Source organism: Hemitrygon akajei, chromosome 19, assembly GCF_048418815.1.
Source record: "Hemitrygon akajei chromosome 19, sHemAka1.3, whole genome shotgun sequence".
NCBI classification, from domain to species: domain Eukaryota; kingdom Metazoa; phylum Chordata; class Chondrichthyes; order Myliobatiformes; family Dasyatidae; genus Hemitrygon; species Hemitrygon akajei.
In genome coordinates this window covers 61,061,967-61,290,815 of record NC_133142.1, presented here as the reverse complement: position 1 = coordinate 61,290,815, position 228,849 = coordinate 61,061,967, and the positions used below count along the sequence as shown (strand labels likewise).

At 47.5% G+C, this 228,849-nt stretch overlaps 2 protein-coding genes across 2 annotated transcripts; both read right to left on the bottom strand.

Moving 5' to 3' along the window:
- Positions 1 to 16,239: 16,239 nt before the first annotated feature.
- LOC140742127 (uncharacterized) lies at positions 16,240 to 24,266 on the bottom strand. The gene is made up of 5 exons (XM_073072938.1): positions 24,166 to 24,266; positions 23,084 to 23,355; positions 21,090 to 21,201; positions 19,704 to 19,765; positions 16,240 to 16,625 (listed from the first exon to the last, which is right to left on the bottom strand). The coding sequence occupies exons 1-5, from the start codon at positions 24,263 to 24,265 to the stop codon at positions 16,431 to 16,433; spliced, it is 741 nt and encodes a 246-aa protein (XP_072929039.1). The 5' UTR covers position 24,266; the 3' UTR covers positions 16,240 to 16,430.
- Positions 24,267 to 48,705: 24,439 nt separating this feature from the next.
- On the bottom strand, positions 48,706 to 228,333 carry LOC140741977 (rhodopsin). Its single transcript, XM_073072613.1, has 5 exons — positions 227,857 to 228,333; positions 71,300 to 71,468; positions 69,374 to 69,539; positions 68,762 to 69,001; positions 48,706 to 49,243 (listed from the first exon to the last, which is right to left on the bottom strand). The coding sequence occupies exons 1-5, from the start codon at positions 228,215 to 228,217 to the stop codon at positions 49,115 to 49,117; spliced, it is 1,065 nt and encodes a 354-aa protein (XP_072928714.1). The 5' UTR covers positions 228,218 to 228,333; the 3' UTR covers positions 48,706 to 49,114.
- Between the last annotated feature and the right edge of the window lie 516 nt (positions 228,334 to 228,849).

The window sequence follows — 228,849 nt, the reverse complement described above, 5'->3', positions numbered from 1 at the left end:
TCACTATTTATTCATCTCCAGTGATGCTGCCTGACTTGCAGTGGTTATTGTCCTGAATTGTGGACGGTGGGCTTTGAGAATGCAAAGCCCAACAGGCAGAGTTGATTCGTGAGTGGTCTGACATAACCCCAAAAGCTGCCAGCTGCAGTCCAACAATGTTGCTGATTCTTGATGTCCTCTGCAAATCACCTGTTTACAACAAAGCAAGTAACCTGCTTATAAGGAAGTACAGTGCTCCTGAGGCAGTGAAAGTATAGATTATCACTATGGCAGAATGGCCAGAACAGCAAGCAGAGATGTCTCACTGTCCCAGAGAGAGTTCTGCTCAGAACCTAATGAGATGTGCTCATTGCGATTGGTTGAAGCAGTAGGCTATTGACAGAGCCGCTTTACAGTCAATACAAAACTGTCACACTATCACCTTCTGCCAGAGTTGGTACTAGACAATGAAGCAACAAACTGAAGGAGAATCTGTGATCCTCCTCATTGACAGGAGCGCTGATGCATCTTAGATTAGTGTTGTCCGCCATGCTATTACTGACTAAAACTGTTACTGGATCTTTATTTACACAGTGAATCTCCAGGACAAAGCAAGAGAGTTTCACTCTCCTAGCATGATGTTTCATACTTTAACAACAGGATAATAATAAATGATTATCTACCGTTTCAATTGCTATATTGCATGCATCTCAAATAGCCTCTGAAAGCCAAGTCCAACTGCTGGCCTTCACGTGTGGCTCAACTACTAAGCCTGGTGGAACTTTTTCTACTGACAGAAGAAGGGGCAAAGGCAGGTTACTAGCACCTTAAAACCAGTTGCTTCTGATAGATGGAGCTCTCCAGTCATGGTCAGCAGTTCATCTAGGAGAAAGATACTCTGACCTCAATCCTTTGTTTCCTTGTGGCTATATCCACTCATGGGGAAAGCTTCAGGAGTATGCCCCGAGGAGAAATGGGGAGCTGAAGTCCATAAGGCAATCCTACATTGAGTTCAATGCTAACTGGCAGCTCCTGTGATGCCGCTAGTGCCGAACTGTATCAGTCTCTACCTTCCCTTTTTATTCATCAGCTGTGTAGAGAGGGGGAGCCTGTTCTCCATATTGTACTGCCCTGGCTTGTGTATCACATGGAGAGCTGGGATGCAATATCCATGGTCAACCGTGACCATTGGAGGATACTATATTGACTTTCATTTACATGCAGATATTCACTAGAAAATAAAATGTGCTAGAATTTATGAAAGATCAATACATAAAGACTGACAAACAACAAATGTGCAAAAGAAGATAAATTGTGCTAATAAAAAATAAATAATTCTGAACATGAGTTGTAAAGGTTGAGGAATCAGGTCAATTTAGGTAAGTAAAATTATCCCTGTTGGTTGTAGGGTAACAGTTCCTGAACCTAATGATTTGGGACATAAGGCTCCTGTATCTCCTGCCCAATGGTAGTAGTGAGAAGGGAGCATGTCCTGGATGGTGGGGCTCCTTGATGATGGATGCTGCTTTCCTGTGATAGTGCTCCTCATAAATGTGGTCAATGATGCCTATCGATACACACCATCTATTTACAATTGTAACCCACAGGTTCTGTTGGCTGCATATGTCTAGTGAAGACAATCTCTGGACCCACCAAATGTATGAGATTGAGATGCAAAACCTCCTGTTTGTGTGGATGCTGCATGATGTTACAAATCAATATCACAAAAAAACACCATATGCAATTAAATAATTTAGCTTTATAATACTTAATGTGACTAAAGGCTTAGTAAAGTAAAATAAAAAGGAATGGGCCCATTTTAAAGAAGCAGTCTAACGTGCACAAGTTGGAGCTCACGGTTTCCCTACCGCTGGTCCTCCATCGATTTCCCTGGGCTTCATCGACTCCCGGCCCCACTCCAAGTCCACTCCTTTCTAGTGTCTATAACCTCTCCTTTCTGATATCTTGTCTCTTCATCTTCTGCTGAACTAAAAGACCCAGATCACCTCAGTCTCAGGCACACAACAAGCAAAAACACTCCCTTCACTGGACGGCGCACATTCCAAATCCCCGTTATCTCCAGCCATAACTTAAACACTGCTGCTACAGAAAAACCATTACATTAGCAGTGCTTCTACAGAAAGGCTATTATATTAGCAGTGAAACCTTTCCCAGGCTGTTACACACTGAACCCACACTAACCCGATTTTATTGTCCCTATATTCCCTTCAACTTGACCCAGATTTTACAACTCATCCTCATGTTAGGGGCATTTTAGTGGCCAATGAAACTACCAGGCAGCACAGGGGAAAAAACTGAAGTTCCTGGAGGAACCCCAGGGAGATGATACAAACCCCAACCAAACAGTGTTCAAGATTGATCCCGATCACTGGAGCTGTGAAGTAGCAATCATCATAACTGTGCTGCTTCCTTGGACTGCTGCAGTCCTTCTGAAAAGGATAGACAAAAAGGTTCCGGTATTTAGACCAGGCACTGTCAAAAAACTGGGGATATAACTCCAGAAGAATCTTAAAATTTAGATCCACTAAGGGTCCAGTAACAGACAAGAGGACAGAAGACTAATTTGCTTCCAATGTATCTCCAATGGCTTCCAATAGTAAGTTGGAAACAGAAATGGTTTGCTGTGAGGAGTGTGAATAATCGTGTTTTCGCAGGTATTTCCCCAATATTAACTACAGTTATCTGGGTTTGAAACACCTAGAGTGGATGAAAATTTTAAAGTGCATCCAGGAGAGCTTTTGTAGTGGCGCACAAAGCGCTACGCAAGGAACACATGGAAGCAGAGAGAGCTGAACTCAGAATGGCTTTACTGATTCAAACTCAACTATCTGGGCCAAAGGCTCTGAACTGGTTTATGATCTATCATACTTGCACAACCAGGGAAATGCATGGCCCAAATGAAGCAAGCCATTCAGCTCATCCAGCCTATTCCACCATTCTGTTTGATTGGGTAGATCTGATATCCCTCATCTATTTACCTATGGCACATGATTTCCTTTCTGATTAGAGATCTGTCTCAACCTTGGATGTTTGCAAAAACTCTGTCAACACAACTCTAACTGGCAAGGAATTCAATAGTCACTGCTAACAAAAGAAATTTTTCCTCATCTCACTTCCTTTATCCTGAGACCATGTCTTTATTGAGGAAACAGCCTTGCAGCATTCACACTTTTTCATGATAATATTGCCTCTTTATTCCAAACTCCAGAGTCAGACTCTAATCTGTTTACTTTGACCTCATAGGATAACCTCTCCATTTTGAAGCATCAGAGTGAATGCTTTCTGAACCACTTCCATTAAGAGGCAGATGTTATAGATGAGTCCTTAACTGAATATATCTCGTCTGTCTCCAATAAGAAGGTCACTGTAGTTGGAGAATTCAGGGAGGTTGATGGTAGAATTCTAGAACAAGTTACCACCTATAAGGAAATTGTATTAGATGCCTTAGTTCTGGTGAATTGTCGAACACAAATTTAGGCCTTTTGCATCCACAATGATCCCCTTTGTCTTCATTAACTGTATCCTTCTATGCCTTTCCTATTTCAATGTCTGTTAAACCTTACAGTTGTATCTGAGTTCACTACTCTTTCTGGCAGCACAGCACCTACCAGACGGTCTAAAAATCTTTTCCCTCCAATCCTCTTTAAAATTCTTTTGGAGACTTCCGGTGGCTGTAATGGAGTAGGTTGCACTAGCTACGTGCTCCGAGATTATTCGCTTACTTTGCTGTTTAAACCTATCTCGGTGAGAGCACCATGAGTAGAAAGCAGTCAAAAAAAGAGACTACTTTAGAGACGTTGACTGAAATGACTCAACAAATGTCAGAGAAACTTGAAAAATTGGATAAGCTGGATGACTTGGAATCCAAGTTTGATTTGTTACAGAATTCCTTCGACCTGGTTAAATCTGAACTGAAAACGCTCAATCGGAAACTTGGAAGTATACAGCAGACTGTGAATGACCACAAAATTCGTATTAAGCTACACGAAGAATCTCTGCTGGTGTTACAGAAGGATATCGAAGGTTTCAAGAGAATTTCTAAGGAACAACTTAAAAAATACGACGCATTACTGAAGAAACTTGCAGATTTGGAGACCAGAAACCAAAGGTGCAATATCAGAATTCTTGGATTTCCTGAAAAACTGGAGGGTAATCAACCTATCGATTTTTTGTGCTCAAATGCTGAAAGATTTATTCCCTGATATATTATCGGAACTACCAAAATTTGAGCGCGTTCACCGAATTACCCCGCCTAATTGGGATCCTGCCAAACCTCGCTCTATTATCATTCGCTTTTATGACTATCAGATTAAAGAACAGATCCTTCGTGAATCAAGGAAGAAACGTATATTACAATTTCGTGATCAACAGTTTTGGATCGTTCAAGATTATCCACCGGAAGTTCTAAGAGCTAGACAGGCTTTTAAAGAGGTCATGTCTGATCTTTTTAAGTTTGGCTGTCGCCTTTCTCTCAGAGATCTGTGTAAACTCAAGGTTTTTACTTCTGATAATAAGATTTCTTGGTTTACGAAGCCTGAAGAAGCTAAGAAACTTTTACAAAGTCTCCATCCTTAAATTCAACTTTGAGTTGTTTTATGTTAAATGTTTTAATTTCAGGTGTTCAGTCAAGTAATTGGTGTTTTGTTGATAACAAGGTTTCTTGGTTTTACGAAGTCTTAATCATTTGTTTGACTAAGTAACTGGCGCCTTGTTATCTTCCAAACTATGCAAAATATGCAGGCAGACTGCATCCATTTTCTCTTGCTGCTTTTCGCAGCTCTTTTTTAAACAATACGTTATATTCTCTCAGGGTTATGTAGGAAGCTATCTAAACCGCTTCCCTTTTTAATTATTTTCTATTTGTTTCTTTACTCTTTTTTTGCACCCGCGAGTATATGTTGTTTTACTTATTGATTTTCCATATTTGATTTTCCTTATCTGTCTTTCTTTTTTACCGAGACTAATACTTATATTTTCCCATGGTTTTTTAAAAATCGTAATTAGCAAACTTATTTACTTTGATTTTTTTTGTATATATGTATTTACAATTGTTTATTCAGCGCAGCTATACATATATATTTTCTGGAGCCACCGGAGTTTTGGGTTGGGAACGTTAGAATTAGTCTTCAGCCTCCCTTGGCTGATTTCTCTCTTTGGGGGGAGGGAGGGGGGAAATGGGTTCTTCTATAAAGCTGATTGGATGTTTTTACTGTTTTACTTATTCACTATCTACATGTCTGTGATTACCTTTTATACATTACTAAAGGATACTTGATGGATTCTTTTATTAATATACCCAGTTTTAATGTGAAAGGTCTAAATAACCCTGTTAAATGAAATAAGATTTTCTCTTATATCCGGAAACTTAAATCTCATATAATCTTTCTCCAAGAAACCTATATTCGTAAAGATGATATTTCACGTTCTTTCAAAGGATGGAAGGGTATACATTTTCACTCACCCTCTCAATCTAGATCGAGAGGCGTCTCTATCCTGTTTGATCAGAATTTACCCTTTATTCAACATAATGTAATTTTTGATACAAATGGGTGCTTTGTTATTGTTTCGGGTAGTCTTGGGAATAAACTAATCGTATTTGCAAATTTATACGCTACAAATACAGATGACTCCTTGTTCTTTGAACGTCTTTTCTCTTTTCTGCCTGATTTGAATCGGTATTCCTTAGTGATGGGTGGAAATTTTAATTTTTGGCTTGACCCTATATTAGACCGCTCTTCAAGTAAAACCCCTGTCACTAATAAATCAGTCTTACTTTTAAAATCTTTTTTATCTCAATGTGGTATTCTTGACGTGTGGCGTTTTTTACATCCCCAAGAAAAGAAATATTCATATTTCTCTCAGGTTCATCATATGTACTCTCGGATTGATTATTTTCTTATAGATAGAAACTTGCTTCCACTGGTACGATCCTGTGATTATAAGGAGGTTGCTTTGTCTGATCATGTACCTGTGCTTCTGGCTTTAAGATTACCTGTTTACTCTGTACCAAATAGAAGCTGGCATTTTAACTTATCATTGTTATCTGATAAAAATTTTCTAAAGTTTTTGGAAAACCATATTACTTTTTTCTTTAAAGAAAATTTTAAAGGAGATACTGCTGGTAATATAGTCTGGGATACATTTAAAGCATATATTCGTGGAGAAATTATCTCTTACTCTACCTATATAAAGAAAAAAGCTGACAAAGAAAGGTCTGACCTAGCAGCGATATTAAAAGATCTTGATCGAAAGTATGCCCTATCTCTAGATCCAAGTACATATAATAAGCATATTGAAATCCAATCCAAGTATAATCTTCTGCTGACTTACCCAATTGAACAACAGCTGTTGAGAGATAAAACTCAATTTTACATTCACGGGGATAGAACTGGTAGTTTATTAGCCAATCGCTTAAAATCTTTTACAGTTAATCGTCAAATCACAGAAATTTTTAAGGATAATGGAACTAAGACATCCGACCATTCTGAAATTAACAACGTATTTTAAGACTTTTACCTTAAGTTGTATCAGTCTGACTCTTCTTCAGATGATACCTATATGAATGCTTTTTTCAGTAATATCAACATTCCTACATTGTCTGCTGATAGTCTAACACAGTTAGATCAGCCTATTTCCAATGAAGAAGTGGCTGAGGCTATACGTGCTTTACATTCTGGAAAGACCCCAGGACCTGATGGCTTTCCTGGGGAGTTTTATAAAACTTTCACTACGTTACTTACACCTTATTTATCCTCTGTTTTATCAGAGTCCTTTAAATCAGGTAAACTCCCTCAATCTTTTTATGAAGCTTTTATTTCTCTTATTCTTAAAAAAAAATAAAAATCCAGCTGAATGTTCTTCATACAGACCGATTTCTTTATTAAATGTTGATGCAAAAATTTTAGCCAAAGTCTTAGTTTGAAGACTTGAAAATATTCTACCATCTATTATATCACATGACCAGACAGGATTTATTAAAAATCGTTATTCACATTTTAATATACATCAGTTATTGAATGTGATATATTCATCATCAAAAAAAATATCAGAGTGTATATTATCCTTAGATGCAGAAAAAGCCTTTGATAGGATTGAGTGGAATTATCTTTTTAAGACCTTAGAAAAGTTTAATTTTGGGCCTAATTTTATTCGTTGGGTTAAATTAATCTACTTGCCTCCTACCGCTCAGGTTATTACTAACTCCCAAATTTCTAGGCCCTTTAAATTACAGCGGGGAACTAGACAAGGATGTCCTCTTAGTCCTTTACTTTTTGCTTTAGCTATAGAACCTGTAGCAATAGCACTTCGAGAAGCTAAGGACATTTCTGGTATACTAAGGGAAGGTATGTCTCATAAAATTTCATTATACGCTGATGATATTTTACTTTTTATCTCTAACACTGAAACTTCTTTACCTTTGGTTCTTTCTTTAATCTCCCAGTTTAGTTCTTTTTCAGGATATAAGCTGAACCTACATAAAAATGAGCAATTTCCTTTAAATGACCTAATGTCATCAAATGCCAAATTTCCGTTCAAAGTTGTTACAAGTCAATTTACATATTTAGGTGTAACAATGACTAAAAACTTCAAGAATTTATTCAAAGAAAACTTAAACCCCTTATTGAATTATGTGAAAAAGATGCTTTCTAAATGGTCCCCTCTTTCTTTATCCCTAATTGGCCGAATTAATTCGATTAAAATGAAGATTCTTCCTAAATTTTTATATCTTTTTCAGGCCTTACCTATTTTTATTCCTAAGTATTTTTATTGTACTTTGATTCTTTAGATTCAATTTTAACCTCTTATATTTGGAATAATAAACAAGCTCGTTTAAGTAAAGTTTACTTACAAAGAAATAAAGAGATGGGTGGACTAGCCCTACCCAATTTTAGATTTTACTATTGGGCTGCCAATATAAGGAATATTACTTTCTGGTCCTATTATATTTATCGTAAAGATTGCCCATCATGGGTCTCCTTAGAAGTTAATTCTGTAAAAAATTCCTTTATTGTCTCTCTTCTTGGATCATACTCTTCTTTTTCAGCAAATAAAACAACAGATAACATAATTGTTAAGCAAACTTTAAGGATCTGGTCTCAATTTAGAAAATTTTTTGGTTTAGCGAATTTTTCATTATTATCTCCCATTCTCCTTAATTATTTTTTTATCCCTTCCATGACTGATAAAGACTTTAAAGATTGGGATGAATTAGGTATTAAGTGTTTTTGGGTCCTGTTTATCTCAGGATCTCTTGCTTCATTTGACCAATTGTCAAATAAATTTGCACTCCCAAAATCACATTTTTACAGATACCTTCAAATTAGAGATTTTCTACATTTCCAATTAGCTACTTTTCCTATAGGTCCTGATAAAAATTTACTGGACTATCTTTTAAATTTAAAACCTTTTGTTAATGGTTCTATTACCGGTATCTATAACTTGTTGATTGATTCTAGACAAGACTTTTTTAAAAAAATAAAAATAGCTTGGGAGGATGACCTAAATTGTCAGATTTCTGATGATAGATGGAATAAAATTCTTAAACGGGTTAATAAATCATCTTTCTGTGCTCGTCATTCTCTTCTACAATTTAAAGTGGTGCATAGAGCTTACATTTCTAAACAGAAGCTCTCCAGTTTTTACCCGAATGTTTCGCCACTTTGTAATAAATGCAACTCTGCTGATGCCTGTTTAATTCATATGTTTTGGTTTTGCCCTACAATTGAAAAGTTTTGGCGGGAAGTATTTCATACCTTCTCTCAATTTTTTAGGGTCCAATTTGACCCAAATCCCCTTACTGCCTTGATTGGTATTATTGCAAATGAAGATATAACTTTAAATACTCCTAACCTACAGGTTTTAGTTTTTACCTTTCTTTTAGCAAGAAGAGCAATCTTGCTTAAATGGAAGGAGTCTACCCCTCCTACACATCTTCAATGGCTACGTGATATTATATTTAGAAAAGATCCGCTGCTCAGTCCTAAATTTGAAACAATCTTTTTATGATATTTGGGGACCTTTCCTAAATTACTTTTCCAATTTATAAAGTTTAACAGTGCACAAACTTTTATGTATATTTTTATCTTCTCTTCTTAAGTGAATATGTTTTTTTTTCTAATTATCCATTGTCATCCATCAGCTTTTTTCTTTGGTAGTTGGTAGGGGGTTGACTTTTTTTATATATAAAAAATTTATTTTATGATGTATGACCTATCTTTAAATTTTTGATCACAGAGTGGTATGTGTTATGCTATAACATTTTGATCAATTTTATTACAATATATGAATGTACACAAGTTATGTTGAGATGTATCTACGTGTTGCACTCTGTAAATCTTTTTTTCTGAATAAAAATATTGTAAAAAGAAAGAAAATTCTTTTCCCCACCTTAAACCTTTTTGATACCTTTACCATCTGACTATCTACCTTCTCTGTGCCTCTTTTTTATTTTATACATTTATATCAGGGTGCTGTTTGGTCTCCTTCACTCCAGGGAAAAAAACAAACCTAACATGTTTGATCTCACCCCATTACTAAACACCCCATTCCAGGTAGCATCCCGGAAAATCTAAATTTCTGTGAGAGGCAAAGGAAAATAATGCTTGAACCCTGATAAAGATAGTTGTACTTTTATTCAAGTAGATCTATATCGATTACAGGCTGTTAAGTCAACAGGTGGGGAAGTTACTAGATGAAATTGAGGGACAGGATTAACCTTAACACAATGTCTGACAAAGAACAGGAACTTCCTTAAGCTGGGTGCGGAGCTGCAGTCCCCATTGATGTTGTGGCTCGGATTTAGTTTTTTAGTTTTATTTTAAGTTTGTAGGGAAGGTTTGTGGGACAGAGAGGGGAAACATAGAAACATAGAAAATAGGTGCTGGAGTAGGCCATTCGGCCCTTTGAGCCTGCACTGCCATTCAATATGATCATGGCTGATCATCCAACTCAGAACCCTGTACCTGCTTTCTCTCCATACCCCCTGATCCCTTTAGCCACAAGGGCCATATCTAACTTAAAACTTAGGGAGTTAGGGGCTGTGTTAGAGTTAATGGATAGGGATGTAATGGAATCAGAGAAAGTGGGCATAGTTGGATGTCAGGCTGGTGAAGACATCGAGAGTCCCATCATCAGTGAGACCAAAGTTCAAGCCTATTTTTCAGGGTCCTGCCATCAGCAAGTCAGGCTCTGGAGGCCTGGAATTCAGGCTCTCATCAAGGGTTTTTGTTCGTCATCATCTACGAGTCCTGGATCAACACCGAAGATCGAAGCCGAAGGTCAATTAGACATCCAGATCAAAGTCCGAAGGTAGATCAGAGGTCCAGATTGAAGTACCAAGTTTGATTGGAAGTCCAGAACTTTAGGCCTGATGGCCAGAGCCCCAAGCCTACAAATTGTTCTGAGTCCACTGGGGAAATCAAGGTCCAATGTCTGCAAATCCACGGCTTGCTGGAGGCCAAAGACGGCATGTCCTGTGGTTAGAGGTTTGTGTTTATGCACAGGTGGGTGGATGGATGGGAGTGAGGTTGTTTTGTTGTTGTTGGTTTTTCACTTGGTATGTTCTGTTTTGTTGTGTTCTGTGTTGGCACTGAATGTGTGGTGACACTTGCAGCTGTCCCCAACACATCCTTGGGTGTGTTGGCTGTTAACATAACTGACACATTTCACTGTGCGTTTCAATGTACATGTGGTAAATAAATCTGATTCTGAAATCTGACTAATTTGAACAAATTGAGGAAGTGAGTTGATGTTATATATGTAACCCCCTGGGTCGCCTCAGGCTCGCTCAGCTTGTTCTCGTCTAGGGGGAGCAGCCTTCGGCCCCGCCAAACTGGGTGATCAGCTGGTGTGGATGCTGTGTGATGTCCCCGCCTCGCCAAAGAACCAACAGGACACCATATGCGATTAAATAATTACAGTTTATAAAGATTACTATAACTAAGTATAACTCAAGGGATATTAGAAACTTGGTTCGAAAAAAGAGGGATGTCTACAATAGATATAGGCAGCATGGAGTAAAGGAATTGCTCGAGGAATATAAAGAATGTAAAAGGAAACTTAAGAAAGAGATTAGAAAAGCTAAAAGAAGTTACGAGTTTGGTTTGGCAAATAAGGTGGAAGTAAATCCGAAAGGCTTCTACAGTTATATTAAAAGCAAGAGGATAGTGAGGGATAAAATTGGTCCCTTAGAGAATCAGGGTGGTCAGCTATGTGTGGAGCCGAGGGAGATGGGAGAGATTTTGAACGATTTCTTCTCTTCGGTATTCACTAAGGAGAAGGATATTGAATGGTGTAAGGTGTGGGAAACAAGTAAGGAAGTTATGGAACCTATGACAATTAAAGAGGTGGAAGTACTGGCGCTTTTAAGAAATTTAAAAGTGGATAAATCTTCGGGTCCTGACCGGATATTCCCCAGGACCTTGAGGGAAGTTTGTGTAGAGATACCAGGAGCTCTGACGGAGATCTTTCAGATGTCATTAGAAACGGGGATTGTGCCGGAGGATTGGCGTATTGCTCATGTGGTTCCATTGTTTAAAAAGGGTTCTAGAAGTAAGCCTGGCAATTATAGACCTGTCAGTTTGACATCAGTGGTGGGTAAATTAATGGAAAGTATTCTTAGAGATAGTATTTATAATTATCTGGATAGACAGGATCTGATTAGGAGTAGCCAGCATGGATTTGTGCGTGGAAGGTCATGTTTGACAAACCTTATTGAATTTTTTGAAGTAGTTACGAGGAATGTTGACGAGGGTAAGGCAGTGGATGTAGTCTATATGGACTTCAGCAAGGCCTTTGACAAAGTTCCACATGGAAGGTTAATTAAGAAGGTTCAGTCGTTAGGTATTAATGCTGGAGTAATAAAATGGATTCAACAGTGGCTAGATGGGAGATGCCAGAGAGTAGTGGTGGATAATTGTTTATCGGGATGGAGGCCGGTGACTAGCGGGGTGCCTCAGGGATCTGTTTTGGGCCCAATGTTGTTTGTAATATACATAAATGATCCGGATGATGGGGTGGTAAATTGGATTAGTAAGTATGCTGATGATACTAAGGTAGGAGGTGTTGTGGATAATGAGGTGGGTTTTCAAAGCTTGCAGGGAGATTTATGCCGGTTAGAAGAATGGGCTGAACGTTGGCAGATGGAGTTTAATGCTGAGAAGTGTGAGGTTCTACATTTTGGCAGGAATAATCCAAATAGAACATACAGGGTAAATGGTAGGGCATTGAGGAATGCAGTGGAACAGAGAGATCTAGGAATAACAGTGCAAAGTTCCCTGAAGGTGGAGTCTCATGTAGATAGGGTGGTGAAGAAGGCTTTTGGAACGCTGACCTTTATAAATCAGAGCACTGAGTACAGAAGTTGGGATGTAATGTTAAAATTGTACAAGGCATTGGTAAGGCCAAATTTGGAATATTGTGTACAGTTCTGGTCACCGAATTATAGGAAAGATATCAATAAATTAGAGAGAGTGCAGAGACGATTTACTAGGATGTTACCTGGGTTTCAGCACTTAAGTTACAGAGAAAGGTTGAACAAGTTAGGTCTTTATTCTTTGGAGCATAGAAGGTTGAGGGAGGACTTGATAGAGGTATTTAAAATGTTGAGAGGGATAGATAGAGTTGACGTGAATAGGCTGTTTCCATTGAGAGTAGGGGAGATTCAAACGAGAGGACATGATTTGAGAGTTAGGGGGCAAAAGTTTAAGGGAAACACGAGGGGGTATTTCTTTACTCAGAGAGTGATAGCTGTGTGGAATGAGCTTCCTGTAGAAGTAGTAGAGGCCAGTTCAGTTAAGGTAAAATTGGATAGGTATATGGACAGGAAAGGAGTGGAGGGTTATGGGCTGAGTGCGGGTAGGTGGGACTAGATGAGATTAAGAGTTCGGCACGGACTAGGAGGGCCGGAATGGCCTGTTTCCGTGTTGTGATTGTCATATGGTTATATGGTTATAAGTAATTAATAACGATACTGTATACATGAAGGAAATGAAAATAAAGAAAAGGCGCCAAACTTATCAAAGTCCAAACCACTTCATGCACAACCATTGGAGCTCAATTACTGAAGTCTTCTGGCCACCATTCGATCCCCTCCGAACTCCTCGACTTGCAGCTCAGGACCACCCGAAGTGGTCAACCCAGCACATCTATCGTTGTCTCCTCTCCTCAGGGTACCTCCCGGCCTTGGACCCCCGCTTGGGGTCCATTCCTCGCCCAGTTTACAGCATCACGTCCTCTCTCTCTCACCCCCTCGCGCCGAACTCCCCAAAAGCCCGCCAACAATAGCTTATGGACTCAGAAGAAAGAACAACATTAATCCCAATTGGTTTACAAAGGAATACAATTCTCGTTATCAGTAAATTTTAACCCAAACAAGCTTCCAGCACTCTGTCGCAACAAAGAAGCATTCCTACTTTTAACAAAACAAAGAAGCCATTTTGTTTACATACGCAGTAACAAAGTGTGGTGAACTAGATATACCTGTCTGACTGCTCCTGTGGCTCCTCCCACAGACCCTGCTGACTGCTCCTGTGGCTCCTCCCACAGACCCCTGTATAAAGGCGACTGTGGTCTGCTGCTCTCCCTCATTTTCCCAGGATGTAGTGTTGTTCTTCAGTCAATAAAAGCCGATATCTCACTTCCTAAGTCTCAGCGTGAGTTATTGATGGTGCATCACAAAGAAAAAGAAGAAACCCTCTTTACATATAGATGACCCTTCAGTAAAGCTTTTTACAAAGTCCCACGTGGGAGGCTTGGACCCCATGGCAATTAAGGACATGAGGAAAAACTGGAACCAAAAATGGCTTAGTAGAAGGAGACAGAGGGTGATAGAGGAGGGTAGCTTTCTGTTATTAAAAGTCTGTAACCAGTGGCTGACAATAAGGATCTGTGCTGAGAGTATAATTGCTATATACAGTAAATTAATGATTCGGATCTGAATGCAGGAGATATATTCTGTAAATTCAAAAATTGGTAGCATTAGCATTGTTACAAAATAGGACAATCTTCAACTACAGAATAATATGGATCAATCAGTAAAATGACAGAACAATGGCTATTGGAATTAAATCCTGATAAGTGTGAGGTGAAGCACTTTAATATTAATTAAGATAGGACACACACCATGAATTGAAGAGCCACAGGAAAAGGAAGAGTGGAACCATTGTACAAAAGCCAAAGAATATTTCAGGGCAACAGAACCACCAGATAAGGTGCTGAAGACAACATATTGGATAACTGCTGTCATTAATCTGCAGTTACCTTTTTTGAGTGATATTGAGGCTCCATTTAAAAAGTACAAGAAATATAAGAGAACCCTTGGAAGAGAACAGAGGAGGGCTAAAAGGAGGCACAACGTTACTCTGGCAAACTAGGTAAAGGAGAATCCCAAGAGCTTCTACAGATATATTAAGAGCAAAAGGATAGCAAGGGACAAAATTGGTCCATTTGAAGATCATGGAGCTGAAAGACAGAGGAGGTAAGTGGAATTTTTATACATCTTGGAGACAGTCTATAGAAGTGAGACAAAACAGCAATGAAGTCATGGACAGTATATAGATTACAGGGGAGTTGCTTGCTGTCTTGAGACTAATTAGTATGGATAAATCCCAAAGTGTTCCCTCATATTCCGTGGGAGGCTAATGCAAAAATTGTAGGGGTGCAGGCAGAGATATTTCGAATCTCCTTAGCCACAGGTGAGGGGCTGGAGGACTGGAAGATAGCTATTATTCTGCTGCTATTGAAAGGCTACAAGAATAAACCAGGCTGGTGAACCAGATACAAGTAGTGGGCAAGTGTTTGGAAGGTATTCTAAACGACTGGATGTACAAGTACTTGGATAAACAGGGACAGATTAGGGATAGGCACCATGGTTAAACATGACCTACCATGCACAAAGCCAATCTAATAGCATTTTGAGGAAAGTTGATGAAGGCAAGGTAGTGGAAGTTGTCTATGTGGTCTTTGACATGGTCCCATGTGGGAGGCTGATCAAAGTTTCAGACACTTGGCATTCAGGATGAAGTAGCAAATTAGATTTGTCATTGGCTTCATGGGAGACAGCAGAGTGGTAGTAGAAGATTGCCTGTCTGATTGGAGGTCTTCAATTAGTAGTGTGCCATAGAGATCTGTGCCTAGACCATTATCATCTATATCAATGATCTGGATGATAATGTGGTAAATTGGTCAGCAAATCTGTAGATGACATTGGGGGGGGGGGGGTGGGGGGTGTAGTGGACAATGAGGAAGGCTAACAAAACTTGCAGTGGGACCTGGACCAGCTAGAAAAATGGCAGATGTGATTTAATGTAGACAAGTATGAGGTACTGCATGTTGTCTGGACAAACCAGGGTAGGACTTGAACAGGAGGGCAGAGTAGTGCAGCAGAATAAATTGATCTGGGAATACAGAACCATCATTTCTTGAAAGTGGCATTACAGGTCAATCTGGTTGTAAAGAGTTTTGGCATTTTGGCTTTCATAAATCAAAGTATTAGGTACAAGAGTTGGGATGTTTTGTTGAAATTGTTTAAGATACTGTCAAGTCTTAATTTAGGATATTGTGTGTGTCTTTGGTCACCCACCTACAGGAAAGATATCAATAAAATTGAAAGAATACAGAGAAAACATACAAAGCTGTTCCTGGGACTTGGAGACCTAAGTTATAGGAAAAGGTTGAACAGGTTCAGATACAATTTTGTGGAGCACAGGAGAACAAGTGGAGATTTTATAGAGATGTGCAAAATGGTGATCTAAATAGACTAGAATTAGAGGTCTAGGTTAAAGGTGAAATGTAAAAATTTATGCTTGAGAACATGAGGTGGAGTGATAGATGTTGGTTTCATTTTAAGATTTAAGAGGGATTTGGATGTGTACATGGATGGGAGGGTTATAGAGGTCTATGGTCTCTGTGCAGGTTGACAGAGCTAGACAATAGTTTAGCATAGACTAGATGGGCCAAAGGACCTGTTTGTGTACTGAAGCACTCTGACTCTATGGAATAAAAAAAATGGAGTTGTTAACAATAGTGTAGAAGAGTGCTGCCTGGAAAGGAAAGTTTAGTTACAAGGAGGGATTGCTTAGGCAGAGTTTATTCTCACTCTGGAGCCAGAGAGGTGACCTGAGACTTTGTTTACAAAAGTTTGGTTATAGATTAGACAGTAGGGGAATGGGATTATCATTAGGAGAACCTGCCAAGGTACAGAACATTTTCCAATGACTGGTGTTCAGAATGTCTTGTTAGAACTTTATTGATTAAATACAAAATACATGCAATTTTAAATCTGCTATTGATATTCCCGAGAGAGCCTGCCTCAAGAGGTGCTCTTGCCATCAAAATTTCTTGGAGGTTCACCTGGAGCTGGGCTGAGATTTGCTTGGTTCTTCCTTTCCTGTCTTGGCTCATTAAGCCTTCTTCATTACGGGGTTAGAAGACTACTTTTTTGAAGTTTTATTTGGCAAGGCTTCTGAAAGTCCACTTTTCTTTTTCACAGCTTTATCTGTTGTTCTAGTTCCAGAAGGCTGACTAGGCTTTTTATTCACTTCATTCTTCCCTTCAGGTTTTGATGTTTTATCAACTGACTTCTTGGGCACTTTCTTCACTTCTGTTGATTGGCTTTTCCCTGATGCCTTCAAATCAGGAGAACAATGTTTAATGAAACATTCTAATCAATAAGAATTGCACTTAAGTCACACAACAAACAGGAAAATAGGAGCAGGATTTGGCACTTTAGCAAACACAAAATACACTGCAGATGCTGTGGTCAAATCAACATGTACAAACAAGCTGGAGGAACTCAGCAGGTCAGGCAGCATCTGTGGAAGTGAACAGTCAATGTTTCGGACTAAGACCCTTCGTCAGGACGTTGGGTCCTGATGAAGGGTCTTGGTTCGAAGCGTTGACTGTTCACCTCCACAGATGCTGCCCGACCTGCTGAGTTCCTCCAGCTTGTTTGTACATGTTGATTAGGCACTTTAGTTCTGCCCTACCATTAGGAACAAGTTTAACTGCCCAGGTTTCTTTCATGGCATGTACCGCTTGCCTTCAACTTCATGAAGTTGCCAAAAAAAAAGTAAATCTAACCCTCATGAAAAATCTACGATCAGAATGAAGATGCCTTAGAAAATGTCTTAGATTGGGACAATTTGTTTTATGGGAAGGATGTAATAGAGAAATGGAGGTCATTTTGAGGGTACAGAATCTTCATGTTCCTGTTAGGTTGAAAGGAAAGGTTAAAAGTTTGAGAGCCATGGTTTTCAAAGGATATTGGAAACTTGGTTTGGAAAAAGAGAGATCCACAATAAATATAGGCAGCATGGAGTAAATGAGGTGCTTGAGGAATATAAAGACTGTAAAAAGAATCTTAAGAAATTAGAAAGCTAAAAGATGATACGAGGTTGCTTTGGCAAGTAAGGTGAAAATAAATCCAAAGGGTTTCTACAGTTATATTAACAGCAAAAGGATAGTGAGGGATAAAATTGGTCGCTTAGAGAATCAGAGTGGACAGCTATGTGTGGAGCCAAAAGATATGGGGGAGATTTTGAACAATTTCTTTTCTTTGGTATTCACTAAGGAGAAGGATATTGAATTGTGTAAGGTAGGGGAGTTATGGAAACTATGACAATTAAAGAGGAAGTATTGGTACTTTTAAAGAATATAAAAATGAATTAGTCTCTGGGTCCTGACAGGATATTCCCTAGGACCTTGAGGAAAGTTGGTGTAGAAATAGCAAGGGTTCTGACAGAAATATTTCAAATGTTATTAGAAACAGGGATGGTGCCGGAGGATTGATATATTGCTCATGTGGTTCCATTGTTTTAAAAAAAGGGTTCTAAGAGTAAACCTAGCAATTATCAACCTGCAAGTTTGATGTCAATGGTGGGTAAATTAATGGAAAGTATTCTTAGAGATGTTATATTTAGTTAACTGGAGAGACAGGGTCTGATGAGGAACAGTCAACATGGATTTGTGTGTGGAAGGTCATATTTGACAAATCTTATTGAATTTTTTTTTGAAGAGGTTACTAGGAAAGCTGACAAGTGTAAAGCAGTGGATGTTGTCTATAAGGACTTCAGTAAGGCCTTCGACAAGGTTCCACACAGAAGGTTAGTTAAGAAGGTTCAATCATTAGGTATTGAATGGATTAATGGTTTAATGAATTGTATTAATGGATTCAACAGTGGCTGGATGGGAGATGCCAGAAAGTAATGGTGGATAACTGTTTGTCAGGTTGGAGGCCGGTGACTAGTGGTGTGCCTCAGGGATCTGTACTGGGTCCAATGTTGTTTGTCACATACATTAATGATCTGGATGATGGGGTAGTAAATTGGATTAGTAAGTATGCAGATGATACTAAGATAGGTGGTGTTGTGGATAATGAAGTAGGTTTTCAAAGCTTGCAGAGAGATTTAGGCCAGTTGGAAGAGTGGACTGAAAGATGGCAGTTGGAGTTTAATGCTGATAAGTGCAAGGTGCTACATTTTGGTAGGAATAATCAAAATAGGACATACGTGGTAAATGGTAGGGCATTGAAGAATGCAGTAGAACAGAGTGATCTAGGAATAATGGTGCATAGTTTCCTGAAGGTGGAATCTCATGTGGATAGGTTGGTGAAGAAAGCTTTTGGTATGCTGGCCTTTATAAATCAGAGCACTGAGTATAGGAGTTGGGATGTAATGTTAAAATTGTACAAGGCATTGGTAAGGCCAAATTTGGAGTATTGTGTACAGTTCTGGTCACCGAATTATAGGAAAAATGTCAACAAAATAGAGAGAGTACAGAGGAGATTTACTAGAATGTTACCTGGGTTTTCAGCACCTAAGTTACAGAGAAAGGTTGAACAAGTTAGGTCTTTATTCTTTGGAGCATAAAAGGTTGAGGGGGGACTTGATAGAGGTATTTAAAATTATGAGGGGGATAGACAGAGTTGACATGGATAGGCTGTTTCCATTGAGAGTAGGGGAGATTCAAACAAGAGGATGAGTTGAGAGTTAAGGGGCAAAAGTTTAGGAGTAACATGAGGGGGAACTTCTTTACTCAGAGTGGTAGCTGTGTGGAACAAGCTTCCAGTAGAAGTGGTAGAGGCAGGTATTGTCATTTAAAGTAAAATTGGATAGGTATATGGACAGGAAAGGAATGGAGGGTTATGGGCCAAGTGCAGGTAGGTGGGACTAGGTGAGAGTAAGTGTTCAGCATGGACTAGAAGGGCTGAGATAGCCTGTTTCCGTGCTGTAATTGTTATGTTATATGGTTATATAGAAAATTATCCTCTAAAACACCTCTAGTAATCTAGCCCCCACAACATTTGAGATTTATTGTCCAACAGGTTGCTACACACTTTAGAATTACCTCCTTAGGTTGTGACTACTTCTCCATTAGAAACCCCCACCAATTTGGCATACCCGATCATGAACAGTCACCTATTCCCCATCAGTAAATGGTTTTTGGGCTTTGAAATGTTTTCTTGCTGGTAGAAGGCACCAGTATTTGCATTGGTACTATTTGCTTTCACGCTGCAATAGTGCTTGGGGAAGATTGTATTAGGGGCATCAATTGGGATGTGGCATCACTAATGAAGCTCAAGCACCCAATCTCATTTACAGCCCAGAAGCTGATGGACCAGAATCAGGTGAGCAGAAGTTGACAAGGCCAGATCTCCTTTTGGGAGATAGCTTAGATACCAAGGACAATTAAACATCACCACTTACCTTTGCAGATACTGCTCCTTTTCCTTTGGAAAATTCTGCAGACTTCTTTGGCTTCTTGTTCTCTGCCCAAAAAAAAAAATTTTAAAAATTGAAGCTGGTTAGGAGCTCTTTATGAAGTAACATTGGGAGTTGAAGTACAAAAGAGCTGAGTGTTGAAGTTATGTCTGTTAACATTTAGCATTGATTGTGCAGCCACACAACCATCTGTGGTGATGGTAAATAGGAGGCTCAAAGTCAGATAATTCAACTTCTACCAGTGGATTAGACCTGAACTTTGGAATTGGCCTTTGGATTTAAAGTACAATTCACCATCCAGATAAATCTGCATACCTCAGGACAGTATGGCTCTCAGAACTCCATTATAGAATATCCGCATCATTCTGTGTCCACAAAAATGTTGTTAGCAGCAACTCAGTAACCAAGACTACACTTGGCTGCTGGTTAATACAGGGATCTGTTAGGTTATCCTAAGGAGGCCATGGGAAAATTTAATCTCAGATCCCCTTTAGGCCTCTTCCCTGCACTTATACCCATGGCCTCTAACTTTAGAAGTCGCAGCATGGGAAAACTCCAGGTATTCATGCTCTAGTTTTATATACCTGCATCATACTACACCTGAACCATTTCCTCTAGTGGAAACAGACCCAGCCTATCCACTTGCTCCCTACAACCATGACTTCCAAAGTATCCTCTGAATCTTTTCTTTAAACTTCAACTTAATCATGCCCCTCCTATAACATAGCAACCAGAAAGGCACACAATCTAATCACAGAATGTGGCATTCCAATTCCTATAATCAATGTCCTAGCCATATGGCAGGCTTGCCTTCACCACACCACCTACTCATGTCACTATTTACAAGCACCTTTATCCTGGTGGTGCAGTGACCTCAGCGCCAGACTCTGAAGTGAAGGTTCCTGAGTTCGAACCTAATTGGGCCGCTCCCAGGCACGCTTTCCATCCATGCTGGGTTGAGTGTCGCGCTCACAACCCGGCCTCAAAAAAAAACAAAAAGCAACTGCGCTATGAGAAGGACATGGAGGACCACTCACAGAATTTTTCCTCCAAGACAACCAGTTGGCAAAAAAAAAGTGGTTGCCAAGGCTCTGGCAGAGTATGGCACAAAAAAAAAACCTTGTACTCCATGTGCTCTGGACATGCTATCCTGGTATAGCTTTTTAAAATAACAATAGGTTAAATTACTATTTTGAAGTTACCAGCCCATCCACTTCCAGGTGGGAAGAGGACACATCCAAGCATAAGATCCCAGACAGACCCAGCTCAAACAAGTAACATGAAGGACTAGGCCAAAAATAGTGCAAATTTAGCTCATGTATTTGAACAAATTTAGTTGAGCAGAAGGAACCAAGCAGAAAATATCATTACCTGATTGTTTATCAGCTCCAGTTGCCTGAACTTTGGGCTTAACATCAGCTTTTGCAGAGCCTACATTGGGGTTGCTGTTCTCGCCAGCTTTCACAGTGGTTTTGGCTGCAAGCTGAGGAAGACAAGTCAGAGGACTTCAGGTAAAGCATGCAAAATTGTTTCAACTTCAAAATTATACAATTTACTTGGAGACTTCTGAAATTAAATGCATCAGAAAGCATTTATGATGCTAGAAGTTGGTGGGCAGTGCTAAACAAGGAAACAGCTGAAACATTGTCAGGGACAAAGTTTTGTTGACAGCATTTACCCTCTGCTGGGCATTTTAAAAAGGCATTAATCCAGAATCACTCAGCACATACTACATTATTCTCCAGTCTCCCATTCAATAAGTTGTAATTTGCCCCAAATTCCCAAGCTCTCCATTGCCCTCAATGGGGCATTCTTTTAGAAAACCTGCATCCTATTAAGTACTCCTAAACTAACCCCAAGGTATGAAATTCAGCAATTCACGACCCTCAGAATAAGTTCCCACACTCCAGCTTTAAATGGATTCCCCCTTATGCAACTAATGCCTCTTGTTTGAATGACAGGCAGGAAGGTTTTTCATGAGCAGGAAGGCGATGAGAGATCCAGCCCCAGCTGACTCAATTCTTAAAGGGCTTAATAGCAAAGAACAGGGTAACAGCTCCCCAGCCAGGAAGGCAGGAACAAGCATTCAGTTTAGAGATAGTCAGCCAGTCATTCAGAACTGAAATCAGGTCACACTTCTACTGACAGGCTGGTGAACCTTTGAAATTCTCAACTACATCACTGGCGGCTCAGTAACGATGTTTAAAATACACCGGTTGATGTTGGACATCAAATGAATCCAGAAATATGGAATTAATATAGGAAAGTAATGCTGCAGTTAGATCAGCCATCATTGTACAGAATGGCAGAACATGAGGGGTCGAGTGGCCTTGCGTCTTTCTTACTCAGCTAGAGACCACCTCCGAGAAGAAACAGTACAGAGACAGATGTATGATAGAAACATGGAGGGCTATATAGCAGGAAGGGTTAGATTGATCTAGAGTAGGTTAAAAGTCAGTACGCCATGGACTGAAAGACCAGTACTTCATCCAAGGTGAAGTCAGTTGTAGACCAAAGTCTGGATGCTCAATAGGGAAATATTTCAGCCCTAAGTAGTATTTTGCATGGAAGGGCATCAAGCTTCTACCACCAGAGTGCATATGGCAGGCAGTAGGGTCAAAGACCCACATTCAGTGGATCACTGATAGTATCCACATCCCATCACAGCAGGAGTTCCCAGCCTGGGGTGCACAATGGTATTGGTCCATGGTATAAAAAGGTAGCAAACCCTTGCATCACAGGATAATGATGATCAGTGGGGCAGTGATTCTAACCACTGCACCTACTCTGCTCATTCTCTCCTGCTTAGCCCCACCCATAACAGTCAGTGCAGTTGCGACTGTAACAAGGAATAATTTGTATTTCAGTTTCAACAAGGAACATTGTTATATACATATAGTTAAATGAAAATAAACTTCACTTGACTTGAAACTGATCATGTGTATAGACACTTCAAAGTAGGAAATCCATTGAATGATTGAATGTTGAAGTAGTTAAGACAAGTTAGTTCCAGAGAAGCACAGATGCTATAGAGTTGGGTGGGAGGCTTGGTGTTGTTCAAAGCTAAATTTAACTACTATAACAATTGAATATCTGTTATATTCAGCATACAAGCAGCTGAAAAAAATCAACAAAGTTTTGTCAGGACACAACTTTGGTAAATAGCAAATTACATTGGGGATAAGATTAGATTGAAGCAAATTGGCTGCTGATTGAATAACAAGGATCCAGACTAGTCATAGCTTCAGGCCAAGTTAAAGGGAATTCACCATTTGACTGACTGAAATTTTCCCCGCAGTCATTTTGTAAAGTTTCCATTCACCCATCTGGGGAATGGGTGCAGCTAGTTAAAGGTCTGTACTTACTTTGAATCGTCCTGTAGCACCAGTTGCTTTTGAGTTTGCAGGCCTGATGAGAATACCTTTTTCAAGGCCAACACTCAGAGCTTTCTTTAGACTGTACTTGAGGGTGATAGGATTCATTGTGGGGTAGGCTGAGAGAATGTAGCTCTTTATAGCAGGTACTGAAGTACCTCTGCGATCGTTGCTTCTCTCCAGTGCTTTAACCACCATTTGTATCGTGGGAGGGCGTCTATGCTGCAAGTGGTACAACATACCACTAGTCCTCTTACTCACCCCTGGAACAGAAAACATAACAAGGACTGGGGCTTTGGCACAATGTTAAAGTTGATATTGCCTGCTAGTTTTATGAGTAATAAGAGTAAAATCCAGCAACTATGGAACAGAAACACTTATTCAAAGATGAGTAGTTGGGAAAGCTGTTAGGAGTCTAGGAATTGGTGAGAAGCATGAACACTGAAGATCAGCCTCATGTCTAAGCTTAGATGAGAGAGATTCCAAGAAGTCAATACATTTCAAATACTAATACAGCTTCACTGCAATGAGGTTTGGGCAAAGTAGTCACTTAACTCCAATCAAGAAGAGCATAGAGCATTTAATTTTTGCTCTTGAAAGGAACATCAACCAGAGTGTTTTTTTAACTGGAGGCAAGTGATATTTATAGTATTTAAGCTCAACTGGTTTCAGAGTAAAATGATATCAACAAGAACTCATTAAGGTAGAACAGAATACAATCAAGTTGGATGGGGTGAACTTATTTAGGAACTTATCAATAAATAGTTCCTTAAACATGTAGAGTTGACATAGCTGTCCTGGATGCCAAGGAGCAATTTATAATCATCCAGCAGACAACACTTACAAATACTTGCATCAAAACAGTAAATATAAGAGGTTCAGAATAAAATAATTCAAAAACAAAATTCATGGAGACTAACTCATACCAATAATGACATAAACCAGTGTCACTCCAGTTTATAACTAGGAGCACCAACTGAAGAGGTGCAGTTAAATGTAAATCTTTGGATTAAGTGAGTTCTCCACCAAAACAGCTGCTGTGCAGAGAACACACACCACCATTCCGCCCCTACCTGTAAAGGACATCCTTTGGCTCTGTGAAGGGACCACCCTAACTCCCACTGCTCGGGAGCCACTTTTTCCAGGGCCTGCTGATGCTTTCTTTGGTGACATAGTAATTAATGTATTGCAAATGGTGATGGTGTTGGAGGCTGCCTATATACTTAGAGAGTCAGTCAGTCAGGCTTCTGATTGGCTGCATGTGAACACCATTGAGTCTGTCAATAAGACTGAGTGAATGGCTGTGTGTTGAGCTCCTCCTACGTGAGAAAGCTCTTATAAATAAACCATAGGATGGTGGCTGGATTAAATCAATGGCAGCAGCAGAATCCAAACTTCAAATCAAATTTCATGGGTTATTTAAAAAGATGGAGCACACTAAATAACCATATAACCATATAACAATTACAGCATGAAAACAGGCCATCTCAGCCCTTCTAGTCCATGCTGAACGCTTACTCTCACCTAGTCCCACCTTCTTGCACTCAGCCCATAACCCTCCATTCCTTTCCTGTCCATATACCTATCCAATTTTAATTTAAGTGACAATATCGAACTTGCCTCTACCACTTCTACTGGAAGCTCGTTCCACACAGCTACCACTCTCTGAGTAAAGAAATTCCCCTCATGTTACCCTTAAACTTTTGCCCCCAACTATCAACTCATGTCCTCTTGTTTGAATCTCCCCTACTCTCAATGGAAAAAGCCTATCCACGTCAACTCTATCTATCCCCCTCATAATTTTAAGTACCTCTATCAAATCCCCCCTCAACCTTCTACGCTCCAAAGAATAAAGACCTAACTTGTTCAATCTTTCAATAGACAATCGACAATAGGTGCAGAAGTAGACCATTCGGCCCTTCGAGCCTGCACTGCCATTTTGAGATCATGGCTGATCAATTCCTATCAATACCCAGTTCCTGCCTTGTCCCCATATCCCTTGATTCCCCTATCCATAAGATACCTATCTAGCTCCTTCTTGAAAGCATCCAGAGAATTGGCCTCCACTACCTTCCGAGGCAGTGCATTCCAGACCCCCACAACTCTCTGGGAGAAGAAGTTTTTCCTTAACTCTGTCCTAAATGACCTACCCCTTATTCTCAAACCATGCCCTCTGGTACTGGACTCTCCCAGCAACTGGAACATATTTCCTGCCTCTATCTTGTCCAATCCCTTAATAATCTTATATGTTTCAATCAGATCCCCTCTCAATCTCCTTAATTCCAGCGTGTACAAGCCCAGTCTCTCTAACCTCTCTGCGTAAGACAGTCCAGACATCCCAGGAATTAACCTTGTGAATCTATGCTGCACTTCCTCTACAGCCAGGATGTCCTTCCTTAACCCTGGAGACCAAAACTGTACACAATACTCCAGGTGTGGTCTCACCAGGGCTCTGTACAAATGCAAGAGGATTTCCTTGCTCTTGTACTCAATTCCCTTTGTAATAAAGGCCAACATTCCATTAGCCTTCTTCACTGCCTGCTGCACTTGCTCATTCACCTTCAGTGACTGATGAACAAGGACTCCGAGATCTCTTTGTATTACTCCCTTACCCAACTCTATACTGTTCAGATAATAATCTGCCTTCCTGTTCTTACTCCCAAAGTGGATAACCTCACACTTATTCACATTAAACGCCATCTGCCAAGTATCTGCCCACTCACCCAGCCTATCCAAGTCACCCTGAATTCTCCTAACATCCTCATCACATGTCACACTGCCACCAGGCTTAGTATCATCAGCAAATTTGCTGATGTTATTTTCTATGCCTTCATCCAAATCGTTAACGTAAATGGTAAACAGCTGTGGTCCCAATACCGAGCCCTGTGGCACCCCACTAGTCACCACCTGCCATTCCGAGAAACACCCATTCACCGCTACCCTTTGCTTTCTATCTGCCAACCAGTTTTCTATCCATGTCAATGCCTTCCCCCCGATGCCCTGAGCTTTGATTTTACCCACCAATCTTCTATGTGGGACCTTATCAAATGCCTTCTGAAAATCGAGGTACACTACATCCACTGGATCTCCCCCGTCTAACTTCCTGGTTACATCCTCGAAAAACTCCAACAGATTAGTCAAGCATGATTTACCCTTGGTAAATCCATGCTGGCTCGGCCCAATCCTATCACTGCTATCTAGATATGCCACTATTTCATCCTTAATAATGGCCTCTAGCATCTTCCCCACCACCGATGTCAGGCTGACAGGTCGATAGTTCTCTGTTTTCTCCCTCCCTCCTTTCTTAAAAAGTGGGATAACATTAGCCATTCTCCAATCCTATGGAACTGATCCTGAATCTAAGGAACATTGGAAAATGATTACCAATGCATCCACAATTTCCAGGGCCACCTCCTTTAGTACCCTAGGGTGCAGACCATCTGGACCTGGGGATTTGTCAGCCTTCAGTCCCATCAGTCTTCTCATCACCGTTTCCTTCCGAATGTCAATCTGTTTCATTTCCTCTGTTACCCTATGTCCTTGGCCCATCCATACATCTGGGAGATTGCTTGTGTCTTCCTTAGTGAAGACAGATCTAAAGTACTCATTAAATTCTTCTGCCATTTCTCTGTTTCCCATAACAATTTCACCCAATTCATTCTTCAAGGGCCCAACGTAGTTTTTAACTATCTTCTTTCTCTTCACATACCTAAAAAAGCTTTTGCTATCTTCCTTTATATTCCTGGCTAACTTGCGTTCGTACCTCATTTTTTCTCCCCGTATTCACCTGTAACTTAGGTGCTGAAACCCAGGTAACATTCTAGTAAATCTTCTCTGTACTCTCACTATTTTGTTGACATATTTTCTATAATTTGGTGGACAAAACTATACACAATACTCCAAATTCAGCCTTACCAATGCCTTGTACAATTTTAACATTACATCCCAACTCCTATACTCAATGCTCTAATTTATAAAGGCCAGCGCACCAAAAGCTTTCTTCACCACCCTATCAACATGAGATTCTACCTTCAGGGAACTATGCACCATTATTCCTAGATCACTCTGTTCTACTGCATTCTTCAATGCCCTACCATTTACCATGCATATCCTATTTTATCAGCATTAAACTCTTTCAGCCCACTCTTCTAACTGGCCTAAATCTCTCTGCAAGTTTTGAAAACCTACTTCATTATCCACAACGCCACCTATCTTAGTATCAACTGCATAGTTACTAATCCAATTTACTTCCCCATCATCCAGATCATTAATGTATATGACAAACAGCATTGGACCCAGTACAGATCCCTGAGGCACACCACTAGTCACCGGCCTCCAACCTGACAAACAGTTATCCACCACTACTCTCTGGCATCTCCCATCCAACCACTGTTGAATCCATTTTACTACTTCAATATTAACACCTAAAGATTGAACCTTCCGTGCGGAACATTGTCAAAGACCTTACTGAAGTCCATATAGACAACATTCACTGCTTTACCCTTGTCAACTTTTCTAGTAACCTCTTCAAAAAATTCAATAAGATTTGTCACACATGACTTTCCACGCACAAATCCATGTTGACTGTTCCTAATCAGACCCTGTCTATCCAGATAATTATATATGCCATCTCTAAGAATACTTTCCATTAATTTACCCACCATTGACGTCAAACTTACAGGCCTATAATTGCTAGGTTTACTCTTAGAACACTTTTTAAACAAGGGAACCACATGAGCAATATGCCAATCCTCCGGCACCATTCCCGTTTCTAATGACATTTGAAATATTTCTGTCAGAGCCCCTGCTATTTCTACACTAACTTCCCTCAAGGTCCTTGGGAATATCCTGTCAGGACTCACTTTTATATTCCTTAAAAGCGCCAGTACTTCCTCCTCTTTAATCATCATAGTAACTTCCCTACTTGTTTCCCTTGCCTTACACAATTCAATATCCTTCTCCTTAGTGAATACCGAAGAAAAGAAATTGTTCAAAATCTCCCCCATCTCTTTTGGCTCCACACATAGCTGTCCACTCTGATTCTCTAAGGGACCAATTTTATCCCTCACTATCCTTTTCCTTTTAATATAACTGTAGAAACCCTTTGGATTTATTTTCACCTTACTTGCCAAAGCAACCTCGTATCTTCTTTTAGCTTTTCTAATTTCTTTCTTAAGATTCTTTTTACATTCTTTATATTCCTCGAGCACCTCATTTACTCCATGCTGCCTATACTTATTGTAGATCTCTCTCTTTTTCCAAACCACATTTCCAATATCCCTTGGAAACCATGGTTCTCTCAAACTTTCCTTTCCATTCAACCTAACAGGAACATAAAGATTCTGTACCCTCAAAATTTCACCTTTAAATGTGAGAAGGATGAAAAAGTCCAGCTCCTCAAACCAAGGAAGAATTTCTAAAACACCCAATCATAAAATCATTTCAGTGGAGTTCAGTGGAGTTCTCTTGGATTATGGATAGCCTGAAGCTTTCAGGAGTTCTGCATACCAGACCCTTCGTGACATAAGGAGTCAGATTCTGAGCTGCCTTGGATTCCTTGAATGAAATCGAAAGGATGGAATGACTGCAGTGTTAATGGATTGGAAGGAAATGATCTGGACAGAACCTCCTGAACATAGAACATAGAATAGTACAGCACATTACAGGCCCTTTTGCCCACAATGTTGTGCCTTCCCTCAAACCCTGCCTCCCATATAACCCCCCACCTTAAATTCCTCCATATACCTGTCTAGTAGTCTCTTAAACTTCACTAGTGTATCTGCCTCCACCACTGACTCAGCAGTGCATTCCATGCACCAACCACTCTCTGAGTGAAAAACCTTCCTCTAATATCCCCCTTGAACTTCCGTCCCCTTACTTTAAAGCCATGTCCTCTTGTATTAAGCAGTGGTGCCCTGGGGAAGAGGCGCTGGCTGTCCACTCTGTCTATTTGTCTAATATCTTGTACACCTCTATCATGTCTCCTCTCATCCTCCTTCTCTCCAGAGAGTAAAACCCTAGCTCCCTTAATCTCTGATTATAATCCATACTCTCTAAACCAGGCAGTATCCTGGTAAATCTCCTCTGTACCCTTTCCAGTGCTTCCACATCCTTCCTATAGTGAAGCGACCAGAACTGGACACAGTACTCCAAGAGTTTTATAGAGCTGCATCATTACATTGCGACTCTTAAACTCTATCCCTCGATTTATGAAAGCTAACACCCCATTTACTTTGTATTCTGCCTTGGAGTTTGTCGTTCCAAAGTGTACCACCTCACACTTCTCCGGGTTGAACTCCATCTGCCACTTCTCAGCCCATTTCTGCATCCTATTAATGTCTTGCTGCAATCTTCAACAATCCTCTACACTATCCACAACACCACCAACCTTTGTGTTGTCTGCAAACTTGCCAACCCACCCTTCTACCCCCACATCCAGGTCATTAATCCAGGTCTGAGAAGACAGGAATATCAGATATAACAACAGCAAAACTCTGGGCCAATTGAGAAATTAAATTCTGGTCTAAAACCTGATGTAAAATCTAAAACTGGATCTGTATGTATCAGGTTATTGAAATCAGAGGAAATGACAAGGTTTTGGACAAGTGGGGAGGAGTGTATGATTAACAATCTTGTGGTTCATACACCCCCCCCCCCCCATTGTGGTAATGATAATACTCTTAGGCAATAGAGATGGGAATAATATTCCAAGTTGTGTCTATTTCACTGCAAGTAGGAAAAGTGGATGAGCTTAGATCATAGATCATAGATCAGCACATGGAATTATGACATTGTAGCCATTATGTGACTTGGTTGCTAGAGGGGCAGGTCTGGCAGCTCAGTACTGTAGGGTCCTGTTGTTTTAGATTTGATAGAGCAGGAGGGATTAAAGGGGAAGAGGTGGCTTGACTAGTCAGGGAAAATGTCACAGCAGTATTCAGACTAGAGAGCTTACCTACTGAGGTAATATGGGTGGAACTGAGGAATAAATGGGATTCTATTATAGACCACCCTATTTAGATTTAGAGGATTTAGAGGAGCAAATTTAAAGAGAGATCACAGACATTTGTAAGAAATATAAATTTAAGGTCATGATAGTAAGTGATTTTAACTTTCCAAATACTGACTGGGACTCCCATACTGTAAAAGTGCTGGATGGAATAGAGTTTTTCAAATCTTTTCAGGAAAATTTCCTTAAGCGATATTTAGATGTCCTAACTAGAGAGTGCAATACTGGGTCTTCTGTTAGGGGGTGAGAGAGGGCAGCTGGCAGGTGTAAGGGAATATAGATGACATAGAAAACATACAGCACAATACAGGCCCTTCGGCCCACAAAGCTGTACCGAACATGTCCCTACCTTAGAACTCCCTAGGCTTTACCCCTAGCCCTCTATTTTTCTAAGCTCCATGTAGCCATCCAGGAGTCTCTTAAAAGACCCTATTGTTCCCACCTTTACCACTGCCGTTGGCAGACCACTCCATGCACTCAACACTCTCTGCATAAAAGACTTACCCCGGACATGTCCTCTGTACCTACTTCCAAGCACCTTAAAACTATGCCCTCCTGTGTTAGCCATTTCAGCCCTGTGGAAAAGCCTCTTACTATTGTTATGACCCCAGCCCCCTCCTTTGTGAGATTCGCAAGAGCCCTAGTCAAGGGGGGGTCAAATGACCCAAGAGAGAGAGGGAGACGTGCTGAAGACCACGTTCCGCAGGGAAGCAGAATAAAGCGACTCTTTGACTATTGTCTCATGAAAACCACGTATAAAGCCCTCGGGCAAAGTGGGCTGGTCACTCAACAAGACAAAAGCCTCGGACATAGCCATTGTCTTGGGAGACACCTTTGTGGGATAAGGAATTGGCCTACGTGCAAAATCTCAGGGCAATGTGAGATGGGTGATGGGGGAAGGATTGCCTCGCCCCCCTACCCTGATAGACATCTACAACCCTGCCAGTCCAGATAAAAGGTGGGCTGCCGAGGCGGGGCGCCAGACGCACCAGAAGATATGCGAGAATTCCTGCGACTGCGTTTAGAGAGCGACAGCCGGTGGTGGGGTTCGTGTGCGTCCTTCCCTTGCCTGGGATTGGCGACCTCACCACGGAAGAACGGCCTAGCTACAGGGGAAGCCACAGATGAGAGTCCATTCCCCAACGAGACTTCCGACTACCTCCTACAGGTTGGAAAACCTGTCGGGTAAATGTTTCATTCTCTCTCTCTCTTTCTAACAAAAGTGCACCAACGCGACACACGACAACGGCAGCGGGTGGAACTGCAGTGACCGCAAAAAGACTTTTAAATATCCAGTAAACAATATATATCTACATTACCCCTAGACAACTGTAGAGCTTATTTCTGATTGATTATTACTATACCTGTGCTTTAGATTGAGTTGTGACGACGTATATGATCTGAATGTTTTGTATTAACCATACGTTTGTGCCCCTTTATAAATAAAAACGTTTGAAAATAGTAGCATCAGGCTTCGGTGGATCCATCTATCTTTGCTGGAAAACTACCCGGTTACTGGGGAACGTAACACTATACACATGATCAATGCCTCTCATTAGCTTGTACACCTCTGTCAAGTCACCTCTAATCCTCCGTTGCTCCAAGGAGAAAAGGCTGAGTTCACTCAACCTATTCTCATAAGGCATGCTCCCCAATCCAGGCATCATCCTTGTAAATCTCCTTTGCACCCTTTCTATTGTTTCCACGTCCTTCCCTTAGTGAGGCAACCAGAACTGAGCACAGTTTTCCAAGTGGGTCTGACCAGGATCCTATATAGCTGCAACATTACCTCTCGGCTCTTAAACTCAATGCCATGATTGATGAAGGCCAATACACTGTATACCTTTTTAGATCTTCAGATCATAATTCCATTAGTTTCAAGATAACTATGGAGAAAGATAGGTCTGGTCCTTGGTTTCAGATTCTAAATTGGAGAAAGACAAATTTTGATGGTATCAGAAAGGATCTAGCAAGTGTATGTTGGGAAGGTTGTTTCCAGATAAGGATGTATTTGGTAAGTGGGAGGCATTCAAAAGTGAAATTTTGAAAATACAGAATTTGTATTTCCTGTCAGAATAAAAGCAAGGATACCAGGTTAGAATCAGAATCAAAGTCAGAATCATGTTTTATATCACCAGCATATGTTGCAAAATTTGTTGTCTTTGTGACAGCAGTACAATGAAGTATATAATAATAGAAAAAAAGAAATACAGTAAGTATAGTTAAATTAAATAAGTAGTACAAAAATAGAAATAAAAAGAGTAGTGAAGTAATGTTCATGGGTTCAATGTCCATTCAGAAATCAGATAGTAGAGGGGAAGAAGCTGTTCCTGAGTTGTTGTGCATGTGCCTTCAGTCTTCTGTACCTCCTCCCTGATGGTAGTACTGAGAACAAGGCATGATCTGAGTGATTGGGGGGGTGGGTCAATGATAATGGATTCTGCCTTTTTGAGACATCGCTCCTTGAAGATGTCCTGGATACTAAAGAGGTTAGTGCCCATGATGGAACTGACTAGGTTTACAACTCTCTGAAGCTTATTTCAATCCTGTGCAGTAGTAACCCCCCTCCACTGCCCCCCCATACCAGACAGTGATACCGCCAGTTAGAAAGCTCTCCATGGTACATTTGTAGAAATTTGCAAGTGTCTTTGGTGACATTCCAAATCTCCACAAACTCCTAATGAAATATAGCTGCTGTCATGTTTTCTTTGTAACTGCATCAATATGTTAGGTCCAGGTTAGATCTTCAGAGGTAGTAACACCCAGGGACTTGAAATTGCTCACTCTTTTCACTTCTGATCCCTCTCTGAGGAATGGTGTGTGTTCCCTCGATTTACTCTTTCTGAAGTCCAGAATCAGTTATTTGGTCTTATTGACATTGAGTGCAAGGTTGTTGCTCCGACACCACTCATCTAGCTGATATAACTTGCTCTTGTATGCCCTCTCAGTACCATCTGAAATCCTGCCAACAGCAGCTGTGTCATCAGAAAAATTACAGATGTCATTTGATCTGTGCCTAGCCACATAGTCAATGGTGTAGAGAGAGTAGAGCAATGGGCTAAGCACACATCCCTCAGATGTTGATTGTCAGTGAGGTGGAGATGGTATTTCCAATCTGCACAGATTGTGGTCTTCCGGTTAGGAAGTTGAGGATCCAATTGCAGAGGGAAGTACAGAAACCAAGGTTCTGAAGCTTTCCAATCAAAACTGTAGGAAGCAACACACACAAAATGCTGGTGGAACACATCAGGCCAGGCAGCATCTGTAGGGAGAAGCACTGTCGACGTTTCGGGCTGAGACCCTTTGTCAGGACTAACTGAAAGGAAAGATAGTAAGAGATTTGAAAGTAGGAGGGGGAGGGGAAAATGCGAAATGATAGGAGAAGACCCGAGGGGGTGGGGTGAAGCTGAGAACCAGAAAGGTGATTGGCAAAAGAGATACAGAGCTAGAGAAGGGAAAGGATCATGGGACGAGAGGCCTAGGGAGAAAGAAAGGGGGAGGGGAGCACCAGAGGGAGATGGAGAACAGGCAGAGTGATGGACAGAGAGAGAAAAAGTAAAAAAGGGAGGAGTGAAAGAAACAAAAAAAACTAAATATGTCAGGGATGGGGTAATGGGGTAAGAAGGGGAGGAAGGGCATTAATAGAAATTAGAGAAGTCAATGTTCATGCCATCAGGTTGGAGGCTACCCAGCCGGTATATAAGGTGTTGTTCCTCCAACCTGAGTGTGGCTTCATCTTGACAGTAGAGGAGGCCATGGATAGACATATCAGAATGGGAATGGGACGTGGAATTAAAATGTGTGGCCACTGGGAGATCCTGCTTTCTCTGGCAGACCGAGTGTAGGTGTTCAGCGAAACGGTCTCCCAGTCTGCGTTGGGTCTCTCCATATATAAAAGGCCACACCAGGAGCACCGGACACAGTATACCACACTAGCCAACCCACAGGTGAAGTGTCGCCTCACCTGGAAGGACTGTCTGGGGCCCTGAATGGTGGTGAGGGAGGAAGTGTAAGGGCAGGTGTAGCACTTGTTCCACTTGCAAGGATAAGTGCCAGGAGGGAGATCGGTGGGAAGGGATGGGGGGGATGAATGGACAAGGGAGTCGTGTAGGGAGCGATCCCTGCGGAAAGCAGAAAGAAGGGGGCAGGGAAAGATGTGCTTGGTGCTTGGTAGTGGGATCCCGTTGGAGGTGGCAGAAATGATGTTTTTTAATGCTGAGCTTTCCATGATACATTTATAGAAATTTGTGAAAGACGTAGCAAATCTCCTTAACCTCCTAATGAAAAATAGCCATTACCATGCTTTTTTTGTAGCTGCATTGAAATGTTGGGTCCAGATGATTCCCAGCTGAGATGGCACCTGCATGCAATGCTCCTTCGATTGACATTTTCTGGATAGACCATGAAACCATATATTTCACTTATTTTATGTCTTTTACATTTGTTTTACATCTTGAATGTGATTCTGAAACTGCTGGAGCTTGTAATTTGCAGTTTGGAGATCATCTGTGTGTTTCAGCGCTCTGCAGTCTCCGGGGGGATTCTGGGAGGCAGAGGCAGCGTACCGTAACCTCGTGGCAAGAAGGCTGTGAGCCAATGTTCAATTCCATTTTGTCGATTAAAGCTTCCATTGCTTGCCTATTAAAATGAAGAGTGAGACTGAAATGCCTACTGCCTGCCTTTTATTGCTGGTGAGATCGCTCTGCTATGGAGAAGGAGAGGGAGTGTTGTTCAGGTTTTCTGCATTTTGGATGTGGACTTGGTCTGTGGACGTTTTTTGGGGTCATGGCTTTTTCTCTATCCAGTATTTTTCACCCAATCTTTCTCATTCTTTTTCTGTGCTGGGGAGGGGGATTTGGGGGTCAATGTGCCTGTTCCATTTTTGTTCATTTTTTTGCCCATGGAGCAGGTATTTGGGGGTTGATGTCATGCTGCCTTTCTTTTCCTTCTTAGTATCATGGCAATCTTGGAGAAGAAGAATTTCAAAGTTGTATACTTTTGTAAGCAGGTTTCTTCTTTTGTGTTTTTTTTGTGTAAGGGGGTTCTTTTGTTACTGTGTATGTTAATCAAAATGGCTTCTTTGTTTTGTTAAAAGTAGGAATGCTTCTTTGTTATGATAGATGCTTTCTCTTGCAGTTTGTTTGGGTTAAAATTACTGATATCGTGAATTGTATTCATTTGTTAACCAATTGGGATTAATGTTATTCTTTCTCCTGGGTCTGTAAGCTGATTGTTGGTGGGCATTTTGGGGAGTCGGCGCAAGGGGGTGAGAGAGAGAGGACGTGATGCTGTAAGCTGGGCGATGGAACGGACCCTGAGCGGGGGTCTAGGGCCAGGAGGTTCAGCGAGGAGAGGAGACGAAGACAGACAGGTGGGTGCTTGGTTGATCACTTCGAGTGGTCCTGAGCTATGAGTCGAGGAGGTCTGAGGGGATTGAGTAGTGGCCAGATGACTTCATTCATTGAGTTCCAATGGTTATGCACGAAGTGGTTTGAACTTTGATAAGTTTGGTGCCTTTTCTTTATTGTCTTTTCCTTCATACATACTGTATCGTTATTAATCACTTAGTTATTTGGCGAGGTGGGGACATCACACAGCATCCACACAAGCTGATTATCCAGTTTGGCAGGGCCAAAGGCTGCTCCCCCTAGACGGAAGCGAGCTGAGTGAGCCTGAGGCTAGCCAGGGGGCTACACTTTGATAATAAATGAAATGCGCTATAGTCAATAAACAGCAGCCTGACATAAGTATTAGTATTGTCCAAGTGGTCCAAGGCCACGTGAAGAGACAATGAGATTTCATCTGCCATAGACCTATTGTGCTGAGAGGCAAACTGCAGAGAGTCCAGGTTCTTACTGAGGCAGGAGTTCATTCTAGCCATAACCAACCTCTTAAAGCACTTCATCACCATAGACATGAATGCTACTGGACTTCACTGCTCACCCTACTCTTCTTGGGCACTAGTGTAATTGTTGCTCTTATGAAGCAGATGGGGACTTCCATCTGTAGCAGTGAGAGATTGAAAATGTCTTTGAACAGCCCTGTTAGTTGGTTGGCACAGGTTTTCAGAGCCCTCTTAAAAGACAGTCCGACGTCGGCATCTGAGACAGAGATTACAGGGTCACTGTGTACTGCTGGAATCCTCATAGCTGTAGTTTTATTCTCCCTTTCAAAGTGAGCATAAAGGGCATTGAACTCAACTGGAAGTGAAGCATCACTGCCATTCATGATATTAGGTTTTGCTCTGTAGGACGTAATGGCCTGCAAACCTTATCACAGTTGATGCACAACCAATTCTGCCTCCAAACCTGTTCAGAATTGTTCCTTTGGTTTTGAGATAGCTCTCCACCTTGCACCTGGTTTTCTTGTACATACCTGGGCCATCAGACTTGAATGCCACAGCTCTAGCTCTTAGCAGATGATGAACCTTCTGGGTTCATCCTTGGCTTTTGATTTGGGTACGTACGGTATGTTCTCGCAGGCACACAGTCAACCACAGAGATTTTAATGGACAGCTGTGGTGTACTCCCTGGACATGGACATCAAATCCATGTGCACTAACTCACTTTTTAAAAATATATATTATTTCTGCTTTTGCACTATTTTAATGTATTCATTATACTATATATTTACTGTAATTGATTTACATTTTAATTTATTTTTTTCTTTCTATATTATCATGTATTGCATTGAACTGCTGCTGCTAAGTTGACAAATTTCATGACACATGCCAGTGATAATAACCCTGATTCTGATTCTGATTCATTCAGACTCGAAGCTGAATCCTTGAATACACCGATACAAAGCAGTCCAGTAAAGGTTCATGTATCCCTCTTGTCCATACATTCATGGTCCTCTTTACTGGTGCTGCAGTCTTCAGTCTGCCTATACTCAGGGAGTAAAGTACAGGCAAATGATCAGTGTTTCCAAAGATAGCACAGCAAGCGCTCATGATGGTGATGTTTCAGTGGTCCAGTCTGTTGGTTCTTCTGGTACTACAAATGATCTGTTAATAATCATTCAGAGACTTTTTCAAGCTGGCTTGGTTAAAATCCTGCAGAATTATGACATTTTCAAACTCTCACTGCAACAGAAGCAAGTCCCACCTGCTTCAACAGAGCAACAATTATATCAGTGCCCAAGAAGAACAGGTCTAGGCAGATGCAATCTCATTGCCTCTTCACAATACTGGACAATATTAATAGTCAGCAAGGTATTTGATAAGGTACCCCATGTAAGGGTACCTGGACAATACTAATAGAAACATCGAAACATAGAAAAACCTACAGCACAATACAGGCCCTTCGACCCACAATGCTGTACCAAACATGTCCCTACCTTAGAAATGACTAGGATTACCATAGCCCTCTATTTTTCTAAGCTCCATGTATCAATCCAAAAGTCTCTTAGAAGACCCTATCGTATCTACCTCCACCACCGTTGCCGGTAGCCCATTCCACACACTCACCGCTCTCTGAAAAAAAAACTTAACCTTGACATCTCCTCTGTACCTACTTCCAAGCACCTTAAACCTGTGCCCTTTTGTGGCATCCATTTCAGCCCTGGGAAGAAGCCTCTGACTATCCACACGATCAATGCCTCTCATCATCTCTATCAGGTCACCTCTCATCCTCTGTCACTCCAAGGAGAAAAGGCCAAGTTCATTCAACCTGTCTTCATTGGGCATGCTCTCCAATCCAGGCAACGTCCTTGTAAATCTCCTCGACACCCTTTCTATGGCTTCCACATCCTTCCTGTAGTGAGGCGACCAGAACTGAGCACAGTACTCCAAGTGGGGTCTGACCAGGGTCCTATATAGCTGCAACATTACCTCACGACTCCTAAACTCAATTCCACGATTGATGAAGGCCAATACGCCACACTCCTTCTTAACCACAGAGTCACACTGTGCAGCTGCTTTGAGCGTCCGATGGACTCGGTCCTCAAGATCCCTCTGATCCTCCACACTGCCAAGAGTCTTACCATTAATACTACATTCTGCCATCATATCTGACCTACCAAAATGAACCACTTCAGACTTACCTGGGCTGAACTCCATCTGCCCAGTTTTCATCCTATCAATGTCCCGCTGTAACCTCTGACAGCCATCCTCACTATCCACAACACCTCCAATCTTTGTGTCATCAGCAAATTTACTAACTCATCCCTCCACTTCCTCATCCAGGTCATTTATAAAAATCACGCAGAGTAAGGGTCCCAGAACAGATCCCTGAGGCACCCCACTGGTGACCAACCTCCAAACAGAATATGATCCGTCTACAACCACTCTTTGCCCTCTGTGGGCAATCCAGTTCTGGATCTACAAAGCAATGTCCCCTTGGATCCCATGCCACCTTACTTTCTCAATAAGCCTTGCGTGGGGTACCTTATCAAATACCTTGCTGAAATCCATATATATTCTACATCTACTGCTCTTCCTTCATCAATGTGTTTAGTCATATCCTCAAAAAATTCAATCAGGCTCGTAAGGCATGTCCTGCCCTTGACGAAGCCATGCGGACTATTCCTAATCATATTATACCTCTCCAAATGTTCATAAATCCTGTCTCTCAAGATCTTCTTCATCAACTTACCAACCACTGAAGTAAGACTCACTGGTCTATAATTTCCTGGGCTATCCATACTCCCTTTCATGATAAAGGAACAACATCTGCAGCCCTCCAATCCTCTGGAACCTCTCCCGTCCCAATTGATGATGCAAAGATCATCGCCAGTGGCTCAGCAATCTCCTCCCTCGCCTCCCACAGTAGCCTGCGGTACATCTCATCTGGTCCCAGCGATTGATCCAACTTGATGCTTTCCAAAAGCTCCAGTACATCTTCTTTCTTAATATTTACATGTTCAAGCTTTTCAGTCCACTGTAAGTTATCACTACAATCACCAAGGTCCTTTTCCATAGTGAATACTGAAGTTAAATATTCATTAAGTACCTCTGCTATTTTCTCCGGTTCCATACACACTTTCCCACTGTCATGCTTGATAGGTCCTATTCTTTCACGTCTTATCCTCTTGCTCTTCACATATGTAGAATGCCTTGGGATTTTCCTTAATCCTGCCCACCAAGGCCTTCACATGGACCCTTCTGGCTCTCCTAATTTCCTTCTTAAGCTCCTTCCTGTTAGCCTTATAATCTTTTAGATATCTAACATTACCTAGCTGTCTGAACCTTTTGTAAGCTTTTTTTCTTGACTAGATTTCCTGCAGCCTTTGTACACCATGGTTCCTGTATACCACGGTTCCAATGAGACTTCCCTGTCTCATTGGAACGTACCTATACAGAACTCCACACAAACATCCCCTGAACATTTCCCACATTTCTTCCATACCTTTCCCTGAGAAAATCTGTTCCCAATTTAAGTTTTCAAGTTCCTGCATGATAGCCTCATAATTCCCCTTATTCCAATTAAACACTTTTCTAACTTGTCTGTTCCTATCTCTCTCTAATGCTATTGTAAAGGAGATAGAATTATGATCACTATCTCCAAAATGCTCTCCCACTGAGAGATCTGACACCTGACCAGGTTCATTTCCCAATACCAAATCAAGTACAGCCTCTCCTCTTGTAGGCTTATCTACATATTGTGTCAAGGAACCTTTCTGAACCCACCTAACAAACTCCACCCCATCTAAACTCCTTGCTCTAGGGAGATGCCAATCGATAATTGGGAAGTTAAAATCTCCCACCACGACAACTCTGTTCTTATTACACCTTTCCAAGATCTGTTTCCCTGTCCGCTCCTTGACATCCCTGTTATATTGGGCAGCCTATAAAAAACACCCAGTAGAGTTACTGACCCCTTCCTAACCTCCACCCACAGAGACTCCGTAGACAATCCCTCCATGATGTCCACCTTTTCTGCAGCCATGATACTACCTCTGTTCAACAGTGCCACACCTCCACCTCTTTTGCCTCCCTCCCTGTCCTTTCTGAAACATCTAAAACCTGGCACTTGAAGTAACCATTCCTGTCCCTGAGCCCTCCAATTCTCTGTAATGGCCACCACATCATATCTCCAATTACTGATCCACGCTGTAAGCTCACCTGCTTTGTTCACAACACTCCTTGCTTTAAAATAGACACATCTCAAACCTTCGGTCTGAGCGCATCCCTTCTCTATCACCTGCCAATCCTCCCACTTGCACTGTCTCCAAGCTTTCTCTATTTGTGAGTCAACCGCCTCTTCCCCAGTCTCTTCAGTTCAGTTCCCACCCCCCAACAATTCTAGTTTAAACTCTCCCCAGTAGCCTTAGCAAACCTCCCTGCTAGGATATTGGTCCCCCTGGGATTCGAGTGCAACCTGTCTTTTTTGTGCAGGTCACACCTGTCCCAGAAGATGTCCCAATGATCCAGAAATCTGAATCCCTGCCCCCTGCTCCAATGCCTCAGCCACGCATTTATCCTCCACCTCATTCTATTCCTATACTCAGTGTCGTGTGGCACAGGCAGCAATTCTGAGACTATTACCTTTGCGGTCCTGCTTCTCAACTTCCTTCAGGACCTTTTCCCTTTTCCTACCTATGTCATTGTTACCAATAGGTACCACGACCTCTGGCTGTTCTCCCTCCCACTGCAGGATATCGTGGACGCAATCTGAAACATCCCAGACCCTGGCACCTGGAAGGCAGACTACCATCCGAGTTTCTTTCCTATGTCCACAGAATCGTCTCTCTGTCCCCCTAACTATAGAGTCCCCTATCACTACTGCCTTTCTCTTCCTTTCCCTACCCTTCTGAGCTGGACTCTGTGCCAGAGGCACGGCCACTGCCACTTCCCCCAGGTAGGCTGTTCCCCCCCCCCCCCCCAACAGTACTCGAACAGGAGTACTTATTGTCAAGAGGTACAGTCACAGGGGTACTCTCTAGTACCTGACTCTTCCACTTCTTTCTCCTGACTGTGACCCACTTGTCTGTCTCCCGTGGCCCCGGTGTGACCACCTGCCTATAACTCCTTTCTATCACCTCCCCGCTCTCCCTGACCAGATGAAGGTCATCGAGCTGCATCTCCAGTTCCCTAATGCGATCCCTCAGGAGCTGCAACTTGACACACCAGGTGTAGATATGGCTGTCCAGGAGGCTGGGAAACTCCAGGAGCTCCCACATCTGACACTGAGCACAGAACCCTGGCCTCACATACATACTTCCTTTCTGCAATGAACACAGGTAAACCTACCTCACCTCATGCCATTACTGCCTAAGCCCATTGAGCCAAAGCCCTGTCACTCTCCTACCCTCTCACTCCGCTGCCCGTTGGATATATCAGGCTGTTTCATGCTTGTTGATTGATTGCATCGCTCATTTTGTCCAGAGCCTGGTTTACACTGGTGTGTGGTGGGATGTACACTGCTACCAGGATGATTGCTGAAATCTCCTGTGGTAGATAAAATGGACGACACTTGATTGCAAGGTATTCCAGGTCTGGTAAACAGAAGTGGGCAGCACCATATGATTTGTTCACCACAAGGAACTGATCATGAAGCATGCTCTACCTCCTTTGCCTTTGAAAGACTCAGCAGTCCTATCTTGGTGGGGTATTGTGAACTCGTCAGTCTGTATGGCTGTGTTTGGGGTGGAGGGGGTTAACCAAGATTACATGAAACAAGATTGGGGGCGTAATAGATTGTGAGGAAGGCTATCAGAGCTTGCAGAGGGATCTAGACCAGCTGGAAAAATCACAGGTGAAATGAATCCAAAAAACTGTGAGCTATTGCACTTTGGAAGGATAAACCAGGGTACAATTTATACAGTGAGCTGTCGGGTAGTGAAGAGAGCGGTAAGACAGGGGGCTCTAGAATTACAGATCCATAATTCCTTGAAAGTGGCATCACAGGTAGACAGGGTCATAATATATGCTTTTGGCATAATATTGGCCTTTATAAATCAAAGTATTGAATACAGGAATTGGGATATTTTGTTGAAATTGTATAAGATGTTGTTGATGCCTAATTTGGAGTATTGTTTTGTTGGTAGTCTTGGTCACCTACTTACAGGTAAGATATCAATAAAATTAAAAAGCTGCATAAAAAATTTACAAGAATCTTGATGGGTCTTGAGATACCGAGTTATAGAGAAAGATTGAATATGTCAGGACTTCATTCCCTGGAATGTAGGAGATTGAGGGGAGATTTGATAGAGGTATACAAAATTATGAGTGGTATAGATAGGGTGAATGCAACCAGGCTTTTCCCATTGAGAAAGGATGAGTCTAGAACTAGAGGTCACAAGTTAAGGGTGAAAGGATTAAGGGCAAAATGAGGGGGAACTTCATCCTCAGATGGTGATGAGAGTGTGGAATGGGCTACCAGTAGATTTCGACATTTAAAAGAAATTTGGATAGATACATGGAAAGAAGGGGTGTGGCAGGGTATGGACCGATGCAGGTCGATGGGACTAGGCAGGTTAATAGTTTGGCATAGACTAGATGGGCCAAAGGGCCTGTTTCTGTGCTGCAGTGTTCTATGACTTTATGATTCTATAACAGTAAAGTACAGTGCCGAGAATGTCTGCACTGAATATAATGCCAAATAAAACTAATCCTCCATTCTCTGTAAGCTGAGGTGCCTATCTAACAGGCTCGTTACCATGACTCCTCCTATCAGCCTGTTTTAGGCACCCACCACTCAATGTAAAAAAAAAGTTCACCTCTGTAATCATTTTACCTCGTACCTTAAATGCATATCTTCTAGTTCTTGACATTTCTACCCTGTCTATGCTTCTTATAATCTTATAAACATCTATAGGTTGCCCCTCAACCTCCAACAATCCAGAGAAAACAACCCAATACTAGCCAACTATTCCTTAGAACTAATACACTGCAATCCAGGCACCATCTTGGTAAACCTCTTCTGCACCTTCTCCAAAGCCTCTACCTTCTTCCTGTAATGGGGTATACACTATACTCCAATTGTGACCAAACCAAAGTTTTCTACAGTTCCAATATGATTTCCTAACATTTATATGTAATGCCCCAACCAATGAAGTATTTCTTTCTGTATGGCTTCTTTACCACGTATTCACTCTTAGGGAGCTGTGAACTTGCATCACAAGACCTCTCTGTATATCAAAGCTCCCATGAGTACTGTTATTTACTCTACACCACTCTTACATTTGACCTTCCAAAATGCAACATCACAAAGTTATCCAGATTAAACTCCAGCTGCCATTTCTATTCCTATATTTTCAACTGATCTATATCCTGCTAAATCCTTTGACAACTTTCTTCACTGTCAATAGCTCCACTAATTTTCTGGGAGGAAAGGAAATATCAGGAGTTCTTATTTACACACTGAGTTCAACCCACTGAGTTCCTCCAGCAAACACGAGGAAACCTGCAGATGCTGGAAATTCAAGCAACACACACAAAATGCTGGTGGAATGCAACAGGCCAGGCAGCATCTATAGGAAGAAGCACTGTCGATGTTTCGGGCCGAGACCCTTCGTCAGGGTTTGTCAGCGTAATGACAAAGGGTCTGGCCCGAAACATCGACAGTGCTTCTTCCTATAGATGCTGCCTGGCCTGCTGCATTCCACCAGCATTTTGTGAGTTCCTCCAGCAGATTGTTTATGCCCCAGATCCCAGTATCTGCTCTCCCTTGCAGCTCCATCAATTTTTGTGTCTGCAAACTTTATATTAACCACCCCACCTGTATTTATGTATGTTTCATTTATATATATGGAATTCAATCCTGTTAAGTTAAAGGTGATGGATTTCTTTAAGGGTAGGACATACACAGTGAATGGCATGGCCCCAGCAATCCTTGACAAACAGGAGAACCCTAGTGTACAGGTCCAAGGATCACTGAGCCTAGCAACAGAGGTAGATATGATGAGAAAAGAATATGAGATTCATAAATTCTTCTGAGGCTTCCAGCCAGGTCCTGTTGTTGATTTTAACTATTGTTTCAATGACAAACACTACCATCTTCATCAGGAATGATGCTTCGGCATGTCTAGTCCAGTAATATATACTCAGTTCTTGTCATCCGTCTCTCCTGAACCAATCAGGCTTCCACTGTCCCACCTTGTTTAAAATCATATTCCAGTTCTTAGAGTGAGTTCTTTGTCTTTGTTGAAACCTTTATTCTCTAATCTTAATTTAATGGCTTCCTTCAACAGGCAGTCCCATAAGCCATCAGTGCAATACAGTAGTTTTGTGCCTTCGAAATAAATGCTGTGGTTATTGCGTATGCAATCTTCTGCTCCTGCTGATATCTCCAGGTAACCCGAATGGATACACTTCCAATGCTCCTTGATGCTAAGCACTTAACAACCATGTCTGCATTATTTCAAGAGGGCTAGAACATTGTGGTGAACTACATATACCTGTCTGGACACGCCCCCCCTTGCTGACTGCTCCTGTGGCTCCTCCCACTGACCGTGGCTCCCCCCACAGACCCCGGTATAAAGGCGATTGGGGCCTGAGCCCTGCCTCTCCGTCTCCAGGATGTAGCATGGTGGTCAATTGCTGCTTGTTCTTTCTTCCAGTCAATAAAAGCCGATACCTCGCCTCACGTCTCAGAGAGTTATTGATGGTGCATCAAACATAAAAGTAAGAATGTAACGCTGGGGCATTATAAGGCATTGGTCAGACCAAATTTGGAATATTCTGAGCAGTTTTGGGTCTCTTATCTAAGAAAAGATCATAAGACAATGAGATATAGGAGCAGAATTAGGCCATTTGGCCCATCAAGTCTGCTCTGCCATTTCATTATGGCTGACCCAATTTTCCTGTCAGCCCCAATCTCCAGCCTTCTCCCTGTACCACTTCATGTCCTGACCAATCAAGAATCTATCAATGTCTGCCTTAGATATACATAAAGACTTGGCCTGTGGTGAAGAGTTCCACATAATCACCACTCTCTGTCTAAAGAAATTCTTCCTCATCTCTGTTCTAAAAGGATGCCTCTCTATTCTGAGACTGTGTCCTCTGGTCTTACACTCTGCCACCATAGGAAACATCCTCTGCATACCCACTCTATCAAGGCCTTTCACCATTTGATAAGTTTCAATGAAGTCACCCCTCATTCTTCTGAATTCTAGTGAATACAGGCCCAGAGCCATCAAACGCTCTTCATGTGACAAGTCAGTCAATCCTGGAGTCATTTTCGAGGATGTGCTGGCATTGGAGAGGGTCTAGAGGAGGTTAATGAGAATGATCCCAGGAATGAAAGGGTTAAAGTATGAGGAGCATACTTTACAATGGCCTGTAATGAGAATGAGGAGGGGATCAGTTTCCTGATCGGTCAGGGTATCAAAGGATATAGTGAGAAGGCAGGTGTATGGGGTTGAGTGGGATCTGGGATCAGCACGATGGAATAGCAGATGGGCTGAATGGGCTAACTCTTCTCCTATGTCTTTGGTTTTATGGTCTAACAATTTCAAAGGAACACATTTCCTATCTCATTCTCTGACAGGCACATTGTCTGAAACATAAATGCTCTTTCCCTATAAAAGTCAAATCTTTGACCCCTCCTTCAACAGAAACAATCATCACTATCTCTTCCTCATGACTCAGTGATCAAAGCAGCCAGCATGATGGGATATGAAACTATGGGATTCATTCTGGAAGCGATAAGCATCAAACTGAGGTAGGTATCCATTGAGAGGGTTAAGGTCTCCCGTGATATCATCATTGTGTAAATTCCTGCATAGCAGTGACCAAGCGAGAGCAGCAGAGGGTGCAGCAGGTAGTGTCGCTTTGAACTCTTGAGATCTGGTTTCAGTCTTCAGCTCTCGTTTCCTCCCACATCGCAAAGACATGGGTCAATTGGTCGCTGTAACGTGTAGGTGAGTGGTGAGATAATCACACAAGTCATGGTCATCTGAGGAAGAGTAATTAACAAAGAACTAAGTGGGGGAGTGGGACTGATGAGACTGCTCTGACAGCCAGCATGGACTTGATGGGCTTCTATGTTCTAATCTAAGGAAACATGTGAATATAAAATCTAAATGAGAATATAATTTCTTCTTAGCCTCTGTATTTGGATAAAGCTCCAAGTTTCATCTGTCTTATCACAAAGGCTCACTGAGCTGCACTCAGTTAACATCATCTCTATCCCTGAGTGGACACTGTCCCACAAGTGGGACATAATTGTGTACAGGCAGAGGGTAAAACACTCTCAGAATTCTTGTATATCCAGCATATCAGTCTGTTTTTGCCTCAGTGTTCATTAAGGACCAGACCAAGGAGATGGTGGTGGACTTTAGGAGATCTAGGCCTCATATGGAGCCAGTGATCATTAATGGAGAATGTGTGGAGCAGGTTAAGACCTACAAGTATCTGGGAGTACAGTTAGACGAGAAGCTAGACTGGACTGCAAACACAGATGCCTTGTGCAGGAAGGCACAGAGTCAACTGTACTTCCTTAGAAGGTTGGCGTCATTCAATGTCTGTAGTGAGATGCTGAAGATGTTCTATAGGTCAGTTGTGGAGAGCGCCCTCTTCTTTGTGGTGGCGTGTTGGGGAGGAAGCATTAAGAAGAGGGATGCCTCACGTCTTAATAAGCTGGTAAGGAAGGCGGGCTCTGTCGTGGGCAAAGTACTGGAGAGTTTAACATCGGTAGCTGAGCGAAGGGCGCTGAGTAGGCTACGGTCAATTATGGAAAACTCTGAACATCCTCTACATAGCACCATCCAGAGACAGAGAAGCAGTTTCAGCGACAGGTTACTATCGATGCAATGCTCCTCAGACAGGATGAAGAGGTCAATACTCCCCAATGCCATTAGGCTTTACAATTCAACCGCCAGGACTTAAGAACTTTTTAAAAGTTATTATTAATGCTTTTTGAGATAGTGATTTAGATGCATATCATATTTTTTACTGAGTTAAGTATTGTATGTAATTAGTTTTGCTACAACAAGTGTATGGGACATTGGAAAAAAAGTTGAATTTCCCCATGGGGATGAATAAAGTATCTATCTATCTATCTATCTATCTATCTATCTATCTCCTCCTACCCTCACCCTAGTCATCCTGCTGTTCTTCACATGTGTATAAAACAGCTTGAGAATTTGTAACTCTCTAGAGCTTGTCTGACCCTTGTTTCCTAAACCTTAAGTGAGCTTCTTTCTTCATATTGACAAGATCTTCCACATCCCTTCTCAACTATGGTTATTTCACCCTACCATTCTTCCCCTGCCTCAATGGGACAAACCTATCCACAAATCTCCCTAAACAATTTCCACAGTTCCTTTGTGCATTTCCCTGAGTCCATCTGTTCCCAATTTATGCTTTTAAGTTCCTGCATCATAATTCCCCCAATTAAATACTTCCCTATACTGTCTGCTCCTATCTCTGTCCAAGGCTATGGTAAAAGTCAGGAAGTTGTGCTTATCCACCTGAACAGACCAGATGCAGTATGGTCTCTCCTCTAGTCAGCCTGTTTACATATTGTGTCAAGAATCCTTCTTGGACACACCTAATAAATTCTGGCCCATCTAACCATGTTACTCTAAGGAGGTGCCCATCAATATTAGGGAAGTTACAGTTCCCCATGACAATGACCCTCTTGTTTTTGCACATTTCCAAGGTCTGCCTCCCAATCTACTCCTCAGTGTCTCTACTGCAAGTGGTGGGGGAGAGTCCACAGAATAATCCCAGTAGAATCCCATAGAATGCTCCCTACCTGTTTCTGACATTCTAGCCATAATTCCCTGGAATGGGAAAACCTACAAAAAGTACGATATGGACCAGTCTATCACTGATGAAGCCCTCCCCACCATTGACCACACCCACATGGTGCACTGTTGCAGGAAAACAGCATCCATGATCAAGGACCCTATCACTCATATATCTCTGCAGTCACACAGAGCTGTCTGCGGTCACTCATATATGTCTGGGGTCACGCATTGCTGTCTGGGGTCACTCATATATGTCTGTGGTCACACATTGCTGTCTGCGGTCACGCATTGCTGTCTGAGGTCACATAGAACTGTTTGCGGTCCCACAAAGCAATCTGCAGTTTCATGGAGTGTAGACCAGTGGGCTTCTCAAAGCACAAAACAGGGTAGTTAGCAGGAAACTTGCCTCCCTTCTCTGCCATCCCTGATTTACAATATTTTTCCATCAGTTCTTTAAAATGAATTACGGAAAAACACAGCTGGAACCAAGGAAATCATGAGCAAGAGGCCAGACCAAAATAGAGCTTGGGGTAGTAGATAGATGAGAGAAGGTCAGCCCAGGGAGTGAGGAGATGGACTTGGTGGAGGGGAGGAGCAGGGTTGATAGACCCAGTGAGGAGTTGGAACTGAGGAGCTGACTGACTCGAGGGAGATGGATAAGTGGAAGATTGGACTTGGCCTATGCAAAGGTGATGGTTGATGATTTAACCCCAAGTAAGGAGCAAGGAAAGTGTTAGAGAATGGGAGGAGCTAATGGGCACACATTCCTCTGAGGAAAAGGGGCAATAACCCAGTGGTGGGTGATAGGGACAGGTTTCCAAAGGAAGCAGGATCTCCAGAAAGTGCAGTGTGGATATAAGCTGAGAGGAAGCTGAATCTCTAAAAGATGTAAGAGCTGGGATTTAAAAAGGCCGCCAAAGAAGGAGAGTAACCTTGGGAAGCAGAAATAAAACCAGGCAACAAACTGTTTGCAATACGCTCTTTATTAACTGGTACTTTCTAGAACAGAACTGAGCTAAGAGGATGGATTCAACTGCAGGTAAGAGGGAATTTTAAAAAGCATTGGAAAGCATTTATAAATACTGAGCAGAGCAAGAGATCACGGCTACCAATAGGTATGAAACAATATACAGTATCTTCACCACATGCCAGGGAGTGCTCACCATTAGACTCAGAGTTTTACCACAAAGCTCAGGATGGCTCTGTACAAATATGTGCCACACATTCGAAAAATTCCACTATCTGATATTGCTGTGAATTCTTTGGGTTTGGAAATCTTGGGCCTTCAAACCTCCACAACATTAGTTTGTCTGGCAGAGGCCGGACGGAGGTGTCATCCCAACTTCTGCCTCCATTGTGTTTGCTGAGCTGAGGAGTTATGCAGGGGCCACCTGGCTGGAGGAAACAGATGAAGCCTCTGTCTTGCTGGCACTGGCTGAAGTAGTTTCCTCCTCTTCGAATGGGTTCTTGCCACAGCAAACCGTGGTGATCATGCAGTTACGGAACTGGGAGAGAGAAGGAGAGAGAATTGTTTTTCTGGTACACAACAGCCAGACCTGAGAGTGATGGTCAGGACATTGCAAAACACGTCTAGAGAACCATTGCTGTAATCACACTTTAGAAACTGAAGCATGATCATAGTTCAAAGCAAATACTTGAAGCATGTGAGACAGCAGGAGCAGTTGCAGAGATTCCCACTAAAAGTTTCTTTACGAGGATTTCTTTCCCATGTATATCAGGGATGTGGGGTGGCAGCTGCTGTATAGAGCAGTGCCCTATAATAAATTCATTAGCTTGTGGGATCTCCCAGCCAACTGTTACTTCTGTATGCTTAGTAAGTGGAAGTCTTTCAAAAGTGAAGTTTTGAGAGTACAGAGATGTATGTTCCACCCAGTCAGAATAAAAAGCTTTAGTGACCTCACTTTTTGAAAGATGTTAAGACCTTGTTTAAGAAGAAGAAGGAAATGCATACCAGGTATAGGCTAGTAGGAACAAATAAAGTACTTGAGGAGTATAAGAAATGCAAGAGAACATATAAGAAGGAAATCAGGAGGGCTAAAAGGAGGCACGAGGTTGCTTTGGCTGACTAGGTGAAGGAGAATCCCAAGAGTTTCTACAGATATATTAAGAGGTTAAGGATAGCAAGAAACAAAATTGGTCTTCTTGAAAACCCGAATCATCATCTCTGCATGGAGCCGAAAAAGATGAGGGAGACCTAGGTAGTGTCCATAGCAATGAGACAAAATAGTGAGGTCTTCAACCAGTACAGATTACAGAGGAGCAGCTGTTTGCTGTTTTGAGGCAAACATGGTGGATAAATCCCCAGGGCCTGACAAGGTGTTCCTTCGGGCTTGGTGGGAAGCCAGTGCAGAAATTGACAGGGCTCCAGCAGAGATATCTACTAGGCCATGGGCAAGGTGCCGGAAGATTGGAACGTAGTTAATGTCATTCCCATTTTTAAGAAAGACACCAAGAATAAGATAGGAAATTATAGGCCAGTGAGGCCGACAACAAGAGTGGGTAAGTTATTGGAAGATATTCTAAAGGACCAAATATAAGTACTTGGGTTAACAGGAACTGATTGGCGATCATCAACATGGCTTTGTGCAGGTTGTGTCTTACCAATCTTATAGAGTTTTTCAAGGAAGATTCCAGGAAAGTTGAAGGAAAGGTAGTTTTCAAGGCCAATATGGGAGGTTTGTCAAGACGGTTTGACATGCAAAATGAGGTAGTAAATTGGATTAGACATTGGCTTTGTGGGAAAAGCCCGAGAGTGGTAGTAGAGGGTTGCCTCTCTGACTGGAGGCCTGTGACTAGTGGAGTGTCGCAAGGATTGGTGCTGGGTCCTTTGTTGTTTGTCATCTATATCAACGATCTGGATGATGATGTTAAACTGGATCAGCTAATTTGCAGATGATACCAAGATTGGGGCATAGTGGACAGCAAGGAAGGCTATCAGAGATGTGGATCAACTGGAAAAATGGGCTGAAAAATGGAAGATGAAATTTAGTGCAGACAGGTGTGAGACTATGCACTTTGGGAGTTCAAACAAAGGTAGGACTTACATGGTGAGCAGTCAGGCATTGAGTAGTGCAGTAGAACAGAGGGATCTGGAAGAACAGTTCTATAACTCATTGAAAGTGGTATCACAGGTAGATAGCATTGTAAAGAAAGCTTTTGGCACATTAACCTTCATAAATCAAAGTACTGAATACAGGAGTTGGACTGTTATGTTCAAGTTGCATAAGACATTGGTGAAGCCTAATTTGGAGTATTTTGTGCAGCTCTGGTCACCTATGTACAGGAAAGATATCAATAAGGGTGCTGAGAGCATTTACAAGGATGTTGCCAGAACTTGAGGACCTGGGGTAGAGGGAAGGTTGAATAGTTTAGGACTTTATTCCCTGGAGCATAGGAGAGCAAAGGGAGATTTGATAGAGGTATACAAAATTATGAGCAGTATAGATAGGTAAATGCAAGCAGGTTTTTTACCACTGAAGTTGTGTGAGACTAGAACTAGAGGTCATGGGTTAAAGGTCATACACGAAATACTTAAGGGGAACATGAAGAGAACCACTTCACTCAGAGGGTGTTGAGTGTGTATTGTGTTCTTTATATGTACCGTGGGTTTCTAATAACAAAACATATTCTGGAAGAATAGAACTAGAGCTTTTATTTAACAGCAAACAGCAACCACGTTTTACACTGCCATGCTTTCTAGATCATTCTTTCATTTCTGCGCATGCTCAGAACTCCATCCAGTCACGTTCTTACATGTGACATGTGATATCACCACAGTGTGGAAATGGTGGATGCAGGTTTGATTTCAACATTTAAGAGAAATTTGGATCAGTACATTGATGGGAGGGGTATGGAGAGCTATGATCCAGGTGCAGGTCGATAAGACTAGGCAGATCAATAGTTCAGCATATACTGGATGTGGTGAAGGGTCAGTCTCGGCACTGTAGTGTTCTATAAGTTTATGTCCATATGTACACAGAGTGTGCCCCGCTGCAATCTCTTTTTGCTTCTGTGTGAGCTTCTGGTTTCATTTTAGCCCCACACTATTCAGTTGTGTTTATTCAGTAAGGAGAGGGAGGGCAAGGAGGGATGAGGTTGTCATAGCAAACTTGTTCCTGAGGTTGGCAAAGATAGCTATCTGTGAGTGCTGGAAGTGGGCAGCAGAGGCTTCTGCCCTGGCAGACTGCCTGGCGAAGTTCTGGGAGTATGTGCATGGCTGGGTTACCATGGAGAGAGAACACTTGGTGTCCACGGGCACCATGGAGGTATTCCAGGACTGTTGAGGGATTAATGCCACCCTTGATGGGGATGGGAACATTTCTATTTAATTTGTGTTATTGATTTTGTTAACATTGTTTCTGTGTTTGTTGTAGTATTGTAGAATGAAATTTGTAATAATTATGTTTTTGTAAAAAGACAGGAGGTACGTAGTGCAGACTGGCACCCAGTGCAGTGGTTTAGGAGCAGATCCTGAAACATGACAGAGCTGGAGACAGATAGTGAGAAAGGAGGGCCAAGGACTAAGGCAAAGAGCAGCCACTTCCTTTTCATTGATTTACCAGATGGTAGCAGGGCCAACATTTATCACTCAACTATAACTGGCTCAAGAAAGTGGTGTAAGGCACCTCTTTGATGCCACAGTCCTTCTGGTGGAAGTGCTCCCAAAGTGGGAGAGAACACTTGAACTTTGATCAAGTCTTGATGAAAAATTTCCTTGTCAGAATGGTGAAAGCCTGCAGGTGGTGATGTTCACTAATGCCTGCTGTCTTTGTCTTTCTTGTTTGAGAGGTCGTGTCTTTTGGAATTGGGGGTTGCTGTCAGAGAAGCCTGAGTGGGTGACTGCAGCGCATTCTGTACACAGTGCACTCTGCTGTTAATGTGTGCTAATGGTGAAGGGAGAGCCGGTCAAGTGGGCTGTTTGGTCATTGTTTGACATTGCTGTATTAAAGATGTTATTTGCACACCTAAACCCATGCTTGAATGTCGCCCATGTCTTGCTGCATGCTTCACTTACTGTAGATATATGAATGGAATTGAACAATGTGCAGACATCAGTGAACATCCAACTTCTGACTTGCTGATGGAAGGAAGGTCAGTAAGGAAGCAGCTGAAGATTTTTGGGCCAAGGACACTGCCCTGAGGAACCCATGCTGTGACGATTGAGGGGTGGGATGATTGACCTCTGACAACAACCACCTTCTTTTTCATGAGATAAGGAAGGGTAGGCCATTCGGTCCCTTTCTCTAACAACCTTTAACTCAATGTCAGCAAGACCAAGATGCTGATTATTGAATTCAGGAGAAGGAAACCAGAGGTCCATGAATCAGAACTCATTGGAGGACCAGAGGTAGAGAGGGTCCACAACTTTAAGTTCCTCTGTGCTATTATTTCAGAGGACCACAGCACACTGTGCAATTATGAAGAAAGCACAGCAGCTTCTCTACTTCCTTAGGAGTTTGCAACATGACATCTAAAACTTTGACAAATCTCTATAGATGTATGGTGGAGAGTATATTGACTGGCTGCATCACAGCCTGGAACGGAAATACCAAAGCCTTGAATGGAAAGTCCTACAAAAGGTAATGGATACAGCCCACCCCATCACAGGTAAAGCCCTCTGTAAGACTATAAGATATAGCAGCAGAGTTAGGCTATTCAGATCATTGAATCTGCCCGCCATTTCATCATGGCCTATCCCAAATCCTGCTCATCCCAATCACCTGCCTTCTTGCCATATCCTTTGATGTCCTGATCAATCAGTAAACTATTAACTTCCACCTTAAATATACCCATGGACTTGGCCTCCATTGCAGTCTGTGGCAGAGCATTCCACAGAATCACTACTCTTTGGCTGAAAAAAATCCCCCTTACCTCTGTTCTAAAAGGTCACCCCTCAGTTTTGAGTCTATGCCCTCTAGTTATGGATACCCCCCCCCACAGGAAACATCCTCTCCACATCCTCCCTATCTAGTCCTTTCAATATTTGGTAGGTTTCAATGAGAACCCCAAGCATTCTTCTAAATTCCAGTGGGTACAGGCCCAAAGCTGCCAAGCACTCCTCATATGTTAATCGCTTCATTGCTGGAATCATCCTCGTGAACCTCCTCTGGACCCCCTCCAATAATTCTGAGACATGGGGCACAAAACTTGACAAGTGCGGCCTGACTAGTGTCTTATAAAGCCTCAGCATTATCTCCTTGTTTTACATTTTAATCCCCTTGAAATAAATACCAACATTGCATTTGCCTTCATTAATACAGACTCAACCTGTAAATTAACCTTCTGGGAGTCTTGCACGAAGACTCCTAAGTCCCTCTGCACCTCTGATGTTTGTACCTTCTCCCTATTTAGATAATAGTCTGCACTGTTGTTCCTTCCTCAGCACAACCTACCTCTCTACCTATCTTCATATTATCCACAAACTTTGCCACAAAGCCATCAAGTCTATTATCTAAATCATTGACAAACAATGTGAAAGTAGCGGTCCCAATACTGACACCTGGCAGCCAACCAGAAAACCCCTGTTTATTTCCACTCACTGCCTCTTGCCGGTCAGCCATTTCTCTATGCATGCCAGTGTCTTTCCTGTACTGCCATAGGACTTTATTTTGTTAAGCAGCCTCATGTGTGGCACCTTATCAAACGCCATCTGAAAATCCAAGTAAGTGACATCCTTTGTCCACCCTGCTTGTTACTTCCTCAAAGAACTCTAACAGATTAATAGATTCCAACACTTTCCCAACTATTGAGGTTAGGCTGACTGGTTTATAATTTCCTCTCTTTCATCTTCCTCCCTTCTTAAAGAGTGGAGTGAATTTTACAATTCTCCAGTTCTCTGGAACTATGCCAGAATCAAGTGATTCTTGAAAGATCATGACCATGATCATCTGTTATCTCTTCAGCAACCTCTCTCAGAACTCTGAGATGTAGTGCATCTGACCAAGTTGATTTGTCCATCTTAAGATTTTGAGTTTGCCGAACAGCACTATTTTAGTCCTTTGTAATAGCAATGGCACTCACTCTTGTTCCCTGACACTCAAAGGCCTCTGGCACACTGCTAGTGTCTTCCACAGTGAAGTCTGATGCCAAGTACTTATTACATTCATCTGCCATTTCTTTGTCCCCCATTATGACCTCACCAGCATCATTTTCTAGTGGTCTAATATCAGCTTTCACCTCCCTTTTACTCCTTATATAACTGAAAAAATTTTTGGTATCATGCTTTATATTATTGACTAGTTTGCCTTCATATTTCACCTTTTCCCTTCTTATAGCTTTTTAGTTGCTTTTTGTTGGATTTTAAAGGCTTCCCAATCATCAAACTTCCTACTCACTTTCACTACCTTGTATGCCTTTCCTTGGCTTTTATGCAGTCCTTAACTTCTTTTGTCAGCCACAGTTACATAGCCTGCCATTTGGGAACTTCTTCTTCTGTGGGACATATCTACCCTGTGCCTTATGAACTATTCCCAGAATCTTCAGGCTCCTCTACTCTGCTGTCATCCCTGCCAGTATCCTTCACCAATCCACCTGGGCAAGCTCCTCTCTCATGCCTCTGTCATTCCCTTTATTCCATTGCGATACTGATACATCTGACTTGTGTTTCTCACTCTCAAATTGTAGTATGAATTCAATCGTATTATGATCACTACCTCCTCAGTGTTCCTTTGCATTAAGCTCCCTAATAAGATCAGGGTTATTACACAACATCCAATCTAAGGTATCCTTTCTCCGAGTAGGCTCAAGCACAAGCTGCTCTAGAAAGCCATCTCACAGACATTCAACAAATTCCCTCTCTTGCGATTCAACACCAACCTGATTTTCCAAGCCCCTTGCATTTTGAAGTCCCCCATAACTATCGTATTATTACCCTTATTACATGTCTTTTCCAGCTCTCTTTACAATCTCAATCCCACATCTTGGCTACTATTTGGAGGCCTATATATGATTACCTTAATGTTTTTTTTATCCTTGAAGTTTCTTAACTCCACTCACAAAGATTCAACATTCTCTGACCCTATGTCACCTCTTTCTAAAGACGTAATTCCTTCTCTTACTAACAGAGCCACATCACCGTCTACTCTTTCCTGCCTATCCTTTCAATACAAAGTATATCCTTTGATGTTAAACTCCCAACTATGGCCCTCTTTCAGCCACGACTCAGTGCTACCCACAACGTCATACCAACCAATCTCTAATTGCACTATGAGTTTGTCCACTTCATTCCAAATGTTATGCGCATTTAAATACACCACCTTCCGTCCTGCATTCTTCACCCATTTGAATTTTGCCTCTGTGGTACAACTCTTTGCTCTGTCTGTATTTGTGCCCAATCATTGGCTTGTTCTTTCTTACATTCATCCATCATCTACTTGTAAACCTGCTGGCTCATCCTCAGCTCTATCATACTAGTCCCCATCCCGATGCCATATTGGTTTAAACCACTCCCAACAGCTCTAGTAAATATGCCTGCAAGGATATTGGACCCCTTGGACACTCCCCACTGTCAAGCACATCTACACCAACACTGTCACAGGAAAGCAGCATCAGGGACTCCCATCACCCAGGACATGCTCTCTTCTCACAGGAAGAAGATACAGAAGCCTCAGGACTCACACCACCAGGTTTAGGAACAGATATTATCCCTCAACAATCAGTCTCTTGAACCAAAGAGATAACTTCTCTCAATTTCACTTGCCCCATCATTGAAATGTTCCCACAAACAATGGACTCGCTTTCAAGAACTCTTCATCTCATTTTCTCCATATTTATTGCTTATTTACATATTATTATTATTCCTTTTTTTTCTTCTGTTTTTGCACAGTTTGCTGTCTTTTGTACACTGATTGAATGCCCAAGTTGATGTGGTCTTTCATTGATTCTGTTATGGTTATTATTCTATTATCGATTTATTGAATATGTCTGCAATCTCAGGGTAGTATATGGTGACATATCTGTACTTTGATAATAAATTTGCATTGAACTTTGCCTGCTCTCTCTAAGAAAGGCTGACCATCTAACACCTCTTTACTTCTCCAAATTATATCCCTCAATTCCATTCATAACTACACAATTATTGTATTGCTTCTCTGCCTTGAATATGTTTGGAAACTGACTATCTTGATGGTAAACATGCTGTTCTAGTGAATAAAATCAATGATCTCAGTGCTAGGGTGATGAATCAGAGGGACATTAGGGCTGTGTGCGTCCTTTGTTTCACGGAATCCTGGTTAACCCCTTCTGTACTGGATGCACTGATTCAGATTGACAGGTTTACTATACACCTTCAGGATAGATCTATAGAGTCTCTCAAAAGCAGAGGTGGTAGAGTATGCCTCATGATCAACTCCTCTTGGTGCACAAATACATCAGTGCTGTCCCAATTCTGCTCACCAGACCTGGAATATATAGCAGTTAAGTGCCATCTATTTTACCTATCACAGGAGATTTCTGGGATCATTTTGGTATCGGTATACATTCCACCTCAGGTCAATGTCAATCAGGCTTTAGATGATCTGAGCAATGGGATCAACATGCATGAAACAGTACACCCTAACGCCTTCACCATTGTTTTGGGGGATTTTAACCAGGCCAGTCTGGAAAAAAATCACTAAGCAATTACCATCAACAGATCACTTACGATACTAGAGGAAATAACACACTGGACCATTGTTACACCACCATCAAGAATGCCTACCATGCTATTCCACACCCTCACTTCAGGAAGTCTGATCACCTGGCTGTACATCTACTCCCTGAGTATAGGCAGAGACTGAAAACTGCAGCAGCAGTAGTGAGGACCAAGAAGGTTTGGACGAGGGAAGCACAGGAGCGCTTACAGGTTGCTTTGAATTGGTGGACTGGACTGTATTCAGAGATTTATCTTGGAACCTGGATGAGTATGCTGGAGTTGTTACAGACTTCATTAAAACCTGTGTGGATGAGTGTGTGCCTACAAAGACTTACTGTACATTCCCAAAACAAAAGCCATGGATGAACCAGGAGGTACATTGTCTGCCGAAGGCTCGATCTGTGGCATTCAAGTCTGGCGACCCAGCCCTGTACCCTAAAACCAGGTATGATTTGTAGAGGGCTATTTCAAGGGTGAAGAGACAATTTCGAATGAGGTTGGAGGAGACATCGGATGTATAACAACTCTGGCAGGGTTTGCAAGACATTACTTCCTACAAAGCGAAACCCAGTAGCATGAATGACAGTGATGCTTCACTACCAGATTTCACTCAATGCCTTCTATATCCACTTTGAAAGGGAGAATATAACTACAGCTGTGAAGATCTCTTCACCTGGTGACCCTGTGATCTCTGTCTCAGAGGCCGATGTTAGACTGTCTTTAAAGAGAGTGAACCCTTACAAGACAGAGGTCCTGATGGAGTACCTGGTAAGGCTCTGGAAACCTGTGTCAACCAACTGGTGGGAGTATTCAAGGACACTTTCAACCTCTCACTGCTACAGGGGGAAGTTCCCACTTGCTTCAAGAAGTCAACAATTATACCAGTGCTTAGGAAGAATAATGTGAGCTGCCTTAATATACAACGGCCATTGTCGGAGTGGACTGAGGCAGAGTGGGTTGGCTTTTGCACAATCAGGCTTCAGTGAGAACAGGCAAAAGCAAGGTTTTAATGGGGTAAAAGTGTGAAAGCGTAAAAGTGTGCAAGCGTGTGAAAGTTGGTCTGTGAGGCAGCGGGAGAATTTAAATAGTGAGCAGAGGCTGAGTACGAGCTTCACTCCAGGTGAGGTAAGGCCGGGTAAGCTCCTTTAATTAATCTAACTAGATTAGGAGTAGGTTATGGAAACAGCAGTTAGGGCAGTTGAGTGCTCCGTTTGCATGCTCCGTATGTGGGAAGTCAGGGCGAGCACAGCTGTCCCTGATGACTACACCTGCAAAAGGTGCATCCAGCTGCAGCTCCTGACAAACTGTGTTAGGGAACTGGAGCTGGAGCTGGATGAACTTCGGATCATTCAGGAGGCAGAGGCAGAAATAGACAGGAGTTTCAGGGAGATAGTCACCCCTAGGAGTCAGGAGACAGGTAGTTGGGTGACTGTCAGGAGAGGGAAGGGGAATAGACAGGAAGAGCAGAGCACCCCTGTAGCCATTCTCATCAATAATAAGTATACCGTTTTGGATACTGTTGGTGGGGATGACCTACCAGGGACAAGTTGCAGTGTTTGCGTCTGTGGCACCGAGACTGGACCCTCAGCTCAGAAGGGAAGGAGGGAAATGAGGAGAGCAGTAGTGATAGGGGATTCGATAGTTAGGGGGACAGATAGGAGGTTCTATGGAAGAGATCGAGAATCCCGTATGGTCTGTTGCCTCCCTGGTGCCAGGGTCCATGATATCTCGGATCGAGTTCTCAGTATTCTCAAGAGGGAGGGTGAGCAGCTGGATGTCGTGGTCTATGTAGGGACCAATGAGCGAGGAGGTCCTGAAAGGTGAGTTTAGGGAGCTAGGTGCCAAGTTAAAGGACAGGACCTCCAGGATAGCAATCTCAGAATTGCTTCCAGTGCCACATGCAGGTGGGTTTAGAAATAGTAAGATAGTGCAGATCAACACATGGCTGAAGACATGGTGCAGGATGGAGGGCTTCAGATTTATAGATAATTGGGCAGTTTTCCAGGGAAGATGGGACCTGTTCCAGCGGGACAGTTTACATCTGAACTGGAGGGGAACAAATATTCTTGCAGATAGGTTTGCTAGAGAGGCTCCAGTGGATTTAAACTAGATATGAGGTGGGAGGGGAACCAGAGTGTAGGAACAGAATTATGGGAGAAGGAAGAAAAAGAAGACAGTAAAGTTCTTTGTACTGTTAGAGATAAACAGAGAGGAAGAGGTGGAGAATTTCTTAAATGCATTTATTTTAATGCTAGGAGCATTGTAAGAAAGGTGGATGAGCTTAAAGCATGGATTGATACCTGGAAATATGATGTTATAGCCATTCGTGAAACATGGTTGCAGGAGGGGTGTGATTGGCAACTAAATATTCCTGGATTTCGTTGCTTCAGGTGTGATAGAATTGGAGGGACAAGAGGGGGAGGTGTTGTGTTGCTTGTCAGAGGAAATATTACAGCGGTGCTCTGGCAGGATAGATTAGAGGGCTCGTCTAGGGAAGCTATTTGGGTGGAATTGAGGAATGGGAAAGTTGTAGTAACACTTATGGGGGTGTATTATAGACCACCTAATGGGGAACGAGAATTAGAGGAGCAAATTTGTAGGGAGATAGCAGATATTTGTAGTAAGCACAAGGTTGTGATTGTGGGAGATTTTAATTTTCCACACATGGACTGGGAAGCCCATACTGTAAAAGGGATGGATGGTTTGGAGTTTGTAAAATTTGTGCAGGATAGTTTTTTGCAGCAATACATAGAGGTACCAACTAGAGAAGGGGCAGTGTTGGATCTTCTGTTAGGGAATGAAATAGTTCAGGTGACGTAGGTATGTGTTGGGGAGCACTTCGGGTCCAGTGATCACAATGCCATTAGTTTCAATATAATTATGGAGAAGGATAGGACTGGACCCAGGGTTGAGATTTTTGATTGGAGAAAGGCTAACTTTGAGGAGATGCAAAAGGATTTAGAAGGAGTGGATTGGGACAATTTGTTTTATGAGAAGGATGTAATAGAGAAATGGAGATCATTTAAAGGTGAAATTTTGAGGGTACAGAATCTTTATGTTCCTGTTAGGTTTAAAGGAAATGTTAAAAGTTTGAGAGAGCCATGGTTTTCAAGGGATATTGGAAACTTGGTTAGGAAAAAGAGAGATATCTGCAATAAATATAGGCAGCATGGAGTAAATGAGGTGCTCGAGGAATATAAAGAATGTAAGAAGAATTTTAAGAAAGAAATTAGAAAAGCCAAAAGAAGATATGAAGTTGCTTTGGCAAGTAAGGTGAAAATAAATCCAAAGGGTTTCTACAAGTTATATTAATAGCAAAAGTATAGTGAGGGATAAAATTGGTCCCTTAGAGAATCACAGTGGACAGCTATGTGTGGAGCCAAAAGAGATGGGGTAGACATTGAACAATTTCTTTTATTCGGTATTCACTAAGGAGAAGGATATTGAATTGTGTAAGGTAAGGGAAATAAGTTGGGAAGTTATGGAAACTATGATGCTTAAAGAGGAGGAAGTACTGGTGCTTTTAAGGAATATAAAAGTGGATAAATCTCCGGGTCCTGACAGGATATTCCCTAGGACCTTGAGGGATGTTAGTGTAGAAATAGCAGGGACTCTGACAGAGATATTTCAAATGTCATTAGAAACAGGGATGGTGCTGGAGGATTGGCATATTGCTCATTTGGTTCCATTGTTTAAAAAGGGTTCTAAGAGTAAACCTAGCAATTATAGGCCTGTCAGTTTGACGTCAGTGGTGGGTAAATTAATGGAAAGTATTCTTAGAGTTGGTATATATAATTATCTGAATAGACAGCATCTGATTAGGAACAGTCAACATGGATTTGTGTGTGGAAGGTCATGTTTGATAAATATATTGAATTTTTTGAAGAGGTTACGAGGAAAGTTGACAAGGGTAAAGCAGTGGATGTTGTCTATATGGACTTCAGTAAGGCCTTTGACAAGGTTCCACACAGAAGGCTAGTTAGGAAGGTTCAATTGTTAGGTATTAATATTGAAGTAGTAAAATGGATTCAACAGTGGCTGGATGGGAGATGCCAGAGAGTAGTGGTGGATAACTGTTTGTCAGGTTGGAGGCCGGTGACTAGTGGTATGCCTCAGGGATCTGTACTGGGTCCAATGTTGTTTGTCATATACATTAATGATCTGGATGTTGGGGTGATAAATTGGATTAGTAAATATGCAGATGATACTAAGGTAGGTGCCGTCGTGGATAATGAAGTAGGTTTTCAAAGATTCCGGAGAGATTTAGGCCAGTTAGAAGAGTGGGCTGAGCTATGGCAGATGGAGTTTAATACTGATAAGTGTGAGGTGCTAAATTTTGGTAGGAATAATCCAAATAGGACATACATGGTAAATGGTAGGGCATTGAAGGATGCAGTAGAACAGAGTAATCTAGGAATAATGGTGCATAGTTCCCTGAAAGTGGAATCTGATGTGGATAGGGTGGTGAAGAAAGCTTTTGGTATGTTGGCCTTTATAAATCAGAGCATTGAGTATAGGAGTTGGAATGTAATGTTAAAATTGTAAGGCCGAATTTGGAGTATTGTGTACAGTTCTGGTCACCAAATTATAGGAAAGATGTCAACAAAATAGTGAGAGTACAGAGCAGATTTACTAGAATGTTACCTGGGTTTCAGCACCTAAGTTACAGGGAAAGATTGAACAAGTTAGGTCTTTATTTTTTGGCGTGTAGAAGGTTGAGGGGGGACTTGATAGAGGTATTTAAAATTATGAGGGGGATAGATAGAGTTGACGTGGATAGGCTTTTTCCATTGAGAGTAGGAGAGATTCAAACAAGAGGACGTGAGTTGAGACTTAGGGGGCAAAAGTTTAAGGGTAACATGAGAGGGGATTTCTTTAATCAGAGAGTGGTAGCTGTGTGGAATGAGCTACCAGTAGAAGTGGTAGAGGCAGGTTTGGTATTGCCATTTAAAGCAAAATTGGATAGGCATATGGACAGGGAAGGAATGGAGGGTTATGGGCTGTATGCGGGTCAGTGGGATTAGGTAAGAGTAAGCATTCGGCATGGACTAGAAGGGCCAAGATGGCCTGTTTCCATGCTGTAATTGTTATATGGTTATATAGTTAATTACTATCGCCTGGTAGCACTCACATCGACAGTGATGAAATGCTTTGAGAGGTTGGTCATGACTAGACTGAACTCCTTCCTCAGCAAGAACCTGGACCCATTGCAATTTGCCTATTGCCACAATAGGTCAATGGCAGATGCAATCTCAATAGCTTTTCACATGGCTTTCGACCACCTTGACAACATGAACACCTACATCAGGATGTTGTTCATCGACTATAGCTCAGCACTTAATACCATCATTCCCACAATCCTGATTGAGAAGTTACAGAACCTGGGCCTTTGTACTTCCCTCTGTAATTGGATTTTCGACTTCCTAGATGCAAGTACAATCTGTGTGGATTAGTGATAACATCTCCTCCTCGATGATAATCAACACTGATGCACCTCAGGGATGTGTGCTTAACCCACAGCTCTACTCTCTCTATACCCATGACTGTGTGGCTAGGCATAGCTCAAATACCATCTACAAATTTGCTGATGATACAACCATTGTTAATAGAATCTCAGATGGAGATGAGAGGGTGTGCAGGAGTGAGATATGCCAACTAGTGGAGTGGTGTCGCAGCAACAACCTGGCACTCAACCTCAGTAAGACAAAAGAGCTGATTGGGGACTTCAGGAAGGGTAAGATGAAGAAATACATACCAATCCTCATAGAGGGATCAGAGAGAATGAGCAGTTTCAAGTACCTGGGTGTCAAGATCTCTGAGGACCTAACCTAGTCCTAACATATTGATGGAACTATAAAGAAGGCAAGACAGCAACTATACTTCATTAGGAGTTTGAAGAGATTTGGTATGTCAACAAATACACTCAAAAACTTTTATAGATGTACAGTGGAGAGCATTCTGACAGGTTGTATCACTGTCCGGTATGGGGGGGGGGGGGGGGGGGAGGGTGGCTACTGCACAGGACCGCAAGAAGTTGCAGAGGTTGTAAATTTAGTCAGCTCCATCTTGGGTACTAGCCTACAAAGTACCCAGGACATCTTCAAGGAGTGGTGTCTCAGAAAGGCAGCGTCCATTATTAAGGACCTCCAGCACCCAGGGCATGCCCCTTTCTCACTGTTACTATCAGGCAGGAGGTACAGAAGCTTGAAGGCACACACTCAGTGATTCAAAATCAGCTTCTTCCCCTCTGCCATCCGATTCCTAAATGGACATTGATTCCTTGGACACTACTTCACTTGTTTTTTGCACGATGTTTAATCTATTCAATATATGTATACTGTAATTTATTTATTATTATTATTTTACTTTTTTTTCCTTCTATATTGAACTGCTGCTGCTAAGTTAACAAATTTCACGACACATGCCAGGGATAATAAACTCGATTCTGATTCTGATTCAGAGCCCTACCTAATTACAGTGAGATGCATTTTCCACTTACTCAAGTCTTACTAAGACCAACATCTAATCTGACTCCCACTTGCTTGATGCCTCTGCATGGTAACTTTCTGTAATACTGTACCAATACTTCTTTCTCTACTTCTTCCAGTGGGGATGACCTCATCTTTTTCCATGTCTTTTGCCCATTCACTTAGACTCAGAGAACACAGAAAGAGGCCCTTCAGCCCAATTCATCTATGCTGCCCAAGATGTCCCATCTGCCTGTGTCTGGCCCAAATAATTCTTATCCATGTACCTGTCCAAATATTTTTAAGTAGTGCTAATGCACTGCTTCATGCATCTTGTTTCATACACCCACAACCCTCTGCATGAAGGATTGCCTCAGGTCCCTTTTTAATCTTTCCTTAAACCTATGTCCTCCAGTTGTTGATTCCACTTCTCTGGGTAAAAGACTCTCAGCATTGACTCTATTCATGTCCTTCATGATTTTATACACTTGATAAGGTCATACCTCAGTCTTCTCTGCTCCTAGCTTGCCCAACCTCTCTCTATAACAAAGGCCCTGAAATCCTGGCAACATTTTCATAAATCTTTGTTGTACTCTTTCCAGCTTAATGATGCCTTTCCTACAACAAAGTAACCAAAACTGTACAAAATACTCTGAGGCAGCCTCAACTGTGTCCTGTAAAACCGCAATGTGATGTCCCAACTCCTTCACTCAGTGTCCTGAATGATGAAGGTTGGCCTTCTTCAGTATACTGTCTACCTGCTTCCCCAGGTCCCTTCCATTCATTGTGAATCTCATACCCTGGTTTGACTTCCCAAAATATAATACTTCACACTTAACTCAACTGAATGCAACCATCTTCACTGTCTAATACCAACTATTTTAGTGTCAACTAGAAACTTATCAACTGTCTCTTGTACATTATCATTATTTACATGTAATAATATTATAACATTATATACTGTATATTATTATATATAATTAACAAAAAAAGAACGCCCAAGGCTCAACACTAGTCCTGTCCGAGGAACTTCTTGCCATGATCCTCTGCTTTCTACCATCAAGCCAATTTTATATACACTCAGCTAGCTCTCCCTGTGTCCCATGCAACCCAGTTTTCCAGACTAAACTTCCATAAGGGACCTTGTCAAAGGCCTGGCTAAATTCCATACATTTTCATGTCCTCCCATAGGGCCTGTTCTGTTCTATGTTTACTATGCTGCCATCATCTATCCTTTTGACTACCTCTTCAAAAACAGATTTGTAAAACACTTAACCTGTTTATATCTCCCAGAAGCCTCTTTGCACCATCTCACAACTATACTGTAGCTCAACTATTTATTAAACCTACAAACTGTCACACAAATCGTTGGCCTTCCAGACAAAACATGATCCCACTTGCTGTCTTTGGTCCAGTAATGCATGCCCAGTCCATATCAGTATGTAATCCCAACACCATGCTGTTGTTTAATAACTTTTTCTGTAGCATCTTCTAAAAGTCCAAAATACATAACATCCACTGTTTTTACTGTTATTTGTTTTACAGTTACACTCAAGAAACAATTCCAACTGGATTAGCTGGTTTACAGTTCTGTTTGCATTCCCTCCTTCTGAAACAGCTTCCAGTCAAATATTGTGTGATATCACACAGAGTCACCCTCAGTTTCTGTCTGAAATTCATCTCATTGGTCCATCTGAGCAGGTGTGGAGCTGAGCAGTTGTAGAGAAACCCAAAACTGGCATTTGGCTGAGATTGGGTTCAATGATAGTGGAGGATTGCGATGGTGGAATCATAAACTGTTACCAAAATTATACCTGAGTCAATGCCCATGGTGCCAAAAACATTGCAGTTTCTACCCAGATACAGGAATTGTACTCGAAGGTAGAGAGAAAAATAGAATCATATGGGGAGTATGAAAGACAAAAGACAGCTGGAGAAAGGGGCTGAAAATGGAATTTAATGCATACGAGTGTAAAGTTGTTGCACTTTGGCAAGACATACAAGGGAAGGACTTACATGGTGAGGGGTGGGGCATTGAGGAGCTCGGTAGAACAGAGGGATCTGAGAATACAGATCCATAAATCCTTGAAAGTGGCAGCACAGGTAGATAGAGGGTTTTTGGCACATTAGCCTTCATAAATCAGGGCACTGAGTACAGGAAATGGGATGTTATGTTGAAGTTGTATAAGATGTTGATGAGGCCTAATGTCAAGTATTTTGTGCAGTTCTGGTCACCTACCTACAGGAAAGATATCAAAATTGAAAGATTACAGAGAAAATTTACAAGGATGTTGCCAGGACTATAGGGAAAGGTTGAATAGGTTTGGACTTTATTCCGTGGAGCATAAGAGAAGAAGAGGAGATTTGCTAGAGATATTCAAAAGGTTATACATAAGAGTATATATAAACAGGCTTTTTTTCCAGAGATTGGGTGAGATTAGATCTAGGTTAAGGATGAAAGGTGGAATATTTAAGGGGACTATGAGTGAGGGCTTCTTCACTCAGAGGATGGTGAGAGTGTGGAACAAACATCCAGCACAAGTGGTAGATGCGGATTCATTTCAATATTTAAGAGAAGTATATGGGAGCAGTATTGATATCTTTAGCTATTTTATGTTCAAACATAAACCTGATCAAAATATGTTTTTGACTTCAGAAAAAGAGTGGACACATCTGCCAGATTGAGTCCGTGGCAGGTATTGATCAACCGATAGGAGGGTAAACCTTGGTGACCTCCTTCTCAGTGATCTACCTGTGAAAGTGTTTGCAACTAGTCCAGCAGTAATGGACACCTGTTGGAGACAAAGTTCCACTTTGCACCAAAGAGTGTGTGTGAACACAAAGTACTCTGCAGATGCTGGGGTCAAAGCAACATGTACAACAAGCTGGAGGAACTCAGCAGGTCGGACAGCATCTGTGGAAACGAGCAGTCAACGTTTCGGGCCGAGACCCTTCGTCAGGAGTGTGTGTGCGCATGATCGTAAACCAATAACTGTGTGAGAGAGAAAAGGGGAGAAAATGACAGAGAGAGAGGGATAGACCATAAGTGAGAGAGTCTCCCTTATTCAAGAAAGGGAGTATGGATAGCCCAGGAAATTATAGGCCAGTGAGTCTTACTTCAGTGGTTGTTAAGTTGATGGAGAAGATCCCGAGAGGCAGGTTTTATGAACATTTGGAGAGGCATAACATGATTAGGAATAGTCAGCATAGCTTTGTCAAGGGCAGGTCATGCCTTACGATCCTGATTGGATTTTTTGAGGATGTGACTAAACATGTTGATGAAGGTAGAGCAGTAGATGTAATGTATATGGATTTCGGCAAGGCATTTGATAAGGTACCCCATGCAAGGCTTATTGAGAAAGTAAGGAGGCATGGGATCCAAGGGAACATTGCTTTGCGGATCCAGAACTGGCTTGCCCACAGAAGGCAAAGAGTGGTTGTAGACGGGTCATATTCTCCATGGAGGCCGGTGACCACTGGTGTGCCTCAGGGATCTGTTCTGGGACTCCTATTCTTCATGAGTTTTATAAATGACCTGGATGAGGAAGTGGAGGGATGGGTTAGTAAATTTGCTGGTGACACAAAGGTTGGGGGTGTTGTGGATAGTGTGGAGGGTTGTCGGAGGTTACAATGGGAGATTGATAGGATGCAAAACTGGGCTGAGAAGTGGCAGATGGAGTTCAACTCAGATAAGTGTGAGGTGGTTCATTTTGTCCATCAAATATGATGGAAGAATATAGCATTAATGATGAGACCCTTGGCAGTGTCGAGGATCAGAGGGATCTTGGTGTCTGAGTCCATAGGACGCTCAAAGTAGCTGCACAGGCTGACTCTGTGGTTAAGAAGGCATACTGTGTACTGGCCTTCATCAATCGTGGAATTGAATTTGGGAGCCGAGAGGTAATGTTGCAGCTATATAGGACCCTGGTCAGACCCCACTTAGAGTACTGTACTCAGTTCTGGTCGCCTCACTACAGGAAGAAAGGGTGCTGAGGAGATTTACAAGGATGTTGCCTGGATTGGGGAGCATGCCTTATGAAAATAGATTGAGTGAACTTGGCCTTTTCTCCTTGGAGTGACGGAGGATGAGAGGTGACCTGATACTGGTATACAAGATAATGAGAGGCATTGATCGTGTGGATAGTCAGAGGCTTTTCACCAGGGCTGAACTGGCTAGCATGAGAGGGCATAGTTTTAAAGTGCTTGGAAGTAGGTACAGAGGAGATGTCAGGGTTAAATTTTTTATGCAGAGTGGTGAGTGCGTGGAATGGGCTGCCGGCGGCGTTGGTGGAGGCGGGAGTGATAGTGTCTTTTAAGAGTCTCTTGGATGGCTACATGGAGCTTAGTAAAATAGAGGGCTATGGGTAAAGCCTAGGTTGTTCTAAGGTAGGGACATGTTCGGCACAGTTTTGTGGGCCAAGGGGCCTGTATTGTGCTGAATGTTTTCTATGTTTCTATGTCTGACAGAGAGATTGTGCACAGTTTTGAGAGAGAGTGAGATAAACTGGAAAACAAACAAGAAAATAAACAGGAAGAGGAAGGGAGCAATTTAGCTTGACAATTAGATTACTCAGAGGCAGAGTTAAAGAGAGCACCAGAGATGGACAGGTTCAGAGGTAGCAGGATACAATCAGAGGAGGCAGAGAGAGAAGAAGATATAAAAGAGTCTAGAGAATAAACTAAAATGGAGTGAGAAGCAGGCAGGCAGGGAAAGGGAGAGAAGTAGTGTTGGGAGGTGTAGAGTGTGGAGGCAATCGCCAAAGACTGAGACAGAGACAGACATAGAGTAAGAAAGAGAATGTAATGGTGATAGAGGGAAGGGGAGAGAGACAGACAGACAGATCGAGAGACACTGGGAGAGAGAGAGAAATTTTCAGCAAGTGTTTGCAAGTTTAAACTCCTACCTGTTTATTCATCAGGATATAGATGAGTGGGTTGTAGAGAGATGAACTTTTGGCAAAAAATGCTGGTATGGTCATGAAAATTGGACCAAAATCACTGCCCTGATTGGTGAAAATGTAGGCAGCTACTCCAGCATACGGCAGCCAACACACGAGGAAGGCAATCACCATTATGATCACCATGCGGGTGACTTCCCTCTCAGCTCTCTGTGTAGACTCTGACTCCTGCTGCTGGGCTGCAGCCTGTATAGAAGAAAGAACATCAGAGAAGGACAGTCAGTACTTGTCTCAATGGTTACATCACCTGCTCTGGGGATTCACCAGAGCCCCAATTTTGGCACTGAACACCTTCAGAGCTCAGGCAGTTGGTCCTAGCCCAGTAATTATGGTCTGGTTCTACCTTCACAGAGGTCTTGAGCTCAAATCCAATAGGTCAAGTGCAGGAAGTGAGCTCAATAAAAGAACCTCACAAGTTATCAGAGTCATAAATGTCTTTTTGTGTAGAGCCTCCAGACTTACACCACGAGTGTGATGGTTATTGTCTGCAGTGTTGAAGACAGAACACTGCTGACAATGAAGGGAATTCACTCAGGCAGAGGGAGATCAGAAACCTACCTCTTTGACTGTGCAGACCAGACGACCATAACAGAAGAATACAACAGTCAGTGGGAGAGTGAAATGGACGGTGAACATATAGATGACAAAGGACTCATTATTCACTTCAGGCTTCAGAGTATAGTAATCAACCCCACACGAACACTGCATTCCCTCTGGGATATATCTGAAACAGAGAAGGCTCCAGGTCACAAGGATTTTAATTCAGATAACTGCAAGGAGTTGCATTTGGATTGTGAAATCCAGGTAGGGCTTTCACAATGAACAACAGGCAGTGTTGTAGAGCAGAGGGGCCTTGGAGTTCAGCTGTATGGTTCATTGAATGTAGAGACAGTGAAAAAGGCTTCTGGCATGTTGGCCTTCATCATTCAGGGCATTGGGTATAGAAGTTGGGAGGTCACAGTGCAGTTGTACAAGACACAGGAGAGGCTGCACAAGTGAGTACTACATTCAGTTATACAGAACTGCTATGAAATATGTTATTAAACCGGAAGAGAAGATATAGAAGGATGTTGTCAGGACTTGAGAGACTGAATTATAGGAAGAGGTTGGACAGGCTAGGGCCTTATTCATTGAAGTATAAGAGATGGGCAGGTGATCTTATAGACGTGTATAAAAATCATGAGGTACATTGACTAGGTCTTGCCAGGGTTGCAGAATCAAGAACATGTGAGAGGGGAATGATTGAAAGGGGACCTGAGGGGCAATCCTTTTACACAGAGCCTGTTATGTGTGTGGCCTGAGACACCAGATGAAGTGGCTGAGGCAGGTGTAATAACAACTTTTGAAATGTAGTTGGACAAGTAGATGGATTGAAAATGTTGAGAAGATTATGGAGCAAATGCTGCAGAATGGGAGTAGCTTGGACAGGCATCTTGGTTGTGATGGATCATTTGGGCCAGGTTTCATGCTGTCTGATTCTACAACTCTATGGCCCTACTGGAAAGAAATGCCAAGTATTTACATGGAGCTTTATGTAAGCTCAAAAATTCCTCAATAATATGTTCACTGGTGTCATGTGCTAGCTTTGATCATCAGTTTGCCCATGAAAAACTACTGCAAACATTAGTAAGGTCATAACCAGCAGGTCTGCACTCTTAAGGCTGGCTGAGGAATATATATTAGCTCAGACACAGGTGAAAGCTTCTCACAAGTCATGACATGGATATTGTCCTCAAAAGCAAAAGAGGCTTTCAGTTGAATTCTTCTAATACTGGGTGTTCAACTGACTCAGTACTGACATGCCCACAGACTGGGTCCATGAAGAGACTACCCTCAGGAAAGGAGGAGCTCATAGTGCTTCAATGGCCAGTTCCTTAGCTCAGGTGCAGACTGTGTGAAGTGTACACCTTTTCCCTGTGTCAATCTGGCTTACCCCCCCTGGTTCTCAGACCTCCACTCACATCCGAAGGACATGCTGGTTGGTTAATTGGTTGTTGTGATTACCTCTGGTGTAGGTAAACAGCAAGTGATTGGGTCTCAGCCCGAAACGTCGACAGTGCTTCTCCCTTTAGATGCTGCCTGGCCTGCTGCATTCCACCAGCATTTTGTGTGTGTTGCTTGGATTTCCAGCATCTGCAGATTTCCTCATGTTTGATTTAAAAGGGTGTTGGGTGGGCATGTGTTAGGAAGAATAAGATGCAGGAATTCAGCAAAATAAGAAGAGGGAATGGGACATTAGTGTTCCCTGTGAGTTGGTATGGAGCCAATGGACAAAATGGTCTCCAATGTCATAATAAGTATGTAAATCTGTTGAGGTCTACAGTAAGTCCCTACTAAGTTACTTTACAACTATTCATTCAAACCAAACAATTCTGGTGTGAGCATTTAAGAGCAATCAGATGCACATGAAATGTTGAGCTTTCTGGGAGGGCTATCCAGTGAAATGGGAACAAAATTGGAGGCAGAGTATGATACATGTACTACCTGGACCATCCAAGGAGCGGGGGACCAGCACACGAGAGGGCCATGATCCACGTGAAAGCGACACCAATGATGGCATGTTGGCTGCCAAACCGGAAGTTGCTCATTGGTTTACAAACAACCATGTAACGTTCAATGGCAAGCACCACAAGGCACCAAAGAGAGACTTCACCTGTTGGACAGAACCAGAGATTAAAGGTAGTCAATTCATGCATCTGGAACAAAACACAAATTAACTCTGCTGGCAAACCCACAGCCAAAAAGTTACAAAACCCTGTGTCGACACCACTTCCAAACCACACAGTTGTGTCCAACCAACTCCATAACCTTACACTCAAAATTCTACCTCCAAGCTCAAACACAATACCTCATCCAACAAGCAAAATGACAATATCACCTCCAACAAATTAATGTTCCTCCTTCAACACGAAGATCACATTCACAATCTACAAGCCATCATTAGCGGCAACAAAACAAAAAATACGCCAGCCACAGGAACAACAATGTCTCCATGAACAACCTCAAAGGCCACATCAGCTCCAACAGTCAGACATCAACAGGTACACTGACATCACAATGGCAACAGAGACCGACAAAACTCCACAACAAAAATCAACCGTACACACTGTAAATGTGAGAAAAAACTTGGTGAGTACAATTGGAGGTCCCCACCATCAGAAACTAGGATACTATAACTAGGAACCAGGCGGAAAAATCAAATACAGACTCAGGTCCTGTTTTCACAGAGGATAGAGGTAACCTTTGCAAACATTGAGCAGTATAGGATGTAGCGAGTGGTGGATCTAAACAACACTAATAATATTGAAAATACTAATACTTAACTTCTCAGTCAATGCAGGATTCAGCCAATGCAGGAGAAATAGATGCAGAATCGACTCGACAGAGGATTTGCACCATGCAGGATGTACTCCACTCAGCACTTACACCATGCAGAGTTTACATGGTGCAAAACCCTGTGGGATTTCTACCACACAGGATTTACATAGAATATAGAACATTCAGTACAGGCCCTTCAGCCCACAATGCTGTGCCAACCTTTTAACTTACTCGAAGATCAATCTAACCCGTCCCTCCTACATAGCCCTCCATTTTTCTGTCATCTAAGTGCATACCTAAGAGTCTCTTAAATGTGTGCCCCCTGATCTGTTCCTGAGTGTCTCTGTTGCTGTTGCGGACTCTATAGAATATCCACTAAAGTGGTTGTTCCCTTTCTTTTTCAGACTCCCACCAACACTGACTCAATAAACAATCCCTCCATGATGACCTCCCTTTCAATTACACCATGCAGAATTTACACACAGTGAGAGAGATAGTTTACACAGTGCAGAAGTTACACAATGCAGGGTTCACACCACACTGGGTTAGCATACATAGAGTTCACACCACACAGAGTTCACACCACACATGGTTCACACCACACAGATTGCAAACCACACAGGGTTTACACCACACAGGGTTAACACCAAATAGAGTTCACATCACACAGAGTTCACTCCACATATGGTTCACACCACACAGATTTCAAACCACACAGGGTTTACACCACGCAGGGTTCACACCACGCAGGGTTCACACCACACAGAGTTCAAACCACACAGAGTTCACACCACACAGAGTTCACACCGCGCAGGGTTTACACAGTCCACACAGAGTTCACACCACGCAGGGTTTACACACTCCACACAGAGTTCACACCACACAGGGTTCACACCACAAAGGATTTACACACTCCATATAGAGTTCAAACCAGACAGAGTTCACACCACACAGGGTTTACACACTCCACACAGAGTTCACACCATGCAGGGTTCACACACTCCACACAGAGTTCACACCACACAGAGTTCACACCACACAGAGTTCACACCACGCAGAGTTCAAACCACACAGAGTTCACACCACACAGAGTTCACACCACGCAGAGTTCAAACCACACAGAGTTCACACCACACAGAGTTCACACCACGCAGAGTTCAAACCACACAAGAGTTCACACCACACAGAGTTCACACCACACAGAGTTCTCACCACACAGAGTTCTCACCACACAGGGTTCACACCACACAGGGTTTACACACTCCATATAGAGTTCACACCACGCAGGGTTTACACACTCCACACAGAGTTCACACCACGCAGGGTTCACACACTCCACACAGAGTTCACACCACACAGAGTTCACACCGCGCAGGGTTTACACACTCCACACAGAGTTCACACCACGCAGGGTTTTCACACTCCACACAGAGTTCACACCACACAGAGTTCACACCACGCAGGGTTCACACACTCCACACAGAGTTCACACCACACAGAGTTCACACTGCGCAGGATTTACACACTCCACACAGAGTTCACACCACACAGAGTTCACACCACAGAGAGTTCACACCACAGAGAGTTCACACCACACAGGGTTTACTCACTCCACACAGAGTTCACACAACACAGGGTTCACACCACGCAGGGTTTACACACTCCACACAGAGTTCACAGCACTCAGGGTTACACCACACAGAGTTCAAACCACACAGAGTTCACACCACACAGAGTTCTCACCACACAGGGTTCACACCACACAGGGTTTACACACTCCATATAGAGTTCAAACCAGACAGAGTTCACACCACACAGGGTTTACACACTCCGCACAGAGTTCACAGCACACAGGGTTCACACACTCCACACAGAGTTCACACCACACAGAGTTCACACCGCGCAGGGTTTACACACTCCACACAGAGTTCACACCACGCAGGGTTTACACACTCCACACAGAGTTCACAACACACAGAGTTCACACCACGCAGGGTTCACATCACACAGAGTTCAAACCACACAGAGTTCACACCACACAGAGTTCTCACCAGACAGGGTTCACACCACACAGGGTTTACACGCTCCATATAGAGTTCAAACCACACAGAGTTCACACCACGCAGGGTTCACACATTCCACACAGAGTTCACACTGCGCAGGGTTTACACACTCCACACAGAGTTCACACCACACAGGGTTTACACACATCACACAGAGTTCACACCACACAGGGTTCACACCACGCAGGGTTTACACATTCCACACAGAGTTCACACCACACAGGGCTTACACCACACAGAGTTCACACCACGAAGGGTTTACACTACGCAGAGTTTACACACTGCACACAGAGTTCACACCACGCGGGTTTCACACCACACAGAGTTCACACCACACAGGGTTCACACCACACAGGGTTTACACACTCCATATAGAGTTCAAACCAGACAGAGTTCACACCACACAGGGTTTACACACTCCACACAGAGTTCACACCACACAGGGTTCACATACTGCACACAGAGTTCACACCACACAGAGTTCACACCGCGCAGTGTTTACACACTCCACACAGAGTTCACACCACGCAGGGTTTACACACTCCACACAGAGTTCACACCACACAGGGTTTACACCACACAGAGTTCACACCACACAGAGTTCACACCACACAGAGTTCAAACCACGCAGAGTTCACACCATGCAGGGTTTACACCACACAGAGTTCAAACCACACAGAGTTCACACCACACAGAGTTCACACCACACAGAGTTCTCAGCACACAGGGTTCACACCACACAGGGTTTACACACTCCATACAGAGTTCAAACCAGACAAAGTTCACACCACACAGGCTTTATACACTCCACACAGAGTTCACACCACGCAGGGTTCACACACTCCACACAGAGTTCACACCACACAGAGTTCACACCGCGCAGGGTTTACACACTCCACACAGAGTTCACACCACGCAGGGTTTACACACTCCACACAGAGTTCACACCACACAGGGTTTACACCACACAGAGTTCACACCACGCAGAGTTCAAACCACACAGAGTTCACACCACACAGAGTTCACACCACGCAGAGTTCAAACCACACAGAGTTCACACCACACAGAGTTCACACCACGCAGAGTTCAAACCACACAGAGTTCACACCACACAGAGTTCACACCACACAGAGTTCTCACCACACAGAGTTCTCACCACACAGGGTTCACACCACACAGGGTTTACACACTCCATATAGAGTTCACACCACGCAGGGTTTACACACTCCACACAGAGTTCACACCACGCAGGGTTCACACACTCCACACAGAGTTCACACCACACAGAGTTCACACCGCGCAGGGTTTACACACTCCACACAGAGTTCACACCACGCAGGGTTTTCACACTCCACACAGAGTTCACACCACACAGAGTTCACACCACGCAGGGTTCACACCACGCAGGGTTCACACCACACAGAGTTCAAACCACACAGAGTTCACACCACACAGAGTTCACACCGCGCAGGGTTTACACACTCTACACAGAGTTCACACCACGCAGGGTTTACACACTCCACACAGAGTTCACACCACACAGAGTTCACACCACACAGAGTTCAAACCACACAGAGTTCACACCACACAGAGTTCTCACCACACAGGGTTCACACCACACAGGGTTTACACACTCCATATAGAGTTCAAACCAGACAGAGTTGACACCACACAGGGTTTACACACTCCACACAGAGTTCTCACCACGCAGGGTTCACACACTCCACACAGAGTTCACACCGCGCAGGGTTTACACACTCCACACAGAGTTCACACCACGCAGGGTTTACACACTCCACACAGAGTTCAGACCACACAGAGTTCACACCACGCAGGGTTCACACCACACAGAGTTCAAACCACACAGAGTTCACACCACACAGAGTTCTCACCACACAGGGTTCACACCACACAGGGTTTACACACTCCATATAGAGTTCAAACCAGACAGAGTTCACACCACACAGGGTTTACACACTCCACACAGAGTTCACACCACGCAGGGTTCACACACTCCACACAGACTTCACACCACACAGAGTTCACACCGCGCACGGTTTACACACTCCACACAGAGTTCACACCACGCAGGGTTTACACACTCCACACAGAGTTCACACCACACAGAGTTCACACCACGCAGGGTTCACACCACACAGAGTTCAAACCACACAGGGTTCACACCACACAAGGTTTACCACTCCATATAGAGTTCAAACCAGACAGAGTTCACACCACACAGGGTTTACACACGCCACACAGAGTTCTCACCACACAGGGTTCACACCACAAAGGATTTACACACTCCATATAGAGTTCAAACCAGACAGAGTTCACACCACACAGGGTTTACACACTCCACACAGAGTTCACACCATGCAGGGTTCACACACTCCACACAGAGTTCACACCACACAGAGTTCACACCGCGCAGGGTTTACACACTCCACACAGAGTTCACACCACGCAGGGTTTACACACTCCACACAGAGTTCACACCACACAGAGTTCACACAACGCAGGGTTCACACCACACAGAGTTCAAACCACACAGAGTTCACACCACACAGAGTTCTCACCACACAGGGTTCACAGCACACAGGGTTTACACACTCCATATAGAGTTCAAACCAGACAGAGTTCACACCACGCAAGGTTCACACACTCCACACAGAGTTCACACCACACAGAGTTCACACTGCGCAGGATTTACACACTCCACACAGAGTTCACACCACACAGAGTTCACACCACAGAGAGTTCACACCACAGAGAGTTCACACCACACAGGGTTTACACACTCCACACAGAGTTCACACCACACAGGGTTCACACCACGCAGGGTTTACACACTCCACACAGAGTTCACAGCACTCAGGGTTACACCACACAGAGTTCAAACCACACAGAGTTCACACCACACAGAGTTCTCACCACACAGGGTTCACACCACACAGGGTTTACACACTCCATATAGAGTTCAAACCAGACAGAGTTCACACCACACAGGGTTTACACACTCCGCACAGAGTTCACAGCACGCAGGGTTCACACACTACACACAGAGTTCACACCACACAGAGTTCACACCGCGCAGGGTTTACACACTCCACACAGAGTTCACACCACGCAGGGTTTACACACTCCACACAGAGTTCACACCACACAGAGTTCACACCACGCAGGGTTCACATCACACAGAGTTCACACCACACAGAGTTCTCACCACACAGGGTTCACACCACACAGGGTTTACACGCTCCATATAGAGTTCAAACCACACAGGGTTCACACCACGCAGGGTTCACACATTCCACACAGAGTTCACACTGCGCAGGGTTTACACACTCCACACAGAGTTCACACCACACAGGGTTTACACACATCACACAGAGTTCACACCACACAGGGTTCACACCACGCAGGGTTTACACATTCCACACAGAGTTCACACCACACAGGGCTTATACCACACAGAGTTCACACCACGAAGGGTTTACACTACGCAGAGTTTACACACTGCACACAGAGTTCACACCACGCGGGTTTCACACCACACAGAGTTCACACCACACAGGGTTCACACCACACAGGGTTTACACACTCCATATAGAGTTCAAACCAGACAGAGTTCACACCACACAGGGTTTACACACTCCACACAGAGTTCACACCACACAGGGTTCACATACTCCACACAGAGTTCACACCACACAGAGTTCACACCGCGCAGTGTTTACACACTCCACACAGAGTTCACACCACGCAGGGTTTACACACTCCACACAGAGTTCACACCACACAGGGTTTACACCACACAGAGTTCACACCACACAGAGTTCACAACACGCAGAGTTCAAACCACAGAGAGTTCACACCACACAGAGTTCACACCACACAGAGTTCACACCACACAGAGTTCACACCACGCAGAGTTCAAACCACACAGAGTTCACACCACACAGAGTTCAAACCACACAGAGTTCACACCACGCAGAGTTCAAACCACACAGAGTTCACACCACACAGAGTTCACACCACGCAGGGTTCACACCACCCAGAGTTCAAACCACACAGAGTTCACACCACACAGAGTTCAAAACACACAGAGTTCTCACCACACAGGGTTTACACACTCCATATAGAGTTCAAACCAGACAGTGTTCACACCACACAGGGTTTACACACTCCACACTGAGTTCACACCACACAGAGTTCACACCGCGCAGGGTTTACACACTCCACACAGAGTTCACACCACGCAGGGTTTACACACTCCACACAGAGTTCACACCACACAGAGTTCACACCACACAGAGTTCACACCACACAGAGTTCAAACCACACAGAGTTCACACCACACAGAGTTCTCACCACACAGGGTTCACACCACACAGGGTTTACACACTCCATATAGAGTTCAAACCAGACAGAGTTCACACCACACAGGGTTTACACACTCCACACAGAGTTCTCACCACGCAGGGTTCACACACTCCACACAGAGTTCACACCACACAGAGTTCACACAGCGCAGGGTTTACACACTCCACACAGAGTTCACACCACGCAGGGTTTACACACTCCACACAGAGTTCACACCACACAGAGTTCACACCACGCAGGGTTCACACCACACAGAGTTCAAACCACACAGAGTTCACACCACACAGAGTTCTCACCACACAGGGTTCACACCACACAGGGTTTACACACTCCATATAGAGTTCAAACCAGACAGAGATCACACCACACAGAGTTCCCACCACGCAGAGTTCAAACCACACAGAGTTCACACCACACAGAGTTCAAACCACACAGAGTTCACACCACGCAGAGTTCAAACCACACAGAGTTCACACCACACAGAGTTCACACCACGCAGGGTTCACACCACCCAGAGTTCAAACCACACAGAGTTCACACCACACAGAGTTCAAAACACACAGAGTTCTCACCACACAGGGTTTACACACTCCATATAGAGTTCAAACCAGACAGTGTTCACACCACACAGGGTTTACACACTCCACACAAAGTTCACACCACACAAGGTTCACACACTGCACACTGAGTTCACACCACACAGAGTTCACACCGCGCAGGGTTTACACACTCCACACAGAGTTCACACCACGCAGGGTTTACACACTCCACACAGAGTTCACACCACACAGAGTTCACACCACACAGAGTTCAAACCACACAGAGTTCACACCACACAGAGTTCTCACCACACAGGGTTCACACCACACAGGGTTTACACACTCCATATAGAGTTCAAACCAGACAGAGTTCACACCACACAGGGTTTACACACTCCACACAGAGTTCTCACCACGCAGGGTTCACACACTCCACACAGAGTTCACACCACACAGAGTTCACACAGCGCAGGGTTTACACACTCCACACAGAGTTCACACCACGCAGGGTTTACACACTCCACACAGAGTTCACACCACACAGAGTTCACACCATGCAGGGTTCACACCACACAGAGTTCAAACCACACAGAGTTCACACCACACAGAGTTCTCACCACACAGGGTTCACACCACACAGGGTTTACACACTCCATATAGAGTTCAAACCAGACAGAGTTCACACCACACAGGGTTTACACACTCCACACAGAGTTCACGACACGCAGGGTTCACACACTCCACACAGAGTTCACACCACACAGAGTTCACACCGCGCAGGGTTTACACACTCCACACAGAGTTCACACCACGCAGGGTTTACACACTCCACACAGAGTTCACACCACACAGAGTTCACACCACGCAGGGTTCACACCACACAGAGTTCAAACCACACAGAGTTCACACCACACAGAGTTCTCACCACACGGTTCACACCACACAGGGTTTACACACTCCATATAGAGTTCAAACCAGACAGAGTTCACACCACACAGGGTTTACACACTCCACACAGAGTTCACACCACACAGAGTTCACACCACGCAAGGTTCACACACTCCACACTGAGTTCAGACCGCACAGAGTTCACACCGCGCGGGGTTTACACACTCCACACAGAGTTCACACCACGCAGGGTTTACACACTCCACACAGAGTTCACACCACACAGAGTTCACACCACACAGAATTCAAACCACACAGAGTTCACACCACACAGAGTTCTCACCACACAGGGTTCACACCACACAGGGTTTACACACTCCATATAGAGTTCAAACCAGACAGGGTTCACACCACACAGGGTTTACACACTCCACACAGAGTTCACACCGCGCAGGGTTTACACACTCCACACAGAGTTCACACCGCGCAGGGTTTACACACTCCACACAGAGTTCACACCACGCAGGGTTTACACACTCCACACAGAGTTCACACCACACAGAGTTCACACCACACAGAGTTCACACCACACAGAGTTCAAACCACACAGAGTTCACACCACACAGAGTTCTCACCACACAGGGTTCACACCACACAGGGTTTACACACTCCATATAGAGTTCACGACACGCAGGGTTCACACACTCCACACAGAGTTCACACCACACAGAGTTCACACCGCGCAGGGTTTACACACTCCACACAGAGTTCACACCACGCAGGGTTTACACACTCCACACAGAGTTCACACCACACAGAGTTCACACCACGCAGGGTTCACACCACACAGAGTTCAAACCACACAGAGTTCACACCACACAGAGTTCTCACCACACGGTTCACACCACACAGGGTTTACACACTCCATATAGAGTTCAAACCAGACAGAGTTCACACCACACAGGGTTTACACACTCCACACAGAGTTCACACCACACAGAGTTCACACCACGCAAGGTTCACACACTCCACACTGAGTTCAGACCGCACAGAGTTCACACCGCGCGGGGTTTACACACTCCACACAGAGTTCACACCACGCAGGGTTTACACACTCCACACAGAGTTCACACCACACAGAGTTCACACCATGCAGGGTTCACACCACACAGAGTTCAAACCACACAGAGTTCACACCACACAGAGTTCTCACCACACAGGGTTCACACCACACAGGGTTTACACACTCCATATAGAGTTCAAACCAGACAGAGTTCACACCACACAGGGTTTACACACTCCACACAGAGTTCACGACACGCAGGGTTCACACACTCCACACAGAGTTCACACCACACAGAGTTCACACCGCGCAGGGTTTACACACTCCACACAGAGTTCACACCACGCAGGGTTTACACACTCCACACAGAGTTCACACCACACAGAGTTCACACCACGCAGGGTTCACACCACACAGAGTTCAAACCACACAGAGTTCACACCACACAGAGTTCTCACCACACGGTTCACACCACACAGGGTTTACACACTCCATATAGAGTTCAAACCAGACAGAGTTCACACCACACAGGGTTTACACACTCCACACAGAGTTCACACCACACAGAGTTCACACCACGCAAGGTTCACACACTCCACACTGAGTTCAGACCGCACAGAGTTCACACCGCGCGGGGTTTACACACTCCACACAGAGTTCACACCACGCAGGGTTTACACACTCCACACAGAGTTCACACCACACAGAGTTCACACCACACAGAATTCAAACCACACAGAGTTCACACCACACAGAGTTCTCACCACACAGGGTTCACACCACACAGGGTTTACACACTCCATATAGAGTTCAAACCAGACAGGGTTCACACCACACAGGGTTTACACACTCCACACAGAGTTCACACCGCGCAGGGTTTACACACTCCACACAGAGTTCACACCGCGCAGGGTTTACACACTCCACACAGAGTTCACACCACGCAGGGTTTACACACTCCACACAGAGTTCACACCACACAGAGTTCACACCACGCAGGGTTCACACCACAGAGTTCAAACCACACAGAGTTCACACCACACAGAGTTCTCACCACACAGGGTTCACACCACACAGGGTTTACACACTCCATATAGAGTTCAAAGCAGACAGAGTTCACACCACACAGGGTTTACACACTCCACACAAAGTTCACACCACGCAGGGTTCACACACTCCACACAGAGTTCACACCACGCAGGGTTCACACCACACAGAGTTCAAACCACACAGGGTTCACACCACACAGGGTTTACACACTCCATATAGAGTTCAAACCAGACAGAGTTCACACCACACAGGGTTTACACCACGCAGGGTTCACACCACACAGAGTTCAAACCACACAGAGTTCACACCACACAGAGTTCTCACCACACAGGGTTCACACCACAGAGGGTTTACACACTCCATATAGAGTTCAAAGCAGACAGAGTTCACACCACACAGGGTTTACACACTCCACACAGAGTTCACACCACGCAGGGTTCACACACTCCACACAGAGTTCACACCACACAGGGTTCACACCACACAGGGTTTACACACTCCACACAGAGTTCACACCACACAGAGTTCACACCGCGCAGGGTTTACACACTCCACACAGAGTTCACACCACACAGAGTTCACACCACAGAGAGATCACACCACACAGGGTTTACACACTCCACACAGAGTTCACACCACACAGGGTTCACACCACGAAGGGTTTACACACTCCACACAGAGTTCACAGCACACAGGGTTAACACCACACAGAGTTCACACCACACAGAGTTCACACCACAGAGAGATCACACCACACAGGGTTTACACACTCCACACAGAGTTCACACCACACAGGGTTCACACCACGCAGGGTTTACACACTCCACACAGAGTTCACAGCACACAGGGTTCACACCACACAGAGTTCACACCACACAGAGTTCTCACCACACAGGGTTCACACCAGACAGGGTTTACACACTCCATATAGAGTTCAAACCAGACAGAGTTCACACCACACAGGGTTTACACACTCCACACAAAGTTCACACCACACAAGGTTCACACACTGCACACTGAGTTCACACCACACAGAGTTCACACCGCGCAGGGTTTACACACTCAACACAGAGTTCACACCACGCAGGGTTTACACACTCCACACAGAGTTCACACCACACAGAGTTCACACCACACAGAGTTCACACCACACAGAGTTCAAACCACACAGAGTTCACACCACACAGAGTTCTCACCACACAGGGTTCACACCACACAGGGTTTACACACTCCATATAGAGTTCAAACCAGACAGAGTTCACACCACACAGGGTTTACACACTCCACACAGAGTTCTCACCACGCAGGGTTCACACACTCCACACAGAGTTCACACCACACAGAGTTCACACAGCGCAGGGTTTACACACTCCACACAGAGTTCACACCACGCAGGGTTTACACACTCCACACAGAGTTCACACCACACAGAGTTCACACCATGCAGGGTTCACACCACACAGAGTTCAAACCACACAGAGTTCACACCACACAGAGTTCTCACCACACAGGGTTCACACCACACAGGGTTTACACACTCCATATAGAGTTCAAACCAGACAGAGTTCACACCACACAGGGTTTACACACTCCACACAGAGTTCACGACACGCAGGGTTCACACACTCCACACAGAGTTCACACCACACAGAGTTCACACCGCGCAGGGTTTACACACTCCACACAGAGTTCACACCACGCAGGGTTTACACACTCCACACAGAGTTCACACCACACAGAGTTCACACCACGCAGGGTTCACACCACACAGAGTTCAAACCACACAGAGTTCACACCACACAGAGTTCTCACCACACGGTTCACACCACACAGGGTTTACACACTCCATATAGAGTTCAAACCAGACAGAGTTCACACCACACAGGGTTTACACACTCCACACAGAGTTCACACCACACAGAGTTCACACCACGCAAGGTTCACACACTCCACACTGAGTTCACACCGCACAGAGTTCACACCGCGCGGGGTTTACACACTCCACACAGAGTTCACACCACGCAGGGTTTACACACTCCACACAGAGTTCACACCACACAGAGTTCACACCACACAGAGTTCACACCACACAGAGTTCAAACCACACAGAGTTCACACCACACAGAGTTCTCACCACACAGGGTTCACACCACACAGGGTTTACACACTCCATATAGAGTTCAAACCAGACAGGGTTCACACCACACAGGGTTTACACACTCCACACAGAGTTCACACCGCGCAGGGTTTACACACTCCACACAGAGTTCACACCACGCAGGGTTTACACACTCCACACAGAGTTCACACCACACAGAGTTCACACCACGCAGGGTTCACACCACAGAGTTCAAACCACACAGAGTTCACACCACACAGAGTTCTCACCACACAGGGTTCACACCACACAGGGTTTACACACTCCATATAGAGTTCAAAGCAGACAGAGTTCACACCACACAGGGTTTACACACTCCACACAGAGTTCACACCACGCAGGGTTCACACACTCCACACAGAGTTCACACCACACAGAGTTCACACCACGCAGGGTTCACACCACACAGAGTTCAAACCACACAGGGTTCACACCACACAGGGTTTACACACTCCATATAGAGTTCAAACCAGACAGAGTTCACACCACACAGGGTTTACACCACGCAGGGTTCACACCACACAGAGTTCAAACCACACAGAGTTCACACCACACAGAGTTCTCACCACACAGGGTTCACACCACACAGGGTTTACACATTCCATATAGAGTTCAAAGCAGACAGAGTTCACACCACACAGGGTTTACACACTCCACACAGAGTTCACACCACGCAGGGTTCACACACTCCACACAGAGTTCACACCACACAGAGTTCACACCACGCAGGGTTCACACCACACAGAGTTCAAACCACACAGGGTTCACACCACACAGGGTTTACACACTCCACACAGAGTTCACACCACACAGAGTTCACACCGCGCAGGGTTTACACACTCCACACAGAGTTCACACCACACAGAGTTCACACCACAGAGAGATCACACCACACAGGGTTTACACACTCCACACAGAGTTCACACCACACAGGGTTCCAACACGAAGGGTTTACACACTCCACACAGAGTTCACACCACGCAGGGTTTACACACTCCACACAGAGTTCACACCACACAGAGTTCACACCATGCAGGGTTCACACCACACAGAGTTCAAACCACACAGAGTTCACACCACACAGAGTTCTCACCACACAGGGTTCACACCACACAGGGTTTACACACTCCATATAGAGTTCAAACCAGACAGAGTTCACACCACACAGGGTTTACACACTCCACACAGAGTTCACGACACGCAGGGTTCACACACTCCACACAGAGTTCACACCACACAGAGTTCACACCGCGCAGGGTTTACACACTCCACACAGAGTTCACACCACGCAGGGTTTACACACTCCACACAGAGTTCACACCACACAGAGTTCACACCACGCAGGGTTCACACCACACAGAGTTCAAACCACACAGAGTTCACACCACACAGAGTTCTCACCACACGGTTCACACCACACAGGGTTTACACACTCCATATAGAGTTCAAACCAGACAGAGTTCACACCACACAGGGTTTACACACTCCACACAGAGTTCACACCACACAGAGTTCACACCACGCAAGGTTCACACACTCCACACTGAGTTCAGACCGCACAGAGTTCACACCGCGCGGGGTTTACACACTCCACACAGAGTTCACACCACGCAGGGTTTACACACTCCACACAGAGTTCACACCACACAGAGTTCACACCACACAGAGTTCTCACCACACAGGGTTCACACCACACAGGGTTTACACACTCCATATAGAGTTCAAACCAGACAGGGTTCAAACCACACAGAGTTCACACCACACAGAGTTCAAAACACACAGAGTTCTCACCACACAGGGTTTACACCACACAGGGTTCACACCACACAGAGTTCAAACCACACAGAGTTCACACCACACAGAGTTCTCACCACACAGGGTTCACACCACAGAGGGTTTACACACTCCATATAGAGTTCAAAGCAGACAGAGTTCACACCACACAGGGTTTACACACTCCACACAGAGTTCACACCACGCAGGGTTCACACACTCCACACAGAGTTCACACCACACAGGGTTCACACCACACAGGGTTTACACACTCCACACAGAGTTCACACCACACAGAGTTCACACCGCGCAGGGTTTACACACTCCACACAGAGTTCACACCACACAGAGTTCACACCACAGAGAGATCACACCACACAGGGTTTACACACTCCACACAGAGTTCACACCACACAGGGTTCACACCACGAAGGGTTTACACACTCCACACAGAGTTCACAGCACACAGGGTTAACACCACACAGAGTTCACACCACACAGAGTTCACACCACAGAGAGATCACACCACACAGGGTTTACACACTCCACACAGAGTTCACACCACACAGGGTTCACACCACGCAGGGTTTACACACTCCACACAGAGTTCACAGCACACAGGGTTCACACCACACAGAGTTCACACCACACAGAGTTCTCACCACACAGGGTTCACACCAGACAGGGTTTACACACTCCATATAGAGTTCAAACCAGACAGAGTTCACACCACACAGGGTTTACACACTCCACACAAAGTTCACACCACACAAGGTTCACACACTGCACACTGAGTTCACACCACACAGAGTTCACACCGCGCAGGGTTTACACACTCAACACAGAGTTCACACCACGCAGGGTTTACACACTCCACACAGAGTTCACACCACACAGAGTTCACACCACACAGAGTTCACACCACACAGAGTTCAAACCACACAGAGTTCACACCACACAGAGTTCTCACCACACAGGGTTCACACCACACAGGGTTTACACACTCCATATAGAGTTCAAACCAGACAGAGTTCACACCACACAGGGTTTACACACTCCACACAGAGTTCTCACCACGCAGGGTTCACACACTCCACACAGAGTTCACACCACACAGAGTTCACACAGCGCAGGGTTTACACACTCCACACAGAGTTCACACCACGCAGGGTTTACACACTCCACACAGAGTTCACACCACACAGAGTTCACACCATGCAGGGTTCACACCACACAGAGTTCAAACCACACAGAGTTCACACCACACAGAGTTCTCACCACACAGGGTTCACACCACACAGGGTTTACACACTCCATATAGAGTTCAAACCAGACAGAGTTCACACCACACAGGGTTTACACACTCCACACAGAGTTCACGACACGCAGGGTTCACACACTCCACACAGAGTTCACACCACACAGAGTTCACACCGCGCAGGGTTTACACACTCCACACAGAGTTCACACCACGCAGGGTTTACACACTCCACACAGAGTTCACACCACACAGAGTTCACACCACGCAGGGTTCACACCACACAGAGTTCAAACCACACAGAGTTCACACCACACAGAGTTCTCACCACACGGTTCACACCACACAGGGTTTACACACTCCATATAGAGTTCAAACCAGACAGAGTTCACACCACACAGGGTTTACACACTCCACACAGAGTTCACACCACACAGAGTTCACACCACGCAAGGTTCACACACTCCACACTGAGTTCACACCGCACAGAGTTCACACCGCGCGGGGTTTACACACTCCACACAGAGTTCACACCACGCAGGGTTTACACACTCCACACAGAGTTCACACCACACAGAGTTCACACCACACAGAGTTCACACCACACAGAGTTCAAACCACACAGAGTTCACACCACACAGAGTTCTCATCACACAGGGTTCACACCACACAGGGTTTACACACTCCATATAGAGTTCAAACCAGACAGGGTTCACACCACACAGGGTTTACACACTCCACACAGAGTTCACACCGCGCAGAGTTTACACACTCCACACAGAGTTCACACCACGCAGGGTTTACACACTCCACACAGAGTTCACACCACACAGAGTTCACACCACGCAGGGTTCACACCACAGAGTTCAAACCACACAGAGTTCACACCACACAGAGTTCTCACCACACAGGGTTCACACCACACAGGGTTTACACACTCCATATAGAGTTCAAAGCAGACAGAGTTCACACCACACAGGGTTTACACACTCCACACAGAGTTCACACCACGCAGGGTTCACACACTCCACACAGAGTTCACACCACACAGAGTTCACACCACGCAGGGTTCACACCACACAGAGTTCAAACCACACAGGGTTCACACCACACAGGGTTTACACACTCCATATAGAGTTCAAACCAGACAGAGTTCACACCACACAGGGTTTACACCACGCAGGGTTCACACCACACAGAGTTCAAACCACACAGAGTTCACACCACACAGAGTTCTCACCACACAGGGTTCACACCACACAGGGTTTACACATTCCATATAGAGTTCAAAGCAGACAGAGTTCACACCACACAGGGTTTACACACTCCACACAGAGTTCACACCACGCAGGGTTCACACACTCCACACAGAGTTCACACCACACAGAGTTCACACCACGCAGGGTTCACACCACACAGAGTTCAAACCACACAGGGTTCACACCACACAGGGTTTACACACTCCACACAGAGTTCACACCACACAGAGTTCACACCGCGCAGGGTTTACACACTCCACACAGAGTTCACACCACACAGAGTTCACACCACAGAGAGATCACACCACACAGGGTTTACACACTCCACACAGAGTTCACACCACACAGGGTTCCAACACGAAGGGTTTACACACTCCACACAGAGTTCACACCACGCAGGGTTTACACACTCCACACAGAGTTCACACCACACAGAGTTCACACCATGCAGGGTTCACACCACACAGAGTTCAAACCACACAGAGTTCACACCACACAGAGTTCTCACCACACAGGGTTCACACCACACAGGGTTTACACACTCCATATAGAGTTCAAACCAGACAGAGTTCACACCACACAGGGTTTACACACTCCACACAGAGTTCACGACACGCAGGGTTCACACACTCCACACAGAGTTCACACCACACAGAGTTCACACCGCGCAGGGTTTACACACTCCACACAGAGTTCACACCACGCAGGGTTTACACACTCCACACAGAGTTCACACCACACAGAGTTCACACCACGCAGGGTTCACACCACACAGAGTTCAAACCACACAGAGTTCACACCACACAGAGTTCTCACCACACGGTTCACACCACACAGGGTTTACACACTCCATATAGAGTTCAAACCAGACAGAGTTCACACCACACAGGGTTTACACACTCCACACAGAGTTCACACCACACAGAGTTCACACCACGCAAGGTTCACACACTCCACACTGAGTTCAGACCGCACAGAGTTCACACCGCGCGGGGTTTACACACTCCACACAGAGTTCACACCACGCAGGGTTTACACACTCCACACAGAGTTCACACCACACAGAGTTCACACCACACAGAGTTCTCACCACACAGGGTTCACACCACACAGGGTTTACACACTCCATATAGAGTTCAAACCAGACAGGGTTCAAACCACACAGAGTTCACACCACACAGAGTTCAAAACACACAGAGTTCTCACCACACAGGGTTTACACACTCCATATAGAGTTCAAACCAGACAGTGTTCACACCACACAGGGTTTACACACTCCACACAAAGTTCACACCACACAAGGTTCACACACTGCACACTGAGTTCACACCACACAGAGTTCACACCGCGCAGGGTTTACACACTCCACACAGAGTTCACACCACGCAGGGTTTACACACTCCACACAGAGTTCACACCACACAGAGTTCACACCACACAGAGTTCAAACCACACAGAGTTCACACCACACAGAGTTCTCACCACACAGGGTTCACACCACACAGGGTTTACACACTCCATATAGAGTTCAAACCAGACAGAGTTCACACCACACAGGGTTTACACACTCCACACAGAGTTCTCACCACGCAGGGTTCACACACTCCACACAGAGTTCACACCACACAGAGTTCACACAGCGCAGGGTTTACACACTCCACACAGAGTTCACACCACGCAGGGTTTACACACTCCACACAGAGTTCACACCACACAGAGTTCACACCATGCAGGGTTCACACCACACAGAGTTCAAACCACACAGAGTTCACACCACACAGAGTTCTCACCACACAGGGTTCACACCACACAGGGTTTACACACTCCATATAGAGTTCAAACCAGACAGAGTTCACACCACACAGGGTTTACACACTCCACACAGAGTTCACGACACGCAGGGTTCACACACTCCACACAGAGTTCACACCACACAGAGTTCACACCGCGCAGGGTTTACACACTCCACACAGAGTTCACACCACGCAGGGTTTACACACTCCACACAGAGTTCACACCACACAGAGTTCACACCACGCAGGGTTCACACCACACAGAGTTCAAACCACACAGAGTTCACACCACACAGAGTTCTCACCACACGGTTCACACCACACAGGGTTTACACACTCCATATAGAGTTCAAACCAGACAGAGTTCACACCACACAGGGTTTACACACTCCACACAGAGTTCACACCACACAGAGTTCACACCACGCAAGGTTCACACACTCCACACTGAGTTCAGACCGCACAGAGTTCACACCGCGCGGGGTTTACACACTCCACACAGAGTTCACACCACGCAGGGTTTACACACTCCACACAGAGTTCACACCACACAGAGTTCACACCACACAGAATTCAAACCACACAGAGTTCACACCACACAGAGTTCTCACCACACAGGGTTCACACCACACAGGGTTTACACACTCCATATAGAGTTCAAACCAGACAGGGTTCACACCACACAGGGTTTACACACTCCACACAGAGTTCACACCGCGCAGGGTTTACACACTCCACACAGAGTTCACACCGCGCAGGGTTTACACACTCCACACAGAGTTCACACCACGCAGGGTTTACACACTCCACACAGAGTTCACACCACACAGAGTTCACACCACGCAGGGTTCACACCACAGAGTTCAAACCACACAGAGTTCACACCACACAGAGTTCTCACCACACAGGGTTCACACCACACAGGGTTTACACACTCCATATAGAGTTCAAAGCAGACAGAGTTCACACCACACAGGGTTTACACACTCCACACAGAGTTCACACCACGCAAGGTTCACACACTCCACACAGAGTTCACACCACGCAGGGTTCACACCACACAGAGTTCAAACCACACAGGGTTCACACCACACAGGGTTTACACACTCCATATAGAGTTCAAACCAGACAGAGTTCACACCACACAGGGTTTACACCACGCAGGGTTCACACCACACAGAGTTCAAACCACACAGAGTTCACACCACACAGAGTTCTCACCACACAGGGTTCACACCACAGAGGGTTTACACACTCCATATAGAGTTCAAAGCAGACAGAGTTCACACCACACAGGGTTTACACACTCCACACAGAGTTCACACCACGCAGGGTTCACACACTCCACACAGAGTTCACACCACACAGGGTTCACACCACACAGGGTTTACACACTCCACACAGAGTTCACACCACACAGAGTTCACACCGCGCAGGGTTTACACACTCCACACAGAGTTCACACCACACAGAGTTCACACCACAGAGAGATCACACCACACAGGGTTTACACACTCCACACAGAGTTCACACCACACAGGGTTCACACCACGAAGGGTTTACACACTCCACACAGAGTTCACAGCACACAGGGTTAACACCACACAGAGTTCACACCACACAGAGTTCACACCACAGAGAGATCACACCACACAGGGTTTACACACTCCACACAGAGTTCACACCACACAGGGTTCACACCACGCAGGGTTTACACACTCCACACAGAGTTCACAGCACACAGGGTTCACACCACACAGAGTTCACACCACACAGAGTTCTCACCACACAGGGTTCACACCAGACAGGGTTTACACACTCCATATAGAGTTCAAACCAGACAGAGTTCACACCACACAGGGTTTACACACTCCACACAAAGTTCACACCACACAAGGTTCACACACTGCACACTGAGTTCACACCACACAGAGTTCACACCGCGCAGGGTTTACACACTCAACACAGAGTTCACACCACGCAGGGTTTACACACTCCACACAGAGTTCACACCACACAGAGTTCACACCACACAGAGTTCAAACCACACAGAGTTCACACCACACAGAGTTCTCACCACACAGGGTTCACACCACACAGGGTTTACACACTCCATATAGAGTTCAAACCAGACAGAGTTCACACCACACAGGGTTTACACACTCCACACAGAGTTCTCACCACGCAGGGTTCACACACTCCACACAGAGTTCACACCACACAGAGTTCACACAGCGCAGGGTTTACACACTCCACACAGAGTTCACACCACGCAGGGTTTACACACTCCACACAGAGTTCACACCACACAGAGTTCACACCATGCAGGGTTCACACCACACAGAGTTCAAACCACACAGAGTTCACACCACACAGAGTTCTCACCACACAGGGTTCACACCACACAGGGTTTACACACTCCATATAGAGTTCAAACCAGACAGAGTTCACACCACACAGGGTTTACACACTCCACACAGAGTTCACGACACGCAGGGTTCACACACTCCACACAGAGTTCACACCACACAGAGTTCACACCGCGCAGGGTTTACACACTCCACACAGAGTTCACACCACGCAGGGTTTACACACTCCACACAGAGTTCACACCACACAGAGTTCACACCACGCAGGGTTCACACCACACAGAGTTCAAACCACACAGAGTTCACACCACACAGAGTTCTCACCACACGGTTCACACCACACAGGGTTTACACACTCCATATAGAGTTCAAACCAGACAGAGTTCACACCACACAGGGTTTACACACTCCACACAGAGTTCACACCACACAGAGTTCACACCACGCAAGGTTCACACACTCCACACTGAGTTCACACCGCACAGAGTTCACACCGCGCGGGGTTTACACACTCCACACAGAGTTCACACCACGCAGGGTTTACACACTCCACACAGAGTTCACACCACACAGAGTTCACACCACACAGAGTTCACACCACACAGAGTTCAAACCACACAGAGTTCACACCACACAGAGTTCTCACCACACAGGGTTCACACCACACAGGGTTTACACACTCCATATAGAGTTCAAACCAGACAGGGTTCACACCACACAGGGTTTACACACTCCACACAGAGTTCACACCGCGCAGGGTTTACACACTCCACACAGAGTTCACACCACGCAGGGTTTACACACTCCACACAGAGTTCACACCACACAGAGTTCACACCACGCAGGGTTCACACCACAGAGTTCAAACCACACAGAGTTCACACCACACAGAGTTCTCACCACACAGGGTTCACACCACACAGGGTTTACACACTCCATATAGAGTTCAAAGCAGACAGAGTTCACACCACACAGGGTTTACACACTCCACACAGAGTTCACACCACGCAGGGTTCACACACTCCACACAGAGTTCACACCACACAGAGTTCACACCACGCAGGGTTCACACCACACAGAGTTCAAACCACACAGGGTTCACACCACACAGGGTTTACACACTCCATATAGAGTTCAAACCAGACAGAGTTCACACCACACAGGGTTTACACCACGCAGGGTTCACACCACACAGAGTTCAAACCACACAGAGTTCACACCACACAGAGTTCTCACCACACAGGGTTCACACCACACAGGGTTTACACATTCCATATAGAGTTCAAAGCAGACAGAGTTCACACCACACAGGGTTTACACACTCCACACAGAGTTCACACCACGCAGGGTTCACACACTCCACACAGAGTTCACACCACACAGAGTTCACACCACGCAGGGTTCACACCACACAGAGTTCAAACCACACAGGGTTCACACCACACAGGGTTTACACACTCCACACAGAGTTCACACCACACAGAGTTCACACCGCGCAGGGTTTACACACTCCACACAGAGTTCACACCACACAGAGTTCACACCACAGAGAGATCACACCACACAGGGTTTACACACTCCACACAGAGTTCACACCACACAGGGTTCCAACACGAAGGGTTTACACACTCCACACAGAGTTCACACCACGCAGGGTTTACACACTCCACACAGAGTTCACACCACACAGAGTTCACACCATGCAGGGTTCACACCACACAGAGTTCAAACCACACAGAGTTCACACCACACAGAGTTCTCACCACACAGGGTTCACACCACACAGGGTTTACACACTCCATATAGAGTTCAAACCAGACAGAGTTCACACCACACAGGGTTTACACACTCCACACAGAGTTCACGACACGCAGGGTTCACACACTCCACACAGAGTTCACACCACACAGAGTTCACACCGCGCAGGGTTTACACACTCCACACAGAGTTCACACCACGCAGGGTTTACACACTCCACACAGAGTTCACACCACACAGAGTTCACACCACGCAGGGTTCACACCACACAGAGTTCAAACCACACAGAGTTCACACCACACAGAGTTCTCACCACACGGTTCACACCACACAGGGTTTACACACTCCATATAGAGTTCAAACCAGACAGAGTTCACACCACACAGGGTTTACACACTCCACACAGAGTTCACACCACACAGAGTTCACACCACGCAAGGTTCACACACTCCACACTGAGTTCAGACCGCACAGAGTTCACACCGCGCGGGGTTTACACACTCCACACAGAGTTCACACCACGCAGGGTTTACACACTCCACACAGAGTTCACACCACACAGAGTTCACACCACACAGAGTTCTCACCACACAGGGTTCACACCACACAGGGTTTACACACTCCATATAGAGTTCAAACCAGACAGGGTTCACACCACACAGGGTTTACACACTCCACACAGAGTTCACACCGCGCAGGGTTTACACACTCCACACAGAGTTCACACCGCGCAGGGTTTACACACTCCACACAGAGTTCACACCACGCAGGGTTTACACACTCCACACAGAGTTCACACCACACAGAGTTCACACCACGCAGGGTTCACACCACAGAGTTCAAACCACACAGAGTTCACACCACACAGAGTTCTCACCACACAGGGTTCACACCACACAGGGTTTACACACTCCATATAGAGTTCAAAGCAGACAGAGTTCACACCACACAGGGTTTACACACTCCACACAGAGTTCACACCACGCAGGGTTCACACACTCCACACAGAGTTCACACCACGCAGGGTTCACACCACACAGAGTTCAAACCACACAGGGTTCACACCACACAGGGTTTACACACTCCATATAGAGTTCAAACCAGACAGAGTTCACACCACACAGGGTTTACACCACGCAGGGTTCACACCACACAGAGTTCAAACCACACAGAGTTCACACCACACAGAGTTCTCACCACACAGGGTTCACACCACAGAGGGTTTACACACTCCATATAGAGTTCAAAGCAGACAGAGTTCACACCACACAGGGTTTACACACTCCACACAGAGTTCACACCACGCAGGGTTCACACACTCCACACAGAGTTCACACCACACAGGGTTCACACCACACAGGGTTTACACACTCCACACAGAGTTCACACCACACAGAGTTCACACCGCGCAGGGTTTACACACTCCACACAGAGTTCACACCACACAGAGTTCACACCACAGAGAGATCACACCACACAGGGTTTACACACTCCACACAGAGTTCACACCACACAGGGTTCACACCACGAAGGGTTTACACACTCCACACAGAGTTCACAGCACACAGGGTTAACACCACACAGAGTTCACACCACACAGAGTTCACACCACAGAGAGATCACACCACACAGGGTTTACACACTCCACACAGAGTTCACACCACACAGGGTTCACACCACGCAGGGTTTACACACTCCACACAGAGTTCACAGCACACAGGGTTCACACCACACAGAGTTCACACCACACAGAGTTCTCACCACACAGGGTTCACACCAGACAGGGTTTACACACTCCATATAGAGTTCAAACCAGACAGAGTTCACACCACACAGGGTTTACACACTCCACACAAAGTTCACACCACACAAGGTTCACACACTGCACACTGAGTTCACACCACACAGAGTTCACACCGCGCAGGGTTTACACACTCAACACAGAGTTCACACCACGCAGGGTTTACACACTCCACACAGAGTTCACACCACACAGAGTTCACACCACACAGAGTTCACACCACACAGAGTTCAAACCACACAGAGTTCACACCACACAGAGTTCTCACCACACAGGGTTCACACCACACAGGGTTTACACACTCCATATAGAGTTCAAACCAGACAGAGTTCACACCACACAGGGTTTACACACTCCACACAGAGTTCTCACCACGCAGGGTTCACACACTCCACACAGAGTTCACACCACACAGAGTTCACACAGCGCAGGGTTTACACACTCCACACAGAGTTCACACCACGCAGGGTTTACACACTCCACACAGAGTTCACACCACACAGAGTTCACACCATGCAGGGTTCACACCACACAGAGTTCAAACCACACAGAGTTCACACCACACAGAGTTCTCACCACACAGGGTTCACACCACACAGGGTTTACACACTCCATATAGAGTTCAAACCAGACAGAGTTCACACCACACAGGGTTTACACACTCCACACAGAGTTCACGACACGCAGGGTTCACACACTCCACACAGAGTTCACACCACACAGAGTTCACACCGCGCAGGGTTTACACACTCCACACAGAGTTCACATCACGCAGGGTTTACACACTCCACACAGAGTTCACACCACACAGAGTTCACACCACGCAGGGTTCACACCACACAGAGTTCAAACCACACAGAGTTCACACCACACAGAGTTCTCACCACACGGTTCACACCACACAGGGTTTACACACTCCATATAGAGTTCAAACCAGACAGAGTTCACACCACACAGGGTTTACACACTCCACACAGAGTTCACACCACACAGAGTTCACACCACGCAAGGTTCACACACTCCACACTGAGTTCACACCGCACAGAGTTCACACCGCGCGGGGTTTACACACTCCACACAGAGTTCACACCACGCAGGGTTTACACACTCCACACAGAGTTCACACCACACAGAGTTCACACCACACAGAGTTCACACCACACAGAGTTCAAACCACACAGAGTTCACACCACACAGAGTTCTCACCACACAGGGTTCACACCACACAGGGTTTACACACTCCATATAGAGTTCAAACCAGACAGGGTTCACACCACACAGGGTTTACACACTCCACACAGAGTTCACACCGCGCAGGGTTTACACACTCCACACAGAGTTCACACCACGCAGGGTTTACACACTCCACACAGAGTTCACACCACACAGAGTTCACACCACGCAGGGTTCACACCACAGAGTTCAAACCACACAGAGTTCACACCACACTGAGTTCTCACCACACAGGGTTCACACCACACAGGGTTTACACACTCCATATAGAGTTCAAAGCAGACAGAGTTCACACCACACAGGGTTTACACACTCCACACAGAGTTCACACCACGCAGGGTTCACACACTCCACACAGAGTTCACACCACACAGAGTTCACACCACGCAGGGTTCACACCACACAGAGTTCAAACCACACAGGGTTCACACCACACAGGGTTTACACACTCCATATAGAGTTCAAACCAGACAGAGTTCACACCACACAGGGTTTACACACTCCACACAGAGTTCACGACACGCAGGGTTCACACACTCCACACAGAGTTCACACCACACAGAGTTCACACCGCGCAGGGTTTACACACTCCACACAGAGTTCACACCACGCAGGGTTTACACACTCCACACAGAGTTCACACCACACAGAGTTCACACCACGCAGGGTTCACACCACACAGAGTTCAAACCACACAGAGTTCACACCACACAGAGTTCTCACCACACAGGGTTCACACCACACAGGGTTTACACACTCCATATAGAGTTCAAACCAGACAGAGTTCACACCACACAGAGTTCCCACCACGCAGAGTTCAAACCACACAGAGTTCACACCACACAGAGTTCAAACCACACAGAGTTCACACCACGCAGAGTTCAAACCACACAGAGTTCACACCACACAGAGTTCACACCACGCAGGGTTCACACCACCCAGAGTTCAAACCACACAGAGTTCACACCACACAGAGTTCAAAACACACAGAGTTCTCACCACACAGGGTTTACACACTCCATATAGAGTTCAAACCAGACAGTGTTCACACCACACAGGGTTTACACACTCCACACAAAGTTCACACCACACAAGGTTCACACACTGCACACTGAGTTCACACCACACAGAGTTCACACCGCGCAGGGTTTACACACTCCACACAGAGTTCACACCACGCAGGGTTTACACACTCCACACAGAGTTCACACCACACAGAGTTCACACCACACAGAGTTCAAACCACACAGTGTTCACACCACACAGAGTTCTCACCACACAGGGTTCACACCACACAGGGTTTACACACTCCATATAGAGTTCAAACCAGACAGAGTTCACACCACACAGGGTTTACACACTCCACACAGAGTTCTCACCACGCAGGGTTCACACACTCCACACAGAGTTCACACCACACAGAGTTCACACAGCGCAGGGTTTACACACTCCACACAGAGTTCACACCACGCAGGGTTTACACACTCCACACAGAGTTCACACCACACAGAGTTCACACCATGCAGGGTTCACACCACACAGAGTTCAAACCACACAGAGTTCACACCACACAGAGTTCTCACCACACAGGGTTCACACCACACAGGGTTTACACACTCCATATAGAGTTCAAACCAGACAGAGTTCACACCACACAGGGTTTACACACTCCACACAGAGTTCACGACACGCAGGGTTCACACACTCCACACAGAGTTCACACCACACAGAGTTCACACCGCGCAGGGTTTACACACTCCACACAGAGTTCACACCACGCAGGGTTTACACACTCCACACAGAGTTCACACCACACAGAGTTCACACCACGCAGGGTTCACACCACACAGAGTTCAAACCACACAGAGTTCACACCACACAGAGTTCTCACCACACGGTTCACACCACACAGGGTTTACACACTCCATATAGAGTTCAAACCAGACAGAGTTCACACCACACAGGGTTTACACACTCCACACAGAGTTCACACCACACAGAGTTCACACCACGCAAGGTTCACACACTCCACACTGAGTTCAGACCGCACAGAGTTCACACCGCGCGGGGTTTACACACTCCACACAGAGTTCACACCACGCAGGGTTCACACACTCCACACAGAGTTCACACCACACAGGGTTCACACCACACAGGGTTTACACACTCCACACAGAGTTCACACCACACAGAGTTCACACCGCGCAGGGTTTACACACTCCACACAGAGTTCACACCACACAGAGTTCACACCACAGAGAGATCACACCACACAGGGTTTACACACTCCACACAGAGTTCACACCACACAGGGTTCACACCACGAAGGGTTTACACACTCCACACAGAGTTCACAGCACACAGGGTTAACACCACACAGAGTTCACACCACACAGAGTTCACACCACAGAGAGATCACACCACACAGGGTTTACACACTCCACACAGAGTTCACACCACACAGGGTTCACACCACGCAGGGTTTACACACTCCACACAGAGTTCACAGCACACAGGGTTCACACCACACAGAGTTCACACCACACAGAGTTCTCACCACACAGGGTTCACACCAGACAGGGTTTACACACTCCATATAGAGTTCAAACCAGACAGAGTTCACACCACACAGGGTTTACACACTCCACACAAAGTTCACACCACACAAGGTTCACACACTGCACACTGAGTTCACACCACACAGAGTTCACACCGCGCAGGGTTTACACACTCAACACAGAGTTCACACCACGCAGGGTTTACACACTCCACACAGAGTTCACACCACACAGAGTTCACACCACACAGAGTTCACACCACACAGAGTTCAAACCACACAGAGTTCACACCACACAGAGTTCTCACCACACAGGGTTCACACCACACAGGGTTTACACACTCCATATAGAGTTCAAACCAGACAGAGTTCACACCACACAGGGTTTACACACTCCACACAGAGTTCTCACCACGCAGGGTTCACACACTCCACACAGAGTTCACACCACACAGAGTTCACACAGCGCAGGGTTTACACACTCCACACAGAGTTCACACCACGCAGGGTTTACACACTCCACACAGAGTTCACACCACACAGAGTTCACACCATGCAGGGTTCACACCACACAGAGTTCAAACCACACAGAGTTCACACCACACAGAGTTCTCACCACACAGGGTTCACACCACACAGGGTTTACACACTCCATATAGAGTTCAAACCAGACAGAGTTCACACCACACAGGGTTTACACACTCCACACAGAGTTCACGACACGCAGGGTTCACACACTCCACACAGAGTTCACACCACACAGAGTTCACACCGCGCAGGGTTTACACACTCCACACAGAGTTCACATCACGCAGGGTTTACACACTCCACACAGAGTTCACACCACACAGAGTTCACACCACGCAGGGTTCACACCACACAGAGTTCAAACCACACAGAGTTCACACCACACAGAGTTCTCACCACACGGTTCACACCACACAGGGTTTACACACTCCATATAGAGTTCAAACCAGACAGAGTTCACACCACACAGGGTTTACACACTCCACACAGAGTTCACACCACACAGAGTTCACACCACGCAAGGTTCACACACTCCACACTGAGTTCACACCGCACAGAGTTCACACCGCGCGGGGTTTACACACTCCACACAGAGTTCACACCACGCAGGGTTTACACACTCCACACAGAGTTCACACCACACAGAGTTCACACCACACAGAGTTCACACCACACAGAGTTCAAACCACACAGAGTTCACACCACACAGAGTTCTCACCACACAGGGTTCACACCACACAGGGTTTACACACTCCATATAGAGTTCAAACCAGACAGGGTTCACACCACACAGGGTTTACACACTCCACACAGAGTTCACACCGCGCAGGGTTTACACACTCCACACAGAGTTCACACCACGCAGGGTTTACACACTCCACACAGAGTTCACACCACACAGAGTTCACACCACGCAGGGTTCACACCACAGAGTTCAAACCACACAGAGTTCACACCACACTGAGTTCTCACCACACAGGGTTCACACCACACAGGGTTTACACACTCCATATAGAGTTCAAAGCAGACAGAGTTCACACCACACAGGGTTTACACACTCCACACAGAGTTCACACCACGCAGGGTTCACACACTCCACACAGAGTTCACACCACACAGAGTTCACACCACGCAGGGTTCACACCACACAGAGTTCAAACCACACAGGGTTCACACCACACAGGGTTTACACACTCCATATAGAGTTCAAACCAGACAGAGTTCACACCACACAGGGTTTACACACTCCACACAGAGTTCACGACACGCAGGGTTCACACACTCCACACAGAGTTCACACCACACAGAGTTCACACCGCGCAGGGTTTACACACTCCACACAGAGTTCACACCACGCAGGGTTTACACACTCCACACAGAGTTCACACCACACAGAGTTCACACCACGCAGGGTTCACACCACACAGAGTTCAAACCACACAGAGTTCACACCACACAGAGTTCTCACCACACAGGGTTCACACCACACAGGGTTTACACACTCCATATAGAGTTCAAACCAGACAGAGTTCACACCACACAGAGTTCCCACCACGCAGAGTTCAAACCACACAGAGTTCACACCACACAGAGTTCAAACCACACAGAGTTCACACCACGCAGAGTTCAAACCACACAGAGTTCACACCACACAGAGTTCACACCACGCAGGGTTCACACCACCCAGAGTTCAAACCACACAGAGTTCACACCACACAGAGTTCAAAACACACAGAGTTCTCACCACACAGGGTTTACACACTCCATATAGAGTTCAAACCAGACAGTGTTCACACCACACAGGGTTTACACACTCCACACAAAGTTCACACCACACAAGGTTCACACACTGCACACTGAGTTCACACCACACAGAGTTCACACCGCGCAGGGTTTACACACTCCACACAGAGTTCACACCACGCAGGGTTTACACACTCCACACAGAGTTCACACCACACAGAGTTCACACCACACAGAGTTCAAACCACACAGTGTTCACACCACACAGAGTTCTCACCACACAGGGTTCACACCACACAGGGTTTACACACTCCATATAGAGTTCAAACCAGACAGAGTTCACACCACACAGGGTTTACACACTCCACACAGAGTTCTCACCACGCAGGGTTCACACACTCCACACAGAGTTCACACCACACAGAGTTCACACAGCGCAGGGTTTACACACTCCACACAGAGTTCACACCACGCAGGGTTTACACACTCCACACAGAGTTCACACCACACAGAGTTCACACCATGCAGGGTTCACACCACACAGAGTTCAAACCACACAGAGTTCACACCACACAGAGTTCTCACCACACAGGGTTCACACCACACAGGGTTTACACACTCCATATAGAGTTCAAACCAGACAGAGTTCACACCACACAGGGTTTACACACTCCACACAGAGTTCACGACACGCAGGGTTCACACACTCCACACAGAGTTCACACCACACAGAGTTCACACCGCGCAGGGTTTACACACTCCACACAGAGTTCACACCACGCAGGGTTTACACACTCCACACAGAGTTCACACCACACAGAGTTCACACCACGCAGGGTTCACACCACACAGAGTTCAAACCACACAGAGTTCACACCACACAGAGTTCTCACCACACGGTTCACACCACACAGGGTTTACACACTCCATATAGAGTTCAAACCAGACAGAGTTCACACCACACAGGGTTTACACACTCCACACAGAGTTCACACCACACAGAGTTCACACCACGCAAGGTTCACACACTCCACACTGAGTTCAGACCGCACAGAGTTCACACCGCGCGGGGTTTACACACTCCACACAGAGTTCACACCACGCAGGGTTTACACACTCCACACAGAGTTCACACCACACAGAGTTCACACCACACAGAATTCAAACCACACAGAGTTCACACCACACAGAGTTCACACCACACAGAGTTCAAACCACACAGAGTTCACACCACACAGAGTTCTCACCACACAGGGTTCACACCACACAGGGTTTACACACTCCATATAGAGTTCAAACCAGACAGGGTTCACACCACACAGGGTTTACACACTCCACACAGAGTTCACACCGCGCAGGGTTTACACACTCCACACAGAGTTCACACCACGCAGGGTTTACACACTCCACACAGAGTTCACACCACACAGAGTTCACACCACGCAGGGTTCACACCACAGAGTTCAAACCACACAGAGTTCACACCACACAGAGTTCTCACCACACAGGGTTCACACCACACAGGGTTTACACACTCCATATAGAGTTCAAAGCAGACAGAGTTCACACCACACAGGGTTTACACACTCCACACAGAGTTCACACCACGCAGGGTTCACACACTCCACACAGAGTTCACACCACACAGAGTTCACACCACGCAGGGTTCACACCACACAGAGTTCAAACCACACAGGGTTCACACCACACAGGGTTTACACACTCCATATAGAGTTCAAACCAGACAGAGTTCACACCACACAGGGTTTACACCACGCAGGGTTCACACCACACAGAGTTCAAACCACACAGAGTTCACACCACACAGAGTTCTCACCACACAGGGTTCACACCACACAGGGTTTACACATTCCATATAGAGTTCAAAGCAGACAGAGTTCACACCACACAGGGTTTACACACTCCACACAGAGTTCACACCACGCAGGGTTCACACACTCCACACAGAGTTCACACCACACAGAGTTCACACCACGCAGGGTTCACACCACACAGAGTTCAAACCACACAGGGTTCACACCACACAGGGTTTACACACTCCACACAGAGTTCACACCACACAGAGTTCACACCGCGCAGGGTTTACACACTCCACACAGAGTTCACACCACACAGAGTTCACACCACAGAGAGATCACACCACACAGGGTTTACACACTCCACACAGAGTTCACACCACACAGGGTTCCAACACGAAGGGTTTACACACTCCACACAGAGTTCACACCACGCAGGGTTTACACACTCCACACAGAGTTCACACCACACAGAGTTCACACCATGCAGGGTTCACACCACACAGAGTTCAAACCACACAGAGTTCACACAACACAGAGTTCTCACCACACAGGGTTCACACCACACAGGGTTTACACACTCCATATAGAGTTCAAACCAGACAGAGTTCACACCACACAGGGTTTACACACTCCACACAGAGTTCACGACACGCAGGGTTCACACACTCCACACAGAGTTCACACCACACAGAGTTCACACCGCGCAGGGTTTACACACTCCACACAGAGTTCACACCACGCAGGGTTTACACACTCCACACAGAGTTCACACCACACAGAGTTCACACCACGCAGGGTTCACACCACACAGAGTTCAAACCACACAGAGTTCACACCACACAGAGTTCTCACCACACGGTTCACACCACACAGGGTTTACACACTCCATATAGAGTTCAAACCAGACAGAGTTCACACCACACAGGGTTTACACACTCCACACAGAGTTCACACCACACAGAGTTCACACCACGCAAGGTTCACACACTCCACACTGAGTTCAGACCGCACAGAGTTCACACCGCGCGGGGTTTACACACTCCACACAGAGTTCACACCACGCAGGGTTTACACACTCCACACAGAGTTCACACCACACAGAGTTCACACCACACAGATTTCTCACCACACAGGGTTCACACCACACAGGGTTTACACACTCCATATAGAGTTCAAACCAGACAGAGTTCACACCACACAGGGTTTACACACTCCACACAGAGTTCACACCGCGCAGGGTTTACACACTCCACACAGAGTTCACACCGCGCAGGGTTTACACACTCCACACAGAGTTCACACCACGCAGGGTTTACACACTCCACACAGAGTTCACACCACACAGAGTTCACACCACGCAGGGTTCACACCACAGAGTTCAAACCACACAGAGTTCACACCACACAGAGTTCTCACCACACAGGGTTCACACCACACAGGGTTTACACACTCCATATAGAGTTCAAAGCAGACAGAGTTCACACCACACAGGGTTTACACACTCCACACAGAGTTCACACCACGCAGGGTTCACACACTCCACACAGAGTTCACACCACGCAGGGTTCACACCACACAGAGTTCAAACCACACAGGGTTCACACCACACAGGGTTTACACACTCCATATAGAGTTCAAACCAGACAGAGTTCACACCACACAGGGTTTACACCACGCAGGGTTCACACCACACAGAGTTCAAACCACACAGAGTTCACACCACACAGAGTTCTCACCACACAGGGTTCACACCACACAGGGTTTACACACTCCATATAGAGTTCAAAGCAGACAGAGTTCACACCACACAGGGTTTACACACTCCACACAGAGTTCACACCACGCAGGGTTCACACACTCCACACAGAGTTCACACCACACAGGGTTCACACCACACAGGGTTTACACACTCCACACAGAGTTCACACCACACAGAGTTCACACCGCGCAGGGTTTACACACTCCACACAGAGTTCACACCACACAGAGTTCACACCACAGAGAGATCACACCACACAGGGTTTACACACTCCACACAGAGTTCACACCACACAGGGTTCACACCACGAAGGGTTTACACACTCCACACAGAGTTCACAGCACACAGGGTTAACACCACACAGAGTTCACACCACACAGAGTTCACACCACAGAGAGATCACACCACACAGGGTTTACACACTCCACACAGAGTTCACACCACACAGGGTTCACACCACGCAGGGTTTACACACTCCACACAGAGTTCACAGCACACAGGGTTCACACCACACAGAGTTCACACCACACAGAGTTCTCACCACACAGGGTTCACACCAGACAGGGTTTACACACTCCATATAGAGTTCAAACCAGACAGAGTTCACACCACACAGGGTTTACACACTCCACACAAAGTTCACACCACACAAGGTTCACACACTGCACACTGAGTTCACACCACACAGAGTTCACACCGCGCAGGGTTTACACACTCAACACAGAGTTCACACCACGCAGGGTTTACACACTCCACACAGAGTTCACACCACACAGAGTTCACACCACACAGAGTTCACACCACACAGAGTTCAAACCACACAGAGTTCACACCACACAGAGTTCTCACCACACAGGGTTCACACCACACAGGGCTTACACACTCCATATAGAGTTCAAACCAGACAGAGTTCACACCACACAGGGTTTACACACTCCACACAGAGTTCTCACCACGCAGGGTTCACACACTCCACACAGAGTTCACACCACACAGAGTTCACACAGCGCAGGGTTTACACACTCCACACAGAGTTCACACCACGCAGGGTTTACACCACACAGAGTTCAAACCACACAGAGTTCACACCACACAGAGTTCTCACCACACAGGGTTCACACCACACAGGGTTTACACACTCCATATAGAGTTCAAACCAGACAGAGTTCACACCACACAGGGTTTACACACTCCACACAGAGTTCACGACACGCAGGGTTCACACACTCCACACAGAGTTCACACCACACAGAGTTCACACCGCGCAGGGTTTACACACTCCACACAGAGTTCACACCACGCAGGGTTTACACACTCCACACAGAGTTCACACCACACAGAGTTCACACCACGCAGGGTTCACACCACACAGAGTTCAAACCACACAGAGTTCACACCACACAGAGTTCTCACCACACGGTTCACACCACACAGGGTTTACACACTCCATATAGAGTTCAAACCAGACAGAGTTCACACCACACAGGGTTTACACACTCCACACAGAGTTCACACCACACAGAGTTCACACCACGCAAGGTTCACACACTCCACACTGAGTTCACACCGCACAGAGTTCACACCGCGCGGGGTTTACACACTCCACACAGAGTTCACACCACGCAGGGTTTACACACTCCACACAGAGTTCACACCACACAGAGTTCACACCACACAGAGTTCACACCACACAGAGTTCAAACCACACAGAGTTCACACCACACAGAGTTCTCACCACACAGGGTTCACACCACACAGGGTTTACACACTCCATATAGAGTTCAAACCAGACAGGGTTCACACCACACAGGGTTTACACACTCCACACAGAGTTCACACCGCGCAGGGTTTACACACTCCACACAGAGTTCACACCACGCAGGGTTTACACACTCCACACAGAGTTCACACCACACAGAGTTCACACCACGCAGGGTTCACACCACAGAGTTCAAACCACACAGAGTTCACACCACACAGAGTTCTCACCACACAGGGTTCACACCACACAGGGTTTACACACTCCATATAGAGTTCAAAGCAGACAGAGTTCACACCACACAGGGTTTACACACTCCACACAGAGTTCACACCACGCAGGGTTCACACACTCCACACAGAGTTCACACCACACAGAGTTCACACCACGCAGGGTTCACACCACACAGAGTTCAAACCACACAGGGTTCACACCACACAGGGTTTACACACTCCATATAGAGTTCAAACCAGACAGAGTTCACACCACACAGGGTTTACACACTCCACACAGAGTTCACGACACGCAGGGTTCACACACTCCACACAGAGTTCACACCACACAGAGTTCACACCGCGCAGGGTTTACACACTCCACACAGAGTTCACACCACGCAGGGTTTACACACTCCACACAGAGTTCACACCACACAGAGTTCACACCACGCAGGGTTCACACCACACAGAGTTCAAACCACACAGAGTTCACACCACACAGAGTTCTCACCACACAGGGTTCACACCACACAGGGTTTACACACTCCATATAGAGTTCAAACCAGACAGAGTTCACACCACACAGAGTTCCCACCACGCAGAGTTCAAACCACACAGAGTTCACACCACACAGAGTTCAAACCACACAGAGTTCACACCACGCAGAGTTCAAACCACACAGAGTTCACACCACACAGAGTTCACACCACGCAGGGTTCACACCACCCAGAGTTCAAACCACACAGAGTTCACACCACACAGAGTTCAAAACACACAGAGTTCTCACCACACACGGTTTACACACTCCATATAGAGTTCAAACCAGACAGTGTTCACACCACACAGGGTTTACACACTCCACACAAAGTTCACACCACACAAGGTTCACACACTGCACACTGAGTTCACACCACACAGAGTTCACACCTCGCAGGGTTTACACACTCCACACAGAGTTCACACCACGCAGGGTTTACACACTCCACACAGAGTTCACACCACACAGAGTTCACACCACACAGAGTTCAAACCACACAGTGTTCACACCACACAGAGTTCTCACCACACAGGGTTCACACCACACAGGGTTTACACACTCCATATAGAGTTCAAACCAGACAGAGTTCACACCACACAGGGTTTACACACTCCACACAGAGTTCTCACCACGCAGGGTTCACACACTCCACACAGAGTTCACACCACACAGAGTTCACACAGCGCAGGGTTTACACACTCCACACAGAGTTCACACCACGCAGGGTTTACACACTCCACACAGAGTTCACACCACACAGAGTTCACACCATGCAGGGTTCACACCACACAGAGTTCAAACCACACAGAGTTCACACCACACAGAGTTCTCACCACACAGGGTTCACACCACACAGGGTTTACACACTCCATATAGAGTTCAAACCAGACAGAGTTCACACCACACAGGGTTTACACACTCCACACAGAGTTCACGACACGCAGGGTTCACACACTCCACACAGAGTTCACACCACACAGAGTTCACACCGCGCAGGGTTTACACACTCCACACAGAGTTCACACCACGCAGGGTTTACACACTCCACACAGAGTTCACACCACACAGAGTTCACACCACGCAGGGTTCACACCACACAGAGTTCAAACCACACAGAGTTCACACCACACAGAGTTCTCACCACACGGTTCACACCACACAGGGTTTACACACTCCATATAGAGTTCAAACCAGACAGAGTTCACACCACACAGGGTTTACACACTCCACACAGAGTTCACGACACGCAGGGTTCACACACTCCACACAGAGTTCACACCACGCAGGGTTTACACACTCCACACAGAGTTCACACCACGCAGGGTTTACACACTCCACACAGAGTTCACACCACACAGAGTTCACACCACGCAGGGTTCACACCACACAGAGTTCAAACCACACAGAGTTCACACCACACAGAGTTCTCACCACACGGTTCACACCACACAGGGTTTACACACTCCATATAGAGTTCAAACCAGACAGAGTTCACACCACACAGGGTTTACACACTCCACACAGAGTTCACACCACACAGAGTTCACACCACGCAAGGTTCACACACTCCACACTGAGTTCAGACCGCACAGAGTTCACACCGCGCGGGGTTTACACACTCCACACAGAGTTCACACCACGCAGGGTTTACACACTCCACACAGAGTTCACACCACACAGAGTTCACACCACACAGAATTCAAACCACACAGAGTTCACACCACACAGAGTTCACACCACACAGAGTTCAAACCACACAGAGTTCACACCACACAGAGTTCTCACCACACAGGGTTCACACCACACAGGGTTTACACACTCCATATAGAGTTCAAACCAGACAGGGTTCACACCACACAGGGTTTACACACTCCACACAGAGTTCACACCGCGCAGGGTTTACACACTCCACACAGAGTTCACACCACGCAGGGTTTACACACTCCACACAGAGTTCACACCACACAGAGTTCACACCACGCAGGGTTCACACCACAGAGTTCAAACCACACAGAGTTCACACCACACAGAGTTCTCACCACACAGGGTTCACACCACACAGGGTTTACACACTCCATATAGAGTTCAAAGCAGACAGAGTTCACACCACACAGGGTTTACACACTCCACACAGAGTTCACACCACGCAGGGTTCACACACTCCACACAGAGTTCACACCACACAGAGTTCACACCACGCAGGGTTCACACCACACAGAGTTCAAACCACACAGGGTTCACACCACACAGGGTTTACACACTCCATATAGAGTTCAAACCAGACAGAGTTCACACCACACAGGGTTTACACCACGCAGGGTTCACACCACACAGAGTTCAAACCACACAGAGTTCACACCACACAGAGTTCTCACCACACAGGGTTCACACCACACAGGGTTTACACATTCCATATAGAGTTCAAAGCAGACAGAGTTCACACCACACAGGGTTTACACACTCCACACAGAGTTCACACCACGCAGGGTTCACACACTCCACACAGAGTTCACACCACACAGAGTTCACACCACGCAGGGTTCACACCACACAGAGTTCAAACCACACAGGGTTCACACCACACAGGGTTTACACACTCCACACAGAGTTCACACCACACAGAGTTCACACCGCGCAGGGTTTACACACTCCACACAGAGTTCACACCACACAGAGTTCACACCACAGAGAGATCACACCACACAGGGTTTACACACTCCACACAGAGTTCACACCACACAGGGTTCCAACACGAAGGGTTTACACACTCCACACAGAGTTCACACCACGCAGGGTTTACACACTCCACACAGAGTTCACACCACACAGAGTTCACACCATGCAGGGTTCACACCACACAGAGTTCAAACCACACAGAGTTCACACAACACAGAGTTCTCACCACACAGGGTTCACACCACACAGGGTTTACACACTCCATATAGAGTTCAAACCAGACAGAGTTCACACCACACAGGGTTTACACACTCCACACAGAGTTCACGACACGCAGGGTTCACACACTCCACACAGAGTTCACACCACACAGAGTTCACACCGCGCAGGGTTTACACACTCCACACAGAGTTCACACCACGCAGGGTTTACACACTCCACACAGAGTTCACACCACACAGAGTTCACACCACGCAGGGTTCACACCACACAGAGTTCAAACCACACAGAGTTCACACCACACAGAGTTCTCACCACACGGTTCACACCACACAGGGTTTACACACTCCATATAGAGTTCAAACCAGACAGAGTTCACACCACACAGGGTTTACACACTCCACACAGAGTTCACACCACACAGAGTTCACACCACGCAAGGTTCACACACTCCACACTGAGTTCAGACCGCACAGAGTTCACACCGCGCGGGGTTTACACACTCCACACAGAGTTCACACCACGCAGGGTTTACACACTCCACACAGAGTTCACACCACACAGAGTTCACACCACACAGATTTCTCACCACACAGGGTTCACACCACACAGGGTTTACACACTCCATATAGAGTTCAAACCAGACAGAGTTCACACCACACAGGGTTTACACACTCCACACAGAGTTCACACCGCGCAGGGTTTACACACTCCACACAGAGTTCACACCGCGCAGGGTTTACACACTCCACACAGAGTTCACACCACGCAGGGTTTACACACTCCACACAGAGTTCACACCACACAGAGTTCACACCACGCAGGGTTCACACCACAGAGTTCAAACCACACAGAGTTCACACCACACAGAGTTCTCACCACACAGGGTTCACACCACACAGGGTTTACACACTCCATATAGAGTTCAAAGCAGACAGAGTTCACACCACACAGGGTTTACACACTCCACACAGAGTTCACACCACGCAGGGTTCACACACTCCACACAGAGTTCACACCACGCAGGGTTCACACCACACAGAGTTCAAACCACACAGGGTTCACACCACACAGGGTTTACACACTCCATATAGAGTTCAAACCAGACAGAGTTCACACCACACAGGGTTTACACCACGCAGGGTTCACACCACACAGAGTTCAAACCACACAGAGTTCACACCACACAGAGTTCTCACCACACAGGGTTCACACCACACAGGGTTTACACACTCCATATAGAGTTCAAAGCAGACAGAGTTCACACCACACAGGGTTTACACACTCCACACAGAGTTCACACCACGCAGGGTTCACACACTCCACACAGAGTTCACACCACACAGGGTTCACACCACACAGGGTTTACACACTCCACACAGAGTTCACACCACACAGAGTTCACACCGCGCAGGGTTTACACACTCCACACAGAGTTCACACCACACAGAGTTCACACCACAGAGAGATCACACCACACAGGGTTTACACACTCCACACAGAGTTCACACCACACAGGGTTCACACCACGAAGGGTTTACACACTCCACACAGAGTTCACAGCACACAGGGTTAACACCACACAGAGTTCACACCACACAGAGTTCACACCACAGAGAGATCACACCACACAGGGTTTACACACTCCACACAGAGTTCACACCACACAGGGTTCACACCACGCAGGGTTTACACACTCCACACAGAGTTCACAGCACACAGGGTTCACACCACACAGAGTTCACACCACACAGAGTTCTCACCACACAGGGTTCACACCAGACAGGGTTTACACACTCCATATAGAGTTCAAACCAGACAGAGTTCACACCACACAGGGTTTACACACTCCACACAAAGTTCACACCACACAAGGTTCACACACTGCACACTGAGTTCACACCACACAGAGTTCACACCGCGCAGGGTTTACACACTCAACACAGAGTTCACACCACGCAGGGTTTACACACTCCACACAGAGTTCACACCACACAGAGTTCACACCACACAGAGTTCACACCACACAGAGTTCAAACCACACAGAGTTCACACCACACAGAGTTCTCACCACACAGGGTTCACACCACACAGGGCTTACACACTCCATATAGAGTTCAAACCAGACAGAGTTCACACCACACAGGGTTTACACACTCCACACAGAGTTCTCACCACGCAGGGTTCACACACTCCACACAGAGTTCACACCACACAGAGTTCACACAGCGCAGGGTTTACACACTCCACACAGAGTTCACACCACGCAGGGTTTACACCACACAGAGTTCAAACCACACAGAGTTCACACCACACAGAGTTCTCACCACACAGGGTTCACACCACACAGGGTTTACACACTCCATATAGAGTTCAAACCAGACAGAGTTCACACCACACAGGGTTTACACACTCCACACAGAGTTCACGACACGCAGGGTTCACACACTCCACACAGAGTTCACACCACACAGAGTTCACACCGCGCAGGGTTTACACACTCCACACAGAGTTCACACCACGCAGGGTTTACACACTCCACACAGAGTTCACACCACACAGAGTTCACACCACGCAGGGTTCACACCACACAGAGTTCAAACCACACAGAGTTCACACCACACAGAGTTCTCACCACACGGTTCACACCACACAGGGTTTACACACTCCATATAGAGTTCAAACCAGACAGAGTTCACACCACACAGGGTTTACACACTCCACACAGAGTTCACACCACACAGAGTTCACACCACGCAAGGTTCACACACTCCACACTGAGTTCACACCGCACAGAGTTCACACCGCGCGGGGTTTACACACTCCACACAGAGTTCACACCACGCAGGGTTTACACACTCCACACAGAGTTCACACCACACAGAGTTCACACCACACAGAGTTCACACCACACAGAGTTCAAACCACACAGAGTTCACACCACACAGAGTTCTCACCACACAGGGTTCACACCACACAGGGTTTACACACTCCATATAGAGTTCAAACCAGACAGGGTTCACACCACACAGGGTTTACACACTCCACACAGAGTTCACACCGCGCAGGGTTTACACACTCCACACAGAGTTCACACCACGCAGGGTTTACACACTCCACACAGAGTTCACACCACACAGAGTTCACACCACGCAGGGTTCACACCACAGAGTTCAAACCACACAGAGTTCACACCACACAGAGTTCTCACCACACAGGGTTCACACCACACAGGGTTTACACACTCCATATAGAGTTCAAAGCAGACAGAGTTCACACCACACAGGGTTTACACACTCCACACAGAGTTCACACCACGCAGGGTTCACACACTCCACACAGAGTTCACACCACACAGAGTTCACACCACGCAGGGTTCACACCACACAGAGTTCAAACCACACAGGGTTCACACCACACAGGGTTTACACACTCCATATAGAGTTCAAACCAGACAGAGTTCACACCACACAGGGTTTACACACTCCACACAGAGTTCACGACACGCAGGGTTCACACACTCCACACAGAGTTCACACCACACAGAGTTCACACCGCGCAGGGTTTACACACTCCACACAGAGTTCACACCACGCAGGGTTTACACACTCCACACAGAGTTCACACCACACAGAGTTCACACCACGCAGGGTTCACACCACACAGAGTTCAAACCACACAGAGTTCACACCACACAGAGTTCTCACCACACAGGGTTCACACCACACAGGGTTTACACACTCCATATAGAGTTCAAACCAGACAGAGTTCACACCACACAGAGTTCCCACCACGCAGAGTTCAAACCACACAGAGTTCACACCACACAGAGTTCAAACCACACAGAGTTCACACCACGCAGAGTTCAAACCACACAGAGTTCACACCACACAGAGTTCACACCACGCAGGGTTCACACCACCCAGAGTTCAAACCACACAGAGTTCACACCACACAGAGTTCAAAACACACAGAGTTCTCACCACACAGGGTTTACACACTCCATATAGAGTTCAAACCAGACAGTGTTCACACCACACAGGGTTTACACACTCCACACAAAGTTCACACCACACAAGGTTCACACACTGCACACTGAGTTCACACCACACAGAGTTCACACCGCGCAGGGTTTACACACTCCACACAGAGTTCACACCACGCAGGGTTTACACACTCCACACAGAGTTCACACCACACAGAGTTCACACCACACAGAGTTCAAACCACACAGTGTTCACACCACACAGAGTTCTCACCACACAGGGTTCACACCACACAGGGTTTACACACTCCATATAGAGTTCAAACCAGACAGAGTTCACACCACACAGGGTTTACACACTCCACACAGAGTTCTCACCACGCAGGGTTCACACACTCCACACAGAGTTCACACCACACAGAGTTCACACAGCGCAGGGTTTACACACTCCACACAGAGTTCACACCACGCAGGGTTTACACACTCCACACAGAGTTCACACCACACAGAGTTCACACCATGCAGGGTTCACACCACACAGAGTTCAAACCACACAGAGTTCACACCACACAGAGTTCTCACCACACAGGGTTCACACCACACAGGGTTTACACACTCCATATAGAGTTCAAACCAGACAGAGTTCACACCACACAGGGTTTACACACTCCACACAGAGTTCACGACACGCAGGGTTCACACACTCCACACAGAGTTCACACCACACAGAGTTCACACCGCGCAGGGTTTACACACTCCACACAGAGTTCACACCACGCAGGGTTTACACACTCCACACAGAGTTCACACCACACAGAGTTCACACCACGCAGGGTTCACACCACACAGAGTTCAAACCACACAGAGTTCACACCACACAGAGTTCTCACCACACGGTTCACACCACACAGGGTTTACACACTCCATATAGAGTTCAAACCAGACAGAGTTCACACCACACAGGGTTTACACACTCCACACAGAGTTCACACCACACAGAGTTCACACCACGCAAGGTTCACACACTCCACACTGAGTTCAGACCGCACAGAGTTCACACCGCGCGGGGTTTACACACTCCACACAGAGTTCACACCACGCAGGGTTTACACACTCCACACAGAGTTCACACCACACAGAGTTCACACCACACAGAATTCAAACCACACAGAGTTCACACCACACAGAGTTCTCACCACACAGGGTTCACACCACACAGGGTTTACACACTCCATATAGAGTTCAAACCAGACAGGGTTCACACCACACAGGGTTTACACACTCCACACAGAGTTCACACCGCGCAGGGTTTACACACTCCACACAGAGTTCACACCGCGCAGGGTTTACACACTCCACACAGAGTTCACACCACGCAGGGTTTACACACTCCACACAGAGTTCACACCACACAGAGTTCACACCACGCAGGGTTCACACCACAGAGTTCAAACCACACAGAGTTCACACCACACAGAGTTCTCACCACACAGGGTTCACACCACACAGGGTTTACACACTCCATATAGAGTTCAAAGCAGACAGAGTTCACACCACACAGGGTTTACACACTCCACACAGAGTTCACACCACGCAGGGTTCACACACTCCACACAGAGTTCACACCACGCAGGGTTCACACCACACAGAGTTCAAACCACACAGGGTTCACACCACACAGGGTTTACACACTCCATATAGAGTTCAAACCAGACAGAGTTCACACCACACAGGGTTTACACCACGCAGGGTTCACACCACACAGAGTTCAAACCACACAGAGTTCACACCACACAGAGTTCTCACCACACAGGGTTCACACCACAGAGGGTTTACACACTCCATATAGAGTTCAAAGCAGACAGAGTTCACACCACACAGGGTTTACACACTCCACACAGAGTTCACACCACGCAGGGTTCACACACTCCACACAGAGTTCACACCACACAGGGTTCACACCACACAGGGTTTACACACTCCACACAGAGTTCACACCACACAGAGTTCACACCGCGCAGGGTTTACACACTCCACACAGAGTTCACACCACACAGAGTTCACACCACAGAGAGATCACACCACACAGGGTTTACACACTCCACACAGAGTTCACACCACACAGGGTTCACACCACGAAGGGTTTACACACTCCACACAGAGTTCACAGCACACAGGGTTAACACCACACAGAGTTCACACCACACAGAGTTCACACCACAGAGAGATCACACCACACAGGGTTTACACACTCCACACAGAGTTCACACCACACAGGGTTCACACCACGCAGGGTTTACACACTCCACACAGAGTTCACAGCACACAGGGTTCACACCACACAGAGTTCACACCACACAGAGTTCTCACCACACAGGGTTCACACCAGACAGGGTTTACACACTCCATATAGAGTTCAAACCAGACAGAGTTCACACCACACAGGGTTTACACACTCCACACAAAGTTCACACCACACAAGGTTCACACACTGCACACTGAGTTCACACCACACAGAGTTCACACCGCGCAGGGTTTACACACTCAACACAGAGTTCACACCACGCAGGGTTTACACACTCCACACAGAGTTCACACCACACAGAGTTCACACCACACAGAGTTCACACCACACAGAGTTCAAACCACACAGAGTTCACACCACACAGAGTTCTCACCACACAGGGTTCACACCACACAGGGTTTACACACTCCATATAGAGTTCAAACCAGACAGAGTTCACACCACACAGGGTTTACACACTCCACACAGAGTTCTCACCACGCAGGGTTCACACACTCCACACAGAGTTCACACCACACAGAGTTCACACAGCGCAGGGTTTACACACTCCACACAGAGTTCACACCACGCAGGGTTTACACACTCCACACAGAGTTCACACCACACAGAGTTCACACCATGCAGGGTTCACACCACACAGAGTTCAAACCACACAGAGTTCACACCACACAGAGTTCTCACCACACAGGGTTCACACCACACAGGGTTTACACACTCCATATAGAGTTCAAACCAGACAGAGTTCACACCACACAGGGTTTACACACTCCACACAGAGTTCACGACACGCAGGGTTCACACACTCCACACAGAGTTCACACCACACAGAGTTCACACCGCGCAGGGTTTACACACTCCACACAGAGTTCACACCACGCAGGGTTTACACACTCCACACAGAGTTCACACCACACAGAGTTCACACCACGCAGGGTTCACACCACACAGAGTTCAAACCACACAGAGTTCACACCACACAGAGTTCTCACCACACGGTTCACACCACACAGGGTTTACACACTCCATATAGAGTTCAAACCAGACAGAGTTCACACCACACAGGGTTTACACACTCCACACAGAGTTCACACCACACAGAGTTCACACCACGCAAGGTTCACACACTCCACACTGAGTTCACACCGCACAGAGTTCACACCGCGCGGGGTTTACACACTCCACACAGAGTTCACACCACGCAGGGTTTACACACTCCACACAGAGTTCACACCACACAGAGTTCACACCACACAGAGTTCACACCACACAGAGTTCAAACCACACAGAGTTCACACCACACAGAGTTCTCACCACACAGGGTTCACACCACACAGGGTTTACACACTCCATATAGAGTTCAAACCAGACAGGGTTCACACCACACAGGGTTTACACACTCCACACAGAGTTCACACCGCGCAGGGTTTACACACTCCACACAGAGTTCACACCACGCAGGGTTTACACACTCCACACAGAGTTCACACCACACAGAGTTCACACCACGCAGGGTTCACACCACAGAGTTCAAACCACACAGAGTTCACACCACACAGAGTTCTCACCACACAGGGTTCACACCACACAGGGTTTACACACTCCATATAGAGTTCAAAGCAGACAGAGTTCACACCACACAGGGTTTACACACTCCACACAGAGTTCACACCACGCAGGGTTCACACACTCCACACAGAGTTCACACCACACAGAGTTCACACCACGCAGGGTTCACACCACACAGAGTTCAAACCACACAGGGTTCACACCACACAGGGTTTACACACTCCATATAGAGTTCAAACCAGACAGAGTTCACACCACACAGGGTTTACACCACGCAGGGTTCACACCACACAGAGTTCAAACCACACAGAGTTCACACCACACAGAGTTCTCACCACACAGGGTTCACACCACACAGGGTTTACACATTCCATATAGAGTTCAAAGCAGACAGAGTTCACACCACACAGGGTTTACACACTCCACACAGAGTTCACACCACGCAGGGTTCACACACTCCACACAGAGTTCACACCACACAGAGTTCACACCACGCAGGGTTCACACCACACAGAGTTCAAACCACACAGGGTTCACACCACACAGGGTTTACACACTCCACACAGAGTTCACACCACACAGAGTTCACACCGCGCAGGGTTTACACACTCCACACAGAGTTCACACCACACAGAGTTCACACCACAGAGAGATCACACCACACAGGGTTTACACACTCCACACAGAGTTCACACCACACAGGGTTCCAACACGAAGGGTTTACACACTCCACACAGAGTTCACACCACGCAGGGTTTACACACTCCACACAGAGTTCACACCACACAGAGTTCACACCATGCAGGGTTCACACCACACAGAGTTCAAACCACACAGAGTTCACACCACACAGAGTTCTCACCACACAGGGTTCACACCACACAGGGTTTACACACTCCATATAGAGTTCAAACCAGACAGAGTTCACACCACACAGGGTTTACACACTCCACACAGAGTTCACGACACGCAGGGTTCACACACTCCACACAGAGTTCACACCACACAGAGTTCACACCGCGCAGGGTTTACACACTCCACACAGAGTTCACACCACGCAGGGTTTACACACTCCACACAGAGTTCACACCACACAGAGTTCACACCACGCAGGGTTCACACCACACAGAGTTCAAACCACACAGAGTTCACACCACACAGAGTTCTCACCACACGGTTCACACCACACAGGGTTTACACACTCCATATAGAGTTCAAACCAGACAGAGTTCACACCACACAGGGTTTACACACTCCACACAGAGTTCACACCACACAGAGTTCACACCACGCAAGGTTCACACACTCCACACTGAGTTCAGACCGCACAGAGTTCACACCGCGCGGGGTTTACACACTCCACACAGAGTTCACACCACGCAGGGTTTACACACTCCACACAGAGTTCACACCACACAGAGTTCACACCACACAGAGTTCTCACCACACAGGGTTCACACCACACAGGGTTTACACACTCCATATAGAGTTCAAACCAGACAGGGTTCACACCACACAGGGTTTACACACTCCACACAGAGTTCACACCGCGCAGGGTTTACACACTCCACACAGAGTTCACACCGCGCAGGGTTTACACACTCCACACAGAGTTCACACCACGCAGGGTTTACACACTCCACACAGAGTTCACACCACACAGAGTTCACACCACGCAGGGTTCACACCACAGAGTTCAAACCACACAGAGTTCACACCACACAGAGTTCTCACCACACAGGGTTCACACCACACAGGGTTTACACACTCCATATAGAGTTCAAAGCAGACAGAGTTCACACCACACAGGGTTTACACACTCCACACAGAGTTCACACCACGCAGGGTTCACACACTCCACACAGAGTTCACACCACGCAGGGTTCACACCACACAGAGTTCAAACCACACAGGGTTCACACCGCACAGGGTTTACACACTCCATATAGAGTTCAAACCAGACAGAGTTCACACCACACAGGGTTTACACCACGCAGGGTTCACACCACACAGAGTTCAAACCACACAGAGTTCACACCACACAGAGTTCTCACCACACAGGGTTCACACCACAGAGGGTTTACACACTCCATATAGAGTTCAAAGCAGACAGAGTTCACACCACACAGGGTTTACACACTCCACACAGAGTTCACACCACGCAGGGTTCACACACTCCACACAGAGTTCACACCACACAGGGTTCACACCACACAGGGTTTACACACTCCACACAGAGTTCACACCACACAGAGTTCACACCGCGCAGGGTTTACACACTCCACACAGAGTTCACACCACACAGAGTTCACACCACAGAGAGATCACACCACACAGGGTTTACACACTCCACACAGAGTTCACACCATACAGGGTTCACACCACGAAGGGTTTACACACTCCACACAGAGTTCACAGCACACAGGGTTAACACCACACAGAGTTCACACCACACAGAGTTCACACCACAGAGAGATCACACCACACAGGGTTTACACACTCCACACAGAGTTCACACCACACAGGGTTCACACCACGCAGGGTTTACACACTCCACACAGAGTTCACAGCACACAGGGTTCACACCACACAGAGTTCACACCACACAGAGTTCTCACCACACAGGGTTCACACCAGACAGGGTTTACACACTCCATATAGAGTTCAAACCAGACAGAGTTCACACCACACAGGGTTTACACACTCCACACAAAGTTCACACCACACAAGGTTCACACACTGCACACTGAGTTCACACCACACAGAGTTCACACCGCGCAGGGTTTACACACTCAACACAGAGTTCACACCACGCAGGGTTTACACACTCCACACAGAGTTCACACCACACAGAGTTCACACCACACAGAGTTCACACCACACAGAGTTCAAACCACACAGAGTTCACACCACACAGAGTTCTCACCACACAGGGTTCACACCACACAGGGTTTACACACTCCATATAGAGTTCAAACCAGACAGAGTTCACACCACACAGGGTTTACACACTCCACACAGAGTTCTCACCACGCAGGGTTCACACACTCCACACAGAGTTCACACCACACAGAGTTCACACAGCGCAGGGTTTACACACTCCACACAGAGTTCACACCACGCAGGGTTTACACACTCCACACAGAGTTCACACCACACAGAGTTCACACCATGCAGGGTTCACACCACACAGAGTTCAAACCACACAGAGTTCACACCACACAGAGTTCTCACCACACAGGGTTCACACCACACAGGGTTTACACACTCCATATAGAGTTCAAACCAGACAGAGTTCACACCACACAGGGTTTACACACTCCACACAGAGTTCACGACACGCAGGGTTCACACACTCCACACAGAGTTCACACCACACAGAGTTCACACCGCGCAGGGTTTACACACTCCACACAGAGTTCACACCACGCAGGGTTTACACACTCCACACAGAGTTCACACCACACAGAGTTCACACCACGCAGGGTTCACACCACACAGAGTTCAAACCACACAGAGTTCACACCACACAGAGTTCTCACCACACGGTTCACACCACACAGGGTTTACACACTCCATATAGAGTTCAAACCAGACAGAGTTCACACCACACAGGGTTTACACACTCCACACAGAGTTCACACCACACAGAGTTCACACCACGCAAGGTTCACACACTCCACACTGAGTTCACACCGCACAGAGTTCACACCGCGCGGGGTTTACACACTCCACACAGAGTTCACACCACGCAGGGTTTACACACTCCACACAGAGTTCACACCACACAGAGTTCACACCACACAGAGTTCACACCACACAGAGTTCAAACCACACAGAGTTCACACCACACAGAGTTCTCACCACACAGGGTTCACACCACACAGGGTTTACACACTCCATATAGAGTTCAAACCAGACAGGGTTCACACCACACAGGGTTTACACACTCCACACAGAGTTCACACCGCGCAGGGTTTACACACTCCACACAGAGTTCACACCACGCAGGGTTTACACACTCCACACAGAGTTCACACCACACAGAGTTCACACCACGCAGGGTTCACACCACAGAGTTCAAACCACACAGAGTTCACACCACACAGAGTTCTCACCACACAGGGTTCACACCACACAGGGTTTACACACTCCATATAGAGTTCAAAGCAGACAGAGTTCACACCACACAGGGTTTACACACTCCACACAGAGTTCACACCACGCAGGGTTCACACACTCCACACAGAGTTCACACCACACAGAGTTCACACCACGCAGGGTTCACACCACACAGAGTTCAAACCACACAGGGTTCACACCACACAGGGTTTACACACTCCATATAGAGTTCAAACCAGACAGAGTTCACACCACACAGGGTTTACACCACGCAGGGTTCACACCACACAGAGTTCAAACCACACAGAGTTCACACCACACAGAGTTCTCACCACACAGGGTTCACACCACACAGGGTTTACACACTCCATATAGAGTTCAAAGCAGACAGAGTTCACACCACACAGGGTTTACACACTCCACACAGAGTTCACACCACGCAGGGTTCACACACTCCACACAGAGTTCACACCACACAGAGTTCACACCACGCAGGGTTCACACCACACAGAGTTCAAACCACACAGGGTTCACACCACACAGGGTTTACACACTCCACACAGAGTTCACACCACACAGAGTTCACACCGCGCAGGGTTTACACACTCCACACAGAGTTCACACCACACAGAGTTCAAACCACAGAGAGATCACACCACACAGGGTTTACACACTCCACACAGAGTTCACACCACACAGGGTTCCAACACGAAGGGTTTACACACTCCACACAGAGTTCACACCACGCAGGGTTTACACACTCCACACAGAGTTCACACCACACAGAGTTCACACCATGCAGGGTTCACACCACACAGAGTTCAAACCACACAGAGTTCACACCACACAGAGTTCTCACCACACAGGGTTCACACCACACAGGGTTTACACACTCCATATAGAGTTCAAACCAGACAGAGTTCACACCACACAGGGTTTACACACTCCACACAGAGTTCACGACACGCAGGGTTCACACACTCCACACAGAGTTCACACCACACAGAGTTCACACCGCGCAGGGTTTACACACTCCACACAGAGTTCACACCACGCAGGGTTTACACACTCCACACAGAGTTCACACCACACAGAGTTCACACCACGCAGGGTTCACACCACACAGAGTTCAAACCACACAGAGTTCACACCACACAGAGTTCTCACCACACGGTTCACACCACACAGGGTTTACACACTCCATATAGAGTTCAAACCAGACAGAGTTCACACCACACAGGGTTTACACACTCCACACAGAGTTCACACCACACAGAGTTCACACCACGCAAGGTTCACACACTCCACACTGAGTTCAGACCGCACAGAGTTCACACCGCGCGGGGTTTACACACTCCACACAGAGTTCACACCACGCAGGGTTTACACACTCCACACAGAGTTCACACCACACAGAGTTCACACCACACAGAGTTCTCACCACACAGGGTTCACACCACACAGGGTTTACACACTCCATATAGAGTTCAAACCAGACAGGGTTCACACCACACAGGGTTTACACACTCCACACAGAGTTCACACCGCGCAGGGTTTACACACTCCACACAGAGTTCACACCGCGCAGGGTTTACACACTCCACACAGAGTTCACACCACGCAGGGTTTACACACTCCACACAGAGTTCACACCACACAGAGTTCACACCACGCAGGGTTCACACCACAGAGTTCAAACCACACAGAGTTCACACCACACAGAGTTCTCACCACACAGGGTTCACACCACACAGGGTTTACACACTCCATATAGAGTTCAAAGCAGACAGAGTTCACACCACACAGGGTTTACACACTCCACACAGAGTTCACACCACGCAGGGTTCACACACTCCACACAGAGTTCACACCACGCAGGGTTCACACCACACAGAGTTCAAACCACACAGGGTTCACACCACACAGAGTTCAAACCACACAGGGTTCACACCACACAGGGTTTACACACTCCATATAGAGTTCAAACCAGACAGAGTTCACACCACACAGGGTTTACACCACGCAGGGTTCACACCACACAGAGTTCAAACCACACAGAGTTCACACCACACAGAGTTCTCACCACACAGGGTTCACACCACAGAGGGTTTACACACTCCATATAGAGTTCAAAGCAGACAGAGTTCACACCACACAGGGTTTACACACTCCACACAGAGTTCACACCACGCAGGGTTCACACACTCCACACAGAGTTCACACCACACAGGGTTCACACCACACAGGGTTTACACACTCCACACAGAGTTCACACCACACAGAGTTCACACCGCGCAGGGTTTACACACTCCACACAGAGTTCACACCACACAGAGTTCACACCACAGAGAGATCACACCACACAGGGTTTACACACTCCACACAGAGTTCACACCACACAGGGTTCACACCACGAAGGGTTTACACACTCCACACAGAGTTCACAGCACACAGGGTTAACACCACACAGAGTTCACACCACACAGAGTTCACACCACAGAGAGATCACACCACACAGGGTTTACACACTCCACACAGAGTTCACACCACACAGGGTTCACACCACGCAGGGTTTACACACTCCACACAGAGTTCACAGCACACAGGGTTCACACCACACAGAGTTCACACCACACAGAGTTCTCACCACACAGGGTTCACACCAGACAGGGTTTACACACTCCATATAGAGTTCAAACCAGACAGAGTTCACACCACACAGGGTTTACACACTCCACACAAAGTTCACACCACACAAGGTTCACACACTGCACACTGAGTTCACACCACACAGAGTTCACACCGCGCAGGGTTTACACACTCAACACAGAGTTCACACCACGCAGGGTTTACACACTCCACACAGAGTTCACACCACACAGAGTTCACACCACGCAGGGTTCACACCACACAGAGTTCAAACCACACAGAGTTCACACCACACAGAGTTCTCACCACACGGTTCACACCACACAGGGTTTACACACTCCATATAGAGTTCAAACCAGACAGAGTTCACACCACACAGGGTTTACACACTCCACACAGAGTTCACACCACACAGAGTTCACACCACGCAAGGTTCACACACTCCACACTGAGTTCAGACCGCACAGAGTTCACACCGCGCGGGGTTTACACACTCCACACAGAGTTCACACCACGCAGGGTTTACACACTCCACACAGAGTTCACACCACACAGAGTTCACACCACAGAGAGATCACACCACACAGGGTTTACACACTCCACACAGAGTTCACACCACACAGGGTTCCAACACGAAGGGTTTACACACTCCACACAGAGTTCACACCACGCAGGGTTTACACACTCCACACAGAGTTCACACCACACAGAGTTCACACCATGCAGGGTTCACACCACACAGAGTTCAAACCACACAGAGTTCACACCACACAGAGTTCTCACCACACAGGGTTCACACCACACAGGGTTTACACACTCCATATAGAGTTCAAACCAGACAGAGTTCACACCACACAGGGTTTACACACTCCACACAGAGTTCACGACACGCAGGGTTCACACACTCCACACAGAGTTCACACCACACAGAGTTCACACCGCGCAGGGTTTACACACTCCACACAGAGTTCACACCACGCAGGGTTTACACACTCCACACAGAGTTCACACCACACAGAGTTCACACCACGCAGGGTTCACACCACACAGAGTTCAAACCACACAGAGTTCACACCACACAGAGTTCTCACCACACGGTTCACACCACACAGGGTTTACACACTCCATATAGAGTTCAAACCAGACAGAGTTCACACCACACAGGGTTTACACACTCCACACAGAGTTCACACCACACAGAGTTCACACCACGCAAGGTTCACACACTCCACACTGAGTTCAGACCGCACAGAGTTCACACCGCGCGGGGTTTACACACTCCACACAGAGTTCACACCACGCAGGGTTTACACACTCCACACAGAGTTCACACCACACAGAGTTCACACCACACAGAGTTCTCACCACACAGGGTTCACACCACACAGGGTTTACACACTCCATATAGAGTTCAAACCAGACAGGGTTCACACCACACAGGGTTTACACACTCCACACAGAGTTCACACCGCGCAGGGTTTACACACTCCACACAGAGTTCACACCACGCAGGGTTTACACACTCCACACAGAGTTCACACCACACAGAGTTCACACCACGCAGGGTTCACACCACAGAGTTCAAACCACACAGAGTTCACACCACACAGAGTTCTCACCACACAGGGTTCACACCACACAGGGTTTACACACTCCATATAGAGTTCAAAGCAGACAGAGTTCACACCACACAGGGTTTACACACTCCACACAGAGTTCACACCACGCAGGGTTCACACACTCCACACAGAGTTCACACCACACAGAGTTCACACCACGCAGGGTTCACACCACACAGAGTTCAAACCACACAGGGTTCACACCACACAGGGTTTACACACTCCATATAGAGTTCAAACCAGACAGAGTTCACACCACACAGGGTTTACACCACGCAGGGTTCACACCACACAGAGTTCAAACCACACAGAGTTCACACCACACAGAGTTCTCACCACACAGGGTTCACACCACACAGGGTTTACACATTCCATATAGAGTTCAAAGCAGACAGAGTTCACACCACACAGGGTTTACACACTCCACACAGAGTTCACACCACGCAGGGTTCACACACTCCACACAGAGTTCACACCACACAGAGTTCACACCACGCAGGGTTCACACCACACAGAGTTCAAACCACACAGGGTTCACACCACACAGGGTTTACACACTCCACACAGAGTTCACACCACACAGAGTTCACACCGCGCAGGGTTTACACACTCCACACAGAGTTCACACCACACAGAGTTCACACCACAGAGAGATCACACCACACAGGGTTTACACACTCCACACAGAGTTCACACCACACAGGGTTCCAACACGAAGGGTTTACACACTCCACACAGAGTTCACACCACGCAGGGTTTACACACTCCACACAGAGTTCACACCACACAGAGTTCACACCATGCAGGGTTCACACCACACAGAGTTCAAACCACACAGAGTTCACACCACACAGAGTTCTCACCACACAGGGTTCACACCACACAGGGTTTACACACTCCATATAGAGTTCAAACCAGACAGAGTTCACACCACACAGGGTTTACACACTCCACACAGAGTTCACGACACGCAGGGTTCACACACTCCACACAGAGTTCACACCACACAGAGTTCACACCGCGCAGGGTTTACACACTCCACACAGAGTTCACACCACGCAGGGTTTACACACTCCACACAGAGTTCACACCACACAGAGTTCACACCACGCAGGGTTCACACCACACAGAGTTCAAACCACACAGAGTTCACACCACACAGAGTTCTCACCACACGGTTCACACCACACAGGGTTTACACACTCCATATAGAGTTCAAACCAGACAGAGTTCACACCACACAGGGTTTACACACTCCACACAGAGTTCACACCACACAGAGTTCACACCACGCAAGGTTCACACACTCCACACTGAGTTCAGACCGCACAGAGTTCACACCGCGCGGGGTTTACACACTCCACACAGAGTTCACACCACGCAGGGTTTACACACTCCACACAGAGTTCACACCACACAGAGTTCACACCACACAGAGTTCTCACCACACAGGGTTCACACCACACAGGGTTTACACACTCCATATAGAGTTCAAACCAGACAGGGTTCACACCACACAGGGTTTACACACTCCACACAGAGTTCACACCGCGCAGGGTTTACACACTCCACACAGAGTTCACACCGCGCAGGGTTTACACACTCCACACAGAGTTCACACCACGCAGGGTTTACACACTCCACACAGAGTTCACACCACACAGAGTTCACACCACGCAGGGTTCACACCACAGAGTTCAAACCACACAGAGTTCACACCACACAGAGTTCTCACCACACAGGGTTCACACCACACAGGGTTTACACACTCCATATAGAGTTCAAAGCAGACAGAGTTCACACCACACAGGGTTTACACACTCCACACAGAGTTCACACCACGCAGGGTTCACACACTCCACACAGAGTTCACACCACGCAGGGTTCACACCACACAGAGTTCAAACCACACAGGGTTCACACCGCACAGGGTTTACACACTCCATATAGAGTTCAAACCAGACAGAGTTCACACCACACAGGGTTTACACCACGCAGGGTTCACACCACACAGAGTTCAAACCACACAGAGTTCACACCACACAGAGTTCTCACCACACAGGGTTCACACCACAGAGGGTTTACACACTCCATATAGAGTTCAAAGCAGACAGAGTTCACACCACACAGGGTTTACACACTCCACACAGAGTTCACACCACGCAGGGTTCACACACTCCACACAGAGTTCACACCACACAGGGTTCACACCACACAGGGTTTACACACTCCACACAGAGTTCACACCACACAGAGTTCACACCGCGCAGGGTTTACACACTCCACACAGAGTTCACACCACACAGAGTTCACACCACAGAGAGATCACACCACACAGGGTTTACACACTCCACACAGAGTTCACACCATACAGGGTTCACACCACGAAGGGTTTACACACTCCACACAGAGTTCACAGCACACAGGGTTAACACCACACAGAGTTCACACCACACAGAGTTCACACCACAGAGAGATCACACCACACAGGGTTTACACACTCCACACAGAGTTCACACCACACAGGGTTCACACCACGCAGGGTTTACACACTCCACACAGAGTTCACAGCACACAGGGTTCACACCACACAGAGTTCACACCACACAGAGTTCTCACCACACAGGGTTCACACCAGACAGGGTTTACACACTCCATATAGAGTTCAAACCAGACAGAGTTCACACCACACAGGGTTTACACACTCCACACAAAGTTCACACCACACAAGGTTCACACACTGCACACTGAGTTCACACCACACAGAGTTCACACCGCGCAGGGTTTACACACTCAACACAGAGTTCACACCACGCAGGGTTTACACACTCCACACAGAGTTCACACCACACAGAGTTCACACCACACAGAGTTCACACCACACAGAGTTCAAACCACACAGAGTTCACACCACACAGAGTTCTCACCACACAGGGTTCACACCACACAGGGTTTACACACTCCATATAGAGTTCAAACCAGACAGAGTTCACACCACACAGGGTTTACACACTCCACACAGAGTTCTCACCACGCAGGGTTCACACACTCCACACAGAGTTCACACCACACAGAGTTCACACAGCGCAGGGTTTACACACTCCACACAGAGTTCACACCACGCAGGGTTTACACACTCCACACAGAGTTCACACCACACAGAGTTCACACCATGCAGGGTTCACACCACACAGAGTTCAAACCACACAGAGTTCACACCACACAGAGTTCTCACCACACAGGGTTCACACCACACAGGGTTTACACACTCCATATAGAGTTCAAACCAGACAGAGTTCACACCACACAGGGTTTACACACTCCACACAGAGTTCACGACACGCAGGGTTCACACACTCCACACAGAGTTCACACCACACAGAGTTCACACCGCGCAGGGTTTACACACTCCACACAGAGTTCACACCACGCAGGGTTTACACACTCCACACAGAGTTCACACCACACAGAGTTCACACCACGCAGGGTTCACACCACACAGAGTTCAAACCACACAGAGTTCACACCACACAGAGTTCTCACCACACGGTTCACACCACACAGGGTTTACACACTCCATATAGAGTTCAAACCAGACAGAGTTCACACCACACAGGGTTTACACACTCCACACAGAGTTCACACCACACAGAGTTCACACCACGCAAGGTTCACACACTCCACACTGAGTTCACACCGCACAGAGTTCACACCGCGCGGGGTTTACACACTCCACACAGAGTTCACACCACGCAGGGTTTACACACTCCACACAGAGTTCACACCACACAGAGTTCACACCACACAGAGTTCACACCACACAGAGTTCAAACCACACAGAGTTCACACCACACAGAGTTCTCACCACACAGGGTTCACACCACACAGGGTTTACACACTCCATATAGAGTTCAAACCAGACAGGGTTCACACCACACAGGGTTTACACACTCCACACAGAGTTCACACCGCGCAGGGTTTACACACTCCACACAGAGTTCACACCACGCAGGGTTTACACACTCCACACAGAGTTCACACCACACAGAGTTCACACCACGCAGGGTTCACACCACAGAGTTCAAACCACACAGAGTTCACACCACACAGAGTTCTCACCACACAGGGTTCACACCACACAGGGTTTACACACTCCATATAGAGTTCAAAGCAGACAGAGTTCACACCACACAGGGTTTACACACTCCACACAGAGTTCACACCACGCAGGGTTCACACACTCCACACAGAGTTCACACCACACAGAGTTCACACCACGCAGGGTTCACACCACACAGAGTTCAAACCACACAGGGTTCACACCACACAGGGTTTACACACTCCATATAGAGTTCAAACCAGACAGAGTTCACACCACACAGGGTTTACACCACGCAGGGTTCACACCACACAGAGTTCAAACCACACAGAGTTCACACCACACAGAGTTCTCACCACACAGGGTTCACACCACACAGGGTTTACACACTCCATATAGAGTTCAAAGCAGACAGAGTTCACACCACACAGGGTTTACACACTCCACACAGAGTTCACACCACGCAGGGTTCACACACTCCACACAGAGTTCACACCACACAGAGTTCACACCACGCAGGGTTCACACCACACAGAGTTCAAACCACACAGGGTTCACACCACACAGGGTTTACACACTCCACACAGAGTTCACACCACACAGAGTTCACACCGCGCAGGGTTTACACACTCCACACAGAGTTCACACCACACAGAGTTCAAACCACAGAGAGATCACACCACACAGGGTTTACACACTCCACACAGAGTTCACACCACACAGGGTTCCAACACGAAGGGTTTACACACTCCACACAGAGTTCACACCACGCAGGGTTTACACACTCCACACAGAGTTCACACCACACAGAGTTCACACCATGCAGGGTTCACACCACACAGAGTTCAAACCACACAGAGTTCACACCACACAGAGTTCTCACCACACAGGGTTCACACCACACAGGGTTTACACACTCCATATAGAGTTCAAACCAGACAGAGTTCACACCACACAGGGTTTACACACTCCACACAGAGTTCACGACACGCAGGGTTCACACACTCCACACAGAGTTCACACCACACAGAGTTCACACCGCGCAGGGTTTACACACTCCACACAGAGTTCACACCACGCAGGGTTTACACACTCCACACAGAGTTCACACCACACAGAGTTCACACCACGCAGGGTTCACACCACACAGAGTTCAAACCACACAGAGTTCACACCACACAGAGTTCTCACCACACGGTTCACACCACACAGGGTTTACACACTCCATATAGAGTTCAAACCAGACAGAGTTCACACCACACAGGGTTTACACACTCCACACAGAGTTCACACCACACAGAGTTCACACCACGCAAGGTTCACACACTCCACACTGAGTTCAGACCGCACAGAGTTCACACCGCGCGGGGTTTACACACTCCACACAGAGTTCACACCACGCAGGGTTTACACACTCCACACAGAGTTCACACCACACAGAGTTCACACCACACAGAGTTCTCACCACACAGGGTTCACACCACACAGGGTTTACACACTCCATATAGAGTTCAAACCAGACAGGGTTCACACCACACAGGGTTTACACACTCCACACAGAGTTCACACCGCGCAGGGTTTACACACTCCACACAGAGTTCACACCGCGCAGGGTTTACACACTCCACACAGAGTTCACACCACGCAGGGTTTACACACTCCACACAGAGTTCACACCACGCAGGGTTCACACCACAGAGTTCAAACCACACAGAGTTCACACCACACAGAGTTCTCACCACACAGGGTTCACACCACACAGGGTTTACACACTCCATATAGAGTTCAAAGCAGACAGAGTTCACACCACACAGGGTTTACACACTCCACACAGAGTTCACACCACGCAGGGTTCACACACTCCACACAGAGTTCACACCACGCAGGGTTCACACCACACAGAGTTCAAACCACACAGGGTTCACACCACACAGAGTTCAAACCACACAGGGTTCACACCACACAGGGTTTACACACTCCATATAGAGTTCAAACCAGACAGAGTTCACACCACACAGGGTTTACACCACGCAGGGTTCACACCACACAGAGTTCAAACCACACAGAGTTCACACCACACAGAGTTCTCACCACACAGGGTTCACACCACAGAGGGTTTACACACTCCATATAGAGTTCAAAGCAGACAGAGTTCACACCACACAGGGTTTACACACTCCACACAGAGTTCACACCACGCAGGGTTCACACACTCCACACAGAGTTCACACCACACAGGGTTCACACCACACAGGGTTTACACACTCCACACAGAGTTCACACCACACAGAGTTCACACCGCGCAGGGTTTACACACTCCACACAGAGTTCACACCACACAGAGTTCACACCACAGAGAGATCACACCACACAGGGTTTACACACTCCACACAGAGTTCACACCACACAGGGTTCACACCACGAAGGGTTTACACACTCCACACAGAGTTCACAGCACACAGGGTTAACACCACACAGAGTTCACACCACACAGAGTTCACACCACAGAGAGATCACACCACACAGGGTTTACACACTCCACACAGAGTTCACACCACACAGGGTTCACACCACGCAGGGTTTACACACTCCACACAGAGTTCACAGCACACAGGGTTCACACCACACAGAGTTCACACCACACAGAGTTCTCACCACACAGGGTTCACACCAGACAGGGTTTACACACTCCATATAGAGTTCAAACCAGACAGAGTTCACACCACACAGGGTTTACACACTCCACACAAAGTTCACACCACACAAGGTTCACACACTGCACACTGAGTTCACACCACACAGAGTTCACACCGCGCAGGGTTTACACACTCAACACAGAGTTCACACCACGCAGGGTTTACACACTCCACACAGAGTTCACACCACACAGAGTTCACACCACGCAGGGTTCACACCACACAGAGTTCAAACCACACAGAGTTCACACCACACAGAGTTCTCACCACACGGTTCACACCACACAGGGTTTACACACTCCATATAGAGTTCAAACCAGACAGAGTTCACACCACACAGGGTTTACACACTCCACACAGAGTTCACACCACACAGAGTTCACACCACGCAAGGTTCACACACTCCACACTGAGTTCAGACCGCACAGAGTTCACACCGCGCGGGGTTTACACACTCCACACAGAGTTCACACCACGCAGGGTTTACACACTCCACACAGAGTTCACACCACACAGAGTTCACACCACAGAGAGATCACACCACACAGGGTTTACACACTCCACACAGAGTTCACACCACACAGGGTTCCAACACGAAGGGTTTACACACTCCACACAGAGTTCACACCACGCAGGGTTTACACACTCCACACAGAGTTCACACCACACAGAGTTCACACCATGCAGGGTTCACACCACACAGAGTTCAAACCACACAGAGTTCACACCACACAGAGTTCTCACCACACAGGGTTCACACCACACAGGGTTTACACACTCCATATAGAGTTCAAACCAGACAGAGTTCACACCACACAGGGTTTACACACTCCACACAGAGTTCACGACACGCAGGGTTCACACACTCCACACAGAGTTCACACCACACAGAGTTCACACCGCGCAGGGTTTACACACTCCACACAGAGTTCACACCACGCAGGGTTTACACACTCCACACAGAGTTCACACCACACAGAGTTCACACCACGCAGGGTTCACACCACACAGAGTTCAAACCACACAGAGTTCACACCACACAGAGTTCTCACCACACGGTTCACACCACACAGGGTTTACACACTCCATATAGAGTTCAAACCAGACAGAGTTCACACCACACAGGGTTTACACACTCCACACAGAGTTCACACCACACAGAGTTCACACCACGCAAGGTTCACACACTCCACACTGAGTTCAGACCGCACAGAGTTCACACCGCGCGGGGTTTACACACTCCACACAGAGTTCACACCACGCAGGGTTTACACACTCCACACAGAGTTCACACCACACAGAGTTCACACCACACAGAGTTCTCACCACACAGGGTTCACACCACACAGGGTTTACACACTCCATATAGAGTTCAAACCAGACAGGGTTCACACCACACAGGGTTTACACACTCCACACAGAGTTCACACCGCGCAGGGTTTACACACTCCACACAGAGTTCACACCGCGCAGGGTTTACACACTCCACACAGAGTTCACACCACGCAGGGTTTACACACTCCACACAGAGTTCACACCACACAGAGTTCACACCACGCAGGGTTCACACCACAGAGTTCAAACCACACAGAGTTCACACCACACAGAGTTCTCACCACACAGGGTTCACACCACACAGGGTTTACACACTCCATATAGAGTTCAAAGCAGACAGAGTTCACACCACACAGGGTTTACACACTCCACACAGAGTTCACACCACGCAGGGTTCACACACTCCACACAGAGTTCACACCACGCAGGGTTCACACCACACAGAGTTCAAACCACACAGGGTTCACACCACACAGAGTTCAAACCACACAGGGTTCACACCACACAGGGTTTACACACTCCATATAGAGTTCAAACCAGACAGAGTTCACACCACACAGGGTTTACACCACGCAGGGTTCACACCACACAGAGTTCAAACCACACAGAGTTCACACCACACAGAGTTCTCACCACACAGGGTTCACACCACAGAGGGTTTACACACTCCATATAGAGTTCAAAGCAGACAGAGTTCACACCACACAGGGTTTACACACTCCACACAGAGTTCACACCACGCAGGGTTCACACACTCCACACAGAGTTCACACCACACAGGGTTCACACCACACAGGGTTTACACACTCCACACAGAGTTCACACCACACAGAGTTCACACCGCGCAGGGTTTACACACTCCACACAGAGTTCACACCACACAGAGTTCACACCACAGAGAGATCACACCACACAGGGTTTACACACTCCACACAGAGTTCACACCACACAGGGTTCACACCACGAAGGGTTTACACACTCCACACAGAGTTCACAGCACACAGGGTTAACACCACACAGAGTTCACACCACACAGAGTTCACACCACAGAGAGATCACACCACACAGGGTTTACACACTCCACACAGAGTTCACACCACACAGGGTTCACACCACGCAGGGTTTACACACTCCACACAGAGTTCACAGCACACAGGGTTCACACCACACAGAGTTCACACCACACAGAGTTCTCACCACACAGGGTTCACACCAGACAGGGTTTACACACTCCATATAGAGTTCAAACCAGACAGAGTTCACACCACACAGGGTTTACACACTCCACACAAAGTTCACACCACACAAGGTTCACACACTGCACACTGAGTTCACACCACACAGAGTTCACACCGCGCAGGGTTTACACACTCAACACAGAGTTCACACCACGCAGGGTTTACACACTCCACACAGAGTTCACACCACACAGAGTTCACACCACGCAGGGTTCACACCACACAGAGTTCAAACCACACAGAGTTCACACCACACAGAGTTCTCACCACACGGTTCACACCACACAGGGTTTACACACTCCATATAGAGTTCAAACCAGACAGAGTTCACACCACACAGGGTTTACACACTCCACACAGAGTTCACACCACACAGAGTTCACACCACGCAAGGTTCACACACTCCACACTGAGTTCAGACCGCACAGAGTTCACACCGCGCGGGGTTTACACACTCCACACAGAGTTCACACCACGCAGGGTTTACACACTCCACACAGAGTTCACACCACACAGAGTTCACACCACACAGAGTTCTCACCACACAGGGTTCACACCACACAGGGTTTACACACTCCATATAGAGTTCAAACCAGACAGGGTTCACACCACACAGGGTTTACACACTCCACACAGAGTTCACACCGCGCAGGGTTTACACACTCCACACAGAGTTCACACCGCGCAGGGTTTACACACTCCACACAGAGTTCACACCACGCAGGGTTTACACACTCCACACAGAGTTCACACCACACAGAGTTCACACCACGCAGGGTTCACACCACAGAGTTCAAACCACACAGAGTTCACACCACACAGAGTTCTCACCACACAGGGTTCACACCACACAGGGTTTACACACTCCATATAGAGTTCAAAGCAGACAGAGTTCACACCACACAGGGTTTACACACTCCACACAGAGTTCACACCACGCAGGGTTCACACACTCCACACAGAGTTCACACCACGCAGGGTTCACACCACACAGAGTTCAAACCACACAGGGTTCACACCACACAGAGTTCAAACCACACAGGGTTCACACCACACAGGGTTTACACACTCCATATAGAGTTCAAACCAGACAGAGTTCACACCACACAGGGTTTACACCACGCAGGGTTCACACCACACAGAGTTCAAACCACACAGAGTTCTCACCACACAGGGTTCACACCACAGAGGGTTTACACACTCCATATAGAGTTCAAAGCAGACAGAGTTCACACCACACAGGGTTTACACACTCCACACAGAGTTCACACCACGCAGGGTTCACACACTCCACACAGAGTTCACACCACACAGGGTTCACACCACACAGGGTTTACACACTCCACACAGAGTTCACACCACACAGAGTTCACACCGCGCAGGGTTTACACACTCCACACAGAGTTCACACCACACAGAGTTCACACCACAGAGAGATCACACCACACAGGGTTTACACACTCCACACAGAGTTCACACCACACAGGGTTCACACCACGAAGGGTTTACACACTCCACACAGAGTTCACAGCACACAGGGTTAACACCACACAGAGTTCACACCACAGAGAGATCACACCACACAGGGTTTACACACTCCACACAGAGTTCACACCACACAGGGTTCACACCACGCAGGGTTTACACACTCCACACAGAGTTCACAGCACACAGGGTTCACACCACACAGAGTTCACACCACACAGAGTTCTCACCACACAGGGTTCACACCAGACAGGGTTTACACACTCCATATAGAGTTCAAACCAGACAGAGTTCACACCACACAGGGTTTACACACTCCACACAAAGTTCACACCACACAAGGTTCACACACTGCACACTGAGTTCACACCACACAGAGTTCACACCGCGCAGGGTTTACACACTCAACACAGAGTTCACACCACGCAGGGTTTACACACTCCACACAGAGTTCACACCACACAGAGTTCACACCACACAGAGTTCACACCACACAGAGTTCAAACCACACAGAGTTCACACCACACAGGGTTTACACACTCCATATAGAGTTCAAACCAGACAGAGTTCACACCACACAGGGTTTACACACTCCATATAGAGTTCAAACCAGACAGAGTTCACACCACACAGGGTTTACACACTCCACACAGAGTTCTCACCACGCAGGGTTCACACACTCCACACAGAGTTCACACCACACAGAGTTCACACAGCGCAGGGTTTACACACTCCACACAGAGTTCACACCACGCAGGGTTTACACACTCCACACAGAGTTCACACCACACAGAGTTCACACCATGCAGGGTTCACACCACACAGAGTTCAAACCACACAGAGTTCACACCACACAGAGTTCTCACCACACAGGGTTCACACCACACAGGGTTTACACACTCCATATAGAGTTCAAACCAGACAGAGTTCACACCACACAGGGTTTACACATTCCACACAGAGTTCACGACACGCAGGGTTCACACACTCCACACAGAGTTCACACCACACAGAGTTCACACCGCGCAGGGTTTACACACTCCACACAGAGTTCACACCACGCAGGGTTTACACACTCCACACAGAGTTCACACCACACAGAGTTCACACCACGCAGGGTTCACACCACACAGAGTTCAAACCACACAGAGTTCACACCACACAGAGTTCTCACCACACGGTTCACACCACACAGGGTTTACACACTCCATATAGAGTTCAAACCAGACAGAGTTCACACCACACAGGGTTTACACACTCCACACAGAGTTCACACCACACAGAGTTCACACCACGCAAGGTTCACACACTCCACACTGAGTTCACACCGCACAGAGTTCACACCGCGCAGGGTTTACACACTCCACACTGAGTTCACACCACGCAGGGTTTACACACTCCACACAGAGTTCACACCACACAGAGTTCACACCACACAGAGTTCACACCACACAGAGTTCAAACCACACAGAGTTCACACCACACAGAGTTCTCACCACACAGGGTTCACACCACACAGGGTTTACACACTCCATATAGAGTTCAAACCAGACAGGGTTCACACCACACAGGGTTTACACACTCCACACAGAGTTCACACCGCGCAGGGTTTACACACTCCACACAGAGTTCACACCACGCAGGGTTTACACACTCCACACAGAGTTCACACCACACAGAGTTCACACCATGCAGGGTTCACACCACAGAGTTCAAACCACACAGAGTTCACACCACACAGAGTTCTCACCACACAGGGTTCACACCACACAGGGTTTACACACTCCATATAGAGTTCAAAGCAGACAGAGTTCACACCACACAGGGTTTACACACTCCACACAGAGTTCACACCACGCAGGGTTCACACACTCCACACAGAGTTCACACCACACAGAGTTCACACCACGCAGGGTTCACACCACACAGAGTTCAAACCACACAGGGTTCACACCACACAGGGTTTACACACTCCATATAGAGTTCAAACCAGACAGAGTTCACACCACACAGGGTTTACACCACGCAGGGTTCACACCACACAGAGTTCAAACCACACAGAGTTCACACCACACAGAGTTCTCACCACACAGGGTTCACACCACACAGGGTTTACACACTCCATATAGAGTTCAAAGCAGACAGAGTTCACACCACACAGGGTTTACACACTCCACACAGAGTTCACACCACGCAGGGTTCACACACTCCACACAGAGTTCACACCACACAGAGTTCACACCACGCAGGGTTCACACCACACAGAGTTCAAACCACACAGGGTTCACACCACACAGGGTTTACACACTCCACACAGAGTTCACACCACACAGAGTTCACACCGCGCAGGGTTTACACACTCCACACAGAGTTCACACCACACAGAGTTCACACCACAGAGAGATCACACCACACAGGGTTTACACACTCCACACAGAGTTCACACCACACAGGGTTCCAACACGAAGGGTTTACACACTCCACACAGAGTTCACAGCACACAGGGTTAACACCACACAGAGTTCACACCACACAGAGTTCACACCACAGAGAGATCACACCACACAGGGTTTACACACTCCACACAGAGTTCACACCACGCAAGGTTCACACACTCCACACTGAGTTCACACCGCTCAGAGTTCACACCACAGAGAGATCACACCACACAGGGTTTACACACTCCACACAGAGTTCACACCACGCAAGGTTCACACACTCCACACTGAGTTCAGACCACACAGAGTTCACACCACAGAGAGATCACACCACACAGGGTTTACACACTCCACACAGAGTTCACACCACGCAAGGTTCACACACTCCACACTGAGTTCACACCGCACAGAGTTCACACCACAGAGAGATCACACCACACAGCGTTTACACACTCCACACAGAGTTCACACCACGCAAGGTTCACACACTCCACACAGAGTTCACACCACGCAAGGTTCACACACTCCACACTGAGTTCACACCACGCAGGGTTCACACCACACAGAGTTCAAACCACACAGGGTTCACACCACACAGGGTTTACACACTCCACACAGAGTTCACACCACACAGAGTTCACACCGCGCAGGGTTTACACACTCCACACAGAGTTCACACCACACAGAGTTCACACCACAGAGAGATCACACCACACAGGGTTTACACACTCCACACAGAGTTCACACCGCGCAGGGTTTACACACTCCACACAGAGTTCACACCACACAGAGTTCACACCACAGAGAGATCACACCACACAGGGTTTACACACTCCACACAGAGTTCACACCACACAGGGTTTACACACTCCACACAGAGTTCACACCACACAGAGTTCACACCACAGAGAGATCACACCACACAGGGTTTACACACTCCACACAGAGTTCACACCACGCAAGGTTCACACACTCCACACTGAGTTCACACCGCACAGAGTTCACACCGCGCGGGGTTTACACACTCCACACAGAGTTCACACCACGCAGTGTTTACACACTCCACACAGAGTTCACACCACACAGGGTTCACACCACGCAGGGTTTACACACTCCACACAGAGTTCACAGCACACAGAGTTCACACCACACAGAGTTCACACCACAGAGAGATCACACCACACAGGGTTTACACACTCCACACAGAGTTCACACCACACAGAGTTCACACCACACAGGGTTTACACACTCCACACAGAGTTCACACCACACAGAGTTCACACCACGCAAGGTTCACACACTCCACACTGAGTTCACACCGCACAGAGTTCACACCGCGCGGGGTTTACACACTCCACACAGAGTTCACACCACACAGAGTTCACACCACGCAGGGTTCACACCACACAGAGTTCAAACCACACAGGGTTCACACCACACAGGGTTTACACACTCCACACAGAGTTCACACCACACAGAGTTCACACCGCGCAGGGTTTACACACTCCACACAGAGTTCACACCACACAGAGTTCACACCACAGAGAGATCACACCACACAGGGTTTACACACTCCACACAGAGTTCACACCACACAGGGTTCACACCACGCAGGGTTTACACACTCCACACAGAGTTCACAGCACACAGAGTTCACACCACACAGGGTTCACACCACGCAGGGTTTACACACTCCACACAGAGTTCACAGCACACAGAGTTCACACCACACAGAGTTCACACCACAGAGAGATCACACCACACAGGGTTTACACACTCCACACAGAGTTCACACCACACAGAGTTCACACCACACAGGGTTTACACACTCCACACAGAGTTCACACCACACAGAGTTCACACCACGCAAGGTTCACACACTCCACACTGAGTTCACACCGCACAGAGTTCACACCGCGCGGGGTTTACACACTCCACACAGAGTTCACACCACGCAGGGTTTACACACTCCACACAGAGTTCACACCACACAGGGTTCACACCACGCAGGGTTTACACACTCCACACAGAGTTCACAGCACACAGAGTTCACACCACACAGAGTTCACACCACAGAGAGATCACACCACACAGGGTTTACACACTCCACACAGAGTTCACACCACACAGAGTTCACACCACACAGGGTTTACACACTCCACACAGAGTTCACACCACACAGAGTTCACACCACGCAAGGTTCACACACTCCACACTGAGTTCACACCGCACAGAGTTCACACCGCGCGGGGTTTACACACTCCACACAGAGTTCACACCACACAGAGTTCACACCACGCAGGGTTCACACCACACAGAGTTCAAACCACACAGGGTTCACACCACACAGGGTTTACACACTCCACACAGAGTTCACACCACACAGAGTTCACACCGCGCAGGGTTTACACACTCCACACAGAGTTCACACCACACAGAGTTCACACCACAGAGAGATCACACTACACAGGGTTTACACACTCCACACAGAGTTCACACCACACAGGGTTCACACCACGCAGGGTTTACACACTCCACACAGAGTTCACAGCACACAGAGTTCACACCACACAGAGTTCACACCACAGAGAGATCACACCACACAGGGTTTACACACTCCACACAGAGTTCACACCACACAGAGTTCACACCACACAGGGTTTACACACTCCACACAGAGTTCACACCACACAGAGTTCACACCACGCAAGGTTCACACACTCCACACTGAGTTCACACCGCACAGAGTTCACACCGCGCGGGGTTTACACACTCCACACAGAGTTCACACCACGCAGGGTTTACACACTCCACACAGAGTTCACACCACACAGAGTTCACACCACACAGAGTTCAAACCACACAGAGTTCACACCACACAGAGTTCTCACCACACAGGGTTCACACCACACAGGGTTTACACACTCAATATGGAGTTCAAACCAGACAGGGTTCACACCACACAGGGTTTACACACTCCACACAGAGTTCACACCGCGCAGGGTTTACACACTCCACACAGAGTTCACACCACGCAGGGTTTACACACTCCACACAGAGTTCACACCACACAGAGTTCACACCACGCAGGGTTCACACCACAGAGTTCAAACCACACAGAGTTCACACCACACAGAGTTCTCACCACACAGGGTTCACACAACACAGGGTTTACACACTCCATATAGAGTTCAAAGCAGACAGAGTTCACACCGCACAGGGTTTACACACTCCACACAGAGTTCACACCACGCAGGGTTCACACACTCCACACAGAGTTCACACCACACAGAGTTCACACCACGCAGGGTTCACACCACACAGAGTTCAAACCACACAGGGTTCACACCACACAGGGTTTACACACTCCATATAGAGTTCAAACCAGACAGAGTTCACACCACACAGGGTTTACACCACGCAGGGTTCACACCACACAGAGTTCAAACCACACAGAGTTCACACCACACAGAGTTCTCACCACACAGGGTTCACACCACACAGGGTTTACACACTCCATATAGAGTTCAAAGCAGACAGAGTTCACACCACACAGGGTTTACACACTCCACACAGAGTTCACACCACGCAGGGTTCACACACTCCACACAGAGTTCAAACCAGACAGAGTTCACACCACGCAGGGTTCACACCACACAGAGTTCAAACCACACAGGGTTCACACCACACAGGGTTTACACACTCCACACAGAGTTCACACCACACAGAGTTCACACCGCGCAGGGTTTACACACTCCACACAGAGTTCACACCACACAGAGTTCACACCACAGAGAGATCACACCACAGAGAGATCACACCACACAGGGTTTACACACTCCACACAGAGTTCACACCACACAGGGTTCACACCACGCAGGGTTTACACACTCCACACAGAGTTCACAGCACACAGGGTTCACACCACACAGAGTTCACACCACACAGAGTTCTCACCACACAGGGTTCACACCAGACAGGGTTTACACACTCCATATAGAGTTCAAACCAGACAGAGTTCACACCACACAGGGTTTACACACTCCACACAAAGTTCACACCACACAAGGTTCACACACTGCACACTGAGTTCACACCACACAGAGTTCACACCGCGCAGGGTTTACACACTCAACACAGAGTTCACACCGCGCGGGGTTTACACACTCCACACAGAGTTCACACCACGCAGGGTTTACACACTCCACACAGAGTTCACACCACACAGAGTTCACACCACACAGAGTTCAAACCACACAGAGTTCACACCACACAGAGTTCTCACCACACAGGGTTCACACCACACAGGGTTTACACACTCAATATGGAGTTCAAACCAGACAGGGTTCACACCACACAGGGTTTACACACTCCACACAGAGTTCACACCGCGCAGGGTTTACACACTCCACACAGAGTTCACACCACGCAGGGTTTACACACTCCACACAGAGTTCACACCACACAGAGTTCACACCACGCAGGGTTCACACCACAGAGTTCAAACCACACAGAGTTCACACCACACAGAGTTCTCACCACACAGGGTTCACACAACACAGGGTTTACACACTCCATATAGAGTTCAAAGCAGACAGAGTTCACACCGCACAGGGTTTACACACTCCACACAGAGTTCACACCACGCAGGGTTCACACACTCCACACAGAGTTCACACCACACAGAGTTCACACCACGCAGGGTTCACACCACACAGAGTTCAAACCACACAGGGTTCACACCACACAGGGTTTACACACTCCATATAGAGTTCAAACCAGACAGAGTTCACACCACACAGGGTTTACACCACGCAGGGTTCACACCACACAGAGTTCAAACCACACAGAGTTCACACCACACAGAGTTCTCACCACACAGGGTTCACACCACACAGGGTTTACACACTCCATATAGAGTTCAAAGCAGACAGAGTTCACACCACACAGGGTTTACACACTCCACACAGAGTTCACACCACGCAGGGTTCACACACTCCACACAGAGTTCAAACCAGACAGAGTTCACACCACGCAGGGTTCACACCACACAGAGTTCAAACCACACAGGGTTCACACCACACAGGGTTTACACACTCCACACAGAGTTCACACCACACAGAGTTCACACCGCGCAGGGTTTACACACTCCACACAGAGTTCACACCACACAGAGTTCACACCACAGAGAGATCACACCACAGAGAGATCACACCACACAGGGTTTACACACTCCACACAGAGTTCACACCACACAGGGTTCACACCACGCAGGGTTTACACACTCCACACAGAGTTCACAGCACACAGGGTTCACACCACACAGAGTTCACACCACACAGAGTTCTCACCACACAGGGTTCACACCAGACAGGGTTTACACACTCCATATAGAGTTCAAACCAGACAGAGTTCACACCACACAGGGTTTACACACTCCACACAAAGTTCACACCACACAAGGTTCACACACTGCACACTGAGTTCACACCACACAGAGTTCACACCGCGCAGGGTTTACACACTCAACACAGAGTTCACACCACGCAGGGTTTACACACTCCACACAGAGTTCACACCACACAGAGTTCACACCACACAGAGTTCACACAGCGCAGGGTTTACACACTCCACACAGAGTTCACACCACGCAGGGTTTACACACTCCACACAGAGTTCACACCACACAGAGTTCACACCATGCAGGGTTCACACCACACAGAGTTCAAACCACACAGAGTTCACACCACACAGAGTTCTCACCACACAGGGTTCACACCACACAGGGTTTACACACTCCATATAGAGTTCAAACCAGACAGAGTTCACACCACACAGGGTTTACACATTCCACACAGAGTTCACGACACGCAGGGTTCACACACTCCACACAGAGTTCACACCACACAGAGTTCACACCGCGCAGGGTTTACACACTCCACACAGAGTTCACACCACGCAGGGTTTACACACTCCACACAGAGTTCACACCACACAGAGTTCACACCACGCAGGGTTCACACCACACAGAGTTCAAACCACACAGAGTTCACACCACACAGAGTTCTCACCACACGGTTCACACCACACAGGGTTTACACACTCCATATAGAGTTCAAACCAGACAGAGTTCACACCACACAGGGTTTACACACTCCACACAGAGTTCACACCACACAGAGTTCACACCACGCAAGGTTCACACACTCCACACTGAGTTCACACCGCACAGAGTTCACACCGCGCGGGGTTTACACACTCCACACAGAGTTCACACCACGCAGGGTTTACACACTCCACACAGAGTTCACACCACACAGAGTTCACACCACACAGAGTTCACACCACACAGAGTTCAAACCACACAGAGTTCACACCACACAGAGTTCTCACCACACAGGGTTCACACCACACAGGGTTTACACACTCCATATAGAGTTCAAACCAGACAGGGTTCACACCACACAGGGTTTACACACTCCACACAGAGTTCACACCGGACAGGGTTTACACACTCCACACAGAGTTCACACCACGCAGGGTTTACACACTCCACACAGAGTTCACACCACACAGAGTTCACACCATGCAGGGTTCACACCACAGAGTTCAAACCACACAGAGTTCACACCACACAGAGTTCTCACCACACAGGGTTCACACCACACAGGGTTTACACACTCCATATAGAGTTCAAAGCAGACAGAGTTCACACCACACAGGGTTTACACACTCCACACAGAGTTCACACCACGCAGGGTTCACACACTCCACACAGAGTTCACACCACACAGAGTTCACACCACGCAGGGTTCACACCACACAGAGTTCAAACCACACAGGGTTCACACCACACAGGGTTTACACACTCCATATAGAGTTCAAACCAGACAGAGTTCACACCACACAGGGTTTACACCACGCAGGGTTCACACCACACAGAGTTCAAACCACACAGAGTTCACACCACACAGAGTTCTCACCACACAGGGTTCACACCACACAGGGTTTACACACTCCATATAGAGTTCAAAGCAGACAGAGTTCACACCACACAGGGTTTACACACTCCACACAGAGTTCACACCACGCAGGGTTCACACACTCCACACAGAGTTCACACCACACAGAGTTCACACCACGCAGGGTTCACACCACACAGAGTTCAAACCACACAGGGTTCACACCACACAGGGTTTACACACTCCACACAGAGTTCACACCACACAGAGTTCACACCGCGCAGGGTTTACACACTCCACACAGAGTTCACACCACACAGAGTTCACACCACAGAGAGATCACACCACACAGGGTTTACACACTCCACACAGAGTTCACACCACACAGGGTTCCAACACGAAGGGTTTACACACTCCACACAGAGTTCACAGCACACAGGGTTAACACCACACAGAGTTCACACCACACAGAGTTCACACCACAGAGAGATCACACCACACAGGGTTTACACACTCCACACAGAGTTCACACCACGCAAGGTTCACACACTCCACACTGAGTTCACACCGCTCAGAGTTCACACCACAGAGAGATCACACCACACAGGGTTTACACACTCCACACAGAGTTCACACCACGCAAGGTTCACACACTCCACACTGAGTTCAGACCACACAGAGTTCACACCACAGAGAGATCACACCACACAGGGTTTACACACTCCACACAGAGTTCACACCACGCAAGGTTCACACACTCCACACTGAGTTCACACCGCACAGAGTTCACACCACAGAGAGATCACACCACACAGCGTTTACACACTCCACACAGAGTTCACACCACGCAAGGTTCACACACTCCACACAGAGTTCACACCACGCAAGGTTCACACACTCCACACTGAGTTCACACCACGCAGGGTTCACACCACACAGAGTTCAAACCACACAGGGTTCACACCACACAGGGTTTACACACTCCACACAGAGTTCACACCACACAGAGTTCACACCGCGCAGGGTTTACACACTCCACACAGAGTTCACACCACACAGAGTTCACACCACAGAGAGATCACACCACACAGGGTTTACACACTCCACACAGAGTTCACACCGCGCAGGGTTTACACACTCCACACAGAGTTCACACCACACAGAGTTCACACCACAGAGAGATCACACCACACAGGGTTTACACACTCCACACAGAGTTCACACCACACAGGGTTTACACACTCCACACAGAGTTCACACCACACAGAGTTCACACCACAGAGAGATCACACCACACAGGGTTTACACACTCCACACAGAGTTCACACCACGCAAGGTTCACACACTCCACACTGAGTTCACACCGCACAGAGTTCACACCGCGCGGGGTTTACACACTCCACACAGAGTTCACACCACGCAGTGTTTACACACTCCACACAGAGTTCACACCACACAGGGTTCACACCACGCAGGGTTTACACACTCCACACAGAGTTCACAGCACACAGAGTTCACACCACACAGAGTTCACACCACAGAGAGATCACACCACACAGGGTTTACACACTCCACACAGAGTTCACACCACACAGAGTTCACACCACACAGGGTTTACACACTCCACACAGAGTTCACACCACACAGAGTTCACACCACGCAAGGTTCACACACTCCACACTGAGTTCACACCGCACAGAGTTCACACCGCGCGGGGTTTACACACTCCACACAGAGTTCACACCACACAGAGTTCACACCACGCAGGGTTCACACCACACAGAGTTCAAACCACACAGGGTTCACACCACACAGGGTTTACACACTCCACACAGAGTTCACACCACACAGAGTTCACACCGCGCAGGGTTTACACACTCCACACAGAGTTCACACCACACAGAGTTCACACCACAGAGAGATCACACCACACAGGGTTTACACACTCCACACAGAGTTCACACCACACAGGGTTCACACCACGCAGGGTTTACACACTCCACACAGAGTTCACACCACACAGGGTTCACACCACGCAGGGTTTACACACTCCACACAGAGTTCACAGCACACAGAGTTCACACCACACAGAGTTCACACCACAGAGAGATCACACCACACAGGGTTTACACACTCCACACAGAGTTCACACCACACAGAGTTCACACCACACAGGGTTTATACACTCCACACAGAGTTCACACCACACAGAGTTCACACCACGCAAGGTTCACACACTCCACACTGAGTTCACACCGCACAGAGTTCACACCGCGCGGGGTTTACACACTCCACACAGAGTTCACACCACACAGAGTTCACACCACGCAGGGTTCACACCACACAGAGTTCAAACCACACAGGGTTCACACCACACAGGGTTTACACACTCCACACAGAGTTCACACCACACAGAGTTCACACCGCGCAGGGTTTACACACTCCACACAGAGTTCACACCACACAGAGTTCACACCACAGAGAGATCACACTACACAGGGTTTACACACTCCACACAGAGTTCACACCACACAGGGTTCACACCACGCAGGGTTTACACACTCCACACAGAGTTCACAGCACACAGAGTTCACACCACACAGAGTTCACACCACAGAGAGATCACACCACACAGGGTTTACACACTCCACACAGAGTTCACACCACACAGAGTTCACACCACACAGGGTTTACACACTCCACACAGAGTTCACACCACACAGAGTTCACACCACGCAAGGTTCACACACTCCACAATGAGTTCACACCGCACAGAGTTCACACCGCGCGGGGTTTACACACTCCACACAGAGTTCACACCACGCAGGGTTTACACACTCCACACAGAGTTCACACCACACAGAGTTCACACCACACAGAGTTCAAACCACACAGAGTTCACACCACACAGAGTTCTCACCACACAGGGTTCACACCACACAGGGTTTACACACTCAATATAGAGTTCAAACCAGACAGGGTTCACACCACACAGGGTTTACACACTCCACACAGAGTTCACACCGCGCAGGGTTTACACACTCCACACAGAGTTCACACCACGCAGGGTTTACACACTCCACACAGAGTTCACACCACACAGAGTTCACACCACGCAGGGTTCACACCACAGAGTTCAAACCACACAGAGTTCACACCACACAGAGTTCTCACCACACAGGGTTCACACAACACAGGGTTTACACACTCCATATAGAGTTCAAAGCAGACAGAGTTCACACCGCACAGGGTTTACACACTCCACACAGAGTTCACACCACGCAGGGTTCACACACTCCACACAGAGTTCACACCACACAGAGTTCACACCACGCAGGGTTCACACCACACAGAGTTCAAACCACACAGGGTTCACACCACACAGGGTTTACACACTCCATATAGAGTTCAAACCAGACAGAGTTCACACCACACAGGGTTTACACCACGCAGGGTTCACACCACACAGAGTTCAAACCACACAGAGTTCACACCACACAGAGTTCTCACCACACAGGGTTCACACCACACAGGGTTTACACACTCCATATAGAGTTCAAAGCAGACAGAGTTCACACCACACAGGGTTTACACACTCCACACAGAGTTCACACCACGCAGGGTTCACACACTCCACACAGAGTTCAAACCAGACAGAGTTCACACCACGCAGGGTTCACACCACACAGAGTTCAAACCACACAGGGTTCACACCACACAGGGTTTACACACTCCACACAGAGTTCACACCACACAGAGTTCACACCGCGCAGGGTTTACACACTCCACACAGAGTTCACACCACACAGAGTTCACACCACAGAGAGATCACACCACACAGGGTTTACACACTCCACACAGAGTTCACACCACACAGGGTTCACACCACGAAGGGTTTACACACTCCACACAGAGTTCACAGCACACAGGGTTAACACCACACAGAGTTCACACCACACAGAGTTCACTCCACAGAGAGATCACACCACACAGGGTTTACACACTCCACACAGAGTTCACACCACACAGGGTTCACACCACGCAGGGTTTACACACTCCACACAGAGTTCACAGCACACAGGGTTCACACCACACAGAGTTCACACCACACAGAGTTCTCACCACACAGGGTTCACACCAGACAGGGTTTACACACTCCATATAGAGTTCAAACCAGACAGAGTTCACACCACACAGGGTTTACACACTCCACACAAAGTTCACACCACACAAGGTTCACACACTGCACACTGAGTTCACACCACACAGAGTTCACACCGCGCAGGGTTTACACACTCCACACAGAGTTCACACCACGCAGGGTTTACACACTCCACACAGAGTTCACACCACACAGAGTTCACACCACACAGAGTTCACACCACACAGAGTTCAAACCACACAGAGTTCACACCACACAGAGTTCTCACCACACAGGGTTCACACCACACAGGGTTTACACACTCCATATAGAGTTCAAACCAGACAGAGTTCACACCACACAGGGTTTACACACTCCACACAGAGTTCTCACCACGCAGGGTTCACACACTCCACACAGAGTTCACACCACACAGAGTTCACACAGCGCAGGGTTTACACACTCCACACAGAGTTCACACCACGCAGGGTTTACACACTCCACACAGAGTTCACACCACACAGAGTTCACACCATGCAGGGTTCACACCACACAGAGTTCAAACCACACAGAGTTCACACCACACAGAGTTCTCACCACACAGGGTTCACACCACACAGGGTTTACACACTCCATATAGAGTTCAAACCAGACAGAGTTCACACCACACAGGGTTTACACACTCCACACAGAGTTCACGACACGCAGGGTTCACACACTCCACACAGAGTTCACACCACACAGAGTTCACACCGCGCAGGGTTTACACACTCCACACAGAGTTCACACCACGCAGGGTTTACACACTCCACACAGAGTTCACACCACACAGAGCTCACACCACGCAGGGTTCACACCACACAGAGTTCAAACCACACAGAGTTCACACCACACAGAGTTCTCACCACACGGTTCACACCACACAGGGTTTACACACTCCATATAGAGTTCAAACCAGACAGAGTTCACACCACACAGGGTTTACACACTCCACACAGAGTTCACACCACACAGAGTTCACACCACGCAAGGTTCACACACTCCACACTGAGTTCACACCGCACAGAGTGCACACCGCGCGGGGTTTACACACTCCACACAGAGTTCACACCACGCAGGGTTTACACACTCCACACAGAGTTCACACCACACAGAGTTCACACCACACAGAGTTCACACCACACAGAGTTCAAACCACACAGAGTTCACACCACACAGAGTTCTCACCACACAGGGTTCACACCACACAGGGTTTACACACTCCATATAGAGTTCAAACCAGACAGGGTTCACACCACACAGGGTTTACACACTCCACACAGAGTTCACACCGCGCAGGGTTTACACACTCCACACAGAGTTCACACCACGCAGGGTTTACACACTCCACACAGAGTTCACACCACACAGAGTTCACACCACGCAGGGTTCACACCACAGAGTTCAAACCACACAGAGTTCACACCACACAGAGTTCTCACCACACAGGGTTCACACCACACAGGGTTTACACACTCCATATAGAGTTCAAAGCAGACAGAGTTCACACCACACAGGGTATACACACTCCACACAGAGTTCACACCACGCAGGGTTCACACACTCCACACAGAGTTCACACCACACAGAGTTCACACCACGCAGGGTTCACACCACACAGAGTTCAAGCCACACAGGGTTCACACCACACAGGGTTTACACACTCCATATAGAGTTCAAACCAGACAGAGTTCACACCACACAGGGTTTACACCACGCAGGGTTCACACCACACAGAGTTCAAACCACACAGGGTTCACACCACACAGGGTTTACACACTCCATATAGAGTTCAAACCAGACAGAGTTCACACCACACAGGGTTTACACCACGCAGGGTTCACACCACACAGAGTTCAAACCACACAGAGTTCACACCACACAGAGTTCTCACCACACAGGGTTCACACCACACAGGGTTTACACACTCCATATAGAGTTCAAAGCAGACAGAGTTCACACCACACAGGGTTTACACACTCCACACAGAGTTCACACCACGCAGGGTTCACACACTCCACACAGAGTTCACACCACACAGAGTTCACACCACGCAGGGTTCACACCACACAGAGTTCAAACCACACAGGGTTCACACCACACAGGGTTTACACACTCCACACAGAGTTCACACCACACAGAGTTCACACCGCGCAGGGTTTACACACTCCACATCAGAGTTCACACCACACAGAGTTCACACCACAGAGAGATCACACCACACAGGGTTTACACACTCCACACAGAGTTCACACCACACAGGGTTCACACCACGAAGGGTTTACACACTCCACACAGAGTTCACAGCACACAGGGTTAACACCACACAGAGTTCACACCACACAGAGTTCACACCACAGAGAGATCACACCACACAGGGTTTACACACTCCACACAGAGTTCACACCACACAGGGTTCACACCACGCAGGGTTTACACACTCCACACAGAGTTCACAGCACACAGGGTTCACACCACACAGAGTTCACACCACACAGAGTTCTCACCACACAGGGTTCACAGCAGACAGGGTTAACACACTCCATATAGAGTTCAAACAAGACAGAGTTCACACCACACAGGGTTTACACACTCCACACAAAGTTCACACCACACAAGCTTCACACACTGCACACTGAGTTCACAACACACAGAGTTCACACCGCGCAGGGTTTACACACTCCACACAGAGTTCACACCACGCAGGGTTTACACACTCCACACAGAGTTCACACCACACAGAGTTCACACCACACAGAGTTCACACCACACAGAGTTCAAACCACACAGAGTTCACACCACACAGAGTTCTCACCACACAGGGTTCACACCACACAGGGTTTACACACTCCATATAGAGTTCAAACCAGACAGAGTTCACACCACACAGGGTTTACACACTCCACACAGAGTTCTCACCACGCAGGGTTCACACACTCCACACAGAGTTCACACCACACAGAGTTCACACAGCGCAGGGTTTACACACTCCACACAGAGTTCACACCACGCAGGGTTTACACACTCCACACAGAGTTCACACCACACAGAGTTCACACCATGCAGGGTTCACACCACACAGAGTTCAAACCACACAGAGTTCACACCACACAGAGTTCTCACCACACAGGGTTCACACCACACAGGGTTTACACACTCCATATAGAGTTCAAACCAGACAGAGTTCACACCACACAGGGTTTACACACTCCACACAGAGTTCACGACACGCAGGGTTCACACACTCCACACAGAGTTCACACCACACAGAGTTCACACCGCGCAGGGTTTACACACTCCACACAGAGTTCACACCACGCAGGGTTTACACACTCCACACAGAGTTCACACCACACAGAGTTCACACCACGCAGGGTTCACACCACACAGAGTTCAAACCACACAGAGTTCACACCACACAGAGTTCTCACCACACGGTTCACACCACACAGGGTTTACACACTCCATATAGAGTTCAAACCAGACAGAGTTCACACCACACAGGGTTTACACACTCCACACAGAGTTCACACCACACAGAGTTCACACCACGCAAGGTTCACACACTCCACACTGAGTTCACACCGCACAGAGTTCACACCGCGCGGGGTTTACACACTCCACACAGAGTTCACACCACGCAGGGTTTACACACTCCACACAGAGTTCACACCACACAGAGTTCACACCACACAGAGTTCACACCACACAGAGTTCACACCACACAGAGTTCAAACCACACAGAGTTCACACCACACAGAGTTCTCACCACACAGGGTTCACACCATACAGGGTTTACACACTCCATATAGAGTTCAAACCAGACAGGGTTCACACCACACAGGGTTTACACACTCCACACAGAGTTCACACCGCGCAGGGTTTACACACTCCACACAGAGTTCACACCACGCAGGGTTTACACACTCCACACAGAGTTCACACCACACAGAGTTCACACCACGCAGGGTTCACACCACAGAGTTCAAACCACACAGAGTTCACACCACACAGAGTTCTCACCACACAGGGTTCACACCACACAGGGTTTACACACTCCATATAGAGTTCAAAGCAGACAGAGTTCACACCACACAGGGTTTACACACTCCACACAGAGTTCACACCACGCAGGGTTCACACACTCCACACAGAGTTCACACCACAGAGTTCACACCACGCAGGGTTCACACCACACAGAGTTCAAACCACACAGGGTTCACACCACACAGGGTTTACACACTCCATATAGAGTTCAAACCAGACAGAGTTCACACCACACAGGGTTTACACCACGCAGGGTTCACACCACACAGAGTTCAAACCACACAGAGTTCACACCACACAGAGTTCTCACCACACAGGGTTCACACCACACAGGGTTTACACACTCCATATAGAGTTCAAAGCAGACAGAGTTCACACCACACAGGGTTTACACACTCGAAAGAGAGTTCACACCACGCAGGGTTCACACACTCCACACAGAGTTCACACCACACAGAGTTCACACCACGCAGGGTTCACACCACACAGAGTTCAAACCACACAGGGTTCACACCACACAGGGTTTACACACTCCACACAGAGTTCACACCACACAGAGTTCACACCGCGCAGGGTTTACACACTCCACACAGAGTTCACACCACACAGAGTTCACACCACAGAGAGATCACACCACACAGGGTTTACACACTCCACACAGAGTTCACACCACACAGGGTTCACACCACGAAGGGTTTACACACTCCACACAGAGTTCACAGCACACAGGGTTAACACCACACAGAGTTCACACCACACAGAGTTCACACCACAGAGAGATCACACCACACAGGGTTTACACACTCCACACAGAGTTCACACCACACAGGGTTCACACCACGCAGGGTTTACACACTCCACACAGAGTTCACACCACGCAGGGTTCACACACTCCACACAGAGTTCACACCACACAGAGTTCACACCACGCAGGGTTCACACCACACAGAGTTCAAACCACACAGGGTTCACACCACACAGGGTTTACACACTCCATATAGAGTTCAAACCAGACAGAGTTCACACCACACAGGGTTTACACCACGCAGGGTTCACTCCACACAGAGTTCAAACCACACAGAGTTCACACCACACAGAGTTCTCACCACACAGGGTTCACACCACACAGGGTTTACACACTCCATATAGAGTTCAAAGCAGACAGAGTTCACACCACACAGGGTTTACACACTCCACACAGAGTTCACACCACGCAGGGTTCACACACTCCACACAGAGTTCACACCACACAGAGTTCACACCACGCAGGGTTCACACCACACAGAGTTCAAACCACACAGGGTTCACACCACACAGGGTTTACACACTCCACACAGAGTTCACACCACACAGAGTTCACACCGCGCAGGGTTTACACACTCCACACAGAGTTCACACCACACAGAGTTCACACCACAGAGAGATCACACCACACAGGGTTTACACACTCCACACAGAGTTCACACCACACAGGGTTCACACCACGAAGGGTTTACACACTCCACACAGAGTTCACAGCACACAGGGTTAACACCACACAGAGTTCACACCACACAGAGTTCACACCACAGAGAGATCACACCACACAGGGTTTACACAGTCCACACAGAGTTCACACCACACAGGGTTCACACCACGCAGGGTTTACACACTCCACACAGAGTTCACAGCACACAGGGTTCACACCACACAGAGTTCACACCACACAGAGTTCTCACCACACAGGGTTCACACCAGACAGGGTTTACACACTCCATATAGAGTTCAAACCAGGCAGAGTTCACACCACACAGGGTTTACACACTCCGCACAGAGTTCACACCACGCAGGGTTCACATACTCCGCACAGAGTTCACACCACACAGAGTTCACACCGCGCAGGGTTTACACACTCCACACAGAGTTCACACCACGCAGGGTTTACACACTCCACACAGAGTTCACACCACACAGAGTTCACACCACGCAGGGTTCACATCACACAGAGTTCAAACCACACAGAGTTCACACCACACAGAGTTCTCACCACACAGGGTTCACACAACACAGGGTTTACACGCTCCATATAGAGTTCAAACCAGACAGAGTTCACACCACACAGGGTTTACACACTCCACACAGAGTTCACGCCACGCAGGGTTCACACACTCCACACAGAGTTCACACCACACAGAGTTCACACCGCGCAGGGTTTACACACTCCACACAGAGTTCACACCACGCAGGGTTTACACACTCCACACAGAGTTCACACCACACAGAGTTCACACCACGCAGGGTTCACACCACACAGAGTTCAAACCACACAGAGTTCACACCACACAGAGTTCTCACCACACGGTTCACACCACACAGGGTTTACACACTCCATATAGAGTTCAAACCAGACAGAGTTCACACCACACAGGGTTTACACACTCCACACAGAGTTCACACCACACAGAGTTCACACCACGCAAGGTTCACACACTCCACACTGAGTTCACACCGCACAGAGTTCACACCGCGCGGGGTTTACACACTCCACACAGAGTTCACACCACGCAGGGTTTACACACTCCACACAGAGTTCACACCACACAGAGTTCACACCACACAGAGTTCACACCACACAGAGTTCAAACCACACAGAGTTCACACCACACAAAGTTCTCACCACACAGGGTTCACACCACACAGTGTTTACACACTCCATATAGAGTTCAAACCAGACAGGGTTCACACCACACAGGGTTTACACACTCCACACAGAGTTCACACCGCGCAGGGTTTACACACTCCACACAGAGTTCACACCACGCAGGGTTTACACACTCCACACAGAGTTCACACCACACAGAGTTCAAACCACGCAGGGTTCACACCACACAGAGTTCAAACCACACAGAGTTCACACCACACAGAGTTCTCACCACACAGGGTTCACACCACACAGGGTTTACACACTCCATATAGAGTTCAAAGCAGACAGAGTTCACACCACACAGGGGTTACACACTCCACACAGAGGTCACACCACGCAGGGTTCACACACTCCACACAGAGTTCACACCACACAGAGTTCACACCACGCAGGGTTCACACCACACAGAGTTCAAACCACACAGGGTTCACACCACACAGGGTTTACACACTCCATATAGAGTTCAAACCAGACAGAGTTCACACCACACAGGGTTTACACCACGCAGGGTTCACACCACAGAGAGTTCAAACCACACAGAGTTCACACCACACAGAGTTCTCACCACACAGGGTTCACACCACACAGGGTTTACACACTCCATATAGAGTTCAAACCAGACAGAGTTGACACCACACAGGGTTTACACACTCCACACAGAGTTCTCACCACGCAGGGTTCACACACTCCAGACAGAGTTCACACCACACAGAGTTCACACCGCGCAGGGTTTACACACTCCACACAGAGTTCACACCACGCAGGGTTTACACACTCCACACAGAGTTCACACCACACAGAGTTCACACCACGCAGGGTTCACACCACACAGAGTTCAAACCACACAGAGTTCACACCACACAGAGTTCTCACCACACAGGGTTCACACCACACAGGGTTTACACACTCCATATAGAGTTCAAACCAGACAGAGTTCACACCACACAGGGTTTACACACACCACACAGAGTTCACACCGCGCACGGTTTACACACTCCACACAGAGTTCACACCACGCAGGGTTTACACACTCCACACAGAGTTCACACCACACAGAGTTCACACCACGCAGGGTTCACACCACACAGAGTTCAAACCACACAGGGTTCACACCACACAAGGTTTACCACTCCATATAGAGTTCAAACCAGACAGAGTTCACACCACACAGGGTTTACACACGCCACACAGAGTTCTCACCACACAGGGTTCACACCACAAAGGATTTACACACTCCATATAGAGTTCAAACCAGACAGAGTTCACACCACACAGGGTTTACACACTCCACACAGAGTTCACACCATGCAGGGTTCACACACTCCACACAGAGTTCACACCACACAGAGTTCACACCGCGCAGGGTTTACACACTCCACACAGAGTTCACACCACGCAGGGTTTACACACTCCACACAGAGTTCACACCACACAGAGTTCACACAACGCAGGGTTCACACCACACAGAGTTCAAACCACACAGAGTTCACACCACACAGAGTTCTCACCACACAGGGTTCACACCACACAGGGTTTACACACTCCATATAGAGTTCAAACCAGACAGAGTTCACACCACGCAAGGTTCACACAATCCACACAGAGTTCACACCACACAGAGTTCACACTGCGCAGGATTTACACACTCCACACAGAGTTCACACCACACAGAGTTCACACCACAGAGAGTTCACACCACAGAGAGTTCACACCACACAGGGTTTACACACTCCACACAGAGTTCACACCACACAGGGTTCACACCACGCAGGGTTTACACACTCCACACAGAGTTCACAGCACTCAGGGTTACACCACACAGAGTTCAAACCACACAGAGTTCACACCACACAGGGTTCACACCACACAGGGTTTACACACTCCATATAGAGTTCAAACCAGACAGAGTTCACACCACACAGGGTTTACACACTCCGCACAGAGTTCACAGCACGCAGGGTTCACACACTCCACACAGAGTTCACACCACACAGAGTTCACACCGCGCAGGGTTTACACACTCCACACAGAGTTCACACCACGCAGGGTTTACACACTCCACACAGAGATCACACCACACAGAGTTCACACCACGCAGGGTTCACATCACACAGAGTTCAAACCACACAGAGTTCACACCACACAGAGTTCTCACCACACAGGGTTCACACCACACAGGGTTTACACGCTCCATATAGAGTTCAAACCACACAGAGTTCACACCACGCAGGGTTCACACATTCCACACAGAGTTCACACTGCGCAGGGTTTACACACTCCACACAGAGTTCACACCACACAGGGTTTACACACATCACACAGAGTTCACACCACACAGGGTTCACACCACGCAGGGTTTACACATTCCACACAGAGTTCACACCACACAGGGCTTACACCACACAGAGTTCACACCACGAAGGGTTTACACTACGCAGAGTTTACACACTGCACACAGAGTTCACACCACGCGGGTTTCACACCACACAGAGTTCACACCACACAGGGTTCACACCACACAGGGTTTACACACTCCATATAGAGTTCAAACCAGACAGAGTTCACACCACACAGGGTTTACACACTCCACACAGAGTTCACACCACACAGGGTTCACATACTCCACACAGAGTTCACACCACACAGAGTTCACACCGCGCAGTGTTTACACACTCCACACAGAGTTCACACCACGCAGGGTTTACACACTCCACACAGAGTTCACACCACACAGGGTTTACACCACACAGAGTTCACACCACACAGAGTTCACAACACGCAGAGTTCAAACCACAGAGAGTTCACACCACACAGAGTTCACACCACACAGAGTTCACACCACACAGAGTTCACACCACGCAGAGTTCAAACCACACAGAGTTCACACCACACAGAGTTCAAACCACACAGAGTTCACACCACGCAGAGATCAAACCACACAGAGTTCACACCACACAGAGTTCACACCACGCAGGGTTCACACCACCCAGAGTTCAAACCACACAGAGTTCACACCACACAGAGTTCAAAACACACAGAGTTCTCACCACACAGGGTTTACACACTCCATATAGAGTTCAAACCAGACAGTGTTCACACCACACAGGGTTTACACACTCCACACAGAGTTCAAAACACACAGAGTTCTCACCACACAGGGTTTACACACTCCATATAGAGTTCAAACCAGACAGTGTTCACACCACACAGAGTTCACACCGCGCAGGGTTTACACACTCCACACAGAGTTCACACCACGCAGGGTTTACACACTCCACACAGAGTTCACACCACACAGAGTTCACACCACACAGAGTTCACACCACACAGAGTTCAAACCACACAGAGTTCACACCACACAGAGTTCTCACCACACAGGGTTCACACCACACAGGGTTTACACACTCCATATAGAGTTCAAACCAGACAGAGTTCACACCACACAGGGTTTACACACTCCACACAGAGTTCTCACCACGCAGGGTTCACACACTCCACACAGAGTTCACACCACACAGAGTTCACACAGCGCAGGGTTTACACACTCCACACAGAGTTCACACCACGCAGGGTTTACACACTCCACACAGAGTTCACACCACACAGAGTTCACACCACGCAGGGTTCACACCACACAGAGTTCAAACCTCACAGAGTTCACACCACACAGAGTTCTCACCACACAGGGTTTACACACTCCATATAGAGTTCAAACCAGACAGAGTTCACACCACACAGAGTTCCCACCACGCAGAGTTCAAACCACACAGAGTTCACACCACACAGAGTTCAAACCACACAGAGTTCACACCACGCAGAGTTCAAACCACACAGAGTTCACACCACACAGAGTTCACACCACGCAGGGTTCACACCACCCAGAGTTCAAACCACACAGAGTTCACACCACACAGAGTTCAAAACACACAGAGTTCTCACCACACAGGGTTTACACACTCCATATAGAGTTCAAACCAGACAGTGTTCACACCACACAGGGTTTACACACTCCACACAAAGTTCACACCACACAAGGTTCACACACTCCACACTGAGTTCACACCACACAGAGTTCACACCGCGCAGGGTTTACACACTCCACACAGAGTTCACACCACGCAGGGTTTACACACTCCACACAGAGTTCACACCACACAGAGTTCACACCACACAGAGTTCACACCACACAGAGTTCAAACCACACAGAGTTCACACCACACAGAGTTCTCTCCACACAGGGTTCACACCACACAGGGTTTACACACTCCATATAGAGTTCAAACCAGACAGAGTTCACACCACACAGGGTTTACACACTCCACACAGAGTTCTCACCACGCAGGGTTCACACACTCCACACAGAGTTCACACCACACAGAGTTCACACAGCGCAGGGTTTACACACTCCACACAGAGTTCACACCACGCAGGGTTTACACACTCCACACAGAGTTCACACCACACAGAGTTCACACCATGCAGGGTTCACACCACACAGAGTTCAAACCACACAGGGTTCACACCACACAGGGTTTACACACTCCATATAGAGTTCAAACCAGACAGAGTTCACACCACACAGGGTTTACACCACGCAGGGTTCACACCACACAGAGTTCAAACCACACAGAGTTCACACCACACAGAGTTCTCACCACACAGGGTTCACACCACACAGGGTTTACACACTCCATATAGAGTTCAAAGCAGACAGAGTTCACACCACACAGGGTTTACACACTCCACACAGAGTTCACACCACGCAGGGTTCACACACTCCACACAGAGTTCACACCACACAGAGTTCACACCACGCAGGGTTCACACCACACAGAGTTCAAACCACACAGGGTTCACACCACACAGGGTTTACACACTCCACACAGTTCACACCACACAGAGTTCACACCGCGCAGGGTTTACACACTCCACACAGAGTTCACACCACACAGAGTTCACACCACAGAGAGATCACACCACACAGGGTTTACACACTCCACACAGAGTTCACACCACACAGGGTTCACACCACGAAGGGTTTACACACTCCACACAGAGTTCACAGCACACAGGGTTAACACCACACAGAGTTCACACCACAGAGAGATCACACCACACAGGGTTTACACACTCCACACAGAGTTCACACCACACAGGGTTCACACCACGCAGGGTTTACACACTCCACACAGAGTTCACAGCACACAGGGTTCACACCACACAGAGTTCAGACCACACAGAGTTCTCACCACACAGGGTTCACACCAGACAGGGTTTACACACTCCATATAGAGTTCAAACCAGATAGAGTTCACACCACACAGGGTTTACACACTCTGCACAGAGTTCACACCACGCAGGGTTCACACACTCCGCACAGAGTTCACACCACACAGAGTTCACACCGCGCAGGGTTTACACACTCCACACAGAGTTCACACCACGCAGGGTTTACACACTCCACACAGAGTTCACACCACACAGAGTTCACACCACGCAGGGTTCACATCACACAGAGTTCAAACCACACAGAGTTCACACCACACAGAGTTCTCACCACACAGGGTTCACACCACACAGGGTTTACACGCTCCATATAGAGTTCAAACCAGACAGAGTTCACACCACACAGGGTTTACACACACCACACAGAGTTCACGCCACGCAGGGTTCACACACTCCACACAGAGTTCACACCACACAGAGTTCACACCGCGCAGGGTTTACACACTCCACACAGAGTTCACACCACGCAGGGTTTACACACTCCACACAGAGTTCACACCACACAGAGTTCACACCACGCAGGGTTCACACCACACAGAGTTCAAACCACACAGAGTTCACACCACACAGTGTTTACACACTCCATATAGAGTTCAAACCAGACAGGGTTCACACCACACAGGGTTTACACACTCCACACAGAGTTCACACCGCGCAGGGTTTACACACTCCACACAGAGTTCACACCACGCAGGGTTTACACACTCCACACAGAGTTCACACCACACAGAGTTCAAACCACGCAGGGTTCACACCACACAGAGTTCAAACCACACAGAGTTCACACCACACAGAGTTCTCACCACACAGGGTTCACACCACACAGGGTTTACACACTCCATATAGAGTTCAAAGCAGACAGAGTTCACACCACACAGGGGTTACACACTCCACACAGAGGTCACACCACGCAGGGTTCACACACTCCACACAGAGTTCACACCACACAGAGTTCACACCACGCAGGGTTCACACCACACAGAGTTCAAACCACACAGGGTTCACACCACACAGGGTTTACACACTCCATATAGAGTTCAAACCAGACAGAGTTCACACCACACAGGGTTTACACCACGCAGGGTTCACACCACAGAGAGTTCAAACCACACAGAGTTCACACCACACAGAGTTCTCACCACACAGGGTTCACACCACACAGGGTTTACACACTCCATATAGAGTTCAAACCAGACAGAGTTGACACCACACAGGGTTTACACACTCCACACAGAGTTCTCACCACGCAGGGTTCACACACTCCAGACAGAGTTCACACCACACAGAGTTCACACCGCGCAGGGTTTACACACTCCACACAGAGTTCACACCACGCAGGGTTTACACACTCCACACAGAGTTCACACCACACAGAGTTCACACCACGCAGGGTTCACACCACACAGAGTTCAAACCACACAGAGTTCACACCACACAGAGTTCTCACCACACAGGGTTCACACCACACAGGGTTTACACACTCCATATAGAGTTCAAACCAGACAGAGTTCACACCACACAGGGTTTACACACACCACACAGAGTTCACACCGCGCACGGTTTACACACTCCACACAGAGTTCACACCACGCAGGGTTTACACACTCCACACAGAGTTCACACCACACAGAGTTCACACCACGCAGGGTTCACACCACACAGAGTTCAAACCACACAGGGTTCACACCACACAAGGTTTACCACTCCATATAGAGTTCAAACCAGACAGAGTTCACACCACACAGGGTTTACACACGCCACACAGAGTTCTCACCACACAGGGTTCACACCACAAAGGATTTACACACTCCATATAGAGTTCAAACCAGACAGAGTTCACACCACACAGGGTTTACACACTCCACACAGAGTTCACACCATGCAGGGTTCACACACTCCACACAGAGTTCACACCACACAGAGTTCACACCGCGCAGGGTTTACACACTCCACACAGAGTTCACACCACGCAGGGTTTACACACTCCACACAGAGTTCACACCACACAGAGTTCACACAACGCAGGGTTCACACCACACAGAGTTCAAACCACACAGAGTTCACACCACACAGAGTTCTCACCACACAGGGTTTACACACTCCATATAGAGTTCAAACCAGACAGAGTTCACACCACGCAAGGTTCACACAATCCACACAGAGTTCACACCACACAGAGTTCACACTGCGCAGGATTTACACACTCCACACAGAGTTCACACCACACAGAGTTCACACCACAGAGAGTTCACACCACAGAGAGTTCACACCACACAGGGTTTACACACTCCACACAGAGTTCACACCACACAGGGTTCACACCACGCAGGGTTTACACACTCCACACAGAGTTCACAGCACTCAGGGTTACACCACACAGAGTTCAAACCACACAGAGTTCACACCACACAGAGTTCTCACCACACAGGGTTCACACCACACAGGGTTTACACACTCCATATAGAGTTCAAACCAGACAGAGTTCACACCACACAGGGTTTACACACTCCGCACAGAGTTCACAGCACGCAGGGTTCACACACTCCACACAGAGTTCACACCACACAGAGTTCACACCGCGCAGGGTTTACACACTCCACACAGAGTTCACACCACGCAGGGTTTACACACTCCACACAGAGATCACACCACACAGAGTTCACACCACGCAGGGTTCACATCACACAGAGTTCAAACCACACAGAGTTCACACCACACAGAGTTCTCACCACACAGGGTTCACACCACACAGGGTTTACACGCTCCATATAGAGTTCAAACCACACAGAGTTCACACCACGCAGGGTTCACACATTCCACACAGAGTTCACACTGCGCAGGGTTTACACACTCCACACAGAGTTCACACCACACAGGGTTTACACACATCACACAGAGTTCACACCACACAGGGTTCACACCACGCAGGGTTTACACATTCCACACAGAGTTCACACCACACAGGGCTTACACCACACAGAGTTCACACCACGAAGGGTTTACACTACGCAGAGTTTACACACTGCACACAGAGTTCACACCACGCGGGTTTCACACCACACAGAGTTCACACCACACAGGGTTCACACCACACAGGGTTTACACACTCCATATAGAGTTCAAACCAGACAGAGTTCACACCACACAGGGTTTACACACTCCACACAGAGTTCACACCACACAGGGTTCACATACTCCACACAGAGTTCACACCACACAGAGTTCACACCGCGCAGTGTTTACACACTCCACACAGAGTTCACACCACGCAGGGTTTACACACTCCACACAGAGTTCACACCACACAGGGTTTACACCACACAGAGTTCACACCACACAGAGTTCACAACACGCAGAGTTCAAACCACAGAGAGTTCACACCACACAGAGTTCACACCACACAGAGTTCACACCACACAGAGTTCACACCACGCAGAGTTCAAACCACACAGAGTTCACACCACACAGAGTTCAAACCACACAGAGTTCACACCACGCAGAGATCAAACCACACAGAGTTCACACCACACAGAGTTCACACCACGCAGGGTTCACACCACCCAGAGTTCAAACCACACAGAGTTCACACCACACAGAGTTCAAAACACACAGAGTTCTCACCACACAGGGTTTACACACTCCATATAGAGTTCAAACCAGACAGTGTTCACACCACACAGGGTTTACACACTCCACACTGAGTTCACACCACACAGAGTTCACACCGCGCAGGGTTTACACACTCCACACAGAGTTCACACCACGCAGGGTTTACACACTCCACACAGAGTTCACACCACACAGAGTTCACACCACACAGAGTTCACACCACACAGAGTTCAAACCACACAGAGTTCACACCACACAGAGTTCTCACCACACAGGGTTCACACCACACAGGGTTTACACACTCCATATAGAGTTCAAACCAGACAGAGTTCACACCACACAGGGTTTACACACTCCACACAGAGTTCTCACCACGCAGGGTTCACACACTCCACACAGAGTTCACACCACACAGAGTTCACACAGCGCAGGGTTTACACACTCCACACAGAGTTCACACCACGCAGGGTTTACACACTCCACACAGAGTTCACACCACACAGAGTTCACACCACGCAGGGTTCACACCACACAGAGTTCAAACCTCACAGAGTTCACACCACACAGAGTTCTCACCACACAGGGTTTACACACTCCATATAGAGTTCAAACCAGACAGAGTTCACACCACACAGAGTTCCCACCACGCAGAGTTCAAACCACACAGAGTTCACACCACACAGAGTTCAAACCACACAGAGTTCACACCACGCAGAGTTCAAACCACACAGAGTTCACACCACACAGAGTTCACACCACGCAGGGTTCACACCACCCAGAGTTCAAACCACACAGAGTTCACACCACACAGAGTTCAAAACACACAGAGTTCTCACCACACAGGGTTTACACACTCCATATAGAGTTCAAACCAGACAGTGTTCACACCACACAGGGTTTACACACTCCACACAAAGTTCACACCACACAAGGTTCACACACTCCACACTGAGTTCACACCACACAGAGTTCACACCGCGCAGGGTTTACACACTCCACACAGAGTTCACACCACGCAGGGTTTACACACTCCACACAGAGTTCACACCACACAGAGTTCACACCACACAGAGTTCACACCACACAGAGTTCAAACCACACAGAGTTCACACCACACAGAGTTCTCACCACACAGGGTTCACACCACACAGGGTTTACACACTCCATATAGAGTTCAAACCAGACAGAGTTCACACCACACAGGGTTTACACACTCCACACAGAGTTCTCACCACGCAGGGTTCACACACTCCACACAGAGTTCACACCACACAGAGTTCACACAGCGCAGGGTTTACACACTCCACACAGAGTTCACACCACGCAGGGTTTACACACTCCACACAGAGTTCACACCACACAGAGTTCACACCATGCAGGGTTCACACCACACAGAGTTCAAACCACACAGGGTTCACACCACACAGGGTTTACACACTCCATATAGAGTTCAAACCAGACAGAGTTCACACCACACAGGGTTTACACCACGCAGGGTTCACACCACACAGAGTTCAAACCACACAGAGTTCACACCACACAGAGTTCTCACCACACAGGGTTCACACCACACAGGGTTTACACACTCCATATAGAGTTCAAAGCAGACAGAGTTCACACCACACAGGGTTTACACACTCCACACAGAGTTCACACCACGCAGGGTTCACACACTCCACACAGAGTTCACACCACACAGAGTTCACACCACGCAGGGTTCACACCACACAGAGTTCAAACCACACAGGGTTCACACCACACAGGGTTTACACACTCCACACAGTTCACACCACACAGAGTTCACACCGCGCAGGGTTTACACACTCCACACAGAGTTCACACCACACAGAGTTCACACCACAGAGAGATCACACCACACAGGGTTTACACACTCCACACAGAGTTCACACCACACAGGGTTCACACCACGAAGGGTTTACACACTCCACACAGAGTTCACAGCACACAGGGTTAACACCACACAGAGTTCACACCACAGAGAGATCACACCACACAGGGTTTACACACTCCACACAGAGTTCACACCACACAGGGTTCACACCACGCAGGGTTTACACACTCCACACAGAGTTCACAGCACACAGGGTTCACACCACACAGAGTTCAGACCACACAGAGTTCTCACCACACAGGGTTCACACCAGACAGGGTTTACACACTCCATATAGAGTTCAAACCAGATAGAGTTCACACCACACAGGGTTTACACACTCTGCACAGAGTTCACACCACGCAGGGTTCACACACTCCGCACAGAGTTCACACCACACAGAGTTCACACCGCGCAGGGTTTACACACTCCACACAGAGTTCACACCACGCAGGGTTTACACACTCCACACAGAGTTCACACCACACAGAGTTCACACCACGCAGGGTTCACATCACACAGAGTTCAAACCACACAGAGTTCACACCACACAGAGTTCTCACCACACAGGGTTCACACCACACAGGGTTTACACGCTCCATATAGAGTTCAAACCAGACAGAGTTCACACCACACAGGGTTTACACACACCACACAGAGTTCACGCCACGCAGGGTTCACACACTCCACACAGAGTTCACACCACACAGAGTTCACACCGCGCAGGGTTTACACACTCCACACAGAGTTCACACCACGCAGGGTTTACACACTCCACACAGAGTTCACACCACACAGAGTTCACACCACGCAGGGTTCACACCACACAGAGTTCAAACCACACAGAGTTCACACCACACAGAGTTCTCACCACACGGTTCACACCACACAGGGTTTACACACTCCATATAGAGTTCAAACCAGACAGAGTTCACACCACACAGGGTTTACACACTCCACACAGAGTTCACACCACACAGAGTTCACACCACGCAAGGTTCACACACTCCACACTGAGTTCACTCCGCACAGAGTTCACACCGCGCAGGGTTTACACACTCCACACAGAGTTCACACCACGCAGGGTTTACACACTCCACACAGAGTTCACACCACACAGAGTTCACACCACACAGAGTTCACACCACACAGAGTTCAAACCACACAGAGTTCACACCACACAGAGTTCTCACCACACAGGGTTCACACCACACAGGGTTTACACACTCCATATAGAGTTCAAACCAGACAGAGTTCACACCACACAGGGTTTACACACTCCACACAGAGTTCTCACCACGCAGGGTTCACACACTCCACACAGAGTTCACACCACACAGAGTTCACACAGCGCAGGGTTTACACACTCCACACAGAGTTCACACCACGCAGGGTTTACACACTCCACACAGAGTTCACACCACACAGAGTTCACACCATGCAGGGTTCACACCACACAGAGTTCACACCACACAGAGTTCACACCACGCAGGGTTCACACCACACAGAGTTCAAACCACACAGGGTTCACACCACACAGGGTTTACACACTCCATATAGAGTTCAAACCAGACAGAGTTCACACCACACAGGGTTTACACCACGCAGGGTTCACACCACACAGAGTTCAAACCACACAGAGTTCACACCACACAGAGTTCTCACCACACAGGGTTCACACCACACAGGGTTTACACACTCCATATAGAGTTCAAAGCAGACAGAGTTCACACCACACAGGGTTTACACACTCCACACAGAGTTCACACCACGCAGGGTTCACACACTTCACACAGAGTTCACACCACACAGAGTTCACACCACGCAGGGTTCACACCACACAGAGTTCAAACCACACAGGGTTCACACCACACAGGGTTTACACACTCCACACAGAGTTCACACCACACAGAGTTCACACCGCGCAGGGTTTACACACTCCACACAGAGTTCACACCACACAGAGTTCACACCACAGAGAGATAACACCACACAGGGTTTACACACTCCACACAGAGTTCACACCACACAGGGTTCACACCACGAAGGGTTTACACACTCCACACAGAGTTCACAGCACACAGGGTTAACACCACATAGAGTTCACACCACACAGAGTTCACACCACAGAGAGATCACACCACACAGGGTTTACACACTCCACACAGAGTTCACACCACACAGGGTTCACACCACGCAGGGTTTACACACTCCACACAGAGTTCACAGCACACAGGGTTTACACCACACAGAGTTCAAACCACACAGAGTTCACACCACACAGAGTTCTCACCACACAGGGTTCACACCACACAGGGTTTACACACTCCATATAGAGTTCAAACCAGACAGAGTTCACACCACACAGTGTTTACACACTCCGCACAGAGGTCACACCACGCAGGGTTCACACACTCCACACAGAGTTCACACCACACAGAGTTCACACCGCGGAGGGTTTACACACTCCACACAGAGTTCACACCACGCAGGGTTCACACATTCCACACAGAGTTTACACCGCGCAGGGTTTACACACTCCACACAGTGTTCACACCACACAGGGTTTACACACATCACACAGAGTTCACACCACACAGAGTTCACACCACGCAGGGTTTACACACTCCACACAGAGTTCACACCACACAGGCTTTACACCACGCAGGGTTCACACCACACAGAGTTCAAACCACACAGAGTTCACACCACACAGAGTTCTCACCACACAGGGTTCACAACACACAGGGTTTACACCACACAGAGTTCAAACCACACAGAGTTCACACCACACTGAGTTCTCACCACACAGGGTTCACACCACACAGGGTTTACACACTCCATATAGAGTTCAAACCAGACAGACTTCACACCACACAGGGTTTACACACTCCGCACAGAGTTCACACCACACAGAGTTCACACCATGCAAGGTTCACACACTCCACAATGAGTTCACACCACACAGAGTTCACACTGCGCAGGGTTTACACACTCCACACAGAGTTCACACCACGCAGGGTTTACACACTCCACACAGAGTTCACACCACACAGAGTTCACACCACACAGAGTTCACACCACACAGAGTTCTCACCACACAGGGTTCACACCACACAGGGTTTACACACTCCATATAGAGTTCAAACCAGACAGAGTTCACACCACACAGGGTTTACACACTCCACACAGAGTTCACGCCACGCAGGGTTCACACACTCCACACAGAGTTCACACCACACAGAGTTCATACCGCGCAGGGTTTACACACTCCACACAGAGTTCACACCACGCAGGGTTTACACACTCCACACAGAGTTCACACCACGCAGGGTTCACACCACACAGAGTTCAAACCACACAGAGTTCACACCACACAGAGTTCTCACCACACAGGGTTCACACCACACAGGGTTTACACACTCCATATAGAGTTTAAACCAGACAGAGTTCACACCACACAGGGTTTACACACGCCACACAGAGTTCACACCACGCAGGGTTCACACACTCCACACAGAGTTCACACCACACAGAGTTCACACCGCGCAGGGTTTACACACTCCACACAGAGTTCACACCACACAGAGTTCACACCACAGAGAGTTCACACCACACAGGGTTTACACACTCCACACAGAGTTCACACCACACAGGGTTCACACCACGCAGGGTTTACACACTCCACACAGAGTTCACAGCACACAGGGTTTACACCACACAGAGTTCAAACCACACAGAGTTCACACCACACTGAGTTCTCACCACACAGGGGTCACACCACACAGGGTTTACACACTCCATATATTGTTCAAACCAGACAGAGTTCACACCACACAGAGTTCACACCATGCAAGGTTCACACACTCCACACTGAGTTCACACCACACAGAGTTCACACTGCGCAGGGTTTACACACTCCACACAGAGTTCACACCACGCAGGGTTTACACACTCCACACAGAGTTCACACCACACAGAGTTCACACCACACAGAGTTCACACCACACAGAATTCTCACCACACAGGGTTCACACCACACAGGGTTTACACACTCCATATAGAGTTCAAACCAGACAGAGTTCACACCACACAGAGTTCATACCGCGCAGGGTTTACACACTCCACACAGAGTTCACACCACGCAGGGTTTACACACTCCACACAGAGTTCACACCACACAGATTTCACACCACGCAGGGTTCACACCACACAGAGTTCAAACCACACAGAGTTCACACCACACAGAGTTCTCACCACACAGGGTTCACACCACACAGGGTTTACACACTCCATATAGAGTTCACACCACGCAGGGTTTACACACTCCACACAGAGTTCACACCACGCAGGGTTTACACACTCCACACAGAGTTCACATCAAGCAGGGTTCACACACTCCACACACAGTTCAAACCACACAGAGTTCACACCACGCAGAGTTCACACCACACAGGGTTTACACACTCCACACAGAGTTCACACCACACAGGGTTTACACACTCCACACAGAGTTCACACCACGTAGGGTTCACACACTCCACACAGAGTTCACACCACGCAGGGTTTACACACCCCACACAGAGTTCAAACCACACAGAGATCTCACACCACAGGGTTCACACCACACAGGGTTTACACACTCAATACAGAGTTCAAACCACACAGAGTTCACACCACACAGGGTTTAAATACTCCAGACAGAGTTCACACCACACAGAGTTCACACCACACAGGGTTTACACAGTCCGCACAGAGTTCACACCACGCAGGGTTCACACACTCTACACAGAGTTCACACCACACAGAGTTCACACCGCGCAGGGTTTACACACTCCACACAGAGTTCACACCACGCAGGGTTTACACACTCCAAACAAGGTTCACACCACACAGGGTTTAAACACTCCACACAGAGTTCACACCACACAGAGTTTACACCACGCAGGGTTTAAACACTCCAGACAGAGTTCACACCACACAGGGTTCACACCACGCAGGGTTTACACGCTCCACACTGAGTTCACACCACACAGGGTTTACACCACACAGAGTTCACACCACGCAGGGTTTACACTACGCAGAGTTTACACCACACAGGGTTTAAACACTCCACACAGAGTTCACACCACACAGAGTTCACACCATGCAGAGTTCACACCACGCGGGTTTACACACTCCACACAGAGTTCAAGCCACACAGAGTTCACACCACACAGAGTTCACACCATGCAGAGTTCACACCACGCGGGTTTACACACTCCACACAGAGTTCAAGCCACACAGAGTTCACACCACACAGAGTTCACACCATGCAGAGTTCACACCACGCAGGGTTTACACAGTCCACACAGAGCTCACACCACACAGATTTCAAACCACACAGAGTTCACACCACGCAGAGTTCAAACCACAGAGAGTTCACACCCCGTGGGTTTCACACCACACAGAGTTCACACCACGCAGAGTTCACACCACGCGGGTTTCACACCACGCAGAGTTCAAACCACACGGAGTTCACACCCCGCGGGTTTCACACCACACAGAGTTCACACCACGCAGAGTTCAAACCACACAGAGTTCACACCACACAGAGTTCACACCACACAGAGTTCACACCACGCAGGGTTCACACCACACAGGGTTCACACCACACAGGGTTTACACACTCCATATAGAGTTCAAACCAGACAGAGTTCAGACCACACAGGGTTTATACACTCCACACAGAGTTCACACCACGCAGGGTTCACACACTCCACACAGAGTTCACACCACACAGAGTTCACACCACGCAGGGTTCACACCACACAGAGTTCAAACCACACAGAGTTCAAATCACACAGAGTTCACACCACACAAGGTTCACACCATGCATGGGTTCACACCACACAGAGTTCACACCACACAGAGCTCACACCACGCAGGGTTTACACACTCCACACAGAGTTCACACCACGCAGGTTTTACACACTCCACACAGAGTTCACACCACGCATGGTTTACACACTCCACACACAGTTCAAACCACCCAGAGTTCACACCACGCAGAGTTCACACCACACAGGGTTTACACCACGCAGGGTTTACACACTCCACACAGAGTTCAAACCACACAGAGTTCACAGCCCACAGGGTTTACACACTCCATACAGAGTTCAAACCACACAGGGTTTACACACTCCACACAGAGTTCACACCACACAAGGTTCAGACCACGCAGGGTTTACACACTCCACACAGAGTTCACACCACACATGGTTTACACCACACAGAGTTCACACCACACAGGGTTTACACACTCCACACAGAGTTCACACCACACAAGGTTCACACACTCCACACTGAGTTCACACCACACAGAGTTCACACCGCGCAGGGTTTACACACTCCACACAGAGTTCACACCACGCAGGGTTTACACACTCCACACAGAGTTCACACCACACAGAGTTCACACCACACAGTGTTCAAACCACACAGAGTTCACACCACACAGAGTTCTCACCACACAGGGTTCACACCACACAGGGTTTACACACTCCATATAGAGTTCAAACCAGACAGAGTACACACCACACAGGGTTTACACACTCCACACAGAGTTCACGCCACGCAGGGTTCACACACTCCACACAGAGTTCACACCACACAGAGTTCACACCGCGCAGGGTTTACACACTCCACACAGAGTTCACACTACGCAGGGTTTACACACTCCACACAGAGTTCACACCACACAGAGTTCACACCACGCAGGGTTAACACCACACAGAGTTCAAACCACACAGAGTTCACACCACACAGAGTTCTCACCACACAGGGTTCACACCACACAGGGTTTACACACTCCATATAGAGTTCAAACCAGACAGAGTTCACACCACACAGAGTTCACACCGCGCAGGGTTTACACACTCCACACAGAGTTCACACCACGCAGGGTTTACACACTCCACACAGAGTTCACAACACACAGAGTTCACACCACGCAGGGTTCACACCACACAGAGTTCAAACCACACAGAGTTCACACCACACAGAGTTCTCACCACACAGGGTTCACACCACACAGGGTTTACACACTCCATATAGAGTTCAAACCAGACAGAGTTCACACCACACAGGGTTTACACACTCCACACAGTGTTCACACCACACAGAGTTCACACCACACAGGGTTTACACACTCCACACAGATTTCACACCACACAGGGTTCACACCACGCAGGGTTTACACACTCCACACAGAGTTCACACCACACAGGGTTTACACCACACAGAGTTCACACCACACAGAGTTCACACCACGCAGAGTTCACACCACGCAGGGTTTACACACTGCACACAGAGTTCACACCACACAGGGTTTACAGCACACAGATTTCACACCACACAGAGTTCACACCACGCAGGGTTTACACACTCCACACAGATTTCACATCACGCAGGGTTCACACACTCCACACACAGTTCAAACCACACAGAGTTCACACCACGCAGAGTTCACACCACACAGGGTTTACACACTCCACACAGAGTTCACACCACACAGGGTTTACACACTCCACACAGAGTTCACACCACGTAGGGTTCACACACTCCACAAAGAGTTCACACCACGCAGGGTTTACACACCCCACACAGAGTTCAAACCACACAGAGATCTCACCACACAGGGTTCACACCACACAGGGTTTACACACTCAATACAGAGTTCAAACCACACAGAGTTCACACCACACAGGGTTTACACAGTCCGCACAGAGTTCACACCACGCAGGGTTCACACACTCCACACAGAGTTCACACTACTCGGAGTTCACAACGCGCAGGGTTTACACACTCCACACAGAGTTCACACCAGGCAGGGTTTACACACTCCACACAGAGTTCACACTACTCGGAGTTCACTCCGCGCAGGGTTTACACACTCCAGACAGAGTTCACACCACACAGAGTTCACACCACACAGGGTTTACACAGTCCGCACAGAGTTCACACCACGCAGGGTTCACACACTCCACACAGAGTTCACACCACGCAGGGTTTACACACTCCACACAAGGTTCACACCACACAGGGTTTAAACACTCCACACAGAGTTCACACCACACAGAGTTCACACCACACAGGGATTAAACACTCCAGACAGATTTCACACCACACAGGGTTCACACCACGCAGGGTTTACACGCTCCACACTGAGTTCACACCACACAGGGTTTACACCACACAGAGTTCACACCACGCAGGGTTTACACTACGCAGAGTTTACACCATACAGGGTTTAAACACTCCACACAGAGTTCACACCACACAGAGTTCACACCACACAGAGTGCACACCATGCAGAGTTCACACCACGCAGGGTTTACACAGTCCACACAGAGCTCACACCACACAGATTTCAAACCACACAGAGTTCACACCACGCAGAGTTCAAACCACACAGAGTTCACACCACGTGGGTTTCACACCACACAGAGTTCAAACCACAGAGAGTTCACACCACACAGAGTTCACACCACGCGGGTTTCACACCACGCAGAGTTCAAACCACACAGAGTTCACACCACGCGGGTTTCACACCACACAGAGTTCAAACCACACAGAGTTCACACCACAGAGAGTTCACACCACACAGAGTTCACACCACACAGAGTTCACACCACGCAGAGTTCAAACCACACAGAGTTCACACCACACAGAGTTCACACCACACAGAGTTCACACCACGCAGGGTTCACACCACACAGGGTTCACACCACACAGGTTTTACACACTCCATATAGAGTTCAAACCAGACAGAGTTCACACCACACAGGGTTTATACACTCCACACAGAGTTCACACCACGCAGGGTTCACACACTCCACACAGAGTTCACACCACACAGAGTTCACACCACGCAGGGTTCACACCACACAGAGTTCAAACCACACAGAGTTCAAATCACACAGAGTTCACACCACACAAGGTTCACACCATGCATGGGTTCACACCACACAGAGTTCACACCACGCAGAGTTCACACCACGCAGGGTTTACACACTCCACACAGAGTTCACACCACGCAGGTTTTACACACTCCACACAGAGTTCACACCACGCAGGGTTTACACACTCCACTCAGAGTTCACACCACGCATGGTTCACACACTCCACACACAGTTCAAACCACCCAGAGGTCACACCACGCAGAGTTCACACCACACAGGGTTTACACCACGCAGGGTTTACACACTCCACACAGAGTTCAAACCACACAGAGTTCACACCACGCAGGGTTCACACACTCCACACAGAGTTCACACTACTCGGAGTTCACAACGCGCAGGGTTTACACACTCCACACAGAGTTCACACCAGGCAGGGTTTACACACTCCACACAGAGTTCACACTACTCGGAGTTCACTCCGCGCAGGGTTTACACACTCCAGACAGAGTTCACACCACACAGAGTTCACACCACACAGGGTTTACACAGTCCGCACAGAGTTCACACCACGCAGGGTTCACACACTCTACACAGAATTCACACCACACAGAGTTCACACCGCGCAGGGTTTACACACTCCACACAGAGTTCACACCACGCAGGGTTTACACACTCCACACAAGGTTCACACCACACAGGGTTTAAACACTCCACACAGAGTTCACACCACACAGAGTTCACACCACACAGGGTTTAAACACTCCAGACAGATTTCACACCACGCAGGGTTCACACACTCCACACAGAGTTCACACCACACAGAGTTCACACCACGCAGGGTTCACACCACACAGAGTTCAAACCACACAGAGTTCAAATCACACAGAGTTCACACCACACAAGGTTCACACCATGCATGGGTTCACACCACACAGAGTTCACACCACGCAGAGTTCACACCACGCAGGGTTTACACACTCCACACAGAGTTCACACCACGCAGGTTTTACACACTCCACACAGAGTTCACACCACGCAGGGTTTACACACTCCACTCAGAGTTCACACCACGCATGGTTCACACACTCCACACACAGTTCAAACCACCCAGAGTTCACACCACGCAGAGTTCACACCACACAGGGTTTACACCACGCAGGGTTTACACACTCCACACAGAGTTCAAACCACACAGAGTTCACACCACACAGGGTTTACACACTCCATACAGAGTTCAAACCACACAGGGTTTACACACTCCACACAGAGTTCACACCACACAGGGTTCAGACCACGCAGGGTTTACACACTCCACACAGAGTTCACACCACACAGGGTTTACACCACACAGAGTTCACACCACGCAGGGTTTACACACTCCACACAGAGTTCACACCACACAGAGTTCACACCACGCAGGTTTCACACCACACAGAGTTCAAACCACACAGAGTTCACACCACGCCGGGTTTACACACTCCACACAGAGTTCACACCACGCAGGGTTTACACACTCCACACAGAGTTCATGCCACGCAGGGTTCACACACTCCACACAGAGTTCACACCACACAGAGTTCACACCGCGCAGGGTTTACACACTCCACACAGAGTTCACACCACGCAGGGTTTACACACTCCACACAGAGTTCACACTACTCGGAGTTCACTCCGCGCAGGGTTTACACACTCCAGACAGAGTTCACACCACACAGAGTTCACACCACACAGGGTTTACACAGTCCGCACAGAGTTCACACCACGCAGGGTTCACACACTCTACACAGAATTCACACCACACAGAGTTCACACCGCGCAGGGATTAAACACTCCAGACAGATTTCACACCACACAGGGTTCACACCACGCAGGGTTTACACGCTCCACACTGAGTTCACACCACACAGGGTTTACACCACACAGAGTTCACACCACGCAGGGTTTACACTACGCAGAGTTTACACCACACAGGGTTTAAACACTCCACACAGAGTTCACACCACACAGAGTTCACACCACACAGAGTGCACACCATGCAGAGTTCACACCACGCAGGGTTTACACAGTCCACACAGAGCTCACACCACACAGATTTCAAACCACACAGAGTTCACACCACGCAGAGTTCAAACCACACAGAGTTCACACCACGTGGGTTTCACACCACACAGAGTTCAAACCACAGAGAGTTCACACCACACAGAGTTCACACCACGCGGGTTTCACACCACGCAGAGTTCAAACCACACAGAGTTCACACCACGCGGGTTTCACACCACACAGAGTTCAAACCACACAGAGTTCACACCACAGAGAGTTCACACCACACAGAGTTCACACCACACAGAGTTCACACCACGCAGAGTTCAAACCACACAGAGTTCACACCACACAGAGTTCACACCACACAGAGTTCACACCACGCAGGGTTCACACCACACAGGGTTCACACCACACAGGTTTTACACACTCCATATAGAGTTCAAACCAGACAGAGTTCACACCGCACAGGGTTTATACACTCCACACAGAGTTCACACCACGCAGGGTTCACACACTCCACACAGAGTTCACACCACACAGAGTTCACACCACGCAGGGTTCACACCACACAGAGTTCAAACCACACAGAGTTCAAATCACACAGAGTTCACACCACACAAGGTTCACACCATGCATGGGTTCACACCACACAGAGTTCACACCACGCAGAGTTCACACCACGCAGGGTTTACACACTCCACACAGAGTTCACACCACGCAGGTTTTACACACTCCACACAGAGTTCACACCACGCAGGGTTTACACACTCCACTCAGAGTTCACACCACGCATGGTTCACACACTCCACACACAGTTCAAACCACCCAGAGTTCACACCACGCAGAGTTCACACCACACAGCGTTTACACCACGCAGGGTTTACACACTCCACACAGAGTTCAAACCACACAGAGTTCACACCACGCAGGGTTCACACACTCCACACAGAGTTCACACTACTCGGAGTTCACAACGCGCAGGGTTTACACACTCCACACAGAGTTCACACCAGGCAGGGTTTACACACTCCACACAGAGTTCACACTACTCGGAGTTCACTCCGCGCAGGGTTTACACACTCCAGACAGAGTTCACACCACACAGAGTTCACACCACACAGGGTTTACACAGTCCGCACAGAGTTCACACCACGCAGGGTTCACACACTCTACACAGAATTCACACCACACAGAGTTCACACCGCGCAGGGTTTACACACTCCACACAGAGTTCACACCACGCAGGGTTTACACACTCCACACAAGGTTCACACCACACAGGGTTTAAACACTCCACACAGAGTTCACACCACACAGAGTTCACACCACACAGGGTTTAAACACTCCAGACAGATTTCACACCACGCAGGGTTCACACACTCCACACAGAGTTCACACCACACAGAGTTCACACCACGCAGGGTTCACACCACACAGAGTTCAAACCACACAGAGTTCAAATCACACAGAGTTCACACCACACAAGGTTCACACCATGCATGGGTTCACACCACACAGAGTTCACACCACGCAGAGTTCACACCACGCAGGGTTTACACACTCCACACAGAGTTCACACCACGCAGGTTTTACACACTCCACACAGAGTTCACACCACGCAGGGTTTACACACTCCACTCAGAGTTCACACCACGCATGGTTCACACACTCCACACACAGTTCAAACCACCCAGAGTTCACACCACGCAGAGTTCACACCACACAGGGTTTACACCACGCAGGGTTTACACACTCCACACAGAGTTCAAACCACACAGAGTTCACACCACACAGGGTTTACACACTCCATACAGAGTTCAAACCACACAGGGTTTACACACTCCACACAGAGTTCACACCACACAGGGTTCAGACCACGCAGGGTTTACACACTCCACACAGAGTTCACACCACACAGGGTTTACACCACACAGAGTTCACACCACGCAGGGTTTACACACTCCACACAGAGTTCACACCACACAGAGTTCACACCACGCAGGTTTCACACCACACAGAGTTCAAACCACACAGAGTTCACACCACGCCGGGTTTACACACTCCACACAGAGTTCACACCACGCAGGGTTTACACACTCCACACAGAGTTCACGCCACGCAGGGTTCACACACTCCACACAGAGTTCACACCACACAGAGTTCACACCGCGCAGGGTTTACACACTCCACACAGAGTTCACACCACGCAGGGTTTACACACTCCACACAGAGTTCACACTACTCGGAGTTCACTCCGCGCAGGGTTTACACACTCCAGACAGAGTTCACACCACACAGAGTTCACACCACACAGGGTTTACACAGTCCGCACAGAGTTCACACCACGCAGGGTTCACACACTCTACACAGAATTCACACCACACAGAGTTCACACCGCGCAGGGTTTACACACTCCACACAGAGTTCACACCACGCAGGGTTTACACTACGCAGAGTTTACACCACACAGGGTTTAAACACTCCACACAGAGTTCACACCACACAGAGTTCACACCATGCAGAGTTCACACCACGCGGGTGTACACACTCCACACAGAGTTCAAGCCACACAGAGTTCACACCACACAGAGTTCACACCATGCAGAGTTCACACCACGCAGGGTTTACACAGTCCACACAGAGCTCACACCACACAGATTTCAAACCACACAGAGTTCACACCACGCAGAGTTCAAACCACACAGAGTTCACACCACGCGGGTTTCACACCACACAGAGTTCAAACCACAGAGAGTTCACACCACACAGAGTTCACACCACGCGGGTTTCACACCACGCAGAGTTCAAACCACACAGAGTTCACACCACGCGGGTTTCACACCACACAGAGTTCAAACCACACAGAGTTCACACCACAGAGAGTTCACACCACACAGAGTTCACACCACACAGAGTTCACACCACGCAGAGTTCAAACCACACAGAGTTCACACCACACAGAGTTCACACCACACAGAGTTCACACCACGCAGGGTTCACACCACACAGGGTTCACACCACACAGGGTTTACACACTCCATATAGAGTTCAAACCAGACAGAGTTCACACCACACAGGGTTTATACACTCCACACAGAGTTCACACCTCGCAGGGTTCACACACTCCACACAGAGTTCACACCACACAGAGTTCACACCACGCAGGGTTCACACCACACAGAGTTCAAACCACACAGAGTTCAAATCACACAGAGTTCACACCACACAAGGTTCACACCATGCATGGGTTCACACCACACAGAGTTCACACCACGCAGAGTTCACACCACGCAGGGTTTACACACTCCACACAGAGTTCACACCACGCAGGTTTTACACACTCCACACAGAGTTCACACCACGCAGGGTTTACACACTCCACTCAGAGTTCACACCACGCATGGTTCACACACTCCACACACAGTTCAAACCACCCAGAGTTCACACCACGCAGAGTTCACACCACACAGGGTTTACACCACGCAGGGTTTACACACTCCACACAGAGTTCAAACCACACAGAGTTCACACCACACAGGGTTTACACACTCCATACAGAGTTCAAACCACACAGGGTTTACACACTCCACACAGAGTTCACACCACACAGGGTTCAGACCACGCAGGGTTTACACACTCCACACAGAGTTCACACCACACAGGGTTTACACCACACAGAGTTCACACCACGCAGGGTTTACACACTCCACACAGAGTTCACACCACACAGAGTTCACACCACGCAGGTTTCACACCACACAGAGTTCAAACCACACAGAGTTCACACCACGCCGGGTTTACACACTCCACACAGAGTTCACACCACGCAGGGTTTACACACTCCACACAGAGTTCACGCCACGCAGGGTTCACACACTCCACACAGAGTTCACACCACACAGAGTTCACACCGCGCAGGCTTTACACACTCCACACAGAGTTCACACCACGCAGGGTTTACACACTCCACACAGAGTTCACACCACACAGAGTTCACACCACGCAGGGTTCACACCACACAGAGTTCAAACCACACAGAGTTCACACCACACAGAGTTCTCACCACACAGGGTTCACACCACACAGGGTTTACACACTCCATATAGAGTTCAAACCAGACAGAGTTCACACCACACAGGGTTTACACACTCCACACAGAGTTCACACCACACAGAGTTCACACCACACAGGGTTTACACAGTCCACACAGATTTCACACCACACAGGGTTTACACACTCCACACAGAGTTCACACCACACAGGGTTTACACCACACAGAGTTCACACCACACAGAGTTCACACCACGCAGAGTTCACACCACGCAGGGTTTATACACTGCACACAGAGTTCACACCACACAGGGTTTACACCACACAGATTTCACACCACACAGAGTTCACACCACGCAGGGTTTACACACTCCACACAGAGTTCACACCACGCAGGGGTTACACACTCCACACAGAGTTCACATCACGCAGGGTTCACACACTCCACACACAGTTCAAACCACACAGAGTTCACACCACGCAGAGTTCACACCACACAGGGTTTACACACTCCACACAGAGTTCACACCACACAGGGTTTACACACTCCACACAGAGTTCACACCACACAGGGTTTACACACTCCACACAGAGTTCACACCACGTAGGGTTCACACACTCCACACAGAGTTCACACCACGCAGGGTTTACACACCCCACACAGAGTTCACACCACACAGAGATCTCACCACACAGGGTTCACACCACACAGGGTTTACACACTCAATGCAGAGTTCAAACCACACAGAGTTCACACCACACAGGGTTTACACTGTCCGCACAGAGTTCACACCACGCAGGGTTCACACACTCCACACAGAGTTCACACTACTCGGAGTTCACACCGCGCAGGGTTAACACACTCCACACAGAGTTCACACCACGCAGGGTTTACACACTCCACACAAGGTTCACACCACACAGGGTTTAAACACTCCACACAGAGTTCACACCACACAGAGTTCACACCACACAGGGTTTAAACACTCCAGACAGAGTTCACACCACACAGGGTTCACACCACGCAGGGTTTACACGCTCCACACTGAGTTCACACCACACAGGGTTTACACCACACAGAGTTCACACCACACAGAGTTCACACCACACAGAGTTCAAACCACACAGAGTTCACACCACACAGAGTTCTCACCACACAGGGTTCACACCACACAGAGTTCAAACCACACAGAGTTCAAATCACACAGAGTTCACACCACACAAGGTTCACACCATGCAGGGTTTACACTACGCAGAGTTTACACCACACAGGGTTTAAACACTCCACACAGAGTTCACACCACACAGAGTTCACACCATGCAGAGTTCACACCACGCGGGTTTACACACTCCACACAGAGTTCAAGCCACACAGAGTTCAAGCCACACAGAGTTCACACCACACAGAGTTCACACCACGCAGAGTTCAAACCACACAGAGTTCACACCACGTGGGTTTCACACCACACAGAGTTCAAACCACAGAGAGTTCACACCACACAGAGTTCACACCACGCGGGTTTCACACCACAGAGAGTTCGCACCACACAGAGTTCACACCACACAGAGTTCACACCACGCAGAGTTCAAACCACACAGAGTTCACACCACACAGAGTTCACACCACACAGAGTTCACACCACGCAGGGTTCACACCACACAGGGTTCACACCACACAGGGTTTACACACTCCATATAGAGTTCAAACCAGACAGAGTTCACACCACACAGGGTTTATACACTCCACACAGAGTTCACACCACGCAGGGTTCACACACTCCACACAGAGTTCACACCACACAGAGTTCACACCACGCAGGGTTCACACCACACAGAGTTCAAACCACACAGAGTTCAAATCACACAGAGTTCACACCACACAAGGTTCACACCATGCATGGGTTCACACCACACAGAGTTCACACCACGCAGAGTTCACACCACGCAGGGTTTACACACTCCACACAGAGTTCACACCACGCAGGTTTTACACACTCCACACAGAGTTCACACCACGCAGGGTTTACACACCCCACTCAGAGTTCACACCACGCATGGTTCACACACTCCACACACAGTTCAAACCACCCAGAGTTCACACCACGCAGAGTTCACACCACACAGGGTTTACACCACGCAGGGTTTACACACTCCACACAGAGTTCAAACCACACAGAGTTCACACCACGCAGGGTTCACACACTCCACACAGAGTTCACACTACTCGGAGTTCACAACGCGCAGGGTTTACACACTCCACACAGAGTTCACACCAGGCAGGGTTTACACACTCCACACAGAGTTCACACTACTCGGAGTTCACTCCGCGCAGGGTTTACACACTCCAGACAGAGTTCACACCACACAGAGTTCACACCACACAGGGTTTACAGAGTCCGCACAGAGTTCACACCACGCAGGGTTCACACACTCTACACAGAATTCACACCACACAGAGTTCACACCGCGCAGGGTTTACACACTCCACACAGAGTTCACACCACGCAGGGTTTACACACTCCACACAAGGTTCACACCACACAGGGTTTAAACACTCCACACAGAGTTCACACCACACAGAGTTCACACCACACAGGGTTTAAACACTCCAGACAGATTTCACACCACGCAGGGTTCACACACTCCACACAGAGTTCACACCATACAGAGTTCACACCACGCAGGGTTCACACCACACAGAGTTCAAACCACACAGAGTTCAAATCACACAGAGTTCACACCACACAAGGTTCACACCATGCATGGGTTCACACCACACAGAGTTCACACCACGCAGAGTTCACACCACGCAGGGTTTACACACTCCACACAGAGTTCACACCACGCAGGTTTTACACACTCCACACAGAGTTCACACCACGCAGGGTTTACACACTCCACTCAGAGTTCACACCACGCATGGTTCACACACTCCACACACAGTTCAAACCACCCAGAGTTCACACCACGCAGAGTTCACACCACACAGGGTTTACACCACGCAGGGTTTACACACTCCACACAGAGTTCAAACCACACAGAGTTCACACCACACAGGGTTTACACACTCCACACAGAGTTCACACCACACAGGGTTCAGACCACGCAGGGTTTACACACTCCACACAGAGTTCACACCACACAGGGTTTACACCACACAGAGTTCACACCACGCAGGGTTTACACACTCCACACAGAGTTCACACCACACAGAGTTCACACCACGCAGGTTTCACACCACACAGAGTTCAAACCACACAGAGTTCACACCACGCCGGGTTTACACACTCCACACAGAGTTCACACCACGCAGGGTTTACACACTCCACACAGAGTTCACGCCACGCAGGGTTCACACACTCCACACAGAGTTCACACCACACAGAGTTCACACCGCGCAGGGTTTACACACTCCACACAGAGTTCACACCACGCAGGGTTTACACACTCCACACAGAGTTCACACTACTCGGAGTTCACTCCGCGCAGGGTTTACACACTCCAGACAGAGTTCACACCACACAGAGTTCACACCACACAGGGTTTACACAGTCCGCACAGAGTTCACACCACGCAGGGTTCACACACTCTACACAGAATTCACACCACACAGAGTTCACACCGCGCAGGGTTTACACACTCCACACAGAGTTCACACCACGCAGGGTTTACACACTCCAAACAAGGTTCACACCACACAGGGTTTAAACACTCCACACAGAGTTCACACCACACAGAGTTCACACCACGCAGGGTTTAAACACTCCAGACAGAGTTCACACCACACAGGGTTCACACCACGCAGGGTTTACACGCTCCACACTGAGTTCACACCACACAGGGTTTACACCACACAGAGTTCACACCACGCAGGGTTTACACTACGCAGAGTTTACACCACACAGGGTTTAAACACTCCACACAGAGTTCACACCACACAGAGTTCACACCATGCAGAGTTCACACCACGCGGGTGTACACACTCCACACAGAGTTCAAGCCACACAGAGTTCACACCACACAGAGTTCACACCATGCAGAGTTCACACCACGCAGGGTTTACACAGTCCACACAGAGCTCACACCACACAGATTTCAAACCACACAGAGTTCACACCACGCAGAGTTCAAACCACACAGAGTTCACACCACGCGGGTTTCACACCACACAGAGTTCAAACCACAGAGAGTTCACACCACACAGAGTTCACACCACGCGGGTTTCACACCACGCAGAGTTCAAACCACACAGAGTTCACACCACGCGGGTTTCACACCACACAGAGTTCAAACCACACAGAGTTCACACCACAGAGAGTTCACACCACACAGAGTTCACACCACACAGAGTTCACACCACGCAGAGTTCAAACCACACAGAGCTCACACCACACAGAGTTCACACCACACAGAGTTCACACCACGCAGGGTTCACACCACACAGGGTTCACACCACACAGGGTTTACACACTCCATATAGAGTTCAAACCAGACAGAGTTCACACCACACAGGGTTTATACACTCCACACAGAGTTCACACCTCGCAGGGTTCACACACTCCACACAGAGTTCACACCACACAGAGTTCACACCACGCAGGGTTCACACCACACAGAGTTCAAACCACACAGAGTTCAAATCACACAGAGTTCACACCACACAAGGTTCACACCATGCATGGGTTCACACCACACAGAGTTCACACCACGCAGGGTTTACACACCCCACACAGAGTTCACACCACACAGAGATCTCACCACACAGGGTTCACACCACGCAGGGTTTACACACTCCACACAGAGTTCACACCACGCAGGTTTTACACACTCCACACAGAGTTCACACCACGCAGGGTTTACACACTCCACTCAGAGTTCACACCACGCATGGTTCACACACTCCACACACAGTTCAAACCACCCAGAGTTCACACCACGCAGAGTTCACACCACACAGGGTTTACACCACGCAGGGTTTACACACTCCACACAGAGTTCAAACCACACAGAGTTCACACCACACAGGGTTTACACACTCCATACAGAGTTCAAACCACACAGGGTTTACACACTCCACACAGAGTTCACACCACACAGGGTTCAGACCACGCAGGGTTTACACACTCCACACAGAGTTCACACCACACAGGGTTTACACCACACAGAGTTCACACCACGCAGGGTTTACACACTCCACACAGAGTTCACACCACACAGAGTTCACACCACGCAGGTTTCACACCACACAGAGTTCAAACCACACAGAGTTCACACCACGCCGGGTTTACACACTCCACACAGAGTTCACACCACGCAGGGTTTACACACTCCACACAGAGTTCACGCCACGCAGGGTTCACACACTCCACACAGAGTTCACACCACACAGAGTTCACACCGCGCAGGCTTTACACACTCCACACAGAGTTCACACCACGCAGGGTTTACACACTCCACACAGAGTTCACACCACACAGAGTTCACACCACGCAGGGTTCACACCACACAGAGTTCAAACCACACAGAGTTCACACCACACAGAGTTCTCACCACACAGGGTTCACACCACACAGGGTTTACACACTCCATATAGAGTTCAAACCAGACAGAGTTCACACCACACAGGGTTTACACACTCCACACAGAGTTCACACCACACAGAGTTCACACCACACAGGGTTTACACAGTCCACACAGATTTCACACCACACAGGGTTTACACACTCCACACAGAGTTCACACCACACAGGGTTTACACCACACAGAGTTCACACCACACAGAGTTCACACCACGCAGAGTTCACACCACGCAGGGTTTATACACTGCACACAGAGTTCACACCACACAGAGTTTACACCACACAGATTTCACACCACACAGAGTTCACACCACGCAGGGTTTACACACTCCACACAGAGTTCACGCCACGCAGGGGTTACACACTCCACACAGAGTTCACATCACGCAGGGTTCACACACTCCACACACAGTTCAAACCACACAGAGTTCACACCACGCAGAGTTCACACCACACAGGGTTTACACACTCCACACAGAGTTCACACCGCACAGGGTTTACACACTCCACACAGAGTTCACACCACACAGGGTTTACACACTCCACACAGAGTTCACACCACGTAGGGTTCACACACTCCACACAGAGTTCACACCACGCAGGGTTTACACACCCCACACAGAGTTCACACCACACAGAGATCTCACCACACAGGGTTCACACCACACAGGGTTTACACACTCAATACAGAGTTCAAACCACACAGAGTTCACACCACACAGGGTTTACACTGTCCGCACAGAGTTCACACCACGCAGGGTTCACACACTCCACACAGAGTTCACACTACTCGGAGTTCACACCGCGCAGGGTTTACACACTCCACACAGAGTTCACACCACGCAGGGTTTACACACTCCACACAAGGTTCACACCACACAGGGTTTAAACACTCCACACAGAGTTCACACCACACAGAGTTCACACCACACAGGGTTTAAACACTCCAGACAGAGTTCACACCACACAGGGTTCACACCACGCAGGGTTTACACGCTCCACACTGAGTTCACACCACACAGGGTTTACACCACACAGAGTTCACACCACACAGAGTTCACACCACACAGAGTTCAAACCACACAGAGTTCACACCACACAGAGTTCTCACCACACAGGGTTCACACCACACAGAGTTCAAACCACACAGAGTTCAAATCACACAGAGTTCACACCACACAAGGTTCACACCATGCAGGGTTTACACTACGCAGAGTTTACACCACACAGTGTTTAAACACTCCACACAGAGTTCACACCACACAGAGTTCACACCATGCAGAGTTCACACCACGCGGGTTTACACACTCCACACAGAGTTCAAGCCACACAGAGTTCAAGCCACACAGAGTTCACACCACACAGAGTTCACACCATGCAGAGTTCACACCACGCAGGGTTTACACAGTCCACACAGAGCTCACACCACACAGATTTCAAACCACACAGAGTTCACACCACGCGGGTTTCACACCACACAGAGTTCAAACCACAGAGAGTTCACACCACACAGACTTCACACCACGCGGGTTTCACACCACGCAGAGTTCAAACCACACAGAGTTCACACCACGCGGTTTCACACCACACAGAGTTCAAACCACACAGAGTTCACACCACAGAGAGTTCACACCACACAGAGTTCACACCACACAGAGTTCACACCACGCAGAGTTCAAACCACACAGAGTTCACACCACACAGAGTTCACACCACTCAGAGTTCACACCACGCAGGGTTCACACCACACAGGGTTCACACCACACAGGGTTTACACACTCCATATAGAGTTCAAACCAGACAGAGTTCACACCACACAGGGTTTATACACTCCACACAGAGTTCACACCACGCAGGGTTCACACACTCCACACAGAGTTCACACCACACAGAGTTCACACCACGCAGGGTTCACACCACACAGAGTTCAAACCACACAGAGTTCAAATCACACAGAGTTCACACCACACAAGGTTCACACCATGCATGGGTTCACACCACACAGAGTTCACACCACACAGAGTTCACACCACGCAGGGTTTACACACTCCACACAGAGTTCACACCACGCAGGTTTTACACACTCCACACAGAGTTCACACCACGCAGGGTTTACACACTCCACACAGATTTCCACCACGTATGGTTCACACACTCCACACACAGTTCAAACCACCCAGAGTTCACACCACGCAGAGTTCACACCACACAGGGTTTACACCACGCAGGGTTTACACACTCCACACAGAGTTCAAACCACACAGGGTTTACACACTCCACACAGAGTTCACACCACACAGGGTTCAGACCACGCAGGGTTTACACACTCCACACAGAGTTCACACCACACAGGGTTTACACCACACAGAGTTCACACCACGCAGGGTTTACACACTCCACACAGAGTTCACACCACACAGAGTTCACACCACGCAGGTTTCACATCACACAGAGTTCAAACCACACAGAGTTCACACCACGCCGGGTTTACACACTCCACACAGAGTTCACACCACGCAGGGTTTACACACTCCACACAGAGTTCACACCACGCAGGGTTCACACACTCCACACACAGTTCAAACCACCCAGAGTTCACACCACGCAGAGTTCACAGCACACAGGGTTTACACCACGCAGGGTTTACACACTCCACACAGAGTTCAAACCACACAGAGTTCACACCACACAGGGTTTACACCACACAGGGTTTACACACTCCATACAGAGTTCAAACCACACAGAGTTCACACCACACAGGGTTTACACACTCCACACAGAGTTCACACCACACAGGGTTCAGACCACGCAGGGTTTACACACTCCACACAGAGTTCACACCACACAGGGTTTACACCACACAGAGTTCACACCACGCAGGGTTTACACTACGCAGAGTTTACACACTCCACACAGAGTTCACACCACGCAGGGTTTACACACTCCACACAGAGTTCACACCACGCAGGTTTCACACCACACTGAGTTCAAACCACACAGATTTCAAACCATGCAGGATTCACACCACACAGGCTTTACACACTCCACACAGAGTTCACACCATGCAGGGTTTACACACTCCACACAGAGTTCAAACCACACAGAGTTCAAATCACACAGAGTTCACACCACACAAGGTTCACACCACACAGAGTTCAAACCACACAGAGTTCACACCATGCAGGATTCACACCACACAGGGTTTACACACTCCACACAGAGTTCACACCACACAAGGTTCACACCACACAGAGTTCAAATCACACAGAGTTCACACCATGCAGGGTTCACACCATGCAGGGTTTACACACTCCACACAGAGTTCAAATCACACAGAGTTCACACCACGTAGGGTTCACACCACGCAGGGTTTACACACTCCACACAGAGTTCACACCACACAAAGTTCACACCACACAGAGTTCAAACCACACAGAGTTCACACCACGCAGGGTTCACACCACACAGAGTTCAAACCACACAGAGTTGACACCATGCAGAGTTCACACCACGCAGGGTTTACACACTCCATATAGAGTTCAAACCAGACAGAGTTCACACCACACAGGGTTTATACACTCCACACAGAGTTCACACCACGCAGGGTTCACACACTCCACACAGAGTTCACACCACACAGAGTTCACACCACGCAGGGTTCACACCACACAGAGTTCAAACCACACAGAGTTCAAATCACACAGAGTTCACACCACACAAGGTTCACACCATGCATGGGTTCACACCACACAGAGTTCACACCACACAGAGTTCACACCACGCAGGGTTTACACACTCCACACAGAGTTCACACCACGCAGGTTTTACACACTCCACACAGAGTTCACACCACGCAGGGTTTACACACTCCACACAGATTTCCACCACGTATGGTTCACACACTCCACACACAGTTCAAACCACCCAGAGTTCACACCACGCAGAGTTCACACCACACAGGGTTTACACCACGCAGGGTTTACACACTCCACACAGAGTTCAAACCACACAGAGTTCACACCACACAGGGTTTACACACTCCATACAGAGTTCAAACCACACAGGGTTTACACACTCCACACAGAGTTCACACCACACAGGGTTCAGACCACGCAGGGTTTACACACTCCACACAGAGTTCACACCACACAGGGTTTACACCACACAGAGTTCACACCACGCAGGGTTTACACACTCCACACAGAGTTCACACCACACAGAGTTCACACCACGCAGGTTTCACATCACACAGAGTTCAAACCACACAGAGTTCACACCACGCCGGGTTTACACACTCCACACAGAGTTCACACCACGCAGGGTTTACACACTCCACACAGAGTTCACACCACGCAGGGTTCACACACTCCACACACAGTTCAAACCACCCAGAGTTCACACCACGCAGAGTTCACAGCACACAGGGTTTACACCACGCAGGGTTTACACACTCCACACAGAGTTCAAACCACACAGAGTTCACACCACACAGGGTTTACACCACACAGGGTTTACACACTCCATACAGAGTTCAAACCACACAGAGTTCACACCACACAGGGTTTACACACTCCACACAGAGTTCACACCACACAGGGTTCAGACCACGCAGGGTTTACACACTCCACACAGAGTTCACACCACACAGGGTTTACACCACACAGAGTTCACACCACGCAGGGTTTACACTACGCAGAGTTTACACACTCCACACAGAGTTCACACCACGCAGGGTTTACACACTCCACACAGAGTTCACACCACGCAGGTTTCACACCACACTGAGTTCAAACCACACAGATTTCAAACCATGCAGGATTCACACCACACAGGCTTTACACACTCCACACAGAGTTCACACCATGCAGGGTTTACACACTCCACACAGAGTTCAAACCACACAGAGTTCAAATCACACAGAGTTCACACCACACAAGGTTCACACCACACAGAGTTCAAACCACACAGAGTTCACACCATGCAGGATTCACACCACACAGGGTTTACACACTCCACACAGAGTTCACACCACACAAGGTTCACACCACACAGAGTTCAAATCACACAGAGTTCACACCATGCAGGGTTCACACCATGCAGGGTTTACACACTCCACACAGAGTTCAAATCACACAGAGTTCACACCACGTAGGGTTCACACCACGCAGGGTTTACACACTCCACACAGAGTTCACACCACACAAAGTTCACACCACACAGAGTTCAAACCACACAGAGTTCACACCACGCAGGGTTCACACCACACAGAGTTCAAACCACACAGAGTTGACACCATGCAGAGTTCACACCACGCAGGGTTTACACACTCCACACAGAGTTCACACCACACAGGGTTTACACACTCCATCAGAGTTCAAACCACACAGAGTTCACACCACACGGAGTTCACACCACGCAGGGTTCACACCACACAGAGTTCAAACCACACAGAGTTCACACCATGCAGGGTTCACACCACGCTGGGTTTACACACTCCACACAGAGTTCACACCACGCAGGGTTTACACACTCCACACAGAGTTCACACCACACAGGGTTTACACACTCCATCAGAGTTCAAACCACACAGAGTTCACACCACACGGAGTTCACACCACGCAGGGTTCACACCACACAGAGTTCAATCCACACAGAGTTCACACCATGCAGGGTTCACACCGCGCAGGCTTTACACATTCCACACAGAGTTCACACCACGCAGGGTTTACACACTCCACACAGGGTTCAGACCACGCAGGGTTTACACACTCCACACAGAGTTCACACCACACAGGGTTTACACCACACAGAGTTCACACCACGCAGGGTTTACACACTCCACACAGAGTTCACACCACACAGAGTTCACACCACGCAGGTTTCACACCACACAGAGTTCAAACCACACAGAGTTCACACCACGCCGGGTTTACACACTCCACACAGAGTTCACACCACGCAGGGTTTACACACTCCACACAGAGTTCACGCCACGCAGGGTTCACACACTCCACACAGAGTTCACACCACACAGAGTTCACACCGCGCAGGCTTTACACATTCCACACAGAGTTCACACCACGCAGGGTTTACACACTCCACACAGAGTTCACACCACACAGAGTTCACACCACGCAGGGTTCACACCACACAGAGTTCAAACCACACAGAGTTCACACCACACAGAGTTCTCACCACACAGGGTTCACACCACACAGGGTTTACACACTCCATATAGAGTTCAAACCAGACAGAGTTCACACCACACAGGGTTTACACACTCCACACAGAGTTCACACCACACAGAGTTCACACCACACAGGGTTTACACAGTCCACACAGATTTCACACCACACAGGGTTTACACACTCCACACAGAGTTCACACCACACAGGGTTTACACCACACAGAGTTCACACCACACAGAGTTCACACCACGCAGAGTTCACACCCCGCAGGGTTTATACACTGCACACAGAGTTCACACCACACAGGGTTTACACCACACAGATTTCACACCACACAGAGTTCACACCACGCAGGGTTTACACACTCCACACAGAGTTCACACCACGCAGGGGTTACACACTCCACACAGAGTTCACATCACGCAGGGTTCACACACTCCACACACAGTTCAAACCACACAGAGTTCACACCACGCAGAGTTCACACCACACAGGGTTTACACACTCCACACAGAGTTCACACCACACAGGGTTTACACACTCCACACAGAGTTCACACCACACAGGGTTTACACACTCCACACAGAGTTCACACCACGTAGGGTTCACACACTCCACACAGAGTTCACACCACGCAGGGTTTACACACCCCACACAGAGTTCACACCACACAGAGATCTCACCACACAGGGTTCACACCACACAGGGTTTACACACTCAATACAGAGTTCAAACCACACAGAGTTCACACCACACAGGGTTTACACTGTCCGCACAGAGTTCACACCACGCAGGGTTCACACACTCCACACAGAGTTCACACTACTCTGAGTTCACACCGCGCAGGGTTTACACACTCCACACAGAGTTCACACCACGCAGGGTTTACACACTCCACACAAGGTTCACACCACACAGGGTTTAAACACTCCACACAGAGTTCACACCACACAGAGTTCACACCACACAGGGTTTAAACACTCCAGACAGAGTTCACACCACACAGGGTTCACACCACGCAGGGTTTACACGCTCCACACTGAGTTCACACCACACAGGGTTTACACCACACAGAGTTCACACCACACAGAGTTCACACCACACAGAGTTCAAACCACACAGAGTTCACACCACACAGAGTTCTCACCACACAGGGTTCACACCACACAGAGTTCAAACCACACAGAGTTCAAATCACACAGAGTTCACACCACACAAGGTTCACACCATGCAGGGTTTACACTACGCAGAGTTTACACCACACAGGGTTTAAACACTCCACACAGAGTTCACACCACACAGAGTTCACACCATGCAGAGTTCACACCACGCGGGTTTACACACTCCACACAGAGTTCAAGCCACACAGAGTTCAAGCCACACAGAGTTCACACCACACAGAGTTCACACCACGCAGAGTTCAAACCACACAGAGTTCACACCACGTGGGTTTCACACCACACAGAGTTCAAACCACAGAGAGTTCACACCACACAGAGTTCACACCACGCGGGTTTCACACCACGCAGAGTTCAAACCACACAGAGTTCACACCACGCGGGTTTCACACCACACAGAGTTCAAACCACACAGAGTTCACACCACAGAGAGTTCGCACCACACAGAGTTCACACCACACAGAGTTCACACCACGCAGAGTTCAAACCACACAGAGTTCACACCACACAGAGTTCACACCACACAGAGTTCACACCACGCAGGGTTCACACCACACAGGGTTCACACCACACAGGGTTTACACACTCCATATAGAGTTCAAACCAGACAGAGTTCACACCACACAGGGTTTATACACTCCACACAGAGTTCACACCACGCAGGGTTCACACACTCCACACAGAGTTCACACCACACAGAGTTCACACCACGCAGGGTTCACACCACACAGAGTTCAAACCACACAGAGTTCAAATCACACAGAGTTCACACCACACAAGGTTCACACCATGCATGGGTTCACACCACACAGAGTTCACACCACGCAGAGTTCACACCACGCAGGGTTTACACACTCCACACAGAGTTCACACCACGCAGGTTTTACACACTCCACACAGAGTTCACACCACGCAGGGTTTACACACCCCACTCAGAGTTCACACCACGCATGGTTCACACACTCCACACACAGTTCAAACCACCCAGAGTTCACACCACGCAGAGTTCACACCACACAGGGTTTACACCACGCAGGGTTTACACACTCCACACAGAGTTCAAACCACACAGAGTTCACACCACGCAGGGTTCACACACTCCACACAGAGTTCACACTACTCGGAGTTCACAACGCGCAGGGTTTACACACTCCACACAGAGTTCACACCAGGCAGGGTTTACACACTCCACACAGAGTTCACACTACTCGGAGTTCACTCCGCGCAGGGTTTACACACTCCAGACAGAGTTCACACCACACAGAGTTCACACCACACAGGGTTTACACAGTCCGCACAGAGTTCACACCACGCAGGGTTCACACACTCTACACAGAATTCACACCACACAGAGTTCACACCGCGCAGGGTTTACACACTCCACACAGAGTTCACACCACGCAGGGTTTACACACTCCACACAAGGTTCACACCACACAGGGTTTAAACACTCCACACAGAGTTCACACCACACAGAGTTCACACCACACAGGGTTTAAACACTCCAGACAGATTTCACACCACGCAGGGTTCACACACTCCACACAGAGTTCACACCACACAGAGTTCACACCACGCAGGGTTCACACCACACAGAGTTCAAACCACACAGAGTTCAAATCACACAGAGTTCACACCACACAAGGTTCACACCATGCAGGGTTTACACTACGCAGAGTTTACACCACACAGGGTTTAAACACTCCACACAGAGTTCACACCACACAGAGTTCACACCATGCAGAGTTCACACCACGCGGGTTTACACACTCCACACAGAGTTCAAGCCACACAGAGTTCAAGCCACACAGAGTTCACACCACACAGAGTTCACACCACGCAGAGTTCAAACCACACAGAGTTCACACCACACAGAGTTCAAACCACAGAGAGTTCACACCACACAGAGTTCACACCACGCGGGTTTCACACCACGCAGAGTTCAAACCACACAGAGTTCACACCACGCGGGTTTCACACCACACAGAGTTCAAACCACACAGAGTTCACACCACAGAGAGTTCGCACCACACAGAGTTCACACCACACAGAGTTCACACCACGCAGAGTTCAAACCACACAGAGTTCACACCACACAGAGTTCACACCACACAGAGTTCACACCACGCAGGGTTCACACCACACAGGGTTCACACCACACAGGGTTTACACACTCCATATAGAGTTCAAACCAGACAGAGTTCACACCACACAGGGTTTATACACTCCACACAGAGTTCACACCACGCAGGGTTCACACACTCCACACAGAGTTCACACCACACAGAGTTCACACCACGCAGGGTTCACACCACACAGAGTTCAAACCACACAGAGTTCAAATCACACAGAGTTCACACCACACAAGGTTCACACCATGCATGGGTTCACACCACACAGAGTTCACACCACGCAGAGTTCACACCACGCAGGGTTTACACACTCCACACAGAGTTCACACCACGCAGGTTTTACACACTCCACACAGAGTTCACACCACGCAGGGTTTACACACCCCACTCAGAGTTCACACCACGCATGGTTCACACACTCCACACACAGTTCAAACCACCCAGAGTTCACACCACGCAGAGTTCACACCACACAGGGTTTACACCACGCAGGGTTTACACACTCCACACAGAGTTCAAACCACACAGAGTTCACACCACGCAGGGTTCACACACTCCACACAGAGTTCACACTACTCGGAGTTCACAACGCGCAGGGTTTACACACTCCACACAGAGTTCACACCAGGCAGGGTTTACACACTCCACACAGAGTTCACACTACTCGGAGTTCACTCCGCGCAGGGTTTACACACTCCAGACAGAGTTCACACCACACAGAGTTCACACCACACAGGGTTTACACAGTCCGCACAGAGTTCACACCACGCAGGGTTCACACACTCTACACAGAATTCACACCACACAGAGTTCACTCCGCGCAGGGTTTACACACTCCACACAGAGTTCACACCACGCAGGGTTTACACACTCCACACAAGGTTCACACCACACAGGGTTTAAACACTCCACACAGAGTTCACACCACACAGAGTTCACACCACACAGGGTTTAAACACTCCAGACAGATTTCACACCACGCAGGGTTCACACACTCCACACAGAGTTCACACCACACAGAGTTCACACCACGCAGGGTTCACACCACACAGAGTTCAAACCACACAGAGTTCAAATCACACAGAGTTCACACCACACAAGGTTCACACCATGCATGGGTTCACACCACACAGAGTTCACACCACGCAGAGTTCACACCACGCAGGGTTTACACACTCCACACAGAGTTCACACCACGCAGGTTTTACACACTCCACACAGAGTTCACACCACGCAGGGTTTACACACTCCACTCAGAGTTCACACCACGCATGGTTCACACACTCCACACACAGTTCAAACCACCCAGAGTTCACACCACGCAGAGTTCACACCACACAGGGTTTACACCACGCAGGGTTTACACACTCCACACAGAGTTCAAACCACACAGAGTTCACACCACACAGGGTTTACACACTCCATACAGAGTTCAAACCACACAGGGTTTACACACTCCACACAGAGTTCACACCACACAGGGTTCAGACCACGCAGGGTTTACACACTCCACACAGAGTTCACACCACACAGGGTTTACACCACACAGAGTTCACACCACGCAGGGTTTACACACTCCACACAGAGTTCACACCACACAGAGTTCACACCACGCAGGTTTCACACCACACAGAGTTCAAACCACACAGAGTTCACACCACGCCGGGTTTACACACTCCACACAGAGTTCACACCACGCAGGGTTTACACACTCCACACAGAGTTCACGCCACGCAGGGTTCACACACTCCACACAGAGTTCACACCACACAGAGTTCACACCGCGCAGGGTTTACACACTCCACACAGAGTTCACACCACGCAGGGTTTACACACTCCACACAGAGTTCACACTACTCGGAGTTCACTCCGCGCAGGGTTTACACACTCCAGACAGAGTTCACACCACACAGAGTTCACACCACACAGGGTTTACACAGTCCGCACAGAGTTCACACCACGCAGGGTTCACACACTCTACACAGAATTCACACCACACAGAGTTCACACCGCGCAGGGTTTACACACTCCACACAGAGTTCACACCACGCAGGGTTTACACACTCCAAACAAGGTTCACACCACACAGGGTTTAAACACTCCACACAGAGTTCACACCACACAGAGTTCACACCACGCAGGGTTTAAACACTCCAGACAGAGTTCACACCACACAGGGTTCACACCACGCAGGGTTTACACGCTCCACACTGAGTTCACACCACACAGGGTTTACACCACACAGAGTTCACACCACGCAGGGTTTACACTACGCAGAGTTTACACCACACAGGGTTTAAACACTCCACACAGAGTTCACACCACACAGAGTTCACACCATGCAGAGTTCACACCACGCGGGTGTACACACTCCACACAGAGTTCAAGCCACACAGAGTTCACACCACACAGAGTTCACACCATGCAGAGTTCACACCACGCAGGGTTTACACAGTCCACACAGAGCTCACACCACACAGATTTCAAACCACACAGAGTTCACACCACGCAGAGTTCAAACCACACAGAGTTCACACCACGCGGGTTTCACACCACACAGAGTTCAAACCACAGAGAGTTCACACCACACAGAGTTCACACCACGCGGGTTTCACACCACGCAGAGTTCAAACCACACAGAGTTCACACCACGCGGGTTTCACACCACACAGAGTTCAAACCACACAGAGTTCACACCACAGAGAGTTCACACCACACAGAGTTCACACCACACAGAGTTCACACCACGCAGAGTTCAAACCACACAGAGCTCACACCACACAGAGTTCACACCACACAGAGTTCACACCACGCAGGGTTCACACCACACAGGGTTCACACCACACAGGGTTTACACACTCCATATAGAGTTCAAACCAGACAGAGTTCACACCACACAGGGTTTATACACTCCACACAGAGTTCACACCTCGCAGGGTTCACACACTCCACACAGAGTTCACACCACACAGAGTTCACACCACGCAGGGTTCACACCACACAGAGTTCAAACCACACAGAGTTCAAATCACACAGAGTTCACACCACACAAGGTTCACACCATGCATGGGTTCACACCACACAGAGTTCACACCACGCAGGGTTTACACACCCCACACAGAGTTCACACCACACAGAGATCTCACCACACAGGGTTCACACCACGCAGGGTTTACACACTCCACACAGAGTTCACACCACGCAGGTTTTACACACTCCACACAGAGTTCACACCACGCAGGGTTTACACACTCCACTCAGAGTTCACACCACGCATGGTTCACACACTCCACACACAGTTCAAACCACCCAGAGTTCACACCACGCAGAGTTCACACCACACAGGGTTTACACCACGCAGGGTTTACACACTCCACACAGAGTTCAAACCACACAGAGTTCACACCACACAGGGTTTACACACTCCATACAGAGTTCAAACCACACAGGGTTTACACACTCCACACAGAGTTCACACCACACAGGGTTCAGACCACGCAGGGTTTACACACTCCACACAGAGTTCACACCACACAGGGTTTACACCACACAGAGTTCACACCACGCAGGGTTTACACACTCCACACAGAGTTCACACCACACAGAGTTCACACCACGCAGGTTTCACACCACACAGAGTTCAAACCACACAGAGTTCACACCACGCCGGGTTTACACACTCCACACAGAGTTCACACCACGCAGGGTTTACACACTCCACACAGAGTTCACGCCACGCAGGGTTCACACACTCCACACAGAGTTCACACCACACAGAGTTCACACCGCGCAGGCTTTACACACTCCACACAGAGTTCACACCACGCAGGGTTTACACACTCCACACAGAGTTCACACCACACAGAGTTCACACCACGCAGGGTTCACACCACACAGAGTTCAAACCACACAGAGTTCACACCACACAGAGTTCTCACCACACAGGGTTCACACCACACAGGGTTTACACACTCCATATAGAGTTCAAACCAGACAGAGTTCACACCACACAGGGTTTACACACTCCACACAGAGTTCACACCACACAGAGTTCACACCACACAGGGTTTACACAGTCCACACAGATTTCACACCACACAGGGTTTACACACTCCACACAGAGTTCACACCACACAGGGTTTACACCACACAGAGTTCACACCACACAGAGTTCACACCACGCAGAGTTCACACCACGCAGGGTTTATACACTGCACACAGAGTTCACACCACACAGTGTTTACACCACACAGATTTCACACCACACAGAGTTCACACCACGCAGGGTTTACACACTCCACACAGAGTTCACGCCACGCAGGGGTTACACACTCCACACAGAGTTCACATCACGCAGGGTTCACACACTCCACACACAGTTCAAACCACACAGAGTTCACACCACGCAGAGTTCACACCACACAGGGTTTACACACTCCACACAGAGTTCACACCGCACAGGGTTTACACACTCCACACAGAGTTCACACCACACAGGGTTTACACACTCCACACAGAGTTCACACCACGTAGGGTTCACACACTCCACACAGAGTTCACACCACGCAGGGTTTACACACCCCACACAGAGTTCACACCACACAGAGATCTCACCACACAGGGTTCACACCACACAGGGTTTACACACTCAATACAGAGTTCAAACCACACAGAGTTCACACCACACAGGGTTTACACTGTCCGCACAGAGTTCACACCACGCAGGGTTCACACACTCCACACAGAGTTCACACTACTCGGAGTTCACACCGCGCAGGGTTTACACACTCCACACAGAGTTCACACCACGCAGGGTTTACACACTCCACACAAGGTTCACACCACACAGGGTTTAAACACTCCACACAGAGTTCACACCACACAGAGTTCACACCACACAGGGTTTAAACACTCCAGACAGAGTTCACACCACACAGGGTTCACACCACGCAGGGTTTACACGCTCCACACTGAGTTCACACCACACAGGGTTTACACCACACAGAGTTCACACCACACAGAGTTCACACCACACAGAGTTCAAACCACACAGAGTTCACACCACACAGAGTTCTCACCACACAGGGTTCACACCACACAGAGTTCAAACCACACAGAGTTCAAATCACACAGAGTTCACACCACACAAGGTTCACACCATGCAGGGTTTACACTACGCAGAGTTTACACCACACAGTGTTTAAACACTCCACACAGAGTTCACACCACACAGAGTTCACACCATGCAGAGTTCACACCACGCGGGTTTACACACTCCACACAGAGTTCAAGCCACACAGAGTTCAAGCCACACAGAGTTCACACCACACAGAGTTCACACCATGCAGAGTTCACACCACGCAGGGTTTACACAGTCCACACAGAGCTCACACCACACAGATTTCAAACCACACAGAGTTCACACCACGCGGGTTTCACACCACACAGAGTTCAAACCACAGAGAGTTCACACCACACAGACTTCACACCACGCGGGTTTCACACCACGCAGAGTTCAAACCACACAGAGTTCACACCACGCGGTTTCACACCACACAGAGTTCAAACCACACAGAGTTCACACCACAGAGAGTTCACACCACACAGAGTTCACACCACACAGAGTTCACACCACGCAGAGTTCAAACCACACAGAGTTCACACCACACAGAGTTCACACCACTCAGAGTTCACACCACGCAGGGTTCACACCACACAGGGTTCACACCACACAGGGTTTACACACTCCATATAGAGTTCAAACCAGACAGAGTTCACACCACACAGGGTTTATACACTCCACACAGAGTTCACACCACGCAGGGTTCACACACTCCACACAGAGTTCACACCACACAGAGTTCACACCACGCAGGGTTCACACCACACAGAGTTCAAATCACACAGAGTTCACACCACACAAGGTTCTCACCATGCATGGGTTCACACCACACAGAGTTCACACCACACAGAGTTCACACCACGCAGGGTTTACACACTCCACACAGAGTTCACACCACGCAGGTTTTACACACTCCACACAGAGTTCACACCACGCAGGGTTTACACACTCCACACAGATTTCCACCACGTATGGTTCACACACTCCACACACAGTTCAAACCACCCAGAGTTCACACCACGCAGAGTTCACACCACACAGGGTTTACACCACGCAGGGTTTACACACTCCACACAGAGTTCAAACCACACAGAGTTCACACCACACAGGGTTTACACACTCCATACAGAGTTCAAACCACACAGGGTTTACACACTCCACACAGAGTTCACACCACACAGGGTTCAGACCACGCAGGGTTTACACACTCCACACAGAGTTCACACCACACAGGGTTTACACCACACAGAGTTCACACCACGCAGGGTTTACACACTCCACACAGAGTTCACACCACACAGAGTTCACACCACGCAGGTTTCACATCACACAGAGTTCAAACCACACAGAGTTCACACCACGCCGGGTTTACACACTCCACACAGAGTTCACACCACGCAGGGTTTACACACTCCACACAGAGTTCACACCACGCAGGGTTCACACACTCCACACACAGTTCAAACCACCCAGAGTTCACACCACGCAGAGTTCACAGCACACAGGGTTTACACCACGCAGGGTTTACACACTCCACACAGAGTTCAAACCACACAGAGTTCACACCACACAGGGTTTACACCACACAGGGTTTACACACTCCATACAGAGTTCAAACCACACAGAGTTCACACCACACAGGGTTTACACACTCCACACAGAGTTCACACCACACAGGGTTCAGACCACGCAGGGTTTACACACTCCACACAGAGTTCACACCACACAGGGTTTACACCACACAGAGTTCACACCACGCAGGGTTTACACTACGCAGAGTTTACACACTCCACACAGAGTTCACACCACGCAGGGTTTACACACTCCACACAGAGTTCACACCACGCAGGTTTCACACCACACTGAGTTCAAACCACACAGATTTCAAACCATGCAGGATTCACACCACACAGGCTTTACACACTCCACACAGAGTTCACACCATGCAGGGTTTACACACTCCACACAGAGTTCAAACCACACAGAGTTCAAATCACACAGAGTTCACACCACACAAGGTTCACACCACACAGAGTTCAAACCACACAGAGTTCACACCATGCAGGATTCACACCACACAGGGTTTACACACTCCACACAGAGTTCACACCACACAAGGTTCACACCACACAGAGTTCAAATCACACAGAGTTCACACCATGCAGGGTTCACACCATGCAGGGTTTACACACTCCACACAGAGTTCAAATCACACAGAGTTCACACCACGTAGGGTTCACACCACGCAGGGTTTACACACTCCACACAGAGTTCACACCACACAAAGTTCACACCACACAGAGTTCAAACCACACAGAGTTCACACCACGCAGGGTTCACACCACACAGAGTTCAAACCACACAGAGTTGACACCATGCAGAGTTCACACCACGCAGGGTTTACACACTCCATATAGAGTTCAAACCAGACAGAGTTCACACCACACAGGGTTTATACACTCCACACAGAGTTCACACCACGCAGGGTTCACACACTCCACACAGAGTTCACACCACACAGAGTTCACACCACGCAGGGTTCACACCACACAGAGTTCAAACCACACAGAGTTCAAATCACACAGAGTTCACACCACACAAGGTTCACACCATGCATGGGTTCACACCACACAGAGTTCACACCACACAGAGTTCACACCACGCAGGGTTTACACACTCCACACAGAGTTCACACCACGCAGGTTTTACACACTCCACACAGAGTTCACACCACGCAGGGTTTACACACTCCACACAGATTTCCACCACGTATGGTTCACACACTCCACACACAGTTCAAACCACCCAGAGTTCACACCACGCAGAGTTCACACCACACAGGGTTTACACCACGCAGGGTTTACACACTCCACACAGAGTTCAAACCACACAGAGTTCACACCACACAGGGTTTACACACTCCATACAGAGTTCAAACCACACAGGGTTTACACACTCCACACAGAGTTCACACCACACAGGGTTCAGACCACGCAGGGTTTACACACTCCACACAGAGTTCACACCACACAGGGTTTACACCACACAGAGTTCACACCACGCAGGGTTTACACACTCCACACAGAGTTCACACCACACAGAGTTCACACCACGCAGGTTTCACATCACACAGAGTTCAAACCACACAGAGTTCACACCACGCCGGGTTTACACACTCCACACAGAGTTCACACCACGCAGGGTTTACACACTCCACACAGAGTTCACACCACGCAGGGTTCACACACTCCACACACAGTTCAAACCACCCAGAGTTCACACCACGCAGAGTTCACAGCACACAGGGTTTACACCACGCAGGGTTTACACACTCCACACAGAGTTCAAACCACACAGAGTTCACACCACACAGGGTTTACACCACACAGGGTTTACACACTCCATACAGAGTTCAAACCACACAGAGTTCACACCACACAGGGTTTACACACTCCACACAGAGTTCACACCACACAGGGTTCAGACCACGCAGGGTTTACACACTCCACACAGAGTTCACACCACACAGGGTTTACACCACACAGAGTTCACACCACGCAGGGTTTACACTACGCAGAGTTTACACACTCCACACAGAGTTCACACCACGCAGGGTTTACACACTCCACACAGAGTTCACACCACGCAGGTTTCACACCACACTGAGTTCAAACCACACAGATTTCAAACCATGCAGGATTCACACCACACAGGCTTTACACACTCCACACAGAGTTCACACCATGCAGGGTTTACACACTCCACACAGAGTTCAAACCACACAGAGTTCAAATCACACAGAGTTCACACCACACAAGGTTCACACCACACAGAGTTCAAACCACACAGAGTTCACACCATGCAGGATTCACACCACACAGGGTTTACACACTCCACACAGAGTTCACACCACACAAGGTTCACACCACACAGAGTTCAAATCACACAGAGTTCACACCATGCAGGGTTCACACCATGCAGGGTTTACACACTCCACACAGAGTTCAAATCACACAGAGTTCACACCACGTAGGGTTCACACCACGCAGGGTTTACACACTCCACACAGAGTTCACACCACACAAAGTTCACACCACACAGAGTTCAAACCACACAGAGTTCACACCACGCAGGGTTCACACCACACAGAGTTCAAACCACACAGAGTTGACACCATGCAGAGTTCACACCACGCAGGGTTTACACACTCCACACAGAGTTCACACCACACAGGGTTTACACACTCCATCAGAGTTCAAACCACACAGAGTTCACACCACACGGAGTTCACACCACGCAGGGTTCACACCACACAGAGTTCAAACCACACAGAGTTCACACCATGCAGGGTTCACACCACGCTGGGTTTACACACTCCACACAGAGTTCACACCACGCAGGGTTTACACACTCCACACAGAGTTCACACCACACAGGGTTTACACACTCCATCAGAGTTCAAACCACACAGAGTTCACACCACACGGAGTTCACACCACGCAGGGTTCACACCACACAGAGTTCAATCCACACAGAGTTCACACCATGCAGGGTTCACACCACGCAGGGTTTACACACTCCATACAGAGTTCAAACCACACAGGGTTTACACACTCCACACAGAGTTCACACCACACAGGGTTCAGACCACGCAGGGTTTACACACTCCACACAGAGTTCACACCACACAGGGTTTACACCACACAGAGTTCACACCACGCAGGGTTTACACACTCCACACAGAGTTCACACCACACAGAGTTCACACCACGCAGGTTTCACACCACACAGAGTTCAAACCACACAGAGTTCACACCACGCCGGGTTTACACACTCCACACAGAGTTCACACCACGCAGGGTTTACACACTCCACACAGAGTTCACGCCACGCAGGGTTCACACACTCCACACAGAGTTCACACCACACAGAGTTCACACCGCGCAGGCTTTACACACTCCACACAGAGTTCACACCACGCAGGGTTTACACACTCCACACAGAGTTCACACCACACAGAGTTCACACCACGCAGGGTTCACACCACACAGAGTTCAAACCACACAGAGTTCACACCACACAGAGTTCTCACCACACAGGGTTCACACCACACAGGGTTTACACACTCCATATAGAGTTCAAACCAGACAGAGTTCACACCACACAGGGTTTACACACTCCACACAGAGTTCACACCACACAGAGTTCACACCACACAGGGTTTACACAGTCCACACAGATTTCACACCACACAGGGTTTACACACTCCACACAGAGTTCACACCACACAGGGTTTACACCACACAGAGTTCACACCACACAGAGTTCACACCACGCAGAGTTCACACCCCGCAGGGTTTATACACTGCACACAGAGTTCACACCACACAGGGTTTACACCACACAGATTTCACACCACACAGAGTTCACACCACGCAGGGTTTACACACTCCACACAGAGTTCACACCACGCAGGGGTTACACACTCCACACAGAGTTCACATCACGCAGGGTTCACACACTCCACACACAGTTCAAACCACACAGAGTTCACACCACGCAGAGTTCACACCACACAGGGTTTACACACTCCACACAGAGTTCACACCACACAGGGTTTACACACTCCACACAGAGTTCACACCACACAGGGTTTACACACTCCACACAGAGTTCACACCACGTAGGGTTCACACACTCCACACAGAGTTCACACCACGCAGGGTTTACACACCCCACACAGAGTTCACACCACACAGAGATCTCACCACACAGGGTTCACACCACACAGGGTTTACACACTCAATACAGAGTTCAAACCACACAGAGTTCACACCACACAGGGTTTACACTGTCCGCACAGAGTTCACACCACGCAGGGTTCACACACTCCACACAGAGTTCACACTACTCTGAGTTCACACCGCGCAGGGTTTACACACTCCACACAGAGTTCACACCACGCAGGGTTTACACACTCCACACAAGGTTCACACCACACAGGGTTTAAACACTCCACACAGAGTTCACACCACACAGAGTTCACACCACACAGGGTTTAAACACTCCAGACAGAGTTCACACCACACAGGGTTCACACCACGCAGGGTTTACACGCTCCACACTGAGTTCACACCACACAGGGTTTACACCACACAGAGTTCACACCACACAGAGTTCACACCACACAGAGTTCAAACCACACAGAGTTCACACCACACAGAGTTCTCACCACACAGGGTTCACACCACACAGAGTTCAAACCACACAGAGTTCAAATCACACAGAGTTCACACCACACAAGGTTCACACCATGCAGGGTTTACACTACGCAGAGTTTACACCACACAGGGTTTAAACACTCCACACAGAGTTCACACCACACAGAGTTCACACCATGCAGAGTTCACACCACGCGGGTTTACACACTCCACACAGAGTTCAAGCCACACAGAGTTCAAGCCACACAGAGTTCACACCACACAGAGTTCACACCATGCAGAGTTCACACCACGCAGGGTTTACACAGTCCACACAGAGCTCACACCACACAGATTTCAAACCACACAGAGTTCACACCACGCGGGTTTCACACCACACAGAGTTCAAACCACAGAGAGTTCACACCACACAGACTTCACACCACGCGGGTTTCACACCACGCAGAGTTCAAACCACACAGAGTTCACACCACGCGGTTTCACACCACACAGAGTTCAAACCACACAGAGTTCACACCACAGAGAGTTCACACCACACAGAGTTCACACCACACAGAGTTCACACCACGCAGAGTTCAAACCACACAGAGTTCACACCACACAGAGTTCACACCACTCAGAGTTCACACCACGCAGGGTTCACACCACATAGGGTTCACACCACACAGGGTTCACACCACACAGGGTTTACACACTCCATATAGAGTTCAAACCAGACAGAGTTCACACCACACAGGGTTTATACACTCCACACAGAGTTCACACCACGCAGGGTTCACACACTCCACACAGAGTTCACACCACACAGAGTTCACACCACGCAGGGTTCACACCACACAGAGTTCAAACCACACAGAGTTCAAATCACACAGAGTTCACACCACACAAGGTTCACACCATGCATGGGTTCACACCACACAGAGTTCACACCACACAGAGTTCACACCACGCAGGGTTTACACACTCCACACAGAGTTCACACCACGCAGGTTTTACACACTCCACACAGAGTTCACACCACGCAGGGTTTACACACTCCACACAGATTTCCACCACGTATGGTTCACACACTCCACACACAGTTCAAACCACCCAGAGTTCACACCACGCAGAGTTCACACCACACAGGGTTTACACCACGCAGGGTTTACACACTCCACACAGAGTTCAAACCACACAGAGTTCACACCACACAGGGTTTACACACTCCATACAGAGTTCAAACCACACAGGGTTTACACACTCCACACAGAGTTCACACCACACAGGGTTCAGACCACGCAGGGTTTACACACTCCACACAGAGTTCACACCACACAGGGTTTACACCACACAGAGTTCACACCACGCAGGGTTTACACACTCCACACAGAGTTCACACCACACAGAGTTCACACCACGCAGGTTTCACATCACACAGAGTTCAAACCACACAGAGTTCACACCACGCCGGGTTTACACACTCCACACAGAGTTCACACCACGCAGGGTTTACACACTCCACACAGAGTTCACACCACGCAGGGTTCACACACTCCACACACAGTTCAAACCACCCAGAGTTCACACCACGCAGAGTTCACAGCACACAGGGTTTACACCACGCAGGGTTTACACACTCCACACAGAGTTCAAACCACACAGAGTTCACACCACACAGGGTTTACACCAAACAGGGTTTACACACTCCATACAGAGTTCAAACCACACAGAGTTCACACCACACAGGGTTTACACACTCCACACAGAGTTCACACCACACAGGGTTCAGACCACGCAGGGTTTACACACTCCACACAGAGTTCACACCACACAGGGTTTACACCACACAGAGTTCACACCACGCAGGGTTTACACTACGCAGAGTTTACACACTCCACACAGAGTTCACACCACGCAGGGTTTACACACTCCACACAGAGTTCACACCACGCAGGTTTCACACCACACTGAGTTCAAACCACACAGATTTCAAACCATGCAGGATTCACACCACACAGGCTTTACACACTCCACACAGAGTTCACACCATGCAGGGTTTACACACTCCACACAGAGTTCAAACCACACAGAGTTCAAATCACACAGAGTTCACACCACACAAGGTTCACACCACACAGAGTTCAAACCACACAGAGTTCACACCATGCAGGATTCACACCACACAGGGTTTACACACTCCACACAGAGTTCACACCACACAAGGTTCACACCACACAGAGTTCAAATCACACAGAGTTCACACCATGCAGGGTTCACACCATGCAGGGTTTACACACTCCACACAGAGTTCAAATCACACAGAGTTCACACCACGTAGGGTTCACACCACGCAGGGTTTACACACTCCACACAGAGTTCACACCACACAAAGTTCACACCACACAGAGTTCAAACCACACAGAGTTCACACCACGCAGTGTTCACACCACACAGAGTTCAAACCACACAGAGTTGACACCATGCAGAGTTCACACCACGCAGGGTTTACACACTCCACACAGAGTTCACACCACACAGGGTTTACACACTCCATCAGAGTTCAAACCACACAGAGTTCACACCACACGGAGTTCACACCACGCAGGGTTCACACCACACAGAGTTCAAACCACACAGAGTTCACACCATGCAGGGTTCACACCACGCTGGGTTTACACACTCCACACAGAGTTCACACCACGCAGGGTTTACACACTCCACACAGAGTTCACACCACACAGGGTTTACACACTCCATCAGAGTTCAAACCACACAGAGTTCACACCACACGGAGTTCACACCACGCAGGGTTCACACCACACAGAGTTCAATCCACACAGAGTTCACACCATGCAGGGTTCACACCACGCAGGGTTTACACACTCCACACAGAGTTCACACCACCCAGGGTTTACACACTCCACACAGAGTTCAAACCACACTGTTCACACCACACAGGGTTCACACCACATAGGGTTTACACACTCCACACAGAGTTCACACCACACATGGTTCACACCACACAGATTTGAAACCACACAGGGTTAACACCACATAGAGTTCACATCACACAGGGTTAACAGCACACGGGGTTTAGAATGGACAGGGTTTACACTGGATAGGTTTAGACCAGGTAGGCATATGGCATGCACTGTCCAGTAAGGCAGGGTTTGCATCATGCAGGGCTTACACTGTGCTGCATGTGGACCAGACAGGGTTTCAAATGGGCAGGTTCACACCATACAGGGTTTACACTGGGCAGTGTTCATACCACACAGTGTTTACAATGGATTTATGGATTTACACAAGGGAGTTCATAAGACCGTATGACATGCGAGCAGAATTGGCCATTTTGACCCATCAAATCTGCTTCACAATTTCATCGTGGCTGATCTATTTTCCTTCTCAGCCACAATCTCCAGCCTTCTCCGTGTACCCCTTCATGCCCTGACCAATCAAGACTCTATCAGCCTCTGCCTTAAATACAACCAACGATTTGGCCTTCACAGCTACCTAGAAGGATAATTCTCTAAATGATGAGCCAATCCAGGAAGGGTTTACACCGGGATGCCTGTGTGTTGCCTTATGCTATTCATGTACTAGTACGTACAGCCTATAATGAATTATTTAAGCAAACAAAAAATTGTTAATCATAAATGTATATTATATTACTCAGTTATAAATGGAATATGAAATATACTGCACTCCTTCTTGCTTAGCTATGAACTCCTACTGAAAATAGAATGCATCTCCAACTCTCTCACAGTATATTCACAGTATTCTATATAATCTAACCATTACATAAATCTACACAGATATCCACAGCATAGTAAATTTTTTATTTTCACATTCAGGCCTAACGATGTAATCAGCATGGAGGATTTCTTGGTTCTGGGACCTGTGAAACAATCTCATGCTCTGGGGCCTCTTTTGTGGTGGTGGTAGGATTAGAATTTTGAACTGCAGGAAGTCGTTCTGACAGCTCTGGCCTCCTATCTTTTCTAGCAATTGACTATGCTCTTCTCAACTGATGGATGTGTCATCTCCAGAGAATATCAACACAAACTCCACTGTGTAGGAGAGTGGTACAATTCTGTCCTTAATTTTTCCAACTACCCACTTTTGGTCATTTCACTCCAGTGGTGCTATAAAGTTTGTGAACCCTGTAGAATTTTCTCTTTTTCTGCATATGATCTAAAATGTGATCCAATCTTCACCTAAGTCCTAAACTAGATAAAGAGAACAAAAAAAAACATTACTTATGTATTGGAAGAAGTGATCCAATATTGCATGTATTTGTTGGAAAAAGCATGTGAACCTCTGCAGGTGTTCCACTCGATGAGATGAGATTGGAGGAGTGGGTTGTAGAGGTGTCCTATCTTCTAAAAAAGACACACAAAGTCAGGATACTGACAGAGTCTGCTCTTTTAGAAAAATATCTGTTTGTGTGCACTATGCCTCAATCAAAACAACAGTCAGAGGACCTTAGAAGAATAATTGCAGAGATGCATGAAGCTGGAAAGGCTACAAATGTGTTCATCAGCCTACAGTAAGAGAAATTGTCTACAAATGGAGGAAACTCAGTACTGTTGCTACTTTACCTAGGTGTGGGCATCCTGGAAAGATCACAGCAAGAGCACAATGTGCAATGCTGAAGGAGGTGAAAAAGAACCCAAGGGAAACAGCAAAAGATCTGCAGAAGTCTCTAGAACTTTCTAAAGTTCATGTGTCCACTGTAAGAAAAGTTGTTGTACAAGAATAGAAGAACACCATGGAAGAACACCACGGAGGAAACCACTGAAAAAAATGCTGCATGTCTCAAGTTTGCAAAAGACCACCTGGATGTTCCATAATGCTTGTGGGACAATGTTCTGTGGACAGATGAGACAAAAGTTGAAATTTTTGGCAGAATTGCACACCACTATTTTTGGAGCCAACACCAAAACCTCATCTCAACTGTGAAGCATGGTAGAAGGAGCATCATGGTTTGGGGCTGCTTTGCTGCCTCAGAACCTGGACAGCTTGTAATCGTTGAGGAAACAATGAATTCAAAATTGTATCAAGACATTTTTCAGGAGAACATCAGGGTAGCAGACCATTACCTGAAGCTTAAGAGAAGTTGAATTACGCAACAAGACAATGACCTGTAAGCCAAGAGTAAGTCAACAACAGAATGATTTAAAAAGAAGAAAATTTGTGTTTTGTAATGACTGAGTCAAAGTCCTGACCTTAATCCCATAGAATTTTTGTGAAAGGACCTGAAGCAAGCATTTCATGTAAGGAAATCCTCCAACATCCCAGAGTTGAAAGAATTTGTAAGGAGAAATGGCTTAAAATTTCTCCAAGCCAATGTGCAGGACAGTGGAAATGTTCAGTTGAAGTTATTGCTACACAAAGGGGTCACACCAGTTACTGAAAGCAAAGGTTCACGTACTTTTTGCCACAAATACATGTAATATTGGATCATGTTCTCAATAAATAAATATATATATATAATTATGTATATTTGTGTTTTTGAGTTATTTATTTAATTAGATTCTCATTATGTAGTTTTAGGACACACAAAGATCTGATCACATTTTAAGTCATATTTATGTAGAAATAGAGAAAATTCTACAGGGTCACAAACTTTCTAGCATCACCATAGGACTGCTTGTCCAGAACTGAAATATTGAACCTCCTTCTTTGAGGAGCCTTCAAATTGTCTCAGCAATTTGTCCTTCTGGGATTTGATTTGAGGAGATCCAAGTATGAATGCAAAGAACGATCCAAGAACAGCAGAGCTGGTGAACTGTTGGTTGTGGAGTGTGCTGCATTGCGGTATGCAAGGAGGAAATTGGTCAGCTCTGACTCAGTGTCAGTGTAATGTGTTCTACTGACATTACTCATAGTGCAATCTTTACACTCTGGACAGTCTTTGCACCAAGCCATTTGCAGCTGGGTTCAAAGTTAAGTTTAAAGTATATTTTTTAACGAAGTATGTATACTTTATACAACCTTGAGATTCATCTTTTTACAGGCAGTACAGAACAAAGAAAACCCAAAAGAACACATCTAAAAAAGGCCACCAAACACCCAATGTGCAGAGAAATCAAAACACAAATCCTGCAAACAATAAAGTAACCATAAACTGAAAATACACTGAAGTTCATGAAACTGAGTCCACAGACACAAAGCCAGGCATCATGACAGCTAATGTTCCCCCTCAGGTGTATGCACACACAGGAATTTAAACTGTTCACAAAAGCTTGTGTCCCTCTATCTCACTGGCATGTTAAGTAGATTGTATGACTGTACATAATCATATTTCCTTTTCTAGTTTCTGATGCAAACGGTGTTGACAATGTGGAGTTTGCAATGATTTGTCTGTGGATTTTAGAACTAGCTTATTTACACTGTCTTTATTGAAGAAATTATTCAGTGTGCACATATGGTTGTCACTGGGCAAAAACTGCACAGTACAAGATTTTTACAAACTAGAGGGAACATTGACTGTAGCTGATTCAGGAACCCGTCTGTGCAGTTGACAGCCTCTGTTCAGTGCAGAGATGAGTAAAACTCATGGAATAGTGAGCTGAATCAGCTTGTCCCTTGTCTCTGGTCTTGACACCCTGGCCTCTTCAATCTGGCCCAGAGCTGAAATTGTCCAAACCTCGGATCACTCCTTGCTCTTAGACCCATGCTCTGCTGCTTCAATATGCTCTTAGCCTCGCTGCCTGAATTTGGCCCATCACTTAAATCGGTCAGACCTCAGCTCTTTCCTTGCTCTCCTGCCCAGGTTCTGCCTTGACTCTGCCTCACCTTGGCTCTGCCGCATTGAATTGTCTCCAAGTCTGCTCCAGCAATGACCAAACATTGGCTCATTCCTCTCTCAGTTTCACCTATCTCCCCTTCCCCCACCTTTTAACTCTAGTCCTTATCTTTTTCTCTCCAGTTTTATTGAAGGGTCTTGGCCCGAAACCATCGACTGCACTCTTTTCGAACTCAGCAGCCTGGCCTGCTGAATTCGTCCAGCATTTTGTGTGTGTTGTTTGGATTTCGAGCATCTGCAGATTTTCTCTTGTTTGTATTAATAAAGTAGTTAGTTGTTTGTTTGTTTTGTTTTTCATTGGCTTCACCAGCACCATATTAAGTCGGAAGTTTCAAGATGGCGCTGATGAAATATGTCTTACAGTGCAGATGTAATATGTCTTATTCCATTCATTTTCAGGAGTGACTGAAACTCATCTGCCACAATCTGTGGTCCATTGGTGCTGACTAAGTGTCTGGAACATCAGCTTCTCAACACATCAACAGTGTGCGAGGCTGTAGTGGGGGCTATTGGGAACACTTCTGGCCACTTTGTAGCTGCATCCACTACTACCAAGAAATTTGTGCCCATGACTGGTCTGGCAAAATCCTCTGCCAGGCCATTCCCAGGGATTATGGTGTGCTGCTGTAGGCATCTTCTGGATGTGTTGGCATCCCAAACAGTGTATGGCAAGCTACTCAACCTGCTGATCGATCCCAAGCCAGTGAAAGCTTCGAGCCAACACTTTCATTTTGACCACCAACACTTTAGCTCTTAGCTTGGATGGTATAAGAACTCTTAATTCCCACATAAAGCAACCTTTGTCAAGGGCAAATTCACCTGGTGCTGGTATAAATGGGGGTGATCATGGAGATCATGGAGTTTCCTCCCTAGCAGCACTATGGGTGTACCTACACCTCAGGGACTGCAGCGGTTCAAGAAGGCCACCTTTCATCACCACCTTCTCAAGGGCAACTTGGGATGGGCAATAATAGCTTAGCTGGCAACACCCACATCCCATAAATGAACAAATTAAAAAATGTGATTGCTGCTGGACATTTCAGCCATTTTGAGTCAACATGTAGACCTGAGTTTTTTTCCTGGTTTCCCTTTGGATCATGACTGCCATTATAGGGAGACTTTTAATTTGCATTACTGAGGATGCATCAAGAGGAGTATCCTCTTCTGTAAATTTTTCAGGTATTTTCTTTTCCTTTCTTCCATCTCCATCTGTAGGTAGGCCGCAGCTAGGTCCACTTTGCTGAAGTGTTTCCTTCCAGAAAGGTTTGTGAAGATATCCACTATCCTGGGAGAGGGTTTTGATTTACTGGGTTGATGGTGACCTGAAGTTCACCACAGATCCTGACAGACACATTCTTCTTGGCTACTGAAACCATTGGTGTTGCCCATGGGCTCCATTTACCCTTGGAAAGAACTCCTTCAGCCTTCTTGTAATCTAGCTCTTTGGCTACATTATTTCAGATGGTATAAGTAACCAGATGGGCTTTGTAAAACTTGGGTGTGGCATTTTCATTTTACACTATTTTATCTTTGATATGTTTGAGTTTTCCAGTGCCATCCCTGAACACTGTTGTGGGCATCGTCCACTACTTTTCTTAATTCTCTTTCAGTTGACCCTATTGCAGGGGATGTGGCATGCATCTAGTCGATGGATTTCCAGTCAAGTTCTAGTTGTCTCAGCCACTCATGACCTCACTATGTTGGTCTGCCTGTTTTTACCACATAGGAGCCCAATATTGTTACAAATATCATTCCCACCAGAGTTATCTTTTCTCCAGTATAAGTCCTTAGTTGGATATCTGCAGGGTTTAGTTCAGTATCTTTGAAATGCCATTCAAGTTCATTTTGTGGAATGACTGAAACAGCTGAGCCAGTATCCAATTTCATTTTAATTAATTTTCCATTCACTTCTGGTGTAAGCCATACTGCTTGTCTATTGTTAGCTTTGACATTGTAAATCTCAAGGCTACGCAGACCAGTGTCACTCTCAACATTACTAGTTTTTCATCAACAGCATGATGATTGGTGCTTGTTTTGAAACTGAAACTTGGCTTTTTAGCTTTGTCTCTTCCCTGTGCAGTCCATTTATTTTTGCTTGCCTGACAAGCTCTTTGTATGTGTCCTATCTTGTTGCATTTTCTGTAAGTTTCATCTTTAAATCTGCATTGGTCTGGTGTATGTGAGCCCCTGCCACAACAGTAACACAATTTGTTTGGCCAGGCAGTCTTCTGTTTTGTTCATGTTCACTTTCATTCCTGACTACAGCTCAATTACATCTCTTCCTGCTGTTTCCATTGATGTAGGTATTTCAACTGCTCTTTTAAATGTAAGTTGTCCTTCAGTTAGGAGCCATTTTTGAATGCTTTCTTGTAAGATTCCACAAATTAAGTGATCTGTCAGTGCATCATTAAGCTCATCACTAAACTGACAATGCTCAGACAATTTCTTCAATTCAGCCACATATTTAGAAATGGACTCCTCTACCTTTTGATTCCACATATGAAACCTAAATCATTTTGTAAGTAACAATGATTTTGGTCCAAATATTCCTGCATTATATCATGATATCAGTAAAAACTCATTTCAGTTGGTGTGTTGTAGCAGTTAAACTTCTAAACAAACTGTATGCCTTTAAACCACATGTACTCAGCAAAATTGTCACTTACTTCTCATTGGCTATTTCATTTGGTTCAAAATACTGCTCATTCAGTATGCATATTCCAGTTACCTCTTGTGAAATTGAACACATCTATCATTCCAATTCCGACGTAGAATATAGAACATAGAAATCTATGTTCTGCTCTGCTAAGCTCTGCTCTGCTTTTTTGAAAACTCTAACATCTCACCATGCTTTTTTTAAAATTCAAACCTCTTGTTGCCCTTCTTGGAATCATTTAAAAATACCCTGTCACCACTATTATGTTTTGGAACTCCAAAACATGAAACTAATTGAAAGCAAAAGCAAGGAGTTGGGAATGCAAGTCTTAGTTTCAGTTTTACTTTAAGTGAGGTGTGCACATATGATGTGGTGGTGTGATGACGTATGACTTGGAGATTAGGAGAATGGGCAGAGAAGTGACAGATGGAATACAGTGTTGGAAGCTTTGGTTGAAGGAATGAAAGCATAGGCTATTTCCTAAACCATGAAAAAATTCAAAAATCTAAGGAGCAAAGGGACTTGTGCAGGATTCCCAAAAGGTTAACTTGTAGGTTGAGTTGGTGGTGAGGAAGGAAAATGCAATATTAGTATTTATTTCGAGAAGACTAGAATATAAAAACAAGGAATTAATGCTAAGGCTTTATAAGGTACTGGTGAGGCCTCACTTGGAGTATTGGGCCCCTTATCTAAAAAAAGGATGTACTGACATTGGAGAGGGTTCAGAGGAGGTTCATGAAAATGATTCCAGGATTGAAAGGCATTTGAGGATCATATGAGGAGCATTTAATGGATGTGGGCCTGTACTTGCTGAAATTTAGAAGAATGAGGGGAAATCTAATTAAAACCTATCAAATGTTGAAATGCCTAGATGGAGTGGATGTGGACAGGGTGTTTTCTTTAGTGGGGGAGTCTAGGACCAGAGGGCACAGATTCAGAATAGAGGGATGTCCATTAAAATGAAGATGAGGAGCAATTTCTTTAGCCAGTGGATGGTGAATATGTGGAATTTGTTTCCACAGGTGGCAGTCATTGAGTGTATTTAAGGCAGTGGTTGATAGATTCTTGATGAGTCATGGCATGAGAAATTACAGGGAGAAGTCAGGAGAATGGGGTTGAGAGGGAAATGAATCAACCATGATGAAATGTTGGAGCAGACTCGATGGGCCGAACAGTCAAATTCTGCTCAAGTATCTTATGGTCTTATGGACATTCAACCCTAATGAATTACTTAAACAAAAATACTTAATTAGACAATATATTTATAACATGACTGAAATATAAAGTACCCAACAGTTTACAACGGTCAGTATTTGCACTGCACAGGGTTTAAACCTGGTAGGGTTTCACACAGGTTTTACGCTGGGTTGGGTTTACACAGGGAATCAGGTAGGTTTTACACTGCAGGGTTTTCTCATCATGCACTGTGCATTGTTCTGAGTGACCGTATGTATCCTGGTTTTGTGATACACAGTGCTCTACTTAAATCAAGATTGGTTGTCTGATAAACCTTGTGCAGCTGGATCCTGGACTTCCTGTCAGATCGCCAGCAGGTTGTAAGAGTGGGCTCCCTCATCTCTGCCCCTCTGACCCTCAACACAGGAGCCCCTCAGGGCTGTGTACTAAGTCCCCTCCTTTACTCCCTATATCCATGACCGTGTCGCCACCTACAGCTCTAAACTGCCAATTAAATTTACTGACGACGCTACATTGATGGCCTAATCTCAAACAATAATGAGGTGGCCTACAGGGAAGAAGTCATCTCTCTGACAGTGGTATCAAGAAACCAACCTCTCCCTCAATGCCACAAAAACAAAGGAGCTGGTTGTGGATTACAGGAGGAATGGAGACGGGCTAACCCCTATTGTCATCAATTGATCTGGGGTTGAGAGGGTGACAGCTTTAAGTTCCTCAGCATCCACATCACTGAGGTCCTCACATAGTCTGTACACCTGTGTGATGAAAAAAGCACGACAGTGCTTCTTCCACCTCAGACAGTTGAAGAAGTTTGGTATGGACCCCCAAATCCTAAGAACTTTATACAGGGGCACGATTGAGAACATCCTGACTGGCTACATCACTATTCTAGTGTAGGAACTGTACCTCCCTTAAGGCTGATTTATACTTCTGCATCAAATGAATGCCGTAGGAATGGCGTAGCCGCATAACCTATGCTGTACCCTATGGCCTACTCTATGCCATAGCCTGACGTGCACCTCTCCAAAAATGTAACTGCGTGTCGCAGTGATGCAAACCACAACAACTGTGATTGGTCCGCTTGGTAGCATCGCATTTCCTCCTGTCTATAGGCATACTGTGCATACACAGAGGCAAAATAAATGGTTGGAGATGAAGAACCAAATTGCCAAAACTACCTGCCGACATCCAAAAATATTGACATGCATTTCCTCGTCCATGACTCTCAGTGGCCGGACAAGCACAGAAAATTCATCTTCCTTCTGCCTCAATTGGTTCAATGGTTGTACATACCATCTCCTCCGACGTCTTCTCTCTTTTCTGCGTTGCAGTAATTTCAATAAAAGTAACCCTTGTTCAACATTTATTAGCTCCAACTCTAACATGATGCGCTCAGTTGTTATTAGAAACCCCACCACCAGCTAGCGTTTTGGCGGTGAATTGCAGAGCGACGCAGACACACCAACACACAGGTATAAATGCTCATAATGGCGCGGTCCACTTACGAAGGCTGCGACATAGGCTACTACGCAGAAGTATAAATCAGCCTTTAATTGCAGACTCTGCAGAGAGTGGTGCGACAGACCAGCGCATCTGCAGTTGTGAACCTCCCACGATTCAAGACATTTACAAAGACAGGTGTGAAAAAAGGGCCCGAAGGATTATTGCGGACCCGAGTCATCCCAACCATAACCTGTTCCAGCTGCTACCATCCGGGAAATGGAACCACAGCATAAAAGCCAGGACCAACAGGACAGCTTCTTCCACCAAGCCATCAGACTGATTAACTCACGTTAATTTGAGTGTATTTCTATGTTACATTGACTGTTCAGTTTATTATAAATTACTATGATTGCACATTGGAAATTTAGAAGGAGACATAACATAAAGATTTTCACTCCTCATGTATGTGAAGGATATAAGAAATAAAGTCAATTCAACACTGTCCAAGTAAGACCTTCTCTTCCACTGTCACTGTTTGTCTGATATACACATTGTCCAACTTACTGGCTGAGACCCAGACTGATATCACCATCTTGGTAACACTACACATGGCCAACCTCACAGCATCTAAGCTGTTCCCATGGTTGAATTCTGGGAATGTTAAGGAAGCCCAGCCCCAAATCAGCCCTAATGGGGGCAAAACTCTCCCCAGCACCTCTGCCTTTGAAAGCTGGTGACAATCTTATAGTTTTAAACATCTTTGACATTCATTAAAATAGATAAACAAATTAAAAAGTGAATAATTTGAAATATTTAATAAATAAACTTAAAGCTACCGGTTAATAATTGTAATTATAGCCAACCGAAATTATCAAAACAGTTGAAACACTTTATCTGATGTTCTTGTGCTTGATGATCTTGTGCTGCAAACCTATTGAGATCAGTTGGGGTCTGGCTTGATGTGGATCGCAGAGGGAGTGCTTGGAATGTTAGGAGCTACATGTGAATCCAACATGGTGCCAGATTCAGGCTTCTGTACTTTCAAGGCTGCCAGCTTTGACAAGAATATTTCAGACTCTCTGCTGTGCAGGGGTTATACAGCTGCTCCATTCCTTGTTATTGGACCTTCACCTCTCCACTCATCTGTACACACCTTTAGCTCCAGACAAATGGTCATTTATATCCTAAAGTCCAGTCCTCACTCCACCTGAACAGATCTGTTTATAATTTTATAATTCATTGTGATTACCCTTCAAGGGCTTCACTCACCCGAGGAAACCAATCTTCCCAACATGTATAAAAAAAGTTGTGGGAAACCCCTGTTGCACTGCCTTTTGGTAATCCTGTCCCTGAATTATGCCCAGAGCTTCAGCAGGCTTCTTCCCCTGGTCTGACACATTTAACACATCGAGAAATAAGCCCATCTTTTCTTAGCTCTTTGTAAGACCTTGTAACACAGCACTGAGGATCTGCACTTATCTGTCCACCCTACTCACCACACATTGCTTCAGTTTCTCTTTATATACTTGAATAATTTTGCTGTTCTGACTGCTTCTGTTTTCTTTCTGAATCTTTGCATTAGTCTTTCCATCTTTTTGTTTCAGTATTAGTGCATCCAGCGGAAAGTAGTTGTGAAAATATGTTTGTATTTAATGGGAGTTGTACAGGTTGTACATAGGACATACAATATTACAGCACAGGAACAGGGCTTTCAGCCCGCAGTGCTGAGCTGACCAATTAAATTATCTGATAGGAAGGGAATAGAGGAACTTGCTAATAGACTTATATACAGAAAGACAGTGTAGGCTCCACAGGCTCTTAAACTCTCCAGATGGTTGGGGATCTCAATTCGGTATCCTCCGAATTATCGTCCCATTTTACCAGATGTGGCGTAAGTCTCCTCGCATACATTTTAACTTGCTGATTCATTACCAGCTATTCTCTCAGTGCTGTAGCGGCTGAGTTGAGCTGGTATCTAGTTAGCAGGATTCCCTCTGAGCTGAATAACAGGTGAATGGGGTAAAATGGCACCAAATACCAGAAACCACACTTGCCTGGAAACCACACCTGTCCGGGACCTCCACTTGTCTGGGACCGATCTTTGATTTATAAATCTTGTACATCTTATTTTTAAGGTAACTTTTTAAAATTCTTTCTTACTTCTCTTCTAATATTTGTATATCTGTGCATTTGTAATGCTACCATGACACAGTAATTTCCTTTGGGATCAATAGTGTATCCATCTATCTATCTATACCTGGCCGAGACCCACACCTGTCCAGGTCTGACACCCCTCTCTGGGACCAATACCCCTCTCCATGACCCACACTTCTCTGGGACTCACACCTGTCCAGGACCCTCAACCTGTCCAGGATCCACACCCCTGTCTGGGACTCATACCTTTCCAGCACCTACAATCTTTTCTGGGTCTCACACCCATCCAGGATGTACACCGGTCCAGGGCCCACATCCCTGTCTGAGATTCACATCTTCCTGTCCTCAACTGGACAGGGGCTCTCACTAGGCACCACCAGCAGAGAACCCAGCTTCTTAACTTTGCTTCATTTAATTGAATTGCTATTTTATTTAAATATTTTCTAGTAAACTTCTCTGACTTCTTATTTGGTTGATCTTTTACAGTGAGCTGTCTGTGGGTGATCAAGTTGGTGTCTTGGTTATCCAGGGTCCTGCATATGTGTCCTCTTTTCCTACACACCAGAGGGAAAAGAGGTGGGAAGGTTGCGGTGGGAAAGGTGAAGGGAGGATGGGGGAAGATGCAGGGATTGTGTGGGAGACTGATGGGTGGGGGAAAGAGAGAGTCAGTGGGTGTGAAGAAGTTGGGTAGGAGAGTGGAGAGGAACGCATGTAGAATGAGGGATAATTGTGAGGATACTGGGAAACGTGAATGGGAAAGGGTGTGGGTTCCTTGACTAAGACCTTTTCCATATTCTTCCTTGTATGTTGGTCCTGAGAGGCATCACAAATCACAAGAACAACATCGCTCTGCTTACACAATGCCGGAGAAAAGAAAAACAGATTTTCATACAGCTCTAGAGACCCAAGTATGATCCAAATCTCAGGATCCTATCTGTGTGGAGTTTGCATACTCTACCTGTAACCATGAGGATTTTCTCTCACATCCTAAAGATGTTCTAGTTTGTTAATGGTTCAATCACCCTTTGAGTAGTGTAATGGCAAAAATAATGAAAGGTTGTTAATCAGAGGGAACATTGCAAGCATTTAGGGAAATGCGAGAGGAGAATGGGACCGGCCAACTGAATGCAATGGATTAATTTACTTTACACAACTATATGAAATTTCTCACCAGGACAGCTGTACAGACCCTCACTCTCAGACAGCTTGAGTGGGTGCTGGTAACACGGAAATGTGGCAGAGGAAACATAGTCCAACCCTGACATCAAATATCCAAAATTTAGTTGATTGATGGATGGTAACTTGTGGACACTGAGAATGGGTTGAGATTTATGTCAGTTTCAATGGGTAGTTTGCTTTGATTTTGAATCAATCAACAAATTAATCATTTTCTTTAATAACGTAATTCCTTCTGTATTTATTTAATATTTGATAAACAACTGAACCCTGTTCAATCCTATTTCCATTTCTCCCACTGCTTTCCTCCCCAGTCCTTCTGGCTTTGCCAATGACACGACCTTCCTCTAAACTAATCTGTAATCCAAATACGCTTCACTCCACGCACTCCTTAATCAGTTAGTCTCTGGAAATCAGTTTTAAATATTACAATAAGATCATCAACGGCAAACCTGCTGACCATTTAAAATTCTGCCCCATGGGAAGAGTCCTCTAATTTCACCTCTCTGAGTGAGACTCTCTACCAAATCCTCCTCCAGATTAAGCTGACTGTAAGCACAGATGTCCACTGAAGTTTCTCCTCTGAGCAAACACTGATCAATCTGTCCATCACAAACTCCTTAAAACCATCCACATCTCTTTGATGCACAACTAATTAAATATAGCACATCATACCCACTTCATCTAATTCACATTAACCTGGAGTGATGCCAGTTCAGTCTTCCTGTAGTTGTTCTCTCATCCCTGTGCACTAGTTCCTCTCTCCAGCACTCCAGACAGTGTGTTGTCCTCTCCCTCCCTGAAGGTGGATGTAGTTACCCCATCCTGAGACACTATTCCTCACTCATTGGCCAATTGGCCCATGTGTCTCCTTCACAGGGCCACTCTCAACTCCCATTAAAGTTAGCAACTGAACAGTGTCAAGGACTGATTCAGTACCCTGACAGGACATTGGTAGAACCCCAGAAGTCTTCAGCATTATCCTCTGCTTTCCCTTGCACTCATTCCTTGATGCCATCCTTAGTCAATAATTGCCACTGGCCATTTTCTCCCAGGTAGGAGGCCACTTCTGCACATTGCTCTTGCCATTGAGACTGCTTGCTCCACTTGCCTAAAGTTTCTCCATGTTATTGAGATCTGTTCTCACTCCAGGACCACATCTTCCCATGTGATGGTCTGAGTTGCAATAGCTCCTCCCATGTTCCAGCTCTCCCCACAAACCCTAACCTGTTCTCATGCCCCCCCAGCTCACACACCTCACCCTGGAGTGTTGGTGGAGTGGTGGTGAAGCAACCACCATCCATAGGGACCACAAATAGGGTGAACAGTGCTGATCCTGGGGGTGGGGAGGGGGAGAAGAGGCATGTGCTGGGCTGAGGCAGGTGTTGGGGTGGGTGGAGGGGGATCTCTCTATCTGAGACCCTAGTCCTTGGGAGTTGGACCACTTACCACCAAGTGTGGCGAAGAATCCCTCAAAGTTGCAGCCAGCGGGTCCGAAGATGAAATAGCCATTCATGGAGGTGATGACGGTAGTGGTGAAGCCACCAAAGACCATGAAGAGGTCGGCCACGGCCAGGTTGAGGAGGATGTAGTTGAGGGGCTGTCGCAGCTTCTTGTGCTGCACAGTGACATAAAGAGTGAGGAAGTTGATCGGGAAGCCTGTGATGATGAGGAAGAACATGTAGGCAGCAAGTGCTGAGTACTTCCAGGGCTCGGCCAGGTAGTACTGGGGGTACTCAAATGGGCTCCGCACTACCCCCGTCTTGTTGGACATGGGGATATAGAAGTTCTCCCCCTCTGTGCCATTCATGGCTGCAGGCAGCTGTGGGTCTGGGGCTGGGCAGAGGTGGGGGACGTCCTTCCTTCCTCCCGAGGGATCCTTGGGTCACCCTGCTGCACTGGGAACGTGTCTCCTCTCCCGGGGCTCAGGCCAGCTTATAAACTCCCTGCCCGGGATTAGCACGGCCTCTGCTTGTCAGCAGAACCAATTTAGGACAACACACGGCAATAGTAATCCAGCCAGCATCACACAATATCATAAACTCATCAAGTTATTAATGCTACAGCCACCAGATGGAAGAGGACAAAACCTTCTCTCAGAGTCAGAGGCAGCTCTTGTTAAAAAGTACACTAGGTGGTACAGGCAGGGTGTGTGTACCTATATGTGTGCACCTTTCTTTGTGTACCTGGGTGTCCAATGTATGAATCTGTCTGTGTGAACCCGCCTGTGTCCATCTGTCTGGGTGTACCTGCACATAGCTGCTACTGTCTACAAAGTTGTGCCTATTGGTGTGTACCCAAGGTGTGTATCTGTTTATGTATACACTCACTCATGGGTATCCCTCTATTCCTGTGCACATCTACCTCTGTATTAGTGTGGTCATGTTCAATTTCAAGTTCAAGTTTAATTGTCATTCAACCATACATGAATACAGCCAAATG

Excerpts from the sequence above, each read along its gene's own strand:
- LOC140741977 (XM_073072613.1), bottom strand. The coding sequence starts at position 228,217 with ATGAATGGCACAGAGGGGGAGAACTTCTATATCCCCATGTCCAACAAG. Across the intron at positions 69,540-71,299 it reads CCGCTCCTTGGATGGTCCAG|ATATATCCCAGAGGGAATGC; the intron begins GTAGTACATGTA and ends TCTCTGTTTCAG. Across the intron at positions 49,244-68,761 it reads ATATCCTGATGAATAAACAG|TTCCGTAACTGCATGATCAC; the intron begins GTAGGAGTTTAA and ends TCTCTCTCCCAG.
- LOC140742127 (XM_073072938.1), bottom strand. The coding sequence starts at position 24,265 with ATGTCACCAAAGAAAGCATCAGCAGGCCCTGGAAAAAGTGGCTCCCGA. Across the intron at positions 23,356-24,165 it reads CCAAAGGATGTCCTTTACAG|GGGTGAGTAAGAGGACTAGT; the intron begins GTAGGGGCGGAA and ends TTTCTGTTCCAG. Across the intron at positions 21,202-23,083 it reads GTGCTACAGGACGATTCAAA|CTTGCAGCCAAAACCACTGT; the intron begins GTAAGTACAGAC and ends TGTCTTCCTCAG.